Source organism: Jatropha curcas, chromosome 1, assembly GCF_041381405.1.
Source record: "Jatropha curcas cultivar XTBG-Jc1 chromosome 1, XTBG_Jcur_1.0, whole genome shotgun sequence".
In the NCBI taxonomy this organism is placed as follows: domain Eukaryota; kingdom Viridiplantae; phylum Streptophyta; class Magnoliopsida; order Malpighiales; family Euphorbiaceae; genus Jatropha; species Jatropha curcas.
Genome location: NC_143151.1, coordinates 2,720,910 through 2,950,772, shown reverse-complemented (window position 1 = coordinate 2,950,772; position 229,863 = coordinate 2,720,910). Strand labels below are relative to the sequence as shown.

The following is a 229,863-nucleotide window of genomic DNA, read 5'->3' as shown; positions in this document are numbered from 1 at the left end:
TCTTAACATATTCTTATGGTTTTTACTTTTTATAGATATAAATACAATAGCTCTTTAGAAATTACCTCTTTAATTTATGTTTTAAGGCTTTTAAACATAATGGCTTTTAGTATTTTCTCTTATTAATGATTTATGAATTTTGGAGCTTTTATAACTTTAAAAATAATGGCTTGTGGTATTCTTTATAAGTTTTATAGCTTTTGAATATTGTTGTTTATGTTGTTCCTATGTTTTTCTCTTTTTCAATTTGTTCTGCACACAATCACAAAGCAAGCTATTGTTGGCAATGGACAAAGAACTCTATTGGTACCAATATCGCTAATCATATAAATGCTTTATTATTATTATTATTATTAAGTAAGATTTTAATTATTTTTGAATCCACAATCATACAATTTCCAAATGAATTCAAACACTATATAATATATATGGTTCTTTATGTCTCTAAATATTTCATTCTAAATTTATCCATGAAAATCACATAAAAATTTTATTGGAAGGAGATGATCAAGTTTTCATCTCTCAGCTAATTAAGAGTGGCAGTTGGTCTAATAACACAATTTATAAACAAGAAGTTAAAATGGTGAGTATTCTTTTTTTTTTTTTTTTTTCCTTTTCTTTTTCTCTTTTTATTTGCGATTTATATGGTTATAATTTTCTAATTTTGGTAAATTTGATGGGTACAAATTTTTTCCATTTTCAATTACTTCAATATTGTTAGGTCAAGACATTTGAGATAAAATTATGTAAATTTAATTTTGACATGAAATTTTAATATTAATTTTTTTCTATATTAATATGATAAAATGATGGCCTAGCCATCTTAATTTGAATAAAATTGTTTTCCCTTTACCTCTTATTTTAAGAGATGTTTCACTTTAATTAAAATAAAAATTATAACATATATGCTGCCACCTCAATTTTTAGTGCGTATGAAGACAAATCGTAAACTCATAAGTATTGATGGATAAAGAGATATTTTGTTTAAATTATAATTATTGTGAATTCAGAAGCGAAATTAGGGGAAATTGCTTAGGGGTGCAAAAGCACATCTTTTAAAATTTTGGAATGCAAAATATGATATTTTATATCTTTAGGAATCAAAATATAATTTTTATAAGAATTTTAAATAAAAATATTGAGGTGTTGTTGCCCCTCAGAGCTCCACCAAGTGTCACCCCTGCATCCAATATTATTTCAATTTCTAAAAATAATAATAAAACTATGCTTTTTACATAATGCATGATTAACTGAATAGTTTGTACATAAATTTTAATCTAGCAATTGCGTCAGGTTATCTATACGTTTGCAAATCAAACAGATTTGTGAAAAATATATATATATATATATATATATATATATATTTGAAATGCTAACCTGATGAATAAGACTGTGACGTGTGGTCCCAAGAATTTTCTAATAGAATAAAAAATAAAAATAAAACAAGTTGTCTATATATACACGCAAATTGGCCACTGCATTCACATTATATTATATGATCATTACATGCATGTGTGATATATATTTTTGAAGTGAGCTTGTTTTTCTTTCTTTCCTTTTTTTTATATATTTTTTCCCTTTCACCAAAAGCCATTTGACCCCTTAAGGTGAAATGTTCATTTCAATTTTGGCTCTTAGGTTTCAGCAGTTGAGGTTTACTTTATTAAACCGTAATGAAATGTAATTTATTGTGATTGAATTAATATTTAGAGTAAATATATTTTATTAGACTTACCAAAAGAATTAATTAATGTTCTATTTAGTATAAATAAATTAAAAGTATGAAATTTTACAAATGATTTTTTCATAATCTACCTTAGTTAGAATTCATTATTTTACATTATTTAGAATTTATTTATAAATGAATTTTTCATTTTGAATAAATTCAAGATTAAAATTCATTTGCTTTTGTTTTCTGTCCTTTGTATAACAATTTTAGAAGATCAAGAGAATAGATAATTTTGTCATAAATGTTGGAAGTTGTTTAAGTTTGTAGAGTTCATTTAAAACAATTAATTTTTTTATAAAAATTAGATTAATTATATTTAAATTCATAAAATTGAATTCATAAAATTTAAATTTTTATTTTTTTATTAAATATAAAAATATATTTAAAAATTTATATAAATACATTCAATAAAAGTTTTATAAAATTTATTTATTCCAAACAAGAGTAAATATTGCTCGAATAGATTTTTCTCCACTACCCAAAAAAGCTTTAATCATCTTGAGCTTCTAAAACTCTATGGTGGATTATATTTTTTACTTTCACTTTTCCTTTTCCTTTATAAACTGGGTCATAAACACCCCAACCACATGCAACCCTAAGATGGCCCTCGTACTTCTTTTTTTGCCTGACCTCGACTGATTCTCTCTCTCTCTAAATGCCATGCCACACGTGTAAAGAGATGTGGGGCTAGCTTTTTTTTTTAACGTCTGATATTCGAAATTCTGTGACTCAATTAATCTAGATTCACATTGGATAGATTCATAAAAATGGTGAAATGCTCTCTGCTAAAATTTAAAACCTTTAGCTAAGAAAAAAGAAACCATTGTCATCATATTTCACTCCTTGACAGGGCTGGTTAATTATAAAAGTTATACCATTTTTATTTGTGGATTGCTCCATCGGGGATGCCACGAGGCTTCTCCGATGCATCACTGCTTATTCCACCTTCCACTACATAATAAATTGCACGATAATATATATTATATGACATGATAAGTTAATATATTAATTTAATCTTATATTTTTTGCACTCGATAACACGGATTAACATTGAAAAAATGAACATCTTGATAAGATATAGGACATCAAGTGGAGTAAAAGGTCCCAATTTCTTTGGGATCTGAAAAGATAGATCATTGATCAACCTCCACCACATTTTACTACTACTTTCTTAGATTTGTCATTTCTAATAATAGGAAGAAAAATATCATTTTTTTAATGCCAGTGCTTTATGATACTTTCCCAAAATTACACTAGCTAGATTAATACTAATTAAAACCCTATTAATGGATCTAACTTTTGTAGCCTTGTTTGGGATGATGGAATCTAAAGTGGAGATCCCTTTTCTTTTCCACCATTTAAAAAGAAAATTCTCGAAGCTTGCTCTCTATCACTGGTGGTTGGTCAAATGCAGACTGGCCTAGTGATGAGCATTATTACAGGAATGATTAAGAAAATACTGGGACCATGACAGTTACTCTCTTGCTTAAGTTGGTCTTTTGTATATTATTGCCTCTATTGGTTTTTTATTTTATTTTATTTAAAAAGTTGTTCTAGCTCCAAGGATTAATAGCTGGGTTTAAATGATTGGTGAATCTGTTATAACTTACAAGAAAGTGAAAGTGGGATTCCCATTTCTTAAATTCAGAAGATATTCTGAGATTTCCCTTCATTAATCACAAAATTTTTTGCGTTCATATATTGCTTGAGCAATAGTGGCAGGTACTTATCATGAGTATTTTTTTTTTTTTTTTTAAAGATGTGATTTCCCATTTACCTTTTATAATTACTCAAATAATTTTTTCAGTAATTTGCACATATATAATTGATTAGACCTACGAAGTGAGGGTATTTCTAATTATATGGCTAAAAAAAAATAAAATATGAACATTATTTAATAAATTTTTATTTTTATAGATTTGATTTATGAATGAGACTATGAATTCGACTTAAACAAAAATAATTTTATAAAATTTCTAACCAATAAAGTGTTAATTATATGATAAATAATTTCAATCCTCGCCTCGAGAATTCCTCGAATACAAGTTATACCAAAGTTGGTGTATGCTGACCCCACACACCGAGTAAGCAGGTAATTTACTTAATAAATAGAGAGCTCACATCATTTAGTAAGCTTGTGTAACAAGGTTGTAATTATATGTACTTAAAAACGTAGGGTAAAACGAAAAGAAAAAGCAACTAAATAGTTTCTATATTAGTTTTTCTAGATCAGATCAATGGTTAAAAAAAAAAAAACAAGAGATCAGATCAATAGGGTCTTGTCTTGATATGATAAGTCGTTTATATGATACTTTCCTCCAAGAGATGCTTTTGGAAAGTGACCATCCAATAACTTGAAATGTCATTGTTAGCCAATCTGAAATGAAATGTCATTAATTGTCCCGCTGCTAAGTAATTACTGCCTTTCTGTTCTTACGATAAGACTCCAAACAGTTAACCCACCCATCTCTGAATCTCTCTCTAGAAGCTAGCCTTGCCATTCCTGAAGATGAAGAACGCACCACGTCTATTCGCATTAACTTGTTTAAAAATTTTCAAGATAAAGACTTGCATCATCTTCTGCCAAGTATTTCATATTGAATGGTTACAAGTCTTAGTGGAAAAATTCTTAAAAAATTGAAAGACAGAAAAAAACAAATCATCGAGAGTTGTGAACAAGCGTAAGGAGTAGAGTTGTGTCCATTGCAAGTTGCAGGGAAAGATTATGATTTATGCATATGCACTATGAGGGCTAGATAGAATGTTATGAAACTTTTCACTGTTGTTGTTTTTTGATGACATAAGCAGGTTTCCACATACATTATAGATGGAGAGTCTGCATCATTAATGCATTATCATCATCACCTTCATATGTTCTTTGTCCCTTTTGTATTATCTTGACGTTGAACGCTAATAATTAGCAGATGATGTGTTTGGCTTGAATGAATTTCATAAGTTTTCGTTACTGGAGAGCTGCTAAATGGTACGTGTCCTTTCACGACAAGCACAATCAACATGCATTTACAATTTCAATCCTCGATGACTTCAGCAACACCAAAACTGCTTAAGGTCCTGCACTGTCGCCACAAATTGTGCCAAAAATTTTCGGTTTAAATTATAAAAATACCATTAACTACGTAACTTATTACAAAATCACCTTAAAACGACTTTATATTTATATTTACAAAATCCTGAATGCTATTATTTAAAAATTTAGATATATTGGCATTTTAATTTAATATTTAAATCATAAAAATGACTAAAGTAATATTTAGTATAAAATTCACTAATTTGCCCTGAGTTAGCTTTTCTCAATGAACCAAAAACTAATCGTTTTGCTTTTCTTTCCCTTGATCCAATAATCTCTCCTACTATTTGAATATGAGAATTTTCTTGGAAGACAGCAAATATGTGAAGAAAATATTAATGTAAAGAATTTTCTTTATTGAGAAAAAGTAAAGAAAATATGAATTATTTTTCTCTCGAACTCATAAAATTTAAAAATGTCTCCAAATCGAAGAAAATATGATGAATAAATTAAGAAAATTACATTGTTTAATGTAAAATTGATTTCATTATTTTCTTTTCTCTCGCACCAAGCAAAGCATAAATATAGTGGTGCTAGAAAATACTTAAAATTTAAAATTTTTCACACTTCTAGATGATAAAATACACGAAAAATTGCCTCTTCTTATTTTTAATTTTTTATTTTTTGTTTCTATCAGAACTTGTTTTAAATCAATTAATTATATTCTTGATGGAATATTCCCTCAACAGCGCTGATAGGTTCAAGAAATTGAATGTCAAAATAAAATAAATTGAAATTATTAACTATTGGATTGAATTTAGGAAGAGCCAATGAGTCTGGAAGAATAATTCTCTACGTCCTTTTTGTTAGAAGCTGTTTAGTTTAGTCGTCAAAATATCCTTATGAATTTTTTTTTCAACAAGTGGCTGCTTTCAAAATGTTATGATTCAATTTTTTTTTTTTTTTTTTTGAATCAAAGACGATTATATTCTTGTGTAAGTTTTTTACACATAAGAATACGATATGCGTTCAAACGTATTATAATCTGATAATAAAAAATTTATTATCAAATACGAAAGGTGCTATCTCCTTTTCATTTAAGTCATTTAAAATTACCAAGTTGCAATTTATATTAATTATATTATAACATAAATGATATTTTTAATGATAATTTAACATATCCATGCATGAGCCAAAAAATTAGTGATGGGTTTACCAAATAATTAACATTAATCATTATAATAGGGCTGCCTGGGAAAGAAATATTTTGGAATTAACAATATGTTCAGTATATTTTATTAGGCTGACAAATTCAAATCATTGTTTAGTCTGATTGGATTCAAATCCTTGTTGGATCTTTTTCATTTTTTTTTTCTCAGTGATAAAAGTCCACTATCAAATGCTAACATCAAAATTAAATTATTAATATTGATTTTCTTTGAATAAAAAATTAATTTATGACTGAAAAACAAGTTAAAAATTGAAAATTTTCAAGTAATTAAGTCTAATTAAAGAAAGTTTGAGTAATGATAATTAGCTTTAGAGCTGATAACTATTTTTTTACTGAACTTCTTCTTTTAGGGAATTTTTTCAGTAATATCTAATTTATTTGAATTGTCAAGGCATTGATGACTGATGAGAAAGTTAAAAGAAATAAAAATAATTCGTCTTTTCTTTTTTTTAAATAAAGAAAAGAAAGCGTCGTTTTTTTATTTTCTTGAACGTGTCTTTTCCGCAGAGGTAAATAAAGTACATAAAACTCTTTTGCATGATTGCTTCCCTTTGCATCTTTTTATCTTTTGGCCTTCAATTTACAATTGACACCTGTTTTCAAGTATATATATATCTTACTACTTAAGCTATTTCTTATCAGTAAAGGATTTTTTTTTTAACTCGATTTCTTTCAAAAAAAAAATATTAACATGATCAGAAATTAAGATTTATTAATATATCAAATGATTTTAAAATTGTTCTTTAATTAAAAGCATTTTAATATTTTTTTCTGATTTATGCCTTATTTTGCATGGATATTAACATGATGATAATCGATATCTAAAATAAAATATTCATACAATCGATCCTAAATAATTTAGAATTAAGGCTTGATTGTCGTTATTACTTGTCAAATTAAGAAAAAGATTAGATTTATTAATTTTTATATTAGTTAAAGTTTTTTTTTTTATATAAATCATTGGTATTCAGGTTCCATTATCAGAGATATGGACTGCCTAATTCGACTCGAAATTTAGTCACAATTACAGCTTCTCATTCCTCCTTGCAGGTGTGTCTATTGAGGATCGAACCTAAGAGTTCTTCCCACATATCTAACCTGTGTTACTAAATTAGCCACAACTCCTAAGTTAATTAAAGTTTTTTTAATTGATGAGGATATATTTATTTGTATGTAAATGTATATTCTAATAACAAATGCATGTCTACCTTTATAAGACCAATTCATTATAAATTCAAATTATTAAATGAATTGTTAATTAAATTTGATTAATTGATTCTAGGTCCATATTTAAAATTGTATCAAAATCTAGATTCTAACCCGTATTGTATGAAAATTTTCGAATGATGAAAGTTTTCGAATAGATCATATCCTAATGGACGCTTGAGGGAAGTGTAAAAATGTGTGAGTTAATCCCACATTGAAAATATGCAGAAAAAAGAATAGTATACAATGAGGAAGTAAATCTTTAGTGCATTTTGTTTTAAAGATAAATTTAACTCATTTAACACAAACAATGCTATTTATAATTACGTAGGATCTTTAAATTAAAATTATCGGTATATTGTCCAATATGCATACAAAATCCAATAAATTACTTTTGTATTTGTATTTTTTTTTTTTTTTGGCTTTTATTATATCACATGCATGAATATGTTACATTTAAAGTAAATTAAAAATTATAAAAAATCAAAATGATATCAATTTAAAATACTTCATCAACTAGTAATTTAGGTTTTATTTTTTGAAATTGAAAATAAGTGTTAAAAAATTTAAGAATTGAATTTTAAGTTTTGAATCATATATATGTCCTAAAATTTTTCATTTTTTAATTAAAACATAGTGCAATATTAATTTTTAATTTATCATTTTAGTTTAATTGAAATTTTAAGTGACACGTAATAAATAATCCCAATCAACTCAAAATTAATAAATATTATGAATATTAATTTTAAGATCGAATGGCATTCTTAAACATCACCTTAATTCAAAGATAAAGATAAAATAGTATGGGAGTAGAGTGGATGTCTAATATGTAAATTTTCTTGGTTTTCTATTTTCATAGTTGTGGTATGGCTTGGGCCTTCGTCGGGTTAAAATAAATGGGCGCTTCTGAAATATTTGGGCTTGGGCCTGAAAGTCCACAAATAAAATAGATATATACATATTAGACCATGTAAAGATTGTGGACGTTCTTTTTGTTTGATTGTTCACTTACATTTTTTTCAAAAAAAAAAAAAAAAATCAGTTTTTTAAAGTTTCAAACTAATAGTGTTAATTAAACAGTTCAAACTGTTAATCGAATTAAATCAGATTAAACCACTGGTTTTATATGGTTTGATTTTGAAGTAGTTTGATTTTGATTTGAAATTTAACCAAAAAAAAAAAAAAAATTAGTTTCTATTCATTGAAATCTTCTAAACCGAACCAGACCATGATTAACAAATATTAATTTGCTTGTAAGCTAGTGAGATGGTTTCTAACTTTCTATTATGGTTAGAAGTAGAAACAGAAGCTATCTTTGGTCCTTTGAACTCACCTGTTGAAGCTGAAAAGTGGGGCACATGGTTTGGTCAAACATGCACTATCTCTTTTTATGGTCAAACATAACTATTTGCTAAGGCATGAGAGACTGTCATGTAATAAAAAGAAAATCAAAATAATTTGAGAATCTGTATAGAGAGAATTTGGAAATTCTGTGTTTATATTCAAATTGAATCAGTCGGATATGGTGGCTGTTTTCCTTGTCGGTGTCAAACCCTAATTAAACTAAAGGCTTGTGAGTTTGCGAGTCAAATGCATGTGGTGAAGACACTTTCACATGGGTGAGAAAAAATACGACTATTTTGACTACCGACCAATACCATTTCTTCTCTTGTATGCACACTTCTCATTTTGCATATTTTTCAGACCAATTTCTTGACTTGTTCAAACATCTTAGATTCTCAAGATTTCTTCTTCAGGTTTGTCTTGTTTTCTCATTACGTATGCTCATCCACAAATTTTATAATTTCATGGGAAAAATAAAGTAATACATAATTAAAATTTTAGGTATTTCTTTGAGAAGTCAGATTGATAATGCAGAAAACGACAATCATTGATCTTCTCTCAATAATTTATAATCAATGTTGAAAACTTTTTTGGGGAGAAGAAGATGATGCAATATTTTTAAAACACATAGGAAAGGAAAGGAAAGGAATCAATCATTTTATTCCTTTCAGAAGAAATCTTTATACTTGTCCTCTGAGATCCTCCTTCCTTCATGTGTAACTACAATTTTTTTACCATCATCTAATCATTCCAAATATCACATGATGCTTCTGCCCATCCTCGCCTATCATGTTATCTGTCATTGTCGTTTAGTTTTATTTATTTGGTAATACAATCAGTTAGAAATTTAATTTTTTATTTTAATTGAATAAGTTCAGTTGAAAATAATCTTGTTTATATATATAATTTTAACGAAAAGCATATAATTTCAGTTCTCAAATAAAAATATTGAAATATTAATTATATATTCTCTCTATATTGAAATAATTTTTCCATTGTAAGAGCTATTAAAGCATTACTTCATGGAGGTTGGACTGTTAAGGTTTGTCATGTCCATAGGAAACTAATCATTGTGTTGATTGTTTAGCTTCTCATGCTTTCTCTCTTGGCCTTGATGTTCATTTACTTGATTCTCCTCCTAATGGCATTTCTTCTCTGATCAGTGATTGCTGCTCTCTTGCTTCTAGGTCTTTATTCGCCTCTTGTAGTTCTTCTTCTCGAGCTTCAGAGCTACTTTTAATTTATAAAAATTGGGTTTTACGTCGTGACTAAATTTAGAAAGCAAATCGAGCCTTATTTCATTTTTTTCTATAAAATATATATCTAAACAGTCAAATAGTGTGAGGATTGATGTGGGACATTTAGCAGGATTTTTTATTATCTATTTAAAAGCTAGATTATTTTTTTTATCCATTTTCAGATTGAAAAATTCTTAGTAAAATGGATAAAAAAAATTCAAGATAAAAAACAAGTGAAAAAAAAAAAGAAGCAATTGTTCAAAAACAAAAAGATTTGCCTCCAAAGCATCTGAGTTCCCTTCTGATGTGTTCTTCTGAACCGTCCACCTATATATATATGAAAGTTGAAACAAGGAAATATTTTAAAGCGTTCTCTTTGTTTAGCATTCCATTTATCTTTTTCTAGAAAATTTTCTTTATTTTTTATATTTTGACTGGCCAATATAATTATTTTTTTCAATTTAATATTTAATATATAATAATGATAATTGATAAATTTTAAATTATAATCTAATTCAACTAAAACCTCGGATACCTGTTCAGATGGTGTTCACCTGTGACCGAAACGTTCCTTTTTGAAACCTAATTTAATTCAACTAAAATGTTATCTTTTAAATTTTTTAACCTAAAATCTAGCTATATATAATTGAACTTGGATGTTACCATTAGGCACCAGAGGAGACTCCAGAGCTTACTGTTGCATTCCTATACAAGTGAGTTTGTTCTCCAGAGCTTAATTCAATACTCTCTCAAATATTGAATTGAAATTTAAAGTATCTTTGAAACAAATTAATTTTTTTTTATACATGGAAACAAATCAATTTAGTTTTGATGTTTATTAAGACCTTAAAAAAATATTATTAAAATATTTAATAGTTTAATTGATGTTTTTATTTATTAATTTTATATTAATTATGTTAATGATATTAAATCCTAACATCACGTGATTAGTAAGAATTACTAATCGAAACAATGAGAGAATACATAAATAAATAAAAATATGTATATATTTTTATATTTAAATTTTATATAAAAATATTTAAAGAATTCTTTTTTTTGAGATTTAAATACATTTAATTATAAAATATTTGATAGTAATAATCATTCAACTAAAATATAAACCAAAATAAAATTCTAGGTGGTTGTCTCCTTTTATTTTCTATTTTAAAAAAAATTAAATTTTATTTTATTTCTCTATAATTTAATTGGATCTTAATGTATTTTTTAAATTTATTTACATTTATAATTATTTTAAGATATGTAGATTACTATGAGTTTATAATTTTTAAATTATCTTATTTTATTTAATTAATATTTTAAAACTAATTAAGATAATATAAGTAAGGCGGGAAGCGCGGAACGACCAGTTTAGTTATCGTACTGTGATATCAATGATTATGATAGGATAGCGGGTCGTCCAATCTGTTCACATCGATAGTCAACTTACTAGTCCACGTGGACATGGGATGGGCCCCTACTAAATTGGAAAGAGAAAAGATTTTCTCAATCAGTGTTTATAAGTCAGACTTAGGTGTGGACCATACCCCATCCTCATAGGTCAACTTTAGTGCCAATAGATTTCAATGCACGGATTGCCATATTACATGTCTTTACAAGTTTTTAATTTCAAGCTTCACAAAAAATTCATTTTTGTTTTTAAGTAACTAAATTTTTTATTTAATTTAAAATCTAACCAGCTGAAAAAATATTATGGGCCAAACTTAGAACATTTTACTTTATACCTATTTTTTTTTCACAAATAAAAAAAATACTAATATTATAAAATAAGAGTATAAGAGATAAAGTAATCCAAAATAAAACCCCGGACATACAAGATTTATTTAGAATAAAAATGAAGTTGCTAAAATAATTATGTATAAAGGGAAGGGGCGTAACCCACCAGCAATTGTTGGACCATGGTGCCAAACTTTCATTGCGGTGGCTTTTCACATAAGTCAAAAGACTAACTAAACTACACATATTCAACTGTTTTTAAATAATTATTATTGGATTGATCGATCAAAATCTAATGTATCTCTAAAGAAATTTTACTTATAAAATTAAATGTTTAAAATCTAAAGTAAGTTAGTATTATGTAAAATAATTTTTACCTAAATATTATCCTTTGTATTAAAAAAAAGGTATACGTACTAATAAAATAATACTTTTCATTGAAAAGAGAAAATAGTTTTTTTACTATTAAAATTTTCATTTTTTATTATTTTTCTAATGTGCACAAAGAACATTTTTCATTTGAGACATCTTCCTTTTTCATATTTTTATAAAAATAAAAAGTAAAAAAAATCAATCATATAACGAAAATTTATTTTTTTATGGTTTTGAATTAGTATATCATAAAATATGTTACTCCTTTACAATCTATTAGTTTTTATTCGATGGTTTCCCACAAATTAAAAGTGTTATTTTTATAATAATAAGCAATAAATTGTAGTATATTTTACTGAAAAATCTATAAAAAAATTTTTCTATAATTAATTATACTTTATTTGAATTAGGAGGACTAAGCCAAAGTAAAAGCTAGCTTTTATATTACATATATAGGACCTAGACGTTGATGTGTATCATTTCAACCTCGAAGCTTAAAAAATCATGCGCTCCACATGCTTACCTAACTTGTTGATGGCAATTTTCAAATCCTAATTTTAAATTTTTGAACTTTAACACTGATTTTTTTTTTTTTATTAGTTATGCATTGTTTGGATGGATGTAAAATAGAATGTGAAAATATCTTGAAAATTTTAAATTACCTTATTTGGTTTGGATGAAAATATTAAGGAGAATGTAAAATAAATTTATTTTACATTATATAATTTTTCTCTTAGAATGAAATGAAAATGAGTGCAAAGTTACTATTCATAGATAATAATAAAAATAAAATTATTTTACATCAATTTAAACATAGAAGGCAAAATAAGGAGATAAATTACACTCTTATCTTATTTCATTCTTTATTTTACTTGCTCCTTCCTTTCAAATATAATAATAGAGATTTAACATCTATGTTCATCACGAGTGAATAAGAGCTAGTTTAAAATTTAGTAAGAATAACTTTATCCTTTCGAGAGTTTATCTTGCCCGAGTCCAAATTAATAAAATCATATACTTAAAAAAAAAGTTCTTAGCTTATAAATAGTAATGCTATTCTAGAAAGTAAAGGTAATTATTTTAGTTTTATTTTGCATAAAAGCAGTTATTTAACCAACTATTTTGTATCTTAAATATTTACTATCACTCCGATATTTTTTTTAATACTTACAAGATTACAAAAGCAATTATATCACATTATAGGTGAATATATTGAATGTTTGAAATGCTACACTTTCAATTATTGCAATGATCATAACAACACAGCATAGGCGGCTACAAATATAATCCAAAATCAACATTTTGAACCTTTTCTACAAGTAGCTCAAAATTGAATTTATTTTAATTTAAATATAACCTAAATAAAATAGGGGGGAAAAAAAAATCTCCAAAGGCAAATCGAGTTGAAAACTAAACAAAAAAACACTCAATAATGCATTTTTAAGTGTCCATGTTTTTTACATTCCAACACAGAGCATTGCATATTTACTGTGTCTTTCAATTTTTAACTGCTATTGTAATTTCCTTCCTAAAAAAAATCAATGATGAAAAGATAAATACTGATTGAAACCAAAAAATTAATCTTTTACAGATCCTTGATTTGATAGTATTAAAAAAAAAAAAAAAGGCCAAAACGGCATAAAATGCCAAAGAGTTGAGCAGTAAGATCTCCAGCAATGGGCTGTATGCAATAGAAAACGACACCGTTCTACCTTGGATGTTAGTATCCAGTACCCATAAAATAAAAACAGCTCCTGCAGCTCTACTCAAACGCTCAGCCTCTCTCTCTGTATTGTTGTTTAGCTGTTGTCTGCGCATCCCCATTTTGAATTCTCTCCCTCCTTTCACACCTCTCTCTTTCTTTCTCTTATAAAACCGAAACCCTCTCTACTTCCTTTCTCTCTCCCCAGTCTTCGATAATCTCGTCTCCTTTCACTTTCTTTTCTCTAGTAAATCGCTTTCTTGCCAATCCTTTTCTTCGTTTTCTCGTTCTTGTTACTCATAACAGCTTGTTTGTTTCTTTTTTTTAATTTTTGTTCTCTGTTGCAGAGGAGGAGGAAAATATGGCGGTCAATTCTTCCACAGGAAGAAGTTCAGATTTGCTTATTCAGGTTCCAAGGAGGTTTAAAGACAGAGAAAATACTCCTGAAAGAACCAAACCTTTTCTTCAACCAAGTAAACCCAAAAACATAACTGATCAAAGGAAAGTCGCTGTGGTTTATTATCTTTCTAGAAATGGCCAGCTTGAGCATCCTCATTTTATGGAGGTTCCTCTTACTTCTAGTGAAGGTCTTTACCTAAAAGGTATATAACAATTAACTCTCTTTCTGGTTTTTTCTTTTCCGCGAGAAAAAATGAGGGGAAAAAGGGAAGAAATTAGAAAGTTTTTCGCCTTTATTTATTTATTTATTTATGTTTTCGCTTTTCTTTGTAAAACGGCCGTTGATAGTTTTGTTTATTAACTTTCTGTTTGCCAGCTGAGAAACTGCTATTTTACTCTCGGGATAAGATAAGAAAATTTGGAAAAATGCGTTGTCTATTACATGTTAACAAGATTTTTAAAATATGTTTCGGAAAAAGGATAAAGTTTTGTTAGTCAAGTTAGAATATTTCAGATTTTCAGCCGTTCGTATTTTCTTGCATTTTCTTGGCAATCAAACAGAGCTCTATTAAAAATATATAGTGCTTAAAAAATTAAAGTTCCTTTATTTTACAGATATTATCAATCGCCTAAACATTCTTCGAGGTAAAGGCATGGCTAGCCTCTACTCATGGTCTTCTAAAAGGTAAGAAAATTATTTTTAAAAATGACCAATATTCCTCTTCAACATTTTGACCTGATTTTCTTATCACATTCATCTCTGAGGTTCTGATAATCTAATATAATCTTCGACACATTAGGAGCTACAAAAACGGCTTCGTTTGGCATGATTTAACTGAGGACGATCTCATCTATCCTGCCCACGGTCATGAGTATGTCCTTAAAGGATCAGAGCTTCTCGATTCCTCTATAAACCCTAACAAACCGCTTCTCCTAGAAACGACATCGTCGTTTACATCGCCGAAACAACCTGAGATTCGTAAGTTATCTTCAAGTGAGGAAGCCAATTTTCCGGTTGTCACGCGGCGGAGAAACCAGTCATGGAGCTCTGTCGATCTTAATGAGTATAAGGTTTATAAAACCGAGTCATTCTCGGAGTCGGCTCAGAAACTCGCTGCTGACGCTTCGACTCAGACTGATGAGAAGAGGAGGAGGAGAAGGCCGGCAAAGCAAGAAGACGAAATTGAAGAATTGCAAGAGGAGAAAAGCCCGGAGCCGGAGGTGAACAGGGAAGAAATTGAGATTTCACCTCCGCCGTCGGATTCGAGTCCTGAGACATTAGAGTCTCTGTTGAAGGCTGATGGACGGCTGATATTGGGTTCAGGGAGCGGTAATGAGGAGAGTTTGAATCGGACGGTGGAGAATTGTGGGAGGACGAAGGCGTCAACCGTTCTAATGCACCTGATTTCGTGTGGTTCCATGTCATTTAGAGACTGTGGGGCCACGGCGGTAAGAGAACAAGGCTTCTCTTTGATTGGACACTACAAAGGAAGGCTGCCACGTGGAGGAGGGAACGGAGTGGGGACATCGAAGGAATTCACAAGTTTTGGAGGGGTGAGATTGGAAGAGAAAGAGTATTTTAGTGGGAGCTTGATCGAGACAAAGAAAGAGGAGGTCCCTGCTTTGAAGAGGTCCAACTCCTATAATGCAGATCGGTAAGTAATTTTTTTTTTTTTGTTAACTTAATCAAAAATTTTCCATTAGCATAATAAATTTTGTGATTGAATTGCTAGGCCCGGTCACGGTTCTATTCATAAATCAAGTTCTTTAATGATTTTTTTTAAGTCATGATATTTCTAATTATATATTGAAAAAAAGATAAAATGAGATCAATTTTTAAAAAATTTCTATTATTTTCATTAGTTAGAGACATACGTCAAATCTAAACAAAATGTAATTTATAAATTTCAAGGTATGAAACTCAATGACCTTTTAGATTAGACTTGTTGGGATTTAATTTATGGGTTTATACACGAACCAAACTAATGAAAATATTTTTTTTTTTAATAATTGTCTTTATTATTACTTGTTGGGATTTAATTTATGGGTTTATACGTCAACCAAACTAATGAAAATAGAAATTTTTTTTAATAATTGTCTTTATTTTTACTTGTTGGGATTTAATTTATGGGTTTATATGTGAAACAAACTAATGCAAATAGAAATTTTTTTAATAATTGTCTTTATTTTTATTTTATTAGTGAAAAATATTATCATTTTAATAAAAAAAAATCATAAGTAGATAGGGATATCAATTCCTAAGCTCAGGCATGTCAATACCTAACCTCTCAATCCAGAAGTGAAAATTTTCAAAGGAAAAAAAAAAAAAGGTGACCCACAAAGTATCCGTCAATTGTGGGTTTTGAAGAGGGTTAATGCATGCATTCTTCCCGCTCTGTAAAGAAAAGCTATTTTCTCAAATGTATGACCTTCATTTCACAATTTTTTAGTAACTTATTATTATTATTATATATAGTTTAGCAGGAAGTGATGTCAAAATTTTCTACTATCTCTGGTCCATCCCACTTTGCTGAAATGCTGGAATGGCAAAAAGATAAAAGATTCTTTGCAACTTGAAGCATTAGTATAGAAGTGAATTCTATTGTATTGGAATTAAAGTGAGTTTTTTTTAATGAAATGGGGAAAATATTGATTTGAAATTACATTGGAAAAAAGTTTCCCAAGATTTGCTAGCAACAGAGTCCATAGTTTGATTTTTGTTGCTTTGCCATTCCTGGGATCCAGTGTCAGAATACATTGATTTCTCTTTTAGCCTTTTGAATGAAAGAATCAAGAATCATATCGTACGATATTGAAAGCTGTAAGCTATCCGTTACTCTCTATTCACTTCTCTGCACCTGTACACGAATTGTAAACTCAAAACTGGCTTTACTCTTACGTATCACTGTTTTCTTTCAATCACTTTTTTGTTCACATGACTTGTTACTTCTTTTTATTTTTTCACCTTCCATAATTAATTTTGTATATATTTTTTTTAGTACAATACTCTTTTCCCTCTATTTTATTTTATGGGGTTAACGATGAAACAGGAGCTCAAGCTCGCAGTTGCAACTGGCAGAAAAGGAGGAAGACGGGGCACGAACCAAGTGCATACCAAGAAAGCCAAGGGCAATGCCAGCGCCAACCAAGAAAGAAAACACCACTAGTGTTTCTGGTGAAAGTAATAGTCAAGTAGGGAGCAAAAGATTCCAGATCCAAGTCGTCAGAACGTAACCGGAGGTGAAATGAGATTATCAAACACTTAGCTTTGTAAATGTAGTTTGGAACTAAATACTGAGAGCGTAGACAAAAAAGAGAACAAGAAAACCCAAAAATAAGAAAAGAGGAAGGAAAATATGCTAAATATTTGGTGGTGGATTCCAAATCACGGCGGTCTGGCCGGCGGGCACTTGCATTGAAGATTAGAGTGTGAGTTGATAAGTCCTATAAAGTGAAGGCTCTCTTTGTTGGAGCTTGTAAAATGTTCATTTGAGTTTGGAGCTTTCAGCTTAGGGTCAATGCTAGGTGTGCCTTAATTTTGGTGATTTGGTACAAATCTTAGTAGTTGTTTAAGCCTTTTAAGACACAATAGTTTTGACTCTAAAACATGGGAAATAGAATTTTGTCCTTGGTAATGTCATTTACTTTCTGGCTTCATTGATTTTAGTCCCCCACGTGACTTCTGCACTTCAATGCCGGCCAGGCTATGTATAGGGATTTGAGAGGTATTTGCCGGAGATTGCAGTTTTGGCAATTTGCAGGAGTGTTTATTTAATTAATGGATAATTGCTTATAATTATACTAATTAACTAAATCATATTATTGAAGAGGTTAGTATATAGATCCAATTGAATTAATAGTCCAAATTTAGCATAAAAGTCTTGTTTATTTATTTTTATTTTATAAAATCTAAATGCATAAATTTAATTCATTTACCTTTCATAAAAACTTTTGTAGCATTTTCAATTTTAATTTTGATCTAGTAAAATATTCAACTTAAAAATAATGGACTTATCAAATACTTCTAAGTTACAAAATCATTTTACGTAATGTTCTAATTTGTAAAATTAAATGGGGAATAATTGAAATATGTAATGATTATTATTTTAAAAGTTAACAAGACAATAAGTTAATATTTAGCATATAAAAAAATCAAAAATTAAAATATGCATTTACTAATATGGAGATGTGTGAAATGCTACTAAAATTCATAATTTATGATAATGTTAAAAAAAAAGCACTCAATGTTTTTGAGAGATATAATTCATTAATAATAAATTCAAGTATTACAAATACTCAATTAGATCATACTTAAAACTTGCTATCATAATTAATAGAAAATCCATTCATTCTTTAACTAATCAAAAGAGTTATCTATATTCTTTTGAATAATAAAACTAAAATTAAAAGAAATAATATTGAATTTTTCTGCTTAAAGATGAATTTAATCGATATAAATCTTCATATTTGTAACTGGTCCTTTAATTGAGTTAGACGACAAAATAACTTTTTTGGATCATACTTGGATTGCTTTTCCAAAAACTTATCGTATATGACGTACACGGATGAGTATATGCCACTAAATGTTAATAGCATCAAAGGAGGAACATATCGTACTATTATGCTTCATTGATTGAAAATACACACAAGTAAAATAAGATATAAATTGTCCAATCAAATATCATACATTTTAGTAACAAATCTTCATAAAAAAGGAACTAAATCCTCACGGAAGCAAAGACAAAAAACTTCAAGCACGAAGACAAAGCAACACTAATTAAAAAAAACAGATCTATTAGAATAAAATATATGAGTTTATTGAAAACCAATAAAATATCAAGAGCATGAAGAAAAAATGAAAAATAAAGGCTATCGCTAATTAACAGTGGCAACTCCAAATAAAAACTATGGTTAAATAGACTAAAGAGGAAAGAAGAAGAGAAAAATCCTAACAACACCGATATAAATTAATTAAAACACACTCAATTTTTAATTTAATCTTTCAATTTATAAAATTATATTGATGTATTTTAAAAAGTAAGAAGGTAGAGTTTAGCACGATATGAAGAGAAATTTATAATTTTTTCAATTAATAAATTGAACTTATATATGCAGTTGGATTTAAAAAAAACAAAAAAAGAATAAACCAAAAAAGAGGTGTGCGAAGTGGGCTTTGTCCATCTGTTGGACCGAGCCTGCAAAAGCAGCATGCATGATATATGGCCGAAGGCCTACATATGGTAGGCGAACATCGTGTCTTTCGACGGGAAGAATCAATAGTATTGTATGTGTCGTAGCTTTTCTTAATTCTTGCAGTGTAAATTACTATTTAGTTCCTTTTATTTAGTGAAATCAACTATTTAGGCTCTTTCTTTTAAAAAATACGTGAATACATCTTTGTAGTTTGCTTCCATTGGATTAACAATTCCATCGTCTAAAATTGTATTTTTACCGTTTAATTTTTAATAACAAGATCAAAATATTATTCATTATATTTCTATTATTATTCTTTATGCTAAAACCAAAAAATTAATTTTTTAATAAAAAATGAAAATTTAGTTAAATAATAATTGCTCATATCTATTTTGCATTAAAAAGATGAGCTTATTCTTGTGAACTCATATATATGGTGAATATTTTGACCGTTAATATTGTCATTTATTGTTAATTTCTACTGCCTAAAATTTAAAATTTCTATAAAAATTGGTCAAATTATGCATGAATTTATGATGTGCTTTTTACCAATAAAATTTAAATTCATCGGTAAATTTTGTTGCTAATATATCAATAATCAATTGCTTAAGTTACATAATCTTTTATAATTATAGAATTAATTTTTTCAGTAAATAGTTGCTAATCTGTAAGTAATCACTAATGAAATTTTTCTATCGATAGCATATGTCTGTAAATATTGATTTTTGTCATAGTGTTGATATCATAAATAGACGTTTCTCAATAATAATAGTTGATGGACGGTCAAACTTGATAGTTGCCAGTAACAATTGGTAACAGGTGATTGATTAAATATTAAGAAAATTACTGTTTTTAGACCAGGTCTATAGTCATATTATAGACCAAACGAATCACAATAAAATTATTTAAAAAGTATTTTAATTCTTTTTTATAGTGTATGGTCAGAAAATACTCTCATTTCAATAAAAAATATTATTTTGATTTAATTTATGAGTGGGGCCTTTAACCTGCTCTAGGTAAAATTTTCTCAGAGCCAACACTTAACTATTGATAATAATAATTGATAACCAGTGATTAATTAAAATATTTAGTACCATAAATAGACATTTCGAAACAGCAACGCGATGAATGGTTAACATTCAACGGCCAATTTACTAATAAAAAATTATCAAAGATTAAAAAGTGTTCGGTACCATATATAGACATTTCGTAACAATAATTTCAAACAGTCAACGTTTAACCATTGATGCTAATATTGATAACAAGTGATTAGTTAAAAGTGTTTAGTATGTATCACAAATAAAAATTTCTTAATAATAATTTTAGATGGACAGTCAAAGCTTAACCGCTCATGGTAGTAATTAGTAAATACTCTCTCTGTCTCAAAATATAAGTTGTTTTTAAATGATTATTTTGTTCCAGGATATAGATCGTTTCAAGAATTTTAAAAAGTAATAATTATATTTTTTCAATATTACTTTTATTTACACTAGATATAATAAATACTTTTACAAGTAACTATTAATTTTGAGATAAAGGATAATTTAGTCAATTTACTCTTGATTTCTTTATAATCCACGAAAGTTAATTACTTTCTTATTTCTTGTGCAAAAATTTTAAACAATTTATATTTTGAAAAGAAGAGGTAGTGATTAATTAAAAGGTATTTGATATCATAAATAGTCATTTCTTAACAACAAGATCTGATGGTCAACACTTGATGATTGATGATAATGATCACATGTTAATTAATTTGACGAGCATTTGATATATAACTAGTAATTAATTAAAAGTGTTGGTACCATAAATAGACATTTTTCAACAATAATATCAGATGGACGGTTAAAGCTTAACGTTGTTGGCAGCAATTGGTAACTAGTGATGGATTAAAAGGCATTTAATACCATAAATAGGCATTTCTTAACATAATATCTTATGGTCAATTCTTGATAGTTGAAGATAGTGATCAAATGTTAATTAATTTTCATGAGTCATAACTGAAGTTAATGTGATATAATCAAAAGTATTTCTAATGTAATTATGATTCATCAGTCGCTAAAAGTGTTTCACTTACATTATATTATGTCTCATTACAGCTCACAAAATGTAAAAAGTGAAAGGTTTGGAGTTCGAGTCATTTCAACTATAGTTGTTTTCACCAATTTGGTGATCCAAAGGAAAGACTATTCTTTGTGTAACCCGTTGTGTTGTTTCGACTCATAAAAGCCTTCAACGTATTAAAAAAAAATCTTGTACCAATTAAAATACGTAAGAGGCAAAAAAAAAAAAAAAATGGTCCATTATAATGAAAAAATTGTAGGCGCAACCATAATTAGGCAAATGAAGGCGAATTTTCTAAGTCATTAGTTTTAATTATTTTGATGATCATTGAACCTCCTCATAAGCCAAATAAATAATTTACACTAATTCCGAACATGGACAAAAATAATGATAGTTTAATAATTATTTACCTCTTAAAACCGTCGTTTCAGTGAAAAAAAAAATCTATGTTGATTGATGATCAGCAAAAAGTAATAATGAATAAATAATAATTTTTATTTATTTAAATAATAAATTGAGATTTTCAGCAAAACACATAATTCATCTGGTAGTTTCGAGAGATTCTTCTTAAATCGGTGATTCAAGCACTGCCGGCTTATTGTATGAGTGTCTTTGAACTGCCTCTGAGTCTCTGTACTGAGTTGGAAAAAATGATGAATAGTTTTTGGTGGGGTTTGAAGGGTAGTGAGAAGAAGCTCCATTGGTTAGCTTGGAATCGAATGTGTGGAAGTAAAAAAGATGGGGGAATGGGTTTTAGGGATCATCATTGTTTCAATATGGCTATGTTAGCGAAACAAGGGTGGCGTCTTCTGACTTCGCCTAATACTCTCCTTTATAGAGTTTTCAAATCTAAATATTTCCGTGACTGGAGGTTGCTTGATGCACAAACGGGTCATCACCCTAGCTTTGTCTGGAGGGGTATAATGTCTTCTAACATGATCTTGAAACAGGGAGTTAGGTGGAGGGTTGGCAATGGTAGGAGTATTTCGGTTGTGAAGGACCCTTGGTTACCCATTGATGGAGTCTTTTATGTGGAGGATGGTAGTCTCTTTATTGATAATAATCTCCTGGTGACAGATCTTTTGGTGGAGGGGGAGAGAAAATGGGATGTGACAAAGATTATTAATCTTTTTTCTTTGAGAGATATCCATACTATTCTTGATATTCCCCTTAGTGTAAGAGATGTGGAGGATGAGCTGATTTGGCATTATGATAAGAGGGGTAATTTTAGTGTTAAATCATGTTACTATCTTGCCTTGAGGGTGTTGGGAAGGGGTGATGAACGTATAGAAGGTGAGGGGTGGGGGAGTATCTGGAAGTTGAATGTTGCACCAAAAGTTAGAGATTTCATTTGGAGAACTATGCGTAACTTATTGCCTACTCGACAGAGATTGAGCAGAAGGGGTGTGAATGTGGACACTATATGCCCTTATTGTGATTTGGAGGAGGATGTTGATCATGCATTATTATTGTGCACAAAGGTGTTGGAGGTTTGGAAGGTGTGTAGGGTGGAGGAAGCTTCTACTAACTTTTCTTTTAAAACTCTTTATCTGCAGGTTTTGAAGCAAAATAATACCGACAAGTTAGCTTTTATCTCTTATGTCGCATGGAGTGTGTGGGATGCTAGGAACAAATTTCTTTGGCAACAAATGGCTTGGACTCCTTTCAATGTTAGTGCTACAGCTTCTATTCTTTTTCAAGACTTCAAGAATGCCTTGGTAAAGCCGCATATGCCTCAGGTACAAATTTCGCAAGTAACACCTGCTATTACCGATCTGGGAGAGTGGACTTGCCATGTGGATGCTGCTATCTTTTCTAATATACGATCGGCGGGTATAGGGGTTGTTTTTGAAGACAATGAAGGTTATTTTTTGCGCGCTGTTTCTAGCTTCTATGCAGGTCAGCCATCTCCACTTATGGCGGAAGGTTTGGCTCTGCGCTTCACTTTACAATTTATAGCTCGGCATATTCATGGTGCGGGTACTATTCTAATATATTCTCAAAGTATTTTTACTGCTCTTTCGTCAAAGACTAGAGATATGAGTGAGTTGGGTATTGTTATTTCTGATTGCATTTTGTTATTAGCCTCCATTCCATTAGTCAAGGTTCGTTGGATTAGAAGACACGATAATATAGGTGCTCATTGCTTAGCTAGAGCGTCCTATCGTTTTAATTGTGTTCATATTTGGGATTCAGTGCCCGAATGTTTGATGGATTACTTTTCCTTGAGATAATTAATGATAATTCTTTTCTTTCAAAAAAAAAAAAAGAAAAGTACATTAGAAAATATTTTCTCTCTTTTTTATTTAGTCTTTTAACCCTAATTTTAGTTTGAGGTTGCCGTTATTTATCGACGGTAGCCCTATCTCCTATTTTTTACTCTCTTTCGCTTTCTTTTACTTTAATAAGCTCATATCTATTCTTCCTATAATATGTATTTTCTTTTTTTTGTTATCGTTGGTTTGCCTCCATATTTGGAGGTTTTTTTTTTTTTTTGTTCCTTCTTTATTAGAATAGTCCCTTTTTTGTGAGCGTTTATTATTAAATAAAATTATGATATTTGATTTTATTTGGTTCGAGACTTTAGATCTTGATTTGCAGCTTGGATCTTCTATAAATGGGGCCAGGTAGTGTGACATGTTCCTCCATTGATACTATTGATGCATAGTGGTAGAAACTCATCTGTGTTCGTCATGTGTTATAAATTCTTAAAAAAATAATCCAGTTACAAAAAGATTTAGAGGAGTTATTATTTTGACGTCTAAATTAATTAACGGATTAAGTGCTACTATGAAGATTTATATCTTTTGTAAGATCAACGTCAAGCAAAAAGATCTAATATTATTTTTTTAAAATTTTAGTTTCATAATTCAAAAGAATATGAATTCTTTTATTTTGTTAAGAGATCAGTGGACTTTATTAGCTACTAATAATAAAGTTCTATGTCTGATCTATATGATTATTTATAATTCTCGATATTATTATTAAAGAATTACATTTAAAAAAGTAGACTAAAAAGTAATATTTTTTTAACAATCCACCATATTAAATATGGTTCTAATAAAAACATTTAAATAATCAAAATATTTTTTCACTAAAACATAAATGTTTGATGCCAACCAGTTGCACTAATACCGTCAGCCAGCATATTGATGTCAGTTACACGGGCTTTATTCCAAAAAGCATGATATTGGGCCACAAATTTACGGGCCTTGAGATAACACAGTGCAAAGAAGATTGATGAATTGAACGGGGTGCACAGAATGTCTTCCCTTAGCTATCTACCCCTTCGCATAATAAAAAAGAAAATATTCTATCCATCCACTTATTTTTTAAGGGAAACTTACATAACTTAAATTTTCATTCCTATATTTTAACATAATTAATTATTTTATTCTTATATTTTAAAAATTATATTTGTTATCTTTGTAATTTGGATATGTTAAATGAAATTATTCTTCTGTCTATTATTTGAGATTTAAGTCGTTAAGTGCTAGTAAATTACAAGACTAACCTTATATACATTGAAGTAAAAGGGAAAAATTATACTTTTGTCTTTATATTTTGACATAATTAACTATTTGTCCTTATATTTTAAAAATTACACTATTTTATCTTTGTAATTTGGATCCGTTGATGACTTAAATCTTAAATAATGGATGGAAGGATTTAACGAATAGAAACTATAGGGATAAAATAGTGTAATTTTTAAAATACAATGACAAAATAATTAATTATCCCAAAATATAGGAATAAAATTTTATTTTTTCTTCTTTTTTTAATGTTTTAATTTGGTCTAAAATTTAGCAAATTTTTTTTACAATGGTTTTGTTTAATTCTATTTAATCAAACCATTAAAATTCAACCAAATAGTTTACTTTAAAATCACAATTATATTCTTTTCAAAAAAAAATCACAATTATATAGTTTCTAGCATGTGATCTTTTTTATTAATTTCATACAAATTTTATATTTTTAATAATTATATAAAAATTTTTTTACCATAGTGATACTTTCTATGAATGCTACCATAAAATGAAAAAAAAAAAAAAAAGAAAAATACAGTTCCTTCATTTTTACTGAAAATATATCATTTTTTTTTATTGATCAATGCAAAAATATTTTTAATACACCAAATCACAAGTTGAACCACACCAAACGCTTTATTGTAGTTGGGTTTTGTTTGGTATAAAAGATTTTGGAACTGCACAAAAAAAAAAAAAAAAAAAAAAAAAAAAAAGGCAGCTCTACCATATACATTATTATCCTTTACATAAAAATAAACTCATTTTTCTTTTTTTCTTGTCTCAATTTAATGATTTATAGTCATATTTTCTTCTTAAAAGAGAATAATTTTTGTAGTTTCGCATTCTATCTTTATCTAATATGTATCTCTATCAAGAAGTATACTACTATTATGATTAATTAAATATTGACACAAATAAAATAATTATTATTGTCACCTTTATTAGCCAATTTCACAACTTTGAAATGTATCCAATGTAAGGACATATTAGGAAAAAAATTAAATAAAAATTAAAATTTAATTATATTAATTATATTTTCTTAATTTGTATGAAAGACAAACTAGGCCTACTATTATGAGACTACGAGACAAAGAGAGTAAGTAATAGACGCGATAACCCTATGCGGTTATTTTAATAATAATTACTAATAGATCATAAAAATAAATTGGAATTTTTTTATAATATAACCATCGTCTTTCTTTATTAATTGAAATGTAAAATTAAAATAAAATTTTAATAAGCATTAGCACTTATTATCGTTTAAATATGACGGTTTATTGAATTATCAATTTCGATTCACCAAATCAAAAATTTTAAAACATTAATTTGAATCGGTCCTTATATCGCTGATTTCAGTATGAATTACCAACTGTTTAAGCTATGATTTAGACACGGTTTCAACAATACACTTATTATTTTAAGGAAAAATAAAAAAAAATAAAAGTCAGTTTTAGGTTTCGTTTTTTTATAAAAAAAATAATGTGAATTTGAAAAAATATTAATAGATTTATTTTAAACTTACACTCATTTAAGAAAAATTATTAAGTTTATAAATAAATGCAAATTAATAAAATAATAATATATTTCAATTTATTTCTCTCTCTCATGTTTCTATCTTTTCATCTTTTTTGCATTTTTGTCTCTTCTCTCAATTGGATTTTTTATATTTTTTAAAAATAGATATTAATAATAATTACTAGGTACATTTATTCTTTTAGTTATGTTGCTTTTTCCAATAGGTCGTTACATCAAGCATAAAAGCTTCAGATTTGATTTAATTTTTATATAATTTCAAATACGATAATTTATTTATATACTGAAAATTCATCAATAAATCAATTTTATATTTTTAATTTATTTATTTCAAAATTCACATAAAGCCCAAGTCCAAACCCCTAATAAAAAAGGACTTTATTTGAAATCAAAAATTTTAAATTCATCACTATATATTGTATAATTCATATTGTAATCTAGTATTATTATATTTGAACTTACTGATTTATATATTTTTTATACATTTAGTACTACTACTATAAAAAAAAAAAACCAACATTAAATCTGTTTTTTTTTTTTCCTGACAAAAGTTGCAATAATGATAATAATATAATTTAATTTTTACCTCGTATTGCAATACTTAATTCATAAATTTAAATTGCACACTTATTTTCAAATTTTATCATCTTTAATTTGTTTTTATCCAAATATCAAAATCCACGTAATATTATATAAACTACATATTTTCTAGACTTATTTAAGTGGTAAAAACTACATAATGGGATCGAGGTAAGAATTTTCCATCTATCTATGTCGATTTATTTATATCTATATAAATATATAATTTTTAAAACATAAATACTTACGTGGCAACATATTATAATATGAAAGTGATTATGTGGAATTTTATTTTTTTATTATAATTAATTTTTTTATTTAATAAAAATTAATTTTTTATTAAATAATGAATTTACAACCTAATAAATCTAATGGAGTATTTCATTATAATCAATATTTTTTACATTTAATATTTACATTAAATAGTTTTTATTCTATAAGAAAAATAAAGGAGTTATAATATGGTCATAATTAATAAAAATTAATTAAATAATACAATTTTTTTAAGAATATAATTAAATAATATAGTTAGATTAACAAATAGAATTAAAATATTAATTTCAATTCACTAAAATTTATTTCATTAAAATTAAATATTCTTGTACTCCATTTAATTTAAATATATGAGAATTTCAAAGAGAAAAAATAAATAATTAACTAAATATGTCAATTGAATTACAATAATTAACTTATAATAATTAATTATGCTAATTAATATTTCATTTCGTTACTTTCAAAAAGAGTGTATAATTTTACCTTAGACCATTTAATCAAAAATTTATGAGCAAATTATTTAAATTAAAGCAACATAAATGTAAATTACAATAATTTTCTTGAAAATTATAAATTTAATTAAAAAACAGAAAATTATACAACTCGTGCATCGCGCGGGTACATGGTTACTAAAGCTATATTTAATTATTTACAAAAACAAAATTGAAAGCAAAACTACATCATTTTCATGGAAAAGAAACAAGAAAACGTATATTTAGGGTTAAATTTGTCTAAATTCGGTTTATGGATCAAAACTAATCAAGTTGTAAAATTGTAAAATGATTTCTATTTATTCTTTTTTTTCTCACTAAATGATCATAAATAATCCTAATTTTAATAAAAAAAAAAATTTTATTGATTATATTTATCCAAGGATTCGATCTAGGTGAGATAGTTACTTGTGTAATTTTAACTAAAACTTAATCTAAAAATTGCTAATCCCCAGCATATGCATCCAAAAAGCAAGCCCAAGAAGGAAACTTTTTGGAGAATACAAATTTATTTCAATAAAAACTCCAAAGGTTGAATCTTGAACTTTCAAAGCAATCACAAAACACAGCACCAACAGTCCTCTCCCTGGAATCTGAGGAGAGGGGAAAAACAAGAGAGAAAATTTGTAAGAAAGAGAGGAGCTACTATTAACTGTTTGTGTCGTTTTCATTTACCTTCTATTGCCACATTGTCTTAAACAAAGACTTGCCCACATGTGTTAGCACATAGATTTTGCTTCTTTACATGACATACTATATATATATATATATATATATATATATATATATATATATCTTCTTCTTCTCTTTTTTTTTTTTTCCTCTATCTTACAAAAAAGCTCTCCCTTCGCTGTTATTATTGTTGTTATTTATTTCTCTCATTTATTTGCATGCTTCAAAAACAACACACACAAAAAGAAAAGCAAAACACGCACTCATATACTGCAACTAACTTCGCCTGTTCATGAAATTTGTTGCATGTTATACGACCCACTGTTCCTCTCATCATTGCTTCATGATCTCTTTGTGACTGGTAAGTGCTTTTGTGTTTTGAATAATGGGTATTGGTTTTTATGTGGATTCTAATTTAGTTTGTTTAATTTTTAATTGTTTGAAGCCAGTAGGTTGTCCTGAGTTTGGATTTAATTTTGGGGTCGTTTAAGCTTGATGGGTCCAATAAGAGGTTACAAAAAGAGGAAAAAGACAGATAAAAGGACGGAGGAAAATGCTTCTGGTTCTGGTTCTGGTTCTGGGTCTACAGAGAAAGAAGGGCCTGTAGATTGGTGGGATGAGTTCTCCAAGAGGATTAATGGTATGCTTTTCTTCATAAATTTTGTTTCTTTGTTATATCTGTTATGTTATCTTTCTTTTCATTTATTTTTCTTCTATTTGTTTAATTCTTTTTCGTTTTCTGCTTATTGTTCTTATATTCTGATGCTGCTTTTCTTGATCATTGGGTGGGAAGTTTGTTATCTATATTTTCGATTTAATTCAGTCATGGGTTGAATGTAATTTTGGTTTAATTAAACTATCATGCTTCACCTTTTATTCAACTTGTTTGTTAATACATTGCAAGAGATGAGGGATCCCTAATCTGGCTTTTGAGCTTGCCTTCTTGGCTTGTAATTGTGGAAAAGTAAGAGTCAAAGTGGTTTCATAATAATTGAAAATAAGGGCAAGAATTACATATGCCATTATTTAAGAATTGAGAATGCCCATGGCTTAATGCTTGCTGTGTGTTCCGTAGGAGTACAAATTAGTAATTGTAAGTCTTCTACTGATACGATTGAGAATTCCAGATGAGTATTTTGTAAAGGTCAATGCTGTTGAAAAATTTAAAACCTTTTAAAATAAATAACTATTAATAATATGTTGGTGAAACATAATTCTTGCTACATTAAATGGTTACTTCCTATAGAGCACCTGCCTATCCGTTTGGGATTCTGAAAGTTGAGCTGCTCTTTTAAGTGGGGACATATATGTAGTTCTTTTTCTTGCAATACTCAACTTAAGCATTCTTTTAAGAGCTCTGATTGAGCCACCATCAGAGCTGGATTATCAGATATCTAACATTTAAAGCTACCAAATATAAATATATATACATATATATATATATATATATATATATATATATATAGAGAGAGAGAGAGAGAGAGAGAGAGAGAGAGAGAGTTGCAAAAGTTTGTAGACACGACCAATAACAGAAACTGGAGTAGCAAAAGTTTGAAACAATGACCAATTCTGGAACCAGATTTCATTTATCAGTACAAATTGGTCAATTTCTAACCAGTTAGTCAGGTCTGCTACCAGGCTTTATTTTTTTCCCCTTGGGTACTCCTTAAATTCTTTGCTTCAGTTAAATGGTTTGCTGTTGAAAGATACCTTTAGTTGATTGTTTAAAAATGTAAAGCCATCTTCAAATTAGGCAGTGGACAGTTACAGTTCTAGACAAAGGTGTTTGATTGTTAGAAAAATGTCATTTCTTCTTGTGGAACTGTCTCCCTTCTAAAATAAAAATAAAGATGCAGATATAACTTGTTTGCACAATGCATTGTTAGTCAGGAGGTTTCCATGTTATCTAAAAAGGTTTGCCTTTGGAGGTGAAAAGTCATATCATTCTAATACGTGGCGCTTAACTCAGAATGAAGTCTATTTATGATGAGAAAGGGATGGTAAGACTCTGAAGAATGTCATATCAAGGAACTGATTAATCCATTTCATTGAATTTCAGTTTTTGGTCAGAAGCATGGGCTTGAATAGAGTGGTCACAACCTGGCAACCATTGCATGTAGGGTCTTCTGTTGTTGATATTATGAAGAAAAGCTTTAGTTGCTTTTAGATCACCTGTCTAGATCAAGTTAGTCCACCAGTCAAATAAGTTATGGATTATTTGCAACTATTACACGAATATGTTTAAGAATGCAGAGATGAACTAATAGTTCAGCGATTGGTAATCCAGATTTTGAATGAGTTGGAAACATCTCTACATCTATTATGAGATAAATGAATGAGCTAGCTCCCAATTTAAAACTGTTACTTGGGTGATTAATCATACGTATATGTATGTGCACCAACTTGTCCAACGTAGATAAGCATTTAAGGTCTACACAGGCTTCCGTTCAATAATTGTATCACATATGAATCTACCCGAGCAACCATCTTGCAGTAGTAGTAATAAAACAAATTAAAGATGATATATAGCAGGTGCATTAAATTTAAAATTCTGCAACGTGTCAAAAGGCTATTGATGTACATTTGGGACCTTAATGCAAACATAGATGTTTGCAATATATTCTCCATATAACTGCAACTAATTGCTATTTATAAAAATGCTCATGTCATTTAAATATGACTACACTGCTATTCATAAAATGTTGATATAAACATGACTAAATTAATATATGAATACATTATATTTTTCTTTCCATGAGTTCCCATGTGAGTCTTTCTTCATATGTGTGCATATGTTTCCTTCCCTTTTTTTATCTCCTTTTTTAAGAATAACATTTGAGTTTTTTCCTTGCCATTAATTTCCATTATTATGAGGTCTGTGTTCTGACATCAGGAGCTGTTTAGATCTCATCTTTATTTGTCTAACTTTGCTGTGGCATCAGAACTAAATCGTGGTGGTTAGAAAATTTTGAATTGATAAGCACATACCACCAGTCTATACTTCATTTTGATGAGCATATATTCATTTGAGTTTTTTCTTCCCTTTTCTGTTTGTCATCTGTTAACTTATGCAGAAAAACAGGAATGTAAATAAAAGAAAACAGGCCTTTTAAAGATTGCCTTTCGGTTTTCTTTCAGGATTTCTTTCTCAAAACCCATGGTATTATGAGAAACTTATAAGTTTGACCCAAGGAAGATGTTAAACCTGAATTCATATTTTCCTTTTTTTTCTTTCATAAACATAATGCAGATATCATTTAATAATTATTGTGATGCACTGTTATACAAGGTGGAATTCTTGTTTAAATTGTCTTTCCAAGAACTCTTTGGATGGATATTCCTGTGCTTAAATCATACACTTTCTAATCCTTGATGGTAGTCATATTAATTTGTTTGCTTACCTATGACTATTAACATAGTCTAATTAAAAATAGTCAGCTGATTTATTACTATAGAGGACAGCAGTGAAATTTGTATGTAATGGATCTGCTTGTAACATCTCCTTATACCTGGCAAACAACATTATGCTTTTCATTTCTATTATTGTTGTATATGCTTTTTGTATATACTTTTCAAATGTTGAAGGTTGAGGTGCTTTAGTACTACATTTAAAATTGCACAACTTTTCTGGAATCCAATCAAAATGCTACCGGTTTAAGAATGGTAATTCCATGTCTCATTTGTCTTACCTGCAGGTCTTCAATCTCCATCAAAGAGTTTGGACAAGTTTGAACATATTTTCAGGATTTCCAGGAAAACTTTTAACTACATATGTTCACTTGTGAAGGAAGATATGGCTGCCAAATCGAGAGAATTTACATTTCTAAATGGCAAGGTTTTATCTTTGCATGATCAGGTAGCTGTAGCTTTAAGAAGGCTAGGTTCTGGCGATTCACTAGTGACTGTTGCTGATTTCTTTGGACTGAATCACTCTACTGTCTCGCAAGTGACCTGGCGTTTTGTGGAGGCCATGGAAGAAAGGGGGCTTAAGCACCTGAAATGGCCATCTAATGAATCAGAAATGACAGAAATAAAATCCAAATTTGAGAAACTACGAGGTCTCCCTAATTGCTGCGGTGTGATTGAGACCACTCACATTATGATGTTGTTGCCGTCTTCAGACCCTTCAAGTCATCTCTGGCTTGATCATGAAAAGAACCACAGTATGATCTTGCAGGCAATTGTGGATTCTGAGATGAGGTTTCTGGACATAGTCACTGGATGGCCTGGAAAAATGGAAGATAGGGTAGTGTTTCAAAGCTCAAACTTCTATAAACTGTGTGAAAGTGGCGAAAGGTTGAATGGGAAAAATTTACAGCTTTCAGACGGATCAGAAATAAGAGAATATATAATAGGGGATTCAGGCTTTCCACTGCTTCCCTATCTTATTGTTCCTTATGAAGGGAAAGAACTATCAGAAACGAAAGCTGAGTTCAACAAGCGACATTTTGCAACTCAGATGGTGGCCCAAAGAGCACTGGCAAGGCTCAAGGAGATGTGGAGGATCATCCATGGAGTAATGTGGAGACCTGACAAGCATAGGTTGCCAAGAATAATTCTAGTCTGCTGTTTGCTCCATAACATTATCATTGATATGGAAGATGAGGCACAAGGTGATATTCCTTCATGTCACGAGCATGATCCAGAATACCAACAACCAATTTGCGAATTCATTGACATAAAAGGTGTGTATCTGAGAGACAAGCTGTCTTTATACTTGTCTGGAAGATTGCCACCATGAATATTTTTCAAGAGGGTTGATTGACCACCAAAGAAATGGGTTTAAATTGTTATTTAAGAGTGCTTATGAGACATTCTCTCTCACTTAAAAGTACAAAAATGCAGTCAATTCGTTTCCTTTATTAACATTGTAAATAGCCTGGCTAAATTTGTGGCTCATGAAATCGTAAGGTAATGGCTGGGAAAATCTCGTGAGAGAGAAGATTATTTTTTATTTTTTATTTTTATTATTATTACAATATAGAACATAAATTACTCAGAATTGCTCCAGGCTAGAACAATGCCATTTTGATTTTAATTTCATTATTTTTATGGGAATTCTCCTTTTTTTTTTTTTTTTTTTTTTTTTTTTTTTTTTTTGAATTTTGAAAACTGATAAGAGTTTTCTCTTGTAAAGTGCTATTACTGATTATATATGGCGTTCGTTTCCATTCTTTTTCTTTTATTTTTCATCTTTTTCTGTTTTTTATTTTTTCAGGAAAAGGCTTCTGTTATCTTTAATTAAAATTTGATCTTGTTTTATTATTTTTTTCCAATTCCTATCCGGAAAAGGCTTGTGTTATTTTTATTTCAAATTTGATATTGTTTTATTATTTTTTTTCCTATTCCAACTCAGTAAAGGAGACAGTCCTAAACTCTGATTTATTTATCTTCTCCTAATTCCAATCGGAAATCCCACAAAACCTTATATATAACCCTATCCATCGGTGAAACACATTATACAATCGCATTAACTTTTTTTATAGAAGAAAGAAGAAGATGAGTCAACGATCTCAGGCTGAGCAACAACAATTATGGGAAGAACAATCTCAGCAAGAGGCGCAACAAGTATTATGGGAAGAGCTATTGAAAGCTTATATTCGTTATCAACTGCAGCTTTTAGAGCAAGAGCTAGGCTTACAACATCCCCATGCAACAGTTCAATTATGGGAAGAGCCATTTGAAGCTTATATTCATTATCAACTGCAGCTTTTAGAGCAAGAACTAGGCTTACAACAACCCCAAGCAACAGTTGATTGCTCGCAATTCATGTCCTTCTTGACTCCTGACAAGTCGTTTTTGACACCGTGGACTTGGAACACTACTGTTGAAGAAGAATCAGATAATGAAGAAGAAGAACAGAGGATAATATTGCAGTCGGGTTCTTTCTTCAGTCATGATGTGATTTTGCAGGTGCCTTACGTAGAGCCTAAGGAAAGTTCGGACCAACTCGCAATTCCTTCAACGGATATTTGATCATTATTAGAGATAGAACTATATTTTGTATTACATGAAAATATGAAAAAAATAAATTCTTTTATAACATGAAAATAGGGATATTTGATCATTATTAGAGATTGTTTTTTTTTCTGCCGAAAATACCTTGTAAAACTTACGAGTTTTCTCTTGTTAAAAGGATATATGTTGGAGAGGGAAAACAGAAATTGAACTAAACTGCAGCTAGTACAACAACCATCAGCAAAGGAAACAACACAGTTACACAGATTAGACTATTGAAAATTAACATGTGCACTATACATGTGAAATTAGCTCTGTTCTTGACCTGCCCTAACCCATATCTTCCTGCAATATTCTCAGTCTCTGCAACTCAGTAACTGCAAAAATCAAACTTTAAAAATCAAGATCAAACCGGAAATTTTAACTTTGCTTGATTAAATTTTCAACCTAGGAGAGAGGGGAACATCAGAAATAAAAAAAAAAAGGTTACGAGCAAACACTGATTAGAAGCTTGTAGAATTATAACAAATCAACGAGTTGAACACTTCAAAGTTGAAACCGCGCTATGGGTATTGTAAAATGAGTTTTGATAGAAAGACATACATGTTTAGTATCTGTCATTGAGGCTCCTTATAAATGTCTCGGACCATTTATGCTTTACAGCTTCTGGTACCAGAGTATCTTCACTGAAAGACCTCCATATATTTCCCACTGGACTAAGAACCCACTTTATTTTGGCAGGTGGATTGCCAAGATCTACAATAGAAGTATCAACCTCATCGCCAGAAACATGTTTCTTTTCGGGATTGGGGTGGTTTGAAAGCTGCAAATGATATATGAGCATTGAACAATCAGTTTTCAGTATCTATTTTGATTCCCGTAGAATGAATGGTTGAAACCCGTTGCACAGTTTCAAATTTCAATATTTGGTTTAGTTTTGTTTTCCTATCATTTTTTATATCATGTCGTTGCCCAATTTGCATCAATAGTCCAAAAACTGTTGGAAGAACCAGAAATAATATGCTAAATCTTCAAGCAGAAATATGCAAGCCAAGTGCAATGAAGCTTATCCAACTCACAGTATGATCTCCCAGTTCTAATGCCTCAGGCATTGCTGTATATTCTTTCCCATCCGTAAGGTATAACTGATCTCCTGGATTTAATGCATTTGGTGCTTCATATGCCTTTTTTTCTGTAAGATACCTCTCAACAGATGTCAGGGAACGAAAACGCTTTCCAGTCCCTGGCTCAATGTAACACTGCACAACAAAAGCCATAGTTCTTCAAGTTAGAACTTTGAACACAATATCATCCAGCTTCTATGGAAAAAAAAAAATGTAGTGAGTGTATTAATACGGGGATCAAAAATATAATGGAAATGCACTAACAAATATCTGTTTCAGGATGCTGGTTCAACCAGAGGAAAACTATATTGTAGGTAGCAATACAATCAAATTTATTATGGTGTAGCATGTCATAGGCCAAAGATTTCTACATATACATTAAATTTATATAAAAACCTTCTGATAAAAGTTTCATATGCACAAATACAAACACAACCATAGACACAAAGGAGTATGCACACTCATCAAACACCAATCTCTCTCGAGCTTGAATAAGTGTTTGACTAAATGCAAATAAAAAGGAGCAAAATCTTATGTCCAGAACCATACTCTATCGACGACACCAGCATAATTGCCATTGCTACGTGGCTTTTCTTCAACAACCCAACCATCTGGTAGAGTGAAATGAGAACAGCTCTTGTAGTTGTGAGGAACAGTTTGCATCTGCAGCAGTGAAATCTGAAATAATATGCTAAATCTTCAAGCAGAATTGTACATGTCAATTGCTAATAAGCTTAATTATCCCACTCACAGTATGATTTCCCTCCTTGGCCATAGTTGTATATACTTTCCCATCCGTAAGGGACAATTGATCGCTTGTAAGGTATCGTTGAACAGATACTAGGGAACGGAACCGCTTTCCAGTTCCTGGCTCAATGTAACACTGCACAACAAAAAGCATAGTTCATAATTTGCATTATACAATTTAATGGAACAATGAAGAAAAAAATTCAATGCATACAATAATACAAGAACTGAAAGACATAGCAGAACTAAACTTGCTACATTTTAAGAATTGAAACAGTAATTCAAGCAAAAGTATACCTATATCGTAGATAGCAATATAATCAGATTGATTAAAGTTTAGCGAGTTGTAGGACCAAAGATCTCTACATGTATATGAAAATTACATACACTCCTCGCATAAATTTCAAAGGCATCTATTCAAGGATAAACATATTCATATACATATAAGAGTGTGGGCAGACAAATCAAATTCCAAGTAGCTCCAGCTTTAATAAGTGCTAACGTAAATGCAGATAAAAGAGTCAGAAAGCATGGGTGCAAAACCGTACTCGATCAATGACATTTGCGTAGTTGATGTTGCTTCATTGCTTTTCTTCAACAACCCAACCATCTGGCAGAGTGAAATGTGAGCCATTCTTAAAGATTTGGGTGCCAATTTGCATCTGCAGCAGCAAAATCCGGTTTACCCTGTTTTCTTGTTGAATGTCCAAGAACTCTTATTCAGATCAAACAGCAAACAAAGAGAAACCGAGTTGATTCTTTTGAAAGAAAAAGCCCTCCAAACTTGAATCTCTTACTAAATTGTCCTTATTGTTCCATTTCAATGAAATAATTAATAGTAAAACTCACATTTTTTCTATTGCCAGGTTCCAATCCCTTTTATGTAACATTTATCTTCCCACTTAAATATTTCTGAATGGATAACAGGGAGCGAAACTTTCGTCCAGTGCCAGGCTCACAGTAATGCTGCATATTAGACCAAAACTAAAGTATTTCACTTGCTGATAAAGTAGAATTCAGGTAAGGAACTTTAGAACAGAAAGATTCATGTTATAGCATCATATAACACTTTTGGCCCTGTCTCCAAAGCAAAGACAACACATGGCTGTATTGAGCCTTTCTAAACAAGAAAGACCTTGATATTAATCAATTACATTGCAGTGGAAGTATTAAACAGCAATGGTATGGTGATATTTACTTTTAAAAAAATAGAACAAAAAACCTTTCCTGAATTTTGAGAATAAGCTTTCTTTGCCCTTCTCTACTTGTGGTCCGGAAATTATGAATTTATCTAGAACTAGATCTCTCTTATCCACAAATAGATTAATAAAAAAGTCACAGTCAACTAAATAATCAACCAAAATTTTTTGAGCTAGCTCATGTGTTTAGTCTTGCAGCTGCATAGCATTTAGGATTTGGGCAACGCTTTTTCTGCAGTTAGGACCATAGTGCTGCTTGTACAAACAAACAGTCAGGTCCTGGGTCAAATAAAAAATGCAACCTGAATTGAGGGGTGTATATCTGGGACATATTGAAAGAATTGAGTATTAATAGCATGCTATTAGTGGGAATACGGCCCCGAGTGACAAGTCTATCATCAACATTTTTCCAGTTATGACAAATTGGAGTACTCAGGCATCCAAGAGGCATGAATTGGGTGAGATTCTTTGGGGTCGGGGAAAAATATAACTCCAGTGACAAAGGGTATATCATGGTATATCATTACACCTTTCCACTTATGAGAAATCAAATTAGTCGGGCACCGCATTTGGCATATCTTGTAATAGTGTTAGGGTGAAAAGGAAAAATGCAGCCCAATGAAAAGTCTATGATCAACATTTGTCTGGTTACAACAAATGGGATCACTCGAGCACCTGAGAGGCATGTGTTGAGTGAAATTTTTTGGGGTAAGACCATAAGAGGGGAAAATAAGACTCAAGTGACAAATGTATATCATCACATTTGTCTATTTATGGCAAATCAGATTAATGGATATGTTGTAATAGTGCTAGGGTGGAAGGAAAATGCAGCCCCAAATGATAAGTCTATATTTAGTGTTGTTCCGGTTTGACAAATCGGATTAGTCAGGCACCTGAGAGGCATGTGTTGGGCTAGTTTTTTAACCCCTTTTAGGGGTTAAAGGGAAAAATACAACTCCAATGACAAGTGCATATCATCACATTGTCCATTTATGACAAATCAAATTGCTCAAACACCCAATGGCATATCGTGCGATAGTGTTAGGGTCAAAGGAAAAATACAGCCCCAAATGAAAAGTCTATCATCATTATTTGTCCGGTTATAACAATCCGGATTACTCGGGCACCCGAGAGGCATACAAGGTAAAAGTTTTAGGGTAAAAGAAGAAATGCAGCCCCAGATGACATTTGTATATTTTCAATATCCATCCGGTTACAACGAATATCAATACTCGGGTACCCGAGAGGTATATCGGCTAAATGTACTTGGGTCTAAGGAAAATGCAGCATAATAATGTGTATATACGTAATCCTTGGTTTTGGTTTTGGTTTTGGGACGTTACAAATTACAACCCATCACAAATCGTGGGCTCCAGGGAATGACATCTGGCCAAATTCTTCCCTGGGCAGCCCGACCAATCGTCACAGTCTGAATCGCCCACGTGTTGCGATGAAGATTTCGTGACCCGGTATCCAAACTTAATATTTTCACGAAATCTCCATCGCAACACAAAATTGTCTCCAAAATCAGCAGCATTTTGCTGCCTTAGATTTTAGAGAAATTACAAAATAATCAGAATTTTCAGGAAAAAAAAAAAAAGCATTCTGTAAATGAATAGGCTTTAAATCATCTGTCATTAACTTTGGAAATGCTTAATTAGACTAACAAAAAAAAATAAAAAAAATCACTAGAGTAATTCTCAAATAGACAAAGATGCACAACACTAATGCATTCAAAATCAAGTAATACAACAGCTAAAACAAACAATGCGTTGTCAAAATCAAAGAAACTAATCGATAAAAAAATAAATAAGTTGTCATCTGAAAAAAACCGCACCTTATCGAAACGGCCATTACGCGGACGGCGCCGTTGCTCAACTACCCAACCATCGGGCAATTCGAAAGGCGGTGCTGATGAGCAAACCGCAGTGGAGGTAGTGCTGATCGGACCAACAATCTCCGATTCCCTGTTCTGATTTTGCTTCCCGGATAGGATTAGAAGGGAACTCAGCGAGACCTCGCGGCCCATTTTCGAGGTAAGGTTTGAAGTTTCTGGAAATGTTTGATCGGCTCTTCTATTTTCTTGGTGGATTATGAGCTGGGAAAGCCATTTTCTGGTTCTGGACCGTCCTTTAACTATATTTTCCTGCTACTTAAACAACTTTTTGCCTGCCTAGTCGAAAAGGAACAAAAGTTAAGAGCAAGTGCGCAAGAAACCCATTCTTTGCGTAGCATTACGGTAATGGGGAGTGCTTATTTGTGATCGCATTGTTCGATAGTAGGAGTGGCAAAGAGGCTAGACGTCATAGATACCAACGCCCATTTTCTATCACCATTTCCATTTCTACAAGAAATAGGAATGGTAAGTTCTAGGACAGTAAACGAGCCCGACTAGGAATGACATCGTTTTAATTTGATAGTTTTCGAGCTGAGTTGGAGCTCTAACATATTCTTATAAAGTCGAGTTGGAGCTCACCGGAGCTCATCTCATTAATGTTGGATTATATTATTTATTAATTTATGTACTCAAGTGGATGAAATGTTGTATTATATTTCATTCAATTTATTTTAGTATTGAACTTGATTGAATTTGTTGGATTCAATTTACTTATTAGTTGTACAAATTTAAAACATTTAAAAAAGTTTAATTAATCAATTATTTTGAAGTTTATTTATTTTTAATCCGTTGGAGTCAATAGATTTTGGCGCTTAGAATTAATAGATTCTATTAAAATAATCAAGTTTTTAATATTGATTATAAAACTGAGATATTTAGCTGTCTTTATAATAATAATTAAGATACTCAACATTGTATTATTTGTTCTCATTTTCTCTTTTTGAAAATGTTTCATAATTAGTATTTGTTTTTTTTTATTTTGATGCAGGTCGCGCATACCTAAAATTATTTTAGAAAAGAAATTTTGATTTAAATGAAGAATTAGGAAAATACACAGAATATCTATACGTTGGAATGAAGTTTCAAAACTATGGTCAAATCAAATATACAGTGCCAAGTTAGCCGTCCAATTCTAAAACATGGAAAGTAATATAAATTTTTATTTGGTAAACAATGATATATATCCCACCCTCCCATTTGCAAAGGACTTGTTGTAGCAGATGTAAAACAGAAGAAGATTTATACTTTCTTGTTTCTTTAATCAAAAGGGCTAGTTGAGTCTTGGTCAAACTTTTAATTAATTAATTAATTAATTTTCCAGATAATTAACTTCCATAACCAACCTGCGACAACTACTTTTCTTTCCTGCTTTGCTCCCTCAAGTGACTTTGTTTAAGGGAATTTTCAAATTTCGCAATAAAAAACTGATCATTTTTCACACAACTTTTTAGAAACTAGACATTTTTAATAATTCATAAATTAAATTAAATTAACAAATTTTTTTTTTAGAAAATAGATATTTTTAATAATTAGAGGAAAAAATTAGTAAAGTAGAAATAATTTTTAAAAAATTTCTATTGTCAATGGAGTAATTTGTTTATTTTTAGATTTATCTTCATGGGTTCTAATATGGACTTAAACACAAGCTTAGCGAACTCAGTTGGACATCATGTGGTAATGAGTATGAACTTAGAACTAATTAATTTGTGAAATTAAATTATGGGTGCCAAAATTATATTTCTTTTTCCTTTTTGTTTTTCTTCACCGAGTGTGGAGAAAGAGAGGGATATAGTTGGAAAATAAAATCGATCATGATGTAAATATTTAGAAGCTTATTATTAGAATAATTTATACACGTGGAAAATAAGTGACCATAGATTATATGCATTAAGTCCTATCTGATGTATAAAATAAATATTGTAATATAATGAAATAAATTTTTAATTTATTTTTCCAGTCAACTTGATTACATTATACACACATATCAAATGAGCTTAAGGACCGCCTCAGAGAGTGAGACATTGTATTGTGTCCGTGTGTAAATAATATGCAATATTTTTTTATCAGAAAAATTAATTTAGTTTATTATAATAAAATAAATTTAGAAAATTAATTTATTCAAACAATTTAATCCGAGTGAATATATTTTCCAAAAATAATATTTGTTTAATATTTAAGAAAATGATTATTTACTAGGATGGACTAAAAGATATAGCGATTGATTTTTATTAAAATACACTAATTCATTTTTCTTAATATGTGTGAAAACATAAACAGATTTATCTTTGTAGGGCATAAAAAATAATTTATTTTGAATGTACAATTTTTTTAAATAAATAACTAAAAAGATGTAGTAAACAAATATAGACTAGAATGTTTATATGTGAAATGGAGTTTTAAAATTGTGGTTGAATATATATATAGTTCCAAATTAGCCACCCAAATAAAAAACATGGAGAGTGATTTACATTTCATGTATTTGGTAAACATTAACGGTCTGTTTGGGAAGGAGGGAAAATTGGAAGCAAACCTATCAGAGTAGGTTTTCTTAACCGGTTATTCTTTTCATATAATTATATTTTCTCTTAAATTTATTATTTTTTTCAAAGAGAAATAAATATCTAGTGCTTCCTTTTGTAACGTCTTTACTTCCTTTGCCTCGTTTAACTTCAAGCAAATTGCCTGATCTTATTCTGACCATGCATTACTAGAAGTTTTACCAAATTAACAGATAACATTGATCGCACTGTGTTTTAACGGTGCAATCTCTATAATTTAAAAAATATAACTAATTCGTTCCAGTATTTTTTAAAAATAAATGGAATAATTTCGTCACTTCATAAGATGCTTAACGGAAAAATTTAGACGGAAGAATTTTATACTCTTACGGAAATAAACTCTAAGAAAATTTTAATATATTTCTTAAAAGATATGTACAGACTATTTGTATTTCGCAGACTATAAAATTCCTAATGTAATTTTCTCTTTATATAATACGGGTCTATCTAGACCATCTGAAAAGTCCAAGGCCATGACAGATGATATTCATGCACCACACTTGACTGTGTCCTTCCCGGAAGAAATACAGCAAATGTAAAACAGAAGATTTCCTAGAAGAAACTGGGATTGATGGGAATTAATTAAATACTATTTAATTACATTTATTCTACCTTAAATGGCCAGGCTCTATTACTTATAGTTTTTTTTTTTTTTTTTTCTTTGACTACTAAAGGTATCTCTCACTCCGGATTCATAATAAGTTAAATAAGAAAATGATCCCAAACCGAAAATGATTATGTTTAAAATTCTTTATAAAATATTGTTTCTGCTTTTCGATCATCTGATGATCACCTATGATCTAATACACTTAACCAGTAGATTAAACTGTCTTCAGACATTTATCTTTGACCTTTTTTTTTATTTCTTTAATGAAAAGAGCTTAGTTTAGTCTCACAGGTGACAACTACCTATCTTTCTTGCCTTGCTCCTTCATTGACTTTGTTTAAGGGAGTGTTTTCACTTTTCACAGATCACAATCAGAAAATCCAACCTCCCTCCGGTGGGCGAACTATTTTCGTCCAGAAGTAACAATTGGTTGGTTTCTTGCTCTGCCTACCAACCATAAATTGAAAAGATATATATTGCTGATTTTATTTGTGGAAAATTGAATTTATGCTGCTTTAAGTACCATTAGATTTGTCAATAACCGTACTATTCTGTCCTTCATTTCTAGAAGAAGATTGTCTATTGAATTTATGCTGCTTAAGTACCATTGGATTTGTCAACAACCGTACTATTCTGTCCTTCATTTCTAGAAGAAGATTTGTCTATGTAATCGGATGGGAACATATCCCTATTTCAATAAATTTACTATCATATTTCAATTTATAAAATTATCTTTACGAAAATTTCAATTTATAAAATTTTTCTATTAATTATTTTAATTTATAAAATTAAATCGATTAAACATTCATTTAATAATTTAAAATTATAAAATTATTATTTTAAAAATAATAAACACACATCAAATTAATATTTTATATATAAAAATCAAAAACACTGAAAAATAATTATTTCTAATGTGCAAACGTGTAAAATATTGTCAAAATTCATGCCTTAGTCGGTGTAAAGTTTAAGAAGTAAAATATTAAAGTTATCATGCGGCATCTATGGATGACATCATTATTACATTCTACGTATAAAATTTGAAAATTTTTACAAGTCATGAATTCAAATGTTTATAATTTATGATTCAAATATGGGACTTTCACAATTTTTCTGGTAAATAACACACATTTTCTCCATCAAACTAAATAACCCACTTGCCAACCTAACTCGTTTTCTGTTTTCCTAATTTTAAAAAAGAATGAAAAAAAAAGTCAGGATTTTGAAGAAGGATATATTTAATTTCCACGTGGCACTGAGTTAATTTCAAGTTTATCATGTTTATTAAATATGAGAAATTATTGAAAATTTGAAAAAAAAATATTAAAATTTGCATTACAGCTGTAAATTCAACGATTAACTCGAATCTTATTCACATTATTAAATTTACAGGAATTAGTATTTAGATAACAAAAATGAAAACAGTAAGATGATGGAGACTATGACTGTGACCGAGTGATGGTAAGGGAAGCACGCAAATTTGGAATTAGCTGGGTTAAAGAGAGAGGATTAAGGAAGCAAAAAGTGTGAAAGGAGGAAGCTTACACTGGACGTAATGGAATGGACCGCGTAGATTACTAGTAAGACACCACTTTTGAGTGCTACTCGCTATCCACGTTTCTGCGCTTTCTCATGCACCTTCTTCATTTTTTTTTTCTGGAACCTCTCTCGCTTTCTCACTTATCAGCTTTTTGTTTATACTCAATTTAGTTTAATCCAATGTCCACGCTCACGCGCTCTACAACCATGTGCCTTTCACCTCCACAAATAAATTGCTCCACATATATATATATATATATATATATATATATATATATATTTATTTCGCATATAAGCTAAATAGGCTAACTTCCACAAGTAAATTGCCCAGCATATTCGTTTTTTAAACAGTCGGATATCCAAAGCTCACTTAGCTAACTATTCTAGAGTTACACCAGATTGGCCTACCTCCATAAATAAATTGCTTAACATATTCTTTTGGTGAAATCATCCGATATCCAAAATACTATTTTAAATTTAGGCTGAGTAGATTTATAATGTGCTAAAACGTTCCTTACTAGATTTTAAAGATGTTTTACTAGATTTTAAAGATGTTTTACACACGTGGCTCAAATTCAAAATCTCTGAATAATAGAAAAGGGACCATTGTCATTATATTTTATCCCTTAATGATAAATTGCTCAACATATTAATTCATGATTGAAGTTTTTTACGGTTCATAAAGATTAAAAAAATAATGATTGAATCGCTTTTATTTTAGAAAAAAATAGGATAATTGATGAAATTATTTATTTAATTAAAATAAAATTTAATATAAATATCTAAATAAAAGTAAAGGAATAGAAAAAAAATATTTAATGCTATTTTGATTTTCTAAAACTATTATCTAAATAGACAGAAAGGATGGACTACTAAAACTGTTGTCTAAATAGAGAAAGGATGGAGTACTCAGTAGAAGAACATGTATGGTGATTGTTTATCCTTTATTGCATATTCAATGAAAGAAACACTCTTTGTTTGACTATTGTCAAAGATTAAATATTAATAAGCTTCTGTTCCATTTTATTTGCTTATTATTTTTTTAGATGTTCTAAAATATTTGTAATGTTTCTAAATTTATTTATTTAAATAATTATTTTTCTCATAATATATTCATTAAATGAATATTTTTATTAATATACTAATGAATTAAGGATGAAAAATGATAAAATAATTTTTTTTAACTAAATTCTTAATATGGTGTTTTGTCAAATCATACAAACAAAATGGGACAGAGGAAGTATTCAATTGTTAGCAACACTAAAGTGAAATTTAAAATTTTCAATACTCATTAATTTAATTTAGTTTATGATATTTATTTTATATTAATATTTGAAGCAAGTTAAACATCACTTAAAAATGATAAGAAAAAATTATTAATTTAATACTTATACTAGTTTTACTAAATATAACTCAAAAAATTGGAATAGGCTGAATAATTTAAAATACACAATTTCACTTGCTCTATCAAAATAAGATTCAGATATTTATAAACATATTTGAAATGAATAAAATTTAAAGGTAAATATATTTGAACTTAAATATGAGTCACAAAGCAAATGAGAGTAAGAAACCTTTACTATATGCGGTTGAAGAGAATTAATACCTGATTTTAAAATTAAAAAAAAAAAAAAAAGAAAGAAAATTAATAGTGTTAATAAATTTTTGAACCCAAAAAATAAATAAATAAAAAAATATCTTCCCACAGAGAAAATTCTTCAAACATATCCACGCGCCTGGGAAAAGCGCTTGGAATTGATTTCTGAATTCTACTTATAATAGTATAAGTTCTAGAGTTGTCAGGTCATTAGGAAGACTCGCGTAGGCTCGCCCCGAAGGACCATAGCAAACGATGCGAAAAGCAACGCGGTCACGTAAACGTAACAACTACGGCGGCTATAATGTCCCCTCCAATTTTCTTTTTATTTACACAAATTACCACTCTTTCTTACTTACTTGACCCGCACGATTGAAAGGGCAAATCTGCCACTTCAAGTACGTCACTGCTTAGGCCACTTCAAACTCCTCAAAACCTTCTATAAATACACCAAACTCTCAAACTACTTCCATCACCAAATTCAAAACCAAAACCAATCAAAATTACAGATTTGCTTTCACATCAATGAAGAGAGGTAGAGAAGAGGAAGCCATGGACATGGCCAATTGCTTAATGTTACTCTCCAAAGTTGGCCGAACTGAAGAAGAAACGACAGGTCGTATGTTTTCGTGCAAAACGTGTAATAGAAAATTCCCTTCGTTCCAAGCATTAGGTGGTCACCGTGCTAGCCACAAGAAACCAAAACTCATTGGAGGTGAGTTGTTAAAGTTACCTAGCTCGCCGCCTAAGCCGAAAACCCATGAATGCTCCATTTGTGGGCTTGAGTTCGCCATTGGACAAGCTTTAGGAGGTCATATGAGGAGGCATAGAGGTGTTGCTAATAATAATATGGTCGGTGAAGAGTTAGTGACTTTAGGAGGTCATATGAGGAGGCATAGAGGTGTTGCTAATGATAATATGGTCGGTGAAGAGTTAGTGACTCGGTCTCTGTTCTCCGTGCCGATTATGAAGAAATCCGTGAGTAAGAGAGTTTTGAGTTTGGATCTGAATTTGCCGCCGGTGGAAAACGACTTGACGTTGCAGTTAGGGAAGGTGGTGCAGAGTCCCCTTGTTTTGAATTGTTTTATTTAGGGTTTTAGACATATATGTAGATGGAATTTTTTTGTATCTAGAGCAATTTAGCAGTTAGAATTTTATTTTCAGATTTATTCATTTATTATATTTATAGACAGTATTTTACGAAATTTTTTCCCGGAAAAATTTTGTGCAGTCTCTTTGATGGATTTTTTTTTTGAAAAAAAATATCATAAATAATATTTCATAATATTGATCGAAGATACACAGTCCACAAATTGAGATCTAAATTTTAAATTCCCTAACCAAAGAAGAACTAAAACCCTTATGGTAGAAGAAAAAAAAAACTATTTAGTACTACACAGAAAAAAAAAAACCTATTTAGTAGTAAACCCTTCAAAGAAGGGACCAAAACCTCTACGGAAGAAGTAACAAAAAAAATTTTAAATATGGAAACAAAAGCTAGCAGAAAACAAAAAAAAAAAAAAAAAAATGAAAATAAAAGCGAGTAGAGGGGCCACCGTTGATTAATAGCAGCAACCGGATTAAACCAAAAAATTAAGGCAAATTTGTATTACACGCATGGAAGGAAATATACAATATAATTCAATCTTATCAAATCCAAGAAATGTTTACATTTTTTTTTTTCTGTTATAAATAATAATATTTCAATTAAAATATATTAATTATAATACTAATTATATTATTTACAAAGAACACAATTACTTAATTGTAATAGTATTTTTATAAAAAATGATAGTTTATATTCATAAATTGTATAACTTGCATAAATGATTTAATAGATTGGGAAATTATAAAGTAAAATACCCAATTTATTAAGCCAATTAAAGTAATTATTTTCATCAGCATTGTATATATAGCATGTTTCTTTATGCTCAATTCGTTTAATAGTAATCAGTACCAAAACTGCTTTTGTAGTTGGAGAGATATAAAGTATGATAACCATATATTATAATCTCTTGGATATGTTGAATAGTTCCATCTTAATTTCCACCGTGCCAATTGGCTCATAAGATGAATAAATATATGTTAGAATTGAAGTGTAATACTATGAGTAAAAGGAAATAAATTTAAATTTCTGTTTGTTTTCGAAAAATAACTTATCTTTATAAAATATTTTCTGAAAAATATTTTTTAAATCAATCATTTTCTATTTTTTTATTGTAATATTAAAATTTTAATTTATAATAACTCAAAAGATTATTATTAAGTATGAAAAAAAATACATAAATAATAATAAATTGTGATAGTTGCCCGTGATTAATATTGGTAGCTAGTGTTGAGCAATGTCTAATAGTGGTAATGATGGTTACCAGTGATTAATAAATTAAAAAATGTATAATTTATAAGGTCATAACAAATTTATTAATATTTAGAAAATATTTTCATCTCTTGAAAATAAAAGTTAGTTTCCTTAAATATGGCTTAGTTTTATGTTGATAGAGAAAATATTTTCGATTGATGAGCATCCCAAACATCAAGAAATTTAAAAAATATTTTTCAGATAAATTATTTCTCGACAAAAATAAGAATTCTACTGAGGTTATCTAATTCAGATATAACTACGAAAAAATCATAAAAAACCGATTCAAAATAGATTAGAAAAAAAGTTGAGAAATCTTTTTAACTTTTGCTTTTATTTTGCTTGAAAAATCTTTTTAAAATTTCTCTTTTCTTAATCACTCTTTTCTCTCTCTCATTTATTATTCAATGGTGATTTGCTCTTCATTTTTATGAATTTTAATATTCAATTATGGCATTTAAAGAAATTTAATTGTTTTGGCTACATAATAAAATGAATAAAACTAATTGGCTTTGTATTCAATTTTCTAATCTATGTTTAATCTTGCTTGTATGATTTTATGACTTCAAAATAACGGCTTTTAGTATATATATATATATATATATATATATATATATATATTTTTATGAGTTCCTAAGCTCTTGAATATTGTTATTCATGTTCTTATTATTGTTTTCTCTTATCAGATTTATTTTTTTCTCTTCTCGAATACTTTACAGCCAATTTGAAGAATGAAACTCTCTAAAATTTGAGCATTTGGTATTAGCTCAGTTAGTAAAAATTAAAGATTTTATAGAAAAAATGTCTCCCTACCTCTCTGATTTATGAATGTTAAACATAATATTTATTTAAAATTATTCTCTAATTGTTTAACTTTATAGCTTTTAAATAAAAAATGACTCTTGATATTCTCTTATGATTTTGATGATTTTTAAATAGAATAACTTTTTATAAATTACCTCTCTCTAATTTATGAGTTCTAGGACCTTCAAATACAATGACTTTTGGTGTTCTTTCTTTTTTATCATGATTTATAAATTTTATAGCTCTTATGACTTTAAAAATAATGACTCCTAATAATTTTTTATAAGTTTTAAAGCTCTTCAATATTATTGTTCATGTTTTTATTATTATTTTCTCTTTTCGAATTTTTTTTTCTCTTAAAAAAAATATTACACAGTTCGCGAAGCACGGGAGACTGCCTAGTACGTATATAAAACAAACATATTTTTCCTATAAAATGACACGTGGCACATTTTCTTTATAGACTTCCATTTGGCATTCTAAATTTACACTTGATATTTCATCCTCCTTTATTTATTTTATTTATTGTCACGTAAGTTATAACTATTATTTACAATTAATTCTTATTAAAATATTTTTATCATTGTAATCATTGATTGTCATTTATTATTTTTATCAATGTTCTTATCATTTATGAAACACCCTGAATTTTTTATTTTCGAAACATTTGAATTTTTATTAAATCAAAATTTGAATTTTCGACGGTATGGGCCGTAAATAGTGAACCATCTTAATTTGAGTTCAAGTTTTGCAAATTGGGCCCAAGCCCAAATATAATTTCGAAAATTTTGAAATCGAGAACAGTTAAATTTTCGAGTAATAAAATGAAAGTTCAGCAATTAATCTATTATGTATATATATATATATATAAATTAATTTTCCTAAAAATCAAATATAATTACTAACTATGTTTTTATTTTTATTTAGCTAATGGAGGAAATGTTATGAAACCTAATTAAAATAATTAAAATATATTGAACCGGACCCGAAACGCAAATTGATTATTCGAAGACCAAGTGAAAAAACCCTGCAAACCGAGTAAAAATCTAGCCGAATCATTAAATTAGACCAAACCGGTTCGAATCGAACCGGAATGGTCTAGAAGCCCAAGATTTTTCTTTCTTTTCTTTTTTTTTTTTTCTTCTTTTCTTTTTCTTTTTCTTTTTTTTCTTTCCCTTCTTCTTCCTTGCGCCAGCACCAGCGCGCGACCTTCTCCTCCTCCTCCTCCTCTTCTTCCGACAACCGAAGACCAACGCCGCGCCTCCTCGCCATCGCCTCCACGTCGCAGCAGATCCCGGCTTCCCATCCCTTCTCTCTTTCGTCTCTGGCGTACGCAGGAGGTGCAGGAGAGCCGCGACATCCTTCGATCGGAAGATCGCGTCGAGCCTCCTCCTGCCTGATTTTCCAGCAGCGTCGATTCAGTATTGTCGAGGAAGAAGATTCGATCTCTCTTCTTCACTCTCTCCTTCCTGTTCTGGCTGGCGCAGCGAACCAAGAAACTGCGATCGCAGCGCGTAGTAGGTAAAGTCGCATTCAAAACCTTGGTGAGCTCTATATGATCCCTTTTCCTTCAATTATTTAGCTTATTCAATAGCTCATTTGAGGAAAGGGTTGTTAGAATCATGAATGAGAAATGCTAGGTTCCTGAAACACTATTCACACGACTGGAAGTTGGGAAAAATCTGATTTTTGACTATTAATTGACACTATAACTGCATTTTTCAAGGAAATGTGTAAGTTAGGGTGTTTATTGTAGGTCCTATGAAAGAAATTAGAATGATTGTGATATGGCAGCAGCCAACCTAGCTATTTGCTTAAAATTTCTGCTTTGGTATGAGGCATTTGACATGATAAGTTAAGTTTTATTGGTAAATGAGTTAACTAGTGTTTATAATATGGATTTTGATCGAGAAACCTTGATTTGCTTAGGTTGGCAGCAGCTATCTTCAATTATTTCTATTGATTTTTGGTTTGACATGGTACAATTAAGGTTGTAAATCTAATTCTTGCGTGGAATTAGTTAGTTGGTGTGATCCATGATTTTAAGATAGAAAAACTTAATTCTTTTTGCGAATTGACATCAATTACCTTGATATTTTTTGTGTTGCTTTAGAAGAATAAATATATGTAAATGAGCGTACTTTCAAGATTTCATGATGATTGATGTATAAATGCTTATTTATGATTTGAGAGACAAATAAAATGGGTTCGTTACCTGAAATTTTGCTTGGCGAGAATGCTGACTCACATATTATTAAGTCGTATTCGGGATCTTAGTTATATAATGATAAAGAAAAGAAAAGAAAGAGTGAATTATGGTTGGCATAGGGTTACTACAAGCATATATATGTGGATACTTTAAACCAGTAGAATGTGGTGGTTAAGTAAATGTTTATTTTCATTTATTTGTTATTTTATATATGGGCTTAACCTTAGATAGCAAAGCTTGGATTGTTAATAGCTAAAGTTTAGTATTGTGATTAAATATTTATACTATTACTTGATATGGAGGAAGGGAAATTAATTTATTTGATTGCCCGATGGATGGGCTGTGTGTGTAATGGTTGATGGATATAATATTGCTGATATTTAAGCAGGTAGATAATCCCACTTTTAGGAGAGTTGCTGCCGAAATTTCGATAGAACTTAGATTAGTTTTAATTAATAATATAATTAATAAGTTTATTTAAATAAATTCTATAATTTGATACATAATAAATAAAGTACTCTGATTAATTATTTATTATCATTATTATTCATTTAAGTATTCGAATATTTATTTATTTATTTTCATTGTTATTGTTTATCATTATTATTATTTGTTTATTTATTATTGTTTGTTGTTAACACTATTACTTGCTTATTTGCATTTGATTTTGGATGTCTAATTGTGCATTGCATTACGATGTTTAATTGATTAATATGCTTGCATTTAATTGCAATACTTGATTAATTGCATTGTGATATTGTTGTGCTTTGTTGTGTGGAATTGGGATGAAGTGGGTCACCATGGGTTTGTGAGGACGGTTGGACCGTCGGCCGGGTAAATGGGAGATCGGCGCCCCCGTGTGTACCTACTGTTGTGATTTGTATGATATGGAAAACCACAGGTTGGCTTCTTTATTGGACGCACCTGATAATCTAGGTTTGATCGCAGCCCGCAGGGTGGCCTCCTGTTGTGAGCGCCTGATGATCTAGATTTGATGGAGACGACCGGGTTGCCTCCTGTTGGTATGGAAAAGAAAAGAGAGAATGGAAAAACAATGAGAGGGCTGGTCAAGTGAGGATTAGACCGGTCGGCCAGTATGGGGGATCGGCTCCCTGGTGCACACGTTATGAGAGGATGGGCCATGTGGGAGGACGGCTCATCGGGGGTTTCGGTGACACCATAGACCAATTTTCACGTGATGTGATTATTTGAAGGTGATATTGTTTGTGAGTACTGGTGACATGCCATTTGTGTGACTGGCTGCGTGAGCATATAACTAGTCGGACGACTAGATTTATATATATTTACACAATTGTGTGAATGTGTGTGTTGTGTAATAATAGTTACTCCTTAGAAAGCTCACATATCTTGTCTAATTTTTCAGGAAGTAAGTTTCTCTCTAATTCGATTTAGGATACGTTTCTTCGACGCAGGGCACTAAAGGAATTTTCCCTAGTTCCATAATTATTTCACTATGTAACTGTATGTATAAAAGGCTATGTATATCAATCAGTTAGTGACTTCGCAGTTGTAGAATTTATTTACATTTAGTTGTGTATTATCATAGACGAAATTATTTTGTGAGCCCATATTAAAAAGTGATGTATTGTTAATTGGGCCCAAACTGTGAAATGTGGTAGCTGATAATTTGGGCCGAAACTTGATAAAATCTTGAGGTTTATTTTTCTCTATAAATATGAGCTGAACGTTTAAAATTAATTTGAGGTAGTAAATTTTTAGTATTTCAGGTTTACTACGGGCCTCGGGGGCCTTAAGCTTACCTGGCCCCTAGTGCCGATCCGGCCCATGGAATCGGGTCGTGACAATTTAAGATGAAAAGTTTAATATCATAAATTTGAATATTAAAGGTTTTAAAATTATTTATTTACAAATAAGTTATATGAATATTAAAAAATAATTTTAATAAAAGCGAGATGTTAAAATTGAAATTAAATATTAAAATTAATATTTATTAAAATTGTGCATAAAATAAGTATGTGGCTAGTTATTAAATAATCTACTTCATTCTATTATAATTAAACAATTCACATTAATTTTTCTTCAAACTAATTAAAATTAATTTTTTAATATATGATTGAAATAATCAAGTATGGAGATAATTAGGTATGGATTTTTTAGAAATTAGAACTAACCATGACCAGGTTCTAGAATCGTTCAATTTCAAAAATAGTTTTAAAATCGCCAGTTTTAGTTCAGTTCTGGTTTAAAACCAAAAATAAGAGTTAAAAAGATTACAATATATTTTTTTTTTTTTCAAAAAATACCTTTCAAATTGCCCTTTTTTACAATGCCATTGTAAAAGAGAAAAAATTCTTTTTATTTTATTTGAGAATTAATTAAAAAAATAAATCTTAAATAAATATTGTATAATTTGTATGTAAAAAATATATATTATAAAATGTAAAAGATTTAAATTAAAAAAATTTAAATGAGGAGTTTCTTTTATTTTTCTTTTTTCTCACTTACTATTTACAAGTTATATTTATATTAATAAATTTTAAGATAATGGTAGAATTACTGCACTTAATGGTGAAAATTAAAATTAGTTTTACCAATTGAAAACCATGTGTTATATATATTTTTTTTAACAATTTGAAACTAGAATCGTCGGTTTTAATTTAAATATAAAGAACCGCAACCGAATCTTAAATATCTAGTTTTGATTAAAGTTCAGAATTTTAAATCATTGATTACAATTTGATTCCGGTTTTAACTGGTTCGACTTCGATTTAAAACGGAACCATAGTTTATATAATAATAGAATAAATTCTTTTTTAACAAAATATCATTTATAAGGAGGAAAAATAGTATCATAATTTGAGATAAATAAAAATGGAAAGCAAAAATGATATTTACAGGAGTAAGAGAGCATTTGGTTTAGCTAACTTATTCTGATTCACACCCAACAACTAAATTGTAAAGATTGGGTAAGTTTTTTAACCTCATTAACTTATATTCTCGATTTGTATTATATTATTTTCGAACCTCATTAACTTTATAAAAATTATTAACAAATCTTTTTTTTTCAAATTAATGTTTTTTATTATCATTTTATTTGTAATTATTCAAAAATAATAATTTTATTATATATTAAAATTTAATTACATATTCTGTCTCAAAACATAGTCTAATTTTTCATAAGGGTTAGTCTAAAAATAAGTTATATTTTCATTTTTGGAAATGGTCTTTTTGTTAAATTTCCTAAAATACTCTTATAATATAATTTGTGCCAATAATATATATATATATATATATATATATATATATATATATATATATATATATATATATATATAATTGGAAATGGTATATTCACATTATAGATTATAATATATGAAATAATCATGTTCTTATGAATTTTAAAAAATATATATGTTTAATGGTCGTTCTATATTTTAACAATAATCAATATCAAAATTTTACCAAATATCATTATTAATTAAAAATATCATCAGCCATCAGTTACTAGCTATCAGCAATATTAATGGAAGGGGCTACTACAAACTCGAAATTTTTTTTTTTTATTTTCCTTATAATGTAGTACAAAAAATTTTTTTCTTCACTTTGGTGGTTCCCTCATCGATTGAAAAATCTATTTTGGCCTATCTCGTAATATCAGCTGTCACCTTGTATGAATTGTTGTAGCAAATCGACGTCGAAGACTTTGGTTTCTATACTTATTTTTAATAAAATAAAAAGAAATTAATCAAACGGTTTGCAATAAACAAACATGATCATTTTTTTTTTTAATTTCAGAAAAAAGAAAAAGACCAAAAAGGATCATCCTCATCCAATCCTTACCCCAACGAAAAGGAAAAGAAAAAGACAAACTCCTTAGTCCTTACCAAAACCGTTTCACCTACTCAACGGTCTGGATATCTCATCTATACGACACGTGTGCGGTCATGATACAAGTAACCGTGAATTCTGATCATGCAGGTTTGGCCCATTTTTATATTCGTTTCTACAGGGAAAAATCGGGTGCTCCTCACACACAATATCGTCAACTGTAATTTTTTTTTTTTCTTTTCTTTTTCTCTCTCAATTATGTCGTCGGTGTCCTTCGCCTGAAAAATTAAACGCGCTATCGATGATCCGGTCAGATTCTTGGTCATCGTAAAGGTATGGCTAATTTTTCTTTACCTTTTAGTCTCCATTTTTAGGGTTAAAGCTCCCCTGTTTTGTTCCCTTTTGCATTCTATAAGTTTGAAATTGACTTCAAATTGTACAGAGTTTTTAAGCGTTTCTATGTAGGAAAGACGTTTCTATAAGGGTAATTATGGTGGCGTTTTTGAGCTATTAGGGCTGAGTTTACTATAAATCCTGAAAGTTTTGATTTTTGTTAGAAGAGCTTAATTTCTTCATTTTTTTTTTTTTTTTGTTTAACTATTTTAATGTAACAGATAGCTTTTGAATTTCCAAGTGATCACTACTATCCATTAAGAGTAGTAGAAACCGTGGAGAAGCAAAATGGTATGTTTAGATTCTTCTTTGAAGTTTTTATCAGGTATTAATATATTTTCTTTTTCTGGGGTCCACAATTTTTCTTTTCAATGGCGTTTTCAGTTACTTCGCTGTTTAATTTCGTGAAAACATGTGTGTGGAATATATTCTTGGCCTGCTGAATGGGTTGTAGGGAGTTACTAGTGCAGAAATCTGTAGTTTTTCTCCTGGAAATGTTTTGAAAGAATAACGTTTGGCTTGCATAAATGGGTTTAGGAAGTGCAGTGTTTTATCAGTGAGGATTGCTGAGTTTGGGAGTCTTCTCTTAATCTATTTTGAAGGTATCTTTGAATTTTGAGAATCATCCTATGACTTGGTTGAATGTCATTATGCTTAATTAGTATTAAGCTCTCCAATTTGTTTTGGCTGCTTGGGATTGAGGATTTGCTGTAGAATACCGTTTTAAGATGGTTATTCTTATTCCTATGGATGTGTTAATAAGAGCAACGTTGCTTGTTTTAGGAGATATCTGGAATTATATTCTGTTGACATCTTGGAAATGTCAGTTTGATGCTTAAACATGGAGTAAGGCCAATTTTTCTGGTTCTTTTTTTTTTTTTAATAAAAAAATCATTCCTTTTACTGTTAAGGAATTGTTCTGGGTTCCCCCCCCCCTTCTTTCCGTAAATAAAACTTTTTGATTCTATCCTTGTAAAGTTGTGCCTTTTCTGTCTGCAAGTGCATGTGTGCCTATTTTGGAAGGCTACTTCTGATTTAATCTGGCATTTTTTTCAGAAGGGTTTTTGGATGGCAAAGGGTACAGAAGGAGATCCTCCATTTGATAATCCTTCAAGAATTGACCCTAAACGGTCTCGTCACTGGTTTATAGATGCAGCCGAACCTGAGTTGTTCCCAAACAAGAAGCAGGCTCTCCTAACACCAAACAGCACATCTAGTTCACAAATTTCCAATGCAAATGTTCCTACTTGGGACAACCCATCTGGTTTTCAGTCAGTTCCAAACCAATTTATGCACCGTTTATTTGGACCTGAAACAGCAAGATCTGTCAATTTTGGAACAGATGACAATGCATCTGTTAGTCTGTCTATGTCTCACACTATGGAAGATCCAGAAGCATGTCTTGGCTACAATGGTTTTAGGAAAGTTAAAGTCAATCAAGTTAAGGACTGTGACAATGGTATGCATGAACTGAAGGGACATGGTTTTATCAATGAGAGTAACAGTGAAAATAATTTTATATCAATGGGGCAGGCCTATGATAAGGAGGATGGTAATGTCACATTAATGGGTCACGGCTATGATAGAGATGCCCATAATGTAGCAACATGTCACACATATATCAAAGAAGACGACAACGCTATTCCGATAACTGATGCCTACAGTAAGGAGGATGCCAATATGATATCTTTTGGGGGATTTCCCGATGCACAGGATATTATACCTGTTGGCAGGCCTGGTAGTGGTTATGATCAGTATCAGTCCTCAGTTCAGGCACCAGAAGCAGTTCACGAAAAAGAGTTGGATGCATCAAATGCAGATGCAGCTGCAGCTGCAGCTGCAAGCAACACTCGAGTTGCAAAGGCAAAACTTGAATCTGTTCCCAGGAACAAACCAGAGGTCAAAACTACCCGAAAAGAAGCACCAAATAGCTTTCCTTCAAATGTCAGAAGTTTGATTTCAACTGGTATGCTTGATGGTGTTCCTGTAAAGTATGTTTCTTTGTCACGGGAGGTAGGTTCAGCGCCTTTTTTCTCTTTTACTGGTCCATTGTTTTTGGATTTGTTTTATTGACATCCTACCCTGCATGTACAAGGAGCTTCGCGGTGTTATAAAAGGCTCTGGCTATCTCTGTAGTTGTCAATCATGTAACTTCTCTAAGGTAAGTTGCAAGCTTAAGTTTATGCTAAGCCTGGCAAAAAGCACTCTGAATCTATCTATTTATCTATTTATTTATTTATTATTTTTGTGATATTATATGTAAGGTGTTGAATGCATATGAGTTTGAACGCCATGCCGGTTGCAAGACAAAACATCCAAACAATCATATATACTTTGAGAATGGAAAGACTATTTATCAGATCGTACAAGAATTAAGGAGCACTCCTGAAAGCATGCTGTTTGATGTAATTCAAACAGTGTTTGGTGCACCAATTAATCAGAAATCCTTTCGAATGTGGAAAGGTAATTTTTTTCTTTTCTTATACATGTTTTGAATTTGCTGGGATTTGAACACTCATTCAGCATATGTTACGATCATAGACGTAAAAGGCTACTGTGAAATCATGTTACATTCTTCAGCATCTTTTCTTGAAGTGGCTGCTAGCACGTGTCAAATTTACAATCTCTTTATTAGTGCATAGCAAGCTCAAGATTTCTACAATTGCACTAGATATTATGAGCACGATTGATTATGCACACGCTAAACTGTTCTTTTTGTCCCTTGATACAAAGCAAGCCCTTCTCTCTGGGGCATGAGTTAACAGTGCAAATTGATCATTTTGCCATTTTCTAACTGTGATAGTTCCCACATACTGATTCTGTCAAATTTCCTCTTTTCTTTTTTTTTTTTTTTTTTTCAGAATCATTTCAAGCAGCAACTCGTGAGCTTCAGCGCATCTATGGGAAGGAAGAACTAAATTTGTGAAACAACTATTTTGCCGAAACTTGTTACAGAATAGCCTCTCATGTGCATAGAAGCAAGTATGACCTAGCAAATGTATTATTACAGAATAGCAAATGATATATGTTGTAGGGAATACCATTTGGAACTGGCCAAGCGGTGCTTTTTGTTAATATGGTGTAGTTCATGTACTATTGTTTGCAGGTTATTGAGAATTGAGATATAAGATGCTGCTTGCTAGAATATCTAAGAAAGACACAAGAGAGTTATGTTCTAATTGCTGTGTAAATCATCGAGGCAAAATCTAATTTTGAGTTTGACCTTTTTTGGTTGGTTGTATTTAATTTTTCGTTTGCTTTGATATTGATTGGTAGTAGCGTACTCGCTCATGTACCATATGAAGTGGGAGAAAACGTTAATTACATTTACTTGGATCATAATTTTGCTCTCTGTAAACGCACAGCGTATAAAAGGATTTCAGTGTTGGTTTTATTTTATTTTTAATATATATATGTCCATTGATTCTTAAGATATAAGAGCGTCATTATAGGTTATATCTGTTGAACTAGATACATTCAACTCTCGTAAAGCAAGACCTGTCATTTTGTCCACTTCTAACTGCTCTTTGATTCTTGATCCCTGACTAAACTGAAGCGCTTTCTGTGCAATTCAAATACTTTAAATAGAAGCCATTTTTAATTCTTTTTACATCACAAAGAACCTAACAAATTTTTCCAGTCCGTCTGAAGCAAATCAGGAATCCGAGAAGGGAATTTAAAAAAAAAAAAAAAAGGAAAAAGAAAAAGAAAGAGAAGTGTGCAACAAGATGCACAACTGTTAAAACCACAAAATGTACTATATAATAAAAAACTACCTTTCACACACTAAAACAAGGATTAAAAAGAATGACAAAAAGAAAAAAATCACAAGCACCAATTGTCCAGTCATCAGAATTAGTTTTTTTTTTTTTTTTTTTTTTTTTACTTTCCTTCCCTTTCAAGACAAAAGTGTCACCTGCAATTAATCTCCTGCTAAAAATAATTTGCTCTTAAGATCCACAGCAAGCTGATTTTTGGGCAGCTTGACCACCCCCACCTGCCTGGTCTGGTTGATTAATCTTAATTGTTGTAGGCTACAACCAAATGACAAAAAATGTTCAAATTAGATTCTTTTTTTTCCCCCTTTGGGGAGGAAAACTAGCTAGAGTAAAAAAAGTTGCATAAAATTCAAATACCTCAGCTTTTGAGTCTGTATCAGCAAGCCTTTGCTTTATATCCCTTGCTATTGAAAAGAAAACTTGCTCAACATTTAGATTTGTCTTTGCGCTCTGCAATACATCATTTTCCATTAATACCAAGAACACTCATTCAATTAACTTCATGATCTGTAAGAGTTACTCACAGTTTCAAAGAACTTGATTCCATACTCATCAGCAAGTGCTTGGCCCTTGGATGTTGGCACAGCCTAAAAAATATCAAGAAAATAATAGGGGGCATGACATTTATGGTAAAAGCAATCCATCAGAGAGGCAGAGATACAAAGACAGATTTAACTAATTAAAAAGTTTAAATTTAATTTCAATCACCAATTTGTTCTCTTTATGGAAAGTCCAGTGAAAATTTCCATCACGAGACACAAATCTATGGATAAATTAACAACCTTGCCAGTTAGCAGCTATTAGAAAACAAACAATATTGAAAAAAAAAAAAAAGGATAAAACAGCGGCCATTTAAACAGACATTTTTTTTATCAATAAACATCAAAGACAGAGTATAATACCCTTTTGCTTTCATCCATGTCAGCCTTGTTTCCCACCAATATTTTGTTAACATTATCAGAAGCATGCTGTTCAATATTGCGAATCCAATTCCTGATGTCTGAAAATGGCAACAAGCAATATACATAAGAAAACTGATGGACACCAGAAGGTGCACAGGTGAAAGACAAATGTTTAGTGAACTTGGTGCGATTCCCCACCTCATTCTCAGTGAAATCAGACTACTGTAAGTGAGAATGGTCTAGCCAGCAATACACAAATAATGAGCAAAAATAATCCAAAAAGTACTTGGATGAAGCAAAATTAGTTTACACTTGTAGTTTTCATAGCTATCAGAAAATTTATCTGAAAAAGAACATGGAAACTTACTGTTGAAAGATGACTCATCAGTAACATCATAGACCAGCAAAATGCCCATGGCTCCACGGTAGTAAGCTGTAAAAGTCACAAGGAATTATTTACCAGGGAACTAAATTAGATGAACTATAAAACAATTCTTCTAAAACAATTGTGGGAAGAAGCAATGAAGACAAGAATCTAATGAGACATTGCCATAAAACTACAAAATAATTATATAACAATTTCTAAAAACCTATTAATAGGCCCTTAAAAGTTAAAATGCATTAAATAATATATCAGCCAGTTCAGAAGACTTTATCGGGTTAACTAGATAAACTTCTTCACATAGAAGTGGCACTAGGTCCAGAGAACAGAGATGCTGTAAGCATAAGCGTAGAAAGAGAATATGAAGTGCCAACTAAAGCATCAGATAGGTTTCCTAGATACTGAAAGATTTAGGCAGTCTCCAAGGTGCAAATATGAAATCATGTGCCTCAAAAAAGGTGGCTAACAGATTTCTCTACTACCAATCAGGCCACCACAACTAACTAAGCTTGCAAGCACCTGTACTTGAGGAATCACAATAAAGCATCCTTCCCAAAAGTCAATTCCCATTTTCATGGCATAAGCTCGAATGGCTGGAGAACCCTAACCCCAGAGAGTCAAACAAGAAAGTCCTCATTTCTCCAACCAGGGAAAAACTGAGTAATTAGGTACATTAGATTGACTGTTCCCACTAGGAAACCATCAAGGAAAACAAAAATTTCAGTAACCATGCATCAGTTCAATTTTTGTATGAAAATATGCAACATTGGCAAAACTCAGAAAAGGATACTAGACTTCACCGAGATACCATCTCCCTTTGTCAGATTTAAATAACAGTACAAAAAGAAAGAAAGAAACTTACCAGTTGTAATTGTTCGGAATCGTTCCTGACCCGCTGTATCCCAAATTTGAAGCTTAATTCTTTTGCCATCAAGCTCAATGGTTCTTATCTTGAAATCAATTCTGCACAGGAAAAGTAATCTTGGGATGTCAGAGAAATTACAATAGGGAACACAGATAATGCAGTTTGAATTCACAGTCAGGAATTACAAACCCTATGGTGGTGATAAAACTAGTGGTGAAGGAACCATCAGAGAAGCGCAAAAGAAGGCAACTCTTGCCCACACCTGAGAAGTTAAACAGCAAGAACAATTAAAAACTTTAGCTCAATATCAATAGTAGACAAACTCAGCTTTCATGGTTATCCAAATTGGACGAAGCACATAAACTTTCAGATTCCAAAAAATATATCAAAAAATATAATGAGAACAACAAATCAATTAGCAAACAACATGCCAGAACTCAAAAGATTGGCACATACTCCAGCAGAAAGTTCAATAATATTAATTATGCACTGATTATGTGAAACAGTATATTTATATATAGTAAATCCCCAAGCCATATGAAAACAATGTGTTCTCAAATCTGGTAAACTAGCTGTGGACTCCCTGACATGTAATTAGACTTTAACTTAATGATTGAATTATTAATTTCAACAATTGAAAATTTCCTTCCAAACCAATAATTCTGAATCCAACAGTGGAAAAATGACACAAAAGCACATTAGAACACAAGAAACAAATTCATCCAACATGGTAATAAATTGTAAAGCTAGTATGCGGATAATGCAGACTCCAGCTTTGCCTTAAAAGACTGTTACCCTGTTATGGCCACACCAAATAAAGATCCTCGGGATAAATCTTGGGCCATCCTGCTTCCAACATTTTTAGCATAAGGTGGCTGTAAAGATCTAATAAATGTCCTTGGGCTTGCACACCAAGGACTTTTTTTCCACTGAACCAAACAATTGGACCTCCTAAATTTTTCTCTTAACTGTACATAAACGTGTAATTTTCTTAGGTTATCACTAATGATTAACCAACCAATTAATCCTTCTTCGAACCATTGATTTAGCTACTTTTGCTTTCCTAATTTTTCAGTTAATTGATCTTAAAAATAGTGGATCAATTATTTTTTAACCAAAAAAGGATACAAGTATACAGAGGTAAAGTCGGAAAATAAAATCCCTGCAGCAACATTATTTGTCATACACGACAAATAGCTCAGTAAAATAACCAAATCCAAAGTTTTCAGATATCAGCTATGTTGAAAATCAGAGTGTTTGCAACTTGAAAGACCCTCCAAGGCTCCAACTAACCCGATTCAATTTTTGCTAATAAGGCCATAGTTGCAAAAAGACAAGCATCAAGTTGAATGAAAGAGGACCAATCCTGTCAGATAACTAAATATGAATATAAATAGAAAACTTCTCATGATTACAACTTCAAGGTTTTTTAAAGATATAATGTCCATCTCAGAATCGTCAAGCCTCAATCTCATAAATGACAGAATTTTGAAGTTTGTTTATCCAAGATATTAGTTTCTCAAAATGAACAAACAGTTAGATGGATCCACGCAACATGAATAGTTGAATACATAGGCATTAGTTTATCAAAATGATCAAACAGTTACATGGATCCAAGCAACATGAATAGTTGAATACATAGGAAACTTAATGGAAGGAACATAACAATTGGTTCTAACCATATTAAAAAACCGAAATGATAATCAATCTGAACCTCAGTTTAACACTCGGACATGGCAGATCAACCAATAATAGAGCACAGAAAGTAACAAAAAAACCAATCAACTAATGCAGCACTTTCACATAGCACAAATTTGGAGCAAAAGTTTATTAAATCGCAAAATCTAAGACAGATAAAAAAATTGCTCACAATTTATAATGAAAGTATTTTGAGATATACATTTCTCTTAGTAAAACCAATAAAATAATATCTGCTATGAAATTTAACCACTGAGCAACTAATAGGCAAAATAAGAAACTGTATCAAATAGCCAACGTGCTCTGATCCTGATCCAGCAGATATTTGTAAGATACTGATGGCCATAAATTACTACAGCTAAAGAAAGAGAGAAGGAGGAGGAGAAAGAGGGGGGGGGGGGGGTGGGCAGATGGCAAATGCCAATATTGAGCTTGACTACCTAGCCTGTTCTTTTTCCTCTCCAGTGTATTTAGTACCAGACTTTATGGCAAAAGATTAATACAGTGCCAAGAATAAAAACCAATCTAGTATTCCACTTCATGTGGCAAATATGATAACACCACCACTCACGGCATAAGGCAACCCTGAGCTTGACTATCCCCAGCCTGTTCTTTTACATCTCTGGTGTATTTAGTACCAGACTTAATGGCAAATTCGATCCATCCAGTGCCAAGAATTAAAATCATTTAGTATTCCAATTTATGAAGCAAAGACTATGACACTACAGCTCATGTTTGGTGTACTATCCCTTGCTGCTTCTAGGCATTCCATATCCTATTACAAACCAAAGCATATGCTACACTACATTCAAAATCACAAAACTAACTCAAGTTCGAAAAATTCTGTTCCCTTTCAAGTCCAAGGATTTACTGCACATCAAATGACACATCATCATATATGAAAATAGCATTTCAAAAGCCTGAATCCAAAAAAAAAAAAAATTCAGATAATATGCATCCAGGGAGTCCCAATAGGACGTCAAAGGGTTCAAAACAATTTTCCAACCAAAAAACAATATTGCTTTCCCATTTATCAACAAAATAACAATTAAAGATTTCAAATTACATGTTTAAAAGTGGCTAGAAAAGATTCCAATACTCTATCAGAGTAGTGCTCTCTATCCAATCATACTCCCTCCAGTTCCCGCAACTAAAAATAAACGAGAAAAATAAAATTTCCAGATGACAACAAAACATAAGAAGCATAATATCATATCACACCAAAACGAGAGAGATTTTTTTTTTACGCATAGAACATTCTTGAGGCCTGATTCGGACGAAAATGGTAAAGATTTTCAGCTTTGTAATATACCAAAAGAAATCAAACTTCTCATTCTCATGATGCATCGAAATGCAATTGGGTCGACAGTTCAAATCCTTCCAGAAATCAGATACTTAACGACATTAACAAATCAAAAAATGCAAACCAAATGAAAAAAGCTAATAATGCACCAAAAAGGGCAACAAAAAAAAAAAAAAAAAAAAAACCTAACTTAACATTTAACCCGAACAAAAAAAAAAAAAAAAACAAAACAAAACAGGAGATCCGAGAAAATAAAAATCAATTGACTCACATACCGCTGTCACCAATCAAGAGAAGCTTTATGAGGTAATCGTAATCCGCTCGAGCCCTCGCCGGTGCAGCAGCCATTGAAAAGTCGACAAGTACCAGATCAAGAAATCGAGAGAGAGAGAGAGAGAGAGCCAAAGGGAGATAGAGAGATCTCCAACAGAGCTCAGAAGTGAAAGGCCATAGAGATTTCAGATGAGTGAAAGAGGGAGAGGCAGTTGTTTGTTTTGGCTTGTTTTTTTTTTTTTTTTTTTTTATCTAGCGATTTTACAGATCAGGAGACAGTCGCTTCCTTGATGAATTCTCCGCCTACAATACAAAAGCTCAGCTCCGACTCTGTTGGGCCGCTAAAATGCGCCTCTGTTGCCTTTTTCTTTTTGATGGTGCGCTGATCACTCACTCGCACACGTTAGCAAAGAGATTGTTTGTCTGTGTCAAAGGTCGAAATGAACTTAAATAGGATCATGTTCTTCATTTTGCTTAATAAATTGAATTGGTATTTAAAAACAATTATTTTCCATAATTTACTTTTACTCCCTCCGCTAACTTTTCATTCAATCTGGCACTTCTTAAAGTTAATTTTATTCCATTCAGTCTAAGACATTTTCACACTCTGAGAGGAATTAATTTCTTTTTTACTATTTTGCTCTTATTAATGGAGTGGGAATGATGTGTGGATCGCTGTATCAATCTTTATTTATCAGTGTTAAAGAATATTTAGATAAATTTACAATTAAAATTCGTACAATTAAGTAAAATAATCATTTTTTGATTGCGAGAGATGAACTAAATCGTATTAAATATGACTCTATTATATATATATGGAAATTACTCTATCCCTTTAAATAAGAGGTCAAATGTTTTACTATAGTAAATGAAAATAATTCATTCAAAATCCCTTGAATTAGACTTAGCCTGATGGATTGGGATGCCTGATTGGCACCATTTTATTTTATACTAAAGGTAGAAAAGTATATGTATTTTCCAACTGCCATACGACATTCTGTAATCGGAGGATCTTTTTTTTATTATTATTTTTTTGTGTGGAAAGCATAAGCAAATAAGCAATGGTTGGCGCATTATGAGGAAGGAATCGAAAGCAGAAGAAGGTGTGGAGTTGTGAGTTGGCATCCTAATCATCATCCGACGGACAAAAGGGTTTTCTATGGGGATAGGCTACAACTGTCATACATTGATTGGTATATGTAGAATAGTAGACTAGGGATTATTAACAAGGAAAAATCTGTTGTTCCAATCGATAGAATATATAAATACAACTTTACTGAATCAAAACCGACCAGCACATGACTGCTCGATTGCCAATCATTTTCTAAAATATGCATGTTAATTCCAACGTATCATTTCTACACAACTAATCATGGACCAAGTCAGATTATTATGATATGGATTTAAGAAATCTTGGTTCCTAACTCCTTTTGTTGGTGAAATTCACCTAATCAGCCTTCACGAATGATTTTTTAAATAGTTTTTAGTCAAAATGTTAAATATTATTTAAAAAGTTATTTTGTAAGATTAATTTTTAGAGATTACAATAACGTTTAACTCATGTAATGTTTAGATCTTAGCGTTTCATGAAAATATACTTAAACAGCTAACAACTAAATGCTTTTCAAATAATTAATAGTTAGCAAAATAGCTAATTTTATCGAACAGACCCTTAACCCATAACTATGTTAATTATCTAAATTTCAATTTATTTTTACTTAATCATGAAGTATGACTCAAATGGCAAAACAATATTTATATTCGGCAGATGATATCTATAAGGTCAAAGGTTCAATATGTGGAAAAAAATACTTATAATTACAAATTCTAAAATAAAAATAGTCTTATACCACTAAACCAAATACCTTATTCTTCATTCAGAAGTTTCGAGTTGAGAAGTACCCTTAAAATTTATAATATAATAAAAGTTGCGAAGAGTATGAACTGGTTTTTTAACGAGAAAGGAACTAGAAAAATCTTTGGATGCAAGTTGTGGTTGATTCTTATTAGAATAATTCATAGTAGAAGAAATTTTAGGTACCAAACAAATCAACAAATAAAGAACTGTTCAAACAGTGTTCTTAATTAATTATAAAGGCAACTATATATCATCCTTTTTCTAGGCTTTGCATTAATGACTATTCCGATATATATATATATATATATATATATATATATATATATATATATATATATATTTTGTATTCTGGAAGCTTGAAGAGTTCATTTTCAGGGTAATTATTATTAATTAATTGCTCTTTGACAATATCATAAGCTTAACAATATCAACAAAGAAATATATATAAAACTATTATTTCGATTGAATAGGAAAATTTTGCATTATATATATATATATATATATATGATTATTAACACAAATGCAAATGTTTAAGATAATGGTAATTAGCATTGCTGGTAAAACCTATTAACCAAAAACTAGATTAAAGTTCCTAACTTAGAGAGAAAGAAAGGAAGAAGAGTAAGTTATCAGAGAATCACTTTATTTTATAGGTCTCTTTTTGGTTCAGAGAACAATTTAGAATAAGAAGGTAATAGGATAGTTATTTATAGAATATTTATTCTTAACTTTGGTTGAATTTATATATATATATAACAACTATCTATGTATAATATATATATATATATATATATATATATATATATATATATATATATATATATATATAATATAATATGTAAATGTTATGGAGGCTGTGGTGATTAGAATATATTTAACTGGAATAAGAGTTATGAAACAAATAATACTAGTATATGGACCTACGCAGCAAAAATAACAAATAAATAAACAAAGAACTCTATCATTATGACATCTCATCTTTCATTCCAATATTTGAGATGTTAATTCAAAGAGAAAGAATCTTTAATGGAGACCACAGCTTCTAAATTGAAGTGGAAGAGCAACAATAGCACAAGCTAGATTCAATCATTGCGTGCTTAGCCAAAAAAAATATATATATCATAGAAGACAATCTAATTTTACAGTGTATTATAAAAGATGATTTCAATCTCTAATTTTCTTGCGTATTATAAAAAAAATAATTTCAGAAATAAGAAATATTATAATATGAATCTTTAATTTTTTAAAGTAGAGAGAACGATTAGCTCTTATTATTATTATTATTATTATTATTGTTAATTTTTGTGGGTTTTTAGCTTGAAAATTCGTGTTAACTCCAATATATAAACATCAAAATTGTGCATATGAAATATAGTTTATATCTTTTAAGAAACTCATATTATTAGAAATCTACCTCAACCTTAAATCTCATTTTATGTTTGTTAGCATTGAATTAATTTTTGATTTGAAATTCAATTTTTGTTAGTTAGGTTTTGAAATTTCAAATTTAAGTGATGTATTTTTTTTTTCTTCAATAAAACTCTTAACTTCAGTATGAATGATTTACATCTGACTGATTTTAAAATAAAAATAAAAAAAAAAAAAAAAAAAAAAAAAACACTCTTTGTCATAGGAACTTATTGCAAAACAAAAGCAAAATTTGAAGATATAGTCTTTACTACCCATCGTAGAATAGAGGTGGGACGAAGCTACCTTCATGAGAAGGGGTTGTGCCCCCTCTCGAAAGAAGAAAAAAAAAAAAAAGTTAGTGCTCATTCTCTGAATTTTGAAATTTGTTGCACTTAGACTTTAATTTGAACTTTGCGACAATTACACCTTAAAATGAAAGATTAAGAGTATATTCTAAAGATAACGGAGTATATGGTATGATGTTAGTTACAACATAAATTCTAAACATGCATAAATTATTCTAAATTCATAAAATCCCAGGATTATCAAATTGTTAAAATTTTTATTTTTTCAAAATTTATTTTCAACCATCCTTCTCACGTATAATAAATATATAAATGAATACACAATGCCACATGTTTCTATCACTATATATAAATATATATGAACTATAATAAAAGAAATCAACATACCAATTTTAAAACCATTGTCTGAATTCAAAGTGCTTTCTAGAGAGCAAAATTTTATAATAATCAATGATGTACTCAAGTGATAGATGACAGCTATTTAAAATAGATTTTTTCCCTCTTCAACGGTACTATTTCAAGTTTGGATTTAAGTTATAGTTAATTAACCCAAACTCACTTATGTGTCCCATGACAATATATTTTTTTTATTGCAAATCAACCCCTAATTTAATTGTTGGGTGTAAATATTCTCAAACTTTCATTTTAGGGTGTGTTTGTCACAAAGTTCAAATTAGAGTGTAAATACAACAAACCCCAAAGTTCAAGGTATAACCATCTATTAAGCCTCCATTTCATACTTGTCACCTTTCACATTTATAATTTCAAGGAAAAATAAATATTTTTTGAGAAAATTACTATTATATCCATATATAATTGGAAATACAACCAGTTCATCTCTCTATTTCAAGAAATCCATTTAGTAGTCCCCATCTTTCACTCCCGTATAGTTTAATCCTTCCTCCCAAATTACCCATTTTTGCCATTAGTTCAAAGCAAAAAGACCTAAATAACCGTTGTCCCTCCTTCCCTCCCTCTCTCTTGCTCTCTCAACTGTCGCAGACCGAAGCAAAGGGAAACCATGGGGTAGCCCTGAGAACCGAAACAACTTAACAAAATAACTTCGTTGTAGTAGTTAGGTTGAATCGGCAGGCAAAGCATTGACGGAAATCAGTGCTGAAGGGAGGAGTCCTTGGTTTGAAGTAGACAAAGGTATGTTTCCAACACCAACTGAACTATGCATAAAGTAGGTGAATTTCTTGCTTTTTTTTCATGATTTTGGCATGTTTATTTGTAATTTGTTCAGTAATTTATTGTAATTTTGAGAAATTTAATAATTTTCTTAAGGGACGTGAAATTTCAAATGTGATAAATATTATGGAACAGAGATAATACTATATTAGCATTAACTATATCTTGATATAAACAAAATTAACATATGAACCTTTAATTTAAAAAAAAAAAAAATTTCATTCATTCCAAAAAAATAGTTCATCTTTTTTTTTTTAGTTTGTTTCAAAATATAGTTTACTTTTCTTTTTGGATTATAGTTAATCCTTAAATTGTCTATTATACCCTTATTAAAGTTTATCTTATTTTCACTAACTCTCATTAATTCTTATTGTTATTCCAATATAATCATTTCTCATGTGTCATTTAAGATGGGCATAATAAGAAAGTTATATGAATAAAATTGTTTTTTAACTATAATAACTATTATTTCTGAATTTATGTGAAAATAAAAAGTGGACTATATTTTTGGGACGGAGAGAGTATTAACCTTTAATCTTCCAATAAAATTTTATTTAATAATATTTGATTAATTTCAAGAGCAATTTAATATGGATCATGGATATTAACATAAGGATACATTAGAAAAAAACGAATAAAAAATTATAATTTAACTAAAATAACTAAATTTTCTTAATTTGTGTATTAAGTCAAACTAGCACAAAATGTATGGTAGAGAGGGAGTATAGTTTTTTATTACTGGCTTTTATAAAACCTAGATCCCCATTCCATAGAAATGGGTAGAAAACTGGTTACAAATGCAAATACAAAGATTTCTACTTTTTTTTTTTTTCTATTTTTTTAACCCAAGAATATACCCATATATTATTTTTATATATACGGTGCTAATCTCATCTCAATATTCATGAGTTGCCTTCCCCCACAAACTAAGAATATTCCTATCTTAGTATAACTATGTCGTGCACAATTTTAATAATAAGAACAAAAAAAAAAATAATAATAATAATAATAAATAAAAAGTTTAAAAAGCATATAGGTCATCAAGGATATGCTTGAAGCATATGCTTGGAATGATCTTCTGATTCCTCTCCCCACAAAGCTTTTATTATTCCTTTAAAGTCCAGCAATCCCTCTTTCACTCGATCTCTTTGCAAAAGCAGAAGAAATCATCTATGGCCTCATAGATATTGTCCTACTGTATTTCCCACATGAAGTTACTGCGGTGTGATGGCCAAAAATAGTCAAAGCAGTGAAATCAACGGTGATGATCATGAGAGTGATGAAGATCATGTTCATGAAAATGAATCATGACCCTTGAAGTTGTATCAGTTGGGCAACTAAGGATCCTTTGGCAGTCACAGGTAGACTTGCTTAGTAGAATGAGATGTTCATGAAAGAGGGTTTATTATTTTCTTTTTTCCATTTTGTTCTTTTTTTTTTTCAGGTCTTTGAACACTCATGAGCTCTTTATGAATTAACACAGCTTGTTGTTGTTGTTGTTGTTCTTCTTCTTCTTGTAATGTGTGTATTTTAGTTGTTTGGCATTTAAGTTGAAATTGTTTTTTTTTTTTTTTTTTTTTTTTGAGTATTGTTGAAAAAAGAAAAAACAATGGATCATTTAAAAGGCTACCCACCCTATTAGATCCTTCACATAAAAATAAGGTTAAGAAGCAATTTTATCCATCACCATGTCGTAGGAGAAGTCAAAGAGACAAGGGCTAATGGCTCATCCAGTGGCCTACAAGAACACAACTCTACTAGTATATAGTTAAACTTTCAATATAATAACATAATCGTGACTAGCAAACTAAAAGCTTACAAAAGAAAAACATTTAAAAAAAAAAAAAAAAAACAAAAATGAATCATTCAAAACTTTATATAGATCATAGATGTGCCTCTCTCATGTTCTAGCCTAAGCCCAAGTTTTGAAGCCCATACAATTAGGGGGTTGATAATTCGTTAACTACGCCGAAATAGAATGATGAATAAGGTCTTTTTAGTCTATTCGAATATGTTTTTATCCTAAACCAAATAGTATATTAACTTATTTAAATTGAATTCAATTGATTTAATTCAATTTTTGGATTCGGATATTTCAAACCAATTAGCCATTTTAAACTTAAATTCGGTTAATCATATGTGGTAATCAAAAGAATAACAAGCTCTAACTAGATTATGAGCTTCAACTTTAGCTTGTCTCCTACATTTGACCTGTAAGCTAATAAATTTTTGCAATCATTGAGAATTAAACCAACCTCATAAAAGTCCCCAAAAAAAAAGAGTTCAAAGCATAAAGTATAAGTTGATAGTCCGTAAAAATGAATCATGGACAGATGAGATCACTCTGAAGCCATAATAAACATGCCCGAAGGCCTGACGCTTCAACAAGTAAAGGGTCTTTATATGTGTCAACAAAACTTGAAATAGATGGCAAAAAATCTCATTCTTCGTTTTCAAACACTATATCGAAGCCTGCCATTCTCAAGTTATCAAAAGTTGCACCATCTATGAAACCTTGCTAGCCTGCTACGGGTTTTATACCCCAAACCGGACATGCCCGAACAGCGGGACCAATGTTGTCACAGATCGCCATTCTTGAAGAAGCCGACGACTAGAGCAACAAACTTGAGCTGCGTCCAAAAAGTGGCGGATTTTATTGAAGTGCTTGGATTTACAACACTTGAAACTCTTGATAATAATAAATAATTACGTACCATTAATTATTAATGGTACACAATTATTTATTATTATCAAAATATGGTAAAACTATTTTTTCAACTATATAAAAAATATACATTTTCGTTAAATTAATGCAATTAGGGGAGGGAATGAACAACTTTTTTTTTTTTTCCAATTTACAACTTAATCGAGACTAAAAAAATCATAGTATATATATTTTAGTATTAAAATGATAGTTTGTGAAGTTATCCTTTCAACCCTAGGCTTAGAAAATGTTTTGTAATTAATTCTAATTGAAAAAACTTTTTAAAATACTCAACATTTTAAAATTGTTTTATTACAAATATATCCCTTATCCACTGTGCGAACTCATCATCTCTTAATGCTAGAATATTCTCGCTAAGATAGTTAATGTCATCGAACCGGTGCTTCCAACCAAAAAAGCAACGATCTAAGTCACGATAAAATATATACACCGTCGATCCGTAGACTTTAGTAGACTTTAGTAAATGCATCGAACGGTCCTTGAACTCCACGTCATCAATCTACTTTAAGCGTCGCTCAATGCAATACGGTCTCGATAGCAGAACAGTCTAGACCATCGATCGACAAACATATACGAGCCAATCTGACGGTCTAAGATCTCCAAGTCACCGATCCGCTGGAAATCCCATTGACTAATGGCAATCTGCCTCCGCTTTCTATATAAACAACAACCCCACAGGAGTCTCTTCAAAAATATCATTTATCGCTTTCCTTTCTCTCTCTAACAAATCAGGAAAGACGCGAACCCTAGCTTTCTCTATCCAAAAAATGGCACCAAAGGCGGAGAAAAAACCGGCAGAGAAAAAGCCAGCAGAAGAGAAGAAGACAGTAGCGGAGAAAGCTCCGGCTGAGAAGAAGCCTAAAGCTGGGAAGAAGTTGCCGAAGGAAGGTGCCGCGGCTGCCGGAGATAAGAAGAAGAAGAGAATTAAGAAGAGTACAGAGACTTACAAGATCTATATTTTCAAGGTCTTGAAGCAAGTACATCCTGACATCGGGATCTCAAGCAAAGCCATGGGAATCATGAATTCCTTCATCAATGATATCTTCGAGAAGCTTGCACAAGAAGCTTCAAGACTTGCGAGGTATAACAAGAAACCAACAATTACTTCAAGGGAGATCCAGACGGCTGTGAGATTGGTGTTGCCTGGAGAATTGGCTAAGCATGCAGTGTCGGAGGGTACTAAGGCGGTGACTAAGTTTACCAGCTCTTGAAGCGGTGGCGATGACAAGGAGGCGATGGTCGGTAATGAATTACGGTTTTCTTGTGTGTATCTGTGTATGTTAGGGTTTAGGTAGTATATGGAATTATTTTTATGATTTCTAGTGTAGTTTGAAATTTGAGTTTTTTTGTTATGTAATTGAAGTTTGGATTTGCTCGATCCCAAAGTTTCTATTGAAAAAATTAGATACAAAAAAGTTGTTCCTCAAGTGTTGCTAGTCTATTTGAGTTGTAAATGTTCAATTGCAAATATGTTGCTGTTAGTATTGGTTCTGTTTAACCAGTATTTAACCGGAAGATGGTGCAGGTTGGTGTTCTTTCGAATTGGTTCGCAGTTTGTACTAGGTGAAATTCATTGTTTTGGTTGTTTTAGTTGGTCACAAGTCGTATTCTTTGCTCTGATTTTTGGCTAAACCATTTCAAATACCACAAAATTAACGAGTTGTTACAATTGCATCAATCCTCGAAGTTATTTCAGTTTTAAACTTACGTTATAATTGCATCGAAATTGGTCAAAATTGAGATTAAAAAATAATAAATATGGGTCTCACAATAGTTAGCTAACCCAACATAAGTTCGCTGAACTGAAACACACTGCTTCGTTTTCACTTCACACAAATCGGTCGTTTCGCCTTCCCTTGCAAATCGATCGAACTTGTTCTCTCTCTACCTTGCGTTTCTCCTCCTCCAATATTGGCTTTGTCTCCGCTATTGCAACGATCGGATGATTTTGCTTCTTGGACTGATGCACAAAGATCTAACACATAGTTTCGAATGAGATTGAGCTTGGGTTCGCGACATCGCAATGGGAAGGATTTTTGGGAACAAGGGACTGAAAATAACTACAATTCTTTGCTTTTTTTCTTTTTCTTGTCTTCTAATTTTCTTTCTCACTTTCGATTCAAGCAGTAAAGGACATTTCTCACAATTTAGTCCCAATAAAACTTTAGCTTCTGCACACTTTCCATTTTCGACTTTGACTATTCTCTCCCCATCTCTCTACCTCTGCGAAGCAAAAGCATTTTTTTGGGTCTGTGTTCGTATGTTTTCCATCTAGGTATTTGCTTGTTTTTGATTGAATTGGGTGTAGATTTTACTGTAACAGCCGTTTGGAATACAAATGAATGTTCGTACGTTTATTATGCTATAATTTAAAAATTGAATTCCACTAAATTATATTTAGAATAAATTTTTAAATAAAAATTCATTTTATTTGTATTTTTGTAACGCTCTTGACATAATAATTTAATAAAAATAAATCACAAATATCAATTATATTTATTATGTACAATATAATAACTTTTCATTTTTTTATTAAATATAAATAATAAATTTCATATAAATAAGTACACTAATATTTCAAGTTAATTAATTAATTCTATAAGCAGTAACATTCATCATGATAATTATTTTTAATTGATGTGAAAAATTTTGTTGATTTAAATAATTAATTTGGAAACTAAAAAAATATTAAGAATGTTAATATTGTATTTAATTGCACTTAAAAACAATTGTTGATACTCGATTTTTATAATTTTATAGTAATAATAAGTAACGTTATTACTGGACTTTAAAAAGAAAAAAAAATGTCACTAGTTTGAAATTTTCCAAACAAAGAAATAAAAAGGAAATAAAATAAACATATAAACTAATATCATTAGATTAAAAAAAAAAAAAACGTTGTTATAGTTTGAATTGTTCGAAGAAAACAAACAAAAAGGAAAAAAAAAAAAAAATACTTGAGTTTATAGTTGATGGTAATTTTGTCGATAAATATTTTAATAGTAAATTTTGTGGAATTCATTTACAAATTTCATCAATTTTAGCAGAATTTGAGTTAGTTATGTGCAATTCCAAGTAATTCAATTCGTAGAATTCAAACTTGTATTTTTTTTCATTTCAAACATAATATTTTAGATTTGCAAATGAATTCCATAAAATTTTGTAGAATTCATTTGTTCCAAACGGACTCTAAGTTTTATCTAGCTATTTAGCTTTTTGTTGATTAAGTCTTTGATTTTTTATTTTTACTGGATCATTCTTTTTGACAAATGGGTTTTAATTCTTTTGATTTCTTCTGGTATGATCTTAAATTTCGGCTTCTTTCTTTGTTTTTTATTTTTCTTTTCGGCAACAATTCATTAATTATTTTCTATCTCAATTCCCTTTTGATTTATTTATTTGTTCTAATGTTTGTTCTTTGAGCCTATTTTCATTTCTAAACCACTGGGTATGAGTATCTGCCGCTCAAGATGAGATCTTTAACTAAAGAGAGAGGTAACGGAGAAAGGCTAAATCGTTCAATTTTAAGGATGATAATGGATAGAGTTCCGGTCGGATAATGCAATACCCATTACCGAAACCCAATTTTATTCTCAATTTTCGAACTATATCTAATACCTTATCAGATAGATAATGTTATTTTCATCCCCAAATCCAATAGGTTCGGGTATACCACCGATTACATGACCCATGAATACCCATTTATTTATTGACTCATATTTTTTTAAAAAAAAATTATATTCAATTAAAAAAATTAAAATATTTATCTAAATGATTTATATAATATATGAAAATAATAATACATAAATAAATACTCGAACAGTAGTAAATTAAAATTTTAATTCCGAATATCATAATACTTTACTCAAATGTCATGGACTTTCCAAGTATAATTATACTAAAAGTTAATTTATAGAATAACTAAAAAATTCATATAACAAAATCAATAAGCGTGAAATATTATTCTATGAACTCAAAATCATTATTATCATTATAATTTTTCTCCATTATTTGAAATTGAAGTTTAAATCAAATATTAGAAATTAAATTTTAAATTTTAAAATCTAAAATTTTAAAAATTTGACTAATTTAAATTAAAATATGAAAACTATAATGAAATTATTTTGCATTGCACTACATTAAATTAAAAATAAAATTATAATTTATATAGATGATTTACTACAAGTAACCCAATTTATTAAAAATTTCATACTATAATTTTAAAAAATAATGAAATTTTCAATTGAATATGAGGTGCTGGATTGGGTTTGGGTTTATAATAGCAATACCCATATTCTACTCAAACCCAGTCAAAATCCTAAAATTCGAGTTTGACTGGATTCGAGTTGCGTACATACTCTTCGGGTTGGGTTGATTTTGCCATTCCTATTCAATCCCTAAACAGCCCGCACTTCTTAGCCAACCTGAGTTGGGTTAATTCACTATAGTGAGAGCTATCATGATATGGAAACGTACGAGATAATATAATTTTTAAAAAAAGTAGAACATTTTGATGCTTAAAACACGCTACACTGAATAAGTAATATATTAATATTTCATATAAATAAACAATCATTATAACAAATCATCAACATAAAAAAATACTTAATTTCTTATTTCAACGAGACAAAAATAAATTAAAATTTTATTTTTTATTGGTAATACGTAAAAACTTCGTTTGATTAACTGGTGTATCGAGTAGTCTCATATAACAGAAGCCAGGTTATACGATAAAATATCCACACGCTTATGACACACTATACTAAATATGTAATATATTAATATTTCAAATAAATAAACAATCATTTATAATGAATTATAAACATAAATAAAAAAAACTTAATTTCTTATTTGAATGACAAAAAACAAATTAAAAAAAACACTTCATTTTTTATTGATAATAAAAAAAAATCTTGGTTGATTAGTTTAGTGTATGGAGTAGTCTCATATACAGTAATTTATAAAAAAAGTAGGACATCCACACGTTCTGGACACACTGTACTAAATAAGTAATATATTAATATTTCAAATAAATAAACAATCGTTTATAATAAATCATAAATATCAAATAAAAAAATATTTAATTTTTTATTTCAATATATTTAATTAAACTTTTATAAATAATGTATATTATTAATACTATTCAAAAATACATTAATAGTGTGTATGTATTTTTTTATGTAGATCATACCATGTATAGTTTTTGTTATTGCATATTTTAAAAAACGTTTCACAAGATACTTAAGACGGCATATCTTAATATTGTAACTTTTCAACATATATTAACATTGAAACTTTTCAGCATAGCTGAATGACATATAATTTATTATTTTATTATTTTTAAATAATGTTATAAAAAATTATTTATTTTTTAATAATGCGAATTATTTATTTTTTAATAATGCTTCAGGCATATCTGTCACTGGTATATATAACCTATAAATCCCTATAAAATAGGGGAAAAAATCCTAGTACAAACAGGTATAGGATTCCAATACGCGTAATGACCTCAGTCTACTAACCGGATTAGAGATGGCAGGATGCCTCGAAAACGCGGGGATCGAACCGGGTCGACCTAAACGGAACGGCTTTTTACCCATTGGATTATGGGCGGGGACGGGGCAAAATTTGCAAGTATCGGGGCAGGATAGGGTGAGCATGACCCACCCACGATCCATCCCATTGCCCTTCTTAAACCAGATGCCCTGGCATGGCCCAAAATGAAGTTCATTTTGTTAAGTTCATTTTGAAGTAACCTTTCCCCTAGGCTGCTGAGACCGGAAGAAAGAAAATGGCGAAAAGAATTGGCTGGCAGCTCTTTGTTGGCAGTTCTCTCCCTGTCTCTCTATATAATATATGGATTCTACTAAGCTGGGTTTGATTCTTGATATTTTTTTTTTTCAGGATTATCGGCGTACGCTACAAATCAGAAATTGGAGAAGTGGTTTTCGCCATTTGGAGTTGTTAGAGAAGGTAATTTCTGAGTTAATTGAAATGAATATTTATAATCTGATATCTTAATTGAAACTTTAACGAAAAGGTGGCATTTCTTTGGTTTTTTGATTCTAGCTCGGCTTGTTATAGACCCAAGAACTCGAAAGCCTAAAGGATTCGGTTTTGTGACGTTTGATTCTGAAAGCGAAGCACTGAAAGCGATGAAGACCATGAACGGCAGGGTAATTATCAGTTTCACGCTCTTATCTTTTGAAACTCATTTAATTTGTTCATTGTGAAATCCATGTGGAAATTGCTATTTGTAATGCTAATTCTTAAGTTGTGACTGTTTTATTGAGTCTTAATCATGATTTCTTTAGGCTAAATTGAGTGAAATGGATGTCTTGATTGAACATACTACCAGAATTGAGTTGAATATTGTTTATATATACATATATATATATCAAAGAGGAACCCAGATAATTGAGCATTGCTTTCAAAATGATGTAATTGTTTCTATTACTATGTCTAAAGACATTGAGTAAAGTCTTTCAATTCGTATCATATATAGGTTGGATTTGGGCGCAAAGATTCATTTTTGTCCAGATACTATAGCTTAGTTTTGTAGAGATTATGGTCCTAAAATTAGTCTCTTACTTTGGTCAACTACGGTGTTATGAGGAAGAATTAGGTTACCAAGCTCTATCCTCTTTTACTTATACACAGGTGCCCAAGAACTTATTGAGCAAATTAATAAAACATCATGACATAATGGTGCTGTTTATGAACTTATGAGCAAATTACAATAGTGCTATTTATTGATAAACATTGGTGATGATTTGGTGTTGGTATGTATCTTGTCTTCCTATTATCATGTAATCCATAATGGCAGTTTATATCCCAATACTACAACATTTGAGGTTTAGTTTTCTGTTTTTCCATTGTGTGAGCAGTGATTGACATTTGCATTCCTCCATTCTTTTTATATGCGTCTATGTGTGTCCCAGATTGAAGCAGTCTTTTTAATGGTTTTGAAACTCAGTCAAGAATTTTTTTGTGATATTCCCCTCAGATTTCTTGCTCAAAACTTTTCTATAGTTGCATTCCCCAAAACTTTAAGACTGTTTTATCATATAAATGAAATTATATGATACGAGTATTCTGTATTTTAAATATTTCCAATGGCCAGGGGATGCTTAGATCTCATCTCCTATTATCTATTAATCCAGAACGGCAGTTAACTTTCAGCTGCAACTTTTGTGGATTAGTTTTATTTTAGCCATTGTTTTATTTGTGTTGGACATTTGCTCAGCGTGAGTCCACTATTTTGCAATATAAAGTTCCGCAAGTTTGGTTTCATTTTTCATATTTGTATTTAATGCTTCTTGATTCTTCATCTGACCGATTTTATGGTGTTGAACCAGGGTAAAGTGTTTTTTTTTTTTTTTTTTTGTAGCATTTCTCATGTTATCTCAGTCCTACTCTTGATTGCTGCTCAAATCGTTTTATCCCAGTATATGGTAAATCGACTTATGAGTGGCACATATTATTCCTCCTACTTGTGCTTATGTCTTTAAATCATGCATGTGATAATTGGGTGTTTTATTCCTCAACTTTCTACCTCAAATTTTTCAAAAGTTGCATTTCCAAAAACTACAAATGAGAGAAGTTTGGGCCTCTCTCTCTCTCTTTCTCTCTTAAATGTCCCGTATATGTGTTCAACAAAAATGGAAGGATTTTCTTATGCAAAAGAAAATATGCATTCCTGGATTTTACTCTAACTCGGTTCCCTTATGCTACCTAAGAGAAATTGAAATATGTGTAGTACATATGATGTCAAAATACATCTAGACTGCCATACTTTGTGAATTATGATTATTGATTGTTAATGTGACACATGCCACTAATCTTTCCTCATTTTGTCTATGCATCCGCATGGAGGGGGTGGGTGTTATGCAAACAGATAGTTGATGGAAGGCTGATTTGCGTGGAAGTTGCAAAAAGTTCAAAACCAGGAGATGATTCTAGCTCTTGAATTACTTATATGACAATTTGTATTTCAAATCAAATGACAAATCACCGACTACTTTTTGAACTTGGGTTTACATGCTTGTTTCTATACTGCCATTGTAGTTGATAAATTTATATCTTAAGCTCTAAGCGTGATGGTTCAGAAGTCACATGTCCATCATTGATCTAAGGAATTTTATTATCCTTTAGCCTTTGCGTGTTCGGACCGACGAGTAACTACGAAAAGCTTGTTGCCTCTTTATAATCCTAGCCTATTTTTTCAGTTTCAGAGCAGGAATTTGATTTAATGTATTAATTGAGTCCATATCTTATTTATTATGATAGATACGCATTTTTATTATCAAGATAAACATGGGATGGCTTGTTTTGCACAAAGCCAGAAACCCAAGAAGGGAAAACATATATCTTTGGAGTTTGTCATTAGTGATCGATTAAAATCATTAGTAATTAAACTTGATTAAGCAAATGTATATTATTCTAAACCTTCATTCAACATAGTACATGGATAACATGATTTAACACCTTCATTTCCATATTCAAAAACAGTTGGGAGAGAAGGTTTATATGAAAATCAACAAAAGCTTCAGACATGATACAGGGAGCTCCTTTGTTGTCAACTCTTGTGCGCATAATATACACGAATATTTCTATCATCCAGCAACTGGACAGAAACGAGCAAACACAACAATTAATTCTACAAAAATATTATAAATTCGTATTTTCATGTTATTTTGTAAATTCAATTTCATGAAGTTTAACAATTTACAACTGAGTTTTATAAGTAAAATTCATGCATATCAAAACGGACAGAGATAAACAAGATCCTGCAATCAAGTGACATACCTGACCATTCATTTCCTTCAAAGCTATAGAGGCTGCAGATTCACAACTGAACTGCACGAACCCATACCCTTTTGATTTCCCACTCACGTGATCGCATATAATCTTAACTAAAAATCAAACATAAAATTTACATCAGTTAGCCTTATCAAAAGAAATTTCTAAAGAAAAGAAAATCAAAAGCACTGAACTTGAATTTGCTCTGTGAATTACCTTCAATTATTTCTCCATGTTTCTCGAAAGCATTTTTTAATACGGTTTCATTGGTATCATAAGAAAGCCCTGCAATTAAAGATAAAAAATTTCTACTCATAAACCAAAATATTAAACAAAACTAAATTACTCAAGCAGGGAGAAACGAAATTGAGCAACTGTGACCTCCGACAAATAATTTGTTGCAGGAATGGCGAACCCATAACCATCTCGCTAAGGGAACTGTGCTGGAAATACTAACGGCAGCACGATTCCAGCACAACATCGGATCTTGTCTGGTCTTATGCTGATGCTGATAATTAGCAGAAATGCGGAAACCGGTTGACAGGTTTAAAGGCTTAGGAGAATGAAAACGCTGTCGTTTTATGCAGGCCAAACGGCAGACCTTGCTGGCTTTTAGGATCTAAACTTAGGTTTTAGATAAATAACTTATTTCTTTATTCTTCTTCTTTTTTTTTTTTTTTTTCTTGTTTAGCTAAAACATTAGAATAATACCAAATAAAAACTGAAAACCCTTCCGTCAAACATCAGACATTTATGCATATATTCATTCGAAATCATTAAAACATTTGTTAAATGAATTCAATTTGTAAAGGAATTGTTATATTTGATTTAACTATGTAATTTATTTCAACTATCTATCATTATTGATATCTACTTAGAATTCCTTTCAAAAAAGAGATATCTACTTAGAATTTATACCCAAAAGTATAGTAATAAAATTCTAAATAATTTCCATTTGTCCCAGATATAAAGTAAAAATTTCTTAATAAATTCCATAAGTTTTATTAAAATTCAATTATGCCAAATTAATCACTTCCAGTTTCCTTTTTTTTTTTCAATTTGCTTAATACTAATGCGAAAATAACACCCAATAAGTTTTGCTGGTAATCAATCGAACGAAGAACTAAGATCACCTAGTTTTTGCATTCAAATTACAATGCAAATAGAATTGTTAGTCTTCTCATATCTTTTTATAGCAAATGAGATGTCTCTGTTTGAGTTTTCCTAATTACAAAACTGTTTACTAATTTGATAAATTATTTAATAAAAAAAAAAGGCTATTTACCCATGTTGCGTTATGGATATTTTTCTTTCAATCCATTTTGACTTTCCATCAATGAAGAAAAAAAAAAAAGATAAATCTTTGAATCAAGTTACTTAAAAAGAAATATCTTTCAGACAAAAAGGTTCGAGTCCAAGTACTTGTAAATTTTAACTCAACCCACTTCCAGAACAGCTGTCTTGGCCGAAATTCACAACCACAAAGCACAAGACGCCAACCATACAAACCTTTACGCACCCAAAACCTTATTCCTTCCAAAAGATTAGCTTCATAGCTTCAGCACGCTTGCTAATTAACTCACAAATAACCAAAAAATTTTCGAAATTTTGGACCCAGAAGCTTCAGATCCTAACAAAGTCCAATAAAGGCTAACATACAGCATTAAGTATCAGGAATTTGATTACCACACGAAAAAAGTAAAAGGTTCCATCCCCAAAAGGAATATAAACATGGAGGCAATTCTGAAAGAACAGCATTGCTTTTGAAAAGGGGAAAAGTGTAAAAAGGTTCTCTCCTCACTGTCATTCCAATTTTGCATAAGCAAATTAAAAAAATTCCTAATTGCGCATCATAAAACCTACACTCATAATAAAAACAGAAAATGCACAATAAATGAAAAACAGAAACCAGTAGTTTCATCCATTAATCTCATATGTCAATCCTAACATAGTATCACAAAGATCAAGGGACTACACAATTTTATCAAAATCCATCAACTTCGTCCTACAAATTAACAAAATATGGCAAAACTACATACAACAAGAGCATAAGAGAATAATAACTGGAATGGCCTAAGCTTTCTTTGGAGACTTTGTTCCCTTGGATGGAGACTTGGGTTCCTTAGTTGCTGCCTTCTCTGACTTCTTGGGCAATAGAACAGGGTTAATATTGGGAAGAACACCTCCATGAGCAATTGTCACTCCTGCAAGCAACTTTCCAAGCTCTTCATCATTCCTAACGGCAAGCAATACATGCCTTGGTATTATTCTATTCTTCTTATTATCTCTGGCAGCATTACCGGCCAACTCAAGTACCTACACACCCAAAACAGAAAATAATTAGGGTTTCATTTAACTAGCTAGGAATGCACAATCACATTAGGCTCAACCCTAATTTGAGTTCACAGATGCCAAAATTATTTTGCTAAATTTTCAATAACATAGCTTTGCCACCATTTTCTCAACAACCAACCACACATTGAGAGCCAAATTATCAAAACCCCCAAATTTAACACAGCTGAACATTTCTAGCCAAACCCAACAACTATAGATAAGAAACATAGCCAAAAACATAAAATCAGGATGATTAAGAGAGTGAGAGAGAAAGCTTACTTCAGCAGCTAGGTACTCGAGCACAGCAGCCAAGTAAACAGGAGCTCCGGATCCGACCCGCTGCGCATACCTTCCCTTCTTCAGGTAACGACCGATCCTCCCAACGGGAAACTGAAGGCCAGCCTTAACGGACCTAGAAGTAGGCTTCTTCTTCGGGCCTCCACCCTTCCTACCACCGGCACCCTTTTTGACTTTAGCTCCGGCGTCCATGTCCGCAGAAAGTCCGACCCGTTTAAGAGAGAGAGAGAGAAAAATATGATGTTTATCGTACAGCAAGGTAACGTGCCGTTGTATCACCGTTTTATAGCCTGGTGTCGGGACGTGAGCGTGTGAGAAGTGGGACTGTGGGAGGAGGAAGACCGTTGGATTGGGGTCTTACTAAGGGTTCTGGATAGTTTAGATGGCAATCCGCGTGATTTGAAATGGACCAATAGGAAGCGAGAGAGTTTGGCTGTTCTAATTTTCTATTTAGAAAATTTTTAGCGCCAGTTTAAAATGTTTTTGCTTTCCCGCTACAATTTTCAAATAGCTTGCAGACTTTTGGGTTGATTTGTTTGCATTTTAATTCAGATACTTTCTTCCCTATATTCTTTAGGCTATATTTGGATGGAGAGGAAAAAAAGAAAAATGATGAAAATTTTTTTTTCTTTATTATTTTCCTTTTTCTTATTTGAATAGCAAAGGTTACAAATATATGATGAAAAATATATAATTACTATCATTTTACAATTTTAAACATATCCTTACATGATAATTAATTTAAAATATTATTTTAAGATAAAAATTAAAAATATAAATGCAAAAGTGATAAAATATTAATATTTATTGCCATGTCAATAATTAATGATTACTTATTTCATTTTGATAATTTTTGAGAATGATAATTTGCTCTATAAATAAAAGTCATTATTCGATCCAACAAATGTATTTTGAAGAGCTTGTAGTATAGACGTCTTTATTTGAAATATGCTCGATGGAATCAAAGCGTGTACCTGTGAATTTTGAGTTACTAATACTTATGTTCGTTTAGATTTTTACTATATATTAGTTCTTTTTAAAATGTGCAATGCTCGTTGACTATACTTGTTATGTGCTCATTTTTATACTCGTTTAGCTTTTTTATTTATATAATTAAACTATAAATTATTTATTTAGATTGCAATAAATATAGTGATTTTTATATATACAGAGTAAAATATTCTTTTTAATTATATATCTTATACTGTAATATCTCATTGAAAAAAAATTTGATATATTTGTTTCTCTCTTTAAAATAGCAATTCAAATATGAAATATGTCATTTATATTTTATTCAACATATTGATTCTTATAGTTTTCATTATACGCTAGTTGTTTTTATTTTTCGTTTAAGTACCAAATTGATTTCTAAAAATTATTATATAACTTTTATTTTACGTTTTATAATTAATTTATGTATTTTTGTTAATAAATTTCATTATAATATCTTTTAATAAATAAATATACTTTAACAATATAATAAGAAATTAATCTAAGAATCAAATTAAATGTTTATAAATAATAATAAATTTTATTTTCATTTTTTTAGCCTATCAAAATCACGAAATCATTTAAAAAATTTATTATTAAAATCATATTCCTTAATAGAAAGAATAAAATTTGAATTAAATAAGATATTAATATAATTAATCAAATTTGAAATGTTTAATAATAATAATTTTTATCTTATTTTTTGGTCAACCAAATTAGAGTGCAATTTGTAATTAAAGAAATTTAACCATGCCCTTTTTAAATCAAAATCTGAATTATCTAAATATATATATTTAAAATTCAAAAAAAAAATCAAATGCCTTGTATTTACACGTATTCATTTAAAATAATAATGTTGAAGATAAATTACAATAAAAATAAATAAGAATAAAATAATAAATAATAGTAATAAATTATTAAAATTATTAAATTATTATTAATAATTTATATAATATATAATGAAATAAAACATAATTATACATAATAAGATAATAATAGCTAAATTTTGAATTTTCAAATACTTAATCATCTATATGTATTTATCTATTAACAAAAGTTAAAAAAACATCCAAACCAATTATAGAGATAATATATATATATATATATATTTATATTAAAATTTTTTAATTGGCTATGACTAGGGTTATTTTAGAGTATCTTAACTTTTACAAGAACAACATAGTAAATCTCATTATTTCCTCTCCTCTCATTCCCATTTTATATATAGTATGGATAAATAGATATATTATAGATTATAAATTTATTTTATTATCTATTAAGTTAAATAGAGCAAAATAATGTATATAATAAATATTGAAAATATGTAATATGTATTTAGCTCTAACATTTAATTTAAATCCTCAATTGAATAAATTAAAAACATATGTAGTAAATAAAAGAATATTTAATTTTCATGTATAGCCTTATTATGTAACATTAAGATAATTATAAATAAAATATATTTATTAATTTATAGTTAATGTTAATTATCTATTAAGCATAATATTTAAAATAAAATTTAATTGGTCATTAATAAGGTTAATTTAGAACATTTAAAATTTTACTAAGGGCATTATAGGTAATCTCATTATTCCCTTTCATTTCTAATTTTATATATAGTATAGATAGATATATATATTTGTAATAAACACTTGTTTAAATATCCGTACTAAATTCGCTTTGAATTTTATTATTAACCTATTTAAAGTATCCTTTAAATTGATAGAGTATCCAAAATTTTAAAATTTTGGAAACTAAATTTATTTAAAATATATTTTTTAGTAATAGTTCGATAGGGTACTTGGGACTCCACGGCTAAACTTGTCTACTATAAAGGGTAACAATACGGTTACCCAAATATATGTATCCATTGTTATGGATGATAATTCATTATTTACACTTATCTGAAACGCATTTGTAACTATTTATATATTCATTAAACGGATCAGAACAAAGTGAGTATTCTAAAATACCCATTTTGCTTCCATGTGCTATATTGAAAAAAGAATGAATGGCAATACTAAAACATAATATACAAGAGTATTTTTGTAATTTAATAATGTATAGTGTTATCTTTTCCTTATATACTTTATTTTTTTGTCTAATTTGGGCAGATTACATATTATGGACTTCGGAGCATTTCAATACAAACTTTATTTCTTTAGTTATTTTCTTCCATATTTCTAACAAGGGAAAATAACTCTATCTTATTATTTTTTTTCAACTATTTTATTGTCTCACATTAAAAGAATTCATTATTTATTATTGAATTCGACTCAAAAAAACGTATTTTGTTGGGTGATTCAAAAGCAAAAGCATCCTTTGCATTGATGGAAATATTTTAATAAATTAAATATGATGGTGTTTTCTTTGGAGCATACGAAATTTCACTGTATAAACAAAAATGGAAATCATTTTACTGTGAGTTGAGGCAACTGCAATATTTTTAAATTGGGTATAATCTGATTTGATATGAGTTTTTTGAACTCCATAGCTGCGATTTTATATTGGCTGTGTTGGTTAATATTGGTATTTGGTTGCTTTTGGCAGATCAAACCTGTTACCGTTGTGAACTTTGCTTGCTAGCTCTCATTCATCATTGCTGTTCTCAAGAAATGATTTCGGATGGTGGCTATAACTATAGAATTATTGCACGTATTGTTTTGGCTTTATAATTTTTTGGGATATTGGTTAATAGTTTTAGTTTTTTACTATATTTAGTTTTGATAAGCATAGATATTTTAACTATATTTTTTTACTTAAATTATCCGAATTAGGTTGGGTGTTTATTGGCTCGGGTTAGTATTTAATAAAATAAATTTTACTTGAACATTATAAGTTAATAAAATTTAACTCTTTGCTGATAAAAAAAATATACCTCATCTTTAGTAATTTATAGATACATGTGTCACATGCACTCATCTAACCTTGATCTCTTCTTTTCACCAGACTGCTTGTTTCAAGATGGTGCATTATTTATCATTCTTTTTTAAGTATATACTTTTAAATTTCAATACTTCTCATTAAGCTTGTTGCCACTAGAAGTAGAACCTTGTATTTATTTTAGAATATCTCCTAATTATTTTAAAGCAACTAGAAAGAGATTCTCTAAAAAAAAAAAAAATTTCCGAACACCTTTTATAACTCACTATTGTTATAAAAACCAAAAGTAAAAATGGAAAAAAGAAAAAAAAAAAAGCAAATAAATAGAATAATAAGAGAAAGGTGAGCTTGGATTGGAACAGAGAGATTGTTTTTTTTTTTTTTTTTGAAAAGAAGAACAGAGAGATTGTTGATCGATGAGTTATAAATATAAAGAATTGTTGAGAAAGCTAAATGCATCAAATGAAAGACAGAAATAAAGAGAGAGACACAGAATAGAAGGTTTCAATTAAGAAAATAAAATGAAGTGAAATGATAAAAAAAGATATGAAAAATTGATTTTTCATAGAATTATTAGGTCGTATTTTTATGTTTCACACTCTTAAGGGTGTAGTTTTACGTAATGGCTTCATATTTTTTTATGCATGTGAAATCAACAACTTAACTTTAGGAGCATAATAAGTTATGGTTAAAAATTAAAATGCCTTAAAGATTTTTTTTTTTTTTTTTTAATTTAGATGTGAATTTTTGCTTTTAGCCTATTTTTAATATAAAATTGCACTCGTACTATTAACTAATATTTCAACTTATTTTCATTGTAAACACTAAATAAATTAAAATTAAATGTAAACTTTTTGTTACATTTCAAAATCAAATATAAAATGCAATCATCACTTTTTCTCTCAATGCATTTTCTATTATTTGAAAATTTAAATAATAGAAAAATGAACAAATTAATGATCAAATTATAACGATGATATCTACGTCCACAAGAAGATGTTTCCGTTATGTAGAAAAATAATTTACGATGTATTAGGATAATAAAAAAAGCTAGATTTAAAAAGGAGAAAAGAAAAGAAATGAACAAGTCTTGTATATTTATCACTAACTTTTTTTTTTTTTTTTGAGAAGGATTTTTTTTTTAATCTTTTGATTCCACCATTGGTTGAAATATCATTATTGTCTAACCATACTTGCTAATTTTATGAAAATTTAGTATTAATCTATACTAATTTTTCATTCTTTATTACCAATTCTGTGGTCTAAAAACTGAGAAGCGTTTAGAGGCTCAGCCCATCGTTAAATGGAGACCCTAGCCTATGTCTTGGGAGGGTACGGTCCATCCCAAATTAGAAACCCAAGATGGGCCCAAGCTAATAAACTAACAGGTAGGTCACTGCTGATTAGTACTTGGGTACGGAGTTAGTTTCAAATCTCAGTCGTCGACCGACCAGGAAAGCAATGGAGCTGCGGGGGTTAAAATTGACATTTAGATATTAGCCACGCGTCTCATTTTCATTGGACAGACGTGCTTTGTCTCTGTTGTCACGCATGAGCACCATCATGATATTTGGCCGACGGTGGAGCCATCCAAAAATATTCCTAATTCCTAAATTAATTCTGAATTTCCATTGAAATTAAAAGAAAAAGAAGAAAAAAAGAACAGTCGCTTCTCCATTATCCAAGTCTCCGTTTTAGAAGAAAAGCCTTAAATACCTTTCTCTATCTATCGACAGACACATCTATAAATATCTCTCTCTATCTTCTAATTTTTATTTGCTTTGCCATTATCAACTTCTTTGCTGCTTGATCTCTAGAACCATGGTCAGTCTTGCTTCACTCTTCACTTTACTTTTGTTTTTCCACAATTGAAGACACAGTTTTGTTTGATCTGCGATTTTTATTTAGTTTAGATCTTTAATTTAGTGGTAGATCTTCCAATTCGGTGTTGATTGATATAGTTTACAATAGAATGACTTGATCTTTGGTCTGTTATTGTGTGTGCTTAGCTGTTTGTGGATCTTATTTTTGCTTTGAATTGTTAATTGGATTTTTGTTAATTTTTGATTATAAAGGTTGTGGTGATACAGTAGAGTAGATTGATAGAATTTTTGGAATGTAGGTTAATTAATGGAGTTCCTTTGGCCCTAATCAGTTCATTTGGTGGTGGTGATGGCGCTTGTTTTTTGCGCATAAATGTTATATCTACCTTTCCTGAATTGATAGTAAAAGGATTGCTGATCAGGACAATGGATCTGTTATTGTTTGGAATCGTTTTTATAATAAATCTTGATGGTCCGATCTAATGGTGATAGCCTTCGGTGAATTTTGGTTATGTATATGATTGGCACCATTTGCGTCTTTTGTGTCCAAAGGTTACTTGCACTATTTTGACTTTGATCTTCCTTAACTTCGAAAATTTTGTGCACTGCGTGATTAAATGGACACATTGAACAGCTAATGAGCTGCCTTGTGATGTCGAATCAGCTTTATTATTGTTTGATTGTACACCTTATGATGAGCAAGTACGTCTGTTGCTGGCATATATTATGACTCGGTTTTATGTGAAGATATCTGGGCTTTTAGCCATGCGTTATTTTTCTTATTTTAACAAGATGGATTTGTTCTTGTCTTGGTATTGGTAATGGTAGCAAGTAGGTTATATTCTTCCAGAAAACTTTGAAGCTGTAATTCCAATGATCTTTTATTTTTCCTTTTCTTTCCTACTAATACCTTTTAATTGTTGTTTTTGAAGAAAAAGAAGCTTATGATTTCTGATTTTCAAGAGATTCAATGCTGGATTATACCTTGAATATTATAATCAGATTCTTATTTCAAGACTTTATGATGGGATGTTTTGGTTCATTTGGTTAACCAGTTGTGTGTGGTAATGTAAGGGTATTGAGATGTACAGTTAAATTTAAAACCCCTGGCCCTGTTGTATTGCTGGGAAAGATGTGGATTAGGACGTAGAACTCGAAGCAGTATAGTTGAAATGTCTTTGAATTTGGTTATGGTTATTTACTTTTGAACTCTTGCCCTTGCAACATGCACACTTGTCAAACGAGAATAAGTTGAGCAAATAACAGTACAGGGACTTCAGGAAACTGTACTACAATTGTTTAAAGCTTTGACTTGCTGTATATTTTCTCTACATTTCTCTCTGCAGGCAAACGCGGCATCTGGTATGGCTGTGCATGATGATTGTAAGCTAAGGTTTTTGGAGTTGAAAGCTAAGCGAACTTACCGCTTCATAGTCTTTAAGATTGAGGAGAAGCAGAAGCAGGTTGTTGTGGAAAAGCTTGGTGAACCAACCCAAAGTTACGAAGATTTTACTGCAAGCCTCCCTGCTGATGAGTGCCGATATGCTGTTTATGACTTTGACTTTGTGACTGCAGAGAATTGCCAAAAGAGCAGAATTTTCTTCATTGCATGGTAATAACTTGTGCTAAAAATAGTTGTGGCATGCTTGTGTGTGTATTTCTGGCAGGCCCTTTAACTAATGACGTTTTTGTCAATTACTATATGCAAAGGTCTCCTGACACATCAAGGGTGAGAAGCAAGATGATCTATGCAAGTTCTAAGGATAGGTTCAAGAGAGAACTAGATGGAATTCAGGTAGAGTTGCAGGCAACTGATCCAACTGAAATGGGTCTTGATGTCATTAGGAGCCGTGCCAGCTAAATTAGGAATTTCCTAATCCTAATTTCGCAATGAAGAGGTTCTTATGCACTCCTAAGCGAAATGTTTATAGTTCATGGGCGGTGAACCTGACTGAATTATGTTACTGGTTTGTTGTTTGAGTTTTACCCTATAGTGCTCTTTTGAAACAGTCTCAATGATTTTGATTATATTTTTATGATCTGTTATGTACTGAACTTATGCAATGTGTGTTTCTTCATTGTTATGTTTGCAATATATGGTGTATCATCATCCAATGGTAGAGAACTCGGGTTTGTATTTGCAACGCTGAAAAATGGATGCTTTAATCTTTTCTAACTGGTAAAAGCCTGTCATTTGCAGAATTCTATGTATTTGCTTAGTTGTACTAGTTTGTAAAACAAATTTTGTTGGCATAACCTGTGATGTGGTTATTAGCTTTAATTCTAGTCAGGGGGTTCATCTAGTAATAGAAGTAAACTAATATGTTATTACATTAAACAAGCCAGTAATCATAATTATATACTACTCTCTCCTTACCACTTCAAACCGTCCGTTTTGACCTTTTTTTCCCTTTAAGTGTCCATTTTTTTAATTCATAACTTTCTCATTATACCCTTATTTAAGTTGCACTGGAGTACTATCTTTTACACAAAAAATGTAAGCTTAAAAAAATTATAGAAGTGTATTTATGTAAATTGTGGCGAGCTTTTTATAAAATTAAGGTGAATAAACTATTTTCTTAATCTATGTGTGAAAGGTCAGTATATATTTGAAGTGGAATGGAGGGAGGATTACAAAGGAATCTTAATTAATAGTATAAATGGTAGAAAATTAGTTAATTAGGTCATCGCGTTTTAAAAAAATCATTAATGCCCACTATATTCAAAATACCGCTTCCTTCCAAAAGCATGTCGTTTAACTTGTGTATTAGCATTTGAAATTACGAAAATGATATGAAACAGTTTAATTAGCATAACCACATTACCATTAGATAAGTAAATTGATGACAGTTCTTGAAGTGGTAATTCAGTGACTGGAACCAAGTGGACCTAAAAAATTGGCTTAAAAAATTAATCACTTTAAATTATTGCTTCAACAAAACTAATAGTAGGCCAACAAGGGTGTTTAACCAATCCTAACACAATATGATATTCTAATGCTATGATTTTCTCCTAGCTAGCTTCAGCATTTTCCTTTTGACCATCAAATTTGTGGTTCTAGGCCAAGAGCACAGACTATCAACCAACTCAATGCCACAAGAACCCTGTTAAGTTTTCTATTCAACACATATGGCACAACTATTTACAAGCAAAATTACCTATCAGCGGACAAAACTGAGCTTTGCGAGTCAGCTCCCTGAATAAGAGTATCGTACGTCACTTGATTTACCTTCATACCTCTTCTTGTCATGTCATCCTGCAATTCCAAAGCTTTTTCTAGTTCTCCAGCTATGCAGCAACCATATATCATAAAATTATATGATAGCTTATCTGGTTTGACACCCTTGTCTAGCATAGATTGCCACAATTTGGTGGCTTCTTGTAAATTCCGCCTTCTGCAATGCTCATAGATGATTGTTGAATAAGTGATGTGATCCGGGAAAATACCACTGGCTACCATTCCATGTAAAAGCTCTGTTGCTTCCTGAATCCTACCCAATTTGCAAAATCCCCGAATAAGTATATTATATGAAACGGTGTTTGCTAGAAACCCTTTAAGCAATGTGTTGTGAAGCTCTACAGCTTTATCCATGTTCCCTTCCCTGGAAAGTTGGTCAAGGAAGCAACCAAATGTGAATTGGTTTGGAATTGAATTGCCAACCAATATTTCCTTACAAAGAATCTCAGCCTTGTCCATGAATCCTGCCTTACACAATCCATTTATCAGAGCAGTGTATGTTACAATATTTGGAATGCATCCTTCATCAACCATTATATCCCAAAGCCCAAATGCCTCCTTAAAATTACCTGCCTTGCTGTGTCTATCAATCATGTTTGTATATGTTACATTATCGGGTCTCAATCCACGATCATGCATTTCTTTCAAAAGACCAAATAATGTCCTAGAATCATGTCCTTTCATAGTTCCATCTATGAGTATAGCATAACATACAAGATCCATGTCCACACCTCTCTCCACCATCTCACGAGAAGCATTCAGTGCTTCCCTGAACCTCCCTTCCTTGCAAAAACCGTGCAAAAGTACACCATAGCACATTTCATTTACCTTGCGATTCATTTTGTGAAGGTCATCAATGAACTCTTTCGCTTCAGATGCTCTTCCAGTAGAACATAGACCACTTATTAGAGGTCTATAGGTATACGTATCTGGGACAAGGCCCTTCTCTACCATCTCATCAAGCAAGCCGAAGGCTTTTACCGTATTTCCTTCCCTGCAATATCCTTCAATCATAACATTGTAAGTAACCTCATTTGGCACGATATTTCGTTCTCTCATTTCATCTAGCAATCTTATTGCCTCAGCCATCTTATTTGCTTGACAGAGGCCAGATATCATTGCAGTATAGGTATACGTATTTGCGGCAATGCCCTTGCTATTCATCTCATGATACAATCTAAACGCCTTATTCAACTCTCCTTCATTACAATATCCGCTTATTAGGGATGTGTAGGTTACAACTGTTGGAGTTAATCCATTATTGAGCATCTCATCAAAACAAGTCTCTGCTGCAAGCAAATTTCCCAATTTGCAATAACCATTTATCAAGGAATTATAGGGATACGCTGTAACTTTTATCCCTTCCTTGAACATTTTATCAAGAAAATGAGTAGCAAGATCCAATTTTCCCCTTCTACAAAATGAATCAATCAGAATGGAATAAGTAATATCATTCGCGCATAAACCCTTCTCTTCCATTTCCTTGAAAAGCAATTCTGCTTCATCAAATTTTCCATTTTTACACAAAGAATTCAAAAGTGAATTGTATACAAATAAATTGGGCAATACTCCAAACTTTAAAACCCTGTTTACCAAATAAAAAGCATCCATAATAAGCCCTTTCCTTCTCAGCCCCTCAACAAGACCTGAAACAACTGCCTCGCTAGGGACAAATCCTAACTCAATCATTTCATTCAATATCTCAATGCCAAGTTCAAACTCTTGCACCTTGCATAGCCCAAGTACTATAGTACAATAAGTTACCACATTAGCTTTCAACCCTTTTCGGATCAAATTGTTCATAATGTTAATTGCCTCCCAAACTCTCTGACCCTTGCAAAGCCCATGAATTAACACATTATACAATACTACATTCAGTTCACATCCATTAAACTCCATCCACTGAATCATTTCCTTTGCCTTTACAAAATCCTTCAACCCACACAGGCTTCGAATTACAGCTGTATGAATGTAGATATCAGGCTTAATATACCCATTCACAATCTCATCAAACAAAGTTAAAACCATGTCAAATCGTCTGATCATCAACAAATCATTTAATAGGGCACTCAAAGTCCTCAGTTCAGGCATCAAATGATTCTCCCTCATTAACCTTAATATTAAAACACCATCAAAAACTCTCTTATTCTGTACATAATTTTGAATCAACAAGTCAAAACCTAAACAAGAATTAAATCTACATTCCTTAAAAGAATTCCAGAAAGCCTCAAAAACATCTCTTGGATCCAAACCACGAAGAAGCAAAGTTTGCAAGAGTGAAGAAGCAGGCCAGTACAAATTAGCATTAATCAGAGCATGAATTAAGATACAAAACGACATCGTTGAGTGATAAAAGTTCTTGTGCAAACCCAGAAAATTAAAGAACCTCAAAGCTAACCTGGAATCGTCAAGGGACTGTATCAAGACTTTCTCAATATGGTGAGGCTTTAACTTGCTTGAAATGAATGGATCGTTTAATGCAATTTTCCAGCTTTGCTTTCCTCTTAGGATGCTTGTAAGGATGGATATGAAGTGGGAGTCTGCTTCCTTTTCGTCATTATCCTGAATTGTGGAGGATTTACAGTTGCAAAAGTATTTGGGTTTCGATAGGAAAATAGCGATTGGCTTTGAGATATGTATTTGAGGGCGAGAAAGTTTCATTTTGTGGATTGAGATGCAAAGGTATTTCAGGTCACAGACATGGAGAAACGGAACATGGTGAGTTTTCAGAGTTCAGTAGGAAATGAAACGAAGACAAACTGGTGCGTGGCCAGGGAAGAGTTGGAACTTGGAACTATGGACTGACTACAGAGGCAACTTTGGCTGGGCTTATTGAATGCATGCAAGCCCAACTCATGGTAGCTTTAGCCCAATTTGAAAGATCTCTATTTATCTAGGAAATTTCTTGACTGCACATTTGCTTACACCAACCCAATTAAAAAAAAATAAAAAATATTATTATTTTATCTCTTTTTTTTCTCTAATATGGTCAAAAATATTTTTGTTTGAACCAAGATATTGCTTGTAATTAGTTTGGTGTATATGATAAGTCTTCCCTATTTATCTAAACGAAAGATACAATATTTATCTAAACGAAAGATAGAAAACTTAGCTTCCATTGTTTTAGTAAACTCATTTATAATTTCATAATTTTCTGTCATTTGAAACATTTTAAAAAATAAGTCAACAGAAAATATTTTTCTAGTAAAAAAAGTTGACTCTCCATTTTCAAGAAAGAAAAATATTTTCCGGATATTGACATTGACAAACTGAATATAACCTTATAAATTCACGTTTTTAATTTATTAATCACTCATCAGCCGCCACCACCAGCTAATAGTTAATGTCTACTACCACTACCAGCTACCGATCACTGTCTACAGCCACCACTAGTCATTGACAATATTCATTTATTTATTATTTTTTACATTTTTTCTCATATTTAACAATAATTTTTTTTAATTATGAAATTTTTACTACTACAAATACATTTATGGTCTTAAAAGTTAAAGATTTTAAAATGTTTAATTAATTTTTAATAATGCAAGTAAATAATGGAAAATAAGCTATTTCAAAAATATTTTTCAAGGAAAATATGAAATATTTCTAAATAAAAGGTTATTTTTTAAAAAATAAATGAATCCTGAATGATAAAAGAAAAAAAATACTCAAAAGACTTTAAAAGCCATATATGTGCACCATATTATTATCTCCATTCATTGTTTTCTTTTGATAACTTATTTAATGAAATAAGTTTATGACTAATTGAATGAAACAAATTGCTCAAAAACTTGAGAATATATGCAGGGACGTAATTGAATGAAACAAATTATATGTAGGGACGTAGCTGCGTTAAGGCAAAGGGGACAATGAGCCCCTCTGAAATTTGAAAAAAAAAAAAATTTGAGCAATGATAAAATATAATTGGGTTTTTAAATTATATTTAAATTAAATTTTAAGTCCCTCTAAATTTAAGAAATAATTATAATATCCTTAACTTATGCTTTATTTACTGTCGAGTTATTCCATTTAAAAAATGAGTTTCTTCCATTCAAGAAGTGAGCAAATTTCGTCTAAAAAATGTTTCTAACCAATGATAAGGGCTCACATTTTAGACGGAATGACTCGATTATGAAACGGAAATGTAAGTTAGAGACGTTATAATTATTTATTAAGCATGAAAGTACTTAAATGTCAATTTGGACATAACTTAAAATCAATTATGTTTTTTTTTTTTTTTTTCTTTCAGTAACTATTCCTTAAAAAAAAAGTTAAAGTCTAATATAATTTTTATAATTTTGTTAGGTTTTAATTATTGGTCTTCATAGTCGACTATATTACTTGGTCTAATAATTACTAGTTTCTCTCAATGTATTATAATTTAGACAATTTAAGAAATTATTTTTAGATTATATTATTTAACTTAATTGCATTTTGTATTCAATCTAATTGCAGTATTTTATAAATAAATTAATTTTGCGATAGGAATTTGAATTTTCAATTATATCTAATTATAAAATTTTTATAATTATATATTATGGCACAATACTTTGAAAAGAAAATCAATTCTTTAAAAATCATTATCATCAATGGTCAATCAAACTATTCAGCATATTTAATTAATATCCTCTAAATAAGTCATAGTTTAAAAACTTGAGCTTAATATAGAAGATATTCCCAAGACATAGAATCTAATATAATGAGTTATTGTCCACGTAATGTTAAAAATTAGGTATACTAGGATTACCTACTAAAACATTCATAATATGTCAATTAGTATTGGGTAATTTACATTGAAAGAAATATATTTACAAGTATTATTAATAAAGTTATTTAAATAGATTTCAGCAATGAAAAATCGGCGATGATTATTATAACAATTTATTTTTATATAAGAAATTATCATCACTCATATTTACGTTATTTTTGTAAATTATATTAATCGGACCCTTAATGGATTTTCTAGCTACATTATTCAAAGTATTTATATGCATTCATTCAAAATATTTATTGAAAAATTAATTTGTACTAAATAGAAAAAGAAAACAACTCAACAAATGTTTATTCAAATGATATAAGAAATAAATGTTTAACTAAACAAATAACTTAATTTAAGAAATAAAAATTGTTTAATTAAAAATACTAAAAAATGAATAAAAATGAAATAATACTTTGTTTATTGTTTTTTTAATAACTTAATTAGTAAATTAATTTGTGACCAAATGAAAAAAGAAAAGAGATTGAGTTCAATAAATACTACACTTAAATAATATAAGAAATGATAATCAATCAATTAAACATTAATTTGAATATTATAAAAAATCAGATCGAGATAATTAAAAAATATAAAATTATTATTTTAAATATTGTATTAACCACTTATCAAATTAATATTTTGTGTATAAAACCTAAAAATTAAAAAAAAAAAGAAAAGCGTGTGAAATTATCACAGAAAGTGAAATTTTGCGTGTCACAAGACTCTTTTTTTTTTTTAAGAACGTCAAGAAATTAATTTTAAAGTTAAAAGCCCCATAAACTCTTTTTTTTTTTTTTATCAAGGATTAAATTATGTATTGACAAAAAAAAATGCTATATAAAAAAACGAAAAGAAAAAACTACTCGATTAACTATGGGAAAAAGAATAGCCGTTTAATATCCCATGTCACCGATCTAACCCTCAGAAAATTGACCAATAAAAACGAACCACGTCGCGATCCAATCAGAAGCAGACCATTTTTCACGCATCTTTCCATGCCGTTGATCTGGATTCTATATCAACGGACAAGACTCTCCATGTCATCAATCCGTGTCACTTCCTATCTTCCAATCAAATCACATCTTTCCAACCTATAAATAATAAATCGACACAATTTATCTCCTCATCGCTTCGTGTTGAAAGAAGAAGAAAAGAAATCAAAACCCCAAAATTCGCACGCTTTCCAATGGCGCCAAAGGCAGAGAAGAAGCCAGCCGAGAAGAAACCGGCAGGGGAAAAACCAGCAGAAGAGAAGAAAACGGTAGCAGAGAAGGCTCCGGCAGAGAAAAAGCCAAAAGCCGGCAAGAAACTACCAAAAGAAGGCGGATCAGCGGCAGTAGACAAGAAGAAGAAGCGAACTAAGAAGAGTACAGAAACATACAAGATCTACATCTTCAAGGTCTTGAAGCAAGTTCATCCTGATATCGGGATCTCAAGCAAAGCCATGGGAATCATGAATTCGTTTATCAACGATATATTCGAGAAGCTTGCACAGGAATCTTCCAGACTTGCAAGGTATAATAAGAAACCTACTATTACTTCTAGGGAGATCCAGACTGCTGTGAAATTAGTTCTTCCTGGAGAATTGGCCAAGCATGCTGTATCTGAGGGTACTAAGGCTGTGACTAAGTTTACTAGTTCTTAGACAAGAAGTATGATTTTAGTTTTAGCTTTTGTTACAACAAAAAAATGGTGAAAATAGGATACTTTTTCTTGTTTCACAGTAACTGTTGCTGCTTTGCTTTTGGTTGTGATTATGTAAGTATTCAAAATTGATGTGATATGAATTCTGATTTTCGATCTTTTTTTTTTGTTAATTTGCTAATTGGTAGCTTTTCTGATATTCTATTTACATTGGAAGTGCTTTGATTTGGTATTTTTAACTCCTAAAAAATATTTTTCTATAATTGATTGCAACTCTTAATTAACAGCCTTCACAAGGTCCAAGTGAAATGAAAAATCACGATTTTGGACGTTTTCAAAATAAAATAGGCATAATTATATGTGAAACGACAAATGAATTAAAATTAAATTATTTTATTAATAAATTTAAATTAAGATTGTTATCTTAAAAAAAAAAAAAAAAAAAAAACGAGTGGGATGTTTTTTCTTTTGAACTACAAAGGAGGGCATTAAATCCAGAAAATCAAGAAGTATCTGTAGCGAATGGAGACCTAGCAGCCTGGAAGCCGCTTGTTTAGCAAGAGTATCTGTAGCAAATTGGTCTCTCGAAAGATCTTGCAGAGGTTCACTTGCCAATTCCTCTTCAAAAGAGCCTTGCAACTCGTTACCGGATTATGCACTCGAGAGTATGTTTACACCTTCAATTATACTAGTGAACAAGCATTACTTTAGTAAGCAATGCCAGTCATTCTCTGATAATTACACCATTCTCCATGTCGAAAAGCAATGTTTTCACCATCAATTAAGTCTCAGGATGAGGAGGGCTGCACATGCTGCATGTAATTCCCAGATCTTTCGGAGATTCCAGCATCAGATAAGGTGTCCCAGACCTGCAAATTTCAGTAAATACAAGTGACCCATATCTATTATATAATTAAATGTCATATATATAAATTAGAGATGCTAAATTTATATACAACAGGGTTTTTGGCACTCACTTCAAGTTTTCCCTTTGAACCTCCCATAGCAAGCAAGAAAGGGCTGTCCTAAGAAAAGGAAATGGAAAAGACACCGCCCTGCATACATCAGAGCAGAATGTGACAATCAAATTATTGAACTTGTAAAAACAAGTTGTAATCTGATCATTGTATTCCTAGGATGGAAGTGGAGAATAAAAACACATACTGTTTTAGGGTTCTTTGATGCTACACAAGCTGGTTGGTTGTTTGACAAATCCCAAAGTTTTACCTGCACAGCGGTATTGTAATTATGTGAAGCACTTAATACTGCAAGCTATATCTAGCTCTTGCAAAAAAAAAAAAAAAAAAAAAAAAAAAAAAAAGAACACCACCATCAAAGTACCATTTTATCTGTAGATCCAGTTGCAAGAAGCTGTCAGAAATCATATAGGCAAACCAGTTAATATTTTAAAACACCTAATAAAAAATGAGGTTCAAAGCACAGATAATTTACATTAGGCACAAAACGATTATAGGAGACTGAGCAAACAGCTTTGTCATGCGCATGGAGAGTAAAACTTGGCTTTAAATCAGAAACTGAATTAGAGCTTGCAGTACGGATATCAAAACCTTGGACCGTACCATCTTCAAGACTCACCTAAAAGAACAGTTAAGTTTCCATAAGTTGATTTTAATGCAAACTTATGGCGCATTAATGCTGATCCTGCCAGCTTTCTTTGCTTATAAGAACAAGAGGAAATCCTAAAAGGAAGAATGAAGCACTCACCACAAACGAGTGATTACTATGGGAATCCCATGCCAAACTTTCAACATCAGCTGCGACAGACCACTTAAAACCAGGATGTGTCGGTATCCTCCCATCCTTCTGCAATCCATAAAGAATATTATCATCAAAAAAGAGTATGGCGCAGCAAATAAGAGACAGAACTTCCCCCAGACAAAAGTCAATTAGTCACTTGAATAGCAACATTTCCACTTCTAGGTTCAGTAGCAACCTATTTTGAAACCAGAATAAGCACAATTTCTATTATCATCACTACCGAATTATCAAAAGATCCACTGAGAAGAACTTGTGGCTCATGATGATTCCATGCAACTGCTTGAACCTATATGTATGGTATGAAGAAATTTGTAAACCACATCCAAAAAGAAAGATATAAAATAGCCAAAAGTTTATCCATATGATGAAAATAAGCTGAAATAGTATTATGAAAGACTGCTAAAGACATTCTAAAAATGTTTTTTTTTTTTTTTTTTTTTTTTTTTTTTTTTTTTTTTTTTTTTCCATTTAATAACGTCTGATATATTGGAGGAAACATACTTCAATCAAGAGGCTCAGTTAGGGGTGTGCATCATTCAGTTCTGCACGGTAGCAAAACTAAACAATATGAATTTATTACTGGAGAGAACCAGACCAAACCGAAATGAAAATAATAAGTGAACTGAACTATACATCATAATTCGGTTCAGTTTCAAAAGCTGATTTAAATCTGTGTTTGAAGCAAACCGAATAGGTAGTTGATCTAATTACACCTAGGATCGAATACAGATCACAGGAAAAGGAACCAAACCCTAGTAGTGCCACAACTCAGCAGATGAGAGGAGGAAGTCAGAGACTAAGAGGTGAATCTCAACACCAACCGAGTGGCTGGTAGATGAGAATATTCAGAGCTCAATCTGAGGGTTGCAACTCACAAGCCGACTCACTATGGAGGCATCTTATCACAAGCAATTCATATCTCAATTTCCAAGTATTCTTTTAGGGTGCAGCCATAGGATATGGAGGTGAGTGAGGATTAAGGAGGAGACAAAATAAGAGAGGTTTGAAGTTGAGGCTTGAGCGCCATTGAAATTATTCTTTTCAACTTCTGATCATACTTGAGGGTTGTTAGTAAAAAATGAACAAACTGAACTATGATTAGGTTCGGTTTTTTTGGGGTTTTTTGTAACATAAAAACTGAACTAAAATTACAAAATTTCAGAAAAACATGAAGAGACTGAATTATCTGAACTAGTGCAGTTCCCTTTGGTTTTGGTTAAAGCTGTATACTGCTCATCCCTAGCTCAGATTAGGTAAAGAGAAAGTTGCAGAGGAAGTGGCAGTTTAAATGTCTTGCAGCCTATGCTTTGGGCTAGGAAACTTGATGGGTCTAGGGATGGAGGTGGAATGGGTAATTTAGGATATCCAGTCGCTCCAATCTGTTTAATAAGGATACGGGTAGTTATAAATGAGTTCTATACGGGTATGGGTAGTGCAATTACTACCCACAGTGGATATGGGCAGGTAAGGGTATAAAGCTGAATACTGCTCATCCCTAGCTCAGATTAGGTAAAGAGAAAGTTGCAGAGGAAGTGGCAGTTTAAATGTCTTGCAGCCTATGCTTTGGGCTAGGAAACTTGATGGGTCTAGGGATGGAGGTGGAATGGGTAATTTAGGATATCCAGTCGCTCCAATCCGTTTAATAAGGATACTTGTAGTTATAAATGAGTTCTATACGGGTATGGGTAGTGCAATTACTACCCACAGTGGATATAGGCAGGTACGGGTATAGGACACTGGGTACCTGCTACCATATGGTTTTGGCTACAGATACCTGCGTGCACCCTATCTATTTATTAGTAAAAAATATATTCTAGAATCCTTTGGATTTAGATAGTTTAAAATTTGTGGATACCCTACCCATTTAAGAGGTACTTTAACTTTAAATAGGTTCAGATACAGGTACTTAAATGGACATTTAAACGGATTTAGAATGAATACGGATAGTAAAATGTTAACTGGATACGGGTACAGTAGGTAAAAATTCATGGGTACTCGATAGGTAGTTATATGCATGTGAATTGTAACATCTCACCGAGTATGATAAGGAGCAAATAGAAAACAAATGAATCTAGCGCAGCAAGTGATTCAAACAGGCAGGAAAAGCAATATAAATAAAGAAGGTATTCTTACCTTGTCTGTATGGTGCTCCATGGTAATATCACATTTTCCAGTAGCCACATTCCAAATTTTGACTTGTCTGTCAGCACTAGCACTAGCAAGGATATTTCTGCATTTATTATTATTATTTTTTTTTATCAGCAACTAGAGCAATAAATTTACAATAGCATTCTAGAGAAGCAAGAAAAAAACTGGAGACCATGATTCAATGAACCTGTAATGTTTGTTCCAGGCAAGGCCAAGTACAGAATCAGTATGACTGCCTTCTTTGTATTTAGTTGATGATCTGACATAAAAAGTTACAGAATTAGTAAACGACGCAAGCACAGAGAAACTTGACATCAGGTCCACAACATAATCACTGTTTATGAGTACATTAACACTGCCAGAGATGGAACCACAATATCAAAAAATACTCAAATCCAAGCATTACGATTACAATACTATACTGATCCTACAAGGTTGTACATTTTAAGCATAAAATAAGATTCATTGCCAATTCATAGCTTCCTCATTTCCTCATTTCCGATATCAAAGTTCATGAATTATTCATTACAACAGTAAAGGTCTATAAGCTAATATATTCATAATTCAAAATACAACAAGAGTGATCTCCGGAAAGGATGGTTGTGAAAAAAAAAATTACTAGCATAAATGCATAACATGCTATTAAGCAATTTGATTTAAGCCATAGGTCTATATCAGACTTGGGTGGATGATCTGGAACAGTTAAGTTCGTCATTTGTACCATCAAAAGCATTTTTAATTCTAACAGAAAGACATGAGTCGTGTATAAATGAAGTTGAGTAAACATATGATTCACTAAAGTGGCATGATGATTTTCAAAAAATTGTAGATAGAACAAAATAAAACTATACAATTTAATAATGTAATTAAAAATTTATAATAGCCAACTACATATGAGAGATGATTATATACTGTCAATAGAAATAGCTATTTATATAAAAATAAACATGGAATACAATAAATATAAAACATATACAGGTTAAATATTTTGCTTTATCATAATTAACTCAAATCAAAAGATTAAAATTGCTAAAGAATGTAGAAGTCAACCTTCTTCCCTTTTTTCTTCTGTTTCTTCTCTTCGACAACGCCACCTAAAACTAGAGATGGTTGCACTTCGTCACTCTGAGAATACCGAAACTAGACGAGATTCTGCAACTATCTTTTAAATATAATAAGCTTATATCTTACATCTTTATATGATTCAAATTCAGGATCCACGTATAATGTCAACATCCCATATCTCAATTGAAGGTTCCATTGAGCCCACAGCGATAAAATTTCCTGGCAATATAAAAGAATATCTCTCAGTATGATGCCTGCTACAAAATAAGCTGAAAAATATAAATACATACTGAGATGCAGATTTTCTTTTTTTAATTTAAAACAAGTATAAATTATAACAAATCAGAAAAGTTTCAATGCTATATGGCAAACCTACGAGTTACCATACCTTTTTCTTCCCCTTTAAGTGGACAAGCAAGCCATGCAGTACATAGAGGGAATGCAGACAGGAAAATATCATGGTGCACATACATGTTTGAATTGCCATCCTCCGATTCCTCATATATCCAAACCTGCTTACAATGATGAGTGCTTCATCAGATAGATAGAGAGAGTAAGAGATAGAAAGAGATCTTTCTCCAACCAAAAGCTACATGCCTCAAGGTGACTAAATTCATCCTCATTACCTGCACAAAGTATGACTGCATCTTTTGGTTTAATAGTCGTGTCCTCAAGCTCTTCTCAATCATCATCATCATCCTGCGAAAAACTTGTCCTCCATGAGAAGCCAAAGATAAAGAAATTATATCCACAATATAAGAAAGTAGTCAAACTTACATCTTTGTCCTTTAGATACGGGTCCATATCATTGCTTGGGTAGTAAAGGTCCCCTAGTCCTTTACTGAATAGCTCAATGCCTGAGGCGCACAGATGAACAATTAGTTGTATCCCCATTTTGATGTTAATTTTTTTTAAGCAGTCCCAAACATCAATTTCATATAAACAAAAACAGTTCCAAAGGAATCACGTAACTAAAGTCCAAGGGTTTAATTATACTATCCTCAACACGAATTGCTAATTAAGCAAAGAATCATAATCCACTACTGACATTTCTTGAAATACAAATAAGAAGTAAAAAAAGTAAGTAATACATAAAAAGAGAAATAGTAGTCAGATATGTTCTACTAATACCTTCATTCTCCTCATCATAATTATCCATGTCCAATTCCTTTAGCCCATCAGTTATGTCATCAAGTTTGGTCCTTGGCTTGTTATTCTTAGGAGGTCTACCAAGTGCCTCTGCTACAGCTAATGCTTGTTTTACTTCATCAGTCTGCTTGGAAGTATCAACTTCCATATCTGCATCATCATCATCTTCCTCACTGCCACTTTCTCCACTGCATAAAGCACAAAAAATTTATTCAATGTAATCATTTCATTACAAAGGTATCACCAATATAATTCAATAATTTCCTTTACAAATATCACAAACTACAAATGGAGTATAAAACAGAATTTTCGATTCAATAATTCTAGCCAGATGCATTTAAATAAACGTATCAAAGAAAAGGATAAACCTCGATAATCCTCCAAGGAATTCACATGTAAATGAAATTAGAAAAAGAAAAAAAAAAAGTAAAACAATAAAATTTATAAACAGTGAAATTATATATGACTCTTTATAAGTAAAACAAAATCAAAGAAAATACTAAATAAAAAAATAATTGCCAAATTACCTTCTCTCTAAAGCACCAGCCTTTATCATCTCTTCAATGTCCTCTTTGGACGGTGGGTCTGCCACAGCCGGAACAAACTTCTCAACCCCTTTGGGAACTCATGATACTGCCGCTATCATTCTTCCGTGATACTCACCCTGACTAAACAACAGTAACTGAAGATCGGTGCACCGACGGCAGTGGCGCGAAAGAAGAAAGTGAACAGAGAGAAAATTTGCGTAGTTTGCAAGTGGCAGAGGCTGACAAAGACGAGAGGGAAGAAACAAGGACGGGCAGCGTGACCGAGAAAAAGATGGAAGAGAGGCAACTCTACCAGCTGACGGCGCAGAAGAAAGAAAAAAATCTAGGAAAATTCAGTTTTACATGGTGTTATAACGACAGTGTTTCAGTGATTTGTAAGAGGAATAGTGCTTGCTAGGGTCACTTCTCCATGACTTGGTTTATTTACAGTCTGTTAGGAAGGAGCAAGGTTACATCTTCATCGATCTTTATTTTTATCTCTCTCTTCTGACTTTTATTTTTAGGAACAAATTGAATATTAATTGCATTGTGATTTCTTGTCTTGGCTATTTATATCATAATAATCATAACAACAATTTTTGCAAGCTAAGCCATGATATGGAGTATATTGGATTAGGATTATATTAGATTTTTAAAAAATTATTGAATTTGATGGAATTGAAGAATTTTTTAAAATTTTTTCAAATTCCACTGGAATTCTACGTAGAATTTTATAAAATTGATGAGACTTTTTTTTATATAATATATTTTGATTGATTTTAACGGAATCACAATGATTTTATTATATATCAAATTAAAATTAATTTCGGGACTTAATTAAACAAGTTAAAAGATTTTAGAGCTAAATAAATAACTGAAAAACAATAAAGGACTAAAAAGCAAAATGTGTCATTTCCTATAAAGTCATTATTTTATCCATTAAAAACTTATCGCAACTAACGGTGAAAGGCCTGCAATGGGTCCCACTTTTGTTAACTGCTATATTAAACGGATTCGGTAGCGGGTATATCCATTATTAGAAAAAAAAAATTAAAATAAGTTCGAAATTTGGATAGTTACAGATTCGCGGTATTCTATCTGTTTAAGAGGTACTTTCAACGAGTTTTAGACGGATATAAATAGTAAATATTTAAACAAATTCAAATATGGGTACTTAAATACATATTTAAGCAAGTTTAGAATGGAAACGGATAGTAAAATTTTAAATGGATACCTATACATGTTGGTTACCAACTCTGCTTCCGTTCTATTAAGAGGTGTATTGGATCAAAAGTCTGTTATATTTTAAAAGAATTTTAAAATCTTTGGGTTGATGGATGAATTCATGAATGATTTTTTTATTCGTAAATAACACTCTAAAATCCAACGAAATCAATAATTTTATGGAATCCTTCCAAACCAGCAAATTTTTGAATACCATCAAATTTGTATGAACTTTTAAAAAGTGATAATTGAATACCATTAGATTTTTATGGATTTTATGAGAATCTAAATTGAATATCACAAAGTTTTAATAGACTCTAAAAGAATCTAAATTAAATACTATTAAAATTTTAAAATCTAACATACTTTTAATCCAATACATCCTCCTACATTTCAATAACACATGTGCATTGAAATTTCTTGTATTGGTTATTTATATCATAATTATAACAACAATTTTTGCAAATCACAATATATTTCAATAATATATTGTGAACATAAGTTTCTTTAAAATATAATAATAATATAATTATTATAATAAGTTTTAAATTATAATACTTTTTGAATATCAGTATTTTAAAGGTAAAGCCTAACGAATCCGTGATTAATCCAGTATGTGAACCATAAAAATAAAACGCTCAATTCAATTCATTTATTTTTAAATTCACTAAATTGAGTTGAATAATGTCATATCACTCCAATTGGATTGAATTAGAATCGATACCGCAGATTAATACTTTATTAGTAATTACATTTAGATAATGTTTAGATTGAGAATACTAAAATTTAATAGAATTTTTTGAAAATAAAATCCATGGTTTTTAATGCCCCAGATTTATAAAATTTATCAAAAAAAAATAAAACTTCTAATTAAGAGATTTGAATTCATAAAATATGTTATTTTAAAGAAAAAATATCGTTGTTTTCAAAAAAAAAAAAAAAAAAAAAAAAAAAAAATCGTCGCCTGTACTCGAACCAAATACTTTCTGTGTGTTAAACTGACGTGATAACCAACCACACCATGACACCGTTATCGAACAGGTCTTTGATAATATATATTTTAGGATATCTAGGGAAGCCTTTTTAACACCTGTACTATAATTTCAATTGCGCCTCTTTCTTGTTGAGGAAACCCTATCTTCCTCATCCGCTTCTGTCTCTCTGTATCTTCAAATTGATCTGCCTCTTTCGATTTCTTTCTGTCTTCTTTTTTCAGTGTTTTGAATCTATTTATTAGGTCATAAAGATGTCTAGCGCTTTGGATATGTCCCTTGACGATATTATCAAGAGCAATAAGAAGCCTGGATCCGGTAATTCTCGGGGTCGTGGCCGGGCTTCCGGACCCGGACCTACTCGTCGATTCACGAATCGTGTAGCTAATCGAGCGGCTCCATACTCCACCGCTAAGGTATTGTTTATCTGAAGTCAATTAGGGTTTTGATTTGTGGTGATATTACTGGCTTAGTTTTTCGTATAAGTTATTTGATCTGTTTTCTCGTAGGAGTGATTTATATTGAATTGTTTGTAGGCTCCTGAAACGACGTGGCAGCACGATATGTTTACGGATCAGGGTATGGGATACGCCGGACAAGGAGGCCGGGCCTCCGCTATTGAGACTGGGACGAAGCTTTACATCTCTAATCTAGAATATGGCGTCTCAAACGAGGATATTAAGGTATTTATGCATTCTGTTAATTTACGCTTTTAATTTGTTTTGTTGTGTGTGGTTGTAGATTTTGAAAGAAACCAGATGCTGATAAATTCATATTGGTTGTTTATAAATCCTGAATTATTCTTACTCGGGTGTTTTTAGTTGACATATTGGCATAAGTAGTTTTTCATGCCAGCAGAATTTAAATGGAAGATTTACTATGGTGTATTGGTTTAAGTTGTGAACAGACAACTTAGGTAGTAGTTTGTTTAACTTGTTTATGGCTCACATATGATTTCTGAATGCCATCTTAACTGATTGAACTATGTGCAGGAATTGTTTTCTGAAGTTGGTGATTTGAAGCGGTACACTATCCATTATGATAGGAGCGGGAGATCGAAGGTATCTAATCAAGTTTGGCATATACTCTACATCCTTCTGATGCATACTTTGTGTCCTGCTGTAGTTTAGAAAACCTCTTTTTCTTAGGGTACGGCAGAAGTTGTCTTCTCTCGACGAACAGATGCCTTGGCTGCTGTGAAGAGATACAACAATGTCCAACTTGATGGGAAACCAATGAAGATAGAGATTGTGGGAACAAATATTGCTACTCCTGCTGCACCTTCAGCTGCTAATGGCACTTTTGGAAGTTCAAATGCCGTTTCTAGAGGGTATGGATTGATGTTTGCTTTTGCTGCTAATCTAACTCTTTTAAATAGTAATTCACAGTTTGAAAAGATGCTAACTTATTGTGTTTTTTTGTATACTCACCTTTTATGGGGTCTATTGATTATTACTTGGTGGTTGTTAAATAAGTTTCTGAAGATTTAGGATTTGTGTTTTGAATAGTACTTATTTGTCATTGAAAGGCTTCATTAGATTTTGTTATCTAGAAAACGATGATACTTGAATTGGTATAATGATTAATTATAGAGTTGCAAATCTCGTAGGTCTTGAAAAATTTGCTCTCTAGAAGGATGTCCATTAGAAGTCATTTTGGGAGCTACGGTTTTGTTTAAATTAGTGGAACTACTTGTAACCTATTGGTTGATATGATTGATAAACATGATATTTGAATATATACCAAGAGGCAATATCTGAACTAACGACAAATTATTGATGCTATTGATGTTCTGTGAAATTATATCCCATATTGACTGCAAATTTTTCTTTTTGGAATTTTTGACACTTGTCAAAATTTTGATTCTAGTCCTTGGCATACTGTTTTCTTGGTTCTAAAGTTGATATTGGTATTGTTTTGTTCAGGGCTCGAACTTTGATAATATGGTTGGTTAAATAATAAAGTTGAACTCTGTACTTTGTACGCGAATTTCATGTGTCTTGTGCATATGACTTTGAAACCTTGTGGTTTTGTGCAAATTCTTTGATGATTTTGGAGCTTCACATTTTCTATATCATATTCATGATTTTCATTGAATGGCAAAGTTACCTTTATTTACAAATGGAATGCTGGTTCCGTGAGTTCATGTATGGCAAGCCACAAGCCTAGGTTTGGCATGTTTTATTATTTTTTTTAAGTTCTTGTTCATAGGCTTGAATGTTGCTTATGAAGTTGTCTTGCAATTTTGATTTTTATCAATGGTTTGTTACAATGTTTCTGATTTCCCCCCCCCCCCTTTTTTTCTAGGGGGCAAGGAAGAGGTGGTGCAGTGGGGCGGCAACGTGGTGGCAGTGGCGGTGGCCGTGGATTTGGAAGAGGTCGTGGACGTGGGAGGGGCGGGGGCGGGGGCGGGGGCCGTGGTGAAAAGGTATCCGCAGAAGATCTTGATGCTGATCTGGAGAAATATCATTCTGAAGCTATGCAGACAAATTAAATGCTTTTCTTTTGTTTTCTTGGTTGGACGTTCAACCCTCTATTTGGCCTTTCATATGCTTGGTGGTTCAACAACCCCAACTGTGTTCTGTAACATTATCAAGTCCTACTAGGGATTATAGAAATACTCAGGGAGAAACTGTTAGGAACTTTTTTTATGAAGTTTGGGCTTTTATCATTAATTGTTCCTTGACTTGGGTACTAAATGTGGGTTAAAAGACAGCTGTCGGTATGTTATAGTAGTGATGCTTTTGGTTTCGTTAGCTTCTCAAGTGTTCAAGTCCCTTCTGTTTTACTCTGCAAGTTGGATTAGGAAGTGGAACTATTTCTCTCTTGTATTCTTTCACATCCAAATGCTGTCTGCAAGGAGTGGAGGATTCAGCCTGAACAGAAATTTCCCAGAGTTCCTGTTTCTATCAGCTTCATCATTGAAACAGGGAGATTTCCTCTGAGGTAGATTTCTTTATATTTATCATATAATTAGATCAGCTTCATCATTGAAACAGGGAGATTTCCTCTGAGGTAGATTTCTTTATATTTATCATATAATTAGCAACTTTATGTTCCTCTGTTAGAAGTTGTACTTGATTATGGCGCAGTTGATTTTGATGGTTGAATTATAGCCTCATAAGTTACATCTCTTTTTGTATTCTGTTCAGGGAAATATTAGTTCCCCTGACTATTTCGTATGGCTACTGCTAATATTAGAAATATGGAATCTCTGGATCAATCAACCTGATGACATTGAAAATTCAGGTGAAGAGGAAATGTGGAATGTCTTGGAATAGGAACTCGCTTTAGGTGTTGGTTGATCTATATGGATTTTTAAGAACAGTTTCATTGATATCTTTGGTCTGTGGCTGAAAGAGTTGTTTTTTTATCTCCTTGGTTGAGGGTTTAAATGCTTCTCCAATCAGCCAAGAAAGAATTGGACCTTGCTCTGCAAAGAATTGCAGTTAGAGATATGTGCAGTAGCATTTCTTTGCAAACTGAACTGGAATTTTTTGCTGCTTATAAGAAAACCTCCTGAACTTTACAAAGTTGGTGTTGGATTCTGGTAGCCTGCTCTGTTGCTCGAGGCAGTTGAATTTATTAGAGGAATTCTGCCATCGAGGGATTGCAATGAGCACATAATGCTGATTCACTTATTACTGTTTTGTCCTTGATAACTGATTGGCCATAGCATTACCGTTTTCTTGTGGAATGGAAGACATGTATTATGTATTGTAGGTGGCTTTTTCGCAACTGTTTTGGAAGTCTTAGTCGCTTTCAGAGGAAAAACTAGGCAAGGCGATGTTGAAATAGGCAGCATTTTATGTTGACGCATTGGTATTTGGTTCTCTACATATTATGTTTGCGACTGATATCTGTTGGCACCTATCCTCGCACTGATTATGCTGTCATGTTAGCTGGAGTTAAATATATTTTATTATAATCGAGTTATATTGGGCTTTGATTATGTGTATATCAGATGGCAAAATGCATACAATATATGCAAATTAGTGGTTTTTGACCCTGAACGTAGCTTCCAAAGCTTCCATTCAGTTCGAGTACGACCATCAATAGTGGATTTAAGTATCATTTAGATTATGATTGGCTGGAGATTCTATACTCTAAATGATTGGCTGGAGATTCTTTTAACGTTGTGGGGTGAAGGCTGCAAGGAGCCAATGCTTGCTGATGGCAAGGTATTTTCGTTGGTCCAAGTCCAATGCTCTTTCTCAAGTGAGAAGTTGATTCATTTTTTATTTTTAAACAGGAATTGAATTTAAACATTGAAATAAAAGAGAGGATCTTCAATCAGTAGGCAGTGATGCTTTATTTGATATTTTATTTTGGGCAGAACGGTTCTCCTGAGGAAAGTCGAACGTAATAACATGTTCCTTTGGAGTACCTGGACTTGTGGGTCTGTTTCTCTATTACATTATAAACCGAGGTTCTTATAAGATAAGGTCGACAATATAATGTAGTTTTAGTGCTAAATAATCAACAGTTTCTGCAAACTGTTCAAAAAAGTTCTCGTTTATAAACCCAAAACTGCTCCTGGTATATAATAATATCATGATATCATTGTATATTTTTATGGTTTTTACTGCTAACTTTTTTCTCGATCAGTTAAGAAGCAAAAATCTAAAATGAAAAACATAACCACATGCCAGAGTCCCATTCTTTAGTTTTAGTGATTTGTAAGGCTATGGAGGGTGCGTATTTAATTTTGACTTCTGTAAACAATTGCCCATTTTTTTAAGCTAGTCCAGATTTCAATATACTTTCCGTTACTTTGACCGAATGCTTTATGACTTCTTTCCATAAATGCATAATCGTGATATAAAACAGTTCCTTGACCTAAAGTTTGTAAAAATAATGATCGAGAGCAACAAATAGTAGATTAATAATACCATTTCTTTTTATTCACAAAGAAAGTGCACTCCCAATTCTATTTGCATTAATCTCACGTGATGTATGAAAGCTATTATAGAAAAAAAATGATGAGCCTGCTATAAAAATATATGGTAAACTCAATCACATACATCCAATTTGAATATGCAGTTTTCAAAATGCCAAGTACCTATGATTCATTCCCTCGAAGACTCAAATGAGAGGGTAGGAGTAGCCAAAAGAAAGTATTTGCATAACACATGACAAACATAAGACAGCTGCAGGCCTTCAATCTAGACTTGGAATTTTACAGGCGGAAGAAGATTCTCTCTTTTTTTTTTCTTGATATTTTAGCATTAACACTCAATGCCTCTTTGGTTCCCTCACCTTCTCCCAACTAGAAAACAATAATCGCAGTATAGAATAGAAAATTGTCTTTATGCAAGACATTATGAAGTTCCAGCAGGAAGAGGGCCAGCACCATGGATATAACAGCCGAAAAAACAAACTTATAAGATGCCGAGGGTACCGTCCAACCTGTGCAATAGTGTTGTTGATGTTATTGCCACTAAGTTGAGAGGCATAAACTAGTTGGTTATCATGCATTTCACTTGAGGCCGACATTTTTTAAATATAAACACACCAAATCATTTGTGATAGAAGCAAGACATCATGTGAAGAACAAAAAGAGATTATATATATATGATCCATGAACTATCAGGGCAAGAAAGTACTCACGGGGAAAAGCAAATCTAAAGCATCCCAGGCTGCATGGCGAACAGCTCTAGTAGGATACATTGGACCACCAGGAGAAGTAAAGCTATACAAACATGCTTTTAGTCTTGTACATGTAGTCATTCTCAGTTCCATGCCTGTAGAAATGCATTACACTACCCTCTTCAGAAGGTTAGCAAGTATAACAGGCAGCAGCAATAGCAAATAGAACTTTTGTCAACGCATATCCTTTTTTTTTTTTTTTTTTTTTTTTTTTTTGATTGAACAGCATTACCTTGGAGAACTTTAATATGAGAAAGGTAATGCAATAATACTGGCTCCACCTTTAGCTTTTGAAGCTGGAATATGCATACCATTAGAATATGCAGGCACATTGTCTAACTTTTTTGTCCACAGAACTCCAATAAAATATGGCATAAAGATTTGAGTATACCTGGTCTGCAAGTTCATTAACAAAGAAGTCTGCAGGACCGCCAACCAAGAAAGCATTTGGAAAAACAGGAAATTGCTTTAAGAAACTCTCAAGTTTGTCATCTACATAAAACAACTAATCATAAATTATCACGCAATTTATTGTTCAAACTGAACTATGCAAAGAAATAAAAGCTCACCTGAGTTGTAAAAAAGTATGAATCTTGAAAGTAGAAAGAACAGATCTCTTTGGGCCTGAATTAATTAAAAACTGAGAAATTATTTTTGTAAGGCAGAACACAAGGAAATTTTCCTTTACATGCTATCTAGATAACTGATGATTCCGAGGTCAAAAACACACATTTCCACAGGAGTATCAACAGTAGAATAAACCATTCTAAGCAAAATAATTTGCAATCCATGACTGAAAAGGACAAGATCAGTGACTACTAGACCTGCACTGGAATTTTATTTAATCGCATAGGCTCCAGTGCAACTTCCTCAAGGAGATACTGAAAGCAGTAGAAGGGAAAAAGTAATGGGCATGATGTAAATATAATTTTTGAGCATATTTTAGAAATATATATTGACTAGGGAACGCCTAGCGTTACCACTATATGCTTGCTCTTACCCGAAAGAGGGTCTGGAAACGCCTAGTATTTGTTTGGATGTCGATCCTGACAGTAAGTACAAGACAAATATTACCTGTCATTTTGTATACATTTGTAATGGGAGAATGGAATATACAAGGAAGTGTCTTGAAATACAAGGTGAAATACAAAATTGCCAAAATTGGGATCCCGAGTCACCATATCAAATATATGTACAAAATTTACCTAAAACACACAGCATATGCTATAAGTTTATTATGAAATACTGCCAAACTTCTCTTAGCCAGAGACTTTAGCAACCAGAAGGTCCCTCTCCCCTTCCTCTCTCTCTCTCTCTCTCTTCCCCTCCTTCCTCAGCACAAACCCCACCCCCCACCCCCCTCTCTTGAAAAAAAAAAAAATGAAAATGAAAAACCAACGATCTTGCCAGGTTGACCTCTTGGCCACGTATGAAACCTCAGCTAAACATGAGTACCAAAAATTGTTGAGAAGAGTATGATGTAAAGTGCATATCAGATGAAAACAAATGCAGAGATTATTGCATACCCAAATCTAGATATTTCACAACCAAAAGAAATATTCTTCTCTCCAAGAAGAAAAATGACCAATGCTTTTGAATATTTTATTTCTTTTTCACCCAAAATTTATAGTACACCAATATCAAGCTATTAACAGTTAGAATTGATTAATTGTATCAGCAAAAAAAAAAAAAAAAAAAAAAAATTAAATTCTTGCAGTAAAGTAAGTAGAGCCTATTCATCTGGAAGAAGGAAATGGAAGAAATGGGAAATACGAAAGAGCTTTCAATTTTTAAAATGGATTATCTCAAAACCAAAGAATATTTTCTTTTTCCAAATTTAGTGTATGAAATAGATAATCTTTATCTTGACATGTATTATTAACGAGTGCAGCCAACAACCAATAGTAATTTATTAAAAAGTCATCACCAGTCTTACACAGCAACTAGCTGCTATCAATCTACATGAGATTGCCAATATTCATACCAGAAAACATTTGTAGCACCTTGAACAAGAGCAGAAGAATAACGTATAAGCACTTCAGAATTATCCAATTGGGCTTCAAATTGCTGCAGAAAATTACAAGTATTCATCATCATCACAGCATCTTAGAAAAGGGATCTGAACATATCATTTACTACATTATTTAAATGGTTGGTATCTTTTCACATAAAAGAATACAATAACCAGGCCTAACCACATTCAAAGAGATCACCCTTCATATGACAACCTCAACTGATTATAATAGCCTTACATCTCATCTACATAAGGCATCAAATAAATTTACCCAACAATTACAGTAAAATAAATAGAATCTAAAACAAAGGAGAAGTTAGGAAGGTGATTTCAAGTTTTAACATCCATTTGTTCATATTCTAAGGTAAATAGTAAATCCAAACCTGAGAATAGCAATTTATTAAAGCCCAAATTGCAAGGGGTCAAAGGGTCATGAAATATCCAGCACCAAGTTTTCAATTCTCAAAGAAAATAAAAATAAGATTTTAAAAAAACAAAACAAAAAAAAAGGAAACCAGGTCAGACTTGGCTTTAGATTCATTGTTCCCTGGATAAATCAGGAATCTCTACTGGAGACCCAACATGTGTCAAAAATGGCCACATGATACAGATTAAAAGGTAACGATGTCTACTTCAGGACAAAAGAGTACACAATGAATCAACTTAAGTTAAAAGCATGCAATGAATACTCTATACTTTTCAATTTGTTCACCATTGAGCATTTAATATGCTCTCCTTTTTGGCCTAACAAAAGAATATTTCCAATGAAGAAGAAATTCCAAATTGAGGCAAGCAGGATGACACATATATATCACTCAACTAAAATGAACTAAACCTCAAATGCATATTTGTGTGAATATAACTTCGCACTACGAGTATATTTAAACAACAATTCCATAGATTATGACATCGTCACAACCTAACAGCCAGCCAGCCTCCTATTCTTGTCAAAAATCTTAGTAGAAGCTATTCACTTTCATTCCACAATGACAAAGTGGTAGAATAAAGTCCTGCACAAAGATTACCATTTCTCTTGGTCCTGGAATCTAACAAGTACAGATATACCATATCCGGTATCAGGAAAAAAAAAAAAAAAACCCTAAGAAATCACTGTACGTGCAGTCATGTGTACCGACTTGGAGAATTGAAGTCATTGTAACAAGCAATTATACATTTTAACTATTGCCAGTTTGAGCAATAAAAATGACAAGTTAGAGACCACTTATTTTGTCAGGTTGGAGCTAAGACAAGTAAAATTTTCAAAAGATCGATGGCAAATAATAAGTCAGCAAAAACTTTCTACTGATAAAATGTAATAAAAGAGAAAAGTAGCTGTCCAGTAAGCTTTCAAGTTCCAGTCAACAAGTCGGTTAATTTCCTAAAAAGACACACATAAGAACTACATGATTCATAAATAATGTGATTCCAAGTGGATAAATAAATATCAAGATTGAGTGATTCTTCAATGCCAGAAGGAGTTCTAATGAAACAGCAATAACTAAAAAGGCTGAGCTGGCATACCCATTTATGAAATAGAAGAGCATAAATATGCGATGCAAATGATTGGCTCCAAAGCTGAACAATTAAATCAAGGATTCGTTTCCCACTCTCCGGCACCGTAACATAATAATCAGCAAGAACATTGTAAAAGCATAATTGACCATCAGCACCATCCTCTGCAGGAGAAATCATATCTCCTTCCCTGCTGAGGATTATATCTGTATTCAATTTCAATAAATAAAAATGAGAACCCTAAAATGGCGGAACATTGCGTAATAGCCATATCTTACATGGAGCGCTTGCTCATGATTATGCACCACATCGCTGAATACGTGGTTCAATAATTATTATAAATCACGCTATCATGATCCTCTATCCATAGAAAAAGCTCATATTCTATTTTATTCAATGCAGAAAATGGTTTTCCAACATATAAATGCATGCCAAGAACTACACATTTATTTTTATAACTTTTTGCCAGTTTTTCCAAGAAAGTACGAAATTATTAAAACAGGCAGAAATTAACAAATTAACTGTAACAACACTTTCTACTAACTTAAACTAATATTTAATCTCCTAGTTCAAAAATACAATCTAATAACCAACACCAAAACTTTACAATTACAAATGTACGTACAATTTTATTGGTTCTAGATCCTAGTCCCATACTATTAATCCAAATAATGAGCAATAAAAGCAAAAACAAATGAGCATTTTACAGTACTAACTCACCTTTAGCTCGATCATCGACTTCTAAAGCTATGTCCGCAAACAACTCCTGCAGCAAATTGCGTCTCTGCGATGCAGAAGCTAGCGCCTGCAACAATTTTTAGATTACAATGCATAAAAATCAAATTAGGATAATTTGGAACTGCCGCTTTTGCTTTCAAAGAACAGATATTGCATTTCATTTCAAAGCTCTGAAAATTAGAGATGCAAATTCAATAAGACGTTAATTAACTACTTTCTCAATTATAATTAACTACCATAAAATTAATAACAGTAGACTTAGGTATTCTTTCGACATGGAATTAATTCGCTTCGGCAAAATGCGATTTCCTTAATTGAAAATAAAACAAAATTTCAAACATATTATTACATATTACATTATCTCTTGTTCCCGGGAAACGAACACAATGAAGGGAGATGGAGAGAAGACGCACCCGTTGGAGCTTTTTCTCGATTTCTAGAGTGAGAGCGTTGAGATAAGCTGAGCTTCGCGGCGTTGAAGAAGCTGTTTCCATTTATTTTTTTTCCTCTTTTGATTTGACAATTGAAATCTTATAGAAATTTTACAGTACATAACCCAATAAGAATCGGACCAATTACAGAAATTGATATGAGCTGGAAGCTGCAGTTTAGGACGAGAGAAGCAGAATTCGATCAAATCTAGAAACGGCAAGTTTCTTTACTTTTTGGATCATTTTTAGCAAAAGAAACGTAGTAAAACAAATTCTACTATATTAAAAAAATTCGTGTTCATTCTTCTATATGTTTTGATTGATTGACAAAAAATAACGACGCGAATGACGTGGCGTAGCTGGAAAGCAACCGAGTGAGGGAGAGAGAGAGAGAGAGAGAGAGAGAGGCTTGCAGTTGTAGAAGAAACGCCTGGTGTCGTGTTGACTGTTGAGACAGGATGAGGTGGGAACTTTGCCTTTGTGTTTTCTTACATTACATGTTCTACACGTGTGTTTGACGTGGCCACTCCGATTTCGGGACTTTATTTTGGATAAACATTAAGCCTTTATTTGGATCGAGTGTTTCTTTAAAGGAAACAAAACAACTATCAAGAAAAAGTAAAAATAAATTTACTTCCCTTCGTTAAAATAAAAAATACTATGGAAAAAAATTAGCAATTTCTTATTATTTTTATCTATTATTTTCTTTCTTCCATTATTTTTTTTTCCTCTGCTTTTTAAGCAAAAGCATGAATAATAGGGTAAAATATCACAGTTAGCCCTTGAGAATTACTGTTTACAATTCTCCTTCTGTCAATTCTGCTTTTAGAGTTGATATTTTTTTCAATTTGCATGAGAACTAAAAATTTACCACTTCATCTCAAACAAAAATAAAAAAAATACTACTCGTCTTTTGTTGAACTCTTAAACAATTCAAAAACTAATTGAATTACGCTATTTAAATATATATATATATATATATATATATATATATATATATATTAAATTATTTTTTATTAATTATTTAAATAATTAATACTTATTCAGTAGTTGCATTAAAAGCTATACTGAGATATCTTGAGGCTCATTTAGACTTTGTGTCTACATCTAAATAATATTGTGTTCCAGTTGACGAATATAATAAAACTTAAATCTAAAGCTCCGTTTATTTTTTAAAAAATAATTTACTTGAAAACATTATTTGAATTTCCTAAAGTTTGAGACGCATAAGAAAATGAATCAATCAAAAAAATACTTTCCTCGACAAAATAAAAACTAAGCAATATAAAGAAAACAATTCCCTTTTTTAAAAAGAAAAATATTTTTCACATATTAACAAACAATATTATAACTTTGTAAATATGCATTCATTAACCCATTGATCACTCACGGTGACTATTACCCATCAGATGCTGCCACCACCATCACCAGCCACACCCTACTAGCACCAGTAACCCGCAACTCATACAGTTTACCATTTTTATACATTTGTTCATATTTAGTAATAAATTTTTAACATATAAAATTCTATAATTCTAAATATTCTTTTAATCCCCTGAGTTAAAATTAATTAATTTCAATACTGCCAAAAGTGAGTAGTTTGGAAAATATTGTTTCCAATGTCAGTTATTCCCCGAAAAAAAAAAACAGAGCCTAAATCTAAAGCTTGTTTCATAGCCAAGCTTAAATTAGCTTGACTCTGCTCATTTTACAGCCTCCTAAAATTACAATGCACCAGAGCCACTGGTATTTACAAGAAGAAGAAATAAGCTCAACATACTTTGGTACAATTAGTAACTCAAAGGTGATTCCAGAATACAAGCCATGAGCATCTAATCTACTGTAACTCTGAATTTAGGCACTAAATAAATGAATGTAGGCACTAAATAAATGAGGAATAGAAAACATGTGGCCAATATGAAATGAAGGAGTATTGCTCAGACATCACTAACAAAGAAAACGAGTCTACTCACCAGCCCATCAATGTTCTTCTGACTCTATCTACAATCTGATTTCTAGCTACAATATTGGATAACTGAAATTTGCCATTTTCTTCCAGAAGAAATCTGTACACCTCCCATTCACGATCAGAGGCAGAATATCTTCCTATCTCAGCCTGAAAAACAAGACCGCAGTTTCTTAGATATACATCACACTTTATTGGAAATTTACATTAGAGAAGCGATTTAAGGTCCTCAGCACTAGTTGAAGGCACTGAAGATCAATTGACCTCTTCATGATCATATTGTTCTGTTTGTAATTACATTACATGGAAGCTTATGGGATCAGTAAATTATCTGCTACTTCCACATGAAACATTTTTTTAAGACTCAAATATGAAACATATTGAATGACACATTTCAAATTTAAATGTAGAACATATGTAATGGCAAATTGAACAAATCCTTCTTCAAGGATCTTATTGGCAAGTTGAAAGAAGTTGCAACATGCTGATGGATCTTTGAAACACCGTCTCACTGATGAAGAAAATTCTTACCGAGAATATGCAGATCCCAAGTGATTTTAGTGCAAGTGTAACATCGTAGAAAACTCGTGGCCTTCCCTTTCCGGACAGTTCGACTGGATTAGCAACCAGAAGTTCAGTATCAGGTCCTCGGTTTGCAACAATCACTCGTAACGGGTGAAGCATTTCAAGCCTCAAACGAGAACACAATTCACTTTGCTTATCAGAGTCCACAATCTTCTTCCCATCCTTCTGCTGAATAAACAGGTCCAAATCACGATATCCGCTATTGTTTGGGGAGAATCGACCATAAGCTATCTGGAAAAGAAGAAACAACAAATAATAACATCCAATAACCCAGGAACTGGATCTCTGTTATCTGATATGAACAATTACATGGAAATAGAAGATGTGACCATTTAATTTGTTGGCAATTGGTTTTTCCCCACAACAGCATCAATTTTATATCTTTTGCACTAAGTCCAATCATGTCAATTTCCCAGCATGGGAACCATTCCAACAACAGGTGAGTCCAATATAACTTAACCACAATGGCCTCTAATTCAAAGGGAAAAAAACTAACTTGTGTCCAACCTGGATGTCTAATAAATATGGTGCAACACACAAATGATTACCTGAATATTGCAATCTTTCAAAGTTCTCAATGCATCATAAAGTAGACCCTTGTGATCAATGCAATGTACTTGAAGCAACGTATGAGCAGGACTCAATGAATTGTCTATGATCACATTGGTCTTTTTCAATTTTGTCATATCAGGGCTAAGAGCCTGGAAATGAGATTCTTTATCTGATATCTCACAATGAAATAATTCTTCTGCAATGACAGGAGAAAGAGAAGACATGCCCTGATGACATTCATACTCGGCGCCTGTCAGCTGAAGTTCACAGCTGATACATGATTTCCCTAACACAGCATGCAATTGTTCACATGTCTCATCTTGTCTTTTTTTTGTGTGTAGTAACTCCCTGGAATGAGATTGTCGCACATAACAGAGATCAATGATTCATATAGTTAAGGCTTGACTTCAATTGTTAATTAAAACTGATCTTATGGTTCAGAAAGAAGGTTTGCTTGGAATTTACGATATAAACTAACTTATGCAAAAGCTACTCCTTTCTCACTAATCATGCACATACTTATTCTATATTTAAATATTCTCGTGCTAATTACAATATGAAAAATTTTTTAGCGAAGCCCTGGAAGATCGGTTCAGTTTCATATCATGTATTGTTGTATATAATGAATATAATCATGGGGAAAATAAAACGTAACTCTAAGGACTTCCTGAAATAAAGAAATACAATAGAAAATTAAAAATATATACAACAAAATCTTTGCAATATTCAAAGGTAATTATTCTGTAGTATGTTGTATGGGAATGACAGATATAATAGCTAACTACATGGCATTTTTTATTTGAATTTAAATTAAAAAGGACCACTCGTCCAAAGTGGAATTTGAAGAAATTATGTTCATCACATGACAGAAGGCTGCATGTATAAAGATGGAATCAACTGTTTTAATGGTTGATAATTTCTTCATTCAGTGAAAATAAACTGCAAGATTAACAGACAACAAAGACCCCAACATAATAAAGTATTTCGGATGTAATTATAAAACCCTAAATTAAAACTCTAAAGAAAGGAAAATAAAGTGCTCACATGTTATCTGTTATGAAGAAGAGGTCCAGGACTCTGCCATCTGGAGTTGTTGTAACCTTAACCCTTTGAATTGTAAGCTCGAGCTCAGTGAGAACTCGGGTAACATCTAAAAGATAACTAACAATTGCATTACAATCATATACAGACACTCAAAAACAATCCAAAAAACAGCAGGAAGCAAAGACAGTTGCTATTACCATGCAGCAATCCTTTCCTATCGAGGCAAAAGAACTTCAGCAAGTAAACTGGAGATGCTTCCAATGGTGAAGACTGTTGGTTTAAGTAAAAGGAGACTGAACAAGAAGATGGACAAATGGATACAAGACGGTTCTTCAAATTTGACCATCTTAAGAGCGAGTGAGAATGAGGAACTACCCATAATACTATATAACACCATTTCCCATCAGTGGAAACATCTACAACCACAAAAAGATTCACAACAAAGAAGCATTAATATGATAAATATAATATTCATATATAAATAAAGACCAGTCCTCTTTCTAATACACATAAAATTATTATGATCGTCAAATTTAGGACTGGAAATATTTGCAAACTTTGACATTTCAAACACTTGATTTTATAGCAGAAATAACAATAAAAACTAAATTCAAATACGGAAAAATTCAACATTACAATTCACATCTTTCACATAAAATCCCTTAAAAAATACAAAGCAAAATGAGCTGAAACTACCTCCTTTGGTTATGTAAAGGCCAAACTCAAGAATTGTCCTGCAAATATCGCATGCGAGACCAGTCCTATCAGGGCAATTAACAGCAACGACATGAGGCTCTTCTGGCTTGTTCCCTTTCTGGATCACAACAGCATCGTCGCTAGGCACTCCCATCCCGGAAGCCGATGAGGACGGGTCAAATTTGTGTTGACTTCGCCGTTGGAGATGGAATTTCCAGATGTTCTCTAGAACCTAGAAAAGAGGAGACAAAAGAAGAAGGTAGGTCGGCAGTAGGCAGTTGGCAGCGAAGCTGTATGCTTTTGTTGGTGAATGTATTTGTGAGAGGGAGCCAAGTCAGCAAATCGTAGACTGTGAGGATGTACACGCGGCGGAGAGTTGGTGGTTGGATAAAAGTGTCTTTTTCTCCTGTCAGAATTTGCCGATATAGATTTTGAGGCGCAGGATGTTAGATAGTAAGTATATCCCAATTACACTGTAGCTAGTTTTGTCTTCTTTTGCTGATATGCTATTGTTACGGAAGTTTGTTGTCTTTACATCAAGGTAACTTATACTGCCAAGGTGGGTTAATGATTAGCTAAATTTACTTTCGTCAATTTTGTCTTTAAACTTTAATTGGGCTATTTTAACCTTATCTTCTAATTTTGCACTGATAGCTTAACATTACCAAAATAAAAAATGGTTCAGGTAATATTGTAAATCGGGACTAGCAAATGATTCCCTGCCCTGCTGGTAGGGGTGATGCGTGGGATCAAAAGGTCTCCAGTTCAATGGTAACATTGTAATAATTAATTTTAATTTGTTCTTTTTTTTCTTAATGGATTTTATTTCCTTTAATATTAATATTATAATAATTGATTTTAATTTATATTCATTTTCCTTGGTGATTCTATTGCCTTCAATGAGTTTTATAATGAATTGTAATGCTCCTAATAACGGGCTCTGTAGGCAGAATTTTGTTGGTAATGTTGCTAATATTTAGATGCCAATGACCCTTGGACCTAACAATTAAGACAGGAGGTAATTAATCCCGAGTTCTATTTTTTTTTTTTTTTGGAAAAGAATCCCGGATTAAATTTTCACTCGCACTGTTGAATAGAAAATTTATAATTTAGTCTTTAACGGGTATTTAGTCTATCTCCAGTCAAAAAAAACAAAAATGGTTGCTGGTATTTTGATGCAAGAGCATTTTTGCTTCATAGTGTTCCCTCTCCTTGGATAGTTTTTTTTATAAAAATTTGTCTTTCATCTCCCCCTCCTATAAACTTAATGTCTAACATGCACAAAAAAAAAAAAGAAATTTAGAACTCAATATCACATATTGTTTTTTTTTTTTTCAGCAAAAAGAAAGATAATTTTTATTAAATTACTATTGTCTAGAAAAAAAACTTAATTTATCCACGAACTATATAATTGAAGTAACACATGATCACAACCTTAAATACACCAAAACTGGATATACATCAGGCACGGACTAAAACTAAGAACCAAAACCTCAAACATCACATGTTGTTATGCTAGCCATTAAACATCAAATGCTCTATTAAACATAAGCAAACCTATTCTATTCTAGTTGTTTGGCCTTACACATACTCCGTCATCTACTTGTCGACACTATGTTCTAATAGTTTCTCCTTATAGATATTCCACCATCTAATTAACATGATACCAATAATCTGCAAATAGTAGTGTTTAATGTTCTGCAATTCCCTTCGGTTCATATTCCCCTGCTTTTTTTTGTTTTGGTATGACCAGTGAAATAATTTCTTGCTAGCAAATATACATATTTCTGGTGAAATGGACAAATGGTTGCATGAGAGTCCATTCGCCTTGCCTAATTGGCTGGCGAGTTTTACAGGTTCTCTGTGAGTCTGGAGTAGACATTCTTCATTCTCCTCCTAGCTCTATTTTATGTTGCAATGGTTTCTCCTTGATCGGGTGGGAGTAACGTATAATTGTTATTACAAGTCATGTTGTTTCATTGAGCTTTAATCCACCTCCAATATCGAAAAACAATACCCTACAGGTTCAAAAATTAGCAATTTTCATCATCTTTTCTTACCTGGGTGTTGAATTGAGTTGCCCATTATCCCAATCTACAAGAACCCACATTCTGCCACGAACCACCTTTTGATGTTAGAGTGCACCACAACTTGAGCCTAGTAAGCAGATGGACATAAACGACTTTAGCATTAAATTGCACCACACAATTTATCACTAAAGAATTGAAGGTCTTTTGTCGTCTGAAACCAGTAGAGGACCGAATCAACTACTCCAATTCAAAAGGCATTTCAACGAACACCTTAAAGCACAGAGCAAACCTGAAACCCTTCTTTTCAGAATTATATAAACTTCTAACTACAATGCGTAGCAACTCCCCATACGATCTCAAACAGTTTTCAAGCATCCAAACAACAATGAACAAATAAAACAAAAATCCAGAAGAAGGTTACAGTTGAAAATCTTCCAAGAAGATGAAATTCTATTACTTTAGAATTCAGATAAAAGTGAATTACAGTAGTATCAAAAGAAATCCCTGAAAAAACAGATCTAAAGCCAAGATCTACAAAGCAACACTACTATTATCCTATCACCCCCACCACAAATAATAAAGACACAAAAACCTAACCCCCGAAACCATACAAGGTCCTTCCCTGCCTCTTGAGTGCATACACCACATCCATGGCAGTAACTGTCTTTCTCCTAGCGTGCTCAGTATAAGTCACGGCATCGCGGATCACGTTTTCCAAGAAGATCTTGAGGACACCACGTGTCTCTTCATAGATCAAACCACTGATCCTCTTTACACCACCTCGACGAGCCAAACGACGAATTGCAGGCTTAGTAATACCCTGAATGTTATCCCTCAGAACTTTCCTATGCCTCTTGGCTCCTCCCTTTCCCAAACCCTTGCCTCCCTTTCCACGACCTGACATTTTCTCGGAAGAGATATGGAGGTGATCTTGTGAGAGAAATTTGAATTGGAAAGTTTGAACGAAGATTTGATTGAATCGAAGACCTTTGGGGTATTTATTATGTGGATTGGGAGATCAGCAGATAGGCGGGTGTTGATTGGAGCCGTTGGATTTGGTTCTAAATCGACGGTTATGAATGATTTTAAGAGTTGCGACACGGATTGTGCTTTTGGAGAGGTGGCGCTTTCGAAGTTCTAGCGGGGGTTGATTTGATCGTTTGATCTATTCTCATCGACGGCTAAAAAAGATCAATCCGCGTGAAAGGGGAAAATTGGATATGAACCGTGGATGAGGTCTTAATCTACGATCAAGAACAGTATTTGAGGTTGTGACACGGATTATGCTTTTTGGTATTTTGCATATTCGGTGTTCAGCGAGTTGATTATGGTCGTTGGATTACATGTCCACCAACGGCTGGGAGAGTCGATCCGCGTGAAGGTACATCTTTGATGTGGACCGTCGAGAACTTTCAAATCGACGCTGATGAACTGGTTTCGAGGATCAGTTGCACGGATTGTGTTTTTTTTTGCAGATGATGCTTGTGCAGTGAAAACGGTTGAAAATTTTTTTTTAAAACCACGGTGTCAGACTCTATTACATGTTATTTGCCTCTTCGTGTAAATATATTTAATAAGATTGAATTTGAAAATTCTTTTCATACATGAGCATGATTCGTGAGTAAAATGATTGAAATTTTTAGTTCTGATTTACATAAAAATACATAAAAGGGAATAAAAAATGAAATATAATAAAATAAAAAATTTTGAAGGGCTTTTGTTTCAAGCCGAATGATAAAAAGATAATCAAACTTCCACAATTTAATTTGCAATTATGTCAATCCTAATAATTTTAGCACTAGTTATTTTATACTTTATTTTTATATTTTCTGTATAAATAACAATCCTAACACTTTCTGTACAAACTTAACTTTTTTTAATTAAATTTTAAAACTTAGTACCACATGACTAGTCTCACTAATAAGAAGGTTTGTATTTTTTTTTTTTTTTACTAAATCAACGGTACACGGATTCTATTACTAATATTATGGTGTTATCTATAATAAGGACTCAAACTATTAAATTCAATAATCATGTTAGCTGAATTTGAATGACAATCGTATATGGATTATAATTATAATAAAAAAATAAATAATAAAATATCAATTGATAAAATTAAAAAAAAATCCGAAATTGTAAAGACTACCAAAATTGAAGATTTTTTTTTTCTGTTATTTAGCCATTATATTTTATTATATCTTAGCATTGTCATGTTAATTAAAAGTTTGTTTAAATGTTAATAATCACTTACAAGTGATTTAGTTTCAAATGAGCCTTATGCTAGATTTGGATGAGAGGAAAATATTTAAAAAATAAAATAAAATGACTGGGAAAAACATTGAAACAGGAAAGTGATTTTACCTTGTTTGGAAATAGAAAGGATAATATTTAATGGAGGAAAATATGTATAAAATTCCTCTTAGGCTTATAAAATTATAATTTCTCCAAATTGGAGAGAACATAGACATGTTGGAAGTTACATAGCCATCTTCACATTTGCTCTATGCTATTTACATGATTGTAGCTAACGTTCAAAAGTTGGAAGTTAAAAATATAATTTTTAGTTTAGTTTTTCTTTTATTGCATATCTTCTATTGTAGATTGAAGGAAAAAAACTCTAATAGCCAAAAATTTTAATTTTCAATATTTTATTTATAATTTTAAAATTCTCCTTCAATCATTAGATTTATTGAAGATTTATAATTAGAAAAATGCTACAATTAAAAACAAAATCCAACTAAGATAGGACTTGCCATTATACTGACTTCACAACCTGTTTGGTTGCTGAGAAAATTTTAGAAGGTAAAGAGGAAGGAACTAAAATTTTTAATCTAAATTAGCCAAGTAAAGCTTAAAAGATTTCACTTTCTTATGTTTGTTTCCCCTAACTTTCAAAGCCTATTAACCAAGCTCAAATTAGAAGCCCAATAGTTAGGGCCCATTTAGAGCAGTCAATCCAATCTACCTTGAACTATCGGAAGCCGTTCGATTAGTTTCCCTAAAAACTAGGCTTAAATGAAATCCGACGGCAACAAGTGACACTCGCCCGAAATACAAATCTCTCTGCCCATAGCCACTACCCGTAATCAGAAGTCGAGAGAAAGAGAGAGAGAGGCTGACCAAAGAAAGAGAGAGAAAGATGCCTAGAAAGTTCGATCCATGGCCCGTCTTCTTCAGGCGAGAGTTTAACCGGAACTGGCCATTCTTGGTCGGATTCGGTATAACTGGAGCTGTCATCACCAAGTTTTCTCTTGGCCTTACAGGTACTATATCTCGATCTGCTCTCAGATTTCCATTTACTTACGAATCTACGTATGATAATGTTTCTGCCTGTGAAAAACGATCTCAATATCCCAATTAGTTGATCTGATTTTCCTGGTGGTGATGATTTGCAGAGGAAGACGCAAAGAATTCAAAGTTTGTCCAGAGGCACAAGAAGTAAATTTCCTTTTTCTAACCTAGTTGTGATTTTTTTTTTCCATTTTATGTACGAATACTATGTACGTTTATTTCTTTAATTTTACATCAATATATGTAATTTGATTTTGGGATAAAAGCGTGAAAGTGGCTGAAATGTTTGTAATTGTGGCTAAGCATGTGATAGCAGAATGCAGAAATATAATAAATAACTAAATGGAACCGGTGTGTGTCAGTATGTCACGGCCTATTTTGCCTTTGTGATTATATATATATATAATTTTGATGTGTTTGAATGATTTGGAGTTTCGCATTGCTTTAGGTGCATAGTAATATCCAAATGGAAAAAAAAAATGTCCTGGGTCTGTATTTTTGTTTGGCATTTTAAAAGTGACAACAAATGCTGAATGTTGCATTAACTTCTACAATGGATATGGGAATGATTGCCTATTGGCATCTTATGCAGTTGGCACCTTGTCCAGTAATCAAAGAATTGAAACCGAATAGTTTATACTTTTTACAGCCGAATGAAGGAGATGATTTTAAGCCATTATATTTGCTTCATGCATTTGTAACTATAGTGCATAAACTTTGTTGAGTTAGATGGTTCTTAAGCTCATGCCACCATTCTTCCAGTTTGGTTTGAAATCCTATGAATGTGCCATAAGGTCATAGTTCCAGCTGATTTCATTTGAAGGGCTGTTATGGCTGTGCTGATATCTGGGGCCTGTAAGTTTTGTATCAAGTGTTATTGTGACTTGTTTTAGTTGAGATGCAAATTATTGGATTAAGTTCCACTCTTATGCCATTTGTTGAATTGCAATGTATTAATGTTACAATTATGTGGACATAGAATGCTGAATTACAATTTGTCCATGTACTGTTTGGTGGTTGAATATGTGATGGTTGGACTTGCATATAGAGTCACTGATTGTGTGGCTTAATGGTTCCAAAAAACCTTTTTATATCTTTTTTTGCTGTATTCAATTGTGCCTTTTGTGAGCTTGTGTATCTGCAGAATGTTTAATCCTTGAATAGCACAATCATGAAATGAATTCCATATGACAATTGTTTTATTAATGTTTTTTGAAATTGACGTGGTTAAGGATCTACACTGAACTATTTAGATCACTGCTTGTTGTTTTAACAGCGAATTGTTTCCCTTGGATGTGTTTAATGTCATAATTTGCTACAATCTATTTTATTGTATTATTGAAGTTTGAATGTGTGTATATATATATATATATATATATATATATATAAAATAAAGAAGTTTATTTACCCGATGCTTATGAACTATGTTACTGGCCAATATAGTCGTTGTGTATGACACATTGCTTCATGGTTTGTGTCTTGCAGTTGAAGGGGGAACCCAACTTAGTTATTAGGAGCAGCATTCATCCATTGCAGGAATGGAAATGGACTTGCTATGTTTTCTTGGCCATAATAAGCGGAGAGATTTTCTAGATACTCCAAATTTGAATTTTCTATTAGCTGTTGTTTTTTATGCATAACAGAGAACACGTTTTACTGGATGCCAGTTTAAGCTGTGTGCACTTGAACCGATTATCTTGGAAGAAAAAGAGCAAAATACCAGTTGGTTTGATATTTTTCTTCTTTTAGATATTTATCATTTTATTCAATTGGAATTGCAATATTTTTGAATTTTGGAGACGACATAATGTCTCTGTTCAATTGGTCTTCGTCAAGACAAGGTATTGAATATTTGAGGCTAGAAATCAGCGTTTGGAATTTTATTCTTCTGATCGATTCTGGCTTGAGTAGCTCAACCTGCCGTTCAGTGTTCACCTAAAATTGGGTTAATTTCATTTGTCATTTCTCAATCTAACACCAAAACTAAATTTTAGTTTGTAACAAAAATACAACACCAATGCTAAATTTCTGTTTGTAACAAATAGGTATACAAAGTTTAATTTACGTTACAAATGAGATGATTTTAATTTGTAACATGCTACTTGCAACTGATTTCAAATATGATTTAATTGATTTTTCTATTTATGTAGAGAATGAGAGGTTTGAAATTCGAATTCTATTTATGTTGTGTAGTTCATAAAATTTTCTTTCGTTCCATTAAATCTTCCAATGAATAACAAAAATTTATTTAAACTTAAAATAAAAATATCTACAAGTTTTAACTTTTAAAGCAAATAGAAAAAGGGATTTTAGTTTCAAGTTTGGTGTGAATTAAACATCCTTAAAGTCTAGTAGAGGGCTTGGTTATCAAAATTCGATTTTATAATTCAAAATGAAAGTAAATTTTTAGAAAATATTATTGCATATAAAATAAAATTATTTTTGGTTCAATTCAATTTGGTTCTCTAGAAAGAAAGAGTTACTTTGGCTTCAATTAAATTCAAATCTTAACCAATTGAATTTTCCACAATATTTTCTTTCTTGAGAAAAGGATTAAAAACAGAAAATAAAAAAATTTCACAAAAATATCTATTTATTGATCATTGTCGCAACAAAATTCAGGGCAAAAATATGTAGCAATTCAAGTGAAAAACAAGCTTGTATAACTATAAATTGATAAATGCCTGTATAACTTCCCAAGCCTCTCTCAGTATTGATAATTGTAGGAAGAGGAAAAAAGGTGATATTCTTCACCACTTATTTCCTATGATATCACAATGAAATGAGGGCATAGGCAAAGGGTAAAATTATGGAGAAGAAACTCTAATGACATGCAACAAAACACAGCTCATCTTCAACTCTGCTGATTGTTTATCAGTTCTTTTTGGGGACTCCTAGCCTCTTGCGAAAGTCCTCCTCCATTAGCGGAAGACCATCCCGCAACTTAACTTTTGGTTCCCAACCCAGTAATTCTTTTGCTTTTGTGATGTCAGGTTTTCTTTGTCGCGGATCATCAGGAGTATTCTCCACCATCTTTATCTCTACATCAGGACTAATAAGCTGCAAAACCACACCCATGAAGGACATTAATGATTACATGAGACCGAGAACCCTCTTTTCGCTATACAGCTATATCAAAACTCAACTCAGAAGATTGGTATCAAGCTGTATAATGCTGTGTGGTGTAGCTACAGATTTTCATTATTCATGCATCTCATTCTGGTAACTACCACCTGACCTTCTATTCTACTCTTTACTCTTGCCAATGTCATAAAACCTTTCTAGGTCTAATATAGGGGAAAACCAGCAATTATTGAGCTTCATAATGTGTTATCACCGGAAATGTGGCAACTAAAGTGCTTCCATAATATTTAATTCGTTATTTTGATGTGGCCTACTCAGCATTCTGAGTTTCTTTGGCATCAAGGCAGACACTGCTTTTACGGAAAAAAATTCATTTTATATGTCATAGGAAAGAGCAGCTTGGAGGTATTTTGGCATTAAGTCGAGACTGCTTTTATGAAAAAAAGCACCATTTTAGATGTCATCGGAAAGAGCAGTTTGGAGGTTTTGATTAGCTAGTTTGGATTTTTTATAATTAGAACATGCGAAATTCACATAAAACGAACTTTAATGATCTCTTAGTAGTGCTTTTCTCAAATGCAGATCAAAGAATAATGTAGGACCAGATGGACAACAAAAATTGATACTAACCTCCTTTACAGTGTCGGCAAGTTCAATCATGGTAAATTCCCCTGGAAGGATAGTGAAGAAGAGAAAGATAAAGTAATTTTGTGAGATAAGGATGGTGTGAGGACCTAACTCATGAGTCCAAGCATTGTAGTCTTTTGTGAACATTAAGTTAAGAAGGATAACCTGGATTTCCAATGTTGATTGGACCAGTGTTCTGTCCTTGCATAAGTCGAATAAGGCCATCAACCTGATACATTTTTTAAGAAAATGATTAGCTAGACTTAATAAGAACTTGTCACATGATCATCACCTGGGATATTAAGCAAATAAATGTAACATACATTTTACTTACCATGTCAGAGACATAACAGAAACTGCGAGTTTGAGTTCCAGGTTTTTGGACTGTCAATGATTCACCACTATAAAGTACAAAATATATGTGTAAATTGATAACTACAACAAAATATTTATTTAATTAACTGAAGATCTGAAATTAGAAAACAAAGAATTCAGGCTTTACAGCTAAAAAGACTCTCCACAGCTAAAACATTATAAAGGCTATGAAAATGCACAATGTTCTCACCGAAGTGCTTGAGCAATAAAATTGCTGACAACACGCCCATCGTCAATATTCATGCGTGGTCCATATGTGTTAAAAATTCTAGCGATGCGAATTTCTGTAACATATAAATAGAAATCAATGTCAAAAAAATTTGAAACAAGAAAAACTTGGTTCAGGATGGAGAAATATAAACACACATGTTTACCTATGCCATGTTGCCTGTGATAATCAAACATCAAAGTCTCAGCCACACGCTTTCCTTCATCATAACAGCTCCTAACCCCTATTATACCAAAGAGGATGAACAAATTGTCATGACTTTGTTAAATCGTTGATAATGTGCATGATGGGGGAAACAGGAAATGAACACAGTTTATGCATAAAAAGGAAAATAATGTTCCCTGATTGTTCATGGAAAACAAAAGCAGAATAAGTTCAAAGTTATTTGGAAAGAAATGAAAGAATGAAACAATATTTAGCCTTTCTATTTTATTCCAATCATATTATCAAATTATTTCCAATTAAAAACAGTTATCTTATTATTACTAGACCAGTGAAAGATGCAAGAGATACTGGTTTGAGGAAAGGTGAACATACCAATAGGGTTAACATTGCCCCAGTAGGTCTCTGGTTGAGGGTGAATAAGAGGATCACCATATACCTCTGAAGTTGATGTAAGCAAAATTCTGCTTGACAACAATATGAATGAGTAAATCCAGCAGTTGATGGTGAAAAAAACAAATGATAAACATGTAATCGAATCGCCTGACCTAGCCCCAACTCGCTTGGCAAGACCCAACATATTTAGTGTGCCAATCACATTTGTTTTTATTGTCTGTCAAGAGATTATTTGTGCCAAGTTAGATAAGATTCACCTTCTAATTCTAAATAAAAACATGCATATAAGGTCTAACCAAAACAAACAAAAAAAGACATGATAGCATGCTATATCAGAAGAATCAAGGAGCTAGCAGCATCCTTTTCTTGTCCTTAAGCTAAAATAGCACTTAGCTTCGGATGTCATACACTCTCAAATTGAATGATTCCTAAAACTAGTAAATCAAAATATTTAGTCTTCATAATTTATCTGACAAGTAGTTTAAAATATAACCCAGATCGACAGAGTATAGAAGGCAAATTTCCTTTTGTCCAATAAGAATTTTTATGGACATAGTTTACCCTTTTAGTAATCATGGCACTCAGTACAGGTGCCAGAGAGAGGGCAGTAAAAGAGAAGATAGAAGATCCAATTACTAAATTATGGTAAAAGAGACTTCCAAGATGTACAAATGGTAGGGCCCAACAAACGAGTAAGCAATTTGGTTTACACTTAATATCTTGATGATGTATAGCAAGTATATGGCAAAAGAAAAAATAATACAAGCATACTGAATAAAAAATTGATTGCAGGTTTACACACCTTTACAGGATTATATTTATAGAAAATGGGGGAAGCAGGGCATGCTAGATGGTAAATCTGATCAACCTCAATCAACAATGGCTCCGTGACATCTAGGAAGAGGGGGAAAAAAACATACACAACTCAATCCAATAAACAATATAAAATTATAAGAGAAATTATAGCAATACAGGAAATGTTGAGAACAGTGGCGAATCAAACTCACGTGAAACCTCATGCACAAAGAAAAATATATGAAAAATAGCAATAAAGAAAGCCACCTTCCATTATATTACAAATATGGAGCTCCTTTTGCTCAACTTATTAAAATATCCTGCTCATTTTTAAATGTAATTAAGTGCTAATGATACCAAGTCTTGAGCTAGCAACCAATACATTTCATGCCTACTCAGTAAAACCTTTCAACATCAACAGTTTCAGGCATGCCTGATAAAAAATAGCAAGATTTCTAGATCAAGGACTAGACAAATTAAATCTAGGTCCAGTGAATAATCTAGATCAAAACAGGGAAATTTTAATAAGAAGCTAAAAGATTGTAACATACCATGGCGAATGAGCTCAAATCTTGGGTGGCCAATCCACTGTTTAAGATTGTCCTTTGATCCAGTAAAGTAGTTATCCACAACTATTACCTGAGTAAATAGACACACAATTTGTATTAGAAGATGATAAGCTTTTTCTTTTTGAGAAATCAACTGCAGCATCTTTGACAGATATAAACTTGTATGAATGACGTTTGCCATTGATTTATCCCACATCAAGAGAAAAAAAAAAAAAAAGTGGTATCCCAGAGATCATGGAACTTAACTACGTAAAAATAAAATAACTGAGCTTAGATTATATAAGAAGCTATGCTTACTTCATTTTTCTCATTTTCCATAAGTTTATCAACCAGATGCGATCCAATGAATCCAGCTCCTCCAGTAACCAAAATTCTCATATTGGACTGTCATCAGCAGTGAAAGTCATCATTGAAGAGCATATACACTTCTATTTCCAAGATGCAGAAAAACATAAACACATAACAAAACGCCAACCAAATGGGAAGTAAAGCCAACTAAAACTTGAAGCAGAACACTGATATTATGAACAAATCTTCATGATCTCATGGATCTGAGGCATTAAATTTAAGCAGGACAGAAAAGATCTCTAAATTTCCAGAATTCCTAAAACAAACATCTCTCATTTTGGCTGCGAAGTATCTCTTTTTATATGGAAAAATGACATTTATCCATGAAAATCATACTCAAAAATGAATCAAGAATAAATTTTGTGAATAAGTTTCAATGACATAATTGGCTTTCATTTCATCTAACATCCACATGATTACATTTGAGAAGGAAATGCATCAATTTCAAAATTTAATAGCAAGCAATATAACTAAAAGAGCTACATTCAATTATTTTCCTGATGGAATAGATCAGATTCGGCTAGTGCTAAACAGCCAACTACATTAAATTATCTGACTTTGGATCACTTTCACTACTTCTACCATACTTGTATTCCCGTAAAGAGTCATTTTCTTACTGATAAAGAAAAGCATCAAGCAGTCAAAACTACACAAAGCTACTGAAAAAAGGTTCTAAAATTATCAAAATAAGCATTTCAAGTAGCTATAACACTGAATCACTATAAAAGATGCAATCTTGCCTGAAAAAACTTGGAATTTCTCAAAGGAGATGGCATTGGAGGTGTCTTTGTTGTTGTTATTTGATGCTCCCCATTTGAAGAATTGTTGGCCATCTCTCAGATCTCAAGAACCTGCACAATCAACTTCCAAACAATCAATGCAACAAGCAAACAGACATCAAAAGACACATGATACCCTGTTCAAGATTTTCAGACACATGATACCCTGTTCAAGATTTACAGACATCACAAACTTATAATGGGATCACAAAAGAGTCAGACATAGAGAAAAGGGCAAAGCATAGGACCTAATGAGGATGAACTATATAGGAGAATAACCCAAAACCGTGATTTGCTCCCTTGTGATTCACAAGACTGAGGGATGAGACCCTGCTATTTATAGTCCAATAAACAGTCCAAAAATCGAAACTTCTTTCTCCAAATAATGAATTAGCAAAATAAATAATAAATTAAAAAAATGAAATAAAGAAAGAGCCTTCAAAATTACGTAAACCCAGAAAGAAAAATTATAAAAAGTCTTCAAATTGACGAAAAGTGAAAGTCTCCCGATACTTGATGATAGCTCCTCGATAACAAATACCAAAAACCCAGATCACACCAAACCAATATAATACAGCTCACGAATTCGAAACTTAAAATATATAGGGCACAAACCTGAAAATTCGTTCTTGATATTGTTTTACCTTTTACTACCTTAATAATAGTTAATAATTAAATTAAGCTAAGCTAATCTGAGGTTTAAAATCTAATGCGATCTACCAAAATAGGCAGTGCCGCAGTGGGATTTATCTGTTTAGTTTTTTGAGAAGAGAAACCAAGGAGGCTAGGACGGAGCAATGAAATATACCAAGGCATCAAACTCGCCTTTGTAGTAGTGCCAGTGGGAAGAGGGACTGCCGGAGATTCTCAAATTGTTTAAAAAATATTCCACCTCGTAAAAAACCACAAAATAATTTTTTCAAAAATACATAATATGATTCTATTTTCACTTTATTATATATAAAAAACGGTGAAAATAAAATATATGAATATTTTTAAAAATATATATGTATGTATTTTGAAAATTATGGTTTGATTTTCTATTATAAAAAAAATAGGTCATTTAGTGTGCATAAGCTTATTATATGGTTTATAAGTATCATCGTGAGCCGTTAATTAGCCTTCATTTGTAACCAAGGTAGATTGAATATAGAACGATAGATGATATATTTTACGACGTAGAATTATTTTAATTTTGTGGTTCCTTAACTTTTATTTTAACTTATCGAGCAATTCAATTTATAAAATTATATATATTTAAAAATTTCACTTATAAAATTATTTTATTGAACATTTCAAATCACATAATTAGATCAATTAAATATCGATTAGATGATTGAAAAATATGAAAATTATTATTCCAAAAATTTGTGCAAATCATACATCAAATTAATATTTTTCATATAAAATTAAAAATCACAAATATTGTTATTATTAGCCTGTATATGTGTAATATTATTAAAATTTATCATTTTAAGGGTGTAATAGATTTTTTCTTTTTCAAAGTTGAAGGTGTTATAAAATTAAAGTAATATATATTTTAATAAAGTAAATTTACAAATACCTTACGTAAAATGATGAAGTCAAACAAATAAATTAAGATGTATTGTTGGTTGTATGAGCTATTTACATTTTAAAGTTTGGCATCCTAAACAACAGTGGCTGTAGTTTAGTGGTAAGAATTCCACGTTGTGGCCGTGGAGACCTGGGCTCGAATCCCAGCAGCCACATTTCTCTTTTCTTTTTCTTTTTATTTAAACTTTAAATTTAAAGTGCTATGGGCTCTCTAGTTCGGGTTTTGTTGTGGGCTTTGAGACTGCAAAATTCATGAAGTCCAGTGCCAAATATTTAGTTTCTTCTTTTTTTTTTTCCCCGTAAAAAAGTTTCTTTCGTGAAGTTGAGTCAGAAACATTAATTGATAAAACATTAATAAAACAATTAGTATATTTTGTAATAAATTAAGACTTGAGACAACAACTTGAATTAAGAAAATATGAACAAAAATAAATAATTTATATCTTTTGATAAGTTAACATAACAACCTTAATATAAAATTACTCTTCCAGTTAATCTATGATATATATTAGTGAGAAGAAAGCAAGCCAACTGCCAAAATAATTAATCAGATAAACTAAACAAAGTATATAAAACTTCAGCTGGGTATATTGTTTTTTAATTATTCATTAAGGCGTGTTTGGCTTATAGATTGCCATTTGAGTTACCTAATATATTTTTTCTCATTGTCCTGTACATATTTACTAGAGCCGAGCTCGAATTCGAATTGAGTTGAACCTTTTCAATTTTTTTTTAATCGAGTCTCGAACGGGCTGGCTCATTTATATCGCTGCTCACACGCCAAGAACACCCACATGCACAAAATACTAATTCACAGGCCCAACGGCTAGCTCAAGGCGTTGGGTCCAGGTTTAGAGCTACTTTCCCCAATGGAGGAACGTGACAATATCTTTTGGTAGAATGTTGCAATTTTAGCTTTCATTTATTATCACAAGTTGATTTCTTGCTTTTTGTATAATTGAAATGTGAAATTTCCTAGTCCACAAGAAAGTGAAAGTTTTTTTTTTTTAACAAAAATTAAAAGAAAGCAATTATACTGTTACTCCAATAATTAAACATCTACCTTATGAGATAGAGAAGAAAAAAAAAATTATTTACTTCTACAATTGATCGTTGAATTTTATCTTTTATCTTTTATTTTTTATTTTTTTGCATACATGTCTTAAAATTCAGGACGGAGGATTTTTTTTTTTTTAAATCGCTAATCTTATAAATAAAGTTTATTATATAGGATACAATTATGTATAATTGGCCGTAGAAATTTGATGATCATGTTATGTAAATTCTCCACTCAATTGTCTGTTGGTAATTGATAGTCGTAGAAATTCGATGATTATTAATATATTTTTTGTTATTTAGGATAAGCCTACGCTGTATATGGATTTACTTATATATTAACTCAATTCACGAAGGATTTTTTTAAAATTATTATTATTTATTATTTTTTTTAGTAAATGGTAAAAAAAATAGTCTTATTTGAATTAAAAAGATATTTTAAATTGATTTAGTGTACAAGTGATCCACTGAATTTAAATGAGTCATTCTTCATAAAGATAAATAGAAATTAAAGTTGCTAAAAGGATTATTAATTTTACTTAACTGGGAATTGAAGCAAGAGAAAGGGTGAAATTATAAAAGAAATTATAATAATAAATTAAATTGAACCATTAGTTTAAATATCTATTACTTTACTAATCTTACCATAAGTATTACATACCAAAACGTGATATAGTATAGTGGTAAATATATATACGATTTAATAATAGATGAAATAATAGATGAGGTTCGAATTCTTCACTCCAATGCTAAAAAAAAAAAAATCATAAGTATATATAAAAATAATTAAATACTGATACAATAAAACTTTTATAGTAACCAATTAATATATTGCTGAAATTCTACTTAATAAATACTAATGAATTAATATGTATGATCTCATAAAATAAAATATAGTTTTGACTATCGTAAACCATAATAATATGTAAAAGGTTATATTTGAATAATAATTTATATAATTAGTGATATTAATACTCTATAATTTTATTTTTTAATAAAAATTTAATATTCCTTTCCATTTGAGATGGAAAATAATGAAACCTCATACTAAATATTGAAATCTTACTTTTCAAATCTTCCCTTTTAGAGATTTTGGCAATCAAACGCCAATTACAGTATCCGAACTATGTGTAACGCTGACCTTTTCCTTTTCTTTTTAAACAAGAATTATGCAAAAGGAGTTTTCCGTTTTAAGTCATCGATCCTCAAAAAGAAAAAAGGAAACATTTTCCATTTTGATTTTATTTTCTTTAAAAATATAATTTCTCTTGTAAATTTGATTTTTCCTTTGGTAATTACTTTGCTGGATTATAGATTTCAAACTATATAATAATAAAAAAAAGAAAAAGAAAAAGAAAAAGAATAGATATAGTTTTCTTTCGTTCTAGAATAGTTAATATGATGTAAGATTACAACTTCAAATTTCAAGAATATTTATCACTTTGTAAATTAAGTGGTACAAATTTTCAATTGTACAAAGCATGGATTTTACAAGAAATTTCATGCAAACTTATGTCGTTTCCTGGGTTCTCATATTGAATAAGTTCTTGAATTCCTTTCTCAATCTCTCTTGCCTCTTTTATTAAATTTTTCATGCAAAAACCTAGGGCACCCAAACACAAGACCAATTGACTCTTTTGCTTCTCATTCTCTTCAAGTTCTTGAAACTTATCTACAACTTCATTTGAATCTTGAAGAAAAGAATTCATAATCTTCTCCATCTCATCTTCCTCATCGGAACCCGAAATTCCAGAAAACATTTTTGGATTTGGAGATTTTCCCAATTCAGGATCGTAATTAATGTTTTTATTTTCAAGTTCCTTGTCAAGAAATGTTAGGGATTTCAACAGAGAGAGATCCTCTAAACATTTAATTAAACCACCCACCATTTCTTTAAAAAGTTGAACATCATCACTTAGTTTATTTAAGTATCCCTTCAAAGAGATACCTTCAACTTTTTGTGATTCTTGTTCGAGGAATCCAACTGCATGAGCACTAAAAAGCAGAAGATCCACCATCTTTGACAAAGACACCAAAAGCTTACTATAGCAGCCACTATAGAAAGGCAAAAACCAGAAATTGGGCTCCACCTCAGCTTCTCCAATGGATTTTTTTAACTCACTAACTTCCAATTTTAGTATCTTTTGCTTATCTACCACATTGTCTTTATTGGAGTCAAGGCTAATTGACCCAATACAAGCAAACAGTGACCCTAAACTTTTATTTAGATGAATTTTGGCTAGAGAAGCAGCTCTTGTAGGTTGCAAAATTAACTCCACCATAATTGAACAAGACAATCCAATGAAGGTTTCAGTAATTCTTGCCATGGCAAATTCACTTGGCGGGCCGAAATTTTTCCTACCCAAAATTAGCACTGCACCAATTGCCGCAGAGAGTCCACCAGCCTGACCATACATTCTACTGCGCCTTAAAAAGCTAGTAAGAATGAACCAAGGAAGAAGAGATAAAAATCTTATAGGCAAGAATCTTTCGAAGACAAAACAACCAATTGCTCCATAAACAGAACCTAAAACTGTCCCTTGTGCTTTTACGTTAGCAACTTTAAATGTTGCCTCTCTTGCTGCAGCAAAACTAATAGCTACTGGCAGAGCTGACCAGAAACCATTTTCTTTGCTGTATAATAAACCGAATAAAGTTGCAAAACCTAAAGAAAGTGAACATTTGACGGCTGGTAAAACCCTTTTTGTATTCACATTCATAGTACAGTTACTCCAAACGTTCTTGAAATGGCTTTCTTGCTTTCTTGAATTATTACTTGCTCCTTCCTTGTTTTCTTGCTTTGGGTTTGGTAATGGTTTGCAGTGCAGGAGGTTGATGCAAAATAAGAAGAAAAGAGAGGACAGATGGTCGTTGTGGTTTGTTGGGATTGTTTGAAGAGTTTGGAAGGATTGAATTATTGTTTCAGCTTTTGATTCTGGAACAGTTAAAGAATTATCACAAGGGAAACAGTTCTTGATTTGTTCTACGGTTAAGTTTACATGGTCTTCTAATTTTAGTTTTTCTTTGGTTGTTTCTCCTCCTAGCATTCTTACAGGAAAAGAAGTCATACTATTTAATGCCATTTCCATTCCTTTTAAGGGTATCTCCAGTTCTTGCAATTTCGCTCCAGGATTCTTGTAACTAGGCCTCAAAAAGTCCAGTGGAAATCTCTCCCATTTCATGCTTCCCTGTTTTCAATTCAAGAAATAAATTAATTGTTAGATGGAAATACATATATGTCACTCTACTAAGTGCCACATGACGTAAGTTTTAAAAAAATTTATTTTAACGTACTATTTGATTATTATGTATTTTTATCTGTATACATTCGAATTCATATTCAAATACACTTTTTCAAAATTTCACTTTCTTGTCTAATATCAAATAACAAATACACATTAATTTAGAGAGAGTCTAATTAATGCTTACTTGATAACGCTTAATACTCTGGAGAAGTTTGGTTCCAGCAATAGCTAAAGACTTGGATTGTGAGATAGAAGATAATGCCAATGCACTGTCTTGTTCACAGAATGCCTTCACATAAAGTTTTAGCCTCTCTGAAGCGTTTTCAACAAGGAGCTTGCAATTTTCTTTCACCTGCAACACACCAACATGTCCAAATTAAATTCTTTTTTTTCCGGCATTTCATAAATTTTAAATATATATATACACACACACATACACACACAGACGATAAGAGGAACACTTACACCTTTTCTTTTCTTTTCTTTTCTTTTTTCTTAAAGGAACAAAATTTACTGTAGAACTCGAGATCTGTATACCCGTTTTTTAATTTTTTTAATCTGCTCTCCTTCATGATTCAGTGATCAATAACTTGCCTCGGTTAATTTATATTTATGGCTTTCTGTATATACCGAAATACATACTGTTACTATATTAATATACGTACAGCAAGACAAAATTTTTGGACCAACGTAAGATCCACCGTTACAAATCATTACACATCAACATTTGTTTCAACTTTTGTGACTTATGATGATATGATGAGTCTCATATTGGAGTACGGACAACTCTCTAATGTTTGGAATTTGGCCACAAGGCCCACAACCAAACAAATTGTAATGGTCATTCTCATTTTCATTTGCATTTGAGTGTCTATCTATTCTAAAAAACATCATTAAAATTATATATAATGTATAATACTCCTTTTCTTTTAGAAATTTATAAATGAGAAGAAAAAATGAAACATTGTAGGAGAATTATAAAATGATTAATAAAATTATATTTCATTAATTTTTCTCGGATTCAAACTCCAAACTTCTAAAACTACAGAATTAAAAAACTGATTAACTAATTTAAATAAATAACATACCTCCCAACAGGCCAATCTCGGATATGGCAACAACAAGGCAAGAATACTAGCCAAGACTCCAATGGCTGTACTAACAGCTACATTCAGAGGATGCATGATAGGCTCAGTATGGACGCCATTGATAAAGGCTACAACGTAAAGAATAACAATTTGACCTAATGCAATCCTTTTAGCTATCAAATGAGTCCCTTCAGGAATTACCACTGTAAATGCAGCTAAAGCCGCTGCTACTGATATGGTACCAATACTGAACCGAGCTGGTCCAATGAGCCATAGACTCAACATGGCAGGTCCAACAGTCTGGACCGTAGCATACATAGCTAGCCAGCAACCGTAGAGAGCATCGCCTGCGGTTGCATCAGTTCCTATTAGTATAACAGTCACATATGAGAATGCAGGAAAAGCTATTCGGTGGCGTAGAGAGGCTGGGCCATAGAGAGAGGCGCAACCCACTATTCCGCATGCTAGGCCGGTTCTAAAGGCGGAGGCAAGGCTCCACCGCCACACGGCTCGAGCTCGGTCTGGGCTATTGGATGGGGTTGACATTATGGTATAGGGAAAATAATGTAAGGGGAAATATTGGTTTCTTGTTTGTGTCACATGCAATGAGAAGCAAAACTTTTAAGGCTTGTTGCGGAGAGGAAGGAGGGTGGGGTATTTAATTGTCAGGAGAGAGAGGGAGCTTTTAAGTGGAAATTCAGAACCACGTATAAGGTACTATGGGACCCATGTGCCGTTGGTGAGTGGGGTGATGCCAGATTTTCAAATGTGTTTCCTTTTTTCTTCAATGGTACTATGGGACCCAAGTACTGGAAGGTCTTGGTAAGGGAGTAGGAATGAAGAAGTCTTCTAATTTGCTTCCTTTTTTCTTTCTTATCGGGCCAGGAGGTGTAATTTCTTTGGCGTCCTATAATGTAAATGTTTTTGCCTTGTTAAAAAACGTGCACTTCCTCAGAACTTGTGACCGAGATTGCTTACTGTCCAATTAATATCTTATTGGTTAATTTGCTTCTTGATACAAGGTTCAAGAGTTGTGAATGTTTATATTTATTTCTAATGATAGAGTATTTCCAAAAGAATTTTCCTTATAGAATCATAAATTCCAAACCTAAAAATTGTTAGTATTCGAAGAATTTATCTGAATATTGAAATTTAAAATCATCATTATTGAGAAGACTTTATTTATATATATTTTCTCTGTTTTAAAATATAAGTCGTTTTGAGTGATTAGTTTATTCCAATATATAAGTCATTTTGAGTATTTTAAGGAGTAATAAATGATTTTATTCCAATATTACCCTTATTTACATTACATACAATAAAGATTTTCAAAAGCAACTATTGATTTTGAGATAAAAAATAATTTAGTACAATTATCTTTAGTTTTGTTATAATTTAAGAGAATTCATTGCTTTCTTAATCCTGCGCAGAAATCTTAAACGATTTATATTTTGGGATAGAGGAAGTATTATCATAGTTGGAGCTCAAATTAATATCATTTACGCCAATTAGGTGATGGTCTGGTTAGTTTTTTCACTTATATGAAGAGTAAAAAGTCTTAAATTCAATTCTTTTTATCACAATTGTTGTTTTCGCCAAATTTGGTGGGAGTATGTGAATGGCGTGTGTAATATATTCAAATTTGCCCATTAGATGAATATTAATTAATTAGGTATGCGGTTAGTGGCTCGGCTTAGTTAAGACCAAGAGCCGATTTATGACTTTATTTTTGTGTCGTATTTTAGGCAACTTGTCCTCCTGGCAAAAGCTACATGCCGTCTCCACTCACCAACCCACCAACTAGAATGCAGTAAGATAAATTAATTTAGCCAATTAGAAATATAGAATTACAAGCACACCCATGCATGAAACCTCGTTTTGGTTTTCCAAAGCATTTGATGTCTAAGATAAGGCACTTTTACTTTAATTACTCGATTATTATAATTTATACTTTATTCCGCCGAAAGGATACTGCTCAAATATAAAGTTCACCTTTTAATTTCACTTAGAGGTTAACCCTAAAAACTACAAATTTTTTATTTTTTCTATATTTTTAATAATTTTGTGAGTTCTATATATGAAATTCTAAATATATATTTAGACTCGATTTGATAAACCAACCGTAATAGAATAAAATATAATGTGATAAAATGCAGTTTTTACTTTTTAATATGTATATATACATAATAATAAAAATGATATTTCCTTTGGGCCTTAGCTATTTATTTTTCAACTTAAGAATGTATAAATTATAAATATAACTTATGCCAACATGAAATTAAGAATCTTAATCTTTATATTAACTATAACTATACCTCTCATTAATTAATTAATTAATTTTATTTTTTAAGGAAAGGTGAATATAAATTTAAAATATTTCATTTTCCTGTAGTATAAGATTATTATTCATCATTTAAAATAATCGAATTAAAGATAACTAAGAAGTGAATAAAGAAAGCTAAAAATGAAAGGTATGTACATATCCACGTTATAATTTTATTTTTCTATTTCAGAGGATTAGGATTTGCAATTAATTAATTATAGATTAATAAGCTTAATTTCCTCATGACTAAAATTAAAATCAAATCAGAATGTATAGTTAGGTGAATGCTATCGTGTCATTTTATATTTATTCTTTTATTAAAAATGATCCATGTAATCATTTTTTTTAATTCATAATCTTCCTTAAAAATTCTTGAGCTGATAGAAAGTTTTCTTTCTTTTTTTTCTTTACCACAATCCTTGTGAGACCAAGCCATAATGATCTGACTGACTTCAATTTGATTGGAAGGGATTTTATTGTTACCCTAATAGATTTTTAGTGAATTTGCATAAATAATAAATTAAGAGGCGAAAATAAAATTAAGCTTATCTTAATTGATATATAATTTAATTGTAAAAACATTCAGCGCTTAAAATTAAAATTTTTAATATTTTCTAATTTCAGTTTAATTCTTATTTGTATATCATTCAAAAATTTTATTTACATTAAAATTCAATAAGTTAAAAATTTCAACTTATAAATTTTGTATATATATAGAATAATTTAGTCATTCAAAAATGTAAGGTTGTGTTTAGTTCGAGAAAATCCTGTTTTCTATTTTTTAAGAAAATAATTTTTTCAGAAAATGAAAATTAGAAAACAGAAATTGGAATGCGTTCACTTGGTAATAATAAAAAATTTTATTTTAAATTCAAAACTTCACAAATATTTTTCATGACTTTTATAATTACAAAAATAAAATTAGAAATTTTTTTTGAAAATTTTTAAATTTTTATTATCGATTATTTATAATAATAATATCAATTTTATCATTTTATAATTTTTTTAGATAATAAAGAATATAATATATTATAATAATAAATTTAATTATATATCAAGGAATAATATAAATTTTAATGTATTTGAATATTTTTTATTTTTTCAATGAAAATGTTTTATAGAAAAATTAATATAAATATTATAATTTTAATTATTAAAATGTCATTTTTTAAAAAATAAAAACATTTCTTGGAAAACTTTTATAGAAAATTATTTAAATTTTCTACGAGTGAACACACCATAAAAATTTGAATTCTCTGTCATTCAAAAAGTTTTTATTTTTCTTAAAAAATCTATGAAAAAAAAATTGTATTATAATATAAATTTTATCTATAATTTAATAATAAAATATTTATGTCAGTGGATCATGTGAGAAGCTCATCCTTTAAAGAATTTTCAATGGTGTGAAAAAAAAAAAAAAGGCCGCACGTTCGTTTATCTTTGTATATAATTATCAACTAGCTAAGTAATTAAAATCATAAGTAACTTCTACGAACGGTGAGATTAATGTTGGATTAGTGGAAATCAAGGACAAAAATCTAAGATAAAGTTTGCAGTAATGGCTAATACCCAAATTAAGCTGGGTGAGCCAACTAGCCAATTGCTCAAATATGCAAAAAAAAAAAAAAAAAAAAAAAAGTATTACTATTTACTTTTTGTAATTTCTAACAAGAAATTAAGTCGAAACATCGTGAATTAAATAATGACGACATCAAATACATAAGACTTAAAGTGGGTTTTCTCTAGATTTCCACTTGAACCATCTTGTGATCTTTGAGGACAAGGAAGAGTCATCTTTATAAAATTTGAAGTTCTTGTCAAATGTATTCATATACCTTTTAGTTAGTGCACAAGTTAGTTAAAGCTAAAACAGTTTACTCGTATGCTCATATACACATATATTAATTTTCAAGTTAGTGAAAATAAATGAAAAACATTTTTCTATATATATTAATTGGCTGAGCTTATATACTTTGCTTACGTAGCTGAAAGTACAGAAGAGTTGTAGCATGCTTTTCCCACGAGGGTTTAATGGAGGAAGCACATAAAGAAGCACTTGCTTTGTGTATAATGACATCCAAAAGAAAAGCCAATAATTATATATTATAAAATAAAATAAAATAAAAGTCTTATAGGAAAAAAGCTAATATAAAGGTCTTTTTGGAAAATTGTATGTAGACTTGTAAGAGCAGGTGTGGTGGGATCCTATACATGCTGGAAATTTATAAGTGGGAACATATCAGTTTGTTTTTTATACGGAAAATAAAAATATAATTCTCATTATATCAGTTTTTTTAGTATTAACTCATTCCTTAATTAGGGATTTTTAATTATTTAACGTATGAATTTTCACTAATTCAACTATTGCGGTCCCTATATTATAAAATAATTATATAATGGAATGACAATATCAACGTTATTACCAGTACTTAAAATGTCCATTGAACGAAAATAACATAAAGGATATTTAAATATTTTAATTTCTTTTCATCTCCGTTTTTTTTATTTTAATTCATGTATCTCATATTTCTCTTAAATTCTTTTTTTCCTATTTACCATTTACAAGAAATTAATTTCAAAATATGATTTATTCACAATTTTTTCAAATATATTAAGAGTTCGATTTCATTATGTATAATAATTTCTAACAGAAAATAATTAAGTTCCCATGACAATTTTATACAACACTAGTGATCTTGAAATAGTTTCAATTGTTTATGCTGTAGAAAAAAAGATAATGATGAATGAAAACTATGATTTATATATAAATGTAACAGCTAAATTAATCTTTTTAAATTCCAATTAATATCTTCCAAAGCAAAAGTTACTGTTTGTTGGGAAGATAATTAAATGAAACTATCTACAAAATTACATAAAGCTTAATCAGAATTTTTATCCAAGATAGAAAAACATTTATTTCTTGTTACGTAAATGTGTGGGTGCAAACTAATTATGAAAAAACAAAAATAACAAAAAAAAATCAATCAATATATTTATTAAATAAAAATATAGTTGTAATTATTATTAAATTAATTTAAGGGATTAAATAATTATTTATTTAAATAGATAAAGAAATAAATATCTTTAATTGGACGTGCAATAAGATAATGCGTCAGCTAATCCTTTCTGTTCGGAATCCGAAGGGTCATCAACTCATCGGTTCGTGTCTTCACTTCAAAGACATGAACCTCTACAAATTATAAATCAATAGTAAAATATTATAAAAAAATTATTATAAAGAATTAATTATCAAGAAGACCAACGTCAAAAAGCAATGTTCAAGCTTTTAAGTGCATGCATGACAACTAATGACCAAAAAAAAAAAAAAGAGTATATCACTTATCACTTAAGGGTAAAAATTATAATTAAATAACTTTTAAATAAACCAATTAAAATGATTCATGTTATAATCACGTAACCTTCTAATTTTTATTAATTATTCTTAGGTATGAAATTGAGGGCGAGGTTGAATTCACGATGGAGAAAAAGATATTTAACTAATTTTTTTTTATAGTAGTTTATATCACTCTCGATTTATCATATTAAAATTAATTTTGTTCTCGCATTAAACTTATAAAATAAAAGTGTTTTAAACAAATATTTTATCCATCGATCGAATACTTGATCCTTATTTAGAGGACCCAATTTCATTTTTTTTTGTAGTTAATGAATAAAGGAAACAATATATATTGGCGCAAGAGAAGTTCTAATTAAGTTGGTGGAATATGATATCTCCTCCATAATTTGTGTAAGAGAGAAATGAGCATTTTAAAAATTTTCTATGTAAAATTAAGAAGTCCAACAAATGAATGCTCTGCATATATGTTTAAAGTGAACTTATACGAGATAATTTTTTAGAAAAAATATTTTGTTGCAAACTTTAAAATTAAAAATTAAAAACAGTAGAAAAAATATTTTGTTGAAATATATTGATTTTTCAATACACATAAGACAGAAATTATTTAGACTTGCACCAAATTTGCATCTTCCGATTTATGTATACGGACAAAAATAACATTTAATATTTTTCTATAAGTATTACATTTGAAATAATAATTAATACGAGGAGTAATTTTATAACACACTAATTATTTTTTAACTATATAACGTACTAATTTTTGTTTTATAATACTTTTCATATTTAAGAAAATAGTTTATTTTAAAATACTTATCATATTTGTAGTTTTAAGGAATAATAAGTTTTTTTTCCATGTTACCTTTGTATATGTTGACCAACAATTATTTGGTGTTTGGATATATTAGATTAAGGACAATATAGCCAATTTGCTCAATAATTTATTGTAATTTAGACAAGTTTAATAATATTTTTAAGAGACGTGAAATTTTAAATGTAACAAGTATTATGAAAGAAAAACAATATTTATTTTATAGGATCGAGATTAAACTGAAATGAAATTTAAGGCGGAACAAATGGTTTTAGTATGAAATTAAATGAACTCTAATCATATTCCATATCTGTTTTGATCGAGTTATATTTAAAAAAAAAAACAAGAAAAGATCGAATTAAGTTGCAGTTTCAGTTGTAACTGAAATCAACTTGTAACCAAGTTTAGTTAGATCCCTGAAAGGCTAATTAATGATAGTAACTATATTTTAGTTTTGAAAATAAAAAGACTTTCATAAAATTGAATATTTGTTGTAATTATATGATTTTTGTCACGTAATTTTTATTCTTAACTTGGTCTGAATCTGAATCCAGCATATAAATAGAAGTCCTTGTCAGTACACCTCTATCTCAATAGGTCTCAAATTGTCTCCAATATGAGCAATAAATGTCTGTCCCAATGGCAATAGGCCAGCTATATATTTTCCAATATATGGACTAAGATATTTGTTTTCCTTTTAATCATCTAATGTTCGAAGTCTCCTGACCTAATTAATTTGAATCCGTGTCTACATACTAATAAAGGGGATAAAGTGTTATTTTTAGAGTATTTAAAAGATTTCTATGCTCAAGGTTTAAACTCGAAATATCTGATTAAGATAGAATGGACCATGCCATTCCATTTCACCCCTCAAGGCATATGGTGTAAAATATTACTCCCTCTGTTCCAAAATATAAGTCGTTTAAGATTTTTGCATAGATATTAAGGAAATAATTAATTCTTTTAGATTGTAACAAATTCAAGAGTAGTTTGATCAAATTATCCTTTATTTCAAAACCAATAATTGCTTGTGAAGTATTTATTACATTTAGTATAAACAACGGCGACACTGAAAAAATATCATTTATTACTTTTTAAAATATATAAAATAATTTATATTTTAAAATAAAATAATAAATAAAAACGATTTATATATTAGTCCAGAAGAATTAATTTACTATAAGTGGGAACACGGGGTAGATGACACATAGCACCAACAACCATATCCTGTCAGTGTGGTGCTAAAACCAATTGTTGGTTGCTTGAATGCCATTAAGCCAACACTCCTAATTTCTTCACAAGTTTCCACAAATCTTTATACCAGTTGGAAATTTGTCACCTCAAACAAAAATTAATTTCGAATTGCAAAATCGTCTTTTGTGTATAGAAATTTTTATAATTGCTAGAATTTAATTCATTCACCTTGGGAAGAGAATTGAATTATATTTCATGAATATGAAGCAGAATATTGATTGAAATACTGAAACGACCCGAAAATTTAATTTCGTAGAATTTTCATTTAAAAACTAATTTTTTTATTTCAACCAATGAAATTATATCAGCTAGTATTTTATTATTGCTAAACTGGACCCGTAAACCAATTCGAAAACTCGAAAACCAAGCAAGTCGAGCCGAATCATTGAAATTAGACCAAACCGGTTCGAATCGAACCGGAATGGTCTAGAAGCCCTAAGATTTTTTTTCTTTCTTTTTCTTTTTTTCTTTTTTTTTCTTTTTTTTCTTCTTCTTCCTTGCGCCAGCACCAGCGCGCGACCCCCCCTCCTCCTTCCCTCTCTCGTTTTTCCAATCACCTGAGACCAGCGCCTTCAACCACCACTCCTCCACCTTCGACCACCACTCCTCCACCTCCAGTTTCCTTTTCTCTCTGTTTCCGCTGGCGCAGCAAAGGAGAGCTGTGCTATTCCGATCGGCACAGTCTCCTGCAGCTCCTCTCTTCGATTCTCCGGCAAGATCAACCAAAGACCGGCCGATTAGACCTTCCTAATGACGCTAATAGCTTTGTCGGCCACAGTCCTCGTCAGTTCCATCCAGGTTCGCACCAACAGTATCGGTTTTGAGCATTCGAGCTATTTTCGGTCATTTTAACCGGAAATATTCAATTTTCCACACATTCTATAGCTAGGTAAATTGATTTTTGACCCTGTTTCAGTATATTTTCATGAATTCTTTGATTATAGTTTAAGAATGAGTGTAGCATGATTATGACTGCAATTATTATTGCTAATACTTAGGCTATTGCAGAAATTTATATATATCTAGCTACTGTTTAGCTGAATGTGATTAGGAATTTCGAATTTTTGCTTTTGAATTGGTATATAAAGTGATTCCTATATCGAAGGTTACATTATTACATTTATTATAAATCCTTGTGAAGAATTAAGCATTCTTTAGGTTGAAGATAGCTAGTTAGCTATATGTTCAAGCCCTTGTTATCCTATGAAGGAATTATTAACTTGTTTCCATTTTGAATGAGTTATAAACTGAATTTTATTAAGAAATGTGCAAAACCAATGGATATATCATGAGTATTAAATAGAAAACTTTGAAGTCCTTGAGCGAGCAACAATTTATTGAGTTGATTTCTTGAATTGTAGTGTTTTGGCCGGATGAGTATGTGAAGTCGTAAACCAGGTTCTTGATGCGGTATAAGCTTAAGTTTAGGAAACTATATTATTTTTGGTGGGCAGCAGCTATTTCAAATACTTCGTACCATTTTATATAATCGGCATGGAAACAGATATATGTATGTATTGATATATTTAATACTCTTATGTCGGTTACCGCTTGATAACAATGTGCTTGCTAAATTAACAATTCAAATATAAAACGCTTAGCTATATCTAGAAGTTGTATTTTCATGTCAAAGACAGAAAAATTGATGGGCCTTAATTATATGTTTAAGTTGTGAGTTGGGTTACTTAAAGTATGCATCAGTTTAGTGACTAATATAGAGTTTTAATAACAATTAAATATGATGTTTATACCTTGAACAAGAATGATTGGTAATATGTTTGGAACAAGTGAAGGTTATTTTTAATTTGCGAGTTATGGTTGAATGGTGATATTGCTATTAATGGAGGATGGAAACTCGACTTGGTTGATTGCCCGACGGATGGGCTGTGTGCATTGATTGATAAATATATATAATATTGTGATATTTGAGCAGGTAGATAGTTCAATTTTTAGGGGAGGTGCTGCCGAAATTTCGATAGAACTTAGACTAGTTTTAAGTAATAAGATAATTAATAAGTTTATTTAGATTAATTCTATAACTTAATAAATATTAAATAGAGTGCTCTAATTATTTTATTATCTTTATTATTCATTTAATTATTTACATATTTATTTATTTTCATTATTATTGTTATTATTGCTATTTATTTTATTATTGTTGTTTCTTGTTAATACTATTTATTTATTTGCATTGATTTTGGATGTTTAATTGAGCATTGCATTACGATGTCTAATTGATTAATATGTCTGCATTTGATTGCAATGTTTGATTAATTGTGTTGTGATATTGTTGTGCTTTGTTTGTGTGGAATTGGGATGAAGTGGGTCACCATGGGTTTGTGAGGACGGTCGATTAAGCATGGATCCTGATTATGATAAATTATGAAACTGGACCGTCGGCCGGGTAAATGGGAGATCGGCGCCCCCGTGTGCACCTACCGTTGTGATCTATATGATATGTAAAACCACAGGTTGGCTTCTTTATTGGGCGCACCTGATAATCTAGATTTGATCGCAGCCCGCAGGGTGGCCTCCTGTTGTGAGCGCCTGATGATCTAGATTTGATGGAGACGACCGGGTAGCCACCTGTTGGTATGGAAAAGAAAAGAGAGAATGGAAAAACAATGAGAGGGCTGGTCAAGTGAGGATTAGACCGGTCGGCCAGAATGGGGGATCGGCTCCCTTGTGCACACGTGAGAGGATGGGCCATGTGGGAGGACGGCTCATCGGGGGTTTCGGTGACGCCGCAGACCAATTTCCACGTGATGTGATTATATGAAGATGTTTATGATTGTGAGTGCTGGTGATATGCCATTTGAGTGACTGGCTGCGTGAGCATATAACTAGTCGGATGACTAGATTGATATGTTTACACATTTGTGTGACTGCGTGTGTTGTGCAATAATTATTACTCCTTAGAAAACTCACTTGTCTTGTTTGAATTTTTCAGGAAGTAAGTTTCTCTTTAATACGGTTTAAGCTATATTTCTTCGCCACAGGGCTATTAAGAAGTTTTCCTAGTTCCATAATTATTTTACTATGTAATTATATGTATAAAAAGCTATGTATACAAAATAGTTAGTGACTCCGCAGTTGTAGAATTTGTGTACAATTAGTCGTGTATTAACATAGACGATATAATTATGTGAGCCCATATTAAGATGTGATGTATTGTTAATTAGGGCCGAACTGTGGAATTTTGTAGAAGATAAATTTGAGCCGAGATGTAATAAAATCTTGAGGTTTATTTATTTAGTAATATGGGCTGAATAGTTGAAATTTATATTGGAATAGTAAATTTTAGTGTTTCAGGCTTACTACGGGCCTCGGGGGCCTTAAGCTTACCTGGGCCCTAGTGCCGGTCCGGTCCATGGAAACGGGTCGTGACAAAGTTGGTATCAGAGCTTAGGTTAGGGTTCTAGGACACAACTGCGGAGTATAGGAAATTTCTTTATGTTGGGATCGGCCGTAACCAACATAAGGAAGGGAACTTTGTGATTCCCCTCTTTAGGGATGGTGGACGCACTAGACCCTATGAGGTGGGAAAACCCACACCTATTGTGTAAAAATCTATAAACTATAGAAGAACTAATTGAGGATTAGAGTGAAAGTAATGGATAGTAGGATGAACCCATCACAATACCTGTAGGGGCTAAAGCAATTATCAACCCTTAAGCTAGGGAATAGAGTAATACCTGATGGTAGTGGATTGGCCTGATCACCCAGTACACTACTTTTCATGTGAACTCTATCCCTGTCAGTGAGTAGGATAGTGTAGAGAATAAATAGGATCTTCATTGGTATGGTAGATTCATGAACATAAATAATAACTTTGAGGTAAGTAGAAATCTGTGTCTAGTTTTTAATACAGCTACTGAATCTCTTTAGTATAAACCTTTTTATTTTTGTCTTCATTTTATTTACCTGACATTTTAAATTTAAAACCCCATTTTTTTTATTTATTTTAAATTCTAATTGTGTTATGATAAATAATTTGAAATTGATTATTTATATAGAAAATTATTTTTGAAAGCTGTCCATTTATATCATGGGGCCAATTGGATTAGATCATAAAAATGAAATGATTGCGAGAATAATAAAATTTTAAGGAAGATTTGGAAAAGAAGAATAAGACAAGTGGTGATGATGATATTAACTAATAGACAGTTAGTAGTCAAGCTGAGAACATGAACGCTGGAAATGTCGGGTAGCCGATTTTGGTATAGAAGTTAAGTGGGGATTACATTTGGAGTATGTGATTGTTTAATGTATAAGCGAGAAAGAGAACAATAGAAATGAACTTGGACAGTTTAAGGGTAAGACATAATAGGTAATTGTAATATATATATTAGGAGTAAGTGGTAGATAAAATTTAAGGAACTTATAAATACCTTACTAGACTTGAATAAGGGAAAGATTGATTGACTAAAGATAGATAAAATAGGTAAGTTGAATATGAAATTGACGTAAGGTAGTGATAAGTAGATGCGAATCTTGAGTTAATAATTCCACGTAGAGAATTGAACTTTTGTTTAATTAAGGTTCTAATTAAAATGTTAGAACCGTGGGTTGTAAATTCTAATCTAGGCCATGAACAGGAAGTGAGAGGTTAATAGTAAATATAAACTGGACGATGAGGAGTTATTGAGATCAACTTAATGTAATATGTGGATGGTAAGGTATTATTAGGTTGGGAATTAATGAAATTTAATTGAAAAATCTGTGTTGATAGGTATTAGATAAAGGTGAATATTTAAGATAGGTAATAAATATTAAGTTGAATTATTGGTGATTAGATAGATCGCGATTAATGATGATTAGTAGACAAAATAATTAATAAGAATACTCTCTTATCCTTAACGAATTAATAGACAACATTAGTAGAATGGAAGGTTATCAAATGAGATGTAGGTTGTGAATGGAAGTACGAATTACTAAGAGATATTATTATGAAAGTTAAATTTTCGTGATGAGTATTAAGGTGACATAAGGAATAAGCGTTGGAAAGAGAAATTGATGGTTAAGTGGAAGGAGTGAAAATTTTTATAGGATTGAGATAGCTAAGGGATGCAGTGATTTAGGAGCTGTATATCAGATGAACTAATCTATAGTAAAGATATTATAGGGACAATCGAATTTGCATAGATGAGAAACAAAAACAATTATTTCGAAGCGGCCTGTGATATAATAGATAGCGGAGATTGCAAACGATTTTGCCTAAAGTTTTGAAGGAAAGCAACCAGTTTTCAAAAAGTTTTGATTTATAAGGGTTTTATTAAATAACACATGTGAATTGAACGAGTTAATTCTTATTATTATAAATAAATTAAATTTCAATTGTTTTGTGTTTGAAAGCTATGTGTTAAGTTTTCCTGAAGAAATGCCTAGTGAAAGTTTAAATTTTCATATGAAATTATATATACATAAAAAAAAAAAAAAAAAAAAAAACTATATATTTTCTTGTTAAATCCAGTTTTATTGTAAGATTTTATTTAAGAGCGATTTTCTAAAGAGATTTCAGTAGCTGTCTGAAGATAGTAATTGGAGAATTAGACAATAAGCTTAAGTTTCTCGTAAACTTCAGCCAAGTGGCACTAAATAGGATTGTTGGCAATAGAAATTCGAGGTTATAGTAATAGACTTAAGTTTCCTGTGAGTTTTAATCAAGTGAATAAATGTAATAGATGGTTGAATGAATACATTTTGAGTTATAATGAAACCTTTCATTCATTTATTCGTGGATGTCAATCAAATGATAATTTGTTTGTTAAATATCCTTACATGCTTTCTTTTCTAGTTGCATTCCTATTTCTTGCTCATCTCTAAAATTCGAGGACGAATTTTTATAAGGGGGGAGATTGAAACGACCCGAAAATTTAATTTCGTAGAATTTTCATTTAAAAACTAATTTTTTTATTTCAACCAATGAAATTATATCAGCTAGTATTTTATTATTGCTAAACTGGACCCGTAAACCAATTCGAAAACTCGAAAACCAAGCAAGTCGAGCCGAATCATTGAAATTAGACCAAACCGGTTCGAATCGAACCGGAATGGTCTAGAAGCCCTAAGATTTTTTTTCTTTCTTTTTCTTTTTTTCTTTTTTTTTCTTTTTTTTCTTCTTCTTCCTTGCGCCAGCACCAGCGCGCGACCCCCCCTCCTCCTTCCCTCTCTCGTTTTTCCAATCACCTGAGACCAGCGCCTTCAACCACCACTCCTCCACCTTCGACCACCACTCCTCCACCTCCAGTTTCCTTTTCTCTCTGTTTCCGCTGGCGCAGCAAAGGAGAGCTGTGCTATTCCGATCGGCACAGTCTCCTGCAGCTCCTCTCTTCGATTCTCCGGCAAGATCAACCAAAGACCGGCCGATTAGACCTTCCTAATGACGCTAATAGCTTTGTCGGCCACAGTCCTCGTCAGTTCCATCCAGGTTCGCACCAACAGTATCGGTTTTGAGCATTCGAGCTATTTTCGGTCATTTTAACCGGAAATATTCAATTTTCCACACATTCTATAGCTAGGTAAATTGATTTTTGACCCTGTTTCAGTATATTTTCATGAATTCTTTGATTATAGTTTAAGAATGAGTGTAGCATGATTATGACTGCAATTATTATTGCTAATACTTAGGCTATTGCAGAAATTTATATATATCTAGCTACTGTTTAGCTGAATGTGATTAGGAATTTCGAATTTTTGCTTTTGAATTGGTATATAAAGTGATTCCTATATCGAAGGTTACATTATTACATTTATTATAAATCCTTGTGAAGAATTAAGCATTCTTTAGGTTGAAGATAGCTAGTTAGCTATATGTTCAAGCCCTTGTTATCCTATGAAGGAATTATTAACTTGTTTCCATTTTGAATGAGTTATAAACTGAATTTTATTAAGAAATGTGCAAAACCAATGGATATATCATGAGTATTAAATAGAAAACTTTGAAGTCCTTGAGCGAGCAACAATTTATTGAGTTGATTTCTTGAATTGTAGTGTTTTGGCCGGATGAGTATGTGAAGTCGTAAACCAGGTTCTTGATGCGGTATAAGCTTAAGTTTAGGAAACTATATTATTTTTGGTGGGCAGCAGCTATTTCAAATACTTCGTACCATTTTATATAATCGGCATGGAAACAGATATATGTATGTATTGATATATTTAATACTCTTATGTCGGTTACCGCTTGATAACAATGTGCTTGCTAAATTAACAATTCAAATATAAAACGCTTAGCTATATCTAGAAGTTGTATTTTCATGTCAAAGACAGAAAAATTGATGGGCCTTAATTATATGTTTAAGTTGTGAGTTGGGTTACTTAAAGTATGCATCAGTTTAGTGACTAATATAGAGTTTTAATAACAATTAAATATGATGTTTATACCTTGAACAAGAATGATTGGTAATATGTTTGGAACAAGTGAAGGTTATTTTTAATTTGCGAGTTATGGTTGAATGGTGATATTGCTATTAATGGAGGATGGAAACTCGACTTGGTTGATTGCCCGACGGATGGGCTGTGTGCATTGATTGATAAATATATATAATATTGTGATATTTGAGCAGGTAGATAGTTCAATTTTTAGGGGAGGTGCTGCCGAAATTTCGATAGAACTTAGACTAGTTTTAAGTAATAAGATAATTAATAAGTTTATTTAGATTAATTCTATAACTTAATAAATATTAAATAGAGTGCTCTAATTATTTTATTATCTTTATTATTCATTTAATTATTTACATATTTATTTATTTTCATTATTATTGTTATTATTGCTATTTATTTTATTATTGTTGTTTCTTGTTAATACTATTTATTTATTTGCATTGATTTTGGATGTTTAATTGAGCATTGCATTACGATGTCTAATTGATTAATATGTCTGCATTTGATTGCAATGTTTGATTAATTGTGTTGTGATATTGTTGTGCTTTGTTTGTGTGGAATTGGGATGAAGTGGGTCACCATGGGTTTGTGAGGACGGTCGATTAAGCATGGATCCTGATTATGATAAATTATGAAACTGGACCGTCGGCCGGGTAAATGGGAGATCGGCGCCCCCGTGTGCACCTACCGTTGTGATCTATATGATATGTAAAACCACAGGTTGGCTTCTTTATTGGGCGCACCTGATAATCTAGATTTGATCGCAGCCCGCAGGGTGGCCTCCTGTTGTGAGCGCCTGATGATCTAGATTTGATGGAGACGACCGGGTAGCCACCTGTTGGTATGGAAAAGAAAAGAGAGAATGGAAAAACAATGAGAGGGCTGGTCAAGTGAGGATTAGACCGGTCGGCCAGAATGGGGGATCGGCTCCCTTGTGCACACGTGAGAGGATGGGCCATGTGGGAGGACGGCTCATCGGGGGTTTCGGTGACGCCGCAGACCAATTTCCACGTGATGTGATTATATGAAGATGTTTATGATTGTGAGTGCTGGTGATATGCCATTTGAGTGACTGGCTGCGTGAGCATATAACTAGTCGGATGACTAGATTGATATGTTTACACATTTGTGTGACTGCGTGTGTTGTGCAATAATTATTACTCCTTAGAAAACTCACTTGTCTTGTTTGAATTTTTCAGGAAGTAAGTTTCTCTTTAATACGGTTTAAGCTATATTTCTTCGCCACAGGGCTATTAAGAAGTTTTCCTAGTTCCATAATTATTTTACTATGTAATTATATGTATAAAAAGCTATGTATACAAAATAGTTAGTGACTCCGCAGTTGTAGAATTTGTGTACAATTAGTCGTGTATTAACATAGACGATATAATTATGTGAGCCCATATTAAGATGTGATGTATTGTTAATTAGGGCCGAACTGTGGAATTTTGTAGAAGATAAATTTGAGCCGAGATGTAATAAAATCTTGAGGTTTATTTATTTAGTAATATGGGCTGAATAGTTGAAATTTATATTGGAATAGTAAATTTTAGTGTTTCAGGCTTACTACGGGCCTCGGGGGCCTTAAGCTTACCTGGGCCCTAGTGCCGGTCCGGTCCATGGAAACGGGTCGTGACAAATACATATTAATATATTATTATACATTAATACATGTAATTTAAGATTAACCACTTATAAAAAGAACAATATTTGTTTGATTTCAAAGATCCAATTGTGTTGACAGATTATTAGATTTGAGCTATAGATGCACGGTAGCATGCACTATTCAGTGGCGGAGCCAAAATTTTTTTTCTAGATGGTAAAAATATATTTATCATTTCACGACGAATAAAAAATAAACTTGATTAAAAAAATCTAAAAGTAGTGTAATTACATAAACAAATATTTACACGGTCAAAATTTTTAATGAAAATAGTATAAATGATGACAAAATAAGAGATTTTTTTTTAGTATGATGCTTTCAATAGAAAAGAAATAATTTTCTAAAATTTATATATTAGAAATAACAATAAAAATAACTATTAATATTTAAAATTTTAAATATATTATTATAATTTTAAAATTCAATTAATTCAATTTCATATTATTTTCTAAAAACTATTAAAATAGAATAGTGAATTATAATATTAAATTTGTTTTTTTTAATAAATTAAATATCATGTGACTATTCAATTAATTTAGAATTCAAAAATTTTTTTGAGTTAATAAAGAATTAAAATATAAATTTATAACACTATTGTATATTTTAATATTAACGTGAATTTTATATATTCATAGAATGAAATTAAATTCAAAACTAAAATTTAAAAGAGGATATAAAATTAAAATTAATGATATAAGTCATTTAAAGGCAACAAAAAATAATTTATGAAAATTGTAGAATCTTATGTGCTTATTTATATTTATATATTTAAATTAAATCTATATATAAGAACTAATAAAAATAACTAAACTAAAAAAGGTAAAATTAAACTAAAAAAACAAGATACCCAGACAATTGAAGAAAACAACAAGAATCTTACCACTGCAGTAGGGAGAGGTCCCTCCTAGAACCCTCCTGGCTCTGTCATTGGCTCGATTTAATGGCGATTATAACTATTGTTCGAGTATATAAATTTTTAATATGTCTGATTTGATAATCTTCAAATTTTTTCTTTATATTTGAGAATAAATCACATCTTATTTGATATTACTAAGCAAATAACAAAATAACAAGATTATGAAAAACCAGAGCTACTGTGAAGGAAGCAAGAAAATCCTCAAAGAGGGAAAATGAAACTCAATCCATCAAAACGAGTAGACATTTGAGGAATTGTATTTTGTTAAACTATGAAAAAGTGCAAAATATATGTATAATAGATTATATCAATATGCTTGGATTATATATTTTGTATTTAATTAATCTACAAAATACATATACGTATTGCTTAATAAATATAATTTACTAATCGATCAACAAAGTGCCTATAAAAGATTATATTTTGCTAAATATTTTATAATATTTAAGAGTATAAATATTATTTTTAATAGAAATTCAATTTTTTACTATCCTCTAAGATGGTAAAGAACTTTTCTGTGTGAATAGGAAAGTAGATAAGAAACCTATAGAATTTTCTTGGAAATGCACCTTTTATATCAACTAAACGTTAGAAATTTACTTTTCTATAAGACTTTAGTAACCCATTTATTGTAACTATAGGGCGAAATACATCTGGAATCTCCAAAATACTATATTATCTCGATAATCTTTAGTACTAATATCTTTGTTGCATATGACTGGTTACTTTTGGAATTTTACTTCCCTTAAGAAATTTTTAAATTTGTCTAAATTACAATAAATTATTAAGTAAATTGACTATATTATCCTTTAATTTAATACTAATTCTCTAAAAAAATTATTAAATTGAAATAATAATTATTAGTTATATGCAAAGAGTAAACATGAAAAAAAAAATTTATTACTCTTCAAAATCACAAATGTGATAAATATTTTGAAATTAACTATCTTTTTCAGATGTGATAAGTAGTAAGAAAGTAAGGTAGTAATATTTAATCTTCCTTGCATGCAAGAAACCTAACCAAAGGCTGAGTAATCAGCAATGAGGCGGACCCAATTATAACATATCTTCTTCCTCGTACGTACTTTCATTTTCCTGTGGTTCTACTTTTCCTTACACCCAAATATACGTACACGGTACATCGCCATCATTAAGCACTGGAAATTAGTCCAACGATAAGTCGCCATGATCAAGCACTAGAAATTAAGTCACAGCTCGTGCGTTTATATGCCAATTAATTGAAAGGATTTTTGAGTACCACGAATCAGACATTGCCACTTAAATATTTTGTCCACTTCATTAATAAGCTTCATGTTGAGGTGAGAACGCACTTACGCCAACCCAATTCAATGAAGTTGTTTGATGCAAAAACACAAAAGGAAAACTTAATTAATAAAAAAGTTACACGAAAAAACCCCATGTCCTATACATCAAATTAATTACAAAATAAATTTTATTATAATCCGGAGGAAAAACCATAAAAAAAAATTATAAATTAATTTGATATATAAGACCATACATACACCAAATATAAAAAAGTCTTATCTAAAGCTATAATAATTTTTTTCATATAATATTTTATGAAAATATTTTTCTAAAATTAACCAAACCAATAAAAAGAAACTTTTAAAAATTATTTCCATTTTATTTTTTTTTCTCCTGTATAGTAATAAATACACTCATTTCAATAATATTTAACTATTAAATAGAAACCGGACAAACTCTTAGAGGAGCGCAAAGTGGCTATTCCATTGCAGTAAAAGGTTAACTGGACCCTGAAAGTGAAAATCCCGAGTAAATCAATGACTACTATTTCTAGAAAGTTACTTAAATTATTAACATATATAAATACACAATACAAAATTTACTTTAAAGAACTGGTCTGGAACTATTATTATACTGGAGAGAGTATGAAGTCGACATGACTAATTTTAGCTATAGATGATAATACAAATGCCACATTTATTCAGCTTGCAAAAAGCAAGAGAACTAATAGTAATTAGAAACACTGGTGCTTACCTTGAAGCTATCAAAAAGAATACTAATTTGGTTGAGGAAATGGAAATGAGAAGATCGGTTTGGTATCAGGATCATATAATACTGCAACTAAAGCGATAAAAACCCACACCATGAGAATGCCAATCACAGCAGTTCTCAACAAGTGGTCCCAGTTTTCATTCATGGGAACATCAGTCTCAAAAGGCAGATGTAGTGATCGCAGATCCACTCCATCACTAACACTTTCAGTTGACTGTATCCTCCGGATCTCATTCATCACCTGTGGCTGTTGAGCATGAATGCTGATGTTGGAGCATGTCTTACAACTGCAATTGCCACCAAGGTAAGATGGAAGTATCTGAAGGTACTCGGAAATAACCCTGTCGTACGCATTTCCTTCGATTCTCAGCTTCTTCCAAGTTAAAGGTTTCAGAACCTGTACAGAACCACAGAATATACATAACATAGGCATAGATTGACTAAAAACCCAGAAGAAGATATAAAAAAAGAACCCAGAATTCATTTGCACAATAACTACAAATATAAAAATATTTAAAAAGTTTTAAGAGTTGGAACAGGAAGACAAATTAACCAATATCCTAGCGAGGATAGTATACTTACTTGAATAAAAGTTTGAGCAATGACTCGAACAACTGGAGGAAGGCGTATAACAAGCAAATAGCCAAGACGATTTGGGAAATTATCTTGCAGGAGAGAAGAACAAGATCTCAGCATCTGCATAGGAAGTCTTAATGGTGATATACCATAGCAATCCACAAGAACTGTAATCTGAGGATTATCCTTGCCAACCAAATGGAGGACTCCATGCTCTACCTGAGAGACTAGAGCATTAATCATTAATTGGTATTACCATATCACGAAGTGACAGGAACAAAAGAAATTATTACAAACAACCTCTCTGAACTCCTCCTCACTTCAAATTCCTCTTTCCAGCGTGAACTGAATTATATTTTTAGGACAACAGGTTTACAAGAGATACTTAAAACAATTATTTTTGTTGAGATTAATGTTTACTATATGTGAATGTGAGCATCCCTGACTAATGTTACAACCCAAATGCTCCTAGCAATATAGGGAGTAATTGACTTGAAGACATCTGTCATACATGTTTTAAAGGAGGCAAGGGTGCTGATATTTCTATATATTTGATTTAGAGCCTGATATTCTTCCATTGGAAGCATCTTATATAGTACAAAATCCAAATGACCAACAATTATCAAGAGATAAAAACAACTCACTGACTGCTTGAGCAAAGCGAGGTCTCTCATGGAATGGCAAATTGACGCAAGCTAGTCCAAGGCGAACAATAAGGCACGGTCTCTGCTCCACATCAAATCCATGCCAGAAGAGCAAATTTGACCATATCTCAAGTTCTTGTTCTGAAAGAATTCTGTAGGTCTCTCTCCAACGGATTGTCTTCTTAATCGATGATAGCAAGCAAGAAAAGTCCCCATTTGCCGCAGTAAAAAATCCATGGAGTTCATCTTCATTAATTCTGCATAAATATCTATGTCATGGTCAGCTGCAACATGAGATGTCAAAAAATTTAACAGTAGATGTGCCAAGTTTAATACCATAAAAGAGTTTGGGAACACTCCAGGGTTGTTATGTACATGAGATATTTGGGGGAAGAAATCAACAAATCGGAGGAAGCAAATGATGCCACAAGCATTCTCAATCATTAGTCAATATCAAACTTATCTTATGGATCAAACTAAGGTTGGATGAGAGGAAGCAGATTATGACTGATCTTTGTTAGAATCCATCAATATTAGGATTAGGGGACTCCTAAGCATGCATTGGAACATGAATGGAAAGAAAAATGGATGGAAATGTGAAAAGTCTTCATTCAACCCACTTACTTTGAATAGTTATAGGTTTAATAAAGTGTATAGAATAATGAGCTGATTAGTCAAAGTATTAACAATATCAAATACACTTAGAAATGATGAATATATATAGAAACGATACTGCAATATTCTTTTAATTTGTGCCAATATTCTCAAAACATGAAAATTGAATAGAAAAATCACCTTTCTGGTAATGTAATGCCTTCATTTTCTAGCTTTTCGAGGAGTTGCATCAACCAATTTTCAGATTCAACACTTTGAGGATTCCCATCACTGCTCCTGCAGATCAGATGAAAGTGATGGGTTACTTAATAAGGAGATAGAACACATGATTTGACTAGATCAATTCCAAAATACCTCAAAAATCGACTTCAAGGGGTCAGTAAAATTCTAAAGACAAATGATCTTAAACAGCATTCACAATTAACCAGCTAATAAAATCCCCAAATTGGTGTTGTCAATATGTCTTCCATTCAATATTTGAAAGAGAAAGTAATGGATCTTGTTCTTAAGCTTCAACTAGTCAAGAAGGCAGGATTGTTGGGAAATCCAGCGAGCCAGTGTGTCAAATAGACAACCCTAATTAATGCCTGTCAAGTCCAGGAAAGTTCCTGACAAGCTTCATGAGCATATGCAGCCCAAAGATATCAATTGACACAGATCAAAACCAAATTAGTCTGGTTTAAGCATCAACTCCCTCTTCATCTATAGCCAAACCACAGAAATATCCATTCACCATCATTATACCAATCAAATTAGGAGTTCTTTCAAGAAGAAAGTTTCCAAAATGACCAGTATTTGGTTTCAAAGGGACCAATACTGACTACTGATCACAAAATTCCAGGGCCAGAAAAGCTAGCATACTCATTTGTCAAGAAAATTGTTAATATACTTCTTTGATTAACCTACCCATCCCAAAAGAAGGGGGAAAAATGAGTTGTGAAGTTCTAACATCAATTAAATGAAATTATCATAATCTCAGTTCTGTTGTTCTGGTTGTTAAGCTAGCAGATGTTTACATATGTAGGAGCCTTAAACAAAACTTGAGAGAAAATTTTTTTCCCTTAACCAACGGTTTTTCTTTTCCTGGGTGTGAATTAAAGCATGAATCAAACAACAAGAACAGGCCAAAAGTGAAAACTTTATTATTTATATACCTTGCATCAGAAGAAGAATTTACAAGGGATGACTCGGAATGTGTTTCTGAGTTATCCAGAGAACCAATGGTATTGCTTGGGCTTTCACTATGACATTCTGATTGTTCAGAGAATGCTGTTGCAATTGAAAGGAATAACAAAGGCCTCGAGAACATCTATAACAACAAGGGGAGAGTAACTTGAGTTATTTCCCAGAAAAAATATTTACAAAAAACAATTCAATTACGAAAGCAATAGCATACCTGCACGCCTTTGACCAATCCATTCAAGGGAGCCCATTTCTGAATCCACTTAAATGGTGGATAGCAAAGAATTTGCAGAACCTGAAGTCCACGCCATAAAGAGGGACACTTAGACCTAGAAACCCTTCGGACCGTCTCTAAGGCAGCAACTTTGAGTAAAAAAATAGCTGCATGACTAACTGCACCACCGCTATTCCTACTACGACTCAATGATGCTATGTGTTTATAAGCACTCTGTGGGATAGCTGTAAGATTAGAAGCTCCCAAGTTTCTTTTATAAACCTTTTTCCTAACAGCAACAGTTGTCAGTTCAGAATTCCCACTTGAATTAGGACAATGGGGTGGATCTCCCATTGAAATTTATTGGAAACTGAGCTCTAAAATCTCATACCCAACTAAAATAGCGTCTTCCCCATGCAATATTTAACTAGCAGCATATTTTTGACATTTTACCAACTGCAAGTGTAAATAGCAAGAGTAAGATCAGCATTTATATTTTTCAAATATTAAACAAATTTAAAGACAAAAAAATAAATTGCTATTTACCGAGATCATTTTCCTATAGAGATCATAAGTTTTCTCAGTAATGAAATATCCTTGTATTCAAATTGCTAAATATTTAAATTTATCATCAACTTTATATTAACAGAAAGAAAAAAAAAATCTCAAAATCAGAAAAACATAAAACGAAACTCACCGGAAAAGCTACAGGCTGATATTATCGATCTCCGATGGATCCAGATTTAGAGAAATGAAGAGAAAATGAGTTTAAAAGAGCTGAAATTAGCGAATCCAAGCGGGTTTGATTTATTAGGGAAGAGGAATCGGTGCTTTTTGTTGGATCTTTTTGACGATTTGGTCGGTCTTTTATAGGGAAATCGAACAAAATACCTTTTTGGTCTTGTTGTTTTTGCCTTGTGTAAAGTTACATCACAATCAAAGGGGAAACTGGAAACAGGAAACGCCAGCATTCTGGAAGTGAAGGGAGCGGGTCCGCTTGGACACGTGTACGGTTGTCAATATGCAGAGGCATTATCTACTATGGTCAATAAGAGTAGAAATATCGAGAAGAATGCTAACATAGTCAATATGCAGAGGCATTATCTGCTGTGTCCGTAGATTCACAATTTACATGTTTCTCATCTTCTTTGATTCATGTGGAGTGATGAGAAAAACGTATTATCATTTTCTTTTATTGTACTTGATAATAAATTTTTTTGAAATTTTTTTATTTAAAATCGCTCTCTTTATCTATATTTTGCTTTTGCTTTTGCTTTTTTTTTTTTTTTTTTTTTTTTTACCAGAGACGGAGAAGAAGGATTAAAATTCCAAAAAATCTAAGAGGTAAAGAGTGAAAATCTTTCAGAGAAATTTCCAAGCGTTTTCGTGGAGGAAACGTTTTCCAAATGCAAAATATAAAATTTTCGTGCAACGTAGCTTAATCATACAACTGATCAATTGAGAAAAATGCATAACCTCATTCTCGAAAATTCGCAGATTCCTCGCTTTCCAACCCACCATATACGAACTAAAAACTAATAATTCTGAAAAAAAAATCAAACGGATTAGTCGTAATAGCATGCAAGTAGAAAAAAAGTCACAAGAAACATCATCCACGATAAAGAAATCGGAAATCAGCTAGAACTCTCCGTTGCAACCACCAAGACTGAATATGGGGGCAATCACACAACAAACGCAACAAAGATTCGTTGCGAGCATTACAAAAGCTACAACTACCGGCAACGGAAAATCTACTGAACTCTAACTACATTAGGCTCTAATGATGAAATTTAATTTGAATACCACAAATTCATTTGCTCCAACACGGCGTCGCATCATGTTTTGTTTTTTGAACCATTGTCAACCATTGGACTTCATCTGTGGTAATTCTTTTCTCATCTCTTTCTTTATTTTATTTAGATTTTCTATTTAATAAATATAAATATTTTTGGATCTGTTAATTTTTTTAATCCTTCGATGAGATTCAATAGTTCAGAATATTGGTGGATATTCAAGCCAATTCTTTATTTTGATATTTCTTGATAATATGTTTTTATATTTTTAGAGCTATATAAGATATATTTTTTATCCATTAAAAGGCTCAATAAGTCGAAATAATACTACGGATTACACATATTGATAATTCTCCCATTGGCACACAAAATTAATAAAAATTATTATAGTCGAGAGAATTCAAACTCGAGACTTCTTACTCTTTTTATGGGTGAGAAGATGGATCAGACTACTTTTAATCGACTAAAATATATATATTTTTTTAAATATGCATTAATTTCCTTTAAATTTTTTCTAGTATATTAATCTCCTTTAAATAGGAGGATTACGAATCGTTAAAAAAAAAATTATTTCCTCATATCCATGTTTATGTTTGAAAACCTCTAAATTGCCCCTCCATTGTTTCTCCCATTTTTTTTTTTACCTCTTCCTAACTAATTTTTTTTTTACCTCTTCCGAACTAATTTATGCATTTGTGAATATTTAATTAAGAGATAAATAACAACTTTAACTCACAAATGCCCCATTCTTTGGTTAATTTGTAATCGATTTATATGTTATTTTATTATTAGTATAAATTTTTAAAAGAAATACTATATTATACTATAATATTAATAATGATTCAGATCCTTACCAGAAAATGAGTAACAGCTGACCATATGAGTTACTCAAAACATGCATTAAGGCCACGTGTGAGTCAAATCTTGCCCACGTGTAACTCTATACTCGTTCCTCCAATTTAAGCTCTCTCTCTCACGTACACAAAACACCACAGATAAAAAAAGAAAAGAAAAGGCAGGCAGGAAACTGAAAAACTCAAAAATCTGAAACCAACTCCCATTTCCTTTTCTAAAATGGCTTCCAATACTAATATCAACCCAGCATTTGCTTACACGGTTGTGTACGTGAAAGACGTAGCCAAATCCGTAGATTTCTACGCCAGAGCATTTGGTTATCATGTCCGCCGCTTAGACAACTCCCACAGATGGGCAGAGCTCGATAGTGGAGAGACCACCATAGCTTTCACTCCGGTCCACCAACATGAGACCGATGATCGAAGTGGTGAAGTCCAGACTCCACGGAATGGCCATGAGCGACCCCCGCTTGAAGTTTGTTTTGCTTATGCAGATGTAGATGCCGCGTACAAGGTATAGGGTATAACAAAAACGATTTCTTGTGATTGATCATACAAAAATCATGGACTAATCTTGTTATTTTGTTCTCCATTTATGATTGATGGGATAAACAGAGGGCAGTGGAGAATGGTGCGGTGCCGGTGAGCCAGCCGGAGGAGAAAGAATGGGGACAGAAAGTGGGGTACGTCCGTGATATTGATGGAATTGTAGTGACGATGGGAAGCTATGTCAATGGTGCCAAACCTGCAAAGCAAGAATGAATAATTACATGTTGTGAGATATATATATAGATATAGTAGATAAGAATAAGATACATGTTATATCACTCTACAAAAATAAGAATTGATTTTGTGTTTGAAATTTTGAATGTCTTTTTAACGAGGGTTTCTCTCAATTTGTGAAACTATCCAAATATTGAAAAAGTTGCAGTCGCTATATATATGTTTATACTCTTTTTTTTTTTTTTTTTTTTTTTTTTTTTTTTTTTTTTTTTTTTTTTTTTTTTTTTTTGTCTTTAAGAGCGCCACAACAATAATAAAATCTGAAGCCCTTTCTTCTTTTCTATGTCAAGCTTTCTTTTCCTTGTTTAGGTTCCGCTGCAATTTTGAGAGAGGGGTCAAGTTTGTATGGAGGAAAGTAGAACAAATTTAATTTTTCCACAATTTATAATAAGGAAATACTTATCTACATCCTATGGATCTTCATCTCATAACCTACCTGATAATATTTTTGACTATTGGAGGAAAAAGAAAAAAAAAAAGGAAAACATTAATAATATTTCAAAAACGTATAAAAATATTCTTTATGTATTGGTTGTGTGTGGGTGTGTGTGACTATTACATTCATATAACATCGGATAGGAGAAAACCATAATTAATTAAAAATTATGACAATGTAAAATACTTTTTCGAAATTTAAGAAAAGAAGATTGGATTTAATTGTCACAGGCGACCCTTTATTTCAAAGCCCGCGTTTGCGCGGCTAAATTAGACATTAGACACTGCGAATTAGGCGTTCTGTTTATCACATTTCAAATATCCTAATATACAAATTCATGCATGTATCATGCATTTGAATTTTTAAGTTTTAATTTTAATAATATTTCGCTTAAAACATTAATTAAATATATAATTAGTTTAGCTACTTAAATAATAATTTTCATTTATTTTTTAATTATTTAATAAATATTTAATCGATATAATTTTTACTTTGATTTGTGAAAAATCAAAGTGTTTAATAAACCAACGTATCTCAAATAAATCAAGAGAACAGAATGTCCACGAGTAAAAATGCGAAAACTTTGAATCTCTCAATTGAGCCACCCAGTCGCCAAAAATCAACTTCCGACCAAGCCAATACACGAAAACCATATCCAGAAAAAAACAAATGTTGAACAAAATTTTTAAGCTACCTAAACACAATGACATGAAAACACTTGAAGATGGAACACTAACCAAAATGTAAAAGTACACAACTGTTCTTTGAGATATAACAATGACCCAGCAAAGAAAAACATAAATGAAGAGACACAAGTCAGAATCTCAACTGTGTTCTACAAGTATAACAAATTACCCCCCACAAAACCCCACCATAATAAATTAAGACATTTCTTGGTACATGCAGACAGAGGAGAAACATTCGGAAGAAAGATCATAACATTTCTTGTGATCTTCTCACGCAGCGGCTCACTTTTTTCTTGAATTCGTCTCTCCTGTCTCTCCATTCCTTCTGCATAAGACATTGAAACCTTAGGTTAAAGACAAATGTAGGAGAACAAAGCTCTTTTCTAGATGATGCTTAGGAAGGAAATAGGTTCTCTTTTGCCTAAACCATTCACCAATCCCCTTCCCAACAATGATTCTAAGTAAGAAAACAATCCAATGACAGCAACAATCTACTACTTAGGAAAGTAAACAGCTCAGTAATGTGATGAACAGCAAAAGTCCACAAACAGTTGTCACACGATTTGATTTTACAGTCTGTTATGACATCTCAATATACATTGAAGTTATAAAAACGTGAAAATATCACAAAAAAAAAAAAAAATTGGATTCTTTGTAAACCGAATCAAAATTGAAAATCCTATTTGAAGAATTGCATTCCATTCCGGATTCCAAAGAAAATCAAACATGGCCTTGGTGAACACAGGTCAACAATATTCTGATGTCAACTATTTGTCAGGACCAACATGTTGCATGATCCATTTAAATTTCAACATTAGTTTATTTTATTGGCTTTACTCTTTTGTTATCAGGAAACATTATTAAAACCAAGAAATTGTATAGCACAAGTTTCTTCTGATACGAAACATAATTAACATAATTCAATCAAAAAGACCATAGTGTCAACAACACTGCCACATCAGAAACCAAGAAGGAAAGGTAATGGTCTTTTTTTTGTTTAAGAGGAAAATAAAATAAATGAAGATTTATTAACTTTGTATTCTTTGGTTTGAAGGTATTGGGATGTAGGACTAAATATAAAGAATATTTTAAATTGTAATTTTAGATGATATAACATAGATGATATATCATAGATGATATGGAAGGGGCCAGTTTGGGGTTTTTAAAAAAATATAAAATAGATGATATGGAAAAATAGAATTTTTGATCCTCCCCAATGCCCCAATTTGGTGGATTGAAAATAAACAGTTTTGGAAGGTTTTCAAGCCCTCAAATAACCATAAAACACCCTCCCATCACTCAAATCATCTTCCCAAACAACACAAAAACTTAACCTTGCTCTCCAAAAACTCCCATTAGAACAAAGGGTAAGGCTTAGTGGAACACAAATTATAACCTAATCTGATGCACATAATGAACAATTTGTTTTTAGTAATATTGCAGGTCAGCTTAGCACACATAATGCAGAAAATAGCAAGCCTGTGAAAAGGAGTTCAAATTTGACCAAATATAATCTATAAACTTCCACAAGAATTGTATATCAGAGAATATGCATTCAGGATATGTAAGGCGTTAAAAGTCAGAAAAATGGCAACTGCTCAGCTACCAATTACAAACTTTGTTCAACCAAAAATAATATCATATTCAGCAACTTTGTGCATGATCCATCAATTAGCCCATTGCCCGCATCCCTAATTAGTTAATTTGACATGTATGCATGTAAACATTCCATGCGAAAGAAATAACAAAGGTATAAAACCTTCATAAGAGATAGTTCAAATATAGCGATAGAATGCCAATTAACACTTACTGCAGCTTCAACATTTGCTGGAGATTCGTCGTTGGGACTGGAAAGCATTGATATGATACTCAAAACTATGCTCTCAACCTGTCAAAAAAATATATCTGCATCTGTAAAAATAGGTCATAGCTAAAAGGTGGAAAGAAATATCATGCTTAACAAATATGATAATATGACTCAACTAAGAAATACCCATTGGTGTTGTTGTATCACCTCATTCTAATAGCATACAATTACATGTGCTGGTTCTCATTACATTGCCAACAACAACCTTGGAGATTGTTTTATTACATTTCCAAATAAAATTTAAAGGACAACAATAAAGAAATAAGGAAACATAAAATAGGAGGTAAAATCAATGCATCACATGGTATGGCTTACATCAATGGGATCCAAGACATTGACGGATACATTTATTATTTGTTTCACTTGTAATTACCACACTCATATTTTTTCACTACCTAATTGATTTCTTGACATGAAATATTGGTGATAAGTTCCATAGTAACCAGTTGAAACATTTGGGCAATTTGAAACATAAATCATAAAATAGGAGTTAGTAAAATTCAAAAGCCCCCGATAAAGGCAATTAATATTCCATGTGAAGAACATTTTGGATTTCAAAAACAGCTAGATGATAGGAAATCCATCTTCTGGAATACTAGTGACTTTCACAAACCAGATATATTTTGCAAGGATAGAAAAGGATACATAGTCATCAACAGTGAAGTTACCATAACACCCCCATTGAGGAACCTATAAAAGGATTCAGCTTTAAAAGACATGAGAAGCCCTAAATATATCAAACAGCAAGCAGCTCCTACAAACATAAAATTATTCCATAGATAGAATGCTTGCATGTTCCAACCAACTATGCTTTTTCCAAAAAGCCTTTCTTTTATAATCGAGAAAGTTGCTTTTCAGTCAATAGCACCACGCTTCAGAATTCTAAAACCCTATTTCCGGTGAGATAAGCCTAATAAAGCCTGCCTAAAGATACAAAATTAAAATTCGAAGGCTAATAAGACTCTCCTATTGACACAATTGATGCTGCATTCTTCTACCTGTTTTGTGTTTTTCCTTTCAGTATTGAGTTTGAACATGGCCAGCCATGTAATTGCAACTAAGATGAGATAATTTTCACTCAGCATTCCTCACTGCATAAGGGCTTCCATTTCTTTTCCTTCTCCCCTCTATTGAGCAAGAGCAATGTGTTTTCTTTTCTTTTTTTTTTTTTTTCCTTTTGTGCAATCCATATGCTGCACTGCCACTACATCTCCCTGTTTGCTTATTCTCTTTATTTTTTTTTTTCTTTTTTGATGTTTAACAATGATATCTCATCATATACATAATTTTAGTGTCCAATTTATTATATTCATTTGACGAATATCTCATTAACGGATCATGTAATTTTATGCTTCGCTATATTTTATCATAGGAATGATTCTTAATTATTATAAAAAATGTGTATCACTACAGTGACAATCTACTGACATTATGGTTCAAAACTTAACAAATTAAGAATTTCAATTCGAACTTGACAGAGTTGTTTATGTTAAATATCATTTTGTTTTTTTGTTCAGCAAAATTGATTTAGGATTTGAATGACATAAAAACAGAATTTATTTGTCATATAGCTTGCGTCGAACATTTAACACATAAGAATTGTTTATAAAAGTTTTGTATCCAAGACTGAATATTTTAATATTAGTTCACAAAGCAATAATTGTTTCTAATAAATAATGAAGTTATCAAATTCTTCTACTCAATAAGGACTTCTTTAGACATCCCACTAGGAAGATTTACAGATAAATTATATGGGAGTTTAGGAAAAAAAAATATATTGCGGAAGGTTCGAATTGAGATTCTTAAATTGTTCAAGGCTCAAATTCTAACATTTTGGATATTAGGATCTTAGTTGAAATTAAAGTTGCTACAGGGCTCCCCTTCCCTAAACAACCCACCCCCCAACCCTCACAACAAATATTTATATGCATCGTAGACAAAGAGGACTAGATTTTATTTAATATTTTATGCTATGATTGTTTTAAATGATAATAGGTGACAGATTTAGTTGATTTTCAGAATTCTATCAAACTTAAAAAATAGACCTCTGTTCTAAAAAGCAAATTCAGGATTTCATTTCCTTGATTCAGATCACTATTTGACAAGTATGATTGGACTCAGTTGAAAACTTTCAGTTTCTAAATGCATGTTTCAATTTCCAAAGAGACAAAGTAATTATGACATACAGTATGCACAGGCATCCAGCGCTCACTTGCAAGCTCGTAACCATTTGGATCATCACCCGGTGGATGAAGAATTGATATGCAAACACGCCCATCAGGATAAACTGCAATTCCAGCAGCAACTAAAATCAAACCTTGCCAATTCAGAATGAGAAGAGCAAATTCAAATTACAATGGGCAGAAAATTGACCAACCATTCGGATGCCATATCTCTGAAGTAAACTTCACTGTTGGAGGACTATTGGGATAATTGGAAGGAAAACTCATAATGGCATTAAAGAATCCCCCTTCACTGCCATCAAAATAATTGTAAGGGATAACATGATAACAAACAAACATCAATCCAGTCAATGACTCCACACTAAGCTTGATAAATGCTGTGATAAATCACATAAAATTTGAATGATAACAATAATGATGATGATGATGATGATGATGAAAGAAGGGGAACAAGGGAAAAAATTTACATTTTCAATTTGCTAGCTCAAGGAGCTAAAGAAAATAAGTACTAAAAATCAGCTAATTATCAAAGCAACAAAACCAATATTAAGGTCCAGTAATCAACTTTCAAAACCAGAAAGCAAGAAAATAGTTAAGCTAAAACAACAAAAAGCTATAAAAATGGAAGCTTTTACTACAATCAGTGATTTAGCTTGGAAGCTGACAAAACGACATTGAAAACTGAATTGGAACTTAAAAAGCTTTAGTTAATTGAAATATCTCAAAAAACTCCACAAATACTTTATCTTCCCACGACCGGAACTTAAAAGATTAAGATCAGGCTAAAACACTCAACTGAGCACACACGAAAGTAAAGCCACCAACTCGCAACAAAAACCCAGTTCAATTAATTAAATTTCATAACCCAAACCTCCAATAAAAATCAATAATTCCACCCTTCTCCCTCCCCCAATCTGATCAAATCAAACACAATCAAATACCAAAGACCCTATAAATCAAATCAATAACCCATCAAAAAAGGAACAATTAAACCCAATCAAATTGCAAAAAAACAAACAGAACATACTAAAGGGTATCAGGCGGTCCAATAATCGTAACGCTCCATTCAAAGATATTATTCTCATCAACCAAACCCGCAGAAAACCCATCCACCGGGTTTTTACAAAGATCTGCAGCCAACCAAAACCACCCGATCCAATCAATTCAACTAAAACCAAATCCAACAAAAATTTACAAAACAAACAGATAAAGATCGTTAGATATTTACCTTTAAGCTGTTTTTGAAGGAGGAGGCTGGCTTGAGATGCCATATGTGAAGGGAGCCTTTCGATAGAGAAAGATAGTTCTAGAGAGAAACGAAACAAAAGAGAAAAACTTCACAGTTCGTGGGCATTTATAGATAGATGGATAGGGAAAAAGAAGGTTCTGAATTTGGACTCTCCTTCTTGTGATGCGAGCTCATTGCATTGGTAATGGTTATAGTTGTGTGATTGTTTGGACTTAGGCACATGGGCTAGTCTTGATTCAGTACGGACTATGTAATTGTGCAGTCGGGTCATCCATTCAATTGTAAGTTGACACGTATATTGCTTTCTGTTTTAACGGATTTTTAAAAGTAAGTTGGGTGTTTTATTAAAATTGAAAATTAAATATTACAACTAAGAATTGGATTTTTAAAAATTGTTATTAAATGATAAAAGTCCTAAAATATGTGGATTTTTAAAGTCATTTAAAGAGTTCAATTATGACAGCATAATGTCTCTTTCAATAGTGTAGAATGGACCTTTTTTTTTCATAGAAAAGGGTGATTACAATTGGCTTAATACGAAACACATAAATCTAATTATAAATTGTGTTTTTTTTTATTCATTGCTTATTAACAAAAAAAAAACCCTTATAATCTTTCTTTTTTATCAAAAAGTGCACGAAATTCATTATCAACCTACTTGATTCTCTTTTGAATACGAGTTTTCTCTAGCTTCATTCGAAGAGCCGAAAAGAAATATTAAATTTATGGTATTTTCATTTGTCGAAGAGTCTTGTCCATTTCACATATGTTTTTTATTCATTGCTTATTACCAAAAAAAAAATATCAATCTTTCTTTTTTATTAAAAAGTGCGTGAAATTCGTTATCAACCTACTTGATTCTCTTTTAAATACGAGTTTTCTCTAGCCTCTTCAAAGAACCAAAAAGAAACACTGAATACATGGTATTGTCATTTGTCGAAGAGTCTTGTCCATTTCTCATATGTTTTTTTTTTCTTTTACAAATCATTTTGAACGGATTTCTAAAAAAGAGTTAGATACGATGTGAAAATTAATTTCAGATTATGAAAAAGTTTCAAGACAAAAAGTGAATTTAAGAAATCATAGATTTTATTCAGCAAAATGTTAGAGTTGGAGTACAAGAAATATAAAAGTAAGAATGGGAGTTAGGGGAGTAATCATCACAACCAATACCTAGGTTTACCGGTGATAATTGGAAGGAGGAAGAAGAAGTAAACAGTCAACAACTTGATTGATATATTTGCCCAAAAACTGAAGAGTTCGAAAGTGAAAACCCTCTCAAAAGCAAGTAAAGAAATCGTATTAAAATTTATAATTCAGATAATTCTATCTTATGTTTTGAGCTGCTTCTTACTTCCTAAAAGAGATTTGATATCAATTTGAAGCTCTTATTGCTGGGTTTTGGTGTGAGCAAAAAAAGAAGGGAGAGGGATATCCATTTGAATTTGGTGCAATATTTGCAAATTTTCAGACAAGCAAAGTTTTTATAAAGCAATATTTGGCTGCTAATCGAGAAATTGATGCAATCTAGGTGGTTAATTAAGAAGGGGTCTCATTGATTAGTAGGTAATATGAACAAAATCACAAACTGAAAGATAAATGGTTGTCTAATGAAGACGATTCTCAAATTTATATTCCTTCTATTTAGCTAGAAGAAAATTCCATAGTAATTAAACTAATTGACCATATAAGTGCTTGTTACACCGGAGCATTCATTCTTTATTTATGTCTTTTGAATTTCAATAGATTCGTGAAATTTCATGTAAAACGACACATATATCATTAAGCTCTATGACCTAAATTTGCAGATAGATAAATAGTCCTTCTTAAGTTTAGAATTTTAAATTTTTGATGATGCTATGGAACCAAAAATTGCCTCACAAGGTTAAACATTTCATAGTCATGGCCTATAATAATTTGTTATCAATAAAACTGACTGAAAGAGAAGAGATATTGAAATTTAATCCAAAATAGAAAAATGTGGTGAACATGAGGAAACAATAATGCGTGCTTATTTTTATTGCCCCTCATCTCAATTGGTGTGGCTATAAAGTCCTCTACGCTTTAATTTGGATGGCTCTTATGTTTTGTTTAATGAATATTAAAAAGAAGTACAGGTTATCTACGGATTATGGTTCAGTTGGTAATGCAGGTTGGACATCTGGAAAGAACTTTTGGCTTTAGTTATCACTAAACGCACTTACAGAGAGGGGCGAGAAGCTTAACTATGAACAAACTTTTATTGAATTAGATGATCCCTGATAATAAAATCCGGATAACTTGATTTAAAAATAAATAAATAAAGTGCAAGTTTGTTTACAGCTGATCGAATAACTCTCATTTTCACAATAAGATAGTCAAGTTAGAGAGCTTGAAACATAATAGTTCTATTCATTTTGTCTTTATATTAATAATTGCAAATTAAATTTTGATTTGAAGGTGGATTGTGTATAAAGTTCATAAAATTTATGCACGTAAATAATAAGGCTTTGTTTGTTTCTATAAATAACTTACAGGAAAATATTTTTTATTATTTGGAACAATAAAAGAAAATAAGTCAAGGAAAATAAGTTATTGGTCAATGAAAAATAAGTTAGCAATTAAGTAAAATGACTTACCTTTGTTTAGGAAAACATTTTTCTAACTTATTCCATAATCCCAAATTAGTTTTTTTGGTCCACAAAACACTCCATCTTGAAAAGATGCAATTGTGGGCCCGCAGTCTCTTTGAAGGTGTCAAAAATGTGCCGAGTGGCTTTGTTTTTGAAAGAAATGTTTAAAATAATTTTTTAATATGTCCATACCATTTAAAATATATTTTACATGACACTTTTTGCAACATGATTATTTTAAAATAATCATTAAATTATTTTAACAAAATAGTTTTTAAAATATGTTAAAGCTCATACATTTAAAATATATATTTTAGCAATATATTTTAAAGTAATTATACTACTTATATATTGTTAAATTATCTTAACATGATATGCACTATATTGTTAAAAAATTTAATTAAAAAAATTAAATCACATTATTAGACTCAATTAATCATTATTATAGTATTTATACTATGAGAATACATTTTAAATAGAAAATATAATTATTAAATTTATCTTTAATATAGATTACTTATGAATAATGTAATAGATGTAAAAGCATTATTTATATGATGAAAAATTAAATTTTTTTAATATTATATCAAATATTGAAAAATATTTTTCAAAAATGTTTTATATAAAGCCAAACGTCGAAAAATAATGTGTTTTCCTGCAAAATATTTTTCATGTAAAATATTTTTCTATAAGTTATTTTCCAGCAAGTTATTTTCCGAAAACAAAGGAAGCTTAAAATTGAAAAAAATAAAATAAAATTTTGTAAACTTATAAAAATAAATTTCATACCACAAATTTGTGCTTGCATGACGGAATTTACCTTTCTTTTTCTGTTTCCTTAAAGAGCAAGCGCTTGTGGGAAATGTGAAAATTTTATCTAGATCATATCCACGGTCCTACATATGGATCAATACAGTGAAAATTAAAAATTTTTATTAAAATAAGAGTATTTTTTTGCCGTACATTTAGAAAAAAAAAAACGATAAATTGAAACACTTTTTAGAAAATCTTTAGTTTCATTTATTTGGTCCTATGTGTGGGCCATGAACTCGATTTAAGCAAGTTTTTTTTCTAAAAATACCGAAATAGGAGAAGAATGAAATTACAAAATTGCCCTTACCACTAGCAACAATTTGGCCAATTTGATAGAATTTTCCAAATTGAATATTCAAAATTTATATAAAAAAAAAGCCTTGAGAAAGCAAATTTGAGTAATGATGTTTCCACTGTTAAGATCAATCCCCAGATTCTTAACTTCATATCCCTCGTGTGTTATTGTCAGACAATGGAGTTTGCAAGATGATTATTCATTAGTCTTTGTTTCCTTATGTATATATTTGGAAATTTTATTTGGAGTCTTTATTTTGGAAAAATAGTTTTATATTTAGAAAAATATTTTTGTAAAGCCTATTAAATAAATTTGATTATGTATTTTTGGTGATTATACTTGTCACCTCCTACACTCCTACACTTTGTGAGAGATCCATCGTGACTCATAATAACATATTCTCAACGACGACAAAAGAAGAAACCATTGAAAGGAAAATGAAAAATAGGCTTTTCATTCAATTAAACGAGGTTAGAATTGTCATTTCAAGGCATTTGCCATGTTGGTATGTAACGCGAATTAAATGTCTGTCCAACTAAATTTCCAGCTAAGCAAAAGTGGGTCCCACTCAGTCATATTATATTTTCCGATTATCCACTTTATCATGAGATATCCAAATGAAAAAAAATAAATAAATAAAAGTTCAGACATTCATTTGACAACATATTTCGTTAAGACATCAAAATAGAAAAAAAATTTAAGTTCAGACACCAAAAATATACTTAACCCTTATTAAGGATGTTTGATTTAATTGATTAACATAATTATTACTCCTTCCCTTCAATAAAAATAAATTTATTTCTATTGTACAAAAGTTAAAAAAACAAATAATATTATTTGATAATAAACTTTATTCTAATATATCCTTATATAAATTATATTGATCAGATATCATTTTCAATAAATAATTAAATGAAAAAAGTAATTAATAATAAGACATATAGTAAATAAGGATACATTAGAGAACTATTAATCAAAAAGGTAATTATAGTCCTAAAAAGAAGGTAATTTGCAATTTGGGATGAATAAAAAAAGAAAGTAAATCTATATTTCTAAGTGTTTGGTAAAATTATTACTTAGTTGTTGTTAATGTATCTAATTATCACAATAGAGATAATCAATACTTAATTCCAACTTTCAAAATAAATTACGGTTTGATTCCTCAATAAATTAACTATTCTAAGTTAATTGTTTCTACTTAGTATTAGGGGTAAGCACTTGATTAATCTAGTTGAATTAAACCGAACTACCTCAATTTTAGTCTAACTAATCAGTTGGGTTTGGATTTAGTTCGATTCTTTTAAATCAAATTAGTTATTTTGGGTGTAAAAATAAATTCAATTAATATTTAATAACTAAATCAGAATCGAAAATTAAATATTTTTTCTGACCAAATCGACTAATAACCGAATTTCTAAAATAGGTGAATAAACCAGAACAAATGAATCTGTTAATTAAATTTCAATTAATAATAACATATTGCACCCCTATTCTGTATTTTAGATTCACATATTAAATCCCGTTGATTTACTTTTATATCCTTTATATGCCAACATAAGAAATAACATATTTGAACTCATCAAATTTAAAGCAATTTCATCATGTAATGCTTTCATTTAAACTGTGGTTGCTGTTTCATCACCCTCGTCAATTGGAATATCATCAGGAATTGCTAAACATATATCAAGATGCCAGATATAGAATGTGATTTCTAAAATTTTTATTCAATAGGTTTCTTTTGTAATTTCTCATAATTATACTATATGCTCATATTCATATATAGATGTAGCTAGGATAATTATTTTAGGAGAGCTACACAAAATTTTTTAAGCTTTCAGAGGATCAAATATAATTTTTTTTTATGTTTTTAATGATTAAAATGTAATTTTTAATAATTTTTTTAAATGGAACCCTTACTAGCCTATGTCAAATACCTACTGAAATTTAGGATCCAAAGGACCAAGAGATTTGTATTTCACTTTAGCCTACTGAAAGATGCACGAGGTTATTCTTTAGAAGGCCTTTTTCTTTGTATTCATTTTTTACTAGAGTTAATTAAAGGCCCAAGCCCACATAAGCTTGAAAGGCCGAAGAGATCTTAAACTGACATCAGTTGGGCCTAGCCCTAATATAACGCTTCAGTCAGCCACTTGTTTTGACACTCAAAAGGCATATAAATTGTTGTAATTTACCTTGGTCGGAAAATTTTCATCATTTTTGTACATTTTACAATTTTATCCAAATATATATTTGAATATTAGGGGACGTGATTCGAATCTAGATTTATTATTAAGTTTTACATTCACTTATCATTAAATTATGTTTTGATATATTTATCTGAATATTTTTTGCCTATTTAATAATGCTTAAATTTAATTCTATCTTATAAAAAAAATAATTACGATTAGGACATAGTTAGTATGAAAATTTGTTAGAACAATAATTTTAACCATTCAAGAATTTAAGTTGACCAAATTTAAATAAAATAACTCCATTAAATGAAATGATAAAATTTAGAGGGAAAAGGGCGATAGGAGAAAGGGCAAAAATGGCAATAAATGCATAGGATACCCTAAGATTAAAGGACACGTTCACGTGATAAGCACAGTAAAAAAGATGTGGAATTTTCGAGAAAATAAGGGAAAAAGTTGAAAAAGATAAAAAAGAGCGAATGGTCCTTTTCAAAATGCATGGTTTTACACACACATGGCCTCTTCCAAACATGCACTGCCTGCCACCGTCAGATATCACGCCGCTCCACAGATCTTTGTCATCTTCTCTATTTGGCGCATTGCGCACCTCGGCTTCGTCTCTTCTACTTTTGTGTTTTTCTATTTTATAAAACAAATATATAAAATTTCACATTATAATTTATAATGCTAACTTTAATTAAGCATTTAATTAAAAAATAATAAACATAATTAAGGACATTATTAGTTAATAAACATAATAATAAATATGCATAACTTAATAATAAGTCTATATATGACCAAGATCCTGAGTTTTCAATATTTAAAAAATATATATAATAACAAGCACTAACCTCTTGTTTTGACAATATATATGATTTAAAAATATTCTAATTTTTTTAACTTAAAATAAGCAGTTAATTGTTTTTAAGTATTTTATTAATAAGTAACTAAAATTTACTTAATTTTTTAAAGTTAACAATACAAATATGATATTACATTTAATCAAATCAAATAATTGACATTTTATTTTAATAATTTATTCGACATTTTATTTATGATTTTGATTTATTTCAAATAAAAAGAAATATCTCTAATATAGCTTAATTTCATATTTAGATCAATTTAATTTTTTTTTTTGAATTTTAAAATTCACTTGAATGAAGTATATCTTGTGCTTTGTTTGGGAAGAGGGGAAGTAAAATAAGGGATAGAAGTAAAATAGAATGGAAAATATTCATTTTCCTCCGAAAATGGAGTGAAAATAATGTTAAATAGATGTAAAATAATATTTTACATCCTTCTGAAATTTTACCTCAATCCAAATAAGGAATTTTAATAATTTTAAGAAATTTTAGCTCTTTATTTTACATTCACCCAAACTTTACACCCATCCAAAGGAAGGCTTGGATCTATAATATGAACAGTTTCAAAATTTTAGAATTTATTTAATTCAACATTTACATATATTTTAATGAACTAATTCATAATTAATTGATTAATTAATTAAAATATAAAAATTGTATTATTCTAATATTATTTGTATATTCATAAAATAAGTAAATACAAGAAGAAGCCTTAATTAATTCAAGTACTTTAATAATTAATTAAAGAGAACCCCACACATACATCACATTGATAACCATTTTTCAATCCGATTCTCCACATCTCTCTCACGTACAGACAGAGACCACCACCACTTTCCTTTATTAGTTTTTGTTCTCTAATGGCAGAATATAACTTTAAGCTCACGCGGCGAAGAACATTCATGCATAAGAGACGGACTATCATGAGCATAGGTGAACGTCGCAGGGCAAGCATGCTTGAAGAATTCTGAATAACTCGATGCTCTGCAAGTTTGTGGATTGTTATAATGATTCCGGCAACAAAGCTCGTCGGTTCCGAACGCCAAGCATCCACTTTTACAGGCCACCACCGGACCATGACCCACCGGATACCTCACCTGAAGCTTTTGAGGGCATGTTGTCAGTAAGTTTGCTCGACAACCCACCACCGGACAAACACCTTTGCCTTCATGTGGAGTTATGGTCATCGGAAGGTTAAATCCGTCGACGAGAGAGACGCCGTAAGAGGAGAAGTCGTTATGGCCATGGTGAAGGCTGAACTGAGCGAGAGTTGCTGGAGGGGCACCACCGAGGCCGTTGCATTCTAGTTGGTGGTTGCAATCACCGGTGGCGCAGTGGAACTTGCCGTTGGTGTGAGTGCATCCGGTTCTAGCCCAGATCCGGCCAGTCCAGTGCTGGTTAGGGACGGGAAAAGAGCGGTGTGTTAGGGTGGAGAGTGGGAAGCCACCTTTTTCGAGGACCGGGTGGCCAGCGTTGGGTTGGATGGCAGGGTAAACGGTGAAAGGGCAGTTGTTGACTAGGGTTAAAATAAGAGGCGCAGCTTGACCAAAGGAGAAGAGGATAAAGAGAGCGGTGGAAATGGTAGAGAAGAGTACAGTAGCAGTAGCCATTTTTTAGGTTAATCGAGGCGAGAAAAGCTTGAGAAATGAAGAGCTGTGCAGCTTGCTCTTTATAAGCAATGAAAACGATGGTAACTGGTAAGAAAGAAGGTATTGCCTCGTGTTTTCAATGTGCCCTTTGCATTTTGAGGTGGAAATACTAAGATGCCCTTTTCATTAATTCTTTAATTACCCTTTGTTCTAACTAAGTACACTTGTTAAGACCAATCTTATTATGAAAAGAAAGCATTGCATTAGCTAACAGATAAGAGAGATGATGGTATGTATTTTCTTGTAATTTCATTTTTTTTAAAATAGTCTTGTGACTTCACATTTGAACCTTAACGTGACAGAAATTAAAAAACAGTTCATTTTGCTAATTTAGCCCTTGGAATTCTTTTTTTTTTTTTTCTTCTTCTCCATCACGTTTTGTAGGGGTAATGTTGTCCATTCATTTCTTTAAATATGAAGTATACTACTTACTACGAACTGCGAGTGGTTAGAAAATTAGGATTCAAAAACCAGGTATGGAATTTGAGTCCTAGGCGCTGTAGTTTTCACTAGGCGCGAAAGTATGAATCGAAAAAAATTTTAAAATTTTTTTAAAAAATATTTAAAAATTAAATTATTTGATATATTAATAAAATATTAATACATAATTGATTTTTCTATATCCAATTGATAAGTGTACTAATAGATAAAATTGAGAAAAATATAATTTTTTTAAAACGAGGATTTTTTTTGTCACATATTTAAAAGTTAACAGTGACTAGGTAGCCGAGGCACATAGGTCCATATAAATTAATTTTGTTTGGAGATTTTAGGTACTGGTCTCATAAATTATATTTCTAAACTTATACAGATTAAATGCTGAAAAGCGGTGGTGGTTGGTTTTTGAAATAGCCACTATACTAGGGAAGGATTAAAGTGTACGTATTTGCCAAGGAAGCAGATTTTGCGGGTACTTCAAATACAATTTGTTTATGTAATTACTGAAAATGGTCAGCTAATGATAATTATCTTATCTATTCACACAAACTAGGGAAGGATTAAAGTGTCACTCGCTGTTTATTATACTATCCTATGCTGTTTTGAGTTTCAAAATTAGCGAATGAAGAAGACTTAATTAATTACTTTAACGGTAATTAGATTAGAGTGTGGATGGCGACAAAAACAGTTGGTAAAGAGGATAAGCACAAACTCTTAATACGAGGTTGCTGTCGGTCTGTAAAGAAGACCAAAATCGAAAACCTTTACATATGTTGAACAATATTTGAATTCTTTATTTGTGGTTTCGTTTTCAAAAAGCTTCTTTGTCAGCGATGCCACGTATTATATATCTTTATCTTTCCATGGTGTGATTTTAGGCCTGCGTCTATTCATCGCCACCTCAACCGGATTAGTGCCGTAATGATCTTGAGAAAAACTTTTGAAACTGAAATCAATTTTTTTTTTTTTTAGAAAATGACAGCTGTAAATTTTAATATAAGAAGTGAAGATACTCCTAAAATACTAAAAAAAAATCACAGAACTTTCGGAGAACAGACAATCATCGGAAATGTATATGGACGAAGAGAGTTTAAATCCTTAAAAAATGATAAACAGCTTATATAAAAAAAAAGATAACACAATTTCGAAAACAGAAAAAAAAAAAAAAGATTATACAACTTATCACTTTAGCTAAAAAAAAAAAAAAAAAAAAGGAATTGGTATATTCCAAATAAATTTACACCCTTACGTCTCACTTCAACTCGAGTTCGGCTGTTTGGGTCAAGCCCACTTCACATTGTTAGTCCTTTTTACCTGGGCTACGTCAAACACTGGGCTCTTCTGAAATGTCCCATCGCGAGTCGAGGCCCAAATCATGGTCCACATGGCCAATATTTTTAAACATTTTGTTTAATCCTAGCCGTTCAACTCTTTAGATCCATTTGGAATTTATATTTGAGAAATATTGGAGGAAAACTCCCTCATTAACAATAATTAATTTAAAATTATTTTTAGTTTAAATGTGAAACAACTCGAATTTTTATTTTCAAAGATTTTCCAATTAAATTTAATAAACCGACAGCTTGGAAATTTATTTTAATATTTTAATGTGAACTCTGTGGGAAACCGAACCAAAAATCGATTGAAAAACCCGTAAACCAATTGGAAACTGAAGATTTGGGCCGAACCGAACCGAATCGAACCGGTTCGACCCAAACCATCTAGAATTTTCTTTTCTTTCTATTTCTAGCGCACCTCACTCCCCTTCCCCATTTTTTTTTTCTCTGCGCTTCCCGATCTCCGGCGACACCATCTCCGCCACCTTCTTTTCCTTTTCTTTCTTCTTCTTCTTCTTCTTCTTCTTCTTTTCCTTTTCTTTCTTTCTTTCTTTCTTTCCCCTTTCTTCTTCCCTGCACCTGCATTCGCACCACTGTCCAGCAGCTCCAGCAGCTCCAGTCGAGCGCCACTGCCGTTCTCACTGCCGCTCGTCACTGGAGCAGCTCTGTCGCTCGTTCCGCCTTGTCCTAGCTCACGCAGCGCCACAGATCGCACAGTCAGGCCCTCTGTCAGGTCTGGCGCGCCCACAGCAGAAGCTCCAGCTGCAAGTCTCGCTGCCAGCCGCCTCTCTTCGCCTCTCTCCGCCTCTCTCCGCCACTGCTAGTTAGATCCGGCCACAAGCAGTTGCTGCCCTTCAACCCGGCAACTCCCATTCTAGCAATTCGACAACAACTATATTTGGGGTATAATTAATTTAAATACATTTTAGTTAATCGATTTAATTTTATTCATGATAGTTAATTAAAGTTAGTTATTTTAGTTAGTTTAATTTTAACAATTTTAGTTAATCTAGTTAATGTTAGTAATATTAGTTAATTAAATTAATTTTATTATTTGTAGTTAATTAATTTAGTAATGTTAGTTAATGAAATTAATTTTTATTAATTGTAATTAATGAGTTAGTTAAGTTTAGTTAAGTTAATGTTAGTAATGTTAGTTAATTAAATTAAACTTATTACTTTGTAATTAATTTAATTTGGTAAATGTGGATAGTTAATAGCTTTGAAATTTTAGTGTTGATTTAATTAAGATAGTTTAAACATAATGTTATTGTGTGGTGATGTTGAGTTTGATGGAGGATGGGAAATTTGATTGATTGATTGCCCGATGGATGGGCTGTGTGGTTTGGAAATATTAGATATATTGTTGATATTTTAACAGGTGGATAGTCCAATTTTTAGGGGAGATGCTGCCGAAATTTCGGTAGAAAATAAAATAAATTTTAATAGAAAATAAAATAAGAAATAAAATATAATTCAAACGAAAACAAATAAAATAGAGTCAGATAGAAAGATAAAATTTTAGTACAGATAAGAAATTAGATATCGAGATTAAATTACGTAGAAAAATTTAGAATATAAAATAAAATTCTTAGAAGGGTAAGGAGATATTTTGTCTGATAGAATTATTTCTTTTTGTGTCATTCTTACTTTGCTTAGATCGCCCGGGTCCATCTAGTACTCCTCCAGGACAGAATCAAAGCTAGAACTTCGCTCTCCATCACTGTGAGTAATAATAAATAATGCATATCAACATTGCATATGCATAACATTTATTCATAAACATTATGTTTTTATTTACATATTTACAATATATTACAAGTATTTTATCATATATATTAAGTTACGATCATTATAATTATACTTATATATAATTGTGCATTTGGATGAAATTGGTGTAATACGTTGAAAGAATTGTTTGATTACTTGTGCTGTGCATATACTGTGCCTTGTTTGTGTGGAATTAGGATGAAGTGGGTCACCATGGGTTTGTGAGACTGTTTCTGTTATACGGATCCTGATTCTGATTTCTGTTATATTCTGATTCTGTTATATGGATCCTAATTCTGTTTCTGTTAGCCGGGTAAATGGGAGATCGGCGCCCCCTCGTGCACCTGATAATTCTGTTTGTTCTGAAACCACAGGATGGCCGCTTGTTGTTGCGCACCTGAAAATCTAGATTTGATTGCAGCCCGCAGGGTGGCCTCCTGTTGTGAGCGCTTGATGATCTAGATTGGATGGAGACCACCGGGTTGCCTCCTGTTGGTATGAAAAAAAAAAAAAAAAAAAAAAAAGAGAGAATGTAAAAACAATGAGAGGGCTGGTCAAGTGAGGATTAGACCGGCCGGCCAGTATGGGGGATCGGCTCCCTGGTGCACATGTGAGAGGATGAGCCATGTGGGAGGACGACTCATCGGGGGTTCGGTGACTCCACTGACTAATTTCCACGTGATGTGATTATTTGAAGGTGATATTGTTTGTGGGTGCTGATGTAATGTCATATGATTGACTGTTGTGTGTTCATTCAGTATACTAGGGTGCATTTTGCTTGACTGTATGTGGTGTGTATTATTTATTATTATTCACTGAGTTGCAAAACTCACCCCCCTTTTCTCCAAACCTCCCAGGTACTAGGAAGCAGCTCATTCGACTGAAGCTCTGCAATCTTCTCCGCAGAGTTATAAATGTAAATTTTATATTTTTGTTATTTAAATTTGGATGTGCTAATTATTCTATTATCAGAATATTATTGAACTCCGCAGTTATAGGGTCGTGTATTTCAATCGGGCTCTGTCGTATGCGTTATTGTGTAAACGACTTGTTATATATTAGATGCAGGTGGATTAATATAACCATATTATGAATATGACTTATCATGATTAGGCCCAAACTAATCTTTAATTAAGATATCTAAAATTGGGCCGGATTGTACAATATTTATATTTATATCCTAGCTGTATGGGCTTACTGTTCCTGTTAAATGGTGTGGCATGTTTAAGTAGAGTAGTTTAGGCTTACTACGGGCCTCGGGGGCCTTAAGCTTACCTGGGCCCTAGTGCCGGTCCGGCCCACGGAAACGGGTCGTGACAAAATGTTATACACTTTATTTATAGAAAATCAAGGACAAATTATAATCATTTTGTTAGGAGGCATATTAAACTATATAATTGTCAATAATTATTCTTTTATAATTTAAGAGAAAATGAAAAAAAAAATATTTGAATGTGATAATTCTATTTCCAAATAACTAACATTAGAAATTTACATAAGCTAAAATAAAATATTAAACATTAAATTTTAATTATATATTTCAATGGTTTAGTTTTATATATCACTTTTCTTTTATAACAAACATGAATAGTCTCACAAGGCATATTAAATAGGAGTATATTAGAGAATTAAGAAATTAATTATACTTTAAAAATAAAAATGGCTTGTAATCTATGATAAATAAAAAAAGAAATATAAAAATAAAGAAATTAAGTTTATCTTTATAGTACAAAAAGGTAATATTTAGTAAAGGTAAAGATAAAATTACAAAAATATTAATTAATAATTCTTAATTTTCTTAAAATAATATGACTTTAAATAAATAAAATATAAAAATAAAAATAAAATAAATATTAAAAGAAAAAACTGAAAATACATAAGATTATGATTAATGATATTAATTCTAACTTTATCAATATTTAAATTAAAAGAAAATCAAGATAAACTCCATTCGGCTTTAATGCGATTTCTAATGATTCTTTACTATATATTTCCTTCATCTCATTTTATTTGTACGGTTTGATAGAACAGACATATTAAATAGTGAATAAAAATTATTTTGTCCTTCTTTACCCTTAATTCATTAAGATAATTAATTAAATTTCTTCGTTTCATGAACAATTATAAAAGTTATTATGGAAAAAATAATTATTTGTATATTTAAATTTAGAAACTTTAAGGAAATAACAAGTAAACAAAATGGGACAGAGGGAGTCCATTTTTCAATTTACCAAGAGATCCTAAGTTCAATTCTTAATGATATAACAGTTAATTTCCTACCCCTTATTGAGTTGTACTGCCCCTTATCTTCATGGACTTTCAAATTGTTCTAAATTTTATTATATATAATATCTAATGTCAAAAATATATATATTAATTGAGGCCTAGATTTCAAAAATGATTAGACACTCTTTCTTTCTGTCTTTCATTTGATATTATATATAATGAAATTTTTACGCTATGCCTATCAGCAACATTTACAGTACAACCCACTAAGGGTAACAATTGAAATTAATTACTGTACAATCCATTAAAAGGTAAAAATACCACTGGGACCTGTTCCAGAGCATCACCCTTACCACCAGTCTAGAGATCATTTATTATGACAATAAACATTTCAACAACTATCTACTTTCGTCTAGTAATAGTTACTTATTACTGCAGAACGTGAGCGAAAATTTTCGGTGATCATATTCCATTAAAGGAAAAAAATTGATAAGTTAAAAAGAAGTTATTTGGATGGATGGAATTTGAATCATCTAATATATATACTCTCTGGATTTGTCAGACTCCTTTGTTTAATCAGTCTATAAAATTCACAGACCCTATCATATGGCCTCAATTTCATTGTTTTGTTTTAGAAGTGAGAAATTCTTAGAGGTAGAGATTTTTTTTAATCTATAGTTTTCATTAATAATATCATTTAAATCATTCTATTTTTTTTAAAATATTAAATATATGGATTATACTTTTTCAATCCAATCGATTGAATGCAAAATTCCATCGATTGCGTAATTTATGGATTATAACCTTAATATATAAATTTACCTATATACTTTTCACGAAAAAATTTTATGATACTCTCGATTTTTATTTTGATGTATTGAACACTTTAACTTGTATTAAAAATTATAGTTTGATCAATTGAATACATCAACTTATAAAATTCTATCGATTAAGATTAAAGATTTATTAGATAGAAAAAAAAAAATGTAAAAAGTGTTATTAAAAAAGTTATACTAATCATATATCAAATAATATTTTATATATAAAAACTAAAAACCTTAAAAATTCAAATAATATTTTATATATAAAAATTAAAAACCTTAAAAATTGTTATTGCTATGAGATTATTATAACAAGTGAAATTCAAAAAATCAGAAATTTTTTTTCTCAAAATTCAGAAGTTAAATTATATACATGGTAATAGATTATACATTGCATAAATTTTATTCATTCCATGAATTCCACGTTCTACCCATCCAAATGATCTAGAAATTTTTGTATTTAAAAGACTTTGTTTTTTCTTAAAAAAAATTTGTTACTAAAAATAAATTGAAGAATGAGACAAAGCGAAAATATTCGTTCAAAATTCTAATAATAACATTTGAAACAAGAAACTATCATGCGTTATTTGACTATCATAAATTTATCATGCAAGTAAAGCTGAAAAAAATCATTTGCTTCTTTATATAATTTACTTGTGCTAAAAGGATGTTGACATTTGTCCTTCTCCATTCCATTGACTTAGCTCCTTACCTAGAAACATATAATTACCGTTTGTTTTGAAATTATTAAAAATCCTATATTTACTATATATAAAAAATTAATCAGCGTCTTTCTTAATAATATATTTTTATTGAATTAGCTTAATAATATATAAGTGAGCTTACACCTAGGAGTTAGCGTATTCATATTAAATCACAAAAGCAAGATATTTTAATAATATAATTGTCTTTCTAATATCCAGGGAATAACAAGAAAAGAAGCTGTACATTAAAAGGCATTTTCTTGACCGTTGGATCAGTAATTATCAAAACAACTAATCCCAGAAAAAAAAAAAAAAAGGTTTAAGGACTGCTACAACACAATACGTACAAAGACAAAGCTTCCATTCCATGTATGGATTTCTACGGATGATATTTGTGGCACCGGATGACGAAATGCATGTGTCAGTGTGTTAATGCGTATAAATAATATGAATGTACCTTTCAAATCTGATCAATTGCAAATCAAACCAAACGAAATCAAACCACTAGAGATTATAGAAGCCAGACTCTCTTTTTCTCGGAGCCAAGCCATAGATCATGGTCAACCTGCAATAATAGTTTAAATAACCCAACTTAACCACTATAATATTTTGAGGATTTCATCCAAATTTCAACGGGAAATAGTAGCAATAGTGGTAAACGTTTGCTAGTAAGTGCTTCCGACTTTGGTCAACTTCTCCAAATCTGCCACTTCCACAACTCATAAAAAAAAAAAAAAAAAAAAAAAAAAAAAGGCAAACTGTCATGCAAGTGAAATCAATGTCTAATATGTATTGACTGGTTGGCTCTGTCCCAGGTAGACCCGTATGGTTCCAAGCTGAACCAGATCCGCTGCCTTCCCACGGTTTTCTAGACCAAAATCCAAATTTTTTTTGTTTTTTTTTTTTTAGAACCATCAAATCCTTGGTTCCAATCTGCAGAGCCTGGTCCCGGTTCAATTCCCTGGAACAGAAACCAGAATAGTTCTTTTTTGGGTTCCATCCGGTCTGGTTTTGATTCCAAATTGAACCTCGGCCAGGCTTAGGCTCAAGCACTCAAAAAGAAATAATAGCAAGTACCTTCAGAATATTTATCATGGAAACAATGATAACTAAGTAATGATAACAAAGAAGAAGTCAACTCATAATGAAGAGAAAGCCAGATTCATAATCTTATCAACTCAAGCAAATATAATGACATTGGATTCCAAAGCACCTTTAACAAAAAAATTCTCACATTTTATTCAAGTTTCGCTATGATTATCAAACTAACATTACATAAAACTGCTTCAAACTTGTGTAAGCCACTAAAACATAAAAGAGTCACTTCCTTAATATTGAACACCATCGCATGCTCAATATGAGTAGGCAAACTCTAATCAATCTTCTCTTATCATATTTGCTGCTTGTGGCTTTTCTACACCATTTCCCCAACCACATCGAGGTTCGAGCTATTGAATCAGGCAAGCCACATCTCCTTCTTTCTTTTATATTATTGAATTGTCAAATATTTCTATAGATAAGTAAAATATAGCCCTCCACCTCAAAATATATGTTTCTGCATACTATAGCATGAGAAAATGTTAAGAACTGAACAGACTTTCCCTAGATTTTCATAAGTTCTAACAGAGTATCCTTTCTTCTGCTACCATAGCTAATTTCAAACTCAAGCCTGCACAACCAAGCTCAAGATCACGCAAGGCAAACATTTGGTCATCCTGGGTAAGGAACTCAATCTCTAAAGATTTATAATTCTAAGAATCTTAAATGGATAATTAATATCTATGCTTGCATATATTCAATGAAATAAATACAGATTGGAGGGAAGAAGGTTCACAAGTCTCCCTCTGGGCCAAACCCAGTAGGGAATCACAACCCACCAACTAAGCAATGAATAAATGGATGCACTTTAACATAGTGAGTAGACAGACATCCGCAGCACTCTATTAAAGTAGAAGGTCAAATGTATTCATTTAGGTTGGAAAAATCCTGATCCCTGAGGTTTTTATGCGTGTACAAAAATGAAACTCATTTGAAGATTTGCACATCTGAGACCAATATTCTGTCTTAGGAGATACATGGTTCTAACTATTTATCTTTGTTTTTGAACTAAGCTCTTTTTCCAGCATAAAAAATCCAATTGAAACAATAGCCAAGTCATAGCCTTTGACATTACTGCAGTTGGTTTTTTACATAATAATTTAAGCAAATAGGTGATTTTCACAAAATGTGGGAGAAGGCAAAGTGAAACACTTGAAACTAACTTCCTCTCTTGAGCATTTTCAGATGAATAAAGCACTCTTGATGTAGTTTCTCAGAACCAAACTAAGCATTTCGTATTTGTCACGCAATGAGAATAAAATATAAATTTATCAAGTATGAATATTGTTAGTGTAATTGGTAGTTAATTGTCAAACAGTACAAAACACAAGATTATAAGTGTCAACAAAAAAACCTCGGACCACTTTAAGTAAAACGATGAAGCCACAGCGTAGTTTTTTGTATTTCCCCGAATATAAATATAAAACATGTACAACAGAAAAATAAACTTTAGGGGATAAGTAAACAAATAGTACCTGCTAAACAAGAATTCCACCCCAGTCAGACTGTGATTGCAAACATCATTGAACACCTTAGCTACCTCTTTTATCCCTATTGTGCTAATAATGCATTCAAGTTTCAATGAAACCACTGCTGCCATGAACTATCAACAATGACATGACAGTAAGGCAACGCTACATATACCATGTGGAATCAAGAATTTATAATCAGGCACAATTTTCGTGATTTGCAATTGATCTATAAATGAATGAGCCAATATCAAAATGGCACTATATATCAACAGAAGCAAATTTTGTTGAGATATACAAGACTCACCAAAAACTACAATGATCAGACCAGTATACAGACTTTTTATACAGCACGCTTTCTTTTTGACCGCTTGCTTCTCTTTGGCCTAGAAGTGTCAGGAACCTGTTTGCTTGAACTAGAAGCATATGCTTGCTCTAGAACTCCTTCACCCTGTGAAAGAATTCACATTAATTCCAATCTAGAGAGTGAAATGCAATTTTTAAAAGTAATAAAAGTTGTACCTGTTCATCTAAGCCTACTAAGATAGGTCTATAAATCACTGTCTTGGATAAAAGCATGCAAGATCTATGTATATCTCACCAATCAAACATTTCTTTGAAATTTTGTAGCTTGCTCTTAATGTATGTTAATTCTTCAATCATTGATTATGAAGTCCCAACACTGTTGTTAGATTCTTAGACAACTTTCTAAATTTGATTTCTGCATAAAGACTATCACACTAATTTGCCCTGCCTTTATCTATGTCTCTTCACTCATTCCCATTAATCTTCTCCTGTTCTAGTGAAACCAGACAATAAGATGCCCCTTTTTACAATCTTATGGACGTTCATCATATGTATGCAAACAGTGGGCTTTACTTTCTAGCAGCAAAGAGTTACATATGGAGAGTGTTCCACAGCTGAATATGCTTGCCAAAGTTCTTACATGTGCATAAACAAACTAAGCTCAGTACCCTCTGGCTGTTTTGAATTGGAAACTAGAGTCCGTTACTCTCTACCTATGGAGAGTGGAATCCACTTTCCACTGCACAGTTGAAACAGCAAGGTGATACATCATGCTAAGGCTGAGTCCCACTCTGGGAATAACTGTCTTGTCCCATTATCTGTTTCTTGTATGGGTTACAAATTTAGAATCTTAGAACAGGACTGCTACAGTTATTTCTGGCACTATAGAAGTGCATTGTAGCAGAAATGTATGAACCTCCAAATCTATGGTCCCACAAGAACCTCCTTAGTAGAATAGACCAGCATGCAAAGCCTACACATGTAGCCAGTATCATTCTTTACAAGATCACATGATAAAAAGATGATTGCAATAATGGCATGAAGTTGATGAGTCGCCAGCAATGCATCAGTACAACAGTCATTGATACACAGTACAAATCCTTTTTTCTGTCACATTAACCACCACTGAGTTGCAAAATTGTGAACTCAGGGGCAATAATTAAGTTCATTTAGCAGTCCTGAACTAGCTAGAATTTAGGATTTACCTTGTCATTAGTCTCTTCATCTGAGTCCTCATCAGAAGCAGATGCAGAATCCAAAATCTGTACCTTGTCATCTGATAGTGCCTTGCTCAATTTTGTCCTCTTCTCTTCTTCCTTTAACCGCCTGAACCTGTCAACAAGAATCTTTGATTTTTAGACAATTCTAGGAAGGCTGAAAACAGGAATTAATTCTGTGAAGATAACGCTGACCTATCACCAGGTTGTGCTGGCTGTGAAGCTGATCTTTTTGCACGTCCTGCACTGATGATTCCACTTGCATTCTCATTAACCACAGGCTTTGCACCACCTAATTTGCGTAACCATACCTGTTGGGCTGTGCTGAGTACATTGTTTGTGAACCTAAAAGCACATGATAAATTTTATGATTTAATCAACAGAAAAACAGCACCAACAATGCACATTTTAAAGGTCACCATCCATAGCTTAACAGGGACTAAACTGTGTTTAAAATCAAGCATTTATTCTTCTGCTTAAATCTTAAAAAGTACAATGCAAGTTTCACTTCTTCAAGAAAATGCTGAGGTGTTAAATTAACTAGAAGAGGGGAAAACCTAAAAACCAAATGTTCAAAATCAGTTCAAAGATGCAAAATAATTTATGCAGGATTGACATGTAGATTGTAGACTAAATGAATAACATATAATAAAACTAACAATACACAGGCCAAAAAATGAAGATCGCAACACATGCCAATATGCCTAAGGTGTTCCCTGAACAGAAAGTATAAACATGGGCAATAGCATAACAAACATATAAATATCATATCGACTATTTTAAATAGTAAGTACAGCAATAAAATGTCAGAAAACACAAAAATAGCGCACACTCATAATTGATGGAACTTCCAGTGATTCCACGCCTTAAAATTAATTTAGAGAAAAAAGAAGGTCATGCATAACAGAAGTATTTCCAGAATATATGTCTGGTTAAAGGCTGCAAGTAAACTCTCAGAGAAATAGAAAGAAAGATACATTCAATAATGTCAGTGAAAATGAGTGATCAACTACATTCAATTGATGTCAGTGATAGGGCTGATGAGAAACTAACCAGTAAATAGATAATCCAGATGGAACAGACAAGGAAAAGTAACCAATCATGAGAGGAAGAAACTTGAAAACAAGAAGCGTGTTCTTTTGAGCTGGGTCATCCGTCTGTCCAAAAGAATACAATCAGGTCTTCACAATCACTCAAGTAAATAATGAAATGTAGAAGCAAAAGGGCAAGAAAGGTAAAAATTCTTTCCTACCTGGGGAGGTTTCATAATCTCCATTGATACATACTGAGATACAACAAGGAGGACAGGTAGAACCAGGTAAGCTGCAGTGTCATGCCAGCCCAATGGTGGATGGCCATCCTGTGTGATTGATATATGTTAGATTACTAAGTTTGATGCACAATCTTGCTAAAGTAATGACCATGCAGCACATGACTAACGGCAAACTACAGCCACAGCAGATCCATCTATTTTGCTATTTAGGGGATAATTATATATACTATCTATTATTAAATGCACTAATCAATCCAGACCCGGGAACACAATTGATGAGCAAACAAGCAAAATAACTTTCCAATCTTCTCAAACCATTTGCCTCACTCTTTTCAGCTGCCAATTTTAAATTCATTGACCAAAATGTACTTTCAAAGATCAAAAAGAAAACAAGAAAAATGGACCAGGTTTATCAAGAAAGAAACAGAGAAATATCTTTCTCCCTGAGTCTAAGGATGGTAGAAAATTCTCCAAAACACCTTCATGGAAATGAACGTGACAACATAAGAGATAAGCCGTGCATCCTACTAGCCATCAGAAGGGAAGTGCAACAGACTTACAGAGGTCCCAAGCAGCTGAAATCTTCACTAAAGCAATATCTGAGTACCAAGAAAAGGTAGCAAGTATGAAAAAAGCAACACTACACCTTGCTTGGCCTAGGAAGGGAAAGATAACATTCTCATAGAACCTCATCCTACTGAAATAGTCAATGGAACGATTATCTTGAGTGCCAAGAGAATCTGGCAAGCAAGCATGGTGATAACAAAGGCACCCATGGTTTTAAATTAGCTGTGAAGTAGCATATCTACAATCATAATGATTAATCTCCAGGACAGTGACACATTGACATGGCCTACATTGGAATTTTTCTAAACAAATTCAAGATAGCGTCAACCATGACTATTACACCTTGGTTATTACAGATTGACACATTCACATACGCCGTGTTCATTTCCATGTCTGTGATTGATACTGAATTTAAAACTTGAAAGCACCCGCCCCGGGGGGGGTGGGGGTTGAAAAAAATTAAGAATGAGAAGAGCATTAGCCATACCTAAGTGACCTTGGAGTTGATGTTTAGATGCTTTAAACATTTAAAATGCTAAAATAACTCCTTTTGAGTCATGAACAAAAAAAAAAAAAAAATACAACAATTTGCACTTTGTCTGCTTTCTCTGCCAAGAATCAGAATATAGGGACACAGAAAACAGGAAGCACATATCATTACATTTCTATCAAGATTCAAATATAACTGAACCTAAACCAAAGGCTGTACGTGGAAAATGTACAAACTACAGTTTAATTAAGCCAACCCACTACTGAAGTATAGATAGTCTGCCCTACCAAAGAATTAACTGCTTCAGCAGAATCACCTCTTCAAAACTACAATTACTGCAATAATGCAACTACATATACACTATAAAGAAGATTCAAACAGTCACTTCTGTGGTCATGTCTTTACAACAAGATTGTGAACCAAAAATCATATAATGGAGCTTCACAGGTTATTTCCAAGACCACAGGTGTCAAGTTGTAAGTATACTCCAAAAATATCTTAGAGAAAATTGTATAAGCAAAACTATAAACCACCAAGTTAACTAAGGTAAATTTGAAGACAAGCAGTTTTGGAACAAAACCAAAAGTAAAGTCCTTATTGACTACACTCCAAAAGTATATCTCTCTAAGTTATGCAGATATCTGCTTCATTTAAAGCAATTAGTTACATAGACACACAATCACGTCAAAAGTTTATTATGATCTATGACAACATAAAATGTTTGACAAAGATAAAAGTCTAAGAAAGAAAATTTAGCTTCATGATCTGAGACACATAAAGTTTTATTACCACAAATGGAAAAAGCCATGAAATGCCAGATCCACTTTGTCGAGCTGCAATTGTAGTTGGCCCACCCAATGACGGAATCCAAAAAAACCCTTCTGTCAACAGTCCCTTCGAAAAAAAAAAAGTTTGAAATTATCAACAGCAGTGAATTTACCCATCATAAGCACTGAAAGCACACATACATATCCACTGTCATTCCATAAAATATGAGAAGTCAGTTCTTATTTACCTCATTCGCAACATTTGAAAGAGCTTGATATAGACCAATCCACACTGGTATTGTAGCCAAGGTCGGAAAACAACCTGTAATGAGATGTTATTAAGCATTACACCTTAAAGCACAGTACACAGATAGTAGATGTAACAAATTACAAATTGACAAAATGGAAATTTAGTAAGAACTGAAGACCGAAATGTAGACAAAAAAATACTGTAAACTCAGAACAGTGTGCATACCATATGGCATGAGATAACTTTATTATAAATAATAATTGAATAAATAGAGAAGGTAGTGGTGGCAAGTTCTTGAGAAAGGTATGTAGAAAAACAAATACTAAAATGCCAGAGTAAAAACATGAGAGGTTGAGGATGTCAATGTAATCTAACAAACAAATTGATAGAGAAAAAGGATAAATAAGTTTGTGTCTATTCATTTAACCACTGTTTCAACATCAAATGCCATGGTCATATTGTTGAAACTAATTTACAGAGAGTTAAAATCCAGTCAAACAAACTCTGGGTACCTAGTTCTTGACCGGCACAAAACAAAATTCCTATGATCAAAGATGAAAACTAATGCAATTTCCAACAACCAATTGCTTACCTGCTAAAGGATTAACCCCAGCTTGCCTATATAGACGTGATGTCTCGAGTTGTATTCTCTCCTATAAATTATATACACAGACCAAATTACTTGTGAGGAACTGAATTCTCAGAAAAGGAAGAGATACGTGCTAGAGCTCAACCTCAAAATTCAATATAACCAATACAACTGCAAATGTGCCGCACCTGATTGCCTGCATATCTTTGTTGAATGGCTTTTATCTTAGGTTGAAGGTTTTGCATTGCCAATGTAGATTCAACCTACACAGTTTTTCAAAAAAAAAAAAATAAAAAAAAAAAAACATTTCAGAAGAACTCAAGACCATATGCACAAACAATAAGCATTTCCTACTAAATTTGATAAATTAATAAAATAAAATAAAACTCACTTGTTGCTTGGTTAAAGGGAGTGTGGCAACTTTTACAATAACAGTGAGCAATATAATTGCAAAACCATAAGCATACGGAACATGAACAGCTGAAAGCCCATCCTTCAATACCTGAACAAATACCCGTAAAACAATATAGTTCAAATATAATTCGTCTACAATTCTATGTAGAGATAGAAAGGGAGAGGTAACTGAACTGAAGTGAAAATTACCTTGAGAACAAACTCCATGGATTCGGAGATAAAGCCGAACCACCCACCATTCTTTTGTACAGCTGTATCAGTTGAGCTGGAGGCAGCACCACCAGAGGCGGAATCCACCGCAACAGCAGCATCCGCGAGCGTATAGAGGAGGCTCTCAGCTCTACTAATAATCGAACTGAAATCAATTGAAGAATCTAAATGACTAATTGGAGGAATCTCGTGCAAGCTTAAATTTACTCTTGTGGATATGAATCTCCTATTAGGAAGTGTGTGGAACCCATGGCGAGCGACTGACGGGAGTGGTGCACCGATGAACGTCGGAGAAGAAATTAGGGTTTTCGCCATGGGAATTAGAAGCTACGTGAGGATTGAAAAGTAAGAGAGGTTAGAATTTCATGTGCGATAGAGGGAGTGGTGGAGATGAGAAGAGGCTTGCAAGTATAGTGTAAGAGAGTTTTTCTTTTTTTGTTTTTTCGAATTATCCCCTTTTCTTTTAATAAAGGGGCGAAATTAACCACCAAAAAGTCCAGAGCGCGCGTTTTCTGTGTTGTTTTATCAACCAATGGATAAGCTCCACGTTAATCGTTGGAGAATCATTTGAATTTTGATGATTTTAGTTGAATTTAAAACGTAATTAGTGTGATTGCCGGTAAAATTAGACAGAGAATATTCGTTTTTTTCTTTGCTTTGTTAGAAGCGGGTCTAATTTATGCCTCGGGTCACCGGCGAAGCCTCCAAGTTCTTTAAAATTTAATTTCTCCCCCCTAAATATATATATTTAAGAAATGTCCATATTTGCTTCCAGAACTTTTCAAAATTTATTTTCTCCTCTAAATTTTATATATCGTTTCAAAAATATCTCCATTGCCTTCCAATTCCAATTTGTAATCCCTTCAAAGGTTAAAAGTCTCATTTTATCGTTTAAAGAGTTGTTGACTGCTTTAGAGGGTAAGATAAGATAATATAAAATTAAGTGATTAAATTATATTGGAAGATGATTTGAAGAGACATAAAGTTTTTTCGCTGTTATTTTAGGAGTTAAAATATCAAAATACCTCGCCTTCAACCCATTAAATTGAGGGTAGGAATATATATATATATTTTTTATGCAAAGGAGATAAATTTTAGTTTATTATATTATCGTGTTAAAACCTCCAGAATTGCATTATTTATGTTTCTTCTCAATGAGAGTTTTTATTTTAATATTCTTAGAAAATTTAGTTGATTAATGAGCCATTTAATATTTTATAATTAATATTTAAAAAAATATCTCTAACAACTTTACATCTAAAATAATAATTTTAGATATAGAGGTATCTTCAATGGAGAAAAAAGCCTCTGAAGTTCAGATTTTGTGTTGAGGAGACTCCTCCATGAGCAAATTTCACTAGTTTCAGAGAGAATAGAAAAGTTTCGATCTCTTCCCATAAGTTCCATCCATCTCTTTTCTTCTTCTGCATCAAGACCCTCAAAATTGGGTGATGGAACAACCTCAATCTCATCTCATGCACACATTGAGGACTAGAAAGGCCGCTATAATGCTTTCTTTGCGTTTTATGATAATTAATGATATCGTACAAATCCCTTTTCAACATTAAAAAGAAATGGGAGCTCTCCTTGGCGAGAATGCCCGTTCATATAACTAGGAAATTACATTTTACTCAATGTATTCTCTAGCCTTTCCTTAAATCCTCACATATACCTATTCTCCATATCATGTTGAATTAAGAACACGTCAAGCTCAAGATTTGAATTTATCAAACCTGAAAATCCATTACTATCTCGAATAATCTCGCACTTGGATTTCTCATTCAATACAGGCTTAAAATAATAAATGAAGAAAAGGCAAGCATTCCGTACACTGTCCAATCTCTTGGCACATTTACGATCAAAGTTTAGAAGATTTTGATAAGTATCAGACTCAGGCACTGACGCACATAGGGCTAAAGGGAGTCTTGGCCCCCAATATTAAAAAAATTCAGAATTTTTGTGTTAAAAATTGAAAAAAATTATTTTAGTTTGATCTCTAGTTAATTAAAATTATAGTTTGGTACCTCTAACTCTTTGGGTTAGATTTGCCCCTGATCAGACTCATTGCTTTGAGGTGCATGATGAACATCTAATATATCAAAAGTGTCTAAATTCCAAGATGGTGGAGGAGGACTACGCTCAGCAGAAAATGGAAGATTAATATCAGATGGCTTAGAAAGAGTTATTGACCTATTCATGTCTCTATCCAATTTTTCATGAGTTACTGAACTAGAATCCATGGATAAAAGTGTTGAAGGGTGGTGATTCTCAATAGAAAGACTTGTAAATAAATCTTCTCCTATCTTTTACACTAAAATCCTAAACAAGGTTCACCTAAGAAATCTATATAGGTGAAAAATGAAAGGGCAAAGGCAATATCAATTTTCGAGGAACTATAAATCTAAAGGATATTTAAAGGAAAATAGAAAGAAAAAAGGACACCTTGGTAATCAATCAATCAATCAATCAAAATCCATAAATAAACAAAGAGATCTCTTCTCAAAACAATTGTCTTCGTTTCTGTAGTCTCCAAAAATTACGTTAGAGAGAAGAGAGAAGAGAGACTGGAAAAAGAAGAAATGAAAACGGTCGCCGTTAAGAAGACGATCTGACTTGACATGAAGACTAGACCCCCATTGCAACCTTATTGGCCGTTACATGACAGTGACGGAAGGAAAAGATTGAGCCGAAATTACGTTTTTTATTAAAAATAAGTGGTGGGCTTTTGAGCCCAATTTAGGTCATGTTAGCCATATCTTTTGGTATGGGTACTTTAAGTGCTCAAGTTCTTATCGCAATGGGCTTGTCCCTAACCCAACAACTTGTATTTGCCATTTTCAGAGTGACCGTTTTTTGTAGGGGATGGGACAAGGCTTTCCTATTTTATTTGTCCCAAGAAATGTACTCTCAAACTCTAAAACGACAGCAAGAAAAACATATGATAATTAAGGAAAAAACTTAACTACACCCGTGTATGGGCTTATATATATGTCAAATCAATTATAATTGGTGTTTTTATTTTTAACTATATACAAAAAAAAATGATTAGATAGTAATATTTTTCTAAAAAACTTTTTTCGATTGGTTTGGTGTATCAGAGAATACATATATCAGGTGAGATGAGGAATTTAATAATTAAAAGACTTATCTACACCGAGTGTACATGTTAATTTATACACTAAATTAATTAGAAATTGTGTTTTGATTTAAATAAGGGTATTTTTTTTATCATACACTAATAATAATAATAATAATAATAATAATAATAATAATAATATCTTTCTAAAAAGCATATTGTTTAATGGTTTGATGTATGTGAGAATCCATGCAACGAATCCTAGGATCACAATTCCATTTTTGTCTAAATTTCGGAGTTGACTTATATTTTTCCACTGGACCACACTCTTGACCCCCAATCCAAAGCTATAAGGCATATCAAGTCAACTTGGGCCAGGAAAAAACTTCGAATTGGGAGGACAATCCTCCCGGTGAACTGATTTTCCTCAAATAAAAGCTTCCACGGTGTGTTGGCTAAAATGAGGAATTGCACGCTACAAATTCTTAACATAGATTATTTTGATTCATAAACACAATATATTGATGGTTCAAGATGCTAAAAGAGTTGAGGTAAACTAAAAACTAGACGAAGAGAGATTGTATGTAAAAATCTATTGTTTCTCAATATTTGTACAGACTTAAGTATGAATATTGATAGACCTTCAGAAGGGCTAAAGGCGCTATAGCGCCTCATTTTTTAAAATTTGCATTTAAATAGTACATAAAATTTTGTTATTTCCTGTTTAATTTTCCAAATGGTATTCCAAATAAGTTAGATTCCTTTTTTTAACGTAGGAGGCCTGGTCTTTATTCGGTAAATCTCGAGGTCTTTCAGATGTCAACCGAAGGGAGGCTTGTCCCCAAATATTTCACCTAAGGTTTGCCACTGAATATCAACAAACTACAACGGAGAAATACGATTCATCTAATCAACACCAACTAGCTTCAGACTAAGGCTTAATTGTAGCTACTGCTGCATTAACTGTCAAATTGGTATTAGAAGTTGTCACACAATAATTCACATCCTCTCTGTTCTTTTTTGTTCAATATATATTGGAAAATTTTCCCTATAATTAAGCATTTATGAACTCAACTACAAAAACACCAATTCAATAAATAAGAAGTCTCCAATAATTTCACAAAATACGAAACCAATATGACCAAAACAAGAAAAAGAAAAAGAAAGATATCGCCTATGACTTATTATTCATACCAAAGACTTCTTGCATAGTATACTATTTTTTCTTTTTCTTTTTTTTTTTTTTTTTTTTTAGGGAGTCTACTAGTTTTATATGATTTAATGAATAATAGATAATACTCATAAATTAATCGTACTCTTATATATTTCTTATATATTAAAGACTTGTTTAGTCCTTCGTTAACATCATTAATTTGTCATTAATAATTTATCTCATTAGACTTTTTTTTTTTTTATGCGGACTAGACTTTTGAATACTTCTTCCGTTCTATTCAATCTTTTTAAGGTTAATTTTATTACATTTAATCTGGGGCTTTTTAAAATTCTAAGAAGAGTTAATTTTTTTGTTACTATTTTGTCATTATTAATTAATTGCAGTATCAATTCTCACTAATTAATATTAAGGGTATTGAGGTAAATTCTTAATTAGGATTTTGTAGAATCAAGATGAAACAATCATTTCCTTGATTTGTTTAATGAGCTAAAAAGTTTCAAACTGACTTGAACCAAAAGAGTAATAAAAAAAATTATCTTTTGAAAAATAAAAATTACAAACTTTTTAAATTGTATGAAAACTTAATGTCATGCTTTCATTAGCCATAAAATCGAAATGCATAAACTGAATTAAGTTATCCAATTTCTGGGTAACTAATCTGACAATAATTTAATTAGCTTCTAAAGACCTATATGCCCAAACAAAATAAATTATAGAGAACATTCAATGAGCTCAGCAAGTAATAGGGTAAGCAATAGTCTAATTAATGTACAAGAATTAAAAGTTTTAAATTTTGAGAGGACTGATTGATCAAAACGGATAAAATTAAAGGGCTTAAATCGTGTTTATCCTTTCTTTTTCTAGCTAAGTTTTAATTGACCTTTAACCATTAGGATCCTAATTGTTTCTGTAGGGAAATGTCCCTTTATGGGGCCTATATCTCCATTAATTAGTTGAGTCCTTTTCAACCAAGAAAATGAAAATTAAGCTATCACATTTTAGGTTTGTGCAATTCAATTTGAACCTCTATATTCCTGTGAGTTATAATTGTCGTATTGTAATTGAAGAAAGCAGTGGTGAAGATGAAGTCTCCAATCTAATTTAAGGAGGCAAAGCTTTAAGCAATAAAATTATGGGGAGCAAGTAGATAAATTTGTTGGAGGAGCAAATCCTAAGTTTTGAACCTACAATATATATATATTTTTTTATTTTTTCGTTGCAAATACCTCCTTTCTCTTTTTTGGTGGAAAAGCTAATACTCCTTCCATCTTAAAAAAATGGTTCACTTTTTATTTTCACACAGATTAAGAAAATAACAATTATTATGGTTAAAAGAAAGTAGCAATTATTATGGTTAAAAGATAATTTTATTCATATAACTTTTCTATTGTACTCATCTTAAATAACAAGTGAGTAATTATTATATTGAAATAAAGTAATAAGTAAGAATTAATGAGATTATTGAAAATAAAATAAAATTTAACAAGGATATAATAGACAATTTAAGGATTAATCATAATACAAAAAAGGAAAGTGTTACTATATTTTGAGATAAATCAAAAAGAAAATATGGACTATCTTTTTGGGACAGAGGGAGTTAAAATTATTTTATTTTTAATGTTTGAAATCTAAGTTCCATACACATTATCTTGTAATTAGTGTCATAACCATTCCTATATCATGAAAATGCACATGATTTTTTTTTTATTTTTTAAAAGGAAATTGCAAATATTTTTTTTTATTTTTGAAAAGGAAAATGCACATAACTTTTGAAGCTTCATCCTATAAAAATAAAATTTTCTTTCATTTGTTCTAAGTTATTAGCCACTTCCTTTTCAAAAATACAATTTACTTTCTTAATTCTTTAAAATACCCCTGTCAAAAATACCTCGTTATCAACAATTTTTCCTTTCATTGCTTTATTAGAAGAGACATCTAATATTAATATATAAGGATAGGGTAAAACTAATTATTCAAATTATAATATTAACTAATTTTTCTTAATTTGTATAAAAATTGAAACAATCCTATTTTTATAAGAGGGAGTACTAAATTTGTTTCTTGGTGTCCTATGCAGGACATACTATCCATAAATGGATTGTTAGTGTAATATCATAAAATCACACACACACACACACATATATATATGCATACTATTACTTGTTGGCGGTCAAAAATTTTGTAAAATAATTAAGGATAATCACTATTCCTGAGATTCTAATTATACAGTGCAGTTCTAAAAAATTCACCAAGCTAATAAATTGAAAATTCACAGATGCATAAATAAATTAGATATCCAAAATAAAAACTAATAGTTATAAAAATAAATTATAAAGCATATGTGCCGGATCGAATGCTTCTCTGCTGTTCTCACATTAACATTTGAATAATCAAGTTAGATTTTTCAATCACAGCCTGATAAAAAGTCTCATTTCGGAATTACATAAAATCAAAAAAAGAGCTCAAAATCAATAAAATTATAAAGATCCTTTTACTGAAAAGAAATCAAAGAAGGGTAATTTCCCATCAGTATTTTCTTCAACACCATCAGGACTAATCTCCGAAAAGCTTGAAGAAGAAGAAGAAGCAGTAATCATAGCCTTTCCTTGTAAAACGCCTGTTGGTTGCAAAGGAAACAAAGGCAACGTTTCTTGATTGTTGACATAGTTATTGCCACTGATATTCTTGTTGTGGTATTCTTGAGTCATTACAGGTTCGTATCCTGCACAGCAAGCATAGGTTCTTGCTTTCTGATCAATCTTTTCAGTTCTTGGCTTCCTCTTGAAGCTGCCAGGGAGGAGCACTTTCGAATATGGTGGACAAAACCCTAAATCGATTTGTGGTAGATAATATGACCCACAAACGACTGAAAAAGAAAATAAAAATCAGAAACTAATTTCATTTTCAAGAAAACTGGTTTCTTGTATATATATGTGGAAGAGAAAATGAAATAAAATACTGTAAAGCAGAAAATTTCAATTTTATTAATGATCAATTTACGAGTGATAAGATCATAAGTTTAAACACAGATCAGAAAATAATTATTCCAAAAAAGAAAATATATTATTATAGTGAAATTAAGTTCATTTACAAAATTCCAAGAACAGGAAAACAAAAAACAAACTATAAAGCAATCATAAAAGTATTATCAGCTGGAGAACAAATCTATCTGAAAAGTGACAAATAGAATATGTATTTTATGTATAAATCTCTCTGGATAACAAACACTTAGAAAACAGTTCTAAAATTTTATAATATATATTATTCACACACATATCGAGTCCATTTGCATGAAGAGACAGCTACAAATAAAAATAAACTAATACAATACAAACACAAACAACGAAACCCAGAAGAAATTGAGAAAAAAATTCAGAGAATCAATTAAAAAATTAATATATGTAGAAAAATAACTAACCATTTGTGCAAGGAGAAGCAAACATGGGCTGATGAGGCTTATGAAGATAACGGTTGATATTATTATAACCCATAATTTCTTGTTTCTGTTTCTGTCTTTGTCTTGCTTTGTGGTTTTGAAACCAGTAAAAGACATTTTTGCCTTCTATATGACCAAAAGCTTTTAGTCTGGCTGTTATTTGCTGTATTTGATCAGCAGTTGGTGTTCTTATACCTTGCCTATATAAGCCTTCAAGTAAGCTTATTTGTTCCTTTGTTGGATTCCATCTCGAATTCACTTGAGCTCCACTACCAGAATTACCCATTTCTATATTTTCACTCTCCATTTCTGATCGTTCAAGTTCTTAAAAAAGAGAGAAAGGCAAAAGATCCAAAATGGGTTTTGATCTCTTGATTGAAAGAAATTAGGGTTTATAAAAGAAATGGAGAGACAAAGTGACTTTTTGCATGGGTTTTGGTATGGTCTTTTTATAGAGATAAGTAAAGCGTTGGGCTATGAAGAGTCAAACAAAAATATTAGAGAGAGAGAGAGAGAGAGAGAAGGCTTTGACATGCGTATTGTTTTTGGTGCTGAATATCTCTGAAAACATGGCGAGCAGCGGCTAAGGGAGGCTAGGTAAGCTATATGGTCTCTCTCGTCTTCTTCGTTCAAAAACGAGGAGATGCCGGAAAGTCAATAATGCCCCTCCCTTCTTTTAAAGTGTGTTTGGTCTAATTAATTGCGATTGGCTATTGCCAACTAGCTAAATACAATTAAATTTTAACAATTTTTAGTGTTCAAATTTATAATTTTACAAGGTTTTTCTAGATTTTACTAGTAATGTTGAGAAATTAAATTTACCAAATATCTCTATCTAATATTAAAATTTGAAAACACTAACGTCTAATTTTAATCCGTACCCACTTAATACGTCATTTTGAAAAAAAAAAAAATTCACTCCTCTCATGGGTTAGAGTGGAACAAATACATAGGATCGATTAATTTCATAAAATTTAATACTACCTTCGTTCTGTTAAATTTAACAGTTTTTTATCTTTTTTTTATTTAGATGTTTTTTCAGCAAATCAAAATACCATTGGTTATTTTATTTCAATTTTACCTTGTCTAGATATCTAAACTAAATTTTATTTCAATTAAAAGAACATTAATTAAAGGGCAATTCAATCAATTTTTTTTTATTTTTCTTCTAGAACGGAGGTGATTCAATTTTTTTTTTTAATTCTTGTAAAAGTTAAAATTTATCAAATTTAATGGAATAGATAGAGTATGAATATCGGTAGAATGAAAATCTATAGGGCATTAATATGCATGCAAAATGAATCATATGTAATACTGCTATTTTTCTAAATTATTTTGGAGTATTTTGGACTTAATCCATTAATTTGTTTATCAAAATTAAAATTTTCACTTAATATGATTGATTATAAATTAAGTGTCAGGGATTATAATTTAGTAATTTTGTGGAAGGAAAATACTATCTAGATGGGAAAAGAACAACAATGGGCATGGTTGGGTTTTAAATGGGCAGGGGAAGAGGATTTGTTTGTAGCCTAATAGTTGCATCTCGGGAATGACATAAGGGGAGTGAGAACGTTGGTTACGCCATTGAAGGAAAGGAAGGGTAAAGAAGTAAAAAGAGAACAAAACGACAGGCGGTTGGGTTGTAAGGGTTGTAGGTAAGGCCTAGGCTTTGGGAATTGAAGTGAGAGGGTGATGGTTTGAGTGAAGTTGAAACGTCTTGGTTTAGGTGTTAGTCTGTTTTTTTTGATGTTGTTTTTGTGCTCATAACTTGATATTATTTGATGGTAGTTTTTGGGTTAGTCAATTGACCAATCAAACCTTCCTCTTCTTTCTCATCAGAATATATATTGTTACAGAATCACCTTCAGATTTTCTTGCTTTCTAACTTTATAGATTTGCATGCACAAAAGCTTCTTTCATTTTTCTGCTTTTTCTTTTATTTTCAAGATGCTTATATTAGTACGTTTTTGTATCAGACGAACCCTTTATTGTACGTTTTTATGGTAGACCAACCCTTAATTTTATGTATTAAGGTCTTCTTCACCTTCACCTTCTCCCAAAAATAAAGTATTTGATAGATAGTTCTTGAATATATAAATATATCCAAATGTCACAGTGAGAGCTTCATAGCCTTTGACGCCATGTGATATCTAAACTGCGTTTATAATCTAGGCCAACTATGCTTCCTCTGAGTGTACTTGTATGATATCTGATTATATATAAATGCTCAACTTGCCATATACAAGGGATTTAGCACATTCAAGTCTGCGATCAAGGCTTTTGGGCATTTAGACAACGCATAACTGTTTATACCGAAAGTTTCACCTACGGAGAGATGCACATTATAGGGATTTGGCCCTATAGAGTGCATAGAGTTTCTTCCCTGCGAAAATATCATCTCCTCTACTTAGAGTATATGACGACCGCAACTTAGCTCACTTAAGGTTTGGTCCTGCATACTCGCTTCGAAAGTGGCAAAGAGCATTACATCAAGTCTCTCCCTCACATGTCCTTCGACTATATATCATCCAGCATACTATTCTCATTTCTCATGACTTTGTTATTGTCCTTAGGCTTATCGTAATATGGCTCCATGATTGTGGTGCTGAGTATAAGGATATGTCCTTAGACTTGCTCTAGGAAATTAATGATTTAATCTCAATTATGTGTACTTAACTCGAGAATATCATTAACTGAAATTGAAAAGAAAAAGACGGGAGAGGAAGAACAATTGCTTACACATCCTATGATTTGATAAAGATATATGTCCGTTTCCTAGCTATGTATCATCAATTGAAAGGTAAGCTATAATGCATATTGTCTCATCTCAATCATAAAACTCAGAAGAGAAAAAATGCTACTCATAGTTATTTCATTATCATATAGACCATACAATTAATAGCTCAACTATAGATCATTTCATGAATTAGATTGACCTATAGAGAGTAGGATCAAAATTATTGGGTACTAAATAAAAAGCTACACTCTCTTTATTTTCAATGCTTTAAATTAATGCGTGCATTCTATAGAAATGCACTAATGACATCTTAATTAATAATGGGATGGTTTTTAGTTACTTGTTGTTTTCATTTAACAAATTAATTAATTATGTTTTTGGGTTTGTAAATTATATTTAATGCTACTCTTCAAACCAAAAACTAGGAAACATGTCATTACACATTGGTCGGAGAAAATTTGACTTGCAATTACTAGTATCTTACTATTCACCTTAGACCAAAAACTTCCAAATTTAATAAAACGGGTGAGTAATTATTTATAATCTTATGCCACCAATTAAATGTAATTTGGTTAATCTTTTTCTGAACGTGTCAGAATGGGAGGTCTCACATAGGAGTCCTCTTCACCAATGTTACTAAATCTGGCCCAAACATAGACCTGGCTAAAAAATCAAGTAGATGATTCACTGGTTTAACCAGTGGGTCAATAGTTCAATTAGTTAGGCATAAAATATTAATAATATTTATTAATTTTGTTTCATAATACTTGTCGCATTTGAGAAAGTAGTTTATTCCAAAATACTTGTCACATTTGTGGTTTTAAAAAGTAATAAATCTTTTTTTTTTCATATTTAACCTTTGTATATGACCAATAATTATTATTTCAATTTAATGGGTTTCTTAGAGAATTAGTATTAAATTAAGGGTAATATAGTCAATTTATTCAATAATTTATTGTAATTTATACAAATTTAATAGTTTTCTGAAAGGACGTGAAATTCTAAATGTAACAAGTATTATGGAAGAGAGATGGTATTAATTAAACAATTATAATGTAATTAAAAGTATCAAAAAAATCGGATTGAGTTAATCGCGTCTCTGTGGATCTACCGGTTCAATCCGATTTTATTCATTAAATAGTGCAAAAGCAGGTTAGGTTTTGAAGCCGATTCATTGATTTTTCAGGTTGACCTGCCTGATCAATCCAGATTTAATAACTATGTTTTCAATTACAAGAGCTTTCTTGTTTTTTTTTGGATGATCTCACTTTCCCATTCCTTTTCTTTGTACTAAATTTGAAAATTTTTTTCCTGCTTTTTATTATTATTATTATTTTAAAACAGTTTTTCTTCCTTTGTTGTGGGTTTCAAATTCTCTTCTAATAATTTTATATTTGTGCTGATTTTGATATTTCAACTACTGAAGTGTTTGTACGCTTCTGTGAGCTCAATGGATAGATCTGTCAAGTAGCAATGTAATTACATTTTTATGCAACCTTAGAAACTCCATCTTTGAAATGATGGTCTCAAAAAGAAATTAATTTCCAAGTGGTAAGCCATTATTTATTTTCCATATGCTTTTTCAATTAAACATATAATATGCTTGGCCACCCTGAAATTAGTGTGCAAAAGGTGGAGAAAAAGTCATGCAACAATAAGCATTGCGGAGGGGGAGGACTTAAGGGCTCAAGAATTCTTTTTTGAAAAAAGAAAACAAAAAAAGAAAGGAAAGAAGTTCTAATTTTATACTAATACCGTGAAAAGGCAAAAAAAAAAAAAAAAAAAAAATTATCAATGCATATGCTGGACATTTTATTTTATTTTTACCTCATCAATTAATAAATTTCATTCTTTCAAGTGTCTTAGTGATTTATGGGACATAAATAATCATATGCCACTTAATTTTCCTTTAACTTGATTTTTTTTTAAGCTATAATTTGTTATATTTAGAATCAAATGAAATTAAGACATTCAGGTGCCGTTTGTTTTCGATTAAGTTTCTTGTTTTTTATTTTTTTTCTTTAAAAAATAAACAAAATCTGTTTGTTTAAATTTTTTTTCTTCGCTTTTGAGAAAACTGTTTTGAAAATAAAAAATAAATTTTATGAAATCACAAATAGTTGTTTATAAAATTGTATTTTCTGTTTTTAATTCTACATTTCTCTCCTTCTTTTTTTTATAAGATTTATCCTCATAAAATTATTGTTGTTGTTGTTGTTATTATTACTATTATTTTCTCTATCTATATAAATCTAATGTCATTTATTTATCCAAAATATATAAACATATATTTTTATCTCTGTTCAAATTCTCAATTTTTTTTTTATCTCTTCTCTATTTAGTATTATTTTTATATTTATTATTATTTTCTCTATCTATATAAATATAATGTTATATTATTTTTTATTATAATATTTAGGTATTATGTTTTTATTCAATATAATAATCAATAGTTTTTGTAACATTGAAATTTTAAAATTAAATTGTAAAATATTTTTAATTATTTCATCTGAAACTTTTGGATTTTTGGTAATTTATTATTAACTAAAATTTTTAATGATTTAATAAGAGAAAGATTTGATAATTGGAAGAATTCTTCACATTGTCAACAAAAAAAAAAAAAAAAAAAAGAAAAGAAAATTAAGTTTTAGAAAAAAAAAAGAATCAAAAACTAAAAACCGTTTCATATTTCTAACAAATAAAAAACTCAAAACAAACAAATATAACAAACGTAGCCTTAAATTACAATTAAATTAAGTAACAATGAAATAAGTCATAATTGTTATACTTGAAAATTAGTTCTACATATAAATTTCACTGTGCTAATAAGTGCATTAAAGAATAATTAAGTTGTAAAATGTATAAAAAAATTGCGAATATTTTTAAAAATTTTGTGTGTATAAAGATTGTTAAATTAGATGAATTAAAATTTTTTTAATCATGAATTAGAAAAATAAGAATTATTGTGATATGAAATGTATGTTAAACATATATTGGAAATTTAGAATGCAAAATATATAAATTCACACTTTAATATTTTTATTTTTATTTTATGGCACCCTCAATTTTGAGAAAAACTTATTATATTTCTAAAATTATGAAAATTGATAATACTGCACATCTTTCTACACCAATAACAATGCTCCTGTCCACAAATATAAATTGTTAAATAATTAAACAATATTACCCTTAGATTACAACAAAAGTTTAACAATTTGACTAAATTACCTTTTATATCACTTCACTAATAATTAATATGTTTAATATATATATAAAGGTAAATTGAGACAAAGTTCATTATTACTCTTTAATATTCTCAAATAACTTATTTTTATAAATAAAAAACTAATTAAACTACTTATATTTGTGTGCAGAGAGAGTACTTATAAATGATGGAGTTTGGCTTTTACATGTGATATGAGATAAATAGTAATTTAGTTAAATTAATAAATATTTTATTATAATTTTAAAAATTAATTGTTTTCTTACCATACAAAAACCTTAGATAATTTATAGACGAATCGAATAGCAATTACTCACCTAATGGGCATTAGTAAAAATGAAACAAGAAGAAAGAAACCTATTTAATTCCAATTAAAAGATTCCAAATGCAATTACTCACCTAATGGGCATTAGTAAAAAAGATTTAAAAATTATATATATATATATATATATATATATATAAGTTGAACATTTCAAATGGAAAAAGTTGAAATTAGAAAAAATTCTTCTCCTGAGTTGCTTTCAAAATCATAATAATACCTGTGGAAGAAGGGAACTACAAATGGAAAAGAAATTATGGTTGGTGCTATGTTTTTTCTGTTGCAAAATTAACTGAAGAGCGACGGGTCCTGCTTCCACTGCACTTTTTGGGAATTAAATTTGGATGCTTTTCAACAATATTGATGATGGGACAAGACAAATCATTTGTTTTTATGACAAGAAACCCATCCATTACTCATTATTGATGCATCACCTTAGTGGGCCCTCTGCAACCCAATTATGATTCACATGGGCCATCTTTTAATTTAGCTTAATTTTCGGCCCTTTTTAAGAACCTTATTTCGTGGGCCTCTGTTTGAAAGAATATCCCGAGTTTGTTACCACATATGTTCGCTCCTTCGGCTAAATTTGTTTCCGGCCCTTCTTAACAATCTTAATTTATTTGCTTTTTATTTTTTATTTCACATGATTATCACATACTGTTTTTTAAATACAAAATAAAATAAAATTTATTAGTTTCACGGTCTAAATAAAATTAAATAGAAAGTCTAATTTTAAAAAAAAAAAAAGAAAAACACATAACACCTGATTTAGTCTAATTTAATCATTTGATATGATTTAAGCTTAATGTGCCACATAAAACTCATATCGTAGAAGTAATTATTGTTATTCAATCGACCTCAGTTAGAAACGTACGCTATCAATATTGTTATTTAATCCATTTCTTTGATTCAAATATTATATTTATTTAAAGAGAATTAAATAGTTTAATGAAACTAAATTTTAAATATAAATTAGTGTTTCTATTAAATAAGAGAGGTGAAATTATAGTTATAATCAAACTTAGAGAACTAAATAGGTATTTACCTAATTTCTTAAAAAAAAAAAAAAGTTACTTACCTAATAATAAAATAGAATATAAATAATAAATAAATAAAGTGAAGCCCAGCCAGGACGTTGAATGATGGTCCCAGATGAGTTTGTGTTGTGCTCTTTTGGCAGCGTCCGCTGATCCTGTGAGACCACGCGGGTAGCCGCACGACTGATGGAATCACGACCTATTTTTTATATGTGGACAAAAATATATTTTAATCTTATCCTTATCAAAAAAAAAAAAAAAAAATCATTCCCTTTAATATATTTTTTGTACAAATTTTAACATAAGTTGATTTTATAAATTTCTTCATACATTTTACTTAAAATATTATTTTGAATAAAACTGATGACAGAAATATGAAAAACCACTTTAATTAACTATTTTAAAGAAATAATTTTTAATTTAATTATTAACATACTAGTGATAAGTTAAGCTTATAATTTTTTATATATATGTCGTCTTATTATGTAATACATTTATTATACTATAATATATTATTTGCTGATATAAATTCTTCTTTTTATTACTTTGAATTCAAATGAGTCGTACGAAAAAAAAATATTGTCTTATTAGATACTTAATTGAAATTTACTTATTTTTTTAGTTTTATATAAATTAATTACCAAGTTTTCATAAATAAAATATTTATGACTAATTTTATTTTAATTTCTAAACATCCATCGGTAATATGAAAATAAATTTATTCTTCAAAATTATTATTTTTTCATACAATCTCAAGTGTTGATACCTTAACTGCAATGTTAATTTTAAAATAATAATTTTTAAAAAATTATTTTTTAGAAATTTATTCTTTTACGTGTAAAAAAATCGAGACTACTTACCATATCTTTATATTCCGCATCCAACCGCATTTAAAATAGTTGAAACTGATACTTCTAATGTTGGATATGGTGGCATTTTAAAACAAGTAATCAATGGTAAAGAACGTATTATTCAGTATACATCTGGTCATTGGAATCAAACTCAATTAAATTACTCTACTATTAAAAAGGAGATTTTAAGTATAGTAATTTGCTTACCACTCAAAAAACAATACCAATAAGTTTAATACTTCAAATTATTTTTAGAATTTAAAATTCTTAAATTATTTAAATCAAGATGGACAGCACCAATTAGGATAAAAAGAGGATGTATACAGTGCATTCTATCTCATTAGACATTCAACTAGTTACTTGATTGGTTCATTTATTAATAAAATGTACCTGACAAAGCCTTATAATCTTCAACCAAATAACCAAAATAAGATAAATTTTTATTTGCTGACTATATGGTAAAATATTACGATTGAATGCAGTAAAATTTTCTCATCTTATTTTATACTAGTATTTAATGATGTGCATTGAATGTTAGTACTCGTTATAGATAATTTTATTTAATATAATTGATAAGTGCTTTTATAATAATAATAAAAATGATAATAAATAATTGAGAAAAAAGATAAACATATTAGGTATTTTTTATTTAAAATTTTAGTATAAAGATTATAATATGTATATAAAAAAGTCAATGAACATTATACCAAAATTAATGAAATGGAATGAAAAGACAAAAATTAATGATTTAAAATAATGTGAAAAAATAAAAATAATAATAACTCAATAAAAATAGTACCTTTGATATTAAAAAATAAAATGACAAAAAGAAAAGCATTCAATAATTCATAATTATGATTCCTAAATAACTCATAATTAAGATATTCATCCTAATCTTATATTCTATTATTGGAAGTACAATAATAAATTTAAATAATAAATATTAAGTTTTTAATTCTTTTAATTGAATTATATTTATTATTCTTTTATATATATACTTGTTTGAGACTGAATAATTATAATTAGCTATACATTATAAATGAAATGAAACAAATCTAATTATATACAATGTTATAAGAAACCCTAATTTATTGAATAAATTCAATTTTTTGAAAGTTTTTAATATGTAGATAAGTAAGTCTTGATATTTGCGAGAATTGTAAAAATAAAATAAAATTAGGTTAATCAACATAAACAAAGATAAAACCCAAAATAACATAAAGTAACATTTTGAAGCATGTATGAAGGAAGAATGTTTAAAAAATTTATTGTGCAAATTAATTAATATTCCTTATAATAGGATTCTTTTACTATACTAATAAAAAATATATTTATTCTAATAAAAATAGTTAATTTCCTATGAAATAGTTTTTACTAATTATAATATATATTTTTAGTTTAATTTATAAGCAATTAAATTATTAAAAATATTATAATTTATTAAACATATTTACCGTTATTCTACTAAAGTAAATTAAAAAATAAGAAAAAGTTAATAACATAACAGGATTAGGATGATTTTTTTTGTCTTTTTGAAGAAAAGGATAAGGATGAACTTTTATGGTTTAAACATAATTATTTTTACCAAATTTTCATTATTTAATCACTTGTTCAAATTAAATATTACCAAAATATCAAATTCAATTCATGCATTCTTACTATATTTAAAGTATATATTAATATATAATATAATTTTTTATTTTATCGAATTGAATTCTTATATTATTTACTATATTTAATGTATTACATGATTTTCTATTTTATTGAATTAAATTTTTATATTATTTAATATATAACTTATTTAGTATATATTACTATTGCTTCTTTTGTTCAACGTAATTTAGATTTAAATAAAAAATTAGGCGCAGGCCCGGACACTGCACGGATTATTTTATTGTTATATATTGTACTTTATAGTTTATAATAATTTATAATTTATAAAATATTTTTAATGCATTTATATTATTTCATAATCTCCATAACTTTTAAGAATTAATGTTTAAGAATTACAAAAATTTTAATTTAATTCCACATTTAAAAATTTTATTAACTTTAAATATTAAAATATCAATAAATTAAAGAAGCAGTTATTTAAATTTCAATAGTAATTCTAAGAATTAAATGTACAAATACCATATTTTGTTGGTAAGTTTTATATTATTGTTATCGCGAGAATTTATATTAGGATGTAACTACCTATTAGGTATATAACGCAAAATTTTTGAATTTTGTTCTACACTAAAAGAAAATCGTGTCTAAAAAATAATATATACAATTCAATAATAATTCTACCAATTATATAAATAAATATCATAAAAGAAAAAATAAAAATTGAAAATAGTGTCTAGAAAATAAAATATACAATTCAACAATAATTCTACCAATTGTAGAAATAAATATTATAAGAGATAGAAAATAAAAATCTAATGGTTGTTAATCAATATGGAGTTCCTTCTTTTGTAAGATCTTGTTACAATGATTTTTGGCTTACATACACTTATACCTGAACTTTGAAGTTTGTTTCACTTACACTCTAATTTGAACTTTGCAACAATCACATCTTAAAGTGAAAGATTGAGAGTATTTAGCTCCATAATTAAATTAAGGGTTGATTAGCAATAAAAATATATTTTCATGGAACCCACAACTGAGCTTGGGTTAATTTAACCAGAACTTAAACCCAAATTTGAAACAGTAACGTTGAATAGGAAACAAAATCTAATTTAAAATAACTCTCATCTATCATTTGAGAGCATCATTTATTATTTCAAATGTTATTTTCATAGAAAGCAGATAATTTATAGAAAGCATTTTGAGTTCGGATAGTGGCTTCAAAATTAGTATATTGATTTCTTTCATTTTATTCCTAGGATTTGATGAATTTGGAACAATTTATGCATGTTTAGAATTTTATGTTTTAACTAAAATCCGCTATGTTTACTCCATTATCTTCAAAATATATATATATATATATATATATATATATATATATATATACTATTTAAACTAAAAAATTCATTTAATTAGTTTAGCTTTATAATTTGAACCAACCAGCAAAATCAAAATATAATTATGTTAATATGATATTTCTCATTGTCTATCCCATGAAAATGTAATTTTTTTTATTCTAATTAGCCCTTAATTTAATTTTAGGGTGTTAGCGCTCTCAACCATTCATTTTAGGGTATGGTTGTCACAAAGTTTAAATTAGGGTGTAAGTGTAATAAACTCCAAAGTTCAAGGTACAAGTGCATATTAAGCCATGATTTTTAAAACACCAGCTGAACTAAACAGTCACTCAAAGGCCAAAATTTCCTCACGAAACTCTTTGCAGATTTAGTTGATTCATCAATGGCTTTTGTTGTGATAATAAGATAAATTGAATTCTCAATAAAAATCAAGAAATAAGTAAAAAAGCACTTGAATAGAAAAAAAAGCAAGAAAGAATTAAAAGAGCACCTGAATATAGAAAGAAATAAAAAAAAAGTAAAAGAATACATGAATACAGAAAGAAACAAAAATAAAATAAAAGAGTACCTGAATATAGAGAATTAAACATACATATTTTATAAATTTCCAATAAAATGTCACTCCTCTTATAGGAGAAACAAAAATCAGAAGGAGAATAGTTGATTGATAATAAGAGGTAAGATTAGATTTCAAAATTAAATTTAACTTAGATTTCAAAATTAAATTAACTTAGATTTTATCTGCTTATTAAATATTAGATTAGATTAAATTTGCAAAAGAAAAAAGAAAATATTCAAAAAGTTATTAAAAAAGTTAGAAAATTTATAAAAAAAAGATAAAAAGAAAAGTTTGAAGGATAGAGTGTCAAAGTTAGCTTTGTAGAGTTTATTTTTTTACTTCAGGATTATATATATATATATATAGATTGATTTAACTAATGAAAATTAAAATTTTTTTATTTTTAATCAATAAAATTAAAATTTTTAAAAATATTATATTTTTACTGTATTTGTATGTAATATAATTTTTTATTTTATCTAAAAGAATTTAAATTTAAATAGAAATTTAATATAGCCAATTAAATTAAATTACTTTTATCTTTCAAGCAATCAAATTAAAATAGTTAAAGATGTTAAAGATATTACATTATTATCATATTTTGGAGCAATATTTTATCATATTTAATATATGAGTTGGCCTCCACAATAACATACATAGTATATAATATAATTTTTTATTTTAAATAAAAAAATTTCAACTAAGCAAGTTAAAATAGTTAATAATATTTTAATTAATTCATAAACTTAAAATAGGATTTTGTACGATGTAATATTTCATTTCCAGTAGGAGTTTTATATATATTATAGATATATATATATCCAATGATTAAATGGCACACACGGTTTTGCAAGCCCATGTGAAGTGCCCTTTCCAACTAAATTCCTCACACAAAAACATTGTATAGGATTTTGGCCATACCCTTTAGCCCCAATTTGTGTACAAGATTCAAGATTTCTCTCTCTTCTGTATCTCTGCATTTCTAGGTTTGCTTGCTTTAGACAAAAATGTATCTATAGACTATATCCCTTGCTCTTCTCTTGCTTTCTCATTATTTTCCTTACTGTGGTGGTTTGAAAACGTTTTGAAGGTTTCCTTTTTACCTTTTGTTCCTTGATTTGGTCAGTTTCCCTAACAATGTCCTTTTTTGGTTTCTGGGTTTGTGTTTTCTAGCAGAAATCAGAACTCATTACATTAATTCCTCGATGGGTTTTGATTCTCAGTGAAATTTCACTTGCCAGGGTTTCTTTTTTCAAAAAGAAAAACATTTGAGAGCCTTGAAGCCTATATTAATTGGGGATGTGAATTTTCAGGTGACAAATGGGATCTTTTAGTGGTTTAGGAATTGGTTTAAGCTTAGTTTTTGGTTGTCTTCTTTTAGCACTTGTGGCAGAGCTTTATTATTTGCTATTCTGGAAAAAGAGAGTGGCTAATAGAGAAATTGAAGAAAATGAAGATTACAGCAGCAACTATGCTAAAGAATTCTTTCATCTAATTTGTTGGAAAAAACACACTTCTCATTTGCAAGGCAATAGCACTAATACCCAGATAAGAGACCCAATGGACCATTGTCTGCAAGAACAACAAGACTTGGAATTAGGCACAAGCAAAGATTTGCTTATAAAAGCTTTTGGTGAAGAAAGTGTAGAGTCAGAGCTTATGAGACTGCACAATCTCTCTGGCCCTCCAAGATTTCTCTTCACAATTAAAGAGGAAACAAAGGAAGATTTAGAATCTGATGATGGGAAATCAAGAGGTGATAGAAGCAGAAAAGCTTCAAGAACAAGAAGCTTAAGTGATCTTATTTTAAGTGTTGATACCCCCTTTTTAACCCCTTTAGCTTCTCCTAAATTAAAGTCCCCACCTTTAAACGCTTTAGATTATTATAATCACCATGGATTCAACCCTCTCTTTGAATCATCATCAATGGATGCAGAAACTCACAGGCTTAGATCTTCTCCACCTCCAAAATTCAAATTCTTAAGAGATGCTGAAGATAAACTTTATAAAAGATTAATGGAAGAAAGAGCTTTGAAAAATACAAATGTTTCTGTTCAAGATTCAAGAAATCAAGATTCAAGAATCTTATTAGCAGAGGAAGCAGAGGGGTCTTTTTTGGGCTTTATTGTTAGTAGAAACAAAGAAAGAGATGTTTTTAAACATCATCATCTTCCACAATACCCTTCTAGTTCATCTCAGGTACTTCCATTGGCTTCTTCCCCTACGGCATTCAGTCCATTAGACAAGAAGCCCTGATGTAAAATAATTTTAATTTCTTTTTTGTTTTTTCAATTAACATGAATTGAGTCCATTAATTTCTTATTTATTTTTTTAAATCTCAGTAATGCGTTGATGGTTTGAAATTTTTTTTGGTGTTTTTTATTTCAATCTGGGCCAATCTGAAACATTTGCTGGGTATGGAACCTTGAGAATTTCAAGGCAAACTGACAAATGGTGTCATTATTGTTGCTAAGATGATGGTTATGTCAAGTTGGGGACTCGTGGGGTATTAATCTGCTTTCTGCCATGTTCATTTCTCCTAAGCTAAAATAACTCCTCAGTAAAAATAATTATTCATGTGGTGAATTGGATTTTGCTTGTAATTATTAATTTAAGGGCACTGTTAATTTTATTCCTTCTTTCAGCTAGAGCTAATAGCACTAGTGTTTACTTTTATTTATTTATATTCCCTTGTCTTGACATTAATAATTTATATTTCATTCAAATAAATATGTGAATGGCAGAACTAGCCATTGATTTGGTTTGGAACGAAATTAGATCAGAATCCACTCAATTTTTAGTCGGACCAAAATCAAAGAGACACAAACTAGTTTCAATTCTTATTTTTGAAATTGGAAAGAAATCAGAATTGGTTAGAAATGATTGAAATCGGGTGAAACTAGCCGAAAATGACCGGAATCAGTTTGAGTCATTAGACACAAACTGTTTTTAGTTTTTAAAAAAAAAAAAAAATTGAAACAACATAAAATTGGTATCGGCATTTGAATTAGAGCAAACAAGCTCAGGCTAGTTCCGGTTCGAGCCTTCGAGGCCTAAAATTGCTAGTTCAATGAACCAGAAATGGCAATTCACTGAATTCAACAATGTCTAATGAATAGAATATCTTTTAAATAATCTTTGAAAAAAAAAAAAAAAAGAAAAAACTCAAACTCGTAATAAGAAATATTAGAAAAAATGTGCTGATTTTAGTAAATATAAAAGCATGTGAAAGTTTGAAATGTAAAATTGGAAAATGAAGGCTTGTGCATAGAAATGGTATCCAGCTAACGCCGTGAAGTTCATCTTTCTTTTCTTTGTGATGCATTGTTTCGGCGTAGAATATTGGGAGTTGAAAATTAGAACAGAAACTTTTCCCTTTTTTTTTTTTTTTATCAGTAAATTCAATTTATTTTATTAATATGGCAAAAAAACTTATACCGAAATCAATCTATTTTATTTTATTGATATGACAGAACTTTTTCGCTATCTTTTCCTTTTTTTACTTTGTTGGACTAAAGGCGCCGAGATCTTTTGGTTCTGCCCTTTTCATTTTCAAAAAATAACTTATATTAAAAAATATTTTTCAAAAAAAAAATCTTTACTTATAAAACTATAAAAATATTCATAATAATAAAAATTTTATATTTTAATAATTTTATTATTAAATATAAAAAAAATATTAAATTATAAAAATTATCTCTGGCTGGTGATGGTAGCCTACAGCGACCGATGATAGTGGTCACCGGTGATTAATAAATTAAAAAATATGTATTTATAAAATTATAATAAATTTTGTCAAAATATTTTTCTGTCTTGAAAAGAGATAATTTTTCTTAAAAATAATTTTATTTTTCTTAAAAGAGAGTAATGTTTTGTCAAAATGGTGTCTTGAAAAATATTATCTTTTAAATTATTTTACTGAAATAAATGCAACCTTAATTTTGAATTTATTGGATACTCCTTTTAGTTTTTACTTTTTTTTTTTTTAATTGACATAGATGTAAGTATTAATTAAGTTTGTCTTTCAGTCATTTTGTTTTTATTTGTTGAAAGGTCCAAAGGGTGGGTGTAAATTTTTTTTTTTCTTAAGAGTATATCATCTTAAATGGTCCATTAAAATATAAAAATCCAAAAATTTCTTAAAAGGGATTATAAAATACTAAAAAATGCCAAATTTTAATTTTTGTCGGTTTTAGTGTATATACATAATTATTATAAATAAAAATTCGGTTTAAACTTACAAAATAACTCAAATGGTCAAATCAAAATATAAGAAAATAAAGAAAAAAAATTTAAATTTAAATTTCTCTTTAGATATTTGAATTCAAGCATAATAAAATAGAGCCTTTTGTATCAGTACTGGGTCTAATATTGCTTGACCGATATATGCCAATAAGTGGAAATTGGTCGCAACCAGAATTTAATTGAATATTTAATTTTTTATTTAAGAGACCGAGTCCATTTAATTCAGACTAATGTATATTAGTGAAAACTAATGTTTAATGTTTCAATTTTAATACATAAATTTACCATATTTTTTAAAATCCGAGGAACATAATATATTTCTATAAAGTTTAAAATATTGCAAAATTTTTGACCAAAAATATATACTTTAGCTTTTTTTTTTTTTTTTTTTTTTTGAAAATACATAGGCAATTGCCAGTGGTCTTGGGTCTAGTAGTCTACAGTCAACAAACAATTAATATATTAAGTGGTGAGTTAAAAATGCCAAAATGAATGTTTAATTAGCATTATTTGTGATTAAGAGTCATTTTTAGGCAATTACCTAAACAAGAAGAAATGTCATTGTTATCACGCGATTCGGCGGAAAGTTGCCCGCACAAACAAGTATCCGTTCCTTTCTGCAATCTGCACGTCTAAAAGTCCTATCATCCTATTATTTTATATATTCGAAATTTGAAATTCTGATTTTAAAATTTTCCAACGTATACAATTTGAAATGGCAGAAGGCAGATGCTGCGTTTATATTGGATTTTGATTAGAAAAACCAAAATCCAGAAGCGGTCCATTCTTCCAGTCAATTATTGGGTCCCTTCAATATTACTTCCGGTTTTGGAGTTTTGTTATTTTCTATTCTTCTTAAACTTTGGTAAATCATTTTCTGGAGCGTCAATCATCAGTTGCTCCTTCAATTTCAGCAATAGTGATAATATATATATATATATATATATATATATATATATATATATATATACACACTCTGAGGCTTAAAAAATATAGGTTTTCTTTTTATTTGCCCGAAATTATAAATCATTTTATTTAAAAAAATAAATTATTTTTTTATTATTTTATACACTGTTATTTGATATGCCTTTATCAATAATTTTTTTAATTTTTCATGAGCAATGACGTCTGATTTTAATATAAGTTCAATACTAGAAAAAGTATAGTTAAAATCAATTATTCAAACTATATTAACTAATTTTTTTTAATTTTAAATATATTTTGGAATGTGGAAAGTAAATATTATTTTATAAAATTATGAAAAATAAATTCTTAAAATATAAGCGATTTAAAATTTATATCTGGAAAATCCAATTCAAAAAATCTGAAAATTTTAATTTGAGAACGAACAAGAGGAAAGGTAGAGGACCAAACAATTATAAAGTTCGGTGGAATTTGTCTGCACAAACCCAAAATCTTTTTGGCGATTTGGGATTTGGCTATTACAAATGGGAATGAATGGCAAATTTTTAATTTTTAAGTTAAAGTTTCTGGTGATAAATTTTCAGGGTGACTTGGAATTTGGATTACCCTTTGTAATGTGTATGGATAAATTCATCTTCTTCAATAAAGAAAAGAAAAAAAGATTATAACACAACAACAGTTGGAGGAATATAATCTTTGAACTTTTGTCCCATTCTTTTTGTTTTTTTATTAATTAAAAACCTAAATTCATTCCCATTTCCAGTATTGTTTATTTTTGCCTTATTATATGACACTCAGGAAATCAAAATAAATCATTTGCATTAATTTTATTTTATTATTTTAGAATTTTAAATAGAAATTTTATCTGTGTTCTTATCTTTACATTCCAAAATTGTGAATATTGTTTCATATTCATTTTACAAATTTGCAATAGTATAAGAAAATAACTTTTAAATTTTATTAATGAATTTTTAAATAATTTTATTAATTTCATTAATTTCATTAGTTATCTTTTTTTTTTGAAATAATGTTAATGATGGTATTTTATGTAGTTACTTCTTGAAAAATCTGAAAAAGTATTTTTATTAATATTAGTATTAATTTTAACTCAATTAATGTTTAAATTGAAAAATAAAATTAAAAAAAAAACACAATATAATTTTTCTTGCCAACTCTGTTCTATTCATATTCACTTTACAACTTTCTTCTTTTTTTTTTTGAAATTTTTATTAATAATAATATTATTAATTTTATTAATCATTAAATAATTGAAATGATATTAATGATTATTATAAATTATTAATTTAATTTGTAAAAAAATGGAAGAACATTTAATATTATTAAATTAGTAAAAAAAGAAAGATAAAATTTTTATTATTTGAAATATATTAATGATATTACTAATTATTTAGTTGATTGATGAAAATCTTAAATTATCGAATATTATTGAAGATGTAAATATTAATGTTAACTCAAGTAATTTTTAAAGAAAAAAAATTAAAATTAAAAGGTAACATAAAAATCATTTATTTGCCAAATCATCACCCCTTTTGCTATCTTAGCACATCAATGTTTGGATATTATAATTACGTAATCGAGTGTGCTTCTACTTTTATATATTTATATGGAAATATCTATATATTCATATTTATCTATATTTATATATAGGCATAAGTAAATATTATTTTTTGAATTAAAAGATATTAAGTGGTCAAATCAAAATATAGAAAAAAATTAAAAACTTCATGATAAATAAATATAGAATAATAAATAAAAAGAGCGTCAAACTTCTTTGTGTATATACATTGAACATATTAATTACTGAACATAAATTAACTTTAAAACTTTTATATATATATAAAGGATATATATATCAAGTGCAATATTAAATTTTTAAATATTAAATGTTACGAAATAGAAAAATACTAGTAACATCCAATGAATTCAGTATTTAAAGATGTCATAGAATTAAAATTATAAAATTTATAAAAAAATTAATGTCTTTTGTTTGAACATAAAAAAAAAAAAAAAAAAAAAACCTACTTACTAATCAAGTGGGCTGATTAGTTTGCCAGCTAGCAATCAGTTAGACATCAGTGTTTTCTTAGCCACCCAATACCAGCTGTATTCCTCATTAAAGAAGTGAACTAACTACTCTTATTACCAAACCTTATTCTTTGAGTCTTACTAAAATTTTTTCTTCCAAGTTTCCAAACCTTATTTGAAAAATACCTTCTTCTTTTTTTTTTTTTTCACACATCACTTTCCCATTTAGAGAAAATTTTGTGAAATACACTTGTTTTGGTACAAGAAATCTAGTTTGAAAACGTTCCTCCCACGCAATTATAGGTTGATTAATGAAAATCAAGAGGGGAATTTATCAATACATTGTTTTAAATTTTGATTATGTAATTATTACGGACTTTACCCTTATTTCAAATTAAGAAATAAATATTGTTATTTTCAGGTTAGTTATTATGGGGTTTTCCATAGCATATTATTAAATGCAGTCTTTCTATTGCAATTACAGTTAATTGAATTCTTTAACTTTTGTTAAATGAGTCATTAATTTGATTATTTGTAGAAATTTATCAAATTTGTAAGACTGGAAAAGCCAGTCAGCCATATAAAAATGCAAAAACTAGATTAATAGTACAATTTAAATAAACAATTGAAATTGAAATGTTGTACAAATTTGAATATTTGATCATTAATAAATAAATAAATAAATAAATATTGAGCTTAAAATTTTCCCATAATTATTTTAGCAAGGAAGTTTAATAATGGGGATTGACAGGCCACTCGGCCCCTGATTCTGAAAACTTTAGGCCCCATGTATCTTACAAAAGTTTAGTCAAGCCCAGAGAAAAGCAATGAAGCCCAAGTTATGAATGGACTCCGGGCCCAGAAGCAAAACGGGCCTCTTAAGATCCTCCATTAATCGCCGAGTTCCAGAAACAAGAAGAAGACGATTTACAGTGAAAATCGAAGTTGCTGAGCAGAAATTTGAAGTTTCGTAGTGAAAACTGTAAGCCCTAAGGTGCTCGTGGCCGTCTCTTCCATATCGAATTCGATTGAAGTGGCCGATTAGTAAGTGCGCTAATTTTCTCGTTTTTCTCTTATGCTGCTGTTCTGATTTTGGTTTCTGTTTGAGCGTTTCTCATCCCATATCCCATATAGATGGATTTGTTATTGGACTAAACTAGAAAGATGAGTTCTTTGTTTCATTGGAGGAGAAGGGGTTTTAATGGGTTTATGAATTAATTATGACTATAAAAGAGATTTGTTGGTGAAAATGGGAAAAAAAATTTGTTCTTTTATAGATCTTTTTTTTTTGCGTTAACTTAAGAGGAGTATTGGTCTTTTTTATGCTTGCGTCTATATGAGTTTTCATTTTATAATATCATACATTCTTGAATAATAATTGTTTTAAATTTGATACTGGACTAACGTGAAAAAAATGAGCTTTATGGAAGTAATTGCATGTTACTAATTACTAGAAGAGGAAACTAGGCTTCTTGTTTGCTGCCTTTGAGTAACTGGATGATTTTGATGTGCATAAGTAAGAAATATTAAGGGGCTCTTAAAATGAGTTCTTTCTTTCTATTAGCTCGCTTGTGGTGAAAGTTGAATTTCAATAGTTAATAACATGCATCACTGGCTTAAATTTGTTATGGAATAGGGTTGGAATGGAACAACTATTCCACATTGTCAATTCAATCTTTAAACATGACAGTTATTTCATTGAATGGTTATTGTACAATCTCAATGTTTTATTGAAATTTTAGATGTGAAATAATTATTAAATTCTTCTAATACAGATAACATTTATAAGTGGGAAATAGTTATTCCATGGCTATGATGCACGGAAACTCCTAGCCATGGACATTTCCACGTTTCAGAAATGTTTCTCCGGGTCCATTTTCCTGTATAAAATACCATTTCCCTGTGTAAAGTTAAATTTCAAATGTTGTTTCCCTGTATCATTCCCACGTTTCTTTGTTTCCGTGCAACATAGTTCCATGGCTATGAGCTATACGAAATAACTATTTTATTCCTATGCTATTCCACTTGGAAAACCAAATGAAGCGATGGTTACTAACCATTATTTACACATGGTTCCACTACTTGCACACAGTTGGGAACCGTGGTTCATTTATGGCTTTACAAGTTATGCACAAAAGTAAACTTCATTATATCAGTTCCATGGAACTGAAACAGGGTCCGTTGTTGCTTGCCTCTGAATAGTTTAAATACTGGAACAAGGCTTTATTGAGTAAGCAACTTTCTTGGGCATGTCATTGAAATGCAGAATTTAACTGCAATCTGTTTTCCTGTTTGAGTGTGTTCTTTATTAACTCCAAAAACACTTATGTTAGAGTGTATTCTTTGAACACCAAAATATTTTTTATGTTGTTTTCAATAAAGCACTGAATTGACACATTTATGTAACTGAATGCCAAATACTGGGAATTCACGAGTTATTGTCTTCAATTTTAGGTGCTATAGCTCTTTGTTGGTCTATCCAATCTTCTGATGGGCAAAATTTAGTGCATTTGTTTCCCAACAGAAATTACTTGGATTCATCGAAGTTATATGTGTTATTGCCTCTTGTATTCTTATTTATTCATTTTCTTCTCTTGACTTCTAAGCTTTTATTCTACCAGTTTTTTCAAAATTATCTCGAATAACACTGTCTGTGTTGGACATGTGTAGTTTACATTGGAATAATGGGTCGGAAAGCTGGTACTGTATACATCAATCCAAAGAGATTTGGCTCTCTCTCAAAACCTTGCATGAAGGAAATGATATCATTTCTGAATTGCTTGTCCCTTAACCACTCAAATGATGAGAAATGCGTTCGGCAAAAGGATCTCTTGAATGCCTGTATGGATGCTCAGGTGATGATATCATAACTTAATAATTTATCTTTTCTAGGCTTCCTTTTGTGTTCTCTTGGGTAATATTCAATTAATTTAGTTATATTGAATTTGCCATCATCTCTGCAACCACTGATGCTATTTAACATTCCTACATGTTTTGATTACTTTTCTTGCAGACTAGCAAGAGCAGAAAACCTTGGGGAAGCATTAATTACCATCTGCAGAGGCTTAACCGGGGAAGGAAATAGTTTTAATTTGCACATCGTTCTTCAGAATCGACTTTTGCACCAGATTAGCATGCGAAGAAACTTGATCGTGTACGAAAGCATTGATACGTATCATTTCTAATGATTTTTCTGTATTCTGAGAGAAAAAATTTGATCAAAATTGCATTCTGTTTTAGTACTGACCATTTGAGAAACCTTACAATAATATGCAGTCGAGACTTATATCAACTTTATGATATTTGAGAGTGGAGAGTCGAGATTTAGGATAATCCTTTTATGCGAGTGAGTGTGAACATTTTTTCCCCTGTACAAATCATAGTTTTGATGTCATTTCCTGTGGATTTGTGCAGTACAAACTTGGCACCTGTTAGAATTTTGGTTGGTTCTCTTAATATGTAAACTAAATTGATATAGTTATGTTGTTTAAGTGTGAAAATTATGATACTTTTAAACCTTAACACGTAAAATAATGCATTAGTGTGATTAATCAGTTTGCTGAGAAATCATGTAAAATTTGCTGTTGGTATCAAGATGCCAGCCCTTCACTTTTTATCATATACATTACTTCTTTTTTGAAAGTCCTGCACTTTATTATTTACATGTCTGAATTTATGCTGTGGGCCAAACTGGCCATTGTAAGAACAATACTGATTTATTGTTTGCTTTTCTTCTGTTGTGGTACTACTTCTGTACAACTTTGAACTATCCGTAC

General features: G+C 30.8%; 28 protein-coding genes, 1 long non-coding RNA gene, 1 other non-coding gene and 2 pseudogenes across 49 annotated transcripts; 15 read left to right on the top strand and 17 right to left on the bottom strand.

The window, feature by feature from the left end:
- The first annotated feature begins 13,656 nt into the window (after window positions 1–13,656).
- LOC105628213 (UPSTREAM OF FLC protein (DUF966)) lies at window positions 13,657–17,627 on the top strand. Of its 2 annotated transcripts, XM_012209587.4 has the most exons (5): window positions 13,657–13,831; window positions 13,932–14,186; window positions 14,599–14,668; window positions 14,784–15,638; window positions 17,034–17,627. In XM_012209587.4, exons 2-5 carry the CDS (start codon window positions 13,946–13,948, stop codon window positions 17,215–17,217), a joined length of 1,350 nt encoding a protein of 449 aa, XP_012064977.1. In that variant the 5' UTR covers window positions 13,657–13,831; window positions 13,932–13,945; the 3' UTR covers window positions 17,218–17,627. The 2 variants fall into 2 exon arrangements, with proteins under 2 accessions (XP_012064977.1, XP_089572021.1); XM_089715895.1 differs by lacking the exon at window positions 17,034–17,627 and having other exon boundaries at window positions 13,657–14,186; window positions 14,784–15,642.
- A 10,814-nt stretch (window positions 17,628–28,441) lies between these two features.
- On the top strand, window positions 28,442–33,370 carry LOC105628214 (protein ALP1-like). Of its 2 annotated transcripts, none has more exons than XM_012209589.3 (3): window positions 28,442–28,673; window positions 28,762–28,952; window positions 32,008–33,370. In XM_012209589.3, the coding sequence occupies exons 2-3, from the start codon at window positions 28,808–28,810 to the stop codon at window positions 33,051–33,053; spliced, it is 1,191 nt and encodes a 396-aa protein (XP_012064979.1). In that variant the 5' UTR covers window positions 28,442–28,673; window positions 28,762–28,807; the 3' UTR covers window positions 33,054–33,370. The 2 variants fall into 2 exon arrangements, with proteins under 2 accessions (XP_012064979.1, XP_012064978.1); XM_012209588.4 differs by having other exon boundaries at window positions 28,443–28,673; window positions 28,758–28,952.
- A 1,045-nt stretch (window positions 33,371–34,415) lies between these two features.
- MBD7 (methyl-CPG-binding domain 7) lies at window positions 34,416–39,745 on the bottom strand. Its single transcript, XM_089724629.1, is given in 8 exon segments — window positions 34,416–34,647; window positions 34,874–35,093; window positions 35,350–35,529; window positions 35,944–36,057; window positions 36,146–36,277; window positions 36,690–36,803; window positions 36,991–37,107; window positions 39,178–39,745. Coding segments are annotated over 7 exon segments (1,065 nt in total). The 5' UTR covers window positions 39,370–39,745; the 3' UTR covers window positions 34,416–34,647; window positions 34,874–34,877.
- A 6,254-nt stretch (window positions 39,746–45,999) lies between these two features.
- Window positions 46,000–46,743, top strand: RHL41 (C2H2-type zinc finger family protein). Its single transcript, XM_020676857.3, has one exon. It carries the CDS (start codon window positions 46,064–46,066, stop codon window positions 46,628–46,630), a length of 567 nt encoding a protein of 188 aa, XP_020532516.3. The 5' UTR covers window positions 46,000–46,063; the 3' UTR covers window positions 46,631–46,743.
- Window positions 46,744–54,894: 8,151 nt separating this feature from the next.
- LOC105628218 (DNA-binding protein) lies at window positions 54,895–58,359 on the top strand. 4 transcript variants are annotated; one of them, XM_012209593.4, is made up of 6 exons: window positions 54,895–55,053; window positions 55,335–55,404; window positions 56,170–57,126; window positions 57,209–57,274; window positions 57,378–57,576; window positions 57,975–58,359. In XM_012209593.4, exons 2-6 carry the CDS (start codon window positions 55,402–55,404, stop codon window positions 58,037–58,039), a joined length of 1,290 nt encoding a protein of 429 aa, XP_012064983.1. In that variant the 5' UTR covers window positions 54,895–55,053; window positions 55,335–55,401; the 3' UTR covers window positions 58,040–58,359. The 4 variants fall into 4 exon arrangements, with proteins under 4 accessions (XP_012064983.1, XP_012064984.1, XP_012064985.1 ...); XM_012209594.3 differs by having other exon boundaries at window positions 55,335–55,438; XM_012209595.4 differs by lacking the exon at window positions 55,335–55,404 and having other exon boundaries at window positions 54,904–55,053.
- Window positions 58,360–58,672: 313 nt separating this feature from the next.
- Window positions 58,673–64,756, bottom strand: LOC105628216 (Ras-related small GTP-binding family protein). The gene is made up of 8 exons (XM_012209591.4): window positions 64,318–64,756; window positions 61,231–61,303; window positions 61,039–61,139; window positions 60,162–60,227; window positions 59,795–59,892; window positions 59,417–59,479; window positions 59,250–59,342; window positions 58,673–59,147 (listed from the first exon to the last, which is right to left on the bottom strand). Exons 1-8 carry the CDS (start codon window positions 64,388–64,390, stop codon window positions 59,064–59,066), a joined length of 651 nt encoding a protein of 216 aa, XP_012064981.3. The 5' UTR covers window positions 64,391–64,756; the 3' UTR covers window positions 58,673–59,063.
- A 7,730-nt stretch (window positions 64,757–72,486) lies between these two features.
- On the top strand, window positions 72,487–73,231 carry LOC105628219 (histone H2B). The gene has a single exon (XM_012209597.4). The coding sequence runs from the start codon at window positions 72,572–72,574 to the stop codon at window positions 73,013–73,015; it is 444 nt and encodes a 147-aa protein (XP_012064987.1). The 5' UTR covers window positions 72,487–72,571; the 3' UTR covers window positions 73,016–73,231.
- A 4,242-nt stretch (window positions 73,232–77,473) lies between these two features.
- On the top strand, window positions 77,474–79,957 carry LOC105628220 (RNA-binding (RRM/RBD/RNP motifs) family protein). 5 transcript variants are annotated; one of them, XM_089719329.1, is made up of 5 exons: window positions 77,474–77,632; window positions 77,709–77,777; window positions 77,874–77,980; window positions 79,195–79,258; window positions 79,702–79,957. In XM_089719329.1, the coding sequence occupies exons 1-5, from the start codon at window positions 77,596–77,598 to the stop codon at window positions 79,707–79,709; spliced, it is 285 nt and encodes a 94-aa protein (XP_089575455.1). In that variant the 5' UTR covers window positions 77,474–77,595; the 3' UTR covers window positions 79,710–79,957. The 5 variants fall into 5 exon arrangements, with proteins under 5 accessions (XP_089575455.1, XP_020532543.1, XP_012064989.1 ...); XM_020676884.3 differs by having other exon boundaries at window positions 79,680–79,957; XM_012209599.4 differs by lacking the exon at window positions 79,195–79,258.
- A 269-nt stretch (window positions 79,958–80,226) lies between these two features.
- LOC105628222 (glycine-rich RNA-binding-like protein) lies at window positions 80,227–81,224 on the bottom strand. The gene is made up of 4 exons (XM_012209601.4): window positions 80,988–81,224; window positions 80,823–80,891; window positions 80,613–80,719; window positions 80,227–80,430 (listed from the first exon to the last, which is right to left on the bottom strand). The coding sequence occupies exons 1-4, from the start codon at window positions 81,085–81,087 to the stop codon at window positions 80,383–80,385; spliced, it is 324 nt and encodes a 107-aa protein (XP_012064991.1). The 5' UTR covers window positions 81,088–81,224; the 3' UTR covers window positions 80,227–80,382.
- Window positions 81,225–82,501: 1,277 nt separating this feature from the next.
- Window positions 82,502–83,507, bottom strand: HTA6 (histone H2A 6). The gene is made up of 2 exons (XM_012209602.4): window positions 83,220–83,507; window positions 82,502–82,922 (listed from the first exon to the last, which is right to left on the bottom strand). Exons 1-2 carry the CDS (start codon window positions 83,427–83,429, stop codon window positions 82,680–82,682), a joined length of 453 nt encoding a protein of 150 aa, XP_012064992.1. The 5' UTR covers window positions 83,430–83,507; the 3' UTR covers window positions 82,502–82,679.
- A 5,218-nt stretch (window positions 83,508–88,725) lies between these two features.
- On the top strand, window positions 88,726–91,109 carry LOC105628226 (actin-depolymerizing factor 2). Its single transcript, XM_012209604.4, has 3 exons — window positions 88,726–88,934; window positions 90,280–90,545; window positions 90,644–91,109. Exons 1-3 carry the CDS (start codon window positions 88,932–88,934, stop codon window positions 90,792–90,794), a joined length of 420 nt encoding a protein of 139 aa, XP_012064994.1. The 5' UTR covers window positions 88,726–88,931; the 3' UTR covers window positions 90,795–91,109.
- A 708-nt stretch (window positions 91,110–91,817) lies between these two features.
- On the bottom strand, window positions 91,818–94,931 carry LOC105628227 (Pentatricopeptide repeat (PPR) superfamily protein). Its single transcript, XM_012209605.4, has one exon. The coding sequence runs from the start codon at window positions 94,830–94,832 to the stop codon at window positions 92,088–92,090; it is 2,745 nt and encodes a 914-aa protein (XP_012064995.1). The 5' UTR covers window positions 94,833–94,931; the 3' UTR covers window positions 91,818–92,087.
- A 3,110-nt stretch (window positions 94,932–98,041) lies between these two features.
- On the top strand, window positions 98,042–98,729 carry LOC105628228 (histone H2B). Its single transcript, XM_012209606.4, has one exon. It carries the CDS (start codon window positions 98,114–98,116, stop codon window positions 98,570–98,572), a length of 459 nt encoding a protein of 152 aa, XP_012064996.1. The 5' UTR covers window positions 98,042–98,113; the 3' UTR covers window positions 98,573–98,729.
- A 215-nt stretch (window positions 98,730–98,944) lies between these two features.
- Window positions 98,945–105,741, bottom strand: LOC105628229 (uncharacterized; annotated as a pseudogene). Its single transcript, XR_016320102.1, has 16 exons — window positions 105,240–105,741; window positions 104,695–104,900; window positions 104,341–104,420; window positions 104,161–104,262; window positions 103,952–104,075; window positions 103,722–103,782; window positions 103,550–103,621; window positions 102,686–102,757; window positions 102,484–102,580; window positions 100,550–100,636; window positions 100,297–100,395; window positions 100,024–100,167; window positions 99,913–99,942; window positions 99,736–99,798; window positions 99,549–99,626; window positions 98,945–99,440 (listed from the first exon to the last, which is right to left on the bottom strand). The product of XR_016320102.1 is annotated as an uncharacterized LOC105628229 (transcript).
- A 1,796-nt stretch (window positions 105,742–107,537) lies between these two features.
- Window positions 107,538–110,211, top strand: LOC105628230 (RNA-binding (RRM/RBD/RNP motifs) family protein). The gene is made up of 5 exons (XM_089719515.1): window positions 107,538–107,871; window positions 107,992–108,138; window positions 108,448–108,516; window positions 108,604–108,785; window positions 109,763–110,211. Exons 1-5 carry the CDS (start codon window positions 107,710–107,712, stop codon window positions 109,947–109,949), a joined length of 747 nt encoding a protein of 248 aa, XP_089575641.1. The 5' UTR covers window positions 107,538–107,709; the 3' UTR covers window positions 109,950–110,211.
- A 2,210-nt stretch (window positions 110,212–112,421) lies between these two features.
- On the bottom strand, window positions 112,422–118,264 carry LOC149498817 (K-stimulated pyrophosphate-energized sodium pump protein). 3 transcript variants are annotated; one of them, XM_089719499.1, is made up of 11 exons: window positions 117,725–118,264; window positions 117,351–117,435; window positions 116,640–116,836; window positions 115,089–115,171; window positions 114,105–114,150; window positions 113,929–113,985; window positions 113,674–113,728; window positions 113,496–113,596; window positions 113,337–113,400; window positions 113,066–113,199; window positions 112,422–112,864 (listed from the first exon to the last, which is right to left on the bottom strand). In XM_089719499.1, exons 1-11 carry the CDS (start codon window positions 117,860–117,862, stop codon window positions 112,691–112,693), a joined length of 1,134 nt encoding a protein of 377 aa, XP_089575625.1. In that variant the 5' UTR covers window positions 117,863–118,264; the 3' UTR covers window positions 112,422–112,690. The 3 variants fall into 3 exon arrangements, with proteins under 3 accessions (XP_089575625.1, XP_089575629.1, XP_089575635.1); XM_089719503.1 differs by having other exon boundaries at window positions 117,782–118,262; XM_089719509.1 differs by lacking the exon at window positions 113,929–113,985.
- A 1,301-nt stretch (window positions 118,265–119,565) lies between these two features.
- LOC149498816 (ACT domain-containing protein ACR9-like) lies at window positions 119,566–123,010 on the bottom strand. Its single transcript, XM_089719494.1, has 6 exons — window positions 122,643–123,010; window positions 122,144–122,362; window positions 121,947–122,052; window positions 120,899–121,250; window positions 120,297–120,581; window positions 119,566–119,915 (listed from the first exon to the last, which is right to left on the bottom strand). The coding sequence occupies exons 1-6, from the start codon at window positions 122,794–122,796 to the stop codon at window positions 119,769–119,771; spliced, it is 1,263 nt and encodes a 420-aa protein (XP_089575620.1). The 5' UTR covers window positions 122,797–123,010; the 3' UTR covers window positions 119,566–119,768.
- A 2,085-nt stretch (window positions 123,011–125,095) lies between these two features.
- LOC149498815 (histone H4) lies at window positions 125,096–125,660 on the bottom strand. The gene has a single exon (XM_089719496.1). It carries the CDS (start codon window positions 125,574–125,576, stop codon window positions 125,265–125,267), a length of 312 nt encoding a protein of 103 aa, XP_089575622.1. The 5' UTR covers window positions 125,577–125,660; the 3' UTR covers window positions 125,096–125,264.
- Window positions 125,661–127,704: 2,044 nt separating this feature from the next.
- On the top strand, window positions 127,705–128,114 carry LOC149498814 (ATP synthase). The gene is made up of 2 exons (XM_089719493.1): window positions 127,705–127,935; window positions 128,068–128,114. Exons 1-2 carry the CDS (start codon window positions 127,812–127,814, stop codon window positions 128,112–128,114), a joined length of 171 nt encoding a protein of 56 aa, XP_089575619.1. The 5' UTR covers window positions 127,705–127,811.
- Window positions 128,115–130,538: 2,424 nt separating this feature from the next.
- On the bottom strand, window positions 130,539–136,160 carry UXS6 (UDP-XYL synthase 6). Of its 4 annotated transcripts, XM_012209615.4 has the most exons (13): window positions 135,576–135,887; window positions 135,289–135,399; window positions 134,498–134,584; window positions 134,183–134,270; window positions 133,639–133,730; window positions 132,989–133,053; window positions 132,816–132,904; window positions 132,424–132,501; window positions 132,240–132,333; window positions 132,009–132,075; window positions 131,840–131,903; window positions 131,678–131,718; window positions 130,539–131,023 (listed from the first exon to the last, which is right to left on the bottom strand). In XM_012209615.4, exons 2-13 carry the CDS (start codon window positions 135,379–135,381, stop codon window positions 130,838–130,840), a joined length of 1,044 nt encoding a protein of 347 aa, XP_012065005.1. In that variant the 5' UTR covers window positions 135,382–135,399; window positions 135,576–135,887; the 3' UTR covers window positions 130,539–130,837. The 4 variants fall into 4 exon arrangements, with proteins under 4 accessions (XP_012065005.1, XP_037492914.1, XP_037492913.1 ...); XM_037636986.2 differs by lacking the exon at window positions 135,576–135,887 and adding an exon at window positions 136,136–136,160 and having other exon boundaries at window positions 132,816–133,053; XM_037636985.2 differs by lacking the exon at window positions 135,576–135,887 and adding an exon at window positions 135,943–136,127 and having other exon boundaries at window positions 132,816–133,053.
- Window positions 136,161–136,985: 825 nt separating this feature from the next.
- On the top strand, window positions 136,986–137,057 carry TRNAH-GUG (transfer RNA histidin (anticodon GUG)). Its single transcript has one exon. It is a non-coding gene; the product is annotated as a tRNA-His (tRNA).
- A 2,253-nt stretch (window positions 137,058–139,310) lies between these two features.
- LOC105628356 (P-hydroxybenzoic acid efflux pump subunit) lies at window positions 139,311–142,937 on the bottom strand. Its single transcript, XM_012209748.4, has 3 exons — window positions 142,292–142,937; window positions 141,388–141,555; window positions 139,311–141,146 (listed from the first exon to the last, which is right to left on the bottom strand). Exons 1-3 carry the CDS (start codon window positions 142,835–142,837, stop codon window positions 139,425–139,427), a joined length of 2,436 nt encoding a protein of 811 aa, XP_012065138.1. The 5' UTR covers window positions 142,838–142,937; the 3' UTR covers window positions 139,311–139,424.
- Window positions 142,938–161,859: 18,922 nt separating this feature from the next.
- LOC105628237 (SEC14 cytosolic factor family protein / phosphoglyceride transfer family protein) lies at window positions 161,860–166,303 on the bottom strand. 2 transcript variants are annotated; one of them, XM_089725846.1, is made up of 7 exons: window positions 165,962–166,303; window positions 165,265–165,720; window positions 165,023–165,177; window positions 164,049–164,144; window positions 163,258–163,510; window positions 162,616–162,828; window positions 161,860–162,430 (listed from the first exon to the last, which is right to left on the bottom strand). In XM_089725846.1, exons 2-7 carry the CDS (start codon window positions 165,616–165,618, stop codon window positions 162,038–162,040), a joined length of 1,464 nt encoding a protein of 487 aa, XP_089581972.1. In that variant the 5' UTR covers window positions 165,619–165,720; window positions 165,962–166,303; the 3' UTR covers window positions 161,860–162,037. The 2 variants fall into 2 exon arrangements, with proteins under 2 accessions (XP_089581972.1, XP_012065007.1); XM_012209617.4 differs by having other exon boundaries at window positions 162,616–162,836; window positions 163,254–163,510; window positions 165,962–166,288.
- A 1,739-nt stretch (window positions 166,304–168,042) lies between these two features.
- DSI-1VOC (dessication-induced 1VOC superfamily protein) lies at window positions 168,043–168,835 on the top strand. The gene is made up of 2 exons (XM_012209620.4): window positions 168,043–168,425; window positions 168,527–168,835. Exons 1-2 carry the CDS (start codon window positions 168,132–168,134, stop codon window positions 168,671–168,673), a joined length of 441 nt encoding a protein of 146 aa, XP_012065010.1. The 5' UTR covers window positions 168,043–168,131; the 3' UTR covers window positions 168,674–168,835.
- A 1,004-nt stretch (window positions 168,836–169,839) lies between these two features.
- On the bottom strand, window positions 169,840–175,275 carry LOC105628239 (ubiquitin-conjugating enzyme E2 7). Its single transcript, XM_012209621.4, has 6 exons — window positions 175,095–175,275; window positions 174,894–174,996; window positions 174,061–174,158; window positions 173,870–173,970; window positions 171,627–171,704; window positions 169,840–170,141 (listed from the first exon to the last, which is right to left on the bottom strand). The coding sequence occupies exons 1-6, from the start codon at window positions 175,135–175,137 to the stop codon at window positions 170,064–170,066; spliced, it is 501 nt and encodes a 166-aa protein (XP_012065011.1). The 5' UTR covers window positions 175,138–175,275; the 3' UTR covers window positions 169,840–170,063.
- A 7,327-nt stretch (window positions 175,276–182,602) lies between these two features.
- Window positions 182,603–183,563, bottom strand: LOC105628240 (Pathogenesis-related thaumatin superfamily protein). The gene has a single exon (XM_012209622.4). The coding sequence runs from the start codon at window positions 183,498–183,500 to the stop codon at window positions 182,748–182,750; it is 753 nt and encodes a 250-aa protein (XP_012065012.1). The 5' UTR covers window positions 183,501–183,563; the 3' UTR covers window positions 182,603–182,747.
- Window positions 183,564–185,748: 2,185 nt separating this feature from the next.
- On the top strand, window positions 185,749–188,295 carry LOC149498813 (uncharacterized). The gene is made up of 3 exons (XR_016319902.1): window positions 185,749–186,217; window positions 186,974–187,039; window positions 187,942–188,295. It is a non-coding gene; the product is annotated as an uncharacterized LOC149498813 (long non-coding RNA).
- Window positions 188,296–192,049: 3,754 nt separating this feature from the next.
- On the bottom strand, window positions 192,050–199,935 carry ALB3 (63 kDa inner membrane family protein). 4 transcript variants are annotated; one of them, XM_037637654.2, is made up of 12 exons: window positions 199,465–199,935; window positions 199,253–199,363; window positions 199,050–199,124; window positions 198,865–198,925; window positions 198,271–198,344; window positions 198,045–198,149; window positions 196,178–196,285; window positions 195,979–196,082; window positions 195,121–195,270; window positions 194,914–195,040; window positions 193,710–193,853; window positions 192,050–192,397 (listed from the first exon to the last, which is right to left on the bottom strand). In XM_037637654.2, exons 1-11 carry the CDS (start codon window positions 199,798–199,800, stop codon window positions 193,746–193,748), a joined length of 1,359 nt encoding a protein of 452 aa, XP_037493582.1. In that variant the 5' UTR covers window positions 199,801–199,935; the 3' UTR covers window positions 192,050–192,397; window positions 193,710–193,745. The 4 variants fall into 4 exon arrangements, with proteins under 4 accessions (XP_037493582.1, XP_012065014.1, XP_012065015.1 ...); XM_012209624.4 differs by lacking the exon at window positions 192,050–192,397 and adding an exon at window positions 193,304–193,567; XM_012209625.4 differs by lacking the exon at window positions 192,050–192,397 and adding an exon at window positions 193,304–193,536.
- Window positions 199,936–200,742: 807 nt separating this feature from the next.
- LOC105628357 (uncharacterized) lies at window positions 200,743–202,320 on the bottom strand (annotated as a pseudogene).
- Window positions 202,321–206,083: 3,763 nt separating this feature from the next.
- Window positions 206,084–207,622, bottom strand: LOC105628358 (WUSCHEL-related homeobox 2). Its single transcript, XM_012209749.4, has 2 exons — window positions 207,154–207,622; window positions 206,084–206,601 (listed from the first exon to the last, which is right to left on the bottom strand). Exons 1-2 carry the CDS (start codon window positions 207,476–207,478, stop codon window positions 206,213–206,215), a joined length of 714 nt encoding a protein of 237 aa, XP_012065139.1. The 5' UTR covers window positions 207,479–207,622; the 3' UTR covers window positions 206,084–206,212.
- A 12,084-nt stretch (window positions 207,623–219,706) lies between these two features.
- On the top strand, window positions 219,707–221,208 carry LOC105628243 (uncharacterized). The gene has a single exon (XM_012209626.4). It carries the CDS (start codon window positions 220,193–220,195, stop codon window positions 221,126–221,128), a length of 936 nt encoding a protein of 311 aa, XP_012065016.1. The 5' UTR covers window positions 219,707–220,192; the 3' UTR covers window positions 221,129–221,208.
- A 5,766-nt stretch (window positions 221,209–226,974) lies between these two features.
- On the top strand, window positions 226,975–229,587 carry LOC105628245 (uncharacterized). Its single transcript, XM_012209627.4, has 3 exons — window positions 226,975–227,131; window positions 228,758–228,942; window positions 229,101–229,587. The coding sequence occupies exons 2-3, from the start codon at window positions 228,772–228,774 to the stop codon at window positions 229,170–229,172; spliced, it is 243 nt and encodes an 80-aa protein (XP_012065017.1). The 5' UTR covers window positions 226,975–227,131; window positions 228,758–228,771; the 3' UTR covers window positions 229,173–229,587.
- The last annotated feature ends 276 nt before the right edge of the window (window positions 229,588–229,863 follow it).

Bases quoted from the DNA above. Each gene is read 5' to 3' on its own strand.
- LOC105628213 (XM_012209587.4), top strand. From the start codon at position 13,946: ATGGCGGTCAATTCTTCCACAGGAAGAAGTTCAGATTTGCTTATTCAG. The intron at 14,187-14,598 runs GTATATAACAAT...TTTATTTTACAG, and splicing joins TGAAGGTCTTTACCTAAAAG to ATATTATCAATCGCCTAAAC. The intron at 15,639-17,033 runs GTAAGTAATTTT...ACGATGAAACAG, and splicing joins AACTCCTATAATGCAGATCG to GAGCTCAAGCTCGCAGTTGC.
- LOC105628214 (XM_012209589.3), top strand. From the start codon at position 28,808: ATGGGTCCAATAAGAGGTTACAAAAAGAGGAAAAAGACAGATAAAAGG. The intron at 28,953-32,007 runs GTATGCTTTTCT...TCTTACCTGCAG, and splicing joins GTTCTCCAAGAGGATTAATG to GTCTTCAATCTCCATCAAAG.
- RHL41 (XM_020676857.3), top strand. From the start codon at position 46,064: ATGAAGAGAGGTAGAGAAGAGGAAGCCATGGACATGGCCAATTGCTTA.
- LOC105628218 (XM_020676894.2), top strand. The intron at 57,275-57,377 runs GTAAGTTGCAAG...ATTATATGTAAG, and splicing joins AATCATGTAACTTCTCTAAG to GTGTTGAATGCATATGAGTT. The intron at 57,577-57,974 runs GTAATTTTTTTC...TTTTTTTTTCAG, and splicing joins ATCCTTTCGAATGTGGAAAG to AATCATTTCAAGCAGCAACT.
- LOC105628216 (XM_012209591.4), bottom strand. From the start codon at position 64,390: ATGGCTGCTGCACCGGCGAGGGCTCGAGCGGATTACGATTACCTCATA. The intron at 61,140-61,230 runs GTTTGTAATTCC...TTTCCTGTGCAG, and splicing joins AGTTTTATCACCACCATAGG to AATTGATTTCAAGATAAGAA. The intron at 59,343-59,416 runs GTGAGTAACTCT...GATGTATTGCAG, and splicing joins GAATCAAGTTCTTTGAAACT to AGCGCAAAGACAAATCTAAA.
- LOC105628219 (XM_012209597.4), top strand. From the start codon at position 72,572: ATGGCACCAAAGGCGGAGAAAAAACCGGCAGAGAAAAAGCCAGCAGAA.
- LOC105628220 (XM_012209598.4), top strand. From the start codon at position 77,596: ATGGCGAAAAGAATTGGCTGGCAGCTCTTTGTTGGCA. The intron at 77,778-77,873 runs GTAATTTCTGAG...TTTTGATTCTAG, and splicing joins ATTTGGAGTTGTTAGAGAAG to CTCGGCTTGTTATAGACCCA. The intron at 77,981-79,194 runs GTAATTATCAGT...TTTTTTTTGTAG, and splicing joins TGAAGACCATGAACGGCAGG to CATTTCTCATGTTATCTCAG.
- LOC105628222 (XM_012209601.4), bottom strand. From the start codon at position 81,087: ATGTTGTGCTGGAATCGTGCTGCCGTTAGTATTTCCAGCACAGTTCCC. The intron at 80,720-80,822 runs GTAATTCACAGA...TTTGATTTTTAG, and splicing joins ACATGGAGAAATAATTGAAG to TTAAGATTATATGCGATCAC. The intron at 80,431-80,612 runs GTATGTCACTTG...GTTTCTGTCCAG, and splicing joins TGAAGGAAATGAATGGTCAG to TTGCTGGATGATAGAAATAT.
- HTA6 (XM_012209602.4), bottom strand. From the start codon at position 83,429: ATGGACGCCGGAGCTAAAGTCAAAAAGGGTGCCGGTGGTAGGAAGGGT. The intron at 82,923-83,219 runs GTAAGCTTTCTC...TTGGGTGTGTAG, and splicing joins TCGAGTACCTAGCTGCTGAA to GTACTTGAGTTGGCCGGTAA.
- LOC105628226 (XM_012209604.4), top strand. The intron at 90,546-90,643 runs GTAATAACTTGT...CTATATGCAAAG, and splicing joins AGAATTTTCTTCATTGCATG to GTCTCCTGACACATCAAGGG.
- LOC105628227 (XM_012209605.4), bottom strand. From the start codon at position 94,832: ATGAAACTTTCTCGCCCTCAAATACATATCTCAAAGCCAATCGCTATT.
- LOC105628228 (XM_012209606.4), top strand. From the start codon at position 98,114: ATGGCGCCAAAGGCAGAGAAGAAGCCAGCCGAGAAGAAACCGGCAGGG.
- LOC105628230 (XM_089719515.1), top strand. From the start codon at position 107,710: ATGTCTAGCGCTTTGGATATGTCCCTTGACGATATTATCAAGAGCAAT. The intron at 108,517-108,603 runs GTATCTAATCAA...TCTTTTTCTTAG, and splicing joins ATAGGAGCGGGAGATCGAAG to GGTACGGCAGAAGTTGTCTT. The intron at 108,786-109,762 runs GTATGGATTGAT...CTTTTTTTCTAG, and splicing joins TCAAATGCCGTTTCTAGAGG to GGGGCAAGGAAGAGGTGGTG.
- LOC149498817 (XM_089719499.1), bottom strand. From the start codon at position 117,862: ATGGAAACAGCTTCTTCAACGCCGCGAAGCTCAGCTTATCTCAACGCT. The intron at 115,172-116,639 runs GTATGCCAGCTC...AATTTTCTGCAG, and splicing joins CTCTTCTATTTCATAAATGG to CAATTTGAAGCCCAATTGGA. The intron at 113,200-113,336 runs GTAATGCTGTTC...GCATTTCTACAG, and splicing joins TCATATTAAAGTTCTCCAAG to GCATGGAACTGAGAATGACT.
- LOC149498816 (XM_089719494.1), bottom strand. From the start codon at position 122,796: ATGGGAGTGCCTAGCGACGATGCTGTTGTGATCCAGAAAGGGAACAAG. The intron at 121,251-121,946 runs GTGAGCACTTTA...ATCTCATTCCAG, and splicing joins TTCTTCATAACAGATAACAT to GGAGTTACTACACACAAAAA. The intron at 119,916-120,296 runs GTAAGAATTTTC...CTTGTTTTTCAG, and splicing joins TTGGGATCTGCATATTCTCG to GCTGAGATAGGAAGATATTC.
- LOC149498815 (XM_089719496.1), bottom strand. From the start codon at position 125,576: ATGTCAGGTCGTGGAAAGGGAGGCAAGGGTTTGGGAAAGGGAGGAGCC.
- LOC149498814 (XM_089719493.1), top strand. From the start codon at position 127,812: ATGCCTAGAAAGTTCGATCCATGGCCCGTCTTCTTCAGGCGAGAGTTT. The intron at 127,936-128,067 runs GTACTATATCTC...GATGATTTGCAG, and splicing joins GTTTTCTCTTGGCCTTACAG to AGGAAGACGCAAAGAATTCA.
- UXS6 (XM_037636986.2), bottom strand. From the start codon at position 135,381: ATGGCCAACAATTCTTCAAATGGGGAGCATCAAATAACAACAACAAAG. The intron at 133,731-134,182 runs GTATGTTACAAT...CCCTCTTCCTAG, and splicing joins ATTTGAGCTCATTCGCCATG to ATGTCACGGAGCCATTGTTG. The intron at 131,719-131,839 runs GTTATCCTTCTT...CTATCCTTCCAG, and splicing joins AATCAACATTGGAAATCCAG to GGGAATTTACCATGATTGAA.
- LOC105628356 (XM_012209748.4), bottom strand. From the start codon at position 142,837: ATGTCAACCCCATCCAATAGCCCAGACCGAGCTCGAGCCGTGTGGCGG. The intron at 141,556-142,291 runs GTATGTTATTTA...GGTGTGTTGCAG, and splicing joins CGAGATTGGCCTGTTGGGAG to GTGAAAGAAAATTGCAAGCT. The intron at 141,147-141,387 runs GTAAGCATTAAT...AATTGAAAACAG, and splicing joins AGAGTATTAAGCGTTATCAA to GGAAGCATGAAATGGGAGAG.
- LOC105628237 (XM_012209617.4), bottom strand. From the start codon at position 165,618: ATGGGAGATCCACCCCATTGTCCTAATTCAAGTGGGAATTCTGAACTG. The intron at 163,511-164,048 runs GTGATTTTTCTA...ATATTTATGCAG, and splicing joins GGCATTACATTACCAGAAAG to AATTAATGAAGATGAACTCC. The intron at 162,837-163,253 runs GTGAGTTGTTTT...TTAATGCTCTAG, and splicing joins TCGCTTTGCTCAAGCAGTCA to TCTCTCAGGTAGAGCATGGA.
- DSI-1VOC (XM_012209620.4), top strand. From the start codon at position 168,132: ATGGCTTCCAATACTAATATCAACCCAGCATTTGCTTACACGGTTGTG. The intron at 168,426-168,526 runs GTATAGGGTATA...TGGGATAAACAG, and splicing joins ATGTAGATGCCGCGTACAAG to AGGGCAGTGGAGAATGGTGC.
- LOC105628239 (XM_012209621.4), bottom strand. From the start codon at position 175,137: ATGGCATCTCAAGCCAGCCTCCTCCTTCAAAAACAGCTTAAAG. The intron at 173,971-174,060 runs GTTGGTCAATTT...CTGGAATTGCAG, and splicing joins AGAGATATGGCATCCGAATG to TTTATCCTGATGGGCGTGTT. The intron at 171,705-173,869 runs GTATGTCATAAT...TTTTTTTGACAG, and splicing joins GCTGGATGCCTGTGCATACT to GTTGAGAGCATAGTTTTGAG.
- LOC105628240 (XM_012209622.4), bottom strand. From the start codon at position 183,500: ATGGCTACTGCTACTGTACTCTTCTCTACCATTTCCACCGCTCTCTTT.
- ALB3 (XM_037637654.2), bottom strand. From the start codon at position 199,800: ATGGCGAAAACCCTAATTTCTTCTCCGACGTTCATCGGTGCACCACTC. The intron at 198,926-199,049 runs GTGCGGCACATT...TATAATTTATAG, and splicing joins AAAGATATGCAGGCAATCAG to GAGAGAATACAACTCGAGAC. The intron at 196,083-196,177 runs GTAGGAAAGAAT...TCTTTTGGACAG, and splicing joins AGATTATGAAACCTCCCCAG to ACGGATGACCCAGCTCAAAA.
- LOC105628358 (XM_012209749.4), bottom strand. From the start codon at position 207,478: ATGGAGAGTGAAAATATAGAAATGGGTAATTCTGGTAGTGGAGCTCAA. The intron at 206,602-207,153 runs GTTAGTTATTTT...TTTCTTTTTCAG, and splicing joins TGCTTCTCCTTGCACAAATG to TCGTTTGTGGGTCATATTAT.
- LOC105628243 (XM_012209626.4), top strand. From the start codon at position 220,193: ATGGGATCTTTTAGTGGTTTAGGAATTGGTTTAAGCTTAGTTTTTGGT.
- LOC105628245 (XM_012209627.4), top strand. From the start codon at position 228,772: ATGGGTCGGAAAGCTGGTACTGTATACATCAATCCAAAGAGATTTGGC. The intron at 228,943-229,100 runs GTGATGATATCA...CTTTTCTTGCAG, and splicing joins ATGCCTGTATGGATGCTCAG to ACTAGCAAGAGCAGAAAACC.